General features: G+C 40.6%; 2 protein-coding genes and 1 long non-coding RNA gene across 7 annotated transcripts; all 3 read left to right on the top strand.

Moving 5' to 3' along the window:
* Nucleotides 1-77,677: 77,677 nt before the first annotated feature.
* On the top strand, nucleotides 77,678-78,041 carry LOC146693829 (uncharacterized). The gene is made up of 2 exons (XR_014923865.1): nucleotides 77,678-77,791; nucleotides 77,985-78,041. It is a non-coding gene; the product is annotated as an uncharacterized LOC146693829 (long non-coding RNA).
* Nucleotides 78,042-79,741: 1,700 nt separating this feature from the next.
* On the top strand, nucleotides 79,742-83,546 carry LOC146693828 (uncharacterized). Its single transcript, XM_085429768.1, has one exon. The coding sequence runs from the start codon at nucleotides 80,064-80,066 to the stop codon at nucleotides 82,683-82,685; it is 2,622 nt and encodes an 873-aa protein (XP_085285894.1). The 5' UTR covers nucleotides 79,742-80,063; the 3' UTR covers nucleotides 82,686-83,546.
* Nucleotides 83,547-97,522: 13,976 nt separating this feature from the next.
* Nucleotides 97,523-267,251, top strand: kirrel3b (kirre like nephrin family adhesion molecule 3b). 5 transcript variants are annotated; one of them, XM_085429765.1, is made up of 17 exons: nucleotides 97,523-97,786; nucleotides 97,944-98,015; nucleotides 196,133-196,282; nucleotides 201,084-201,233; nucleotides 217,103-217,260; nucleotides 223,983-224,133; nucleotides 234,283-234,388; nucleotides 241,192-241,340; nucleotides 241,498-241,625; nucleotides 242,099-242,225; nucleotides 251,249-251,349; nucleotides 254,057-254,255; nucleotides 255,545-255,652; nucleotides 256,167-256,250; nucleotides 256,563-256,678; nucleotides 257,438-257,524; nucleotides 262,381-267,251. In XM_085429765.1, the coding sequence occupies exons 1-17, from the start codon at nucleotides 97,537-97,539 to the stop codon at nucleotides 262,840-262,842; spliced, it is 2,598 nt and encodes an 865-aa protein (XP_085285891.1). In that variant the 5' UTR covers nucleotides 97,523-97,536; the 3' UTR covers nucleotides 262,843-267,251. The 5 variants fall into 5 exon arrangements, with proteins under 5 accessions (XP_085285891.1, XP_085285889.1, XP_085285890.1 ...); XM_085429763.1 differs by having other exon boundaries at nucleotides 254,057-254,267; XM_085429764.1 differs by having other exon boundaries at nucleotides 217,103-217,272.
* Nucleotides 267,252-288,358: the final 21,107 nt, after the last annotated feature.

Here is a 288,358-nt window from a genome sequence, read left to right as displayed (position 1 = left end):
GTTACTTTCCCTAGTAACTAATTACTTTGAAAGTAACGAGTAACTTGAAGTAACTGAGTTACTTTTGATAGAAGTAACTAGTAATGTGACTAAGTTACTAATTTAAAGTAACTTACCCAACACTGCTGAAACCACACCACAAACTGCAGTATATTTAATACATGAAGGCCAAGAAAAACAATGCAATAGTTGCTAACTTGAATCCTTCAACATGAACTTAAACATCCATAAAAGTGAACCCGTACAGCTTGTTTGGTCTTGTATCGCACTGAAATGCGACCATCAAATGACCATAGAGATCACATATTATTTGACCAAAGATGTGTCCAAGAAACACAGTGAGTTACAAATGTTTCTGAAAAATCATCAACATGCTGAACAATAGATAGATTTTCCCCTTGCAATTTGTAGCTTTGCGACACGTTTTATTCACATCCATCATCAGGTATGAATGAAGTGAGAGACATTAGATTACTTCTCTGCAGAGACTAATTTATAAAGATGAACTAGCACAATGTAAAAATTAATGCAGTGCCTTGATGATTTCTTCTAAGAAACTGGATTAAAGTGAATAAGCAGGACCGATTTCATTCTGAAGAGCTGAACAGATGTCAAGGTGTGAAAGCCTGAAACTATTGCACTGTTTACATCACACTGGAATAAAATATTTTTTGTCACTAAATTTTAGGAATCATGATCTCAATATTACACAAAATAATAGTAATTACCATTTTGTCTATAATCATGCAGCCCTAATATAAAGTCACTTAGTCACAAGTTTTGCAAGATGTTAGCTTGTTAATGTTCTGCATTAGGGTGTGAACAGTTTTTTTCTATGTCCCTGTAGCTATGGTTACCTACTTTTGATGCAGGCTGAGCAAGCAACTTACTTTAAAGCAATAAACAGTCAGTTTTTATGGAAGTACTTTGTAGTTGTCCTCAGGATTTAAGGGACACTCTACAGCCAGTTACAGTATAATCAGGTACTCCCTCAGACCATAATCTAAGTTATAATAATCATATCTCATTACCTGATACAAAAATAAAGCTGGAACTGGTTTTGTAGGTCCTTGGAGTGATGGAAGATTATCAAATGTGAGGCTGTGATATAATTAGAAAATCCAGTCCGGCCCTGCTTAAGACATAACTGCCAGAGGCTATTGCCCTCTGGTTGACAGACAGATGGTTTTACTTATTACTAAGGAGAAACTCAAAGTCAAGTCTGACCACACCTGCAGGAAAGAACACAAATATGCAAGAGGTTGCCAAAATAACATAGTAGACTCAACAACAAAAAAACAATCAAATCAAAATTGAATAAAAAAATAATATAGAAAAGTTAATATTTTTTTATATTTAAAAAACAAATAATAAATAAAAAAATAAAATAAAATAAAACCAAATGTTAACTGAGAAATCAACTTTAGAGTTGTGCAGTGTAATCTGCAGTATGTAGTGTTCAGTCAACCAAATGAAAGAATTACATGAAAGGATTCAAATTCATTTTCAAATAATACAACACAGTCAGTGCTGGAAACACATTACTTGAAGAGTGCTACTGGTACAAATATGATTTGTAAAAATGCTTTTTTCTTGCTGAAAATAGTTTATTAGTTTATTATTAATATAGTCCATTTACACATAGATCCCCCCCCTCCCCCCATTCAATGCAGAGCTCATAGAGCCTCTTTGGAAACATTCACGTATTTGAAGCCTTTTAGGTATATCTACACAAACTTCCCCCAAGCAGTCATGGAAGATGACCTGAGCCTGCTTCTGCTGGAGGTGTCTTCTTTCTGTTAAAAGGGAGTTTTTCCTTCCCACTGTCACCAAAGTGCTTACTCCTTGGGGGTCATATGAGTGTTGGGGTTTTCTCTGTTTTCTTTGTATTACTGTAAGGTTTTTACCTTACAAAATAAAATGGCTTAAGGCAACTGCTGTTGTGATTTGGCACTATATTAAAAAAATTGAACTGAATTGAACTTCTTACATCTGACTATGGGTAGTGTATGTCATTCCTTCCTGCTGATCCTCTCAAGCTCTGTTAAATTGGATAGGAAGCATCTATAAACTTCCTCCTTTAGGCCTCTTGGTTGTTTTGTGCAGTTTGACTGTAGCCTTTCTTGGTTTTCTTTAGAGACCTTTCTGAATTTGTTCTGCATTCATCCTCCCAAAGCACTGCACACTTGAGTGTAAGGATGATCCAGGTGATGAAAAAATGCTTTGAGTTGGCAGGAAATAGTGGTTGGAGTTCAGTTTGGTTCAGTTTCATTCAAATGATGTCAGTTCACAAAGGACATGTATCTCATTGTGCTTTACACTGTAGGATCCTAAGAGCAAGCATTTCCAGAAGGTTAGGGATAAAAAAAAATGCCCTGTCACTCTGTGCAGAATCTAATCGGTAAGAAATGTGATCTCTTTTTCTAGTCTCTGTTAACTCTCTTGCTGGACATTTTACGATCATCTGAAGGGATTTTTTTTGGAAGCTATTAGCACAATCTAGATGATATCCACAACTAGAAGTAACAAATGGAAGTTTTTTTGCTTGTTTGTTTGTTCTTTTATAGCATCACTCTCAGATGTAGGGGTAGGAAAGCATTCAAAGATTTTTTTCCTGGTCTTATTAGACGAGAGAGTTTTTTTTTCCATGCTCTGTACTCCTTTGCATTTAAACCAGACGATCATGGCTTTTACTCCAGAGGCCTCTCTTTGGGTGACATAGAGAGCTAATTGACAGTTGTCTTTCTGGAAGATCCTCCAGTTTCTGCAGAGGACTTCTAAAGGTCTGTTAAAGTGACTCTTGGTCATCTGCCTCATTCTCTTTTGTTTTACGAGCTCTGCTCTTTTGTCATTATTGGTTTCAGTAGATTTCTAATGTCTGTTCTTTTCTTGACTGACCTGTTGCACTGATATCCTTTCACAGTACCAAACTGGAATTCAGTGATTGACCCATGTGTGTGTGTATATATATATATATATATGGGTGTGTGTGCTCAGATAAGTAGCCTGTGTGATATGCTAATTAGCATGGAAAGATTGGACCCCGTGCATGACAGAACCAGCTGTCATGTATTGTAAGTCCCAACATTTTTTACTTTGAGTAACACCAGTATATATTGTATTTCTGCTACATTTGGGGGAGCTGATATATGATAAGAGCATAATAATATTTCAGTCCAATATCACATTAACAATACATAAAGGCCTTTGATTTTAGTGGGTGATCGTTTTCTCTGATACAAACCCCTTTATCATCAACTCGGTAATGCAGTGGAGATTAATGCAAATCACATTAATATTTAGTGCTAGCGTACTGTTATTAGCTTATATGATTTCTTTTACAAGACACATCTTATATTTTATGAGGAACAATCCCAGACAATCTGCATCCCAATTAGGTATTTCGCAGTGGACAGAGAAGGATGAAGCTTCATTAAATATCCTTGAAGTGAATGTCACTTTACTGGTATGCATCATTATTACAACTCATTAATCTTGATCTGCAAGAATGTGATAACACTCTTCATTAATGAGTCTGTGATTCACTCCAGCAGCTAATTTCAGAGGGAGTGACCACTGAGGTCTTCTGATCGCCAGCTCTAAGGATTACATCATAATGCAACTTTTCAAAATGGTTCCATGCTATGACTTTTACAGAATGACAAGCAGATACAATGACAACCTGACAACAAGAAATTGGATCAGATTACAACTTACGGGTTTTGTGATTTTGTGATGGCTGTCTTGCATCTTGTTCCACTCTGCATGGTCATTTTCACTTGTCATCAAAGTAATTAGCATTCGTTGACAATGATGAATGCTGGAGAAAATTTAAAAGTAAAATTAGCAATAGCCTGCTATAAAAAAACCTTAGAACATGTGAAACTATATCATTGACAAATTGAGAAAATACAGTTTTCTGAAAAAATAACACTCCATCGGTGTTATATTGATCAATATTTTAAAAGTCAAAACATATTCTCTGCCGCTCCCAATATTATAGGTAGCAGATATATTTATACAACATGAGTCTTTTAGTGTAAAGACCCCACAATATTACAGAAAAGAAATCAAGTGAAAAAGTCATGTTCATGAGGCTTGACAAATGCTACAGATTTCAGTGGAATTGGAGGCAAGCAGCTGGCTATTGTCTCTGGACTTCTTCCAGAAACAATAGCCTACTGCAGCCACAGCGTGGTAATAATTTAAAGAATGGATGAAAGTGAGCCAAAAGCTTTACAGCAAAATGCTGCTTGAGATAAAAGGAGATGCTTTAACTTCTTTTACAAGACACATTTTATATTTTATGAGGAACAACCTCAGAGAATCTGCATCGCAATTATGTATCTTGGAGTGGACAGAGAAAGCTGAAGCTTCACTTAAATTGAATACCTATTTTTAGATTTCTGTGGACAAGCACTGTTTGCATTGCTTGCCATGACAGTGCATCACTGCTTCATACTTAATAAACATGGTTACTTTGTTGTGCCTTTAAACTTGAGGAATTTTTGCCTTTTCTTCCATTCTTTTTAAATATTTGGTGTAACATATTAAAAAAAATGTAAATTAGAAGCAAGTTTCAAAGGGAGAGTCTTCAATATGTACTTTATTTTCTATTTGTATCATATAATATATGCTCGTTATTATTATCAATAGTAGTAGTAGCATTGGAAAAATGGTTAAAAAATATAATACAGTGTAATATTATCAGATTGAATGATGGATAAGTGAAATATGGCAGTAAATTAAAACCTTTTAAAACTCATTGCCAGTGAATTATTTGTGGATTTTATCAATATTATGCTTGTTGTTAGCTTTCTACTTATGTTATATAGCCTAGCTTTTATTAGTTTGTGACAGTGGTTGACTCAAAATAATTTAAGTTCATTTGGGTCCTGCTAGAAAAAAAATAATGATGTGCTACATTTTCCATTTCTGGACTTTTGAATGACCCTTGCATTTGACCCACAGGGGAAAAGCATGTGGAAAATCATCTTACCCTCGCTGCTTGAATGACTGACAGAGCTATCAAAGAAACAGAGAAGAGGAAAACAGTTGCCTGGAGAAACGGTATGATTGCTTATTGAAAAGCTGCTGGAGGTGAGGCCTGATGTCTGTGACATGCCTGAAATAGCATATGGCCATTGTCAAACTTTTCAGTCCAAGACACAGTGTTGTGCAATAGGTGGCATTTTCAAGCAATTTTCTACTTTTTTTCTGCAAAGTTCATGCAACACAATACAAATTTCTCAGTGAATGAAAGAAAGCCTTAGGCTAATGGTCACCTCACTTGGACATCAAAAGAGTCTAGCACAATTTACAGTCGAAGTGTTGGCCAGTGAGAAACAAAACAAAACATATGAAGAAAAGGAAAAGACACTGTTAATTCCTAGTGCATAATTCATGTTACATGAATATTTGTGTAATTAATGGGTATGTAAGGCAGTCTGTATCTTTTTTGTTATTGTTGTTTTTGTTTTTAAGCTGGAAAATCTGGAAGCTGATCAAGTGAGGAAAATATGTGTCCAATCACACATGAAAAAATACTGAAGAAATATGGAAAAAATACAAAACTGTACTAGTATGTACTTAACAGTATAGCGCACAGTCCTATTCTCTCTATTAAAAAAACAAACAAACAAAACATCTTTATCCTAATGGATAAAATCTATCCTAATGGATAAAGAGTAGTCAGTGTTTTTTTCGTTAACATGAAGCTTTCACTGTTCATCATTGTTCGCTCCTTATTGGGCAGCAAGCAGAGAACGAACAAGAAGTAGCTTTTTCACTGTCTTCCACTACATCAGAGTAGTTATCTTGTGATTAAGGTGTGCACATGAACTTCATTGACATCTGTGAATGCTGACCATTATCTTTTAATTAGACCAGTGAATTAAAACACTCCCTTGATGGTTCCCTAGGATTGGGATGAGCCGGTGATGGATGTGAGACAGAAATTACCACTCAAAGTACAGATGCCAAATCGACTTGACGATGAATCCGAGAAAATGCGATGACTGAATCATGTTTTATTAGCTTTCAGTTTAATCTTGTTCATCTGTGATTCAATTAAGGGAAATGTTTAAAATGTATAGATTGATTCACCAGATTGCTTGCTTGTAAATATAGGTTCACAGTGTTTGGGGGGAAATTTCTTAAAATAAGGTCAAAAATGAATCTTTCAATGTCACAACCTTTGGCTTTTTTATCTTTAATGTTTTAATGTTGATCTAGTCCTTGTCAGCGCCTTTTTAATAAGAATAAATAAATAAACAGGTCGCATTGGGGATCCACTGGCATCCAAGAAAAGATTGAAAAATAAAAATGATGAAGTAAATCTTTAAAACCACAAAACTACAACTTTTCCCTTGTTCTCACTTTACTTTCCACTAAACGATGTAAATGATGCAAGTGATTCAAAAAGCTGTTTTCAGTAGATTTAACTGATTCTTTAAAGTAAGTGACATAATCTAAGTTCCTTTTGTTGAAAGTGGACCTAAATGTAGTTACAGGAATACACCAACCAGTCAGACAGTTATTAAACTCTAGTTGATAAACTGTGACTCTGTGTCAGCATAGTGATGTGCATGGTGTAATTTGTTGTTATATCTTCACTGATTCTGTCTCAGCACCTCTATAATCTTTTACGAGTGTAGTCAGTACTGTCGCGATATGTGTGTAAATACATGCAACAAACTCACTTGTGGATGGATGTTTTTGCTCCCTGATGCTGCAAGTTTGAGTAAACCAGAAGAAATATTCTGCAAACAGCTGAATCCTCGACAAAAGCCTTGAGAGATTGTTCTGTTTGGGTTTTTTATTCAAAACTCAGATTATATCATTACCTGTCAGTCTTGTGCATCTGATAGGTCACAAACTCTGTCCCCTCCGTGAATCACCACCTCCTCCAGGGGCTAGGTTTGCCACTGGTGGTATCCCCGGGGCAAATTGGTCCCAGGTGAAGGGAGAGACCAAGTGCAATTTAAAAGATTCCTTTGATATAAAAATAAAACAATTTCTACATTCGCCTATGGTCATGAACTCTGGGTAGTGACCAAAAGAATGAGATCACAGATAAATGGCAGACACCCTTCTGGGCTCTCTCTCAGAGATAGGGTGTAGAGTTTGGCTATTCTGGAGAAAGTCAGAGCATGGCAGCTTCTCCTCCAAATTGAAAATAGCCAGCTTAGTTTGTTTAGGGATCTGACTAGGATGACTGGTGCCTCCTAAATGAGGTGTGGAAGGGGGGCCCTAGGGCAGACCCCGAACCTAATGACAACCCTGCATGCCTTAGCTAACTTGGAAATGCAGAATTGGCCTGGGAGAGACAGTTCTCTACTTTGACTGCTGCACCTGTAACAAAGACCCAAAGATTGATCAAGGAACTATAATGGAATGTGGATAAATCAAATCAAATCAAATCACTTTTATTGTCACATCACATGTGCAGGTACATTGGTACAGCACATGTGAGTGAAATTCTTGTGTGCGAGCTTCACAAGCAACAGAGTTGTGCAAAATACAATAATGTAAACAAGCAAAATACAAAATGGCTACATCTGAAACTAATAAATATATGTACAATATATAATAGTATATGCATTTCTGGATGTGTATACTAAATATTTTTCTACGTGTGTGTGTGTGTGTGTGTGTGTGTGTGTGTGTGTACACATATTTTACAAATTAAATAGAGTAAACAATAAATAAAATATATAAAATAAAATATACAGAGTTGAATATGTGCAAAACAGTGGCGTTACTGTACAGTATGGAGTGCATAATGTTAAAGTTCCAGTAGTGAAGCTGAGGTGTCTATGACGTGTTCAGCAGTCTGATGGCCTGATGGAAAAAGCTGTCTCTCAGTCTGCTGGTATGGGACCGGATGCTGCAGAACCTCCTTCCTGATGGAAGCAGTCTGAACAGTTTATGGCTGGGGTGACTGGAGTCCTTGATGATCCTCCCCGCTTTCCTCAGGCACCGCTTCCTGTAGATGTCTTGGAGGGAGGGAAGCTCACCTCCAATTATCCGTTCAGAGCACCGCACTACTCGCTGGAGAGCTTTGCAGTTGTAGGCGGTGCTGTTGCCATACCAGGTGGTGATGCATCCAGTGAGGATGCTCTCAATGGCACAGTGATAGAAGGTCCTGAGGATGCGGGGGCTCATGCTGAATCCTTTCAGTCTCCTGAGAAAGAAGAGGCGCTGCTGCGCCTTCTTCACTGTTTTGTTTGTGTGTACTGACCACGTAAGATCCTCAGCCAGCTGTACACCAAGGAACCGGAAGCTGCTCACTCTCTCCACAGCAGCGCCGTTGATGGTGATGGGGGTGTGTACTTCTCTGCACCTCCGGAAGTCCACTATCAACTCCTTTGTCTTTGCGACGTTGAGGGTGAGATGGTTGTCTTGACACCAGTGGGTCAGGGCGCTGACCTCCTCCCTGTAAGCTGTCTCATCACTGTTGGTGATAAGACCCACCACTGTAGTGTCGTCCGCAAACTTCACAATGATGTTGGAGTTGTTAGTGGCCGTGCAGTCGTAGGTGTAGAGTGAGTACAGGAGAGGGCTCAGTACACACCCCTGTGGAGCACCAGTGTTCAGTGTGACGGGGGATGAGGTGATGCTGCCCAGTCTGACCACTTGGCGTCTGTCAGACAGGAAGCTAAGGATCCAGCTGCAGAGGGAGCTGCTCAGTCCTAGATCCTGCAGTTTCCTGTCCAGCTTCGAGGGAACGATGGTATTGAATGCTGAGCTGTAATCTACAAACAGCATTCTCACATACGTGTCTCTCTTCTCCAGGTGTGACAGGGCAGTATGTAGTGTCAGGGCTATGGCATCATCAGTGGACCTGTTGTGGCGGTATGCGAACTGTAGAGGGTCCAGTGAGTCAGGTAGTGCAGAGCAGATGAAGTCCCTGACCAGCTTCTCGAAGCATTTGCTTACGATGGGGGTCAGGGCTACAGGTCGCCAGTCGTTCAATGAGGAGATGGTGGAGGATTTGGGTACAGGGACGATGGTGGCCATTTTGAAGCAGGCTGGGACTACAGACAGAGAGAGGGAAAGGTTGAAGATGTGCGTGAACACTCCAGCCAGCTGAGCCGCGCATGACTTGAGGACGCGGCCGGGAATCCCGTCCGGACCAGTAGCTTTGCGTGCGTTCACCTTCCTGAAGCACCTCCGCACATCCTCCTCAGACACAGTGTGCGCACTGACGTCATCCGCGGTGCGCACACTGTCCGGTCTCATGGTGTTCGCTGTGTCGAATCTAGCGTAGAATACGTTTAGATCCTCACACAGAGAGGCCGTGGTCTGCGGTGTGCTGGTTTTCCCTCTAAAGTCTGTGATCGTGTTTAGTCCCTGCCACATACTCCGAGGGTTGTCAAACTGTTGCTCCACCCTGTCCCTGTACTCACGTTTGGCTGCTTTGATAGTCTTCCGGAGTTGGTAATGTGTGTGTGTTTGTAGTCTGATGTGTTCGCGGAGGCAAAGGCGGTGCTCCGTGCCGCGCGAACATCTCCGTTAATCCAGGGTTTTTGATTTGGGAAGGATTTAACTGTTCTGGATGGGACGACATCTTCCACGCATTTCCTGATAAATCCGCAGACTGAGTCTGTGTATTCATCAATGTCCCTAGCAGCCACGTGAAACATTTCCCAGTCCGCGTGATCAAAACAGTCCCGCAGCGCAGACTCCGATCGGTCCGTCCAACAGTGCACCGCCCTCCGGGTTGGAGCTTCCTGTTTCAGCTTCTGCCTGTAGGCGGGCAGGAGCAGGATGGAGCGGTGATCTGATTGGCCGAATGGGGCGCGGGGGAGGGCTTTGTACGCATCCCGGAAAGAGGTGTAGCAGTGGTCGAGTAGCCGATCTCCACGAGTGTTAAAATGGATGTGTTGGTGGAGTTTGGGTGAGACTTTCTTCAGGTTTCCCTTATTAAAGTCTCCGGCTGTGATAAACGCTGCTTCTGGGTGTGCGGTTTCCTCGCTGCTGATCGCGCTGTACAGTTCCCTGAGTGCTCGGTCAGTGTCGGCTTGTGGGGGAATGTAAACAGCCGTAATAATCACTGCTGTAAATTCCCTCGGTAGCCAGAATGGCCGGCACTTAATCATCAGGTACTCCAGGTCCGGTGAGCAGAAGGATTTGACCGGGTGCACGTTCGCATAATCACACCAGCTGTTGTTGATCATGAAACACACACCACCGCCTCTGCTTTTCCCAGTAAGATCCTGTGACCTGTCCGCGCGATGCACGGAGAACCCCGGTAGTTGTATTGCGGAGTCCGGTACCTTGTCCGATAGCCAGGTTTCTGTGAGGCAGATCACGCAGCAGTCCCGCATCTCTCGCTGGAATGAGATCCGTGCTCGAAGCTCGCACAGCTTGTTCTCCAGAGACTGCACATTAGCCAGTAATAAACTGGGTAACAGTGGTCTGTTAGTGTGCCGTCTCAGTCGAACCAGAACGCCAGATCTTCTCCCTCTGCGTCGGCGTTTGCGGCCTCCAGTGCCAGAGAACAAAGGCGTCTCAGGTGAGGTGAATGGGGGGTCTGCAAACGGAGCGTCCGTGTTGCAAAACTTGAACTCCGGAAAGTTATAAGAAAGACCGTCTTTTATGTCCAGTAAGGTTTGTCGGTCGTACACAAGGAGACATGTGCTACTCGCGAAAAAAATGAAGGAAAAGTAAAATTAAACACAGAAAAAAGCTGTTGCTTGGGGGAGCTCGCGACAAGGCTGCCATACTCGGCGCCATCTTCCTGATATTAGGATTTTGTCTTGCATGCACAAAAAAAACCTTTTTTTTTCAAATAAAGAGTGGAAGAGAGACTGAAAGTGGGTGTCTTGGGTTAATGTTGATAGTGTTGGCACCTTACTTTGCCTTACCTTGTTTTGAATGTTTTTCCAACACTCACTTAAACACTCAAACTGCAGGACACACATACATAGGTCTGTTTGTGAATCCATTAGTGTGCCAGCATACATTTTAGTTTTAGTTTTAAGTTTTAAGTGATATATATAAATGCTTGCTTTCGGGACTTTTTTAAAAACGTGACCAGGGTACAAGTTCATACATAAAAACCAACCTGTTCTGATTTTAGATAATGGAAAGGAATACAGGGAGTGCAGAATTATTAGGCAAGTTGTATTTTTGAGGAATAATTTTATAATTGAACAACAACCATGTTCTCAATGAACCCAAAAAACTCATTAATATCAAAGCTGAATGTTTTTGGAAGTAGTTTTTAGTTTTAGCTATTTTAGGGGGATATCTGTGTGTGCAGGTGACTATTACTGTGCATAATTATTAGGCAACTTAACAAAAAACAAATATATACCCATTTCAATTATTTATTTTTACCAGTGAAACCAATATAACATCTCCACATTCACAAATATACATTTCTGACATTCAAAAACAAAACAAAAACAAATCAGCGACCAATATAGCCACCTTTCTTTGCAAGGACATTCAAAAGCCTGCCATCCATGGATTCTGTCAGTGTTTTGATCTGTTCACCATCAACATTGCGTGCAGCAGCAACCACAGCCTCCCAGACACTGTTCAGAGAGGTGTACCGTTTTCCCTCCTTGTAAATCTCACATTTGATGATGGACCACAGGTTCTCAATGGGGTTCAGATCAGGTGAACAAGGAGGCCATGTCATTAGTTTTTCTTCTTTTATACCCTGTCTTGCCAGCCACGCTGTGGAGTACTTGGACGCGTGTGATGGAGCATTGTCCTGCATGAAAATCATGTTTTTCTTGAAGGATGCAGACTTCTTCCTGTACCACTGCTTGAAGAAGGTGTCTTCCAGAAACTGGCAGTAGGACTGGGAGTTGAGCTTGTTGACTATTTTGAATGAAACACTTGATTGTTCGATGATCACGCTTCAGAAGCTTTGCAATTTTGAGACTGCTGCATCCCTCTGCAAGATATCTCACTATTTTTGACTTTTCTGAGCCTGTCAAGTCCTTCTTTTGACCCATTTTGCCAAAGGAAAGCACGTTGCCTAATAATTATGCACACCTGATATAGGGTGTTGATGTCATTAGACCACACCCCTTCTCATTACAGAGATGCACATCACCTAATATGCTTAATTGGTAGTAGGCTTTCGAGCCTATACAGCTTGGAGTAAGACAACATGCATGAAGAGGATGATGTGGACAAAATACTCTTTTGCCTAATAATTCTGCACTCCCTGTACATGTATGAATGAGTTTGGCATTCCCAGTCACAATATCTTTCTACTGTAGCTGTTTTCCATGCAGCTTGAAAACTCAGTTAATGTATAGACCTTAAGTAGTGAAAACCACTGTGAATATAGAAAAATGTTATAAATCAAAGTTCAGAAGTTAACTAATATGCCAGTTAATTTACACAACATGTTTACAGTGTTTACATTTTGTTTAACATATATGCTTTGACGACAATTTGATCTGATATCAAGAGCAGTGCACTTTTGCTAATGCACATAGCAACAGATTTGTAACAGACAGCAATAGATTTGCCTCTTGACGCTGTGTTATTGGGAACTAATTGCATGTAATTGCCAACTTGACCCTGTTCGGTCAAAACAACATAGTATGCCTACACATAAAATGGCAATCCATGGAATTGCCATTTTATTGCCATCTTTATGCACCAAATCAGTTTGAAGATGGAAGTCGGGAATCAAAAACTGGTTCTTGTGGAGGACTGGTTCTCAGTAGTTCAGTTCTTTGGAGTTGTTAGTCTGCTTTCCAATCAGTTCCGCTTATTGGCTCTTCTTGCACTTGAGCTACAAGAATGACAGCTCAATGGTAAAGTGAAAACTGTATCCAGAACAGAAAGAACTGCGTTATGATGCTAACACAATTTTGACTCTTTGCAGCAAATGCACAGACAACATGCTAATGTAAAGCTAGCAAAGAACTCAAAGCGTTGATAATGCTGCTGTCCCCAGCCCAGCAGCCACAACCTGAGCTTCAACAGGTAACAAACAAAGGAAGAGTCAGGCTTTAGTCTCTGTTTCTACCTGTTCGTGTTTCTAAAGTAGCATCACTGTTGTGGTTGCTTTAAAGTCTGTTTGGTTGATTTTCATCTTTGCTTTGTGATTGTGTTCATACCACAATACTAAGAGAAAGGGTTAGGGTTAGGGATTTGTGTTGTATGTGGGACTGTAGCCTGCGGTTTATATTGTTAACTGGCAATTAAGAGACAAGGGTTTCAGGTGAATGTGCAGAGAAACACGAGTAATGTCAGAAGTAATGTAACAAATAAGTTATTAAGTAATGTATTTGATTACTTTTAATAAAAGTGTTCTATATAATTTGTGTAATACATCACTTTTATAAGTAACAACACCAACACTTATCACTACAAAGAGTGTCCAACATGCACAACATTTGACCACATAGCATGTGGTCAAATGCACACAGTACATAATTTGCACTTTATCTTTCTTCTCTGAACCTTATCCGTACCTTATTATATACATCTGTACTATGTAAATATGTATATTTTTATAGTCTTCTCATTCAACTCATTACAGTGCAATATCTTGCACGTCATGGATATATATTTATAAGCACAAACATATGGACTTTTACATTGTTTTTTTATATATTTTTTTACTTTTAACTTTTGTTTCTTTTCCTTTTTTTCTTAGCTTATGTAAAATCCTTTTTAGCATGTTTGCACAGTCGGGGGGAGTACTTTTTTAGCCAGAAAAAACATTTCACTGTATGTTGTACCAGCTATAACTACATGTGACAAATAAATAAAGAATTGAATTGAATTGCAATTAATGTGCACTAATGTAATGTGTTTGATATGCTGTTTAGCGATGGTGGTGACTGTCAAAGCGGAGCCAATGAGCACACAATGAGAACGTGAGTGATCTGAAATCTGATTCCAGTCTTCAAAGGCTTCAGAGGCAAGATCGCAAGTTGATTGCACATGGTCGCAGTAATTTTGGTCATGCGGCAGACTCCACTGCTTTCCTTAGTGTGACTGTAGCCTAAAGTAGATCCATTATCACATAATGAAGATTACATCTACTTAATATTATAATGCTATGCTATTGCTGAAGTCACACCCATCAGTTCAGATTGGTAATTTTAAGTGTCAGGAATTTAAAGCCAAGTCATGAATGATAGTCAACCGTGTTTCTATGTCATCTACAGACCATTTTCACAAGGTTCTAAGAGCCATGAGTGCAAAAATTACATTCATGAGAAAAAAAAAAGAAATGCTGCAGCAAACTGGCTGAAAATACATGTTCTGAAAAAGATGAGATAAATTTTACCATTTTGCTTTGACTGAGAGCCCAGCAGCACTCGGGGGCTCAAAACTTTTTCCATTTTCTGACAAAACCAGAAAGGACTTTGATTGTTTATGTGACACTTTGTACCTTTCAGGTCGTCCACGGCTGCTCCACTTTCACAACAACATACCTCCAGTTTGTTTAAAGGATTTGATTTTATTTGCCATATAGAAAAATTGATTGTTATTTTTGTTTGAAATGTAAAACACAAGTATGATGCTTTGGCATGAAAAACTGACTAGATTATACAGCTTTCAGTTCATTGTCTCACAATCTCTCCTTGGCACATATCCTGTGGCTCATGTGATTGTGGGTGACAGCTCAGGCTCTATGTTGGATACAACAGTTGGCAGCTTGGGAGCCTGATTTGCTCTAAGCTGTTGGGGTACAAATACTGGTAGCAAAATAAAAATAATTCATGCTTTACACAAGATGTCTGGCTAAATGGGTATGACAAAAAAAAGAAAAAGAAGTTATGTTTGCATGTGGCCAGAACTGCCAAATTTGAACCCCAAATCAAAATTGGGTGTCCTGGGCAGTAAAATGTCTCATTAATATTTGGAAAGTATTCACTCTCTTTCTGATTTCTTAGGGTTTTGTTTCTTTACATATTTATTACACCTAAATGTTCCAGATTATCAAACATTTTAATATTAGACAAAGAAAATCAAATTTAATACAAAATACACGTTTTAAATGATGATTTCATTTATTCGGGGGGAAAAAACAAAACCTACCTGGCCCTTTGTAAAAAGGTAATTTCCCCTAAACCTAATAACTGCCACCCTTGACAGCAAGAAGTGCAATCAAGTGTTTGCAATAATTGGCAGTGTTTCACCTGCTGTGGAGGAATTTTGGCCCACTCTTCTTTGCAGAATTGCTTTAATTCAACTAAATTGGAGGGGTTTTGATGCATGAACGACTGTTTAAGGCCATGCCAAAGCATCTCAATGGACCATGTAGGTTCTCATCCAGGTCATGGTAGTCTTGAGAGCTTGAAAATGAAGGCAGTTGGACTTCACAGTCACAGATGTCAGTGACTTTGTTTCCAGCTGTTTTTTGAAAAACCTGAAGAAGTTAAAGCGCGCAAACTGATGGCCAGACATTCCCCTTTAGGATCTTCAGGTAGAGAACATAGTTGGTTCCATCAACTATGGCAAGTGTTCTGGGTCTTGAAGCAACAAAGCAGCTCCAGACCCTACACACTAACACCACTATGTTGGACTGTTCCTATGGTGGTATTTCTTCATGAAATGCTGTCCTAGTTTTATGTGACTGTAACAAGAAAGTTCAACTTTTGGCTCATGAGTGCAAGAAATCTTTTCCCAAAGGTCTTGGGGATCATCAAAATGTTTTTTTGGCAAATGTGAGACAAGCCTTTGTTTTCTTTTTGGTCAGTGGTCATTTTCTCTTTGGAGCTTTTCCATGGATGCCATTTTTGCCCAGTTTCTTATTTTTTTATATTTTTGAGTCATGATCTCTGACCGTAACTGAAGAAAGTAAGCCCTTTAGTTCTGATGTCGATGTTGTTCTGGATTCTTTTCTGTTCTAGTAGATGAGTCATCAGTGTGTTCTTAGAGTAATGTACTGTTCCTGGCTTTCTGCATTGGTGGAATGGTTTAGTCTCAAAGACTTAGAAATGGCTTTCCAGACTGACAGATGTCGATGACTTTGTTTTTCAGCTGTTCCTTTAGATCATGGCATAATCTTTTTCAGTTCATTTAACCAACTTCACTTCGTCAGACAGGTTCTGTCTAAACGATTTATTCATTCAGCATGTCTGGGAGTAATACGGTTTCGGTGTTTCTAGTGAAATTGAACTCATTACAAAAAACAGACACCTTCTCAAAACATGCTTAATCACAGGTAATTAATGAACAAGAATTAACTTAGCTCATTAATTAACAATCCCGCCCTACTTATTTTGTAACCAATATTCCTTTTGCAATTAAGTAAAAAAAAAAAAAAAGAAGCTCTTTTATACACTATACAGCTGCCATACCTAAACAACACTGACAGTACTTCAAGTTTCACAAATTTCTCACACTTCACTGAGAGCACAGAAAAAGTAACAGTTCAAATTCTCTGTCAATGAGGCTACTAACTATGTTTGGTATACTGATAATGGAGGCGCTTTGACACGTCAGTAAATTTGTCAAGGACATAGAAATCCACCTTCTATGCCTCGACACCCTCAGTTTCAGTGGGGTGAGTGGGCTGGTGTTGTGACATGTTGTGGCTTTTGCAAGAAAACAATGTCACCATACTTAGGCTAAGAGTTCTTAAGTTTTTTTTTTTCTTTTAATTCTGTGCTTTGTTCACTGTGTTCACAGTTAAATGTGAGTAAATAATGGATCCATTCCAGGTAGCATTCATACCCTTGTCATGCTGTAAGCTGGACTGTGCTATGAAGCTATTATCTCCTTGAGAAAAAGTAGAAACTCTATAACATTTTCATGATGAACGTATTCCATTGGGGTTAACCTTCTACTTAGGCTTGAGCTTTGTCTCATTATAGGCATCAGTGTTATTGTAATGGTAGAAAGTTAGCAGAGTAGATGTATAGCTAGTGACCAACTGGCATTAACCAAATGCCAGTTGGTCATTACAGCCAAAAGGGAAATATATATATGTAAAAAAACAAAAAAACATTTACCCTTCATTTTCACTTCACAGACTTACGCAAGAAGGAATCAGTCAGTTTTATTTTCCCACTCTCATTCTCCTTTGAAACACTGACACGAAATGTGTCAAACCCTACAAATTACTTTTCATTAATTTCAGATACCAGTCAGCAATTTGACTGACCCTGAGCTAAAACTTGCAAGTCTGGCTTACTCAATTCATCTTATTGATTTTTTTTGCATATGTCCTTCGCAAAATTGAAATTGCGCCCCCGATATGAACGTTGGAAATTGGGTAAAGCTTAAAACCATGTGAATAAGAAGTAAGTTGGGAGTTGATTAAACATTTCCTGTTGACAAGAATTATATATCATTCATGAGTCGTACAGTTAATTTAGACTGCTCTGTGAATGCTGACTTGAAGGATTAGATCCACGGGAAGCTTAGATGTGAAAAAGAAGAAAAGCATGGCCAAGTATGTGTGCATCATTGTTAATCCCCCGATTCTGCTTTCAGGTTTTTTAATTAATTAAAGGATGCATGGCAGAAATTGAGCCGTAAGCTCCAACGCTGTGCCTTTTTAATTCCACCTTCATGTTTTATGACCAGTGCCTGAACGCCTGGTGATTCTTTCTTGGGCAGCACCTATCTCTTTCTTCTTGCCTTTCTAAAGTGTGCATTCCTTTCTTTATCACATTTATCACAACAGCTTCACCTCTCACCTGTAGTCACTCCCATCTCCTACTGTATACTCAGCTTCACCCGCACTCCACACCTACTTCATTTGTCACTTCAACGCTATCTATTTATGGTATGATGTATTTATTTTTACTTAGGATGGTGTAATGAGCATTTTTCTGTATCTCTGGAGTCTTTTCATGTCATTAGAAATGAAAAAGAATGATGAATAATAGATCTGATGATGAGATATCTCCAGAAATATGTCACAGAACTCTCAACAGTGAGATGAGAGGAAAGAGACAAGGTGCTTTTCTTCAACAGGACTGAATATCCAACTAGTTAATACCTCATGGCTGATTTTAAATCAATCTGAAGGACACCTGACAAATGTGAGTGCAATTTATTAGCACCCACAACTTAACCATGACTATTATAATTTGTTACTCCCAACTCTGAAGAGGTCCTTTTTCTTTGAGCTGTGTGACGTATCTCACACCCCAGCAGGGTTTGTGAGCGGGCTAAAGTAAGCGCAAGCCCCCTATTGGTTCTGTGTGACTCCTGAGGCTCGCATGCCCTGCCAGTTTTTCTCCATACACAGCGCTCTCAGCTCTGTCAGCTTAATTGGCTCGCCTCCCATCAGCTAGATACCCCAACCCCATCCTAATTGGCTCTCTTTTAGCTACCCAGCCAATGCTATTGTTCAGGTACACAGTGTGTCACTATGGATGCGGTGATCATTCACACATGAATTCCAGGACAAGAGGCCCATGGGCTGTCTCTCAACCAGTTTCCTGAACTGCAGTTATATTTCTGCCAACAACAACAACCACAACACCGCTTAAAAAATGCTTCTCCCTTCAGGCTGATACATTAGTCTCTTCCGTGGTTTACTTTATTCACAGTCTGCTTTTCTTTCACATGTAGCACCCCATGCCAGCAGCTATGCCATCCCCGCCGCGGGTATTTAAGTTCATCCCGTGTGATGTTTACCCGTGATGATCGTGACTGAATGCCAGTCAACTCACAGGACAAAGACCGAGAGAAAGCAAAGCCAGTGGAGTGTGTGTGAGTGAAGACAAGAGGGAATGCGACAGAGAGAGGAAGACAGATGAACATTCCCACAGACCGCATAGACTGGAGCCAAGTCTGGTTCTGTCTGAGTAAAGGTAGTCAGTGTTACCCTGATGAGTGCCACTTTGGCCCCAGCTGGGTCAGTTTCTTGCCAGTGTGTAATGAGCCCCAATGAGGGTGAACTCCCTGTTCCCCGGTGCCCTGGCCTGTCTCCACTAATGAGCTTCTGAATAAATCAGTGTTGGTATCCCCTTATCCCACCCATCTCCTGGTCCTACATCCCTTTTCAGTTCATTTATCCCACCGTGCCTGTCTCCACTCGCCTAGCCTTAAGCACTCAAGAGCACCTTACATCCCCAGCCAACATTTCCTCTCTCCTAATTGTGGGTATTTGTTTGTGGGACAGTCTGGCTTTCCCATGTTTGAAGACTGTGATATTTAAATCTCTTCATGTGTGACTGTCACTGTTGTTGCAGCCTGGAGCTCAGACTGACTCTTGTGTTTAAAAAAACAAACAAACAAAAAAACCAAGAAACTGAGTGGTACTCTTCTGCTATTTGTAGCTTCTTTCCTTCTCATCATGGCTACTGGATTTACTATGATAAATAAAGAAATAAAACTACCTCTTGTTCCTGCATGCACCATTAGTCTGGTCCTAATTTGCTTCCCATTGGAGCGTGGGGGTGTGAATGCCTGTATTTGGCATCTGGTAGACAGACATAGGCTGCTTTATAAAAGGTGATGATGAATATTGCCAGGGATAGATTACTGGACCACAAACCTGCCCACTCTGCCCCATAAATAGTCTGAAACAGTTGGACTCTCACTGGTCAGAGCTGTGTGCGAAATAACCAGGGGACATGCAGAGCTAGATAAAGTAGGCCAAAGCATTTGGTTTTGGTGGTGAAGTCATACTTAGCAGGCTGACTCACAGAATCCACTGGGAATTCAATTTAGAAGATAAAAAAAAAAGACAAGAATATATTAAGCATTTTGTTTGCGAAACATGATCGTTCTAACCAGGGAATACATGGCCAATACATTTCTTGGTCAGAAAATTAACCAACAAGTAAGAACTTGCCGGTAGAAATTAGGCTCTATGCCATGGTGGCCACACTCCAAACAACAGCATTATAATACAAGTAAAACAAAGAAAATCAACATCATTGGCAAGTTATGGGAGAAAAGACAAAACAAAAACACAGAAAGAAAGAAAGCCCTGAGGTAAGAGCAGTTACTTTACAGTACAGTCAGCACTGTTGTTCCCCACAGATTGCCTTTCCAAGGTGACTGACCCCTGAGCAAATGTTACTCGTCAGAGTATTGGCTGCCATGCATCAGGTTCAAACATTGTTTTTCTTTCACCTCGACTGATTCGTTTCTTCACAGATTGCCTACCCCAGAAAACTTATCAGTTGGCTTGGAGAAATCAATCATGGGGTGACACCATCCAGACCAGAGTGTTGTTTGCGAATCTGTTGTCTGTGATGCCTGCAAAACCCCCGTTGTGATTGCCAAGACTCTCGATGTGTTGGTTTTGGAGTTATTTTTCATTGTAGGTCTTTTTCCTGTCTCCTTGGCTCTGATTTTTCCCTGCCTCTCTCCTACCGCCTCTCTCTCTCTCTCTCTCTCTCGCTCTGTCTCTTTTCTTTTTTCCTTTTTTTTTCTCCACTGTTACACTTGTCTCTCAATACAAACCTTGGAGTGTACTGATGTAAGAAGTGCCAGTGTTTGGGGTTTTTTTTTTGGAGATGCTAACAAACAAGCTTGCCCCACAAAGGTGACTGCCAAGCAGGGATTAATGCGAAACAGAAAATATTAGTGCTCAGAGCCAGCTTCCAGCAGAGACACGGTGCCTAGTCAAGTGGTCTCCCCACTTTGTGAAGTGATTCATCTTTTTTTCCTTCTTTTAGAGTCCATTTTCTGCATTGTTTCATGTCACTTGCCGTCTCTTATTTTAGATATAAGAATCGTCAGTACATGTTAATGATCCTGTCATACTGTAGATAGTATACCTGTAAAAAGCAACCCAAAATTAGAAAAGTAAATGTAATAAAATGAACATTTACTGCAGGCATACCTAATAAAGTGTCAACTTGGTGTAGTAGTTTAGATTTTTATCAAAACCAAAGAAACAGTCGGTGCAAAAATACAGAGACAGGGAGCAAGACAAGAGGCTTTATCCCATTTTTTATTTATTTATTTAAAAAAAAAAAGTTGCTGATAAGTGTATCGGTGGGTTTACATCTCTCACACCAATATGTAGACTATACATGTGCATGCGCTGTGAACTGTCAATGCCGTGCCTTACTGCTCTTTAATATTGCCGTTTAAACTGTGGGCTGTAAAAACAAATTTCCTTTTGGAGGGCAACAAAGGATTTGATCATATCTACTGAAGGCTTTTTGAAGACTGTGTTTTAGCTAAACAATGACGATGTAATCCATCATGCACTGGAAAAGAAGAGTAGTGATCCAGGAATAGTTTAAGACAAAAAAAAAAAAAAAACAGCCTTCACGATAAAGGAAGAAGCATGAAGCCTTAGGCAGCATGCCATTTGAACAATGGCAGCTATATCAGATAATGGATATGCTGGTCAGAGTCTGAGCCTCATGTGTACTTAATGAGAACTGTTGCCTACTGACGTAGAATAAGGGTGCAGTTTGGCATCGTTCCATATAGTTAAATAATTGTAAGCTATTGACTTTATAAACTGTTTTCACATTACACTGCCCTCGCTAATTAATGAGAATGAGACCTGTTCCATTTATCCTTGCTGAACAATTACACAGCAGGTGAATTTATTAACTGTAGTTAGTGGTAGCTCTGCAGAAATGGCTAATAAATGTCTTTTAATTGAATGAAATTTCCTTTTAATCACAATGACAGAAAATTGTGTGGGGTTTTTTCTTTTTATAAAGAAAGCAGATGAGTGTGGGTGAGTTTGCTGTTGAAGCGTATGCCTGTTCTGATTTACATTTGGAAAAATAATGTTCAGATTGTCCACTGTGTACACTTTGCTCCTAACTCATTGGCATTCCCTCACCAGATGCACAGCTATGTTTTGGTTCAGTAAACCCATACCATTACTACAATCTTCATACATACAACATTTGTAATGCATAATAAGTTGCTCCACAAGACGGAGCGCAGCGGCTTGCATGCGGTGCAAATATGTGAGGGAACTGGCACAGAGTTTGACTCACAAAATCGCTTGTAGCCTCAAGATGGACCGTATCGTATGTATTGTATGTAGTGTATCCAGTACTTAAAATATAGATAGATGGCGCATGTATGTATAAATACAATCACAAATAAGTAAACACAGAAAATGAGTACAGCTAACAACCCTGTCTATCTGCACACAATAACACCTGGTGAATGAATTTTGGAGTAAGTTTTCTGCATGAACCCAATAAGTAGAATTAACAGCATGACTACAGCAGGCACTGCAGATATAAAGGATAAAAGCAATGAAAAGAGAAAAAACACACTAACTGATGCTGAAACACACAGTTTAACACACATACAAAATGTTGTGCTGGTAGGCAATGCAGTGATTGTTTACAGTCTCCTCTGGATGGTGAGTTACAACAGGCTGTGAGTATGCACTTGCACTCATCTGTCTCAGCAGCATTCTGTGAGCCTTGGCTCTGTGAAGTACTCCATAATCTGCCCTAGGTTTAACTTCTTTTCTCATTCAGTCTGGATGAAAAGTATAACAAGTCCAGCTTTTTTGTTTCTCTGTTGGTTTTTTCTTTTTTCTTTTTCTTTGTGTTTTTTGAATATGTTCATGATTGCTGGGTGGCTACTACAACTGTAATCTTTCTAAATTGGATCTAATTGGTGTTTTGTTGTGTAACCTTAACACTATTTTAGGCAGCAGGAATGCAGGAATGTCCAATTAAAAACAGTTCCAATTTTGTAACTGCATAATAGTACATTTTCTAAAAAAAACCAAAAAAAAAAAAACCAAATAAAAAGAACAATAGATGATAGCATTACTGGTCTAGAAAAAGCTTATGAGTGTATACACACCTTAATGTTCTTAAAACCAATAAATAAATCATTAATTTCTGATCCAAAGTCTTGGTTAATTACTTTTTGCCACTGAGATGTTAATTGTTCTGCTCTTATCTGATTTGATTTCAATTAATGACAATAAGTATATTAATTTCCTTCACTTCACTTTTGCTTCTATTTCAGGTCAATTAATGTGATGCTTATCAAATTAATTAGCAGACTTTAAATAAATGCAGTACAATCAGCCTTTTTTGTCTTCTGTGTCTGATAGAGTTTTAAGACTAACTTAGAAACTAACACCTTACTGTAATAATCACTTATAATTTAGTATTTTTGTGTTCAGTTGCACATATTCTTCTAATTTCTAGTGCTAGCTTTGATCCCCTTGCCTTTAGAGCTGCCTTTGATTCAACAATGTGCTATAAACATTGCTCAAACATTTCAGTCCGTATTAACATGATAGCACCACACAGTTTCTGCATCACTGTCGTCTCTGCATCCATGACGTGAATCTCCCATTCCACCGCATCCCAAAGTGGGATTGACATTTGGTGACTGTGGAGGTCATTTGTGTACAGCAAAGTCACAGTCATGTTCAAGAAACCAGTTTGAGATGATCTGAGTTTTGTGACATGGGGTGAACGTGGGGACCAACAACAGGTAAGCTGCAGAAACAATGCTCAGCTGGGACTAGGGGACTCAAAGGGGTACAAATAATATCTCCTACACTACTGCATCACCAACAGCAGACTGAACTTTGATACTAGGCAGAATAGATCCATGCTTTCATGTTGTTTACTCCAAATTCCACTAAATTCTGATTGTACCATTCAAATATTACAGGCAGGAGGTCATGAGAAAAATGTGTTCATTTTCTTTAATGTACAAAATTATACCTTTAAAAAAAAAAAAAAAATCTGACATCTGAATGGAAAAAAGGAGAACATTTAAGAAGTTACAATATCTGTCCTTTTTCAGAAGGGCCACAAAGATCATTACCATATGATATGTAGTCTGCAGTGTTTTTTGGTGACATTGATACGGAAATGTTTGCTGCCCCATGCATAATGGCATGGATATTTACACCCCCGTAAAATAAAATATAATAGACTGCAACTCAGCTGACTGACTGGATGGAGAGCCCTTGCTGAGGGTGACTCAATCCTATGCAGTGTTCCTACTACCACTACTTGCATCTCTTGTCCTTTCCTCTCCACTTCTAGCTGCAGCCACCACTGCTGCTTCCACCTCTCGGATTGCTATATTTGTGACTGTGTCCACTGACGTGGAAAAAGCCATCATCTGGGCCAGTAGATCTGGAAATAGAGTACTCGTCGAGGTCGGCCAGAGACAAGCCTTGTACTGTGCAGCTCACCCAGCCAAGTGTGCAAGGGGCAATGAGTTCCAGCTTAGGAGAGCCGGGGGTCGCTGCTGGCTATTTTCTCGAAATTCACTCTGGGGCCTGTAGTGGTCTAAAGCTAAGACAACACTTCCAAACTGACTGAATGATGCTTTAGACCTTTGGGTATCCATGCTTTGAGAAATACCTAGAAACACATCATATGAGTTGATTACTGCCCTAAAATTTGAATTTCTAAATGGTTAGGTGCACTGGAAGCTGGAGGCACAAATCAATAAAGCTGGCTAGAAGCATGGCAGCTAGCCAGTCAGGCCAACTGAGAGCTTTTGACATTTCAAATTAGAGCATAAAAGGAAATGAGCAAAAATGAAAGGGGTATGGAACAGAAGAAAAAGAAGTAGCATCATATCTGACGACATCTGATTAAATATGCAACAATCACTATGATTAATGCTTTGTTGCTCAATGCAGCAGTGAGGTGACAACACCTGTGGTTCCAGAGTTTAATGATGTGTTTTTTTAATGTGTACATGTCTGTTATTGACTACCTAGATTCTTCAATCAATTATTGCTCATTAACCATTTACATTAACCAATTGTTCGGCGTGGACAAGATTTTTTTTTCTTTTTAGAATTCGAAAGTTACCAATCACTGTTGCTAAACTTAAAAAAAGAAATAGATATAAAGCCATTTCCTGAAACTGCCAAATAAATACAAAACTTATTGTGCGTGCGATATTCAGTGCACTTTACTATTAATGCCCAAACATCTGATTTTTATTTTTTTCCATTCTCATAATTATAGATATGTTTTTTAGCTCAATAGATTTAAGGGATCACAGCACTTAGCTCTCTGTGGAGTGAGCTAGTCTCTCCTCCATCCCACTCTAAAATGGCCCTCAGGCCAATACTGTGGCATAGTTAATGGAGTGTGCCTACATGAATTATTAACAGTGCTTACATTCCCTTTATACTTGCCATTCTATCGATAGTCAACCCATGGGTATGTGGGCGAATTTTTACACATAAGGATGAATTGCCCTTTTCACATACATGCTGGTCCCTCTCAGATAAATATCTATGATTATGTGGGATGAGCTGAGCAGACAGTATTGAATAAAACATCTGTTTTGGAGAAAATAAAGCTAAATAGAAAAATATCCTTTCCATAGTTACAGTCAGCAGATCTGATTTTAGGTGCTGTGACAATGGTACAGTACATTGGGAAATTACACTGCTCTCGGTCCTCTCATTGTTACACTGTAGGGACACCTTGAGGTGTACATTAGTAAAGCATACTTGGATTTATAGCGTAATATTCCACGGGGAGTAATCCAAGAAGTAAAATCAATGACCAAAAGAAAAAAAAAAACAGCACATACATACACTGTAAAACAGCTCCTGTCTTGCAAAGTGCCTGTAAACCTTTTTGGGCTGCCATTGCTAGACCTGGCAGGATATCTCTGGAGAAACTCACATTAAGAAAAGAAAAAAAGGAAATGCAGCCTCCTTCAATTCTTATAAGGGACATAGGGGGGTAATAAAGAAGCCATTCTCTACTCTTAAGGCAGGAACCACAGTATGACTGGATTGCTCCTTGAGAAATTCTATCCTCCTTTGGGCTAATCATCTTGGTTGCTCAGCTACTGACTGCAAGTGTGTGTGTGCGTGTGTTTGCGAGATATAGAAACTCCAAAGCAAATGGCAACTTATTTACTACAGGCAAACTAGAGAGAAACCCTTTAAGCCATTTCATGTTCAGTGTCTGCTTGTAAATAGTCATGAATTAAAGCGTTTCTGGAGGTGCCAAAGATGCCACTGTATTGATTATGCAATAAATAGAAGAGCAGTGTGGGGGTTTCAGACATATTTAACACATTTTGTTGCTCACAGTCTTCACTGATCCCATACTTACATCATATATTGTTCCTATGCTGGATCCAGCAAACACACAAACATAATATGGTTTCAGTTATAAATCCTTCATTTATGTTTGATGGTTTGGGGTTTATTCTTGGTCTCCCTTATTTTTACTTAACGTTTTATTTTGAAAATACTGTAGTTTTCCATGTCTTTACTTCACTCCTTTATTGTCTTTTTTCTCACCGTGTTAGTGTCTGACTGAGTTCACCTGTTCTTTATTAGGTTCAGGAAGTAGAGTGGGTAGCCTACTAATTGGAATCGGTTTGATCTCCAGTCCACATCATGGTGCGTCTGCGGGCAAAATGCTGAACCCCAGTTTGTTCCTTAATGTAGCTTGATTAGAATAAAAAAAGCACCATATAAATACCAGTCCATACCATTAATACATTATTAACACTGGGCTCAGAAAGGTACTTAATGTGACCTGTATCTAAAGCCAACGTTATATGTGTCAAAAACAGGGCTGGCACAAAGGTAGGTCAGTGCATCTCTAATTAAAATTTTTACCAGTCTTTTTGTTGGCAGTTCTTTGACACAAATAGAATGCAGGAAAAATTAAAATAAATGAATCTCCGCAAAGCTAAGAAAATTTATTCACTGCGGGCCCCAAGAAACTAAGAGAGTAATTAGCTCAAATGTATTCCCATATGTAATAATCAAAATTTTGTGATAATTGCTAAAGATTTTCTTCCCCCCTCGTGGAACATTGTGAATCCGGTTGTTTGTGTACAGGAAACAGACATCATAATGATAAAGTATGCTAAATATCCCAGCTTTAATAGCAACCCAAAAGTGATGAATGTGTGAAAAATGTCTGATATTAAAATTAGCTAAAGAAATTTTCTGTCTCCAATAGCTCTGTTGTTCGCTACTATATCCCTTTTTCACCACTGTTTCTTGTTTTATTTATCTCAAAATTCCTCTCTCTCCATCCGCCTCTTACCCTTTCCTCTTGCCTTTCCAAACAGTCTCCTCTTTGTACTGCCAGCCAATGTTTCTCTTTTTCTGACTCAGTCAGCTCATGTCCCCTAAGGGCTCTGGGCATGCAGGTCTTCTGTCTTCTTAGCCTTTGTAGGTCCCCATTTGACTGTATGAAAATAAGTTTCTACAGGCTGTTAATAGACTGCCCACTCTTTTACATCTCATCACTCTGTCATCACGAGCTTGATTGCTCACAGTGAACACATTCGTCTTTGCAGTAACCCCTTCTGCGAGTGATCCCTTTCCCTTCCTTGTTGGATCCGAGACCCTGCAATAAAGGCACAACACACTCAGAATGTCCATTTGTTTCTCCAGGCATGCCTGCACATGTCTATAAATGATTCCATGTACAGTTTGGCTTCCAAGAGCTCTCATAAAATGATTTACACTCCCAGGCAACTTTTTTCTAGTGGCACAAATTCTATGGTAGTCAATATTGACAAGAAAATCACAAGTTCTGCTGTGTTATTCATTTTTCTGTCACCAGTGTAGCTTGAACTATAATACAAAAATGCATTATATTTAAGCCTTCTTTTGACAAAAGGTTGTAGTAGTTGTAGTTCGACTTACAATAAAAGATTGCCACGTTTAGCTTTCTTCATTTTAGTTTTTTTCTTTTTTACATATGGGTTGTGTATTTGGTCCTTTACTTTTTAAATAACTACACAAAATGAATGGTAATAAAATGCATAGAACAGAAAATGTGATACAATGCAATTCTAATAACACATTTCCTCTGGATAGGCCAATGGAAAATATTTTGGTCACTGGGATGTGACAAAGGGGCAGTTCCCTGAAATCCATTGGAGAAAAGCTATTTTTAAATGGAAATTTATGGTTTTCTCTTTATTTTCCAAGCGCACAAACTGAGTTCGTGGCCAAAACTATTCTTATATCTACACCCAGCAGGGCTCATTTGAGCTATTTCTGTTCTTATGCTAATTTGCCAGTAATTGTTGAAGCCACACACTGACATAGTAATTCAAGTGTCCATATTAATGTGCCCTTACAGTAACAATTTCTATTTCCAGCGTGTCAGCACCTCTTGGCAGAGATGGTATCTTTAAAAATATGCTCTCACCCTCATTACAGCGCACAGAAACACTAAAATAGAACAGCTTTTTGTACAGCCAAAAAGAACAGACATACTGACAAAGTTGCTTCGCTGTGATGAAATATTGACAGTTTGTACTTAAAATTGTACTGCAAAGTAAATTGCTTTTGTCCAGTATGACGCTTATGGATCTTGACATTCAGCAAATTTAAAATTGACTGTATTTATTAAAAAAAATTCAATAAGAATAATAATTTTTTAAAAAAACAAGCTCTTTTTAAATTCAAGGTGAACCTTGGCTTATTTAAAGGACAATTAAGTACAATTTAAAGTATAATTAAAAACTTGATGACACCTGAAACCCCTCAAGTCCTCTAGTGGTAATCCCAGCTGTAATAAAACAAGCTCTTCATCATCTTTAATACAAGCAGCAGCTGAAAGTACAGGCACATGCTGGTGCAGCTAATGAAAAAAAGCAATTGTTCTTTAAATAAATAAACTATTTTCACTTAATTGTAAGATTGGAATCAAAATTCATCTAAATTTACCTTAGTAGTATGCCTCTTTAAAGGAATTCATGAAGGTGGCTCAAATGCCCAATTATTGTCTGGAGACAGGCTAAGTCTGTGTGGCCTGTTTAGAAGTTAAAATATATACATCCAGAATGATGTATGATTCATGAATTATGGTGGCAAATTTTGGGCTCAGAGAGGGCTCATAACGCAGTACATCAGTTTACTGATTTCCACAACTTATTTTAACAGAAAATAACTTCAGTGCCAGTAGTAATAAGAGAGGAAAAGTCAACATATAATGTTTTTACCTTTCACCACTTTGTTGGATTTTTGTCTTTGCTTCTTGTTGCAAATTCTGAGCAGCACTGATAAGCAGAGGTAAGCAAAAGCAAAGGGAAAATCTCTAGTTCCACACAGCAAGACATAACCCTCATAATCACGAAAATATCTTTTTTAGTGGTTATATAGGAACACCAAGCTGACAACGCAAAGCAAACATGAAAACCAACCTAAAGACACTTCCAGTCGCAAACACGTAGTGACATAATTGTAACTGCGATTATTGAATTTAGTACACCAATGCATTTACTGTGTTACTGACAAATGTAACATGATTTAAATGTGTTACTCCCAGCACTAGTGCAGATGCTAAAAAGCAGAAACAGCAGCAGTATTCAGAATTTATCTAGTACTACAGATAAGGAGTGAGCATAAACTGAGCGTTGGTTTTTTTTTTTTGTTTATTCATTTGGGGTTTTTTGAAAGTGCCAGGTAATTTAAATACAACCTTTCAAGCAACTTAACTCAAACTACTTTTCTGCAGTTTGTCACAAAATGTGTCTGCTAGCTAATTTACAGCTGCTTTTATTTCCCAGGCAGAGAAGGAAAAAAAGTGCTCACATGTATTGAGAGGTGGAGAAAATATTTTGAATTTATATTAATAATAAAATATACAAATCTTTTATCTTTAGAGATTATTTTTAAACACAAGGACTGCTCAAAGAGTTAACTTTTATAACATAATGTCTTGTTAAATTTGATTTTTGTAAAATGCCTTGAAAATTGAAGTACAGGCTACCAATTTAGTTTGCTTTGGTTTTCTGAACTTGAATAAAAAAAATACTAGGTACTTTACCAGTGTTTTATTAAGCACACACAAAGTAGCTCTGCTGATAGCCAGTCTCACAAATACAGGGAGTGCAGAATTATCAGGCAAGTTGTATTTTTGAGGAATAATTTTATTATTGAACAACAACCATGTTCTCAATGAACCCAAAAAACTCATTAATATCAAAGCTGAATGTTTTTGGAAGTAGTTTTTAGTTTGTTTTTAGTTTTAGCTATTTTAGGGGGATATCTGTGTGTGCAGGTGACTATTACTGTGCATAATTATTAGGCAACTCAACAAAAAACAAATATATACCCATTTCAATTATTTATTTTTACCAGTGAAACCAATATAACATCTCCACATTCACAAATATACATTTCTGACATTCAAAAACAAAACAAAAACAAATCAGTGACCAATATAGCCACCTTTCTTTGCAAGGACACTCAAAAGCCTGCCATCCATGGATTCTGTCAGTGTTTTGATCTGTTCACCATCAACATTGCGTGCAGCAGCAACCACAGCCTCCCACACACTGTTCAGAGAGGTGTACTGTTTTCCCTCCTTGTAAATCTCACATTTGATGATGGACCACAGGTTCTCAATGGGGTTCAGATCAGGTGAACAAGGTGGCCATGTCATTAGTTTTTCTTCTTTTATACCCTGTCTTGCCAGCCACGCTGTGGAGTACTTGGACACGTGTGGTGGAGCATTGTCCTGCATTAAAATCATGTTTTTCTTGAAGGATGCAGACTTCTTCCTGTACCACTGCTTGAAGAAGATGTCTTCCAGAAACTGGCAGTAGGACTGGGAGTTGAGCTTGACTCCATCCTCAACCCGAAAAGGCCCCACAAGCTCATCTTTGATGATACCAGCCCAAACCAGTACTCCACCTCCACCTTGCTGGCGTCTGAGTCGGACTGGAGCTCTCTGCCCTTTACCAATCCAGCCACGGGCCCATCAAGACTCACTCTCATTTCATCAGTCCATAAAACCTTAGAAAAATCAGTCTTGAGATATTTCTTGGCCCAGTCTTGACGTTTCAGCTTGTGTGTCTTGTTCAGTGGTGGTCGTCTTTCAGCCTTTCTTACCTTGGCCATGTCTCTGAGTATTGCACACCTTGTGCTTTTGGGCACTCCAGTGATGTTGCAGCTCTGAAATATGGCCAAACTGGTGGCAAGTGGCATCTTGGAAGCTGCACGCTTGACTTTTCTCAGTTCATGGGCAGTTATTTTGCGCCTTGGTTTTTCCACACGCTTCTTGCGACCCTGTTGACTATTTTGAATGAAACGCTTGATTGTTCGATGATCACGCTTCAGAAGCTTTGCAATTTTGAGACTGCTGCATCCCTCTGCAAGATATCTCACTATTTTTGACTTTTCTGAGCCTGTCAAGTCCTTCTTTTGACCCATTTCGCCAAAGGAAAGCACGTTGCCTAATAATTATGCACACCTGATATAGGGTGTTGATGTCATTAGACCACACCCCTTCTCATTACAGAGATGCACATCACCTAATATGCTTAATTGGTAGTAGGCTTTCGAGCCTATACAGCTTGGAGTAAGACAACATGCATGAAGAGGATGATGTGGGCAAAATACTCATTTGCCTAATAATTCTGCACTCCCTGTAAAGCTAAAAAAGGGTCCAACGTATGACGCAAACATGGCAAAGTTCACTTCTGGCCACTAGTTGCAAATTATATTGTTCTGGATGTCAAAACCAAGCAAAACCAGATACAGAACACCGACCAAGGGAATGTTCTAGATAATGAGATTAATGATTTTGCTGTTTTGAGCTTAAAGTCAGTGTTTTTAGTTCCATGAGAGTTTTTAACCTGGCTAAATTCCCATGGTAACGTATGCTCAGCACATAACCTGGACAGGAGCAGTGTTTGTTCAGAGTTTTAGTTTTTAGAAGGAATACGTTTCATGTGTGCAACTTTTTAAGCCATACCTTACTAATGCCACCAAAATGCAGCCAAGTTGAAAACATAGAGCAACACAAACTGTCATGGTTCTCAAGATCTGGAGAGGTCGTGGTGTGTGTATTGTTTGTCTTAACCTCTCCCACCAGGGCGGAACTGGACCTTGGTTCCCCGCCTCTGAACCCACCCTGAACACACACCTGTGGCTCATTCACACTGATCCTGGCAGACTACTTAAGATGGCAAGAGAGGCTGCTTCCTCGCTGGATCGTCACATTACCAAGTGTCAGTGTAGTGTAACCTATGAAAATGTTCCTTTGATCCCCTAGAGTTTCCTCCTGACTTTGTTTTTTCCTCTGTGTACAGGCCTTCTAGACTCCCTGCCCGTCTTCCCTGCCGTCTGGATTTCTGTGGATGTGTGTGAGTGAGCGTGAGCTTCTTAGTGTGGACATTTTTGAGTTACGGATCGAGTGGAAGAAGAGCGTGTGTGTACCCCCGTCTTGGACCTTCCCTTCGGACCCCGCCCTACTCCCTGGAGCCCCGTGTTATCTGTTCCACTGTATATATGTATATATTCTCACTTGGTGTCACATTTCAAATAAAACCTCACCCTCTCTCTAAACTTCAGAGTCCTGCGAGTGAGTCCTCTGCCTACTAATCTGTGACAGAACGATCCAGCCAGGATGGACTCAGCGGATTCTGACCCTGTTCAACGGGCTCTCCTCACTCAGGAAGCCCTGCTGGAGCGGCACGAGAAGATGCTCCACCATATCAATAAAGAGCTCTCCGCTCTTACACAGGGTCTCGCCCAGCGCACACCCCTGGTAAGCTCGCCCTCTCCGAGCGTAAACCCATCTCCGTGTGTAAGTCCCTCTCCATCTCCGAATCCCCAGGCCGCTGCTGCACCCCCCGACCCTCCCGCTGCCTGGCTAGAGGCCCCGGGGAGGACGATGCCTAGCCCCGAGCCGTTTACAGGAGAGCTGGAAAAATGTTCGGGTTTTCTTGCCCAAGTCTCCCTGTTTTTCCGTCAGCAGAACAGGACGTATGCCAGCGACGGTGCCCGGATTGCTTTCTTTGTTCAGCTATTACGAGATCGCGCGCTCCAGTGGGCTCAGGCACTATTGAAAACCCTGCCGAATATCTCCTACCTCGACTTCCTGACTGAATTCAAAAGCGTGTTTGAAAGGGATGGCGGGCCCTCTGCTGCTGCACAGCGTCTACTAAATCTGAAACAAGGTAAACGCACTATGGCTGACTTCTCGGTTGACTTCCGCATTCTCGCTGTAGAAACCGGGTGGAAAGAAGAGGCAGTAAAGGAGGTTCTGCTCAACAATATTGCGGAGGATTTGAAGGATGAGCTCATGACGAGGGAATTACCATCATCTCTCAGCTCATTAATGTCCCTGTGCATTCACGTTGACGAGCGCCTGCGAATGCGCCGTGGGACGTGCCACTCAGTTTCCCAGAGTGCTCCGCTCAGTGTTGGGATTTTTGCCGGTAGTGCTGCTTCACCACAACAGCCGGCCTCGGTGGATGTGAGCCCCGGCGAGGCAGAGCCGATGCAGATTGGACGTGCCCGGCTTACACCAACGGAGAGGCAGCGCCGTTTCATGGCTGGTGAGTGTTTATACTGCGGCCGTCACGGACATTTCATCGCCGTCTGCCCCGCACGAGCAAAAGGGCGTGCCCGCCAGTAGAAACGGGGGTACTGGTGGGCGAAATAAACATCTCTCATTCCCCTCCTCATCTTTTGTTACCAGCTAAGCTCACTGCTCACGCCACCACTCACTCACTCAAGGCTTTGATAGACTCAGGGGCCGAACAGAGTTTTATTGATGCATCACTCGCTAAGAAACTGGGCCTAACTATTGAACCTCTGCCCCATGCTCTTCGAGCCTCATCTCTGAACGGACAGCGTTTGCCTGATGTCACCCATGTTTCTGAACCAGTCACCCTGTGTTTGTCTGGAAATCACACTGAATTAATCAGTCTGTTTGTTTTCAAAGCTCCGCTGACGCCTCTGGTTCTGGGCTATCCATGGCTGTTGCAGCATAACCCACTGATTGATTGGCAGGCGGGCTGTGTGTCTAGATGGGGGGAGGGTTGCCATATGACTTGCTTAAAATCAGCCATTCCATCCATTGGCTCCTCCGCATCACCCCCGCAGACTCCTCCGGACCTAACAGCAGTTCCTTCAGTGTACCATGAACTAGCGGAGGTGTTTAGTAAGGATCGCGCCCGTTCCCTTCCCCCACACCGGCCTTATGATTGTGCCATTGACTTGTTACCAGGAGCTCCGTTGCCTACTAGCCGACTCTATAGCCTGTCACGGCCAGAAAGAGAAGCCATGGAGGAGTACATTACTGATGCTCTGGCTGCGGGACTCATTCGGCCATCTACCTCTCCCTTGGCATCAGGATTTTTCTTCGTGGACAAGAAGGACAAGTCCCTCCGGCCATGCGTTGACTATCGGGGCTTGAATGCAATCACTGTCAAGAATAAATACCCGCTGCCCCTGCTGACCTCAGCGTTTGAGCTTCTCCACGGGATGAAAATGTTCAGTAAACTCGACCTCCGCAGTGCTTACCATTTGGTTCGCATTAGGGCAGGGGATGAGTGGAAGACTGCCTTCAACACCCATCTGGGACATTTTGAATATCTTGTAATGCCTTTTGGATTAACAAATGCCCCGGCAGTCTTCCAAGCCCTCGTAAATGACGTCCTCAACCACTTTGTTTTCGTCTACCTGGACGATATACTCATCTTCTCCAGGTCAGTGTCAGAGCACGAAAGACATGTCAAACTGGTGTTACAAAGATTGTTGCAAAACCGCCTTTTTGTCAAAGCGGAGAAGTGTGAGTTTCATGTAACCACTGTTTCTTTCCTTGGATTCATAATTGAGCAGGGAAACTTGAGACCGGATCCTGGAAAGGTCAAAGCGGTTTTGGAGTGGCCCACACCCCCAAACCGCAAACAGCTTCAACATTTTTTGGGGTTTGCAAATTTCTATCGCCGTTTCATTCGTGACTTCAGCAAAATTGTCTCACCTCTTACTCACCTCACTTCCCCTAAGGTTCCGTTCCAGTGGGGACAGGCAGCCGCGGAGGCGTTCATTCATCTTAAACAACGGTTTGCCTCCACTCCCATCCTCTCCCAGCCGGATCTCAACCAACCCTTCATCGTGGAGGTGGATGCTTCGGATGTGGGCGTGGGGGCCGTCCTCTCTCAGAATACTGAAGGTAAACTCCATCCATGCGCTTACTTCTCTCGTCGGCTTTCACCCGCAGAGCAAAACTACGATGTTGGCAACAGGGAGCTACTCGCCATCAAACTGGCACTTGAGGAGTGGCGGCATTGGCTAGAGGGGACGGCACAGCCTTTCATTGTGTGGACCGACCACAAGAACCTCGCCTACCTTCAGGCAGCAAAACGCCTCAACGCACGTCAAGCCAGGTGGGCGCTTTTCTTCACCCGTTTCAATTTCTCCATTACTTACAGGCCCGGGTCCCGAAATGTCAAACCAGATGCTTTATCACGTCAGTTTTCATCCTCTGAGGGGGATCGGGAGGTGGCGTCGATCTTTCCTCCGGGCTGTGTCATAGGAGGCCTCACTTGGGAGATTGAGTCAATGGTGCGGCAGGCCCAGCATACCGAACCTGATCCGGGGACAGGACCCCCGGGGCGGCTCTACATCCCTTCGTCCGTACGATCCCAGGTGCTCCAATGGGCCCACACAGCAAGATTCTCATGTCACCCTGGAATCCAACGCACCATTGCCTTTCTGGAACGCGCCTTCTGGTGGCCATCTTTAGCCCAAGATGCCCGAGAATATGTTAAAGCCTGTACTACCTGCGCCCAAAATAAGTCACAAAACACTCCTCCCACAGGCTTACTTCATCCACTCCCTACCCCGGGTCGACCGTGGTCACACATTGCCCTCGACTTTGTTACTGGACGTCCACCTTCGGCAGGTAACACAGTAATTCTGTCTATTGTCGATCGCTTCTCTAAAGCAGCACATTTTGTAGCATTACCCAAGCTTCCCACAGCCCTAGAGACCGCCCAGCTGCTTACCAACCACGTGTTTCGCCTTCATGGAATTCCCTCTGACATCGTCTCTGATCGTGGGCCGCAGTTCACATCCAAGGTATGGAAAGAATTCTGCTCATCCATTGGTGCCCAGGTCAGTCTCTCTTCAGGGTACCATCCCCAAACCAATGGGCAGACGGAGAGGCTGAACCAGGAACTGGAAACAGCCCTGCGATGCGTGGCCTCGACAAACCAAAACACCTGGTGCTCGCATCTAGCCTGGATTGAGTACGCTCACAACAGCCACACCTCCTCCGCCACTGGAATGTCGCCTTTCGAGGCCTCGCTTGGATATCAGCCGGCCCTTCTCCCATCTGTGGAAGGTGAGCATCTCGTTCCCTCTGTGCAGCACCACCTCCGCAAATGTCGGCGACTCTGGCGAGCTACCCGTGCCGCCCTCCTTCGAACCAAGGAACAGAATCAACGGCTAGCTGACCGTCGGAGGTTGCCCGCACCCACCTACACACCGGGGCAAAAGGTATGGCTCTCCACGAGGTTCGTCCCTGTCCGCACTGAGTCTAAGAAACTCACACCCACCTTCATTGGACCCTTTACCGTCGAGGCTGTTGTTAACCCAGTCTCGGTCCGTTTGCAGCTCCCGCGTAGCATGCGTGTCCACAACGTGTTCCATGTGTCTCAGTTGAAACCACACCTGTCCAGTCCTCTGTGCCCTCCTTCCAGGCCCCCGCCACCCGCCCGGATCATTGATGGCCTGCCCGCGTATGCCATTACGCGAATCATGGACTCGCGGCGCCGTGGACGGGGAGTTCAGTATCTGGTGGATTGGGAGGGCTATGGCCCGGAGGAACGCTCTTGGGTCCCTAGGTCGGCCATCCTTCACCCGGGTATGGTCCGGGATTTCCATCGCGCCCATCCGGACAAGCCTGGTGGGTCGCCTGGAGGCTCCCGTTGAGGGGGGGGTACTGTCATGGTTCTCAAGATCTGGAGAGGTCGTGGTGTGTGTATTGTTTGTCTTAACCTCTCCCACCAGGGCGGAACTGGACCTTGGTTCCCCGCCTCTGAACCCACCCTGAACACACACCTGTGGCTCATTCACACTGATCCTGGCAGACTACTTAAGATGGCAAGAGAGGCTGCTTCCTCGCTGGATCGTCACATTACCAAGTGTCAGTGTAGTGTAACCTATGAAAATGTTCCTTTGATCCCCTAGAGTTTCCTCCTGACTTTGTTTTTTCCTCTGTGTACAGGCCTTCTAGACTCCCTGCCCGTGTGTGAGTGAGCGTGAGCTTCTTAGTGTGGACATTTTTGAGTTACGGATCGAGTGGAAGAAGAGCGTGTGTGTACCCCCGTCTTGGACCTTCCCTTCGGACCCCGCCCTACTCCCTGGAGCCCCGTGTTATCTGTTCCACTGTATATATGTATATATTCTCACTTGGTGTCACATTTCAAATAAAACCTCACCCTCTCTCTAAACTTCAGAGTCCTGCGAGTGAGTCCTCTGCCTACTAATCTGTGACACAAACTGTGTGTTGCATTATCAGATTCACATTCGTTCAGCTGGTGATTAGTATTTAGTATTTAGTATTTATTTATTTATTGTCATTGTCAAGAACAATGAAATTGCGTTTGGGGCTTCCATACAACCCAAAAAAAAGAAGAAAATAATAAATACCCCTTAAAACCCAAGTGTACATATTTAACCCAGTGTGACTCCAATGCAATAAGACAATCCTTAGCAATAATGTTCGTAGAAATTCAGACAAAGACCTGAGAAACATGACAAAATACAACAATGCAACCCATTCAATATTATTGTACTGTGAGATATGATATCAGATATGATAGTTATCTATTTAAGAAAGAGGGGGGGGGGGGGCAGGAGGGGGAAGAGAATAAAGATATGATGCACCAATGCAGACCAGTTCATTGCTATTAAGAAGTTGGATATGGTTATTGTCCGTGAGAGGGGGGCAGAGAGTTCAGGAGCCTCACAGCCTGTGGATACAGGCTGTTGGCCAGTCTGGATGTTCTGGCCTGTATAGACCTGTACCTTCTCCCTGAGGGCAGCAGATGGAAAAGGTGGCGCGCAGGGTGATGTTGGTCCCGCAGGATACTGTGCACCCTCCTCAGACAGCGAGTGGGGAAGATATTACTGATCTCTGGCAGACTTGTTCCAATAATTCTGCCAGCTTCTTTCACCACCCGCTGGAGTGCTTGCTGATCGGCCTTGGTGCAGCTGGGGAACCACACTAGAAATCCATACGTCAGAACGCTGCTGATGGCACAGTTGTAGAAGTTCAACATCAGAGATCTGGGAATGTGTGCGCTCCGCAGTCTCCTCAGGTAGTAGAGGCGCTGTTGGGCCTTCCGTACAACTGAGGTGATATGGTTGCCCCAGGACAGGTCCTCGGTCACAGTTACCCCCAAGAATTTAAAACTGCTCACCCTCTCCACCGCCTCACTGCCAATGAAGAGAGGCAGATGGTTGTTATGACCCCTCTTCCGGAAATCTACAATGATCTCCTTGGTCTTTTTGGTGTTTAAGACCAAGTTATTGTCGTGGCACCATGACTCTAGTTGTTGCACCTCTGTCCTATAGTTTGTCTCATCATTGTTGGATATAAGTCCGAGCACTGTAGTGTCATCTGCAAACTTAACAATGAGATTGGACGCGCAGGAGGAAATACAGTCATGGGTGAAGAGAGTGTATAGCAGAGGGCTCAGAACACACCCCTGAGGGGCACCAGTGTTGACCACAAGGGTGGAAGAGGTGTTCTTACCCACTCTGACACTCTGTCTACGGTTAGTGAGGAAGTCCACAATCCAGTTGCACAGAGAGGAGTTAAGTCCCAGTTGGTGGAGTTTGGGACGGAGTTTGTATGGCCGGATGGTATTAAAAGCCGAGCTGTAGTCTACAAAGAGGAGCCGTGCATAGGTGTTCCTGTGTTCCAAGTGCTTCAGTAATGTGTGCAGCACTGTGGCGATCGCATCCTCGGTTGACCGGTTCTCCCTGTATGCAAACTGGTGCGAGTCCAGGGATGGTGGAAAAGCAGCTCTGATGTGTTTAATGACCAGTCTCTCCAGGCATTTGGCGGGAATGGGGGTGAGTGCCACAGGTCTGAAATCGTTCAGACATGTGACATTTGACTGTTTTGGGATGGGAACGATGGTTGCTGCTTTGAAACAGGATGGTACCAGTGAACAGGACAACGAGGTGTTATATATAGAGGTGAAGACGTCCGCCAGGTCCGCAGCACAGTCTTTTAGCACCCGGCCCAGCACTCCATCCGGCCCGGCCGCCTTCCTGGTGTTAATGCTCCGGAACACACGCCTCAGCTCATGAGAAAATGCTTCAATATTTTATGCTCTCTTCTGATCTGCTGCTAACTCTTTTTTTACACTGAAGGAATTGCAGACACAAAACAGATTAATAAATTTATCAGTTGAATTTGTAGGTTATTTATCAAAAAGAATACCTGTGCAATCAATAAAATTAATCTGCAGACAAACTACAGTGATTTCCACGTCATTTTTATTAGCCGGCAAGAAAGTGTGAGATAGTAAAACACTGAGTAATTGTTAGATTTGTATTGTTGATTGTCATTTATGCTTAGAAACATTTACCCACATATGCTTAGAAGTGTATAACCATTTGTAGATTGAAAGAATGTCTCATCCTAGGAGGTCTGTAACAGCTCTGTGTAGCATGAAGGGGGAGTGCGTTCACTCCCTCTACAGAGTGTTCTCCTAGGAGAGGTCGTATCTTTTCTTATTGATTTATGGTATAGCAAGCACACATATATCTGTTTAAGTATAAGAGCCTTTTGTTCAGATGGACCGCTAGACTCCTGGCACCAGCTTTGGGGAGTCTTCACAGGGTCACATCTGGACACCCCACACACACACACACACACACACACACACACACACACAGTATTCTTTGTTCACATGTATACCTATGTAAGATGTCATATGTTAATGACCCTATGCATATTCATGTAACCACAATAAAAGGAGTGCTATGGGGAGCCTGGCTGAGAGTCTGACGGAGGTCAAGTGGTGGAGCGACACTCGGCTCCAGCCAGCTTTCCCTCATGCATGAGTAAAACCAGCCTGCTTGTGTCTTGCTTTGCAGTGTAACTATATTGTCTTCAACGTTCCAGCGGATAGGTACAAGCTACAAACCTATCATTAATCATTAATGTTTAAAAGTATCAAAAGTTTCAATTTGTGACACTGGAAATTAACAGTAGCACCGTGGGCATACTAAGCAGGAAAAGAAATAAAAGTTGTCCTAATCTTTTCCACTTGAGGTACTTTTGATTATCATGACTTCACATGATTAATGATCTTCTGCAGCATTTCTATCTTGTCTTATTCACAGCACCAGTGTATTTTATTGTTATTTGTTTACTATAACTCTGTTTTTATGTCTTTATGAGCAGAGCAGAAGAAGAATCAAATGACTTGTCAAACATTTTATGTGATTTTATGTGAAGAAAACGGTCTGAGTTAAGATTGAAAGTTGATACCTGTAATCTCTGACTGGGATTTTAGGTTTTGTCAAGCCCATACAGCTTCACACAAAGAAATCCTGACTATTTTAAATTTAAGTTTACAGTCAGGACAGGATTGCAACCTCTCAAACAGTTTATTTACCAAGAGTAACCTTAGGCAGCTTGTGGGTCAGGGCAGTTTGCATAAAGGTTGTAACAAAAAAAAGGTTGGTTGAAGGTGGAGTGGTTGAGGAGTATGGGTCCGACAGGCAGGACTAAAGAAGACAAAAGGAAAGTGGGACTAACCTCCTATTGAGGGAATACTGTGTGAACAGACAATATCTATTTACTGATAGTATTTAGAAAAAATGCTGTGAATACACTAAAGCACTGATGTCCACCATAAGGTCGGGGGGCCAGAACTGACCTGGCAAAGACCCCAATCTGGCCCAGCGGGCACCTTTGAAAAATGCTTACATTTTGAACTTTTAACTGTATTTTCATAAAATTAACCACTAAAATTACACTACTACACTAACCCCCTTCACACACACACACACACACACACACACACACACACACACACACACACACACACAGTTTCATATTACACTAAATTAATATATAAACAATGAAATGACAGAAATGTTTCTGTTTTTTTATTTACACTAAAGAATTCAGTTTTTCACAATGTGTTCCACAGTTAAATAAATAAAATATGACTTTTTTGTGGATGAATAAAAAAATGTTCTGCTTTATATTATTTATATTATTAAAGACAGTCTGGGCAATGAGCTACCAGAGCTTTCTGCTGTACATTTATCTGTAACAATTTAAGGCCAATGGGTCCTGCACACAGAGTCATTTCAATAAACAGAGCAGCATTCCCTCTGCATTAAAGCAACAGCTTTAGGATTTGAAGATATTTGTTCTTTTTTCACTTTGTTGATGTTAGGTAAGTAAGAGCATTGTATAGAATTGTGACACTGGTAACACTGTAACTCTGTTGTATTTTTCAGAGTGACGAAGACAAGAGTGGCTTCATGGGGTCTTGTTCTCACTGTAAGCAAAATAACTCGGCAGCCATCTTGGTAAAACCCTGCTAATTTCAACAGTTTTAGTTCTTCAGTCCCTTATGCAAGCATTTTGGTCAGTGCCAAAACATCAGTGTCCTGAAGTCTGCATCGAAGATGGTGGATATATGACAGACTTCTCAGATAGATTTCTATTCTAGGTTCTGATTGCTAATAATGCATATGGTGTGAGGTTGCCATGCGACCAATGGAGACCACAGAGTGAGTTTGTCCGCCCAGTAACTGAGTGCATAGCTTGGCATGATGTGTTGCTATCACACTTAAACTTCTACTTTCATATTCTGCCATGTGCTGCAGTACTGTAATTATTTTACAAGTAATTAGGATTGTCAGGTAATTATGATTTTCACAGTACACTATGCTGATAGTGATGGGGATTTGATGATATTTTGCCTGGATAACCCACATTATTTTCTCGTCTTTATTTTACCCACTCTTGATAAGGGAAACTGGTTATAAGCTTCTTTTAACTGATTGCTCCTTAGGCAGAGTGTTAGCAATGCCCCTTCAGAAACCATCCCAATCTAAAAGGGGCATCCCTCTATCTCAGCCTCGCCAAATTGAAATAATAATTCACAACGAATACGCGCAAAAAAGAAATGTGTTATTAATCAGTATCTCCCCACTGGACGAGTACCTGCAGAAATTTTATTAACTATATTTTGAGCACATTGCTCTTCTATCACCTCTTTGGAATACACTATATTCCGAGGTGCAGCTTAATTGCTTCCATATTTCTTTGTTACCACTGAAAGACATTGATGAGGGGATTTTAGTTGGTCTCTTAATAGAACCCTCCTCTGTGCACTCATCATTTCCAGAGATTAACAGATGTGTTTGATACATTTATTACCTTATTAGCTCAGGGAAACACTGGACCTACAATGTTTTGTATGCCAGCTACACCAGACAAAGTTCTGAATATCACTAGGAAAAAAAAAACTGAGGGAAACTGATGTTGTAAGCAAAGCCACTGCTGCCAGATGGCAATAGGGGAATGAAAATCAGTAAGTAAAAGGCTAGTAAAAGCTTCAGGTCATGATTAAGCGAATTGCTGGATAAAGCACACTACTGCAAATGCATGTTGCACGATGATCAACAAATGCTGGAGACCACAGGATATATTAGTTTCTTTCTAACAGGTTTGGGATTATCACATATGAATACAGAGGATTTGCAAGACTCAGTACATGTGTATTTGATGACTGCTGTAACCTACCAGAAGTACAGAAGTAGACTTTAAAGCCATCCTAGTAAATTCTATTAGTAAGCATGCCAGCGGTCCTTACCTTTGACCAGTGTGTTGGTAGCTGTTGGTAGCTGGTAGACGCACTGCAGCTTTATCTCACCTAGTAATACAACACAAACAGAGTTTGGCCTAGAGCAAACTAGAGTCATCCACTGCAAAGATACATGTCTATTATCTTCAGAGATGGAGTGCCTATTTTAGGCAGATGAATGACTGAACACGAATGAAAGGAGACAGATTTTGAGTTTTCTTCTGCAAATATATCATACAGGTCAGCTGCTTCTCATATTGCAATTGTTGCCAGGGGAAAAGTGGGAAAAGGGAAAGAGGTATTTTAACACTACCAGCATCATTGCCCTCAGGCATTTGGGTAGGTATGTTGGTTAATGCACACATCACAAATGATCACAATTTGTTAGACTGAAGAAGAGGAGGTACGAGATATCCACCGTGTGTGTCTCAGCATGCCTGTGTGGGTGTGTGGGTGTGTGCATGTGTGCGTGCACACAGATGCTTTGGATGACTCTGACTTTGGAATAGAAGGAGGAGGGGAAAAAAAACCTGCTGGTCTCCTCCCGTTCTTTGCCCTCCCTGCCCACACCAGCCCCCCGAGGAGGTGATCGGACGCGTCTGTTTCCCGGAGATAAAGAGCTGCTCACCACATCCCCAGAGCTGGGAGAAGTTGGCACAGAGCATGCTGGCAGTCTGCTCATGTAACAGACCCTGTCACTGACACTGAGAGAGAAAGACACAGAGAGAGAGAGGGAGGGTTAGACAGAGGGGTGAAAGGGGCTGAATTAGAGTAGAAAGCGTAGGTGAGATGTTAAAAGGGTGCATTCTGTCTCGCTACCAAAAAGATTTAAAAAAAAAGAAGAAGAAGAAAGAAAACAGTGGAAAAAAATCAAGTTCAAAACCTGTATTATAGTACTCCATGTAATATATATATATATGGATGTTTATTTGTTTTACTAGCATCAGAAATAAATAAATACACAAACAGCCTTTTTACCTGGACCTCTGCCAGGTCTGTACAAAATCAATACACCTTCAAGGATAAAGTGTTTCCAAAAGAGAAGGCTGAAGGTTGTCCTCCTGAATCGATTGCTACTTTTACAATGTCCATTAGGTGTCATTTTGGATAATTCACTAAATTTGACAGCACAGCGTGAGCTCAGTAATGTAACAAGTCCTCTCAACTAAACAGCGAAACACATTTTTTGTCTGTGCCCACAAAACGATCCATATTGTGCTCATTAATCACTAATGACTCATCAGAGCGACTGCTGAATTACCACCGCTATGGTAAAGTTCATGTAAAAAGAGAAGTTCAAAAGTTAGCAAATGCAAATTTGCTGTCTTGCTGAGAGTTAAATGAGGAGATTAAACAAAAGCAGACACAGCATCACTGGCTCTCTTTTTAGGATGTTGTATATTATTTATTTAATAAGAACAACACAAAATAAAATAAAATAAAAACCCAACAAGTAGCAATGAGCTGATAACTGCTGATAACAGAACAGAAAATAAACAAGTTGAAAACTAAGGGTGTCTCCTTGGGTAGAGGTGCAACGCTTCAAGCACATCTGCTATTTTTAGATGCTTCTGCGATACTCGCTGGAACTCTCTTCAGTGTGGCAAAAAGGTGAACCCTTCAGCTTGAATTTCATTCTGGAGAAGAAGGTGAAGTTGCAGTGAGGCAAATTTGGTGAATAGGGTAGATGGTGGGCAAGTTGGTGCTGCTCAGAAAAACAAACAAAACAGAAACCGAACAAGTGGATGGCATACTGGCACACACCAGAGTTCATGCAATTTCTGCTGAATTTCCTCCCACACCTCAGGATATTAAAGTAGAACTCTATGTTGGCAGTCTGACCCTAGAGGCCTGAAAAAAAAACCTCAAGCATTCTCCTGATAATGTGCCTAACCTGACTGCTGCGCTGCCTTAGAGCATAGACACTGCAAACCTGTTCCCTAAAAACTCCCGTTTGGTCTCTGGGTCGTACAGACTGAGCTCTCTCCAGTGATGATCCAAAATATAAAAGTTGTTTCAGTTTGACACAGAAGCCGGCTCTCAGTGCGAGCTCAAGGTCTGTGCCGTAATTGGAGGGTACGAAAGTGTAAGTGGTCAGAACAGCAGCAGTGCTGGAAGTGGTCCAGTCGAGCACAAGAGGAGACTGACCAAAAATTTAAAATCCTTTAATGTTTTTATTTGTGTTTTTATTTGCTGAGTCTCACTAATCATGTCTGACCAGTGTTTGATCACACATTTTACTGTCTATGCTATTTAGTTTCAACAATTAGTTAAATGTTTCCGGATAGTGTCGTCTCAAAAAGCTTTAGGCAATGCAGAAAGAACAAAAGGAAAAATCCATGTTGATTATTAAAATGGTGTGTAAATGGCATACGGTACACTCTCGTTAGCTTAATTTCAACATTAATCTTGTATAAAGTTTCCAATCTAAGGGTCCTTTAAACTTTTTTTAAGTGCATTCATAACAAAGATGTAGTTTTATTATCTGCTCTGTAAATAATTCCCATATTTCTCACTTCTCCCATCTCTTTATACATGATTACTTTCTGGGGGCACATGGATCAAGTATAGATGTATGCACACAAACAAACACTTGCACATGGAGATCCATCAAGTCCAAGCTCAATATCAGCTTTCCATCAGAGCCTCTCTGCTTTCATTTCTTCAAATGTAGGCTGTCCCATATGCTCCAGCTGAGGGAATATCAATATACCGACTATAGTGTTCATAAAGATCAATACCATAGAATATGGTCTCTCTCCCTCTCTCTCTCTTTCTGTTTCCTCTTTTTTCCCACAAAGTCACTGTGACACAAGTCATACTGTTTTTCCCAAAACACTAAATTAGAAGTTTTGTGAGCAACGGTCTGTGTAACACGAATGAGGGAAAAATGCCATTGTCATTTAGTTGAAACTGTTGGCGTTTTTTCAGCAATTTAAAAAATTTATCCCTTTTACAGCTGTACACTAAGTGGCAGCGGGTTAGCAAAGCTTGCTAATTAATTCTTAACAGCTTGACTCTGAGTTTTTGCCTTCTGATTTTCAGCGATCGTCCACCTTAATCGGTTGTTTTCGAAAGAAAGAAAGAAAGAAAGAAAGAAAGAAAGAAAGAAAGAAAGAAAGAAAGAAAGAAAGAAAGAAAGAAAGGGCAGCTGGATGTGCTGGGTTTAAAGAAAATTATGCACTTGGGAAATGTTTTACTAAAGTTGGTTGTCATTCAAAGTGATCCACTGATTGAAATGGCATTCAATGCATGTTTGAACGTACAGCCATGTGTAAAAGTACTGTAAAGTAGAAATTGTTGTTTTTTATTTGGACGGGCAAATATTTAATTCTCTTTGAAACTGATGAAGATGAAGGTGATATTCTACACCACAAGCAAAAAAATGATCTTTTTTCATAATTCATTCAACAAAAATGTCATTCAATGCAATAATAAAAGCGAGTATACCCTTGGTTTCAGAAGCTAGTATTGTCCAGTCGAATTTCCACCATCAGCTGGAATTTAATGACTGTTTTTGTCATGCAAAGATTCTTCACATTCAAAACATCTCAGGTCTTCTTGCTTCTGCTCTTCTTTTTATCATCCCCCCAATAAAACCAAAAGTATGCACAATTTATTTTTTCTTTTGATGCATTTTTAAGCTCGTACCACAAGTTTCCAATTTTTATCCATTCCTTGTTAAATTTGTTTTTGATTTGAAATAAATATCAGTATGATCCCACCAGGAATAATTATTCTCTTATCCTTTCAGACAGATGGCCCTATATGATGTAGCATTCAGAATTTGAATAAATGAGTGCCATCTGCCCTCACACCATATCGTTTGGGCCTATAGCTGACCACTCTCATGGGACAAATGGGTGTCTGCTGCTAATTACATAACGTAATTTGATGAATCACATAATCTTGTTCGTGTTTACATAATCCATGTCCACCAGATGTAATTTCTGGATCAGATCTCGTTTATTAGCTTAAAGATTGCTGAATGAGAGTCTGCTGAGCAGGTTTCAGTCACCTGCACCCAAAACCAATGCTGATGACAACTGGTGCGATAACTAAACAAATAAGAATGAAATTGCATTGACAACAAGAAAAAAAATTGTTAATTAAAATAAAAATGAAACAAATGTAAATGGGCTGTGACTGGTGTTCTGTGTCTCTTTGACTCTGTTATCTGTGTACAATTAATTTCGAGCGTGATCATTTGACACACTGAAGATCAAAGGATCTCTGTGGGGCCTCTGATAGAAGGGATAAATATTTCCAAGCTAATTATTGATTGGTTGCAACGCTCCCTGTAACCAAGTGTTGCTCATGCTGAACAGTGATGATAAGCAAGGCGCTGTTATCAGTATCCATTAATGACGTTGTTATTTCATTTTATGAGTCGGTTTCTCGCTTTTTTGTGCCCCTTGTTAAACATTTCTTTTTAAGTTGTCTGTTGTCCTTAAATCTTTCATGTCACAACTTCCAAATTAACTTGCTGCACCCGTTTCAATCAATACCCAATTATTTGAAGTTCATTAGAAACCTATTATTGCTTGACAGTACACTCATTAAAACTGTGACATAGCTCAATAATTTAACTGCATGACGCATAAGATGCATAGAATAGTATTTATTTATTCATGTTCTGTAGCTGAAATTAAAAAAAAAACAAATCTCATCTTCAGTGTTTGTTTTTGTATATAATTTTACATTATAGACAGAGAAAGGTTGTTCTCTGACTATAACTTGAAAAATATATTTTTTAGAATCAGTTAACACCAACCCCCTGCTAAGAAATCGGTTCCATGACAATGTGATGACGTCCCTTCACAATGTGTCAAAAAATAACAATTTAAAAAAAGAACCATAAATAAAATAAATTAATGAGTGTCAGTTAGTGTGAGAATATCAGTTTAGCTGTTTTTGTAAGGCACAGTTTTCTGCCACAGCTTAACACATTTATTAGTAGTTACTGGTATCAATCTTTTTTAATTTGAAGCTCTTGTAGGGTAGGGTCATAAAGACAACCACACAACCCAATCACACATTTATTGTGCCAGCAAGCTTGATCTTGAGGGAATTCTCTCAAAGTCTCTTCACAGTCAGCTGTGTCTGGAACACCAGTGACCGAAGGTGCTTAGTGGTTCATTCTTCTCTGTAAAAATGGTGAAACCATATACAATTTTTTTTCTAAAATTAAAAGGAGCATTATTGGCTTTGTTACCTGCCTTGAGTCAGAAGATTCCGATCTGTAGATAGATTCTACAGATATTCTATATTATTCTTCTTAATTTATTCTTCTTCATTCAGCCAGTTCCTGCTGGGTAGCTAATGTGGCTATTTGTGCATATGAATTAGCAGGCATACTTTCAGCTTTAAACCTGTCTGTTATCAGAACGGAAAACTGCATTTGCATGTTAAAGTGTTCCCAGACAAGATGCTAAACCATAAAACCTACTGGAACAAGAAGGCATCGGTGGGCAAGAGACGAAAACAGGGCGTTGTTGGAATGCTACTACGCAAGTAACCCTGGCAGAAGGGGCTACATGAATAGATGGCCCCAACTGACCGAGTGCTCAGTGAATACCTCAGGCAGCAGAAACCCAAGAAAGAGGAGGGAAACGAGGAACCATCATGGAAGGACAGGCCCCTGCACGGTATGTACCACCGGCAGATAGAGGAGGTGGCTGATATCCAGAAATCCTACCAGTGGCTGGACAAAGCTGGACTGAAAGACAGCACAGAGGCACTAATCATGGCAGCACAAGAACAAGCTCTGAGCACAAGATCCATAGAGGCTGGGGTCTATCACACCAGGCAAGACCCCAGGTGCAGGCTGTGTAAAGATGCCCCAGAGACAATCCAGCACATAACAGCAGGGCGCAAGATGCTAGCAGGCAAGGCATACATGGAACGCCATAACCAAGTGGCCGGCATAGTGTACAGGAACATCTGTGCCGAGTATAACCTGGAAGTCCCGAGGTCAAAATGGGAGATGCCCCCAAGGGTGGTGGAGAATGACCGAGCTAAGATCCTGTGGGACTTCCAGATACAGACGGACAAAATGGTGGTGGCTAACCAACCGGACATAGTGGTGGTAGACAAACAGAAGAAGACGGCCATAGTGATCGATGTAGCGGTTCCGAATGACAGCAATATCAGGAAGAAGGAACATGAGAAGCTGGAGAAATACCAAGGGCTCAGAGAAGAGCTCGAGAGGATGTGGAGGGTGAAGGTAACGGTGGTCCCCGTGGTAATCGGAGCACTAGGTGCGGTGACTCCCAAGCTAGGCGAGTGGCTCCAGCAGATCCCGGGAATAACATCGGAGATCTCTGTCCAGAAGAGCGCAGTCCTGGGAACAGCTAAGATACTGCGCAGGACCCTCAAGCTCCCAGGCCTCTGGTAGAGGACCCGAGCTTGAAGGATAAACCACCCGCAGGGGCGTGCTGGGTGTTTTTTTTTATATATACACACATATATATATTACATATATACACACATATATATATTACATATATACACACACACACACACACACACACATACATATATATATATATACATACATATATATATGGAAAAGTTCATGGGGGCCGAATACTTTTGCAAGCCACTGTAAGTAAAGAATGTACTTTTGCCACCATTGAGATTAAGTTTGTCTCTCGATACTTACCTAAATATTTTAAAACCTGACATTATGACACATATTGATTTTGAGGGATTTGTGATGAGAGGTTCTGTACCAAATCAAATTTCCCAGTTGTTATAAATTGATTACAATCTGTCTTGGGTATTACAAAGAAAAATAATACCACAAATTGCTTATCCTCAATATCAGGGGAATATACTATCACCCTTAACTCAAAGGATTCCACCCCAGGTTTGAAACAGTTTGCAGTGTTCAGAAACTAGTCAAACAAAAAAATGTCCAGTCTTGTTCTCTTCTCTAGATGGCATCCTCAAATAACAAGGTGGTTAAGATGTGTTAGAGATAACAATTTCTTGAGGTTGTAGGTTCAGGTAAGTTGGAACTGATTTTACTGTTATTGTCTCAAGTAGGTTCTTAAAGTCTCTTGCAAGTATGGCAACCAAGTGATTCAAGTTTCACAGGTTAGAATCCAAATAGTTTCCTCATGGGCGATGGGTCAGGCAGGCACACTGAGGTTGATTTCTGCAACAAAGGAGAACAAGAGAGATAAGTATGTAGTACATTTCACTGCTAGGTAAACAAGCTTCTGCTACTAAGAGACCTAGGTCTCACTATCACTCAATATAGCTCAACACTCCAGCAAGTAAAGGAGAGGAGGAGTGAGGTTATATACTACAGGTGAAATGTATATGGAACCAGGTGTACCTGTGGAAACTATAGCAGTTATCCCCACACATGTGAGGAATTAAGCACAGTTAACCCATACACACACATAGAAGAAGAGCAAGTGATGAGGCTGTAAGTCTAGTGTCAGACTTGCAGCCTCCATTTCTACCAGCTCATGTTTCTACCTGTGATGTGTTTTATGTGCTACTTAGCGATGGTGGTGACTCTCAAAGCATAGCCAATGAGTACCCAATGAGAATCGAGAAGGAAGGAATCGATAAATCATGTCAATAATGAAATCGGACTCGCTAAATTCGTATTAATTCCCATCCCTAATGAAGATATTATAATGTCTTAATGTTTTTTAGATTGGATGTCCAGTGAAATACGTTTCCTACACATCTCCAAAAATTATTTGTTATTGCTTAATTTTTATGGCTTGCCTTTAAGGTGGGTCAACACATTGTTCCTTTAAAGACCACTATTCAAACCTTTAGAGGTAACAAACTTGTATTTTGTTGCCCTGTTACAACACAGTTTAAATTTTCATTAACTATCGAAAGGCTGAAAAAGAAAAAGGAAAGCTAAGGCAAAAAAAATGTGAAAATAATAGTAATACTATTTCAGGTTTCAATACCTTTAAGTTAAACTTAAATGGTGTGATCTCAGAACACAAGGAGAGTTTGCATTTGTTTTTCCTTTTCCCTTGTTCCATTTAAATGAAAGTAGGTTGACCCTCAACATGCATCAAATGTAAAAGCTAAACAATTTCAGATACATCCTCCTGAAACTATCATTTAAATGTACAAGTCTGTTCTGAATTCACATTACAGTGAATCAACCTCGCTAGTTGGTTTGTTTGGATTCACCTATGGTTTTATTACCATCAGCGGGTTCTCTTTAAGGAGTGACCAGATACCCCCAATTGTACTCCCATTTCCAGTGTATGCGAAAAGACCTTTATAAGCAGTTAAGCCTCTTTTCTAAAAGTACCTCAGGTCGACTCGACTCATGTCTACTAGATTTTGGTCGCTTTCCTTTACACTTGAAAATGAAACAGCTACAATCTTTGACATCATTTGTATGTGAAACAAACACAACACAACAATGGAGGATGTAGAGGCAATGGTAATCCTGTTGTTTGTACTGTGGCTTTTTTGTCAGACCTGGGGTCCATGGAGTTGGTTTTCGTGGAGGTTTTTGTGAAGGAGTCATTCTAATGACACATTGAGGGACACCACTGACTGGCCAATTGATGGCATGAAGTCTACTGTCACCCAGACCAAATGGAGAATGAGTGGAGGACTGAGGTGTGGACACTGACGAGGAGAGCAGAGGGGAGCATACAAAAATTAAGCAAACAGGTTGAGACCAGACTAAGAAAACTATGAATGAACTATTACAAGACTAGAGAGACTGTGATAGCTATGAACAGGAAACATTACGAGACGCAGACATGACATGAATTTAACCAGCACCACAGAGACATAAAGCATGACAGGTAGACATGAAGCAGGGAGACTTAGAAAAGGGGAGAAGACGCAAAGGGATCTGCAAAGCAAAGGACTAACACAGCAATTTAGGTATAGTAGCACTTAATAAGGTAAACTAAACTCAAACCAGAACATGAATAGAAAACTAAATACAATAAAACTCAAACACTGAGTCACACGACCCAGTACCATGACAGTCTACCAGGTAACAGGTAATGGGAAACCCCAAAAAACTGGGTCGAGTTGGGTCGAGTCAAGGCAAGTAACAACTACTGTAGTGGAAAAGAGGCATTAGTAGATAGTCAATCATCTCCTACAGGTTGAATATGTTGTTGTCTGAATCTTTCAGCCTCCTGAATGTTACTGAATGAGTGCCTGGCACCATACATCATAAGGATCTGTTTCTGGGGGTGTGAAAAAATCTGTAGGGAATACCGAAGCTTTGTAGCTTGTTTTTCACTTTGTTGAATTGGGCATGTAGTTTACCAACTTCAGATTTCATGTCCCTAAGAATAATTACAGGCGAGCCTTTGTAAGTCAGATGGCCTTTGGTTCTTGCTTTATTCAGAATTTTCTTATTGTGCCTGTAGCAAAGTTGATGAACAGTTAAGACTTGCACATGCTCTCCTTGCTGTGGTTTTGGTCAGTCACTGGTGATCGGCATGGCAAAGTTTTCACTGTCGAGCACTACTAAAAAATTCTGCTGCAGATCCACTGCCCTCTGTAATGCCGATTATGTGCAGGTTTTGTTGACGGATTCTGCTTTCCAGATTGGTGCATTTGGCTTGTAAGTTCTTACGCTCATTAATCAGATTTCCATGTAGCTTTTACGAAGTTGCAGTTTTAATTATCACTTCATAGAGTGCCATCTCCATTACTTTCTGTGTTTTTGCCATCTTTTTCTGTGATGAGTACAGGACTTGTGTTTTCTGAGTGTTCATTTCACACTTTTTAGGGTCTTCCCTGAGTGAGGGTATGACCTTTTGTATCTCTTGATGCAGGCTCTCAATTTGCAACTTTACCCATTAGTCCCTCTAACTGAGCCAAAATACAGAAGCAGTGTGTGAAAAAGTAAGCACATCCTTATTCCTTCTATAGGAATTAAAAGGGTAAGTAGCAGCCAAGTGCTGCTAATCAAATCCACTTAATTAACAGATCATCAGTGGTCTGTGAGCACCTCCATAAAAGCAAAAGTTTGGCCAATTTGCCGGTCTGGAGCATTCAGGTGTGTGTTGACGTAATGCCAAAGAAGGGGTTGTAAGGCCATTTCCAAACAATCTAAACTCTGACATTCTACAGTGAGAAAGATTTTTGCGGAAAACATTCAAGACAGCTGCCAATCTGTCTTGATGTCCCAGCAAATACACACCAAGGTCAAGCTGTGAAATGCTCAGGGAGATTCCAAAAAGCCATAAGATCAACATCTCAGACTCGGAGTCTCTACAGGGCTTAGTTAGCATGTCAAATGTTAAAGTTCACAATAAGGAAAAGACTGGACAAGTTTGTTTATAATGGGTTGCCAAGGAAGAAGATGGCAGCATGACTTTGCAAATGTGCATGTGTTTATACACCTCTCTGCATTTATTATCTACTATTAATCTCTGGCTCTCTTCTACAGCATGTCTTTGTCCTGTCTTCCTCCCTTCACCCCCCACCCCTCATGGCGGATAGCTATGCCTGGTTCTGTTGGAGGTTTCTTCCTGTTAGAGGGGAGTTTTTCCTTCCCACTGTCCCCAAAATCCTTGCTCATAGGGGATCTAATGATTATTGGGTCGTATAATTGGGTTTTTTTGCCCATAAAGTCCAGACAACAACCTGACTGAAATCCTGTGGCAAGACAAACTGTATGTAACATGTGTTGTTAACATGTTTTGCTGTTCATCTAGATTTTATTTACAGAGACTTTGTTTTAGCTGCTGTTAATCCTAATCCTGCCCACATTTGGCTATTATTTAATGTTTCTAGTGTTCCAAAGATACAAAGCAAAGTCAAGATGTTGTACCATCTTAAAGTGCCACCTGAACAGTTTTGATAAGCCTTGGTATTGATTCTTGAGCTCAGCAGCAGAAGTGGAACACCAGTCTTGCAGAAGATATGCCCTTTTTTGATGTTTTGATGATGAAGGTGGAGATGTAGTGAAAGCAAAGCTAGCATATAATTCACCTAATGCTCATACTCAGCAAACAAATCAGTGACCCCTTGAGCCCCCACAGATGGAGGCATTATCCACTGTTTCATCATAAGATTGACCATATCATAAGATATGGTCAATTTGTACACCATAAGATGAAGGCAATCACTCAGAACAACTGTGGATTGCTTTTCAGTCCCTCTTCCCTCTAGGCAGGCAGCTGCAAAAAAACTAAAATCAAAATATCCCTCAAAGTTTAAGAGAGCGAGATGCACCCGATTACAAAGATCAGCAATTAAATGTTTGCTTCAGTTTGTCAACTTTAAGGAATTAGACAATGAAGCCGGCATAAATTTTACAATGGCAGATATTTTGATTTGTCAGCTTGTCCAGATTTCTGGACATTCTTTGTTTGTGAAGAAGGTTTAACTACTTAAATTAGTATGAAATCAAGACATAACTACACTTTAAAGATCAGAAACACATGGCCATGTATACAGGGTTGTTAATAAGGTTGATTTAACCTGAAAATCAGAGCCTTAGAGGACTTATAAATGGACTCTCAAGAGTCATTTTCATTAAAAATGAGTCAGCTGAAGGCTTCAGCCAGATATTCTTACTGAGAAACTGTGAAATTTATTCAAGTTTACAGCTGCAAGCATGGACCAGCCGTTTGTCAACCGTGTCTGTTGTTCGAGCTTCAAGTGTCCTTTATTTTGAAACCGCTTGTTAAGTCATATGGTATTAGCCCTGCCCACATACTGCACAATCTGAATCCTGTCTCCAGCAAGGAACAACAACAAAATCCTTTTAATCACTTCAACCATTTTAAAGAATGATTCAGTGAAACTGTCGTCGCTTGTAGATGGAAAATCTAGAGACATGACAGATGCCCAACATGGAAAAGCACCTGTTTGATTTGGCGGGGTAAATGTGTGTTGCTCTTCTTAAAGCACACACAACTGGTGCTTCCTAGAACTAATCAGTTCAAATCACAGTGATTGCTCTCAGCAGAAAATTAATCTAATTTTCTGTCAAAGCAGCTGCCAGTTACTTAAGATCTGATCTCTTTCATTCTTTCACTCTCATTTCTCTCCTCTCTCACTTTCCCGCTCTCTCTTTAAGCCTTGGTTAATTAAAATGGAAAGGAAAGGTTCTGCAGTCAGTAATTCGGGACAACTTATAGTGGAAGTTAATTATAGAGGCCAATGAATCATATAAAGAACATTTTCAACTCGTGGCTAAAAGAAAAAAAAAAGTTTAAGCGGCCGATGTTGACCTAAAATGAAAAGGCAACACTTAAAATTGCTGTTTTAACAGAATACAAGATAAAACAAAAATGCAAATGGAACAACAAAAATGTAATTGTAATTAACAAAACCAAAACAACATTTGGACAGATCTGATTATGTTATGTATTGACATTGTTTTTTAACCTTTCATTAACCAGGAAGTGAAACTCTTGAGATTTTCTGCAAAAGGGTCCAGGGCTGACATAGGCAGCATTAACCTAGCATGTTTACAATGGCAAAAATCCACACAAGCACAGGGATAATGTGCAGATTACACATACAATACTGCAAGATTTTAATAAAGGACTGACACACCAACAGAAACAACAAGTATGCCAATGTTTCTTGGTATAGCTCATCCAGGTCCCTGAAAGTCCAGCAGATGAATGCACATCATTCACCAAAAGATATTTTGTCATTTGGTGTTTTGATATTGAGCAAACAATGTGGCCAAAATATCCTGTATTTATTGTGAAAAAAATTGTTCTGCTACTTAGAGATTCCCAATTTGTTTAGTATGTTGAAGGTTTAAAGCCATTTGTTTTCCACACTGTAGAACTGCCACAAAAAGCTATGATCTTCTTTATTTTATTTTATTTTATTTTATTTCATTTTATTTTCATGATATGTTTCCGCTATTCCTTGCTTTCACAGTAGATCCAGGCTTTAAACGCATTGTTCAGTGCATAAAACCCAGTTTGTATTCATTTTTGTACAGCGCTGCACTCACCTTACACCAATCTACCACCATCACTTGGATTATTTTTGCACCTACTGTATGTTCTCGACTTGACATGCAGTGCCGGTCTCTGCTACAATGCCTCTTTCCCACCTTTTTTGGACTGGATGTACTGTACAATAATTGTGATAATTATATCTCTGAGTAAAGGAGTATGAACCAAACACTGCATCGAGTGTTGAGAATTAATTTGTCAACACAACATTTACAATTGGGTCGCCTCACCAGATTGTCATAACAGGACGTCGAACAACTTTTTCTATTAAGAGGGAAACGCAGAAAAGGATGAAATCATGAGTTTGAAAGAGAGAAAAAATATTAGTACAAAAAACATAATTAAATGTCAGTCACACAAATGAAGAAAAAAAACCCTTTACAATCAAAAGCGTTGAGAGTTTGAAATAGATTTATGAACACTGACAAAATATGATGTTTATCATCCAAATCATTCAAAGAGGCCTAATAAGTTTCAATGAGTTTACTGTAGCATGCCGCTGTTTCAACATCCGTGCACTTGCATTATTGATGCCGCTGAAACCATTGAAAAGATCATGTCTATGTGACATTTCATTATTTGATAACTGAAAGAGCATCTGTACTGTTTTGCCCTATCTTTCAGATAATCAGTGGATGCTCATTCCCTTCTTTGTGAAGTGCTGATTCTACCCCCCAAAATGAGCATGGAAGTCAAGCATGAAAGGAAAGCAGGCACGTGTTTCTCAACTAAAAGGGGAAAAAAAGAAACAGACACGGAGACATGTTTAACATTCATTCATTTGTGTAGTGAGATGAGTGCATGTTTCAGTGTGATGACGCAGTCTTTCAGCTTTCATTGATTCACAGAAGAAAAAAAACTGCTTATAGTGGCAGTCGGGGTCCATTAACTGTGATACTCTTCCAGGATGCGTGTTGTGTGGACCATTATTAAACTCCAGTTAACAGCTGCAGTAGACCATATTAGCCGAACAGAGATTCTTTGTTCATGACAGCTTCCCATATCCCAGCACAGCAAGAGCACTAAGACACTTTCTACCATTGTAAGACATCTGCTTTCAAACGTTAAGATTTGCTTCATAGCCTCTAATGGAGTCTCCAGGGTAAACATGTACGCTTCTGAGACTTGTTACATGCTAACCTCTCAACATTTTTTTATTCTTTATTTAATCTGTTTTTAGAGAACTTTAATTCTTTGATTTTTTTTTTTTTTTTTTTTGTTAACATGGGAATGATTCATGCATTCTTTTAAACTTTCTCATCAAGTTAGCGCATTATGTAAGAACACATTTATTGGCTCGAAGCTGCACTCTCACTTCTGAGTACCCAAATGAGGACAAATGCTCACAGCAAACTGCTGATCATCTGTCTGGTTAAAGTTAGACTGCAATCCTTAACCAGGATATGAAGTGAGAAGCTTCTTTTGAATACAACTTTATTTTGCTATTTTATGTTTATGGCACCTCGGCAGATCGATAAATGGATTGGTGGTGTGGCTGCATGAACCGGATGCTGTACCGGTGCATTGTGGTGAAAAGAGAGCTGAGTGTAAAAGCCGATTTACCGGTCGATCTACGTCCCCACACTCACTATTGGTCACAAGCTCTGGGTAATAATGGAAGAACGAGATCGCGGAGCTTTCTTTGATGGGTGGCTGGCCTCTCCCTTGGAGATAGGGTGAGACTTCAGCTATTCAAAAGGGGATCAGAGTAGAGCCGCTACTCCTCCACATTGAAAGGAGCCAGAATGAGCACCTAAATGAGGTGTTCTGGGCATGTCCCACTGGGAAGAGGCCCTGGGGCAGAACCAGGACACGCTGAAGAGACATATCTCTCGTCTAGTCAGGGAACGCTTTGGTGTTCCCCTTGACATGCTAGAGGAGGTGACTGGGAAGAGGGAGGTCTGGGATTCTTTGCTTAGGCTGCTGCCCCCGCGACCAGGCCCCGGATAAGCAGAAGAAAATGGATGGATGGATGTTTATGTCTTACCAAAGGAGCCAGTGCTTCAACAATCAGCCAATAAGTGCAGTCATCTTTATCAAAAAAGCAATGCCAATAGGGAGAAAAGTCAAGTGAGAAATATCAGTATATTATGTGGTATCATAGTGCATGTATGGAAACACTTTGATCTTATGGCTGCCTTTATTGCAGTACCAGCACCTGCTGAATCTGCCTGCAGTAACTAATATAAGATTTTCTCATTACAGGCTTTGTGATCACAAGGCAGAAGCAGGAGCAATAAAAATGAAGGGAAACGCATGCAGCCTAGCAGATAAGGTGGTCTTGATCAATAGCTTCAAATTCTAACAAGACTGACCCCTTGGATATTAGCACTAATCTGAAAGAAGGCTCAGTAAAATTGAAGTGGAAGCAGGGCAATGATTATCCTCACAGTGAATATCACTTTCTAAGCAATCATCAACAGTGGTGCTCACATAGAGTTACTGCTCTGGATTTGTTAGAAATATGCCATAAAGTGTAACATGAACTAGAGAACTTGTGTTCAGTGCAGCCTAATGTAAATATTTAGATAGTTTTCTTTAAACAATTTAATTTAATACACCACATATAAAAAGCCATACCAATATACTTCATTTTAGAAAAGTCAGTGATGCCTTAGTAAATAAAAATTCTCAATGCTACACACAGTTCGTCCAAACTCATCTTGTCAATTGCATGTACAGACAAAAAAGAGCATATATGAAGTTATGGTGTTGAGCTAATAACAGACAGAACAAGGTTTTATTACTTCTTTAACTTTTTTATACAAGAGGAAAAACTGCAAGGACTTTCAGGGAGTTATGCATCAATCAAATTCATTGGATACATTTTGAGGCCAACCTTTAAAGTCACCCTGTTCTGCACAGTTAATTACCGAACTGGCAAACTCCAATAGGACCAATAATTCTCAAGATCAGGCCACAGGTCGCTGGCTTCAAATAGCTGAACTGGAATTACGATCATCACTTATGGGTGGTATCTTCAGTTCTTGAGGTATATGTTACTTAGATGACATGATCTATAATACATGATTAAAGTTTGTGTTCAGATAAACACAAACATATTTTGTGACATGACACAGTGCTGTTTCATTTGTTGATATATACTATAAATAGTGGCTAATGAGCAAGTGTGTCTTTCTTCTGTCAGTGTTACTCTTGAAAACATACTCAGCAAAAGTCTTGATCTGCCCCTCATTTCTTTATATTTGTTCTTTCCATGGAAACTTTCATGTAACTTTTAAATTGGCTCTGAGCAACAAACACCATTTTACAAACCACAGGCCTGTCACTTTACTGGAAAACTGTATAACAACTGACCGGAAAAATTTATAGATAAACATAAACTACTCACTGAGAGTCGGCACGGGTTCTGCTTAAGCTTATAAAGATCACTGGCACTTTTAGATTTAATAAAATTCATAGACAAAAAACAATATGTTGTTGGATGATTCACAGACTGAAAAAAAGTCATTTGATACAATACATTAGGATCTATTAATAGGAAAACTGTAAAGTTATGTTGTTGGGAAAGTTGTTATTTAAGAGTCAGGAAGCAGTTTGTGAAATGAATGGTTGTTGGTACTTATGTATGGACATTGCTTGTGGTGTACCCCAGGGGTCAGTTTTGGGCCCTAAATTGTTTAACTTGTACATCAATGACGTTTGTAAAGTGTCCAAAGTATTAAAAATTGTACTATTTTCTGATAATGCAAACATGTTCTGCTCTTGTGATGATCTGCAGCATTTATTGGATGAGATGAGTAATCAAGTACAAATGTAAATATTAACATAAATGGTGCGGATATTGAACGAGTCAATGAAAATAGATTTCCTGGGGTAGTAGTAGATGAGAGTCTAACTGGAGAGCGCATATAAGAAATATGCATTCCAAAGTATCAAAGCAGGTATTAGACTGTACATCACTCCATATTCTCTACTGTTCGCTGGTTTCACCTTACTTAAGCTATTGTGCAAGTCTGGGGTAATAACTATAAAAACACATTAGATTTACTTTTTATTCTTCAAAAAAATAATAATAATAGTTCGCACCATCCATGCAGGATATAGGGATCATACTCACTATTTTTGCAGTCTGAAACAGCAGATCTAGTGGAATTCCAAACAGCACAGTTCTGTTCAGAGCAAAAAAAAAAAAAAAGAATAAACTACCAGGTAATATTCAAAGCATGTTTGTTTTTGAGGGAAGGAAGTTATAAATTAAGAGGTTTGGCTTGTTGTCTAGAGGCAAAGTTATTGAGTCACAAAAACATAATGATATGATTTGTACTTTATGTGGCAAATATATTGCATTAAAAACATGTTATCATTACTGCAGTTTATATCAGTAAGGAAGCTGAATAAGTATTAACTGATAACTTATGGCGAAGGGTGGGATTAAATAAGTGTGCACTTTTTCCCACTCCTTTTCAAAATGTAACTGAACCAGAACAGGTGAATCTATATAGAAATGCTTTATTTTGTATTGCATCTTCACCTTCTGTCACGATGAGTTGTGTGGCTGTCAGTGGCTGGACCCACGTGCAGGACTCGGAGACAAAACATTAACTTAAACGACGGCTTTATTTGCTGGAGAGTCACCTTTGGACGATGCATAAACAACAACTTAAACTAACTAGACAGGAGATGCTGAAGGAAGACGACCATGGATACACACACAACAAACGTGGAGGACGCAACAACTGGCAGGGAAAAACACAGGGCTTAAATACATACTGAGGTGATTAGGGAATGTGAAACAGGAGGAGAGCACAGCTGGGACTCAGACATGACAAGACAAGGGGAGGCAAAACTCAACACATTGACATAGTACACAGACTTTCAAAGTAAAACAGGAAACTGAACAGACGTGGACTAAACTAGGGGATACAGTGACAGAAATCAAACCCAAGAGAATCAAAACACATCATGAAAACAAAGATAACTAATACAAACAGAAAAACACTGAGTCCACAGACTCAGGACCGTGACACCTTCTTTCATTTTCAGTCCAGTTCTTGTACCCGAGGAGGAAAAGAAATCTATCAAAGACCTGACACAGGACATGAGAGATGCATCACCCTTTCAGTTGATCCATCTACTGTTTGCAAAAACCTCCTAAGAAATGGTCTCAAATGATGGTTGACTGTTAAGAAGCCATTATTAAGGAAGGGAAACGGGGGGTAAAAAGCCTGAGGTACTTTAAAATACACTAGAATTGGACCTCAGCAAGTGCTAGGGATGTTATGTAAGCATTACATATTATGTTAATTGAAACTTACTACCTGAACATTGCTTACTGAAATGCATTGTCAAATAGTTAAAGTTCCAGACAACAACACAAATTCTTATGTATGAAAATAAAACCAACAATAAATTAAATAATTAACAAAATTACCACAGTTAACACTGAGCGATCGCCACTGCGATTCCACTGTAAAAAGGCTGAAAGCTCATCACTGCCTTTGTGACCTTTGTTTGCTGTTGAGGTTCAGGGTCTGGCAGCTGGGCTGGAGTTTGTATACACACAGTTTTAACATCACTTTGGGATCTTGGCTAGTTTTGAGTTAGCACATTGACTGTGCATATGCTTGCAAAAAGCAAAAGTTTTTTGTTAGCAATACAACCCAGTTGTTTCTGTCATGAACGCAGTTTGTAATTCAACATTGTGCCCTTGTCCTTTTGTGCAATAAAAATAAAAGTAATGTCCATATCCACCCTGCATGCAGGTAACTTAAAAACCTGTGTAATGCAAATATCTGTAAACTAGTAAATAACTGTAAGCTGGAATCACGGAATTTAGTAAAGTAATGCATTACATAATTGCTTTACTGAAAAATGTAATGTGATTACAGTAATGTACACTAATGTGCTACTTTGGAATGTGTTACACACAACACTGCTACCAATTCAGTAAAACCATACTTTATATAAACCTGGATAGAGGAAAACACAATGGAACACTATCATGTCATCAGTCATGGATTAAGTACACAACTCAACATTATTAAATATGTTTGGGATTTTCTTGAAAGACACAATAAAAGGCAGCCAACATCCAATAAAGTCTGGAGAACTGTTCCTGAAGACTAATTAAAGAAATGACAAGAACGCCTGACTAACAGTTCAGCCTGTGTTGAAGAATGATGGTGGCCATACCACACACTGACTTTCAGGTTGGTTGTGATATGTTTGCACATGTTTCAATAATTTGCTGCACCTCTTCACAATTTTCCTGGCAAAAAAAATTACTTTTTTTCCCCAAATTACTTTTGCACAGCACCATATTTTATTAAGAATTCATTTTGAATGAATATTCTGTATGAATATTCTTTTCTTTTCTCCTGTGTGTTTCAGTGTTTCAGGAATCTCCACTGTAATATAGTTTCATGATAACACATCATGAACCTCAACAGATAACACATCAACAGAGCCTACAATACTGCTTAAACATTCATGCACCATACTTTTTCAGTCTCACATATTCCAGTCTTTGACATTTAATATTGGTATAGTGTATAATCTTTTCTAAACAGTTAAAATAAAAAATAAGTATTCAAAGGTGTAAAGTCTCTTGTCCTTGACAAGACAAGATACAACATTTAGGCAACTCATAAAACTGTAGAGCACCGGCTCACTTTATAGTCTTCTCCTGAAAGCACCTTTGAGTGCAGCAGTGCCATAAACAATGACCATTATTTGAGCGATAAGAAAGGATGGCAAGGAAAAAGCAATGTCTCTCAGTGGTTGTGTGCACTTGGGTAATTTATTAATTTATTTTTGTATAGAAGAAAGCCCCAGGGACCTGAATGTTTTTTTTAAAATCCATGATTAATGAAACATTAATCATAAATTTTGTAGAGGGACAGGAAGACTTGTCACTCTCTATTTGGACCCATTAGGAACTAGAGAGGAGGAGGAGGCAGGGAAAGGGAAAAGGGGTGACAGATTGTGTGGTGAAAGAAGATGATTTGGGGGTGGATGTCAAGGCAGGAGAGGAGAGTGGGAGAACAGCAAATGAAAATGATAGGAAAAAGCTTTTTGGAATTCATAACATTGTGACATAGCAAGAAGCTTTCGACAATACCATGAGGCCTTTATTTTAAAATCCCATTAAACCATCCAGAAGACTGTGCGTGAAGCACTATTAAGGACAAAAAATGCGATACTGAAGTTTCAGCTTTACATTTCAAATGATAATGATAACACCTACACGCTGAATTTAATGTACATAATGGGCTTAAAATGCCACAGTGTCAATGCAGTTACGTGTTGTCTCAAAACAATGTCATTCAAGGTTGTAGTCAAAAGTCTTCTTGCTTTTAACCAGTTTGAAATTTGTATTAAGCAAACACACTGTACTTTAAATCACCGTCTCCTTGAAATGAATTCATTTTGACACTTGTGCATTTGTGTTCAGTGCGTAATACAGTATATCCTCCCATGTGTATTCAAATCATAAGGCTTATAGAACTACAATAGCACTTGTCAATATTTGTGCCAGGTATAACAATCCCCTCTTTTCTAACTTTCCGCTGAATGCTAAGTGCCCAAATTGAAGTGAGAGGCAGCAGAAACGGGAGACTTTTCAACGGCGATGCCTTTGAGGCAAACATTTCAGCGTAGAATAGATGGGTAGGGATGGGTGGAGTGAAGAAATACAATGAAATAAACATGGCAGCTGCTTCTGTTGTGAACTTTCAGTGATTTCACAGTTCTCGGAATTTGTCAGCAGCAGCACCATTGAGTGACTGCTGATAACAGCAGTGGGGGCTTTGAGTGAACAACAAAACTCAGATATGTTAACTCTGCATACTAATTCAGTCTGCAGACAATATGCCAGATCTGACTTACTCAGGGCTGGATGTAGATGATGTTTATTCCAGAGTTAGATATTTAAATATATTCATGGAGATTAGCTAATTGTATACAGGGGGTCAGCAATATAATGTAAACACCATGTGGAACAGGATTTTTCTGTTAAGTTAAATCACAATAGGTCTGACAATTTCCACTTCGGGAGTCGAAAAGCATCACAAGATTGGCATGCAGTTTTATTCTGTAAAACTGAACACAGAAAACACACAACCTGTACTTATTTGACAGAATATAACACAATCCGGGCAGCAAAGCTTCGACAGGAGCACACTCACACATCCAAACAGGACACATTTCTAGTATTTTATATGAATGGAATCACAGTGGAACTGTGACGTTTAAGGGCTCAACCTCATTTTTGCCGTGAAATTTAAATCTAAGAAAGTAGTCTTCATCTTGCAAATGAAAATGGAATGAGGTTCTGATTCATTACTTTCCCTTGGCCAAGAACATTGGTGGGTGACTGAGAGGACGTGCTGTGCAATGGAACAGGATGGAACTAAGGTGATCTAATGGTCTTGGGTAGCAATCAAGAGGTGCAGAGGGCCACACGGTGAAATAGATGCTGAGGTGGTTGTTGGCATGTACTAGAGCAGAGTTTTCTTTTTTTGTATTCTTGCCATCACTTGCTCCTGGGCCAGGGTACAAAGATATACAGGGGCCAGGAGTGTCAAGTCATTTCCCCCCTCTGCATCAATCCAGCCCTTTGGCATAACTCACTTTTGACACTGATCCCATATTTGTCCGAATCTAAAACCTGCTTGAATTTTGATGGCAAACCCCATGCAGTCCTGACTGGAAACTCCAGCAATCCTGGTGGTTCATACATAACTGAGCCACATCAAAGACATGACAGAGTAGTTTGGTCTATCAAAGTCAATAGAAGGAAAATTATGGGAAAATTATGAATTCCCATTAATGCTGAATTCCCTTTTTTAAAATTGTTTTTCTTTTCGTCATTGTTTACTATGTGTTTTATTCTATTGTTAAGTGTCCTTGGTAGTCTTGAAAGGTGATTTTAAATAAAAATTATTATCATTAATAATAATAATAATAATAAATTATAAAAATAAATTGGACAGTGATTCCTGATGTATAGCAAGTGAAGTGTTACTCCAGCATATCAAAGGCCTTTCTTGTGTTTTATTAGAGGTGTTCACAGCTAGATATATTCCCACTGCTGCCACGTGCAGCCACACTCCATCATGTTGCCCCATTCTTCAAAAGCTGAAATAATGTGGCAGGGATTTATTATCTTACTCAGGAGCCAGGCTTCATTTGCACAACAGAGGCCACAATCCTCAATCTGGCATTGATTTCTTTTGATTTATGTGAAACAAGCAGTGTCAGGAGTGCATATTCATTGAGCCCACTGCCCCTCCATTCTCCTTTGTTTACAATGACAGTAATGTGGACTGTTGTGACACATCGGATCAAATAAATACGACTGGAAACCATCTTCCATACCAACTCGCTTCCCTCTTTGTAAAAAGCTACGTTTCACTCAGTGCGAGCCCTAAATGAATGAAATATTTGTTGTTTCCAAGAATTCTATGTGTGCATTTGCGTCTGCTGTTGCAAATTGATAATCAAGAGTAAACTTCTGACAATTAAATGAAAAACACCACAGGAGCTACAATTTGTGATTAAAATTAAGTCAGATATGGCTTGCAATCAAAACAATAAAGAAAGAAAGAAAAATGTGACAATGCCATTTTCCTGTTTGTCTCTTTAGTGTTTTGGCACAACTCAAGCTAATAAGAGATTAAATAAAAGATTTCCAAGGACATTTCCGCTTCAACCCTAACCCTGTTGCTACCCAGTGGACATCAGTGGGACAAGTTGGCAGCCATATGCGTTTTAAAAATAGTTCATCACTATTCAGAGTGATTCTGAATGTCACAGATGAGGCAATTATGTCACCTCTTAGGTTCACTTTAAGGGCGTCCATATTCAGTGAGCCATGTGGAAATCACTGCCCTTTTTATAAACAAAGGGTAAAAAATAAAAAAGCCTTTGACTCCTGAACTGTTTACATTCAGTGGATGTGAACACCTTCTGAAAGTCAGAACTTTAACTCATATACACCATTTCATTTGAAGTCCAGTGCAGTGGAAGTGAGCCACAACTGTGAGAAAAACATTGTTTTTCCAGCATTGTTGTTGCTCCTGAAACCTTTCAATATTTAGCAGTCTCTCTAGAGTCAGACTTTAAAATCTCCATGTATATTATGTAAAATATATATGATGATATCCAGTAAATAACCAGTTACAAACATGTTTTCTCTTCCCTTAGGTAAAACGTAATCAGAACTAGACTACTGTGTCTGTATGACAGTCTATCCCAAATAAAGCTTGTGTAGGCTTGGATAACAGGAGACATTGTTCTGTAACTTTCTATTTCATTGACTAACAGTTGTTTTACTTGTCAAATTCTGTTCCTAATTAGATCCAGTTGTCCTCTCAGTGCATAAGTGGGTGTAGGGAAGTTGTTATACCGTCTGTGAAATGATGGATAATCAAAGTTTGGACCAATGCTCGATTTTCTCCTGGCAGGTCAAGAAGGGTTCTCTTGTCTTACTCCTACTCTCCTCTAGAGAAACAGCTGTGTCTGTACTTGAGAGGTCACACTTAAACACTGGTGCAGTCTGCTATGGTTTTAATCACGACTTGTCACTGTGTTGCTGTTGTTTTGATGCTCGTTTGAAAATTTAAAGGGTATCGACAGCATCTGAAAACCAAATTGTTTCGTGTTATGAATGTTAGAAGCAAAGACACTGTGCTGTGATTTGTACAGGTTTGAAGGTAGTAGAGGTCATAAAAGGTTTTTGCTGTACTCCTATACAATTTTAATAGTCACTGCATCACATGACGCAAGAACGTTACCAACCCAGTACTGACTGAACAATATATTTTTAGATGGTAATAAAGGTATTATATATAACACTTGTTTACCATTGATGTAATATATCTTGTGCTAGATGGTATGGCGAGCTCTCCATTTGCAGAAATTAAATAAATTATAAACCCCTAGAATTCAATGAAAACTACATGGTTAAGTATCTTGTTAGTGCTCTGAATATTAATTTGTTCTTAAGAATAGGCACTGCCAAGTCTTCTGAAAAGATTTTTTCCAAACAAGAAAGTCAAGGTAAAATCTTTTTAAAAAAAAAAATCATGATTCATACCTGGAAAGGAATTGAAAGTAGTATACTTGTGGAAAGAAGAAATTTCATGTTCACGACAAGGGATAACAGAGTCTCTAAGACAAAATTAGGTGTTAATTTTATAAGATCAAAATAAATAATTGTACTTGTACTTAAATGACTTGACCCTTTTCCTGCTGCTTTGGATTTTCAATGTCCATGGTTTAAAAAGTCACTGGAACTTAATCATATTTTTAAATGTATCTGCAATCTTTTATGTTTGTACATCCAGTGGAATACATAGCTATTCAACCCTCCACCATTCATTTCCCTCTTGAAGCTGTACCTGACCCTGACATTGTAACTTTTCTTCAAAACGCTCCTTACTTAAATGATATCTTTAATAAATACAAGAAGGGCATGATTGCTTTTTGTATTGCATTGAAACCACTGACATGTCCACTTTAGCAAGTGCATATAAAATTGTCTTATTTTCAGTAACAGTGCAAAGTTAGCTATCAACAGATACCAATAAAAACTGGTTTTCAACATGAGAACAAAGCTGGCTTTGTTGGCTTAGATTGAAAATTAATTTGAATGTCATTTTCACATCCAGTGTGATGCTATGGATTAATGTCTGAATTTACCTAGGTTTACACTTGTATAAAGCTACACAAAAGTACACCACAAATTTCAATAGTTTATAGAATCACTTTTAGAAGCAATAGGTAATCATTGTTTGTATGACTTTATCACTCTCCCTCACCATTGTAGAAGAATGTCAGACCCTTTTTTCCTTTTTACAGTGCTGCTTCAATTCATTGAGGTTTGCAGACATTCACTTATGCACAGCTCTCCTAAAGTCCTCACATTTGACCCTAGAATAAATGGTAAATGGTCTGTATTTGTATAGCGCTTTACTTGGTCCTAAGGACCCCAAAGCGCTTTACACTATAAACAATCATCCACCCATTCACACACACATTCACACACTGGTGATGGCAAATGACTATAAGGTGCTCTGTTCCTTTGGCTGTAAAACAAGCCCAAAATCTTGTCAGTTAGTATGTGTTTATGATGAGGTGCTGTGTTTGGTTTTTTCCAACTAAAGTCCTGTGCATGTCTCCACTTTGGTCTTGTCTGTCCAAAGAACATTGTTCCAGAAGTCTTATGATCTGTTCACATAAAACTTTTGCAAACCTAAGCCATGCTGCCATGTTCTTTTTCAAGAGAAGAGGCTTTCCTGGCAGCCTTTCCAAACAAATTTCACTTGTTCAGTCTTTTGCTAATTATACTGTTATGAACTTTAACATTTAACATGTTAACTGAAGCTTATAGAGTCTGAGATGTAGCTCAAAAGGGAGGTCTAGGCTTTTCTGCTTAGACTGATGCCTCCACAACCCACCCATGATAAGTTATTCTGATCATGCCTCACCCTTACATAGTGTTCATCTTCTACACTTTTACAGTATGGTTTGGGACATTGTTGAGACAATATTCCCTTCATAAAGAGGGTTTCAACCTGCAGATGCATTTGGAAAGCATAAACATTGTAAATGGTATTAAAAATTGTGATAGTTATGGCTGTGTATGCTTTGATATTTTGTGTAAAGTTGAACAAAATGTGGCTTCATGGATGAAATACTGCTGTACTCAGAAGTGGGAAGTTTCAAAGTAGCCAATCTGAGAGTGTTATTCATTTCTTGCAGAAGCAGTCCAGGATTTCTGCATCATATCTAATGTGTGTAGCTGTGAGGGACCAAGCAGCCAAAGCAAAGAGGACACAGGCAAAAAATATCTTCAAAAAGGGTTTTCTTTATTTTAACCCTCAAAAAGTCCAAAATTAACAAAATTCAAAACCATACTTAGCAGGCCCATAAAACAGGTCAACTAAATATAACTCTACAAAAAAGTAATTTCCAAAAACTTAAACAACAAAGTGAGACACAACTTAACTCACAAACTGACCTAATTACAAAGACACATGAGGGTAGCTTTTATAATGATTTGGCCAAACCATTTGAACACAATGGGGGGGGAAAACAAAACACACACTAATATTAACTAAGCACAGAATAACCTAACTAAACCTAAAACACCCCTGCTCCTGGTAAGCCCATGGTTGGACCTGCTGAGCAGGCATTTTGTCCCCAGAGTCCTCAGCCACGCCTTTTGCCCAGACAGGAAACAGCCACCGCCCAAACCCAGATAACTCAAAGAAAGAGAAACATAATTAATATAACAAAACATTTTAGAAAAACCACACAATGTTACTATGTGCGCCCCTCATAATACCAGTGTTAGGTTTAACCAAATGATTAATGAAGAAAACTGCAAAGCAAACTAATAAAGTGAAAAATGGACTAAATTACCCCTGTGTGGCTGATGCCATCACAGTAGCTATCTCGAGTGTTTCGATGAATGTGCTCATGTTTTGGTTATTGTTCTTCTTAAAGACCTAGGATGCTGCCCAAATACATATTTAGGGTTTAAACTATAAAACTAGGCATTTACAGGCATTTTTTGCGGCCTTTCATAATTTGAGGGTGCTCTACGGACGTAACCCTGGCAGATTTCGGGGTAGACTGTAGTAGATTTTCCTTGAATGATCCCTGTTTACTGCCCCATCAGTGGGACCAACAGGTGTCTGCCTCTGTGGGAACCTCAGAAAATGTAGTCAGAAAACATGACAATGTCTAGCTTTCCCTTTAATTACATTACCAATGTCCCTTTAAAAAAGGCACACGTATCACATCATGTTATCAAGCTTCCCTGTGTAGGGAGTAAAAGAATGTGATCGCTTTGATTTTGATTCACTGTAGGAAAAGTCATCTAGTTTATAAAATGGCATTTAGAATGTTTTTGCTGCTGTCAGTTGTAAAATCTGACAGGTCACTTGGCAACATTTGGGATTACTTAAATTTGTTTATCGGTACATATGAAAACATCTGCCTGATGTGAATTAAATCGCCCAAAGACAACTAAAGGCACCACAGTGAATACTAACAAAGTAGAAAGATTTGACATTTGCAGCTCCTCCCTTTCACTCCTACACACACAACAGATAAAAGAAGGTATTAAATTTGCTATGCCTTGCAGTGTTAAAATGTACCTAAAGGACACTGTGTGAACTCTCTGCCACACCTCCTAATTCTATTCCTCCTCCTCCTCTTCCTCCACCTCCTATATCTTCAAAGACAGAAAGAAACCACCAAGAACAGGGTTTAGGTCCCAGGAGATCCTCAAAGAATGGGATCTACTGACTGCATGTAATATTTCACAATTTAACCACCTGGGATGATATAGTAGCAGAAGGTGGGTTAGAGCACATTATTATAAGCAAGATAGTAATTTTCGATTTAAATGTAAATCAGTCTCTTTTTTTCAATTACTGTAATGCTGCCCTTCTTTTATTGTGCGACCAGGGATCAATAGGTCTCAAACTTAGAATGAACCCCTAAAATTATGCAAGTGTATGAAGCATCATGTTGGTGATTCACTGAAATCTGCACTGGTGATTTGTACTGATTAATAAAACAGGATTTACTGCCATGAAATCCTCAACTGTCTACTCGGTCTATTTTCCTCCATTATTTCATTTCACTTATACTGCTAATTACAACTTATGGAAATAGGAAAAACTGCCAAACTAATTAAACCATTTTTTTTTTCTGTCTTATAGCATATACAATTTAAAGAGCTATAATTAGACCATTGTTTCCATTGTATGGCCGATAAATCAGTAAATAATTCTTGTTACAAAAGGAATGGGTGTACAATTCCCTACTAAATTGCTCGCCAAGTGAAATTCTCTGCATTTCACATCTAACATGTGGAAGTGGTTTTTATGGTATTTTCCTTATTAGAGTGGCTCTGCACAGCATCATAGCTGCCATAGCTCTAGGACTCGAATTCTGAACAGAGGCCTACATTCCAGTTGGTTCTTCAGTATTCCTTAAATTTCTGATCTTCTCATATAATCCTTCCTTTCGGCTGTCAGCTTCTGGTCAGTCCCAAACATGTAGTCCTGCAGGATCTTTGTTCCGTTGTTGAAAACCTCTTTCAGTTTTGTGTCTTTGGACTTTCTAACCGATATTCCTGTACAGTGTGAATGGATAGTGAGTTCATGTCCTGTTTACTCTTTATATACAGGTGATGGTGTTGGGAGGTGGTTTCTTCAGTTATGACTCCGTATCCATCCACCCAATGTAATGATCTAGCTCAGGGGTGTTTGACAATACCAATAATCTTAGTATCACCTTGTCACTTTTAGTGTAAAATGTAGAGGGGGTAAGTTTCTTAGATTCAGTCTCTTTAGAGCAGCCCAGGGCCTTCTATTGATCAGCCTAACATCTGTTCTGCTCAGCTGTTCTTAGAAGAACCACACATTCTACTCCTTCCTGCAATGTCAAAAGTGATGTTGAAGGGAAAAAAAACAGCAATCTTCTTTTGCTAAAAAAAAAGAAAAGTGGGAACTTATACCCCAGAGATGCCCTGAATGGGGTGAAGCCCTTAGAGACTGAGGTTATGGTGTCGGGTGAGTGCTTAATCCAAGGCAGCAGTGAATATCAGGCAGACAGATTTGATGCTGAAACACAATGCAGGGCAGGTTCAAATTGTTGATTAGCTTGCACTGTGTGCCTAACCTGAGGATAAGATAATATTCACAGTTTTTTCTTTTTTCTTTTTAAAGACCCTGAAAACACAAGAGACGAACTGTGGACCCCAGTCTGAAAAACTACCACTGGCAAGAAACATGGACCACTGGGAGTTTAGCAGTTTCTAGGACCAAAGGCAATTTTGAAAGGGCAGTGAAATGAGCACCTTTAGAAAATTAGTTGACAGTAGTGAGCATGTGTCAAAGGAGCTTGCAAAGAAAAGCGTCTGGACTTCTTTAAGTTACTTGAAGAAGTGGAGAGTCCCAGATATAAACCTAGTGGGAGTATCCCCCCACAGAGGGACAAAAGGACCCCCTGATGATCCTCTAATAGCCTGAGCCAAGGTGTGAAACTGGGTGTGGGTCCCAATCAGCCAGAGTTTCGGGTGAGTTCATTGTGAAACCTGGCTCCACCTTATCATGCGAATTCCTGAGATCAGATGGCCCAGGATGTGAGTGGGCGTTAAGGCGTCTGGGAAGGGATCTCAAAACTGGATTATAGATGGCAGAGAGTTGGTGTCGTAAACCACCGCCTCTGTTCAAAGATGTTCGCTCACAGTGGACATAGATGGCTTCTTTCACTCCTCTTTCAAACCATCTGTCCTCTCTGTCCAAAATGTGAACATTGGCATCCTCGAAAGAGTGACCTTTATCCTTAAGATGCAGATGGACTGCTGAGTCTTGTCCTGTGGAAGTGGCTCTTCTTGTGAAGTCTGAGCGTGTTGCTGGGTCTGAAATACACTGTGTATTTCAGACCCAGCAACACGCTCAGACAAAAACTGGTTCAGCCGAAAGACAAAACGCCAAAACACAGACTTAACAATGTGGTGTATGCTGTACAGTGCAGCGAGGAATGCCCAGACCTCTACATTGGAGAGACCAAACAGCCACTTCACAAGCGCATGGCACACCTCCACAGGACAAGACTCAGCAGTCCATCTGCATCTTAAGGATAAAGGTCACTCTTTCGAGGATGCCAATGTTCACATTTTGGACAGAGAGGACAGATGGTTTGAAAGAGGAGTGAAAGAAGCCATCTATGTCCACTGTGAGCGAACATCTTTGAACAGAGGCGGTGGTTTACGACACCAACTCTCTGCCATCTATAATCCAGTTTTGAGATCCCTTCCCAGACGCCTTAACGCCCACTCACATCCTGGGCCATCTGACCTCAGGAATTCGCATGATAATGTGGAGCAAGGTTTCACAATGAACACACCCGAAACTCTGGCTGATTGGGACCCACACCCAGTTTCACACCTTGGCTCAGGCTATTAGAGGATCATCAGGGGGTCCTTTTGTCCCTCTGTGGGGGGTTACTCCCACTAGGTTTATATCTGGGACTCTCCACCATTTGAACTTAGAACTGAAGAAGCTTCTCGGATGAGAGGTGAAACGTCTTCAAGTAACTTAAAGAAGTCCAGACGCTTTTCTTTGCAAGCTCCTTTGACTACGATGACCTGGATGACTGAGAACCTTCACAGACAGTAGTGAGCATGACTTTCAAATAGAGGAAGTCGAGTAGCAAACTCTAGTATTATGTGCGACTAGGGCCTACCTCCAGCTGGCAGGGCCTAAAGAAGGCCTGATGCAGAACAATAATTAGACTTATTCCTAGTGCAAAAACTATACAAACAATATATTACAGACTGTGAGACATCCCTCCTAAAAAAAAATTCAAGGGGATTTTTTGTAGTTCTGTGTTAAGCCACTTAAATCTGACTTAAAAATCATTCAAGCACAAAAAAAAGCAAATAACTCAAGCGCTTAACCAGTTGTCTCTACATATAACAGACAAATTAGCAAAGAGCGAATTTTAAATTTAGTTAACATTTTTAATTAAATATTCAAATTAATTATTGAATGGAATTAAAAATAAAATGTAGGCACATTGTTACTAGTAGCCTGTCACAAAAACAAATAACCTGTCCCATTACATTAACTGAAACTCTGAAAAATGCCAAAGATAACAAAGTTTGACAGGCATAAAATTGCATTTTTGTACCAATGAGATGATTTTTCAAAGTGCTATAGAAACTTGGCACAGCTCAACATGCGGTGTAGTGTGTCCTTAAAAATTACAGGATACTTGTCAAGTTAAAGACAAAAAAAGTGGCAGAACTAAATCACTATCTACTGCAGATGAACAATATCCAAAAGTCATGTCCTTAAGAAACAGGAAAAAAGCAAAGCAAAGACCTGAAACAGGACCTGAGAGATGCATCTACCCTTTCAGTTGATCCATCTACGGTTTACTGAAACCTTATCAGAAATGGTCTCAGTGGTCTCTCAGGGGATCTTTTCAAAACTGATTATTAACACAGAAAAGTACCATCGGCTTTTCATTAAACACTACAATGCCATCTGGAAAACTTCTGATTGGCATGACACTGATATCGAGCACACTGCCAATGCAGTAAAAGAATACCTGGATATGAAAACATACAATGGAATCCAGTTAGCCATGGATTGGCCTCCCAACAGCAAGGATCTGAACATGATCAAATCAGCATGGAATCACCTTGACAGACAATGTAACAAAAGACAAGGAAGATCTAAAGAAGAGTTTTGACTCAAGACTCTTCATAATACTGTACTCACAATGTCAGCAGAAGGGAAACAAAAAGATTGTTACAATGCAAGCAAGAAGGATTTCTTTTTTTCTTTTCAACAAAGAAAACATCTTCCAGAGGTGAGGAAGAGAGGAGGATTATACCTGCTTTCACAAAGTCTCTAAAGAGCCTCTCCATGGCCTGATGTTCTGGATATGCCAGACTGTAGAAGCGGCTCTTAGACATGGAGCTCCTGGAGGTACATCTATTACCCAATTAGAAGGTAAAGCATCTCTAAAGGTAGAGGTTTAGATTCATTATAGGGAGCAAGGACAAAGTGTCTTTCAGAGGACATTTGGACAAACAGAAATGACGGATGATTATTTGTGTTTTTTACCCACGTGTGCCCAACAACTATGGGAGTGTCTTGTGAGCTGAAAAAAAAATGGAATTTCAAGTAATCATCGTGGGTACAGTGTGGTGGATGAAAATCCATTTAAGATCCATTTAAACCTCTGTCAGAGATTTACAGTTAACAAACAGTCAGGTGAATAAACAACAATGAGACACTTGTGTAGGTTAACGTGCTGCACGGGTGAAAAGCTCAGAGCAAATCACACCGAACTGCAGTATTCGTTTATTTTTATAGGTTACATCGTCAATATGCAAATATAATCACATTTCCTGTTACGCAGGTCCTGATGCTGTCTGTGTGCAAGCTGTGTGTAAGCTGTGTGTGTATATATGTCACAAAGTATGTGTGTTGCAGGTCAATTTCTAAGAATAATATAATGCAAGTCAACTTCTGCGGATATGTATTTCTGTGCTGGTCTCTTGTCAGTGTCACAGGGTCAGCTTCCTGTTTTAACAGAAAACTGTGTCTGGTGAAATATGTATAACATAACTTTTGAAGCATAAGCAAATAAAACAATAAAAACTCCCTAACAACCTCCATCCATTTAAACCTGCTACACTCTTGAGAACATAAAAAAAACTCTGCTCTACCCCTGATTCAAACAGAGCGTTTGTCTGAGTAACTTAGAGACTGGATATAAATGTTGCTGGCAGCTGCAGGCAAGGCAGGGACTTCACCTGCTAGTAACTCCACACCCACCGGTGAGTGTCCTCTTTTGGCTTCCCGGGACAGGTGAAGAGAAAATGTTCCATGAAGTCACAATATATACACTCTCACCAACTAAGATCCAACATCAACTTTCCAGAGGTGAAAGACAGGCTCTGCATAGCAGCACAAGTTCATTATTCTACTCACCTGAAGAAGGCAAGTGAAAAGAACTGGGACAGGGCGATTTCCATGGAGCTACTGGCTGCTGATCGAGGCCTGGCTTATGAGTGAAGCTGTGCCCTCTCTTAGGAAATTGTCAGTCTGTGGTGAATCAAAGGTAGTGGTATCATCATGGGATATTCGTGCACATTTCATCAACCATTAGGGAAAATTCCCCAGGAAGTCCAATTTTCACGTTTTTAGCTACCATACTTCCCAGTAGTAATCCTAAAACTGATAGAAAGATATATTTCTTTTCTCAGTGGTGAATGATCGAGCAGCATTAAATACTAGTCAAGATTACAAAAGAAATCTGCAGCAGCCTAACTAACCATTATAGAGCTTGGGGGATGGTATGGTGGTTAGTTCTTGGATCAAAGTTGCTGTGTGAGCTAAATGCTGGTGGGTATTCTGTTTCTTCATCATGGTGTTCAGAGAGCATCTCCTGAATAGCTTTAAAGTCTGAAGAGAAAACACCCAGTTTGTTCTGTCACAATGACTGAAGGCCTTTACACACCCAACATGTAAAATTTGTGTGAATATTTTTTGGGGACTCAAAGAATTTGTGGCACTTATTTTTTCATATAAAACTTAATTTTTCCTTTTTTTTTAACAGATCTTACCAATCACTCTACTGCATGTGGCAACATTTGCTTTCACAGCTCAAAACATGCACTGGAACTAAAGATACAGCGATATGAAAATAATAAAATAATTTTATTTTACCTCAGGCACACAGCTAGTTGCTGCTTCAGGTCAATCAGCTCTCTGAAATTATTTCTCTGCCTTCTCAGATATGGTCCCAACTCTGCTAACAAGAGCTCAAAGTGCCCCACTGAGATCCTGAAATATGTACGAAAGTGGTCGTAATACAGCTTCCAACTCCTGGATCAAACCATGAAATTCTCCCTGCTGCTGCCTTCTCTTGAAAATTGGATAAACCCAGAATCTCGCTTTCTTTCTTTTCTTAATTAGAAAACATCAGGATGGCCTCATCATCACATTTTTTTTGTAGTGCATTTTTTTAGGGTTTTTTTTTTTTTCGTGCCAAAACCTTATGCTTTCTCTGTGTATATACAGTGCATTAGATGACAAGTTTGTATCCTTGTTGTTTTTTCGCAAACCGCTTGGTGCATAAAGGCCATGAGACTACTAAAGGACATATACAGTGGAGTAAATAATTTTTTCATACCCTGCTGAAAGAAAAGAAAGGAAAAAAAGAACAGTCTTTAAATCTTTAAATATCTGTTTAATAATCAAAATAAAGTTTTTATGATAAGATAAAAATATTCTGTATTTAAACACGTGCTGCAGCATGTCAACCAGAAGATAACTGTCGAGTTTTCTTTTCCTGGCATTGACATAAATTGTTAGATAATTTCAACAAATCTCTGGTTATCTGATTACACTGTCATAACGCTGTGCCTACGTAATTTCGTTATCTGGGTCCACAGCAACATCACACTGAAGAGCACTGAACAGAATAGATGAGGGCCTGTGCAAGGGGACTGGCAATTGAAGAAAGAGCAGAACAAAATTAAGGGGGCACATACATTAAGCATTTCTGACACTGGCAAATCAGTTTTCCTTAGCAATTACACCAAGATAGCTTTGATTTCATCTGGGGATGGCAAAGGGGGATTCAGCATTACATCTGTCAGCAAATACAAGCAAAATTTACAGCCTGAAGTGAATCGTGTAAGCTTTTGAGGATATTTTAATGACCTGCCTTGTCCTTTACAGGGTTCGCAATCTGATTATAAGTAGTGAGGACAAGAGGCTAATTGAAGTGTCACTCACCAATAAAGGATCTTTCTTTTCTCCTTTTTATTGTAAGTGAAGAAAATCATCTTTATTTGAATAAATCGTCATCACTTGAAATACACTAAAGCTGATATATAGAACTAAAGAAGCCATTCATTCCTGAAGGCACAGTCCCAAAACAAAAATTTTATATACTTTTAAGTGGAACAGAGGCAAAAGTTATTAATTCCATAAGTACACACTTTAAAATTAATATTTATGTGTACTTTACCTTGTGCTATTTTATGATGTAGCCAACTAAAATGTAACAGATGCTGCCTGCCTAGAAAAATAGACCAAAAGATAAAGAAAGAAAAAAAGAAATCTATGGTGTATCTATGGGGAATCTTTTATCAAAGGTCACAAGGAAATTATTTTGAAAATTGCCCTACCTGAAAAATATAAATTCCTTGTTTCCTCATTTATTCACATGCTAGCATTGCACCTTTAGAGCCTGATGATGGATGCATGGGTATGTTTTAGGCTCCAATCTTTTTGATTCTCATTCATGTAGCATGGGGTAATGTCACATGTCACTGAACTGAATTATGGATTTCTGCTTCACCTAGCTTACATTGGTATTTGTATTTGTGAGAAATTCACTTTCTGAAGTAAAGTCATTAGCCAATCAAATCACATCAAACACTCAAGTTCAGCCAAAGAAGTTGCATTATTCAAATGTCTTGAGAGAACAAAGTTCAGTTTGGCATCCAAATGTGGGAGAAGTGAATGAGAAGATCACTGCAGCGAATAATCAGCTTGTTATATAAGAACAAAGTTACTAACAGGCAGCTAACTTGGCTAATGCTAGCTGTAAATGACCCAGATTATTTGTTTATTTGATATTTTTCAAATAGTTAAATCCCTGAACGAATTATACTTTATAATATAGATTAAACTCTTATTTTGAAATTCGGAACGGGCAACTTCCGGGAAGGAAGATCGTACCGCAACTGCTTGCCGTAGAAAGGATTAATGAGAAGGTTATCGTTTTCCATCCATCTTAAAATTAGCATCTAGCTGGAAGGCGAACAGGTATGTTTGTGTGTTGTACTTGTTGTTTACATTTCGGACAATTTGTAAATGTATTACTTGATTGTTAATAAGTTTATGAGCGATCTAGCAGGCTGATGCTAGCACCTCCTGTGCCTTTTCTGTGAATTGATTAGCATAACAGAAACGTGGTTATATCAAGTGAATGTTTATTTGTTTTATGTTATGATTACAGCTCTTACGATGTGTCTATGGCAATTTGTGAATAAATGGGTTGGAATACCCCACCATGGTCCATCCGTAATGATCATTGAGTGCATCGTCTGAATAAAGTCCGGCTGGAATGCTACAGTAAGAGCTGATCCCCCGCATCATCCTGCTGCCATCCTGCACCACGGAACCACGAGGACGAGTCACGGAGCTGTGTTGCTATTCGTCTGGGATTGACAAGACATTTCATGGAGCAACTCAGTGCCATTCTATGGGTCTTCTAGACAGAGACTTTATAATCATCATGCAGCTGGCTTAATGGTTTGATGTGACGGTCAGAAAAGGTATGGAACATTTCATTCTAATCGACAAGGAAAGGACATTCATTCTCATCAGTGGTGGTTAAAGGGAGAGAGAAGGTCGTCAACTACTGTGGACATCTGCTGCATTAAGACACAACGGACATGAAGTAATAACAAGTGAAGTAATTTTGTTTATTGGTATTTACCACCACTACTGTATATTTATCATTCTTTCTACTGACCAAAAAGGGGGTGAAAGAGGGGCATTTAGTTCAATTTGTAACTGTACAATAGTAATGGTGTATTGATCTGTGTTTAGCATAAGAGGTTTACTTTACCACATCAGTTTGCAACAGCTAGCAGGTTGCATTTATTATTTTATACATTTCTTCTCAATGTTGTGTTGGTTATCCGCTTCTATTTCAACTTGGTTTAAAGTGCAGAGATTCTCCTCCCATCTGTTAATGCAGCCTTTAAGTTATAGTAACCACAAGCAGCTCATTAACTAAAGCCTGCAAATTAGATAAGTAAATAACATAAACATGAAGGAAATGGAGACTCCCTCCTCACAAACAGAACTAGAGCATCAGATAGTCGACCTGCAGAATAAAATCAAAGGGCTTAAGGCGTCTCTTGAAGACACATCAGAAACTACGGAAATAGAACTTTTGGAGAAGGAAATTCAACGCAGAGAAGAAACGTTGAACAACTTACAAGGTGAGCTTAAGGAAGGCCTCCGACGTTCCACTCGAACAAAAATCCCAACTCCAAAGGCGCTCGAAATGCAGCAGGAGGAAGCAAGAAAAAGGGAAAGAAAGTTCATCTCAACGTACGAAAGATGGAAGATTCGAGCCCGAGAGTCAAGAGAGCAGCTCAAGTCAGACATTAGTAAAGGCGAGCTGGCATCTTTGATGGATTCTTTGGAGAAAGAGAAAGAAACTGTGTTAAACACTTACCTTGAAATACGAAGTCACATTACACCTTCTCCAGAATTAAGACGTCACGTTGACAGTTGTGAGGCAGTTACAGCCGAAATTATGAAAGTTACCTACGAGAGAATGTCAGATCTCGATGGTGATTATGATGCAGAACAAGTACATTGCCGTCTCAGGGAGCTGCTTAAGAACAGCTACGCACGCTCCATCTATGGATCCACTGCATCTAGAGTGACAAAGTCAATCCGTAGTCACAAAAGCACTACTCTAACACTCAAACAGGCGGATGCAGCAGCAGAGCTAGCTGCTAAGGAAGTCGAATTTGAAGGGTTGCTGGAAGAAGAGAGACAAATGGAGAAGATAGAGGAACAGCACAGAAAAATGGAAGTAGAAAAACGCAGACTTGAACGCCTTCAAGCAGAAAAGAATTTGAGGGCTGCTCGGGCCAAACTGCAAGTCTACAGCCAGGTAGCCTCGCAGGAAGGCAGTCTCCATTCCTCTAATAGTTCAGTGGGAAATCATCATGTTCCCCCTGACACCGAGAGGCTCAAGCCAGTTAAAGGAAAGGAAAGGTCTCCTTGTGCCTTCTGTCAAAATAATCAACACAGACTACATGGATGTCCCAAGTTTATTGCTAAAACTCTGGAGGAGCGTCGAGATTTTGTCAGAGAACATAAGCTCTGCTATGGCTGCACCAAACCTGGACATAGTGCAAAAGACTGTCGACATCGACACTCATGCAACACGTGCAAGGGTAAACATCCCACTTGTTTACACGATGACAACTATTTAAAGAAGGAAAGAGTTCTGCCACAGGAAACCACTATCCTGAGCAATGCCGGCCAAACGGAGGCTGCTGCAACTTCAATGTCAGTGATTACCGGACAGCCAACTAACACATCAATGATTGTGCCTGTGTGGGTGTCAAAAAAGGATACAGGAACTGAGAAACTGGTTTACGCCTTGCTGGACACGCAAAGCGACACGACGTTTGTTGACCAGGAACTGAGTGATGTATTAAAGGCAGATTCCTGTCCAGTTAAGCTGAAGTTAACTACGATGATTGGACGCGACGTGATCGTAAAGAGCCAAAGAGTCTCAGGGCTTTGTGTTCGGGGTTATCGCTCTTCCCTCCTCATCGACCTTCCTCCTGCTTATACCAAGGATTGCATACCAGTAAACAGAGCCCATATCCCAACATGCGAGACAGCTAAAAGGTGGAATCATCTCTCCAAGGTCATAGAAGAGATTCCACCTCTACAGGACTGTGAGGTTGGTTTATTGATAGGCTATAACTGCGCACGAGCAATGGCACCAAGAGACGTCATAACGGGAGGAGACGATGAGCCTTATGCAATTCGTACCGACTTAGGATGGAGCATAGTTGGTGGTACGTCGACATGCCCCGACACCTCAAGTACGGCGGGACAGTGCTTCCGAGTTGCAGTCAGGGAGCTCCCACCAGTCACTCCGGCAGATGCCATTCGCATTCTAGAGTCTGACTTTAAGGATGCTAAGGAAGACGGCAAACCAGTGTCTCAGGAGGACATCCTGTTCCTGGACAAACTCAAGAACCACATCGAAAAGAACAGTCTAGATCACTACGAGATGCCGTTGCCCTTTAAGGAGAGACCTACCTTACCTGACAACAAACAGCTTGCAGTCATACGTCTGAGCCATCTAAAGAGGAAGCTGTTAAAGGATGAAGGGTACAAAGAACAGTATATCAAGTTCATGGAGGAGGTCATAGAAAGGGGTGATGCAGAGGAAGTCCACGATGATGGGAAAGAGGGCGAAAAATGGTACATACCTCATCACGGTGTATTCCACGACAAGAAGCCAGGCAAACTGCGCGTGGTGTTCGACTGCTCTGCCAAGTACCAGGGAACCAGTTTGAATGATCATCTGCTCACTGGTCCTGACCTGATGAACAATCTCAACGGTGTACTTCTTCGCTTCCGGTTGCACTCCACTGCATTGATGTGCGACATAGAGAAAATGTTTCACCAATTTCATGTGAAGAAGTCAGACCAGGATTACCTGCGCTTCCTTTGGTGGAAGAAAGGAGATCTCGGTGCACAGCCCCAAGAATACCGTATGAGGGTGCATATCTTTGGCGCAGCCTCATCGCCTGGCTGTGCAAACTACGGATTGAAGCATTTGGCTACAGAAAATAAAGACCGATACCCATTAGGCTCTCAGTTCATTCTGAGAAATTTCTATGTCGACGATGGAGTCACAAGTACAGACAGCTCAGAGAAGGCTATCAAGTTAGCAGAAGAAGCCAGAAAACTTTGTGCCCTGGGTGGTCTTAGGCTCCACAAGTTTGTGTCCAATGACAAAGCTGTCCTGGTAAGCATACCAGCAACTGAACGTGCATCAGACATTAAAGACCTCAACCTTGCCTTTGATAACTTACCTTCAGAGAGAGCGTTGGGTATCCAATGGCACGTCGAATCAGACTGCCTGAAGATCAGCACCAACCTTAAGGAACAGCCTGCAACACGTCGAGGCATATTGTCCATTGTTGCATCCCTGTACGATCCCTTGGGTCTCATAGCCCCCTTTTTGCTCATTGGAAAGGAAGTGCTGCAGCAGATGTGCTGCCATGGAACAGGTTGGGACGACCCTCTAACCAACGAACTTCGTCCACGGTGGGAGAAATGGAAAAACGACCTCAACAACTTGGAGAGGATAAATATACCCCGAAGTTATGCCCCGGCAGATTTCGGAAGGGTTATTAAACGTGAGTTACATCACTTCTCCGACGCAAGCACTACTGGCTATGGACAGTGTTCATATCTGAGGCTTAGCAATGAAGAAGGAGACATCCACTGTGCTTTAGTCATGGCCAAATCTCGCGTCGCCCCAATAAAGGTCACCACGATCCCAAGATTAGAGTTGACGGCTGCAGTCATCTCTGTGAAAACCAGCAATGTTTTGAAGGAAGAACTTGGATATGCGGACATTGAAGAGCATTTTTGGACCGATTCCAAGGTTGTACTAGGGTACATCAATAATGAGGCTCGACGTTTTCATACATTCGTAGCCAACCGTATCCAGAAGATACATCTCTACACGAATCAAAGGCAATGGAGATACGTCCCTACTGACCAGAATCCTGCGGATCGTGCTTCTAGAGGTTGTTTTGTCCATGAGCTAATATCATCGGACTGGTTTACCGGCCCTGCATTTCTATGGGAAAAGGGAGTTGACCTCTCAGAAGAGGTGGCTCCGGAACTGTCAGTCGGAGATCCAGAAGTTAAGGAAACACGGACTCTAAACACGGAAACTGTAGAACAAGATTCTCTTACTTATCGGCTGGCAAAGTTCTCATCCTGGACTCGCGCCATCTGTGCAGTGGCTCGCATTCTTCGAAGGATCAACAAGGATAAGTCAATCGGCCTCTCTACAGTGCAGGAAAGAGATGGCGCCACGTACAATATTTGGCCGAGCAGTTCTGGAGCCGTTGGCAGAAAGAGTACTTAGCCAACATTGCCTTTAGACAACGCTGGCACACCCCAAAGAGAAACCTGCAGATCGGGGATATAGTCATAATGAAGGATGAAGACTTGCCCAGAAATGAATGGAGGTTGGGAAGAGTCGTAGAGACTACAATGGACAGAGATGGACTGGTTAGGAGAGTGAAGCTCTGTCTAGGTGACAGGAAACTTGGCAAAAATGGTGAACGTCTTACTAAGCGGTCAGTGCTCGAACGGCCAGTTCAAAAACTAGTCTTATTGTTGGAAGGTGACTAGTCCATTCCTTGCATACTATGCTTCTGTTGTTTGGTCATTATTTGTATTATGAAATCATTGTGTTCTTTCTTCCTATGTTTATGGAGTTATGTTTTTGAACACTAATGATTTGGTGGGAGTGTAAATGACCCAGATTATTTGTTTATTTGATATTTTTCAAATAGTTAAATCCCTGAACGAATTATACCTTATAATATAGATTAAACTCTTATTTTGAAATTCGGAACGGGCAACTTCCGGGAAGGAAGATCGTACCGCAACTGCTTGCCGTAGAAAGGATTAATGAGAAGGTTATCGTTTTCCATCCATCTTAAAATTAGCATCTAGCTGGAAGGCGAACAGGTATGTTTGTGTGTTGTACTTGTTGTTTACATTTCGGACAATTTGTAAATGTATTACTTGATTGTTAATAAGTTTATGAGCGATCTAGCAGGCTGATGCTAGCACCTCCTGTGCCTTTTCTGTGAATTGATTAGCATAACAGAAACGTGGTTATATCAAGTGAATGTTTATTTGTTTTATGTTATGATTACAGCTCTTACGATGTGTCTATGGCAATTTGTGAATAAATGGGTTGGAATACCCCACCATGGTCCATCCGTAATGATCATTGAGTGCATCGTCTGAATAAAGTCCGGCTGGAATGCTACACTAGCTGCTAATCAAAGCACAGCAACGTTGCCTGCTGCTATGAGTTAGCGCCAGCAAAAACAGTGCAACCTGAGTGCATTAGTTTTTCTTGTGCTAGTCCATCTATTTATCAAACATTAAATGTTTCATTTTTTAAGTAATAGCTATTAATGTCAGTTTTTTTCGTTTGTTCATTTGAGAGGAGGTGGACAATGCAGTAGCATAAGTAGCCTACTGGACTGTATTGTTTTGAACACCTTCCATCTCAGGTCAGTGTGACATTTTCAGGGCCATTAATCAAGACAGCAGGAGAACAGGAGAGCTAAGAGGGCGTCAAAGGAAAATACATTCTGACCTAGATAAAACTCTCATTGAATGAAAAAAGTGCCATTATTGCACTTAGGATTCACACGTCCAAAAGAAGTAATAGATAACATCTTGACAGGTACTGGTTTAAACATATAAGGTGGTGCTAATTCTTATAGAATTAGGGCTAGCTGAAAAGGAAGAATATTTTATTCTTATTTTTGCTTTTTCCTTACTTACCTTTGCACAGATAGTTTACTAAGAACCAGCACCCAACCATTAGCAAAAATCATATTTTTACTAATAAGAAATGAATATACTATTTATAATTTAGCCCTCCTTTATTACTTCTATCTCTTCTGCGATAATTCCCTTCTCTCAGTACCTGACTGAAGACAGGCAATATTAGTGTTGCCTCTTCTTAATGTTTTCATATTTTATTACAACCTTCAAGCATTGTATGATGTGTGTGTGTGTTTTATTGCAAGTGGCTGAAAAGGTCAGCTGCAGGCTGCTCTCTGTAAGTTAGAGCTGTGAGTGCTGTTATGTACTCCTTATATACACTATATTGACAAAAAAGAATCCCTTTTAATTAATGAATGTGTTCTATGTTTAAGTAGCAATGAAAAATTAACATGTGTTGTTCAGCTACTGGATTCGGGACTCTTTAACAGAAATAGTAAATGGAAGTGAAGACCAACATCAAGGAAAAATGCACAGCAACATGGGCATATATTGAACAGCGAGGTTCAATAATTTATTTCTTGAAACAAAATGAAAGATATGTGGATCCCAAGATAGCACCAGATTGCCCTTTCCTCCAGCTTATGTATTTAAATCTCCTTGGCAGAAAAGCTTCATACTGGGAAGCTCTACAAACAAAAGATAGATTTACTGGAAAAAGAGGTTAAGGTGTAACACAAACACCATCTAACAGGATTGTCCACACCTGCCAAAGAAACCTTTGGCATCCTTCACACTGGAAAGAATGCTTTTACTTTGAAAATATGATTAACCCAGTCACAGCATCAAGACAGACTTAATCCAAAACGTTATGTGCAGTTAAGTTTTAAATACACTTGGCTGCATATAAAGGATATACTACTGCTGGAATAAACAAAAAAGTTTTAAAAAAGATTTGTCATTACACAATCAGAGAGCCTTTGTTTGTTTGCAAAGATAGAATCAACCCAGTTGATGTAAAAGATTGGATCTAAAGAGCTAATATATATACATATATATATATATACATATACATATACATATACATATATATGCCCGTGATCAGGTACCCTGCTGGGGTAATAGGCTGGCCAAAGGAGGAGATAGAAGCCACTGACATGAAGACAAGAAAGCTCCTTACCATGCATGGAGGGTTTCACCCCAAGTCCAGCATCCTGAGGCTATACGCTAAGTGGAAGGAAGGGGGCCGGGGACTGGTGAGTGTCAGCACCACAGTCCAGGATGAGACAACGAACATCCACGAATACATCACGAAGATGGCCCCAACTGACAGCGTGCTCAGTGAATATATCAGGCAGCAGAAACCCAAGAAAGTGGAGGAAGGCGAGGAACCATCATGGAAGGACAGCCCCTGCACGGTATGTACCACCGGCAGATAGAGGAGGTGGCTGATATCCAGAAATCCTACCAGTGGCTGGACAAAGTTGGACTGAAAGACAGCACAGAGGCACTAATCATGGCAGAGCAAGAACAAGCTCTGAGTACAAGATCCATAGAGGCTGGGGTCTATCACACCAGGCAAGACCCCAGGTGCAGGCTGTGTAAAGATGCCCCAGAGACAATCCAGCACATAACAGCAGGGTGCAAGATGCTATATATATATATATACCAGTTTTTAAATTGTGTTGATAGGCCATGTAAAACGAAAGTTATAGTTATAAAAAATATGCAATGTTTGGTTTTCTTTCTGAATACTATTGTTGTTTATATTTACTGCGGGAAGAAACGGTAAAAACTGCGTTTTATAAGGAAAACGCTCGAAAGCCCTCTCCGCCTGTGAGCAAAAACAAAACCAAAACACCCCCCACCCTTTCCAATTGGTTGAAAAATGTACCATGTCGACCATGTAGAGGCGGGGGTTTACGACACCAACTCTCTACCATCTATAATCCAGTTTTGAGATCCCTTCCCAGTCGCCTTAATGCCCACTCACATCCTGGGCCATCTGACCTCAGGAATTCGCATGATAAGGTGGGGCCAGTTTTCCGAAACTCTGGCTGATTGGGACCCACACCCAGTTTCACACCTTGGCTCAGGCGATTAGAGGATCATCAAGGGGTCCTTTTGTCCCTCTGTGGGGCGTTACTCCCACTAGGTTATATCTGGGACTCTCCACCATTTGACCTTAGAACTGAAGAAGCTTCTCGGATGAGAGGTGAAACGTCTTCAAGCAACTTAAAGAAGTCCAGACGCTTTTCTTTGCAAGCTCCTTTGACTACGATGACCTGGATGACTGAGAACCTTCACAGACATGTCGACCAATCAAAACATGGCATTTGTTGTTTAGGGAGGGGGGAGGTTTTAGGAGTGACGGCGGTGTTTTGAGATGTGAGAGATTAGCGACGTTTAGCGCAAATCTTGTGTAGTTAGTGTGTAGTGTAGTCAATAGTTTTGTTGTGTGTGTCAGAACAATGAGGCGACTGCTGAATGTTACAGGTGTTACAGGAGTGATACATCTCCTGTTGTCAGGCCTGCAGGTATCAGGCTTTTGATGTTCTCCTTTATCTCATAGTGGACAGAAATAATTTTTTGGAGGGGCACAAATAATTTGTGTGGCATCAAATTTGATGCAGAACAGCTGATTGTTCTGTAAATAGCTTGAAATGTTTGTTTAAAAAAACGCCTTGGCTGCATTTTTAGGTAAACAGCTGCAAAAGACTTTGTTGTTTGCAAAACTCAGTAACTTTTTTGAATAAGTAACTATAATTAATTGCCCAGCATTGGTCATTATATACTGTATTTTGCAGACAGAGAGTTACAGGACTCTCTCCCAGACCACAGACTCATACTCATAATACAAGTCAGAGCTTTATTTAAAAAAAGAAAAAAAAGAAAGAAAGTTGTGTTTTCAAAATTGGAGTTCAAGTTATTTTTACTTCCAATAGTGTTAACATACTACACAGGTCATGAAGAAGATTTTTTACAATTTTCATTGTAAGTGGGCTAAAGCAGTTAATTAAAAGTAGTCGAACATACATGTAAATGCTGTAATATGATTATTTTAATAAACCATGTAACTTGAATGGATTCGATGCTGGCGTGACTACAGTGCACACGTCTGATGTCGCTTACAGTGGTCCAAGGGATCGCTCAGGGAGTTTGTGTGTTCGCTCAGGCACATAAAAAATTAGAGGGAACATTGCACAGGAGGCGCCGCAGGGGTCGGGTGCATTGTGTGCCAGGTGGCGGCCAGGAGCGGAGGTCCTGGCGGACTGATCCCCGGCTACTAAGACTGGCAATTGGGACATGGAATGTCACCTCTCTGGTGGGGAAGGAGCCTGAGTTAGTGCGTGAGGTTGAGAGGTACTGGCTAGATATCTAGGCATGGCTTAGGTTCTGGAACCAGTCTCCTGGAGAGGGGCTGGACTCTGTCGCAGTCTGGAGTTGCCCCTGGTGAGAGGCGGCGGGCTGGGGTGGGTATTCTAATGTCCCCTCGACTTGCTGCCTGTACGTTGGGGTTCTTCCCAGTGGATGAGAGGGTTTGTTCCCTGCGCCTTAAGGTCAGAGAACGGGTCCTGACTGTCATCTGCGCTTATGCGCCGAGTGGCAGTTCAGAGCACCCTGGGTGGGGTTCTGGAAGGTGCTCCACCTGGAGACTCTGTTGTCCTACTGGGAAACTTCAATGCTCACATGGGTAACGACAGCGAGACCTGAAGGGGCGTGATTAGGAGGAACGGCCTCCCTGATCTGAACCCGATCTGTGTTTTGTTATTGGACTTCTGTGCAAATCACAGTTTGGCCATAACGAACACCTTGTTCGAACATAAGAGTGTCCATAAGTGCACGTGGCACCAGGACGCTCTAGGCCGCAGGTCGATGATCGATTTTGTAATCGTATCACCAGACCTGCGACCATATGTTATGGACACTCGGGTAAAGAGAGGGGCTGAGCTGTCAACTGATCACCACCTGGTGGTGAGTTGGATCAGGTGGCGGGGGAGGACGCTGGACAGACCCGGTGCACCTAAACACGTTGTGAGGGTGTGCTGGGAATGCCTAGCAGAGGCCCCAGTCCGTGAGATCTTCAACGCACACCTCCGGCAGAGCTTCAACAGCATTCCGAGGGAGACTGGGGACATTGAGTCCGAATGGACCATGTTCAACATTGCCGAAGCTGCTGCATTGAGCTGCGGCTGCAAGGTGGTTGGTGCCTGTCGTGGTGGTAATCCCCAAACCAAATGGTGGACACCAGAGGTGAAGGGAGTCACCAGGCTGAAGAAGGAGTCCTATCGGGCTTGGTTAGCCTGTGGGACTTCGGAGGCAGCTGACAGGTACCGACATGCCAAGCAGAATGCGGCTCGGGCAGTGGCTGAAGCAAAAACTTGGGCGCGGGAGGAGTTTGGAGAGGCCATGGAAAAAGACTTTCAGACTGCCTCGAAGAGATTCTGGTAAACCGTCAGGTGTCTCAGGAGGGGAAAGCGGTGCTCTACCTGCACTGTGTATAGTGCTGGCGGAGCGCTGCTGACTTTGACTGAGAAAATTGTTGGGTGGTGGAAGGACCTCCTTAATCACACTGACATGTCTTCCGAGGAGGAAGCAGAGTCTGGGGATGAGGGGGATGACCCGCCAATTTCTGGGGGCGAGGTCACTGAGGCAGTTAAAGAACTCCTTGGTGGCAGAGCCCCTGGTGTTGATGAGGTCCGCCCCGAGTTCCTGAAGGCTCTGGTCATTGTAGGGCTTTCCTGGTTGACACGCCTCTACAATGTTGCGTGGAGATCAGGGGCAGTACCTGTGGACTGGCAGACCGGGGTGGTGGTCCCCATCTTTAAGAAAGGGGACCGGAGGGTGTGTTCCAACTACATGGGGATCACACTCCTCAGCCTCCCTGGGAAAGTCTATGCCAGGGTGCTGGAAAGAAGAGTTCGTCCGCTAGTCGAACCTCAGATACAGGAGGAACAATGCGGTTTTCGTCCTGGTCGCAGAGCACTGGACCAGCTCTTTATCCTCTCAAGGATACTTGAGGGCGCATGGGAGTTTGCCCAGCCAGTCTACATGTGTTTTGTGGACTTGGAAAAGGCATTCAACCGTGTCCCTCGGGGTGTCCTGTGGGAGGTACTACGGGAGTATGGGGTGTCTGGCCCATTGCTACGGGCCATTTGATCCCTATACAACCGTTGCAAGAGCTTGGTTCACATTGCCGGTAATAAGTCGGAGTCGTTCCCGGTGGGTGATGGGCTCTGCCAGAGCTGCCCTTTGTCACCGATTCTGTTCATAATTTTTATGGACATGATTTCTAGGCTCAGCCAAATGGCGGAGGGCTTTCACTTTGGTGGCCTCAGAATCTCATCTCTGCTTTTTGCAGATGATTTGGTTCTGTTGGCTTCATCGGGTGAGGGCCTCCAGCTCGCACTGGAACGGGGTCTTGTTCGCGAGTGATGGGAAAAGGGAGCCGGAGATCGACAGACGGATTGGTGCTCCAAGACACGCTGGAGAGATTATATCTCTCGGCTGGCCTGGGAACGCCTTGGTGTTCCCCCAGATAGGCTAGAGGTGGTGGCTGGGGAGAGGGAGGTCTGGGCTTCTCTGCTTAGGCTGCTGCCCCCGCGACCCGGCCCCAGATAAAGCAGAAGAAGATGGATGGATGGATGGATGGATGGATGGATGGATGGAAGTCATTTCAATTTAAAGAGTTTACGTACTTAAGTGTTATGTTTTTTTTTACAGCACTAATATTGTCTTGTGTGTTGGTAGTTGTTGAGCTTGATTTTATTAGAGCACAGGAGTGTGTCTTTTATACACCCATCTGACATTGAACAACTTTCATAAAGTCTTCAGTTATTTCTTGTTAATTGTGTACAGCTCATCCAATGAACAAAAAACACATCCGTAAGTGTTGTGCCTGTGTGTTATTGTTTTCAAAAATTAGTGATGGGTGTAACTGAGGTTTTCAAAGCTAAATGAAATTTTTAACATCGGGATTAGTGTGCATACCATCAGTATAAAATAAAAAGATATTTATTTAAAAAATGCATAGTTCATTTTGTAGACTCATTAACCATGGTGGCGATTTGAAATAGTGTCTAGCATATTTGAAGGCCTGCATCTTTGTAAGGCTGTCTGAATTACACATTTAAATATACTGTAACACAACCTTCCTTGCATATAATTTTTTTTGGTCGTCACAGAGTAATTTGTGTACGGAGGCAAATGCTTGGCTTCGAGCATCTTGGATGCAAAGACTTTGAGGCTCATTCCGCATTTTCAATTAAGACTGCTGGCAAAACACTTACCTTAGGTTAACTGAATATTATTAGTGCTAGGCTAGTAATCGGCTGATTCGGCATATGTGCTTTTTCTGCACATCAGCATTTTACTTTTTTTAAGAAACACTCCATCTTCATGTTTGTGCTACTCACTTCAGAGTAACATATCCTTTGCTGGGATTACTTCCTTTGGAAATCTACCCCAAGGCATTTTATATTTCTATCTGGAACTCTGAAAAACGAAGAAGAAATAAATGTAGCATTGGGATGAAAAACTCACAATCAAATCCAAATTTTCACAAGGTGAAATTTGGATTTCTTACAATTTCTTATCCTTTTTTCCCCATTTGTTCTCACATTCATTTTTCTGCATGTTAGTTTAAAAACCAGGGAAGACAGTTATCATACCATATTCTGAAAGATACACTGGTTAACCAAATATGATTATAGTAGCATACATACATTTTGTCTTTGGTTAATATTTATCCTTTAGCTGTTGTATTCTCTCCCACTGTCATACGGAGAGTCCAAGCCTGAGGGTAAATCCATAGTTCACCACATTTCTTTTATTTACCACGCAGTGTGTCAGCTATGGGCATGCAATGCATGTCAACAGTTTAGCCATTAGATGTTAAACAACTTGTACCAATTTCCCTCCAAAGAAAGAATCCAACTTGACTTATGCAAAACCCTGTGACCCCTAAGAACCTTTCCTAAGGTGCATAATGCTGACTGCTGCTCTTTACCTACCTTCCAGATGAGCATGGCAAACAAATCTATAGCAGCATTTTGCATGTAAAAACCTAATTTCCACAGTGCAAAGGAGATGAAATTCAAATTGGGAAGAGTCAAATGACCCAACCGCCCTGGAGCTGTAGGAATTTGACTGAGTCAGAGAAGAGCTCCAGGCTAAAGCAGACTGTATACTTTGGTTCAGAAACACCATTTGGTCAGATTACATGAACAAAAGGACATGTTTGCACAGTAAAGCTGCACTGGATGTGATGTGAATGGGCATGTCAACATAGTGGAATTCTGATCACACTGGTTTGCCTAACATGGAGCTAAATATATTCTTAAACAATACTCTTAAGAGCCTGCAAAACACATCCGAATTAATTTCACTAGATAATAGCCAGTTTGGTAGCATAGAAGACATGCTGCATTAAAGCATGTGGAAAACAGCATGAATTTCTTCAGATGCTCATCCTTTTCCTCTTGGGTATATGTGTTCATTTATCAAATTAAGTGTAAGAGTGGCATTAGTTCGGAGGCTTTGGGGTAAACACCTTTTAAGCTTAAGAAGGTTCATAAAATGTATCTACCGTAATAAACAATTTAGCTCCTGAAATGCCATTCGGCATTCAGCAAGGTTAAAAGCTAATGAGCAAAGACCTTAAAGGGAATAGTGTTAATTATAATTTTAAAAGATACTGCAAAACTAATTTCTTGCCCAGTTTTTTTGTTTGTTTGATTTTTCTACTTTGATACAAAATAAAATTTAAATGAACAAAATTCCAGTGGAATTGGTTTTCTCCCAGTAAATGTCCTGTTCAGATGTGCTCTGGAGAAAAATAAGATGTCACCACGCTTTAAGCGTTCTCCCCGCGCCCTGCCGTACTGTTTAATTCCATTTATTTAGACCTCTGTTCTGCTACTTTGGAGGCTTGATTAGAATGAGAATCTTAGCCATCAGGGCTAGAGATGTAGCATCTCTAGGGAATCATCTGACTGACAAAGATTGAGTGGATGTCCTTCCCTGAAAGACAACTGGCTGATTTGTTAATTTCAAAATACAAATTGACGGTAACACACTTACCGTACACATGAACACTAGGATGCACGTACGCTTCTACAGGCAGATGTGCTTCAGACCTTTCAGTGTCTCAACAACGGATATGCAGGCCCAAGAGAAATAAACAGATATGTCACTTTCTATTTAGCTCAAAAACACGGTGGCTGTCTATCATCTCGACGTGTCATTTTTTTGAGTGTGTGAACGAGACTTTGCATTTCATCTGATGTAGAAGTGTGGAAAAGGGCGGGGAGGCAAAAGATTTCATGGGTGGAACAAAAAAGGTAAACAGTATACAGTAGCTTCAACACTTCAAAAATCTCATTTTCTCCATGGCAGCTTTGCAGTTACAAAAATACAGATTAATGCCCTAATCCATAAAGCATTATAATTTTTTTCTCCTTAAACAGTTGATAACCATGAAAATTACTCATAACCTCTAAATTGCATTTTTCTTTCCTATACTCTCAGTTTTGGATTGATTCTCAATCTGCTCCTAGTAATTTTTAAGCCTTCAAGCTTCAAAGGTCACTTTGTAACCAAACCTAATTAATTAAATTAGTTTGGAGCTGCTGCTTTGCTGCGCGGTGTAAGATGAGCTTGAGCTTTGACGAGCAGACATGAAAAAGTTCTGGATAAATAAGATTTATTGCCTTTTCTCACTTGAAAGGAAACTGTTGGCTGCCTTGAATAATCCTGTCTCTTGAAAGTCAGAATAACATGAAAATCAGTCCTTTATACTTACAATACTGCAGCGTAAGTATTGCAATTTCAATAGAAACCTGTTTTTCTTTGTTGTGCAGCTAAGTTAAATGATAAGGCCTAACTCACAGGCTTCAGATATATTTTATTAGGACTGGCTTTGTGTTATTTTAAACCATACCACAGTTGTAAAATGGCATCTACATAGCTGCATTGATTCCTGTTTTACAGGTTATCAAAGAGACCATGACATGTAAAAGAAAAAAAACCCTCCAATTTGAATATCAGAATAGTGGGAGTTGGGTAGCCTAACTCAGTATGTAAACATTTTGAAGTCCTTGAAGCTTTTAAACTGCTTTGTGGCACTGTTGACATCTGTGTAAAATCTGCTAAACTGAGACAAAGACTAAATTTGAAAGAAGAAAAGAAAAATGCAGGAGCAGTATTACAAATAAGTGAGTTTGACAGAGTTTTGTATGGTCTGCTCATCGTCTCTGCCGTACACTAAAAGCTTGAGGCATTATCTACTGCTAGAATGAGCTATATGGATTTTCATATTTTCTCTGAACTGCCTTTTGCGACTCCAAGAGTGTACCGGTAATAGAGGTGCGGAACTCCTTTAATTACAAATATTTTTAGCGCAGAGATCCAAATGCCATTAAACAGTTACTAGAGGACAAACTATCCTCCTGAATCTAAGGTTATTTGAAGTTATCGCCAATGTGTTACCCTGCTGGAGCTCAGCAGAGCAAAGTAAAAGCGGTTCAGCGTGTTTCTCCATTTGTTGTTCAGCGGGAATGACTCTGTGTGCTGAAAACAAGTGAGCGCCGGCAATTTAAAATATCAATGTGGCAGCACACCACTTGACAATCGTTTACAACAGCACGACAATGGCCTTAGTCCCCGCCCATGGGCCTGATGGGCTAATGGTAAGTCCTCCTGTGGCACTCATTGGACAGATCGTTCTCCAACGGAGAAAAGCCTGTTTGATGTCAGTCAGCTCGATCAAGTGGACACAAATGTTTGGGCCCAGACTGGATTTTTAACACGTGCAGTGACTGTGCTCCAGCTGAAGGAAGCAATACCCTTTAATAGATTGCCCACATGACACCCATCAGTCACACAGATTATTTCCTCATGACTACATATGACCCACACATAAACTGCATTATTACCTGAGGACAGAATGACCTTGACTGCTATGATGAAGATGACCTGAAATTAAGAATGTGGGTGATTTACAGGCAGCAACATGCGATTAATGTTATACTTTGTTTCAGCTCACTTTCAGTTCCTTTCAAGCTTGTCCTTTTGACGGGGGATTATGGTCATAGCTGATATAAAGAGACTCTTAAATCCGGAGAAAAAAAGACTTCCCTCTCTCCAGAGTCTTTTAAGATTATGCCCCCTGTGGGTGCACTGTGGGTTTAAGAGCGTAAGAGCCCTTCACTAGACATCACATCTCCGCATGCATCAGCTCTGTGCAGGGACGTCACAAAACAAAGCATGTTGATTTTTGTTTTGTTTTGTCTGTAAGAGGATAGGGGGGCTTTTCTGGTCTGCTTTTAACTACTTGAGAATTTTGGATGTGAATGACACAAGCTGTAAGACTTGGCTAAATAAAAATTAAAGAATGGAAATGTTCCTGCCTCAAAATGAAGTCATAGTCATAATCTCATTTACAGTCTTTGTAATTTGTTTAGATATATTACGTCTGCCCTCCATCATCCTATACAAAAATAATCCAGGTTAAGGTTTGTCCTACAAAATGAAGGATTGTGAGCACTGGAAGTACAAATTTATTTGCCTGTTTACCTCCTTTACCCCCATTGCTCCATTGTTATTCTTTGCCCCTACTCATCATGTTCTTAGGCGGAATGCAAATCTGTTATCCTCTGATTCGGGCCGCAGAGGGGTTGTTTTTATGTGTAGCTGTTAGTTGCACTGATGAAAAGACCACCTGTCATCTGCTGGCCCTTTGATTAGATTAGTAGGTCAGAAGGATGGATTAAATTGATATAAAATAGACTAGGCCCTCATACAGTGCTTACTGTGTCATTACAAGAGCTCTGATCCAGATGTATTAAGCATTTCTCGTACTCATGTGGAGTCCATCCCCGTAGTACGGATTTTAATATCAGTCATTACTAATAAGAAAAAAAATATAGGATATACAATTTATAAAGTGCCAACTTGATTCATATAAATTGTGTTTTCAATAAATCATCCAGGGTCCTAATAGTTAAACACAGGATTCATAAAACCTACATCACCTCAATGATAGAATCACAGGCTGAGATGATAAAGATGTGGGCTGATGGTTTTCTATTCTATTCAATTCAATTCAGTTTTTTTATATAGCACTAAATCACATTAACAGTCACCTGTCAGGTCCTTAATATTGTAAGGTAAAGACCCTATAACAATACAAAGAAAACCCTAACAATCAGATCACCCCTACATGAGCAAACACTTGGCCACTGTGGGGAGGAAAAGCTCAGTTTTAACAGGAAGAAACCTTCGGCATAGCCAACTTTATGCTTCGTTTTAAGTCTAATCTTAATGGTAGAGAGGGTATCTGTGTCCCAAATCCAAACTGGGAGAGTTGGAAGTTCCATATACGAGGGACTTGAAAGCTGAAAGATCTGCCTTCTATTCTACTTTTAAATACCACTTCTTTCTACCTCAAACAGTTATCTCTAACAAACAAAGGCAGCCTGTCAGTCTCTCAATATGCAATAAAAAATTCTAAAAAGCAATATAGTTTATCCAGTATGTATGTGAATTATTTACAGATCTTGCTTACCTGCAGATGACACTGGAGAAATGGTATTTAAATCCATATCAGCTTTACAGGATTATAAGAAAGAAGGAAAGGAAGAAAAGTTTTTGTCTTTTAAAACTGATCATTTTCCTTTATTAGTTTCATGTATCTTTTCCGGCAATTATCCATTTTTTCCTCTCTCCTCCTTTCCCACCCTTATTCATTATCTGGACATATATAAAGGTTCTGTTTTAAATATCAGACACCGAGCAGTACTCAGACTTGTACAGCGTTAATTACAGTAGCTGTGGATTAACAACTTACTGTGCTGGGAATTTAAACTGAATTAAAAGCTGGTGTCATGTATGCTGCTGTTAGTCTGTCAGCTCTCTCCCTTTAAAGAGGTCATGAGCCACGTGTGAGAAAGGCCAGCAGCCGGACAATGTCCTGAAATGACTCTCTGGCATTTTCGAGTTTCAAGAGTTCCCATGTGAAAACATCTCTGGAGTAATGGAGATGTTCATGACGCTGAAAACTATTTACCTTAAAATGTTTAAATGAAAAAATAATGTGTACACTTTCTGATGAAAATTGTAGAGCTGTACTATATACTCCATTGTCACACGAAGAGAGAACACAACCGACTAAGACATTTTATATCTATAGACACTCTTGTCCCCTGTTAACTCCATGTTAAATGTTAAATGGTAAAAGGCCTGTATTTGTATAGCACTTTACTTAGTCCCTAGGGACCCCAAAGCGCTTTACACTACATTCAGTCATCCACCCATTCACTCACACTGGTGATGGCAAGCTACATGTTAAGTAAAAACATTTGCAGAAACTGGTATATCCCACCTTTCATTTCAGTTTAATTTATATAGTGCCAAATCACAACAACAGGTGCCTCAAGGTGCTTTATATTGTAAGGTAAAAACCCAACAATAATACAGAGAAAACCCAGACAATCAAACCAATGAGTAAGCACTTGGCGAGAGTGGGAAAGAAAAACTCCCTTTTAACAAGAAGAAAACTCCAACAGAACAAGGCTCAGAGCGGGCAGACATCTGATGTGACTGGCTGGGAGGGTCCCAGCTATTATAAGGTGAGAGACGGGGTACACCCTGGACTGGTTGCAGGGCTAACACAGAGACACACAACCGTTCACATCGCATTCACATCTATAGGCAATTTAGAAACACAATTTAGAAGCCAGAGTACTCAGAGGAGACCCGGTGGATATTAAAATGGTTTTTTGAACAGCAACAAAGTCAAGTACAAGATGTGGAATACTGTTACACATGAACCTTGCTTGCCCTGTATGAAAAAAATCCCCCTGTATTAAATATTTAACATGCATAACTAGGAGAACTTGTCAGTAAGCATGCAGTGCATTTGACTATTTTATGGTGCCTTGCATCATATCTCCTTGAATGAGTGACTATGAATCTAATTTCCCCTTAATAAAAACTGGATACTAATGAATCATACGGCTTTGGTGGTGAATGTTAATCTGGTCTTCATTCATTCACAGAGAAAAAGCTACAGATTCCAAAATCCACTTCTAAAGAATCCAAAAAAGGGATGTACAAAAGGACAAAGGTCTTAACGGGGAGGAGGGGCTGAAAGTGCAGTTTTTGTTTGTGAATGTCTGCATAATTTGTAGCTACAGAGGTCTCCTCCTATTCTCATTCTAATTGGAGCTGCACCCTCTCCCATGGCAGCTCTGGTTCCCAGAGTGAAGACCCAAGCCTCCCAGACTCTCACTCAGGCACACAGCCACCCAGACAGCCAGGCTGAGAGAGAGCGATGGAGGGAGGAGTCTAGTAGTGGAGCTCTATCCCCTGACAGGGTCTGCTGTGGTAAAGCAACAGAGAGAGAGCGAGAGAGAGAGAGAGAGAGAGAGCGGGCAAGTGAGGGCTGAAGGCACTCAGAATGGATGGGCAAAGAGAAACCGTGCGAGCGACAGAGGCAGAGTGAGCGAGTGTGTATTCTCAGAGTCAGCGGCGAAGACACAGAAAGTCTACAAGCTCACACCACAAAGAGAGCGCGCAAAGGCAGAGCTGACAACCGGCTACACTCAAGAGTGACACACAGAGGGAAAAGACACAGAGAGACAGGAGAGGGAGAGAGAAGAAGAAGGACCAGAAGAAGAGGAGGACAGAAGACAGACAACCAGCTTTCCTCTGGTAAAACAAGACTCCACTGAGGGACTGTAGCATTCCCCCCCCCACACACACACACACCACCACCACCCCCCAGCAGCACAGAGGAGCACTGTCTCATCTCGTGCATGTGTTTCTGCCTGCCAACTTCAATTTCACACTCGCCTACTGTTTTTCGTAGGTTTTGCCCCTCTCCACTCCGCAGTCATGATCCTCTGGGTCCTTCTGCTGCTCCCGTGGATCTCCGGACATGGTAAGTTTTTTTTTCACGTTAAAGTTGCTAATTCATCACATCTCTCGTTCTCATGATTGCTGTGTGTGTGTCTGTGTGTGACTGGCTGGCTGAGAACTGTGTCTTTATACCCATGTCTTGCTGCTGCGACGTCTTTCTTGCGCTTGTTGCTGTGCCATCTGCGTGCTTTTCTTTCTTCCTTTTTAAAAAACAAAAAACTGTTTCTGATATAGCGCTCCCGTGTGCGCTGTGATGTCTGATGCAGAATGAGAAAGGAGAGAATTAAGAGCGAGAGAGAGAAAAAAGAAGAAGGGGAAAAAAAACAAAGTCTGTATGACTGTAGTGGAGGTTAAATAGTGCAGTTTGCACTTTTCTCCGTCAGTTGCTCATAGCTGTTCAGGCAAGACAAGTTAAATACTTCCTATGTGGGCTTGTTATTCCTGTCACACACGCAGACACACACAAACAAAGCCCCCTAAACCCAGTCCAGTTCAGTCGAGCGTTCACTCCTGAGTCACATTGTTTTGAACTGACAGCCCTTTCCACATTGACCTCAGCTAAAGGGAGGAGGGGGTCTTGGTGAAAAGAATGTAGAGAGAGAGAGGAAAGTTAACGGTAAAGTGCTTCAGAAGGCAGACCCATGCGGATAGCTTGGCAACCCCAGCCCTTTGGACAGTATCTGCTGTTTTTATTTTTATTCCTAGACAGTCTGTTTGTGGACAGAATGAGGATGGATTAGTTGTTTCCCCTGCTTACCACCAGGTGGTTGTCTTTGGAAAACAATAGAAGTGAGTAAAGTAGTGCACAAGTCTGACTCTGTGTAACACCCCTGTGGCGCTGGGAGACGCAGAGACACACAGAGCTGAATCAGTCAGAGTTCCTGCTGGAAGGTTTGCAGCATCATGCCCCCCCCCCCCCCCCGTTAATGAGCGTGCTGGTTTATACTACAGGGAGCAAGAGCCAATAACTCACCACCTCTTTACAGCGGTTTGACCCCCGTCACATTGGGCTGTATTCTAAAGAGGCAGTGGCTGAACAAATGCCTGTCTGTGTGCCTTTAGTTGTTTCCCACGGGGAGTTGTAATTGTGACCTTTTTATTTTATTTTCTGTTTTAAACCACAGCTCAGAAACTGCAAAAAACCCCAATACAAAAAAAACCCCAAAAAAAACCCTGAGATCTCAGTTTGTTGACACATTGTTCGGAAACTGACAGCTCAAAGTTGGTAACATGCTGATAAAACAGCAGCTGTAAATGAAACTTGGTAAACAACATCATTTTCTTCTGCACTGAATTCAGCTGTTTCACATTATGATTTATAGTCTATAGCATAGGGGGGCAAAAAAAATGCACTGCTCGTCAAACGCAGCAATTTGCTGTGATTATATTTCTTTTCAGCTGACTTATTTTTCATGTAGAGGCAAATAGAAAATAATGATATCATAACAGACCTATTTGAAACTGACTGATGGAGCAATTAAGCCCCCTCTCGGCTTCTCTCATGCTTTAACAGGGGGTAGAGCTTTTGCAGATGAAGCGTCTTTATGGTTTGTGCTCTTCACGACAGCATATGTCTCGGGATACGGTAGCGCTAGTTGTGTAAATTGAAACAACGGGCAGTTGGAGCAGTGGAAGCGCTCTCTCTCTCTGTCTTTCTCTCTCTTGGCTTTGGGAATGGAAAGTTGTGGTCCATCAAACACCGTAGACGATGCTATTCCTGATTGTGCTGCTTTGCTGTATTCTTTTCCCCTGATTCCATAAGTGTTTCTGTGCCATCTGTGCTTATTGTGATGCAGAAATACATGATCGTTCATTAGTATCTCCCACTTTGTTATGCATCTGCTAAGTATTTTATCTGCAGTTGACTTAAGCAGTATATTCTGACTGTACTTGATTTCCATGTCTGGTGTAGATAAAACTAAAGCTGTGGAAGACATTCAACACTGAACATTAGAAGATCTCATTTTGTTTTGTTCCTAAATCTCAACATTTTCATTCCCATCATTGCAGGTTTAGCCCCAGTTGTGGGGAACAACTAGCACCAAATCTCATATATACCAATTGGAATGAGACGATTGCTACAACTGGAATGAGATGGGATTGTGCATTTCAGCACAGTTGGTTATTACCATAATATAAAATACCACTTTCCCTGCCAGGTAAACGGGGGATAACAGCCTACCTTCTCTATTCATGCCTCTTGGGAGAAAAAAGTGCTTCCCTGAAGCTTACTGTTGTTGTACAAATTACGGCTCTGTTTATGTGTCGAGCCGGTGTCAGCAGAAAGCTGCGAAAAACAATCTTGTTTTTATGAACATGGGGGACAGTGGGGAGTTGTGGCCATTGCAGGCATACACTTCGACGCAGCTATCCTGTGAGACAGCAAGAAAGAGAGCAAGAGAGAGAGAGGAGTCAGTCCAAAACGAGTGGCGCTGAGCAGTTTTTCCTTTTCTCTCTCTCTCTCTCTCTGTCTGTCTCTCTCTCTCAACTTTGAGAAGTAAATGGTCCAAAGCGAACAAGACGGAGAGGGGGAGAATAAGGAGAGAGGGAAAGCTGTTGTGAGCTGCTCTCATTCCTGACTGCACTGTTATCGCATCTAGGGCACCTTTTCTTTCGCTATCACCTCTTCAGCCAGTGACAGATGACACAGCTCCAGTCAGAAATCTGGGAGACAGTCTCCAGGAACACATTCACCTCAGGCCAAACTCTTCCAGGCCCTAGTCCATCCCTTCATACCACCTCCCCGCTCCTCATTTCTCCTGCCGTCTAATCCACCGTATAGCAACTCTCATATTCTTCAGCCTGTTTGCGATTTCACTCCTCACCTTGCAGTGGCACATTTCCCTGTCATGTACTCACTGAGTGTCCTTCTTTGACTCTTTGTGTTTATTTGAATTTTTTCCCTCTTACTTTGGGTGATTGATTGTCTGTGTAGGGCAAAAGCTGAATATGTTGGAAAGGGGTAGTTCCTCCTATTGAATGTGCTAGACTCCGAAGAAAATGACCAAAAGAAAAACTAAACATTGCTAAGTGTACAGCCTTTTTTATATCCCTCTCATTGCCTGTATTTCCCTGCCCTTTTTCATGTAATTTCCTTTCTCTTCACAATGTGACATCAACATACAAAGTGTCTAATCTTTTGTCTTCTGTTAGGGTATCTTTAATGTGGGTTTTAGCCACTAGGGGTGTTGCTGCTGCACAGGAATGAAAATCCCAATCTTAAAATCTCCTTAAATCTGCTTCCCACCCCCGTCACCTTCATTATCTCCCACCACTTAAATATATCTGGTGTCGGAACTCCTGATTTTGCCACCAAGCCAGACTAAGCTGTTTCTTAGTCCTGGAAAGCACGTCTTAGTACCCCCCCAACAGCCCCCTTTTTCATTTACTACTGTCTATTAACTGCTGTCTGACGACTCTAAATCCGCTTTTCATGGGCGGCAGGCTTTGATACATATTTCTCCACCAAAGTATAATTAAATGTCTTTTCTATGTCATGTTTGGATATGTGGATTTTTTATAGATGGGAAATCACTCTTGCTTCTTCAGAGAGGGGAGGGAAAGAGGGGAAGAAATACAGCTCATGACTCTGCACAACACTACTCAAACAGAAATACCAATTTTCAGCCTCATTATTATTTGTAAGCAACACACTCTGCTGTCTAATGCATGGATTATGACTATAATAACTCAGAGGTAATTAATTATTTTACCCCAGTTCTATTGGAATGCTAAAAACGGTGTAAATTTTCCAACATGCTGTTCTAGAAGTCATATGTTCAAGAGCCTCCTGTACTGGTCGTGAGCATTGTCTGTATTTTGAAACGGTACAGGATTACTAAAATGCATGGTACGAGTCGCAAGCACGTCCTTGCCTTGTCCAGGTCATATGACTTTTCCACTAACCGTGACAGTCATGTAGTGAGTGACGGATGATGTCACCAGTTCATGATGGAGCCCAGTGGCATGCAGTCTGTTGCCTTGTTTGTGTTGCATGTCCCATTAAGGCTAGCCAGCTTAAGTCACCTCATCCACTGTGACTCCTGCTCATTTCTATGCCACGATAGATTAAGCCCACTGTAATCCCTCTGAGCCGAATGCCCTGTTGGATATTTATGGTAATAAGTAAACATATGAATAAATAATCTAAGAGGCTGCTGCTGGACAGCTGGAACTTGTAATGCTTCAATGTTAGGAATTACTTTTGGCATTAAAGAGAGATGCTATTTCTAAGAAAGAAAGAAGGAAAAAAGATTAAAAACAGAGTTTTGTTGATTGTTGTTCGAATAGAGAAATGAAGAAAAATATATTAAGATAATATTATATTGACATACATGTTTACAAATATTAAAATGTGAAACCTAAGTGTCGTTTATCCAGTGACTATGGTCTGGATGAAAACCTCATTTCGAGTCTGCCAGGATTCAGGTCAGCCAGGGAAGGGAAAATGATTAGTTCAGAGCCTTCTTGGAAAACCAGGCAATGATCTGCTCCTCTCATGCCGTCAGTCAGTCTGTCAACAAAATCAAGCTGTTTACTGTTGGGCCTCATTATCTATCTAGACGCTCTTCCCAGTTTTCTTTAGTACCAACCAATCAAAACCCCAAGGCCCTCATCTCCTCTCTTTCCGAGTCTCCGCTGCTGGATCCCATTCCTCTGGGATGAATTTATCCAGATTGGAGCACTCAGCAAAAGGGCATTATCCCGGATTACATGTCTGTTGGGCGGCAGTGTTAAGTAATTCAACCAGATGCTGTTGTGATCGCTGGGTCACCTGTGAAGTCAGGGTTAGCAGCTGCACTTCTTCACTCTGCTCTTTCTTGTCATGTCTCCGTCCCTCTGAGACTTTATCCTCGGAGAACAGAGAAGTTTTTTAAATAGACCAGCGCAATAATACCACAATATCGATACTTCACTAATGCTGAAGAAGCATGTGGAAGCCCTCTCTAACCCCAGTCAGGATTTTATTTGGTGACAGATTATGGGTAGGATTACCGGCTTCTAAATTGCAGTTTAATGCACAGGAAACAACAGGCTATGCTTTTTTTTTTTTTTTTTTTTTTAAGGCAGCTCTACAGGACTGTGTGTTCAGATGTGGGGGTGCTGTATATAGAGCACTGCTGGATCATACTGTGTTATCTTTCCTTGGAGAGGGTAAACATTGGCATAACTGGGCCTCAAGAAATATATTGATGGGTTTAACGTGACTGTATCCTTCCTCCTTTAATCCGGGTCTTTCCCAGCTGTGGTTTTGATATATTTTTAACTTGCTGCTAGGATCTGTAATTGCTTGCGGAACATAGCTGTTGATAGCTAGACGGGTTCAGACAATGTAGGGATTAGCAGTTTGTTCCTAACTTGTCAGCATACTGCTTTGCAGACCTGAGGCATGAATAAGTCTTTTGTTTAAAACATTCCCACAGAGCGACTGCCTGTGATTAGTGTTTATTTTGGCCTACATTTAACCTTAATATATAATTCACAGTCAATTATGTTTTCTTCCCATCATGGTTCTGCAGATTTACTCTACAAATTTCATTTGAGAAAAAAAATCGATCATCTCACTCATAATGTGAGCACAAAGAATATATGTATGCATGGATTTTAAAATTCTCAACATTAGCATGCCTGGGATTAAACCACTGAGCATGACTTAATAGATAAGAAAAGACCACAAGGCTTTGAGATTATTGTTTAGTCATTTTCCAGATCATCCCTTTGTTCTCACAGACATTTGATCGAACAACACATTGAGTTAAACCTGCGTCCAGTACATTAGTAATAGGAAATTATTAGCTCAATCTTGTCATTTTGTTACTGGCAACTGAGCAGTTTAGTTAGTTCACAGTTAGTTTGCAACATCAACAAAGTGCATGCATGTTGTCTCTGTTGCAGTTTGAATCTGAAGAAAATGACAGATTGCTGCTTTGATATTATGATCAGGTGGGCACAGGATTGGATTTTGCTAAAAATCCAAGCATTCCTCATTTTGAGTGTTAGTCACACAAGATTATTTTTTATTTTTAAATAGTTGACTGTCTTTGCCTAACATTTCTGGCCCATTTTTCCTTAGGGTGGTGCTATCTCTGCAAATCTTCACCTCCAAGTTTAATTAAATTGCATGCAAGCATGATGCAGCACCGTACCTGTGTTGTTTTACTGCTCAGGGAATTTGTTAGCAAACCAGCCTAGCAATACATCGATTTTATGGTGAAAGGCTGTGCTTGGAAGGGGCCCCTAAGATGCATGTGACACTTCAGCACAGCAGTCACTTGAGGAATTGGGTTGCTGATCCGATAACAACTTCCTAGTGTTTGGCTGGAAGTTTCTGGGACAGCCCAATATTACACTCTGGTGAACTCGCTCTCCTCCCCTCTCTCCCGTTTGTTCCCTATCTCTTTCTCCTTGTAGTCGTTCCGACATTCTCATGCCAAAGATTCATAACAATGGACGCAAGGAAAAGGTTTTCATACCGGACACTTCACATGCATTCTGTGTCCGCCTGTGTATACATGTGAGTACATCAGCGCACTTTTACTGTGCTCCTGCAATTACAGCTGCAAGCCCTGAATGGCAATATAAATGCAAATCAGCCTTTTAACGTGTACAGGCTCTATCTAAGGAAGAAAGAAGCTTCTCACCTGTGGGTGAATGTTGATGTTGATGTGTCTGCCTGGCATTACAACTGCTGCGCATGTTTTAAAAACTGGCAATGGATAGTAATGTATAGTACTTTAATTTGTAAGTAAACCTTGAGGCTGTTGTAGGTGTCTGGACCCCAATATAATAAAGAACACTCACGGGAACTGCTGTAAAGCATCATTGTGTGGGACAGCCTCCGTAGTGAGATGCCTCCTCTGCTTGTGTGCTTCCATTTTCGTAGATACATCTAAATTGTGCTTAACGTTGCTAAATGGATGAGCACAGTGGCTTCTATTTATTAAACGGGGTTGGAAAACAGTTCTCTCTGTGGTACCAGGCACCAGTGGTGAGAGGCATGGCTTTTTGAAAAGCTATTTGATCTGCCACTGATACCAAAAGATGTTTTATTCAGCAAAGCACATCTCACACAATAGCAGCACAAACTTGCTCTTGAGCCAAGCCAAACTTTTGAAATCTACTAGTGGGTGTTGGGGCCTAGGAGTGGGGTGGGGTGGGTGCATGTTTAATGCTGGCACCCACCCCAATACTTTCATACATGATGTAGATGAGCTTTTTTTCCCTTTTCTTTTCTTTTTTTTTTTTACCAGATGCCAAATGGGGCTTTGAGCCACCTGCCTGTCCCACTAAAACAATTAAGCAATTGGGAAGAAAGGACTGTTCGGTAGTGGGGATCTCAGTGTTAGCATACCCTCCCTTTTCCCAAACTCTTTTAGAACCCCTCAGTGTTGGCACTGTGCCATCTTCTTTCATTTCTATTTATCTTTTGGTTTCTGTGAAAGCAAGAGCAGTTGATGACAGCCTGTGTGTGTGTGAGAGAGTTTTTGAGATGGTAAAACACCATCCCTCTATTGGTCTGTTGGTCTCATGAGACACTTTTATGAAGTGCAACTTTTGTGATTGCGCATTTATAAAGCAAATATGTCAAATTTAAATATAGCCCCCATCCATTTGGGGGCTATATTTGACCCTGTGACCCTATGCAGCAATACGTTGCTTCAGGTTCTCCTCCCATGCTAATACATGGGAAAGGTTTGCGTGTAAAGGCACCGTGCAACGCTCTGTTACGGTGGTGACCCTTAAACTTGAATTTGTATTTGAGATCATGGGGTTCAGTGTAGTGCTACTCCTCTGTAATGAAAATCACAAATGTGCTGAAGTGGTCAAAAAAAATATGCAACATTATGTGGAATCCCAATGAGACCTTTTGATTGCACCTTAAACAGTGGTTTACACAGCAAAGCTTCATCTGTCATAATACTCATATGCAAACACACTAAAGCATATATTTCATTACCTCATTTGCATTATCTGGCTGGCTGAGCACAATAATAGTTAAGAAAACCTTGAGTGTTAAGGAATGACCAGTATTTGTAGATTTCATTACATGCTACTTTATAAATAAAGGTTTGTATTGATCCTTAAATATTAATATATCCTAATATAAAGAAAACGAGCAAAAAACGCCTCTATTGATTTTAGCCTGTGCTTTTGTTGTTTTCTTTTTACATGGCACTGCTAGGATTCACTCTGCCCACTTTAATACTAGTCCTATTTTTATACGCGGCAATAATTTGGTGTTACAGACAGGATCAGCTAAAGGCAATCCTTATATATTTTCCACTGCTGTGGGTCTCTGCGACCGCACACCTCTTAAGGCCGTTGCTCCTCTTTTGTCTTAAGTCCTTTCTCTTTCTGCTGGGTTCTTTGAGTGGATGACAGAAACCTGATAGAGTAAACAAAGTGAATTAAAGTATAATTAATTTTTAGTGGCCACTCCAATATTCACTTTGCTGATTTGGAGGTTGAAGAGCTCTTGTCGCACTCTCTGATTTTTATTTTATTTTATCAAGTGCAATTTAATATTGTGGAGGCTGGCCTGGGCAATGAAAAAAAAATGCTAATGTACATTGGGGAGTTTAAATGATTTGCTATCCTTTCAAATCTGTTGGCAGGGGTTTCAATCTGGCTGGCGTCCTGGGGGAATTCACAGTGGTCATTGCTCAATCCCTGGGGGACATTAGCGCAAATCACAAAGGAGCACAGAAGTCATTTCAGTTTTCCACTTTCCTTTGGCCAATGCCCAATGCTAAATGGCAGAGGACTGGCTCACAGTACTGGGAACGGCAAATGCTTTCCCTCTCTCTATATCTAACCTTTTAAACCTGATTTAATCAAATCAAAATACCACAGTGCAGATCCATTTAAGACAACCTGAAGACAAACAGTTGAAAAGGTACCATAAGGCCTTGGCGTGAACCAAGGGCAAGGCCATCCATTATTTCTTGTGCAACCAAGAGCACAGGGACACGGGAAATGCCTTGCGGTGCATGATGATGGACAGACTCCACATCATAGATTGGATTAGAGTGGCAAGAGAGAGAGCCCTAAAAGCTGTGGCAGTTTATTGAAGCCTTATCTAAAGCGATAATGTTACTACAGAAAGGCCCATGTAATGACGGATGAGTGGACAGCACCCTGTAAAGAACTGACATCAGGCAAGATAGTTATGGCGAATAGGCAAGTCCACTATGGTCAATTCATCTTCCTTTAAGAGCAGGAAATAGGACTAGTGGATAGTCACTATAAAATGGACTGTCAGTTGCTGGCACCCTGGTTACCCTACAGTGTCATCATCACAGGTGTATCCAGTTTAGAGAGGTACAGTGCTCAGTGCAATTTAGATCCCATTACATCACTGATAACCACGAGGCATCTGGGGGGAAAAGTGTTATTGCAGAGATTTGTAGAATCCCTGAAGGCAGTGTTTGGTTTCATGATATATGAAATCTACATTTCAAAATTCCTTGTCTTTACCCGTAACAGTACTTTTCGAACATGCTGTGGAGTGTTGGTGAAGTGGTAAAGTTGTACTTAGGTGAAATTCCTGTTCTTCTTCGTAGCAGTATTGTTCTGGGATGACTAGAGGACATTCTCTCTGCTTTAAGGCAACATTATCCATCTAATAGCAGCCAGATGATAGTAATGACAACACAATGCCTTCCAAGGTAAACAGAGATATCTAGTTCTTAGGAAAGGAAACGAGAGGAGACGACAGAACAACAAAGCCATAAAAAATGGAAATAAATCCATCTCTAAAGGAATGGCCTTCTTGTCAGAAATTAAAACATATCTGTGTCTTGCAGCCCTAATCCCTAATGCCAGCGCATTTGTTGTCTAAGTAGAGTATTTGTGCATATGTGCGAACAAGCACAAATGTGATTATTTTTCACTTTGGCTGTATGCTAATTCTATTACTTTGCATTGTTTGCCTATCTTAGTCTCAACAGCTTTGGTTCAGACTACTTCCAAATGTTTGTTTTCAAAGGATACCGTACTGTTTGCGTTGTGCAAAGTAGCACAGTCATTTAAGTGATTATTCTTTTTCTGAATACCCTTATGTGACTTTTTAGCTCATGTCCCACTATGATCTGGTTGAGAGGAGTCATTGCCCCTGTCCCAAGCCTGTGTGACAGTGGCACAGCAGGACATTAAAAATGCAGCAGGGCAACTAAGGATGATCGTGGCAGCACACAGTTGGATGTTCAGAGTTCTCAACCAAACCCCCCTCCCCATCACCTCCAGTGCGTGGCCCCAAAACTTTCCCCAGGTTACTAGTATGCATTATTAATGCAGCTTTCATTTAAAAAGATGCAATTTGCTCAGACCAGCTGCACAACTGCAACACAGCCTCATTTGAAACATGGAGAAGCCTTCTCATAAATATATGTTGGATCTCCTGCAGCCCAAAGACTCTCTTCCAGATGGGTGTGCTCCACACTGAGGGAAGAGTTAATGGTTTGGATTTGCTGTCAGTCTTCATGAGCAGACTCCTAATGATTTTACATTCCTCCACTAAATGAGATGAGATGTTTAGTATCGGTGCGGCAGGCTGCTTAATAAACGCATTTATTTATTTCAAAACAATCAGTTCCTCTCACTCTTGTTCCTTATTAAATCTTTTTTTTTTCCCATAACAGGTTTCTTTCAAATACAGAAATAGTAATACTTGTGTCTGGCATTAGCTAAAGGACAGTACTTAAACCAGAGCCCCATGTGGGTCTGGGGATTGATATGGCTGTTGTTTACTCCAAAGCAGACATCTTTTAGCTTCTCCCTCAGCTCAGATCCTTTTGATCATCACCTCCATATTGGATATAAAATGGAGAATGAACAGCGCTGCTGCACAAGTGACTTTTAGAGTTCTGTGACTCTTTGAAGACTGCCAAACAGTCTTTCATCTCAAAAAACAGCAGCTGCCTCGTACAAAAGAAGTACAGGACGAAATAAGAGAGAAAGGCAGTATCCCGGGCTTGAAAATGAAACAGTAAAGATTGTGGGGTCTCGTTGTGATCGCATTTCCTCTAAGGCCTCCTGTGAGGAAAATGACATGTACTTCACGCAGCATTGATAGCCGGGCATCTGTCAAACAACCGGGGCTTAAGGAAGTGTGTGTGTGGGTATATGTGTGTATGGGGTGGTGGTAGGGGTGGTTGTAAATAAATAAATAAATGAAACAATCTTGACTCAATTTAAAAGGCACAGCAAATGACTGCTTTTGTGAAAGGATCATTTTTTTCGGCTTAAACTGGGCTCAATAGGTAATGCAGAATTTTCAGGCCAAGAGGTCCTGAAGTTTTCCTTCGCGAGAATTTGCAAGTGACTTTCAGTATTATGTTATCGAGCCGATTTGAAGAATGCCAGCAACATAAAAAGAAAAGAAAACAGAGACTACAACTTAAATGAGTTATTCTTGAATTAATGAAGGAACAGGATCTGTAGAGTTCCCCCACTGAGACATGAACCAGATTTCAACCCAGAGCTCCCTCGAGGTGACGGCCAGCATTTCTCTGACAGGACATCTGGTCCCAGAGCATGGTCACCAGTGGGTCGATGTCACCATCTTAATTGTAATGTTTCTCTCTTCCTCTATGAAAGAAAAAAAAAACCAAGGAAAAAAGGGGAAAAACTAGGGCGGCTTTCCATAAAAGGAGAAAAGGAAAGGGGGAGCCACTATTTGCTGGGCCGTGTCGGCATGCCACATCATTTAAGCTGACAGCTCTAATAAATTACAGCAACAGATCGCTGTGAACAAACAAAGCTTAATGGAAATAAAGTGAGAATTATCAGCCAAGAAATAAAAGGAAAAAAGAATGAAATTAGTGCAAAGAGAGAGGATTAAGGGATGTCAGGCCTACATAGCACAGGCATTAAATGGGCAAATTGCCACTTTGAAAGATAGGAAATGTTTTGTTCTCATTATTGCTTCCTTTCAAAATGGAGAATAATGAGAGAATCCTGAGCAGACCTAAAATGTCCCTTATCAGACTCCTCAAAATCTGCCTCTCTGCATTGCATTTCTCGTCCCTTTTGTCTTGTTTTGCTGCTGATTTTTCTGCTCTGTAGGACCCTTGCTCCACCAATTCAGCCAAGCCGGAGAAAGCCTGGAAGCCTTTGTCATTAAAAAGCTTAGGCATGTGGAAGAGAACGACAAGAGATGGGAGGTAGGTCAGGGGAAACGTTTGTCAGGTACCATCAGTATGAAAGCTGTTGCACATAGAGACCTTTGAAAGAAAGGCAGGTCAGAGAGGGTCCACTTTCAAGACCACTCCATTCTGTCTGAAAAAAATAAATAAAGAGGCAAATTGCACAAATAAGTAAAATGAACCAAACTAAAAATTGCTAAAGGGCTCCAAAATTTTCAGTAACCCCATGAGGATATGATCTGTCAGGTGCACAATTAGTGTTATTACACTTATTTTGACAGGATGAAAGCTCCTGCTTTGGCAAGATGGAGATGTTAACTGGAACAAAGGACAGGAATTAGAGTCAGATAAGCTTGATAGAATAAAGGTAATTGAAGCAGACCTTAATAATTTGCCCCATGAAGAGTTTAGGTCAATCACACAGGTTTGACTCAAGCCTTTGCAAATACCTGTTTTGTTCTTTCATTGTAATTGAGTGGTTTATATTCCCCTGCAGCACTAGATTAAATCCTCTTAAAGACACCCTTTATTTTTTGTATTATTTTCATTTGCTATGACAAAGGTGTGTATAGGGATGGGTATCGTTTAGGTTTTATCCGATACTGGTGCCAAATCGGTACTTTTGAAACGGTGCCGGTGCTCAAACGGTGCTCAAACCGGTGCTTAAAGAATGGAGAACACAACATTGGTCCAAAAACCTCTCATGTTCAGCTGGTTTTTTGTAAAAAGATAACAATGTTAGCCTTTTCTGCAGCTATGGGGCATATATGGTATCACTCTTGGCTGGAAGCAGTGCTTAAACAATGGAAAAAACACAAGCTTTGTCCAAAAACCTCTCATGTTTAGCTGTTTCCCTCTTTTTCTTTGGTCATTTTAGCCTTTTTGGCCAGGGTGAAGAGAGTATCTGCCATCAAACAAGAAGACAGCCGCATGTAGCTATGATGATGTTTACTAGTTTACCTTACATGCATTAATGTAATAACGTGGTTAGCCTACTCAACGTAAATTACACTCGAACAACATGAAGCTACTCACGCAGAGAAGAATGGCTGCTGCTGCCATCATCATCATCCGTCATCATTTCTGCTACACTGGCAGGGCTAGGGGCCAGGACTCTACTCTTCGGGTTTTTGGGGGATGTTGCTAAATCCGGGTCCAATAACAGGCACCACACCCGCAGTAGATGTGTGAGATCTTGCAGCAAGCTATCAAATACGGCGCATTTCTCGGCTTTTAAAAAAAAAAAGCTATGCGTCGCCTGGTGTTTCATCGGATTCGAGGTGTTACCTCCTTTGACAGTATCACAGTATCAGCTTAAAGCACTTGTTGCAGGCTGCTGAGTTTGCATATTTTGCTGTGAAGTACAGCCAGACTTTTGACCGCTTCGCCTTGGGCATTTTTGATCTGTAGCTCTGCTCTAAAAGAACGTACATACCTGGCCCCGCCTACTATCCTCGGAAACGTAAAATGATTGGCTAGAAGTGTATCACAGCTCAGGAAAAAAAAGCACCGAAATGTGCGCTGCTTTTCGGTCTGGTTACTACCGTTTATGTGCACCGGACACCGGTACCCATCCCTAGGTGTGTATACATTTTTCTTTCTTTCAGGTGCTCACCTTCAGCAGTCACCTGCCACCATCTCATCCTATCCCTAATATCCTGTTCTGTCACTCCGACAGAATGCACGTCCTCCTTCGTTACATCCATGTATCTTCTCTGTCATCTTCCTCTTTTCCTCCTGCCTGGAAACTCCATCTTTAACATCTTATGTCCTATATCCACTATCCCGCTTCTGCCCATGTCCATACCATCTCAACCTTGCCTCCCTAACTTAATCTCCAAACAGCACAGCCTGAGCTGTCCATCTGATACACTTGTTTCAAATCCTGTCCATCCTGGTCGCTCCCAAAGAAAATCCTAGCATGTTCAGCTCTGGCACCACCAGCTCGGGCTCCTGTCTCTTTGTCAGCACCACTGTCTCCAAACCATATATCATAGCAGGTCTCACTATCATCATGTAAATCTTCCCTTTCACTCTTGCTACTATCGTTCTGTCACAAATCCCCCCTGACACTTGTCTCCAGCCGCTCCACCCTGCCTGCACCCTCTTCTTTACTTTCATAGCTTAGGTTATGATTTTTGAAAAGCCATCGCAAGCTTTGTCAACAGTGGTTTTTGTAGAAGTAGAGAAAATACGTGCTGTCAAAGTTTAAAGAGGTCCCAAAAGATAAGAGGTGGAGGAAGATCATTTAGCTTTTCCCGAAAATAATAATTTTTTTTCTTCTTTTCTCTTTTCTTCTTCTTCTTCGAGTAGAGCGTTGATGCTATGGGGTGTTGTTATGATGCTGAATTAAACAGTAAAGCATTCGAGCCCTGCAGGGACATCCTTAACCACGAGCTAAGGTTTTTGTATTTTGTTTTTTTTCCCCTACTCCACTTTGTTAGCCAGCCAGGCTGGACTTCAGCCAAGGTTTGCCTACATGGTGGACATAGAATCCCATTGCTTTTAAAAAAATACATGAGAGGTCAAACACCACGAGACTCTCATTAAAACTAATTAAGAATGTCATTCAATAACAGTAAAACAGTAATAGGAACTGCTACCTCTCTATGCAAGCTAGCGGCTTTCAGAAGCACTTACGTAGGAATGAGGAGGGCTTTTATGGGAGAGGGGTGTGAGACGTAATATGAGTGCCTTGGGAATAATGTACGTCCCACTTCTTAGCTACATTCTTTGTGTATTTATGTGTTTGTACGGCCTTGTGTTTGTGTGTTCCCCCTTGTACCTGTGTGCATCTATGAATGCTTTGTGTATGGCGTGTACTCTAGAGAGGTTTTGCACTTAGGCTTAGTGTGTGTGTGTGTGTGTGTGTGTGTGTGTGTGTGTGTGTGTGTGTGTGTGTGTGTGTGTGTGTGTGTGTGTGTGAAGAGACCATGGAGGGCCGTCCAACAGAGAGCACTGCATTTCGAAAGGTGCCAGAATGAGTTTGTCACAGAGCGCGTAAACTTGAGGAGAAAGGGGACTGCAGAGAGAGAGAGACTTTCCCCAGGCACCCAGAGTCTGTCAGACTGATTAAGTCACACGGTTGGAGTGAGAGTTGGGAAACTGAACCAGAGCATGCTAGGGAAGCACAGGATGACAACAGAGAAATAAAGAAATAAATAGAAACATGCAAGTATTAACATGACTGCATATCACGTGTGCACTTACTTATACCTGGCCCCAGAGACTCATGCTGGGACACTGCACACCAGCCCACATCCCATCATGCCATCCTGCAGCTTCCTCACCCCGCGGCGACATAAAGCAGGTCAGGTCCATCTTAAAGTTCACAAAATGCAACATGACAGGACAACTCTAACATATGCCTGTGTGACAGTGAAGCAAATAGATGACTGATGGCAGAGTACTATGTCTTAAGGGGGAAGTGAGAACAGTATAAGGAAAACTGACTTTACATTTGTCTCCCTCTCTGCATTCGGTTTGCTTTCAGACAAGCAGTAGAAAACTGGGGCATGAGCTGCAAGTTTCAGCTTCGAATGCATGGATCTATGGGAACTTTTTGTAACATGAACATAACATACATCAGCCCACGTGCAGGCTCGGCTTGTTTGTTACTGCTGCAGAAATGCCAAGGACTTTTGAACCATCTAAAAGAACGGGCAGAGTACCATACCACATCACCCTGTCATCCACCAGACTAAAAGATGAACTTGTTTTTTTGTTCAGAGGACCCTGGCTGCTCTGAGGTGGCCTATATTTTCTTTCTATCTCATTCAATCAGTCTCTTTCTCCCACACTAACCACAGACCTGTCGGTATTTCGCAGAAGGGCAGCATCCGCAACAATACCAAAGGCTTAAAGTGAAATATTTTCTATTGGACTTTTATTTCTATAAGGTGAAAATGAGTTATGGCATAGAGTATTCTTCTACTATAACTAGATATGTGATAGACACCTAGCTATAGAGGTATCCTACCTCTATAACTAGTTATGTGGTAGGTACTTCTCACTAAATGCTATGCATCTCAACTTCATCCTCCCACGATTCGCCACCCCTGTACTGAAATTAACATTAATCGTCCTTTCTTCCAGAAGCTCTACAGTCTACAGTGCTATACCAAAGCACAATCTATGGCACCTCTAGCATTTAATGCTAATTGCTCGGTATTCAAAGCGAGAAAAAGGCCTCTCTGAATTAAGAGTCATTTAGTGAGAAACTGAGTTCAGCCTAGCACTGCGATGCCTACAAGCTAATTTCTCTGCTATTTTGCATAGAACTCTGGAAGTGTAGTTCTGAGTGCGCTTTTGCTACATTGTAATGCAAATTTAAACCCGGGCTTAGCTTTGCGAGTAATTACAAAGGTAGAGCAAAACAATACAGTTAATAGGTTCAAAGTATTCCATCAAACAAGAAACAAGAAAACTACCTTTGTGAGAAAATATGGCTTTTGACTGTGGACCCCATAATCAATGAGCACAAAGCAACACTTTGGTCTGTGCACAGATTTTAATTTGTCAGACAAGAACTTGATTCAGCTGTGTTTCTTTCAAAGGGAATTGAAACAAATAGATTTCTCTGTATTCAGGAGCACTGCAGGAAGTATTTTTCTTCCTCCTGCATCTGCGGTTCAAACAATGGGGGCAGTGTGTGCCTTTGATCAAGGGGCATGTCGATGTTTATGACAATAAGAAATCTGCAGTCTGTCCCAAAAGTGTTGTAACCCTACCTTCAAAGTGCACTTGCTTTTTTTTCCCTTTTCTTTTTTTTTTTACAGCATCTTCTTCTCTGCAACTTTCTTTACTGTCTTGACATTTTTTAAAGGTTATCAACAACACATCGCTGTGGAATCGAAACTCTGGCATAAAAATAGAAGAAATATACACGTCTTTCATTCATTCATTTTCATCTTTATTTCTATCTATGGATATTTGACTTATTAATTAAGTATGGCTTCATTTGTAAAATGTAGCAACCTGATGAAAACGGTGTCACAGTGAATGTGTGGGTGTGTTTCTGATGGCTGTGTGAGAGGCCAGTTCATCTCTGTTGATTTGTCCCCAGTTTTCTTGGGGCCATGCACTGACACTTCATTGTACCGTCTGTCTGTGCGCTGTATCAGCAAGACAGGCATAAAGAGCAATCCTCTATGACTGGAGCTGACCCCAGTGCTGTGGCCGGGTCAAGGTCTGAGCTAGTAGTAGTAGTACCAGCTGAGGTCCTCTGCCACTTGCAATACATATTTGGATAGGATCATACAAGCGCAGACAGGATTTCAGGGTCACTGTGACAAAAACTTGAACTTCGTTTCTAAGATGAGGATTATGCCTAATCTTGGATCAAAAACTTTTTTTCTGGTGGAGATATTTTAACTCTTCTTCCATTCAAAGACTAAGGGAGGGTTGCCAAACGCAAGGCCTGGGAGCCAGAATCAGCCTAGCAAAGACTTCAATCCGGCCCTATGAAGGAGGGCATACGTTTTTGGATTAACTGCATTTTTTATAAGTTTTACAGCTTTTCCTGCTAATAATGGCCTCCTCCATAGCCGTGCTTCTTTAATTTATGCTGTTAAACGTCTTTACACTGACAGAAAGCGAGTTTCACTTGTCCAGCACGCTTAAGATCAAAGTGGATATTTTGAGTGGGTTTGACATCCCTGGACAAGGGTTTAATTTAAGTCCAGGAAGCTGGATGGTAAGGACCCCTGTTTATTTGTTTTTGACTTTGTGTTTATCGTGACGTAACCTCGATCTAATCGACAAAGGTTGATTACTTCAGTCAAGCAGATAATGTGTATGTGTATTTGCCCATATGGAAAAGATATATATAAATCTTATAAAGTTTGTATCTGTCTTGTGTGAAACTTGTATGAAAAGCATATAAGAGTGAAAACGGATACAAGATCCCTTGAAAAATTATATAATGAAACATGTATGTTTTGGATACTTACTAAAACAATGTATGAAAGTAATGAGAAAATGGCCACTTTCATGAGTAATCACATATAAGTTTTTACTATTTCTTTTCCATATGGGTGTCTCACAACTGTGACTTGTTTTATACAAGCTTAATTAGGAGCCTTTCAATGTGCTGGCCTTAAAAAGGCTTTAATTAAGACTTCCATTACACTTCAAGAGCGTTCAAATTAGTAGCTCTTTAAATAGGTTTTTGTTTGTTTGTTTGTTTGCTTGTTTGTATTTTTCTTATTTTTTGCAGGCTTCACTTATTTGTTAGTTAGTCATTGTGTTAAATGTATATATAATGTGTATGGTTGCCTTATAAAGAAACTAATAAAATAAAATAAAAATGTAGTAATAAAACATATTTAACGGTATCTGCAGAAATGAAAAGAAGTGACCATTTAAACAGTGTGTTTTGCTTTTTAGAAATTGTAATTTTGGCCTGTAGAGACTTTAATATCTAGAGGTGGGAAGTTTGTTACTGTACTTAAGTGCCATTTTCAGGAATCTTTACCTTCCTTTTTTCGTGAATACTGAATACTTTTACCCCCTACATTTAAACAAATATCCTTACTTTGTACTTCTTAATTTTCAAAACAGGCTCGTTACTTTAGCTTTAAAGTACGATCACTGCGAGCCTCCAAACACCAAACATCAAAATTTGAGCCTAAACCGAAACACATGAAAGGCGGTGGTGTTCCGTTTAATATTCACCGGGGGATGTCGCATAAAAAGAAATGATGTGTGCAAAAGCCAGGGGTTAAAAGTGGAAACTGCGTTTGTTTGTTTTTGCCTTTTTGACACAACGACGGAACAACTGCAGGTGTCTAAAAGTATTTCAGCATCTAGCCATCTAGCTAGCCCTACTGAAGAGGAGCTAGCATAGATGGATTAACATTTTTTTAAGTGTCTCACAGCATGTTGCTAGCTAAAAGTCCAGCTGCTGTACTTCACAGGGAGAAAAAAAAAGAGCTAACTTCACTCACAGATGGAGAAAGATAAGAAAGGGGTCAGGAGAGGAATATGAGAGGTTGTATTTAAAGGTAATGACTGCTCATTTAAAACTTACATGTAAGCCGTCATGTTTGGAAGTTAGATCATGGGTTTGTACATGTGACATTATGTTTTTTCATATTTTGAAACATGCAAGTCAAACTGAGGTAGACTAATTGTGTTATTTAAAGGCTGCAGGAAAATGGTCTGCAGGTTAGTGCAGGATAAACGGGTTAGCTGGTGTGATGGATTTACAGTAAAGAACAGTGTGTGACTGGTGCACAGTGGCTGTGGTTTCATGGTCAGACTAAGGATACAAAAAGGGTTGCAGAGATTCACATGACTTTTAGTTGATGATTCTGAGATCCATCGACTGTCAGTGCAGAGGATGGAAATCAGCCAGGACGACTAATGAAACATCTGCTGACATCATGTTGAGTTCAGCTGTGTCCATCCCAAAGAGCAGCAGGTCAGCTGATCACAGCCTGTACACTAAGAAAATCTACTGGAGCTCTCACTATAAATTATTGTGAGTTGTGTTTCCCCACACTGAGCTATTACAACCAGTTTTAGGGCTCCTCCACCTCCAATGCAACTTTAACCCCTGACTGTACTGATTTTCCTGTTTAGATGTAAAGTTGTCCTCAACAATGGCAACACAAAATTTTTATTTTCTTTTTCTTCAGATTCAAGCTGAGTAGAATTATAATAAAACAGTAGAGTTAAAGTTTATATTCCAATCTACTGATATTATTTTGTCATTATTTTAATAAAACACAAGGTTCAGTTAGCTTTGCACAAAAACAGAAACATCCTCCAAAGAGCTGCGTTCTTACTTTGAGTACATTTCAGAACCTGCACTTTTTTACTTATTTGAGTAATGAAGTTGAATCAACTTTTCAACTTTTATTTTGTAATGGTAGTATTTGTACAGAATGTCTGTACTTTTGCCAACTCTGGTAATATCACACAGTATAGTATGGACCACAGAGTATGTAGACCCCCATATCAATGTTCTGATCATATCTGATTCTTTTTCACTGTTGGATTATGCCGTCTGTTGTCTTTCTGTGTTACACTTTTGGCCTGAGGTTGAAAAAGTATCCAGGGGACACCAAAAACACAAGTTTTGCCAGTGGCTGTTGATCTTCACAGTGTTCTTTCGATTGAAGACACAGGACTCTGCAGAAAAATCACACTGTTGTTTCATCTGAGGCAAAAAGGTGTTAATATCCATCTGTATAGCAGGGCTGCGGCATATCATATTGTCCGTGATAATACCGGTATCATTTTTTATGTGATATAAAAATTTCACGGCAGGATGATATTGCTATTTATTTTCTCTAGTACATGGAACAATAAGGCTACGATGAAGGAGATGCTAGCAGCTGGTGATGTGCAAACTAAACCAGTGGAGAACTTGCTAGCTGCACTCCAATTAATTGGAAATGACTAAAATGAAATAGTGGGGAAACAAGAGTTTTAAGCAGTAAGCTCCACCCAAGATAAAGCGTCCCAGGTATCAAATATTTTTTTTTAATTTTTGTTAGTTGACAGTATTATGCAGGCTGCTGAAGAGCCAGTTTGTTTTTTGTTGAGCTACAGTGTTAAGCTGTGATTTTGTGCTCGTACATTTCCAAGGAGAACACTACCTTTGCTACTTTTGTGCTTACATTTAAATTACACTGTGTTACTGGATATACTGCCATGTCACTACTATTGCACTATAATACTGGCACTGCTGCTGGCAGCTTTTGAGTCCCTGTTCAAATTAGGCAGTCTGTCATTAATGACAGCCTGCAAGCTGCAAGCATCAATAAAATGTTCAATATTTTTTATTCTGTATAGCCAGAAATATCATTATTGCAAATTTTCTTAAAATGCTGTGATAGAATTCAAACTGTTCACTATATAGACAGTAGAACATTTTTGCTGGTCCATTTACCACATTAGACTGATCGCTGCCTGCGTCCTCCATAATAACAAAAGAGGTCGAAACTAACTTACTTACTTACATTTTTGCATATTTATAATAAATTCACAGTTATGCTAATGTGACAAGCCAAAATGCGTTTTTTAAAAGACCTTTGCCAAGCACTTTAATGTATATTCACATGTTCAGTCTCACTGTCAGCCGGTCAATAAAACAATAAAACATAACGGTGCAATGAAAAGAGTATACCCACTGAGCCAGACACAGAGCCACGGAGCCAGCTCAGACTCTTTAATCCAGGCACCACTTTTTCTTTTGCTTCTTCTTGCAGAGTGCTCTGAACCTGCTGCGAAATTGAATTTTCCACCCCGGTGTGTACATGAACCAGCCAAGCACTGCATTGTCAGAGTACTCAATTAGCTCCCAAGGCGGAAGCCAAAATGTTTTCCAACAGCAAATGTATTCTTCACAGGGCAAGCTCTCATTAGCATAATGCTTCTATTCCTATAGCACGGAGTTAGAAACCTTCCCAAGGTTGAAAACAAAAACAGTCTAAAGCTTTAATATCAGTGTCCCTCCATGCCATTCCCCATCATACTTAGGAGTAGAGTAGCCTTCAGTGAAAAGGAATGTTAACCTCTGCTTAAAATGTCTCATTAGCATTAGTAAACACTCTTCTAGTGTGTGGCGCACATAGCAAAGGCAGTCTGTTCTTCTTTCCTTTTTTTTCTTCTTATGCCCAGGTTTTTAAAAAAATCTGAATTTCAATAATACAAGAGAAGTCTCTGACTTTCTTATAACTCATTAAAACAGATGCTTCAGTACTCTTGTTCTATTTTCTCACCAGAAAATCTAAACACTATGTGGGTCCACTTAATCTAAAGAACAAAAAAGATTTGAGATTTAAGACCTTATAATGCTTTCTGAAAATTGTATATTTGCAGAAAATGATTCATGTTGTTTACTGAATGTGCTGACATTGAAACAGTTGGCTGAAGCATTAGAGATAATCTGCAGCGACAAGTAGCTAAACAGTTCTCTGACAAAGTGACATTGAAGTCAACACAACTATACAAACTTTTTTCTTTTTTTCCCCCAGCTGAATGGCTGAAAGGAGGCAATAGAAAAGAGAAAAAAAAAAAACACGAAGACAAAAGCAAGCTTCAACAACTGGAGACAGTTGGTAGCAATGGCACAACTCTTACTCTGAACCCACACACTCAATTTTTGTGTGACTGAAGTGACAAAGTGGCAGTAATGCACTGAATGGAGAGAAGAAGAAGAGGTCAGGGGGTTGTTGTCTTGCCCCATAGTGTCTCCTCACTCTCCTTACTGATGGTGCCGCAGACTCCAGATTTAGTGCTCCTATGTTTGTTATACGCCCTGGGTCTTGTATGTCGGCCCCAACACCCACACATACACATATACACATACATGACAGCTTCCATCACACAGGAAAAGCACGGATATCAACGTGAGGATTCGTTAATAGGTTGTTGTAGTGGGATTCACACTCACACCCTGTTCTGGTGTAAATTATGCCACCAGTCTTATTCGCAGAGCGCCCTACCACAAAAAATTGGGAAAGAATCAAAAGTCAGATGAGGTGTCACAAACAAAGGTGGCATGGTTTATTATTGTGTCTGTATTTTATTTTGATATATATTTGTTGGTTGACAAAGTTACCTTTGATCCCTACCATTACAAAAACAAAAAAGATTAGCATGAATGGAAGCGGCTGTTTTCTTTTTGCCCTGTGGAAGTTTGACTTGCAATAACACTCAATGCCTTTGAGATGTTGACCGTAAAGAATGAAAGTCAAAAGTCAACAATGTTTGTTTCCCGGAAGGCTGAAACATTGACAGGTTATAAGCACAGGTGTAAGCGGGAGGGGCTTGAGTGTATGCTTGAGCGCATGTTTAGAAAAAAGCGTTATTCTCAATCATCGGGCTTCAAAGCCAACGTTCCTGGGGCTTTTTAATGGAGCGCACAGATTAGTGCACCCTCAATAAGGCAGAGACAGCACCAGGATTAACCTTGTTTTAAATATGCCATGTGAGAAAGATTGGTTGACCTTAGTGCGGCCTATGCTTTGGACATACCATCACACTTGATAGAAACTGGCTGTTAATGGACTTCGCAGTGCCAAGAAACACCCTGATGACATATGCTCATGTTTGAGATTAATATTGTTTGCCTTCCAGCACTCACTACTTGCTATAGCTTCAAATTAATTTCCTTCTTTGGCAAGCCGCTTTGGCCTCTGTTCCATTCTCTGAAGCAGAATGCCTTTTTCTCTGAATGCCTATGATCTAATTCTGTGATCTGCTCTGGTTTCACCTACCTCAGTGAGTCAAAATCTTTACAGCTTCAGCGGTTTCACTGCAACACATGTGTCAATGCCTCTATTTTGAAGGAGGTATTAAAAAATATATATCTTACTTTAATCCAATTCAGAAACTTGCAGATCAGATGTTACATAATGTTTGTACAAGCGGTGATCGTGAGCCAAGGTTAGACTTCATCAGGTCGGGAGAGGAAACAGAGGCATTGCAAATAGCGAGGTACCTTTAATCCTCCCCATTAACAGAGTCCATTGACTGGGATTGGGGCAGTTGGAATCTCTGTTTGAGATGAGCTGTATTTCACGAGAAAATGAAACGGGATGATGGAGATCAGTGACAATATCGGTTGGATAATCATGCCCAAATCACAGCCATCTGCTCTCAATCTCCATCCCGATCTACATGCACTACCATCAATCCCTCCCCAGCAAATCCCTAAATCCTGACAATCTGTAGCACTCAGCTTAGGACCTATTTTAATCCACCTAGCAAGCCCACATTACTAGACAGGAAGGTACAACATCTCTTGGACCCTGTGTCCATCTAGAAACCAAATTTCTTCCTTCATATCCTAATATGTACTCTTTTTTTAATATATTCACGTCACTGTTTTCTTGTAAGCTTTTGTCTCTTAGATGAAAGAGGTGTAAACTCATTTTATGTGGTCAAATCTAAACTTAACTGCTGTAAGTCAAGGCAAGTGCGGTTTCATGTTGTCTTCATCATCTGCTTATTTAACAACAACAGGAATAATAATTTGAATATCAGCAATGCAGGGGAAAATGCAAAACGAGAAGTCTTACCGATTACAAGGAGATGCCTCGACAGCAAGCCTGATGTGGGTGGAATATGTTATGTCTTTTTGCATATGTGTGTGTGTGTGTGTGTGGTTAGGGGGTGGGTGTACGTGTGTGTGTGTGTGTGTGTGTGTGTGTGTGTGTGTGTGTGTGTGTGTGTGGTTAGGGGGTGGGTGTATGTGTTTGTGTGTGTGGGTGAGTGGGGGTGGGGGTTCAAATACATACGAAACTGATGGAAAGTGGATGTCAAGAAATATTACAACACAATTTAGTTTTCCTTTATTAACAGTAAGAGAGGATAAAAAGTGCATCCACCAATACCGCACCAAAGAGAGTATGTGTTACTCTGTCTGCACCATTGGAAAGAAAGGGTCCTGGCCTTGTGGCTAAAGGCCAATTTCAGGGACCTGAAATACCAATTGGCTAGCTGTTGAGTTTGATAGGATGAAGAATCCTGATAAATGAAATGCACCTTGACTTTTACTGATGAATCCACTTGGCTGCAAACCTCTACCCCACTACCTATTATTATCTGGAATCTGTGTGTGATTGGTGTGACCGCCATAGAGGTCAGCAACTAATATTTTTCTTTAGCACACCTATAGAGAAAATGTAAGAATGCAAATAATGGACTTTATACTCAATGAAATAACGTAAGTATATATATATATATATATATATATATGTATGTATATGTGTGTGTGTGTGTGTGTGTGTGTGTGTGTAGCGCTATTCTTTTTATAATTGAAATCTCCTGGAGGCTTATTGCAGCTGTATATTTCCTGTCAGTATATGTCTATTCAAAGGACATGGCACAGGACCTCTTCCCACATATTTTATCCTCCTACTTTCAGAATGAAAGAACTAATCAATACTAGCAAACTTTTTCTGCTTTGTTTACAGTTAGTTTAACTTTTTGGATTTTGAAAAAGCAATTGCTGATTTCAAAGCCTTACTTTAAAATGCTTATTTCTTTGAAAACTAAATAGTTCTGACATTGGGAGTTTTTTGATCAGCATCTACATCTTCTTCATCTTTATGTCTATTGTCATGGAGCATCCCAGTGTGCTAAAGTTGTAGTACATAGCTCGTGTCCTTGCTTAACAAAATAAGTGACTGTCTCATTTAGAGGAGCTTAGATTCTTCACATCTTGTTTTGAGACAATGTAGTCTCAAAGAAACTGGCAAGTACCTATGGCTACCTTTCCAACAATAATACTCCATGAGCAATTGAACTTAAGTAGGATTAGACTGCTGAGAGCAGTCACATTTGTTTATGTAATTCCCGTTAATGGAAGTGTGCTTTCTCAATATGAGTCAGGAGCTGTTGTCATACATGAACAGCAGCTGTGAACTTTTACAGACAATCCTTTCCAGAGAATGCAAATGTCCAAATCAGTGAGACATTAAAAAGCCTTTTTTCCTGCCCTCAATTTAACAGTTTGTGATGGCCTGTTGAGCTCATATGATGAAAGACTATGTTATTGTATAGTGACATTAAATAATTTAGCTAGTAAGGACGTGTCCAGTACATTGTGCATGACTTGAGAAAGGTGTGACTGACAAAATAGTGAGCTGTACATTATAGAACTGAACTGATTGAGGTACAGGCGCTGACTTATGCTATGTTTAAAACAGCCTTTATATAAGTAACAGATTACATATTGAAAAGCCAATCTGCTACTTATGGTTTGCATAATTGCCTAACAAGCGAAAGCCCCCAAGGTTGATCCCATGACTCGAAAACCCCTTGGGGTGGCATCAGGAAGGGCATCTGATGTTAAAAAATATGTCAAATCAAATATGTGACACTGATATGTGTATCAATAAAAATACTTTTAAAATGTCATGTTTATCCTGAATCTTTACTTTTGAGACACCAGCTCTTCACTGTGAGTTGGGAGTAGTTAGAGTAATTTGCTATGGCAATAAGTGAAGTAGCAATGTTGTTGGGAGAATTCATTGTGCAGCTCAATATGGATGACTAACGTGCTTTGCTCAACTAGCTATATAGATGCAGTGATCATATCTTTATGCAAGATTGCGGCTTCCTTCATTTAGCATGAGCAGGATTAGATGGAAACGCATACAGAGCCCTCCCCATTTCATGGTACTTGTGGGATGTTGTGGTGAACACATGGAAACAGAGGCTGACGGCATAAATATCTCATTTCTGTCTCAGTATAAATGAGTTCTTTCACAAACTCTCGTAAGCACGATTGAAATTTTAAGTTGACGTCCCTAGGCTGATGCATGCAGCATTTCTTTATTGTCATGCCAAAAGTGTAATTCTCACACACAGTCACACTGAAGTAAGTAAACTGTTACATCATAGGGTCATGGTATGTGTCTTGAATTGTTTATAGGCGTACCGACTGTCATTATGGCTTTTTAGTGGATTTTTACAGGAAACATTCCTGGCATTTTAAAGACAGCAGAATGGTTAAAGCTTTGAACATGTATCTGAAAATGGGTATGAAGACAAAAATGCAGTATAAATGCACCTGAGTTTAGTAAGTAAAGTAAATTTGTATTGCAATGCTACCTACTGACTTACAGGGATTTTGAACATTATCATGTTGGCTGGTTATCAATGTAACAGTTTTATTGCCATCAAGAAATGATTAGTTCTGAATCATAATTTAAAAAGAATAACATCATAGAGCTGCAGCTTTGGCAAAAGATGGATTTTATCATGTTTTCATTAAGAACTTGTCTTCAGGAGACAAGTGTTGGTGTACAGAAATTGTTGCTTAACAAATTGACTGTTTTGCCCATCATACATTACAGCATGGCTACACAGTCATAGGTGAGCATTTGCAACAACAACTGTTCTTCAGAGAAGATTATCTACAGTTAGCCAAAGAGCCATCCATTTAAGTGACTTTATCGTAACGATGCACACAGTACGGATCTTCAGAGCGAAATGGGAAGAGCTGGGAAATTAATAGCACTCGACAGATACAGGTGTTAGATAGAATCCTAATCTTTGTATTATGTGAAGAGAAGACATTTTCCCAGATCATAATGTGTGGTGGTATGTGCGGGTAGTTGTGGTAGGCGTTATGGTGGGGGAGGTAGGAATAGTGGGTGGTTGGGAGAAAGATATACCAAAGTGGAACAACCCACTTTGTCACTTTCAAACCAGTAATTTGTAATGGTCGGTTAAATGTTACTTGCTGTTCACTCTGAAGCTTCTCTTCTGAGAACAAAAATAGCAGAAAAATTACAATAAACCATTTATACTCTATGCCTGTTTTACTTGAAAGCAATCAATCCTCAGCTACAGTATGTGTGTGTTTATCTCTCTCTATCTCTCTCTCTTTCTATATATATCTATATCTATATATATCTATATATGTATATATCTATATCTATATATAAATAGTACAAACCACAGGAGAATGTGAGACTCCCTTACAACTATGGTTCCAACTCTAAATGTTAATTAGAGTTAGTTATAATTAAATTACACAAGGTAAACGACTAAATCAATCTAAAAGTCATACTCTGTCTCAAGCTACTGACTGAGGCATAGACCTGTAATTATATTATTTAATCTATCTGTCTATCTATCTATCTATCTGGAGAGACAGAGAGAGAGAGAGCAAAGGAGTCTTTCAACATCGTTCAACATCACCTTGTGAGGTAGCTGCTTTGCCATGAATGATGGACCAGAGGAGGAGGAGGGGGTGTGCCTTCTTTTTTTTTCTCTTTCCGATCTGAGACTTGAGTGAGCAGCACCGGAGATTGCATTACCTCCCCATTGGCTGTTTACAAAGCCTAAGTGATAAGAGAAATGAGTTAGTAAATAACTAAGACGTCCCTTTAAGCTCTCTTCCACTGTGCTGGTGTGTGTGTTTGTATGCGTTTGATACACTCATCCACTAAACAGTTCTCAATTAACTGAGTGATTGTTTTCACCAGATTGGCCCCAGTGATTAGCAAGTGCATCCCGAGCCCAAATGTATTTGTGTGTATGCATGCTGTGCTCTTAACAGTTTGATGTCAGAGCACTGATCAAGGTCACATCAGAGGACAGCCTCATTAGAAGTGTATTGTACATCGTACGTTGCATACCGGTATATTTTACGTCTAATGCTTTCAGTGTTGCCTACCGAGCAGTATCTGTTCATTTTGATTCAATAAACCGTTCACTGGGGCTTACTGATCTGACTTGGATATTGCTGATTATACACTAAAAAAGATCATACATCTTGTATCAGCCTATGAGATTAGGTCACTTAACTGAATAGCTGAAGATACTGTGAAACATCCCCATGGAAAAGCATTTTCAGGCTTTCAATGTCTCCATGCATCATGCAGTTTTCCACTGCTACTGCAACCACATATTATTGGCTCTCTAATTTAAAGCTACCAAGACTGATGGTGGGTTCCAGAAAACATTTTTTTAATTTAGCCTGACAGAGTGCTTTTATATCATCTGCAGTAATTGGCATCCATTAGTGGTCTCCTTGCTATCATTGCAATGGTTTTCAGTATCATAACTCTTTCAGCCATATGGTTGGTCTTTTGCGTGCCCTTGAATGGCACAGAGAAATCCCACCCATCATTATCCACTTCCACGTGCTTTGTTTCTTTTTGCATTGAAAAAGCGGTGTAACACAGCTGAAAATCAAAGCGCACCCTTTTCTCCTTGCTGCACAGATAAATCTGAGGCACTCAGCATGAAATTAAGAATTGATTATTGTAAGATGATTCTGCTTGGTTAACTCGATTCAGTGGCATTCGCTCTTACAGACTGACACGTCATCCTGTCCCCCGGGCCGTGGCATTAATTCTTTTAAATCTGTGCAGGTGACCTCACTGTTTAAAGATTTACACTGGCGAGATTTTGCTCCTAATGTCCTTGCCAATAAGAGCCTGGAGCTCACTAGTGGCAGCCACAGCTCTTATTGCCTTAACAGATGAAGAAGAAAGGAATCGGCCAGGCAGGCTCTCATACATCTCTTCTACAATTATGGGTTGCTCCCCCATCGTAAACTCTGTTTTTTGTCCTTCTTCATTTTGTTAAAGCTTTGCTTGAGGCATGGGTAATATGAGGAGAATAAACAACTTGTTTTCTGAGATGCACTGCATTGTGGTGGCAGACAGTCTGTGACAGGTATGACAGCAATGTTCTCATGAGTAAAATTTTAAGGACAAAGCTATTGTATCTTTGATGAGTTGTTGTTCCACCCTCACTGTTAAGGACTGAGCTTGGAATTTCTTAACAAAGAAGATGCCTCTGTTGTGATGAATGACTGCAATCAATGTAAAGCCCCCCCCCCCCCCCCCCCCCAAAAAAAAAAAAAAAAAAAATTAACAATCAAAGTTTGTGGTACGAGCATCCAATGCCATGAGCGTTTTAACATTTTCTGACACAGCGGACTAAAAAACGTCCTCACAAAATTATTTCTAAATACATGCACAGTAAACTCACTCAACTATTTCATATGTGTCAGGCTGTGCATGTTTGTTGTCTGCCTGACTCTTAATTTCATATGTCTTCTGGAAACAGATCAGCTCACACCTTGGTCATAATCCTCCACAATGTGTGGTCCAGACAGGAGCTAAAATCTTGAGATAAGGCTCTTGGGGTTACGGACACACACACACACAGAGGCAATCGTGGAGCCTAACTGGTATCCCACCTCTGCCTCTGTCCCCGTTTCCTTCTTCGACATATCCCCTCGTTAAAGAACCATCTTTAAACTAATCTGAAGAAAATCAGATAATCAGGTTCCACTCTTTAATAAGGCAAAGCAGATAAAAGCTGCCATGCTGACAAGCAATGGGGGATCGGGTAAAGGGGGGACAAAAAGAGCTGCATTGATTAAGATTGTTATTATTTTACCTAGCAGTGATGGCTAGAAACAATTTCCATTTAAGAGAACTGGGATGTGTATAACTCGATGACAATGACGATTTAACCTCATGCATTGTTTTCCCCAGGTGCACTCATTTTTCACATTTCCCAGGCCTACGTGCTTTCAACAAAGATCCAGCAGAAATAAAAGAAAGGGAGACTGTCACTCGAGGACTAAAACGGATTCAGTCTTCGATTTTCTTTTGTTCCTTATATGTTTTTTTTCTTTCTTTTTAAGTTAAATACTGGGTGGAGTTTAGGGGGTCTCCCACAGAGGCCACAGACAATCAATAGGAGCTGGCTACAAGTGGGTACTTAATTTATTTTCTGCTTTTTTACCGTCTTCTCTTCCCCATAGTGGATATACTTTGAATCACCGTTCTGATTTGTACTGTATTCATTCTTGTGTTTGCGATGTCTGTTGTCCACTACGTCACCTCCCCTGCCTTCTTTCTGTATATTATCGTTTTCCTTTCCTGCAGCTCCACACCTCAGTGCTCCCCAAATTCAGGTTCTGGTTCGCCTGTGGCCAAATGACCACCCATTCGCTATGCTCCCTGATACAACAATTCCACCCCATGCATTGCCCTGATATTTGTCTGCTCAAGGGCTATGCAGGGGCTCTGTCTGTCATTTAGTTTGACAGCAGTGCATACTTATTTGCCATTCTATTTTGAGGCTTGATTGACGGGCCGACAGCCTTGACATTCTTGCAGGCGTTGCGGAGCCTGTTATTATGCATACATTAACATTCTGATAAACACATGGTCGGCCATTGAGGAAATAATTACATGCCATCACTCTACTGTCTGGGAAGAGTATGCTTTGTTGTGTGTGTATGCACTCACACACGTTCATCTGCGTGTTTCATCTCGTAAATATGATCTCTGTTCCTCTTGTTCCTCCCCATCCATTAATGAGTTCGACAGCTGGCCCTCTGATCTGGAAAGCTCATTGCGTGCTGCAACACACACATATATACAATAAGGAGATGAGTGAGTTTAACCACCAAATTTTAATGGTTTGGTTAAAGTCTAATCTATTGAAACAACAGTGACTACTGCTAGTAATCCCATGATAGTAATATGAAAAACTAGATATTTATAAATTCATTAACATTTAACATTCAGAAACACAGCAGTGCTAAAGCTGACAGTTGACTCACAATGTTACCTTACCTCACCACAAAGGAGCCACTGGATAATCATAGATTGGCAAGGGACATACTGTTCAACTTCCCAAAGGCTCCAAGTAGCCACCTAAATCAAATTCACAGCTCAGTGACACAAAGTATCAATCAAGCAGCTTGTATCTGCTGACACCTCTGATCTGACTGATGGGTTGTGGCAGTGAATGATCATCGGAGTCTTAGTGGGTTGTCCTAATCTGCAGAGCTCTGACATTAACTTTGGATATGTTGTTTATGTTTTGGAAAATATAAGCAACTCACCTTTTAGAAAGAAGAGAAACAAGGTAATATTTTGCTGTGCATTTAGTGTTAATGCTAACACCATGTGTCACAGTCATTAGAGCCCCCTAGGCCACCCTGGTAGTTGCTTGAGTCTTGACACTTTTTGAAACAATCATGTCAGCAAATGCAGCATATCCAGCAATTGTAGCCCTCTCAACACACCTTTACAAAACTGTGAAGTAAACAATAAAAAAAGGCGAAGAGTGCAACTCTGGCAGTTGGTGTCAGATTTTGCTCAAGTCAGCTAAGCTAATTTAGCGATAACTCTTGAATTTTTTTAATGTACTTGCACCTGCTACCACGTATGTGTGTGTGCGAGTCTTTGCACATCGATTCATTTATGTGTGTGGTTTGCTGTGCTCGAGAGATTAGGATTTGGCTAGTTGGATTCAGATGAACCGTTCACATGAACCACCGCTTCTATAAGAGACCTGCGACTGCCATGAATTTTGATTTTATTGTCGTGCTGAATATTTCTAAGAAGAAAGTCTTCCATAGTCCCCATAGGGAGGCAAAACCTCCTTGGTAAAAGTGCAAATGGCAATACGTAGCATGTCAAGCTGACAAGTAGGACTCACAGGTCCTAAGGCAGCCTTGTTGGTTAACTGCTGTCTACTAAGCACAGCATTTGGAGCAGTTTGACTCCCAAGCTCCTTTTATCTTATGGGCTCCCCATCAGTAAATCAAAGACTGCAAACACTATCTCCCCTTTGTACCCTGAATAAAGCTCAAGCACTCGTGGGAGAAACAGAGCTTACGTGAAAGAATACCTAATGCCCGTGTGCCGACAGGAGCTGCCCAGCACTAGAGCAGAAAGAAAATGAAAAAGCGAAAGCAACGCGATGTGATCGTCAGGCTCTTTTAACACATAGTTCTAGTGAGAGTGGGGCTTTCAATTATTCAACCCTTTTCTTTGCCCTTGAAGTGTACATTCGTCTTGTTTCATTCTCCGTGTGTTAACAAGCAGTGTCTGGCTTGCTCCGGCAAGGATGTGGCTGTCACCACCATTGCACTTCAGTGCTTTTTTTTGGGGTGTGGTGGATAAAAGGCCAAAGTAGAGTGTTGTCGCCAGCTAAAAGCAGCTATGGTGACAAATAAATGGATCTGTTGTTTTTAAAAAATAGTCCTCCAAAACATAATAACAGACCTGAGTATCCAGGCTCTTGAGGTTTGAGACAATGGCTGTGTGTTGTGATAATGGATCTAGCGGGTGGAGTGGGTACACAGATGTAAATCTCAGCGAATGCACGCAAATCGGGCTGTTGAGGTTGGGTAAACATGTGTATTTTATATTTGTTGTGACCATTATTGCTTCATTCTCAAAAAAAAAAAGTAGATTTCACGTTTTGTAACAAAGGTGAACAACAGGTACTGTTGCTAGGTCAGTGAGTACTATTTCAGTGACTTACCAGGAACATAATCTGAGGAATTCTGCATATAGCCAAACCTCCGTCTGTGTTTTCAAGTATTAAATCTGACCGTTTTTAGCTAGTATCTCTATATAGTAAATTTTAACGTAAATGTCAATCACACTAAAGCAGTCAGTGTTAACTACTGTGTATAGCAGAGTATAGAACAGCTTATAGCTTAAAGCAAAGCTTTTTTTTTCTCTTCTGACCTGGTTTTCAACATTGTCTCAAGGCTGGGTCTTGAACATGTGCCAGCCAGCACAGCTTGAGAGCTTATATTTAGACAAGACTGCCGTCTGCCCCAAAATTACTCATGCTGTGGCTCCCCTGGGATTCCTGTTAGCTCATCCAAGGCTCCTTTCTTCAAAAAGGCAAAGGGGCTGTGACCTTTCCTCACTGCCTGTGGTGTTTGTCCTTTGCATGGTGCCATACCTTGACCTTTTCAGTCTTTTTAGATTTCAGCAGGTAATCAATTAGCTGCTACTTAGATTAACAGTCAAAGGTGAATAAGACTGTGTTGTTATGCCTTTTATGAAATATTGTTTTTAATGATTTCTGTGTCTCTCCTCCCTTGGGTATATGAAATGAACTGAGGTATGAAGTCTCTGTCTAGAACTTTCTCCTTGTTTACGAAGAGAATGAAGTATGTTGCGATTGGGTTTGTCCTTGAAACATTAGAAAGATGAGAAAATGCCTAGAGTAATCTTTAGATTCTTAGCAGACAGAGCGAATTGTGTTTTTCTGCACAGCTGAAAGAATTGGGTGAAAATAAGTAAAAGCAGTCTAAGAAAATGATGGGGATTTCTTCAACTCTGCTGCATTAATTAACCAACTACACTAAGAAAGTTGGAGAAGTCAATGTGGCAAGACTTCTCTAATGAGATTTTCTTTTCAACCTTTCGTACAAACACTCAGGGTTTTGAGATTTTTGTAAACACTCAATTAGGTTGTCAGCTTTTCTGCAGGATTAAAACATGCCCTCTGGTTCAGGAAGTGGACCTCCCTGATGACCAAAAAGCCTGTTTGATGGAGCGTCGACCTTCAGCCTGTAAAGGAGTCTAGCACTGTGTTGGGATGATGAAGCATGATGCTTAAGGCTGCCTCCTCTTGGGTGGCTAGGGCGGCTTGAGCGTTTGCCAGTGATAGTCAAGAATGAAAGTTATTTAGCATGAATAATAGTATGTGGAGGAGGAGGAAGCTCTGGGTGAGTCATAAAGATTCAGGTTTGGCAGGAGGTAAAACAAAGGCACTGCTAGAGTTGATGGGAGATGACAGGTAGGGGGAGACATTAAGGAGGAACCAGCCTGTTGCTGTCAGAAATCACAGGGATAAAATGGAAGCTTCTTCAGTTGAAGCCTGTTAAGAGCTGTGACAAGAGCAAGTGGAGAATAATGGCTTGGACCATCATGTCTTGTTTTCCTAATCAATATATGATGTTGATTGAAATTGATGAAATGTACATCTTCACTAGAGTTAATAGTGAACATCTAAACTTGGCATATATATATATATATATATATATATATATATATATATATATATATATATATATATATATATATATGTTATTGTTTTCATGTTTGTCCATTTTTTGTGCCACTGAGGACAAAATCTGGTGATAAGTCTGCTATATTAGTTTTTATTCATAATCATTTATTTCAACAGGAACTAGAAAAACAATCAAAATAATGGAATAGCCATCCACCTGAATTGTATTTTGTTTTTTATATTAATAAGCAAGTAGGAATGCACCGACTGAATGGCCAGTTATCGCAATCAGTCCATTTCCAGTCTTCCCAGATATCTCACATATGTCAATTACAAGCTGGTCTGTTTTATGCATATGCCACAGGCACGGGCAACTAACCGTGATCACACTTATAGCCACATGCTAACGTGTAGTTAGCATGGCAGCTCTTCACTATGAGTGAAAACACAAAAGTTTGTCATAGTAAATTGAGAGGGGAACACCATGCAAAAACTCGTAACAACAGCCCTAATCACACACTTAAATCACTTCCACCACTGGACATTTTAAGGAAGCTAACAAAGGCTGAAGCTAAAGCTAATCAGTAGTCAGAGCCAACCACAAGCCAGCAACCTTGAAATAATCATCAAAACAGGTACAGGGAAAAGTATGGAAATGATTGAAGAAAAGAAAAAAGGTCCAACTAAAAGTTAATAGCAGCCTCTTTCTCATGCTCCATTCATGCTGGTTGCTGCATTATCTGATAAGATTATCTTACATAAAACTGCTAATATATAACGTTGCAAATCATATCTATATCTATATATCTATATCTATATATAAATATATATGTAGTGAGATGAGCCCCCTTCCTCACTAACTGATAGTTAAGTTTTCTTTTACCACTCTCAGTGCTTCTGTATCTGTCCCTCCTCCCAGTTTCCCAAGGCTTCCTCTAAGGAGTGCACACATCACTTTATCACACTGATGAATCTGGTGGGCTTTTCAAGGAGAGATTGTCTGCCTATAATGCAAAGACAAATGCCCCCTGTCCTTCCTAAGCTGCTTCTTATGTTTAAGGTGATGCAGAGAGACAGGTTGATTAAAAGAAGGTTAAGAGATGCGCTGGGGCCGTCACTCAGCTGTCATGATGGATTGGTGACAAGCAGGTCAAGGGTGTTGCAGCCCAGAGATGGCGGTAGAAGAATGGAAATAGTCCCCCAAGAACACCCACTCACCTACAAACACACATATACACACACACACTGACACACACACACACACGCATATATTGCACACCAACCTTCCTCTCCCACTTTCCTCTCACTCTGACAGCGTCTCCACAGTTCAGCTGAATTTACGATCGTACAGGTGTTCACAGAGAGACATCTCAGCCATATTTTAATTAAGGCAGGCATTTACTCAGGAACAGTGGCAAAGTCACATAGAGGGGAGCGGGACCTGAAGGGATAAGGATGTTGACCTTTTCTCAGATTGTCTTGTCGGATGATTCCAATTCGCTGTGTTCAGTCAGGTTGAGGTTCACTGTACATGTGTGAGGAGAAAGAAAGCTATGCTTTTGTTTCATATGAGGTTGGGCTTTCAGTAAACTGAAGACAGAAAAAAAAACATTTATTTAAAAAAATGATATGCTAGCAAACAGATGTCTCGTTATCATACAGAAGAGCACAGTGAAGAATTTTTTGCACATATTTTGTTTGACCTTGAACATAGCAGTCATAAAAATAGCCCCAGTAAGCAAGAAAGGGAGATCAAGCACTTTCCCCTGTAGCCATTTAACCATGTCTTGACCAGAGATACACACTGTGTGATCACAGTAAAAATTGCAGGTATGCTGAGAACTGCATATGCTGAAAATTTGTTGAAATGCTAGTAAGCATTCTGACAGATTGATTAAATATTAATTTTCATGTAAGTAAAAATACATGCCAAGTGGAATTATTTGATTAACCTAATTAAAAGCAAATAATGTAAAGAAATGATGATACTTTTTGAGTAGTGTCGAGATGAAATATTATTTTACATTCATAATCTATGTTACTATTCATAATCCTTATTATTACTGTTTCATCATTTATGATTTATCATTGTTGTCATTTCATTGACACATTTATTGAAACTGGTGAGGTTATATTAAAGTCTGTATTTCAGGTGTTAGCATAAGCACATAATAATCTTTCATTGCAGGTGCAACTGTAATCATGTTATACACATATTGCATAATTAAAGGGTTGAAGCTCGGTCAAGTTAATTAATGGTTTGAAGCTACGGGCAGCGCGATGTCTGGCCGATCAATGGAGCAAAGTTCAGCTATTGAAAGGTTGCCTACATGTTTACAGTATAATTTATTACATGTTGCCTGTGTGCATTTAGCAGCCTGCTGCACTGGAGTTTGCCTGGTAACAGATGACGTAGAGGGGGGTCATGTACTGAGGTTAACAACACAGACACATAGCCTGTCTGGGTAAACTGATTGCAAATGTTGTGTAAGTCTAGAAAAGTGTAATAACAGGAAGCATCTGGAGGAACAGAGGAAGTAGCGGTTCCTTTTTAGAATATGTCCTCGCTGGAGTTACTGGTCATCATAAGTATAAATATTACACCCATCTATTGTCAGGCGGGAGATGGAGCCTGATGTTTTGCAGAGCCCATTTTCACCACATATATGTGCTTTAATAAAATAATTTGTGCTGACCCACTATGGACTTTCAGTCATATGTCTCTTCTTCAAAAATTCGAACCGCGACAGTAGTCAAGCAAAGGGTAACTTTAGCAAGATGTTGTTGTTAGGAAGCTCATAACCATAGTCAGCATTGGAGAGCCAAACTGTTTGGACTAGAAAACCTGGATGGCACATTGGTGGCCTATGGTCGATCCATTCAGTTCAGTTGTATGTTGTTTTCATCAATTATGAAAGAGCTGAAGTAGCAGTGAGAAAGCTGACAGCAAAGCCATGGTTGCTTCGAGGTCTTTTACTTGATCTACATCAACAGATTTTATTTTCATGCAGTAGTTTTTAATTGAACTTCAACCTCACATTAATAATTTTAGAAATTATTTATTTTGATTCTGTTTTTATTTATGACTTTACGTATGAATAGCAGTTTAAGACGTTAGTTTTTTGTATGTATTAGTCACATTGTTTTTATATGAGAGAATGATTCCCAGTGTTTTCCCTACAGTGAGCACAACGCCATATAAAGTTAACACTGGTATCGGCTCTGTGCTCAATATCAACACATACCTTAAGCCAAGCATCCCTTTTCTTTTTCGTAGTACTCTATCACATAGACATGTACTCAGCTGGACTGGTGCTTGCTGGCTGTGAGTTTCAAAGAAGAAAAGTGGAAAATCTTTAGCATGCTAAGTTAAACACTAAGCCAAGGCTACTGTCACTGAGTTGTTTTTCTTTCCAGAGCTAATCTTATTATTGTTGCTGATGTTCTGCAGTTCTGCTGTTTCCTTCCTGTCTTCATAATGCATGAGACTGACTGTGTGCCTGTTATTATTTTGAAAGTGTTGGCCTTGCAACATCAAACACAGTGACTTAAGGGAGAAAGCAGGCAGCACATCCAGCTAGTATAATCTCAGCAGCCATCTGTCTGTCACAGGGCCTCGGGAGGAAAGAGTCAAACCAGACAAAGATGGATTCTTACTTTTTCTCGATTCTAATTCAGATATGTGAGAGTATGCACTGTCAAATCCTTGTTTAGCACCTGAGAATTACACAGCAAAGTCAGTCTATTGACTGGTGAGAGTTTATCTAAGATTTCCATCTTTTCTTTGTCTAATAGTATTTACTATACAGAATTTTTCTCGGCTAGGTTAAATTCAAAGGGAACCTGTGACTGTGTTTAAGGACTAAGTTTTACATGCGTGAGGGCATAAGAACCGGTCCCCCTCTGTTCACAGCATCTCAAGCGGCCACAACAATGTCACATTGGCCTGGCTATAACACTAGCAACATGAGGCTGAACATCTGTGAATTTCCATGTTTTACTGTGGGCAAAGTTCTATTTCCATTTCATTCTGAAATAGGAAAGGTGAGAAAAAAGATTCATCTTTCCATTTCTTTTTTTCGCCTCTCCCAGTGGCATCTTAGGTATGCTTATCTGAAGCAGCAGATGCACAGAGCTCATGGGACCTCATCAGAAACATTCTGTGAAGGCATACCCACTGCCAGTGAACTGTTGCCTCCTTTCCTGCTCTATTCTTTCGAGCCCTCTAACCTCTAGCCTTCTGGGCCAAGAGACAGGAACACCAATATCCTAAACTCAGGATGAAGCTAATGTCACATGTAGTGAAGTGACAACTTTCCTCATGTGGGAAAGTTCCCATCTCCACTCAATATCCCCCCCCCCCCCCCCCCCCCCCCTCAAGAGTAAATGCATAGCAATTGGTACCTCAAGAGATCTTGTCTTTTTCAATGTGTGAGCTTGTGCTCTCAAATAACATATTGGCAAGCTTAAAAAGTCACAGCAGTGTGTATCATGAGTTGGAGGGGTAGTAGAGTTTTAACTCTCATAACTTCCATCCAAAAGACTGGAGTTTACATCCCCTGTAGAAGCTCTATTTACTTTGTATACGGCTTGGTTAGGTTTACATAACCAAATTACAGGAAAATTTTCTTAAGCATGGGTTTGTAGGGAGTTTTATCGCATTTGCAACATGCTTGCTCTCCACTTTATTCGTTATGACAGTGATAACTCCTGATACTGTGACATCAGCAGAGAACATCTGGTTTATGTTTTATCTTTTTCAGATGCTATAGGACTTCTTTAAAACTCTTCCAGACTACCCTGCTTATTGAAAAATGACACTAAAAATGGCATGCTAAGATCATATGCACAAGGGTGTGTTTTAATACATTACACTACAGTTGCTTGACAAATGTGTCTTCAAAGAAAAAACTGTATATATATTCCATCGTACTGCATTAGGTTTAAACTAAACCCACAAAATGTGTTAAATAGGGTTTGGAGTAGGCTTGTTGCCGCATGCTGCTGATTTTTCGTGCCAGGAAGGTCGAAGCTAAATTAGAGCACCAATCTGCTCAGCTACAGCCTTTATTTTTTTTTTTACACTATGAGATATCTTATCTTATTTTATCCTATCGTGGCAGCCTCTGGAAACTATCTTTAGAGTGCTTTGCTCCTAAAACTCATATTAATAATATTATTTTGTTTATTTAATATGTTTGGGCACTGCTATAGCGATAGGACAGATCTTGTGTGTAAACTCTGTAGTCACCAGTGGCCATAAAGAATAAAAGGGAACAAGCAAGTTTAATTCTGGTCTGCCTGGATACAGGATAAGGTATATGCAAATCCACCAACATCTTCTAAAACTTCCCATACAACTAAACAAGTGAAGTCTGATAAAGGAGACAAGCTAGATAGACTTTCACTGACTCTTCTGTAGAATATTTTCACTTCTTTCTATTCTTATACCTGCTCTCATATCTTCACTAGGTTTTATATTTTGGGCATTGCACTGAAGTTTTGTTTACATTTGTTGTTCTCCCTGATTCTTTTGTGAGGTTCTGGCACAAAGGGTTAGGTGTTTTTTTCAACACTTGACACTACTTGATTTGGTTCAGGGCAAACACTTGTGTTTTTGGTATAAAAGGAAAAAAAAATAGACTCTTTACTAACAAAGAATCTGCTCTTCCATTGTCTGGTTAGCCTTGGCGCAAACGTTGCCTCGCCTAATATATAATTGACTGCCTGAAAGGGAGAGACATTAAGAAAGCAAGAAGGTAAATGTAGAAGACAGAAAGTGATTTCGGTCACAAATGCTAAAAATGTCATTAAAGACAGTTTTATTCTGTCTCATCTACAGCATTAAGGATGAACTTAAAAAAAGAACTCCAAATGAACTCGCCAAATGTTTCCAACAGATGAAAATGCATTGCCAGATTTCAGATGAGTTCAACTGCTGCTTATTATCTGCGCTTCCTCTTTGGATTTGCATTTTTAATTATCAAATCAAACAAGATCTCCAGATTATGAAACTGCACATATTATTCCAAAAGCTTTAGTTGTGATAGGGAAACATTTTTTATCTCACTGTGAGCCATTGTGTTCAGTAAATCTCTGAACTCTCTCTTCCCTTTATCAGAAAACTGCAGGTATACAGTTCATACTGTATGTCAGTGCAGGCCAGAGAGTATTTAAATGCTCAGGGGTGAGAACATTGTTTGCCGCAATTACGCAGCGCTTCAGCGGGACTTGTCCGATCTCAGCCTACCGGCACAGCGTGGCGGTAATTGTTTAATCGAAAGGCCATTTACTTTTCCATTTCCTTTAACAATGTTGTCTTAAATAAAAAAGAAAGAACCGTGACAACAACCTGAAAACATTTTCACGATCAGGTGCAGAACATAACCACTGGAATAATTTTACCAACGAAGCAAATATTCAGTCAAAAATTCATCACGAACATTATCAAGGTCATCTGAGCATCCACTTTTTTTCTGCAAAATGTCACAGTCATACCTGATTTAAGTGTTTTGCTCTTCTTTTTCTGAATATGTTTGTGTTTCCAGTGACCTTAATGATCTAAACTCACCCTTTAGCCTTTAAGGAGAGAACTGAACCAAAAATTAAGATTTGTACCTGTGATGTGTGTGTTTGCGGTTTAATAAGAAAAACAAAGAAAACTACAAAACCTTGGAATTGGAACCAGGGGGAAAACAAAAGGATGCCAAGGCTGATTTCCAACCTTTAGACACTTGATTACAATTGATCCCAGTGAGGTCTACAGTTGAAACATCTGCAACAGTAATTGTTTACCCACTGTGCGTGTGTGTGCGTGTGTGTGCGTGTGTGTGTATCTGCAAAAGCGTTCCCTAAAGAGCCTTTCCCACTTAGAACAAGCAAGAGTCTTAATTGCTGAAAATGTTGTGCCGCGCTGCACAGGACTTGTTTAGACATTCTGCTTCTCTGGCAGGTGCTAATTGATCCACCTCTGAAAGGTTTTCTTACTTAATAAAAAGGAGGAAAGAAAGAAAGCAAAAACTTGTTACTGTTGGAGGCACAAACTTCTTTTAATTAAAATGTGACTTTTCTGGAGTTCTGCCATTACTAAAAACAAATGGTGTTAAATTCTAAGTACTAAATGATGACATTCAGCTCCTTTGATGTTTTTCACCCCTCTGAAACAGGCAGCTCTACTTGCATGCTTTTAAAGCTTTTCCAATACGCACAGGTGGATGTAAAGGCTATAGAAAACAGACCTATTTAATGCAGTTCCACACAATTATCACCTCAGGACTCTTCTGTGTTAAATACATCAAGTTGTCACTCAGGGACATTGTGCAAAACCGAATGTTTAATCTACATGGTATTTGTTGTTTTTTGCAGTTTAACAAGCTCCATTTATATCCCATTCCACTTTCCAATAAGCTTAGAAATTTGTCATTGTGGGTTTTCCATATAATATGTTCCTTTGTATTTCTTATAATTAGATTATTTCTAAATTGCAGATTACATGACTCAACAATCCATTCATCCCAAACTTAACCCTGTTAGACTGCCCGGCGACTTCCACATCCACTGCTTAATCCAGTATCAAGTTCATATTTTCAGAAACAACTGGAGGATCAACAAATCCAGTCCACACAAAGCCCTTGGAAGGTGGGCAGCTGTAGAGCTTGTATTTGCAGAAGGTGAAGCTTAATGGAAGCTGGGGAAGGGGAAGTAGGAAAGCTGTACTTGAGATAGGGCCAAGGAGGAGTTGTCAGCTTTGATTTATTAAGTGCAGCTCCTGCTCTGACTGCTGGTAACTTGTCAGTCCCCACATAATGGATGGGGCTCACAGCTCACTGCTCCATGATTGGCTTTTTTTTCCCTTTTTTTTCCTCCTTTCCCTGGACCCTGTCCGTCGGGCCTCTCATCCATCGCTATCTTGCTCCCATTTCTAATTAATTTGTTATTCACAATCTCCGCTACTTTTCCCGTTTGCTCGGGTGCAGAGGACCCAGCAGGCCACTCTTTTTCTCACTGTCTCACTCCACTGTGCATCGCTCATTCAGTATTCTCATTCGTGTTTGACAATGCCTCCCTGCAGTGTCAGAGTTGGCAAATGACTACTTTCCTTCCAATACCATTCTTCTAACACGGTGTCGGTCCACAGCAATACAACTGTGCTCATCATTCACTCACCGGAGATGCCTGGAAGTTTTTGTCTCCATCCTTCAAAAGCCAGTCAGTAAAAGAGCTTTACAGAGCCTGCTCGCTAAACTTATCCCGCGTGGGTTCGGTAGTCTGCAAATACGTGACGGGCCTCTTTAGCTCTTTTGTGTGCTAAATGTACCTAGAGTGAATCATTTTTGGTCATTATGCTAAGAGCTCTCTATAATTTCATACATGGATCCGAGGAATAAAGAACATATTGATGCTGAAGTAGAAAAAAAACACAGTGACAGAAAAAGTGCTTTTGAAATAGATTTTTTTTTCAGTTCTACAACCCTACAATTCAAGAGAACACACTCTTGGGGAAGCTTAAGTTTAGCCTATCATGCAAAATGCAGCGCGCAGCGTTGGCATGCTCGGCCTCACAATTCTTGTCAACTCACGTACCGGATGCGCGTAAACAAATACGAGACATATAAAAATAGATGAGACAATGTAGTCCACTTTATTTGGAATAACATTAAACCAAAGCGATAGCAGCAACTGTCGAGGATGACTAATGTTGTTTGTCTTGTAAACAGTCAGCCACAAAAAATAGGAAGAAAGTATCTTTTTTATGCTCTGCGAAGCAATCACAGCTTGGGGTGGTCTTAGTTTTTAAGACAAAGCTTTCAAATGCATGTGCATAACGCATCCGCGACAAACAAAAGAAGGATGGGGGGGAAAAAGCCACATGCACAAGATGTAGAGTTTGAGGTAAACCTCTGTGATGTTTATGCTATGACCCTTGCACTGAGCTCATGATCAACGTGGCACACACACACGTTGCGCACACACAAACATCACACCCAGCATGAGCCGTGCTGCCCTGCGGTGGACCCGTCCACCGCAATCCCTCACATCGCCGTCTTGTGCGATTAGCTTTGTCTTTGGCCAGATGCAGTGCAGCGGGCCTGGAGGATCTTACACTGTGTGGAGCTATTACTCAAAAACAATCAGTCACAACCCACTCTGATTTCATGTTTTCTCTCTCGTTTGTACTTCAACCGCTTCGCTAGATCTGAACACAGCGGGATGGCTTCTTCTGAATTTACAAGTGTTTTTTTAAGGATTTTTTTTACGTAATATATATTATATTATACACACAAAGACAAATTCATTACTCTGAATGCTAAATGTCATGCTATGCTTTCGCCCATTTATCAATCTGCCTCCAAGAGTGTGACAGAATTTATTTAAGAAAGTAAGCCTCTTGCAGTGGTAAGCATCTTGGCCTCTCGTGCCTGTTTCCTCTGTGTTTTGGGTTCAGATCACCATTCTGCTCTACCAGTGTAGTGACTGCTTTGCCTGGCTCAGTTCTTTTATTGCGTTGCCATGAGCGACAAAGTAAGACAGACAAACATGTCTTACTTTGTGATTGATAGAAGTCATCTCATATTTCAAACTTTAATTTTAACATTTAATTTTAAGCCAGCCTCTTATCAGTCAACTTAAAATCAAGGGTCCTGGATTTATGTTAAAAATAAATAAATAAAAATAACTGGAGCCAAACAGCTGAGCCAATAAATAAATAAATAATAATGTGATGCTCCATTTAAGTCACTATACTCTGAGGGACTCTTGAGGGACAGTGGGTACAGAACAGCATGAAATGCTTTCATTAAAGTGGTGTGCTACCATTTGAAAAGTTGCGTTTTATGCTCTTTATGCTAAGATTAAATGTTGCACTGGTGTGTCAGCTGAGCTCTCTCCTGGAGTGGGGGGAACAAAATGCTTGGAAAGAACTTAGTTTTGTAGAAGGAAAAATTAAGTTGGGAAAATCCAAGAAATTCGCTTGTTTACGCTTAATGTCTAAGAGTGAAGGATAGAGGTGTAGGGGCATAAACAACAAACAGTGAAAAGCAGCCTCAAAAGACTGCTTGATGGGTCACAGCATAATATGTTGTGCAGGGTTTATTGCAGAAATGTAAAGTGTGTGTGCGGGCGTGCGCGTGTGAGGGGCGGGACAATGTGACGGCGTAAACAAATAGAGGTGTCATTATCTGACAGGTCTGGACCTCAAAGGAAGCGGGTGATTTTATTTATTTCTTTTTTTTTGTAACAAGACAGAGGTATTGATTTAAATAGCTCTACCCTGCACCCAATGGCTTGTGTCATTTGATGCCACCTCTGCTGCATCCTCAATCTGTCTATTACCTGTCAAGCATGGCGTGAGGGTGCATGCCGTTATTTGTGTGATTTATAAAGAATTTCATTAAAAGGACAGTTTGTCATTCACGAGCACCCGGGAACTACGCTGATGTGTTAAGTTAAAAAAGAAGAGAATGGCGAGGAGGAAATGGAGGAGGGGGAAACGAAACAAGTGATGGGATGGAAATGGTCTAGCATTTATATAGCACTTTTCTATTCTTACCGACCACTTAAAGTGCTTCAGACTACAAGCCACATTTAACCATACATTCATAGGGTACTTTATTCTGTACACTTTAAGTACTTTATCTACATCTGATCTGAATGTAAAATAACTGACTAACCTAAAATTCGTGCATTCGGGCTGTGGGAGGAATCCAGTGTACCTGGATTCACCTCCACTGACACAGGGAGAGCATGCAAACTCCACAGAGAAAGGTCCTAGCTGGGATTTAAAACAGGAGGTGATCTTCAAACCACTGTGCCACCATGATGCACACAGAGAAGTTCATTGATGAAACAAGGAACAAGGAATTAGGAATGTTTTTTTTTATGTTACTGAAGATGAAGGGTTTAAAAAAAAAGTCAGGTATCAGGTACTCATCCCATTCATGTTACTATTAGAACACTCATAGTTCACACAGTATCAACATCCTCTCTCTACAATAACAAAAACTATTATTTCCTCCTCTCACTCTGAATAGACTGCATTTGTTAGTGTATGTTTAATAGTCAATGGCAGCTCCAACCTTAAAACACACACACACAAGACCACACATTCTCACAACCACACACTGACACAAACACAAAGTATGAGTGGTGCAATGCCATTCCCTCTGATGTAGGCCTTTTCTGACTTGTGAAGGTCAGTGTACGAATTGCAAAACACATATTGCTTAGTAGCTTTTTGAGGGCTGCCAGTAACTTATTTGTTTGCTTTCTTTTATCCTCTACAAAAAAAAATAATAATCTGTGTGAATACGCACATCCACACAAACTCACTTTCCGCACCAGATGTGGCAAAAACACTGCCGGTGTGGGTAGGTGTTAGAAATAAGCCGGTTGAACCAAATTGCACCACTTGAAACATTCACCTTAGCTGACACACACGGCCTCTGGGGCTTTTTGTTCAATTAGCACCAGTTGCCAATTTGGGAAGACTTTGTTGACTTCCATAATCTTCTTTATTCATTAAATGCAGATGCAGATCTTCCACTGGCTTCTGAAAGATGACTTTTTTTAGCCATTATGCTGACTTTTCTAGAGACAGACAGAATTTACCCAGCTCTCTACCTCAAAGTATGTGATATCTGATTGAGCCAATCTGGGAATAACACAAGTAATTGCCCAGAGAAGCAGTAGTGAGCGGTACCCTCCACCCATGCCACACAACATGCACAAACAAACCAACCAGAATAATTTCAAATAGTGAGAATGAGCCTGATGCTTACTATCACCTGCTGTGTGCCACGTCTTAGAAATGGCAGCTTTAGGCAATAAATCTCACAAAACTGTCAAGATTTCATCTACGTATTTAGAGTTTTACTGAACTCCTTTGGACAGTATGCATTCCACATATGCATCATACTGCTAACAGCTGCACATCATGCCAGCCTACGCTAGACCATCATCACTGCTTGTAGCCCATTTCCCCAGTCAACCTGTTAGCCAGAACGGCAGCAGCAGTTACAGCCCATGTGGTTTGAACATCCAATATGTTAGAGCCTCAGCTGATAAAAGGGAAATGCAGCGGGGACATCTGCAGAAAAGAGGCAAAGCTGGATTACTTTCAAGATCTGAGCAAAACTCCAACTTGATTAAGTGGGAGAGGTAGGTACATGCGGAATGGCAGGATGTCTCTTCAAAATCACTGAGATTGGTCAAGTAAAAAAAAAAAAGAACAGAAAAAAGTCAATATATACTTGACGTATAGCCTGCATGGCAAACACTTCCCAGAATATAATATAGTTTCTTTGCGCATTGTGCGCTTTCATTTGCTTGAGATACATATTAAACATATTACAGTGTGAGGTCACAGATCATTTATCATCAGCGGGATGGCCAGATGAAATTGGTGGGCTAAACCTTTGCTTTTCATAAGTCATTGTAAGTTTTACTGGCTTACTGCCAAAAACGGCTCATACAGCATGCTAACTGATGATGCGCCATGCCTTAATGCATTTTAGAGAGACAGTTCCAAAAAACGTAAGCAACAATTTCTTCAGTAAAACTCCAGTGTGCTGCCATCTATCTCATTAAGTTATCGTCCGACCAGTAACTGGTCTAATAAAAAAAAAAATGAGCCAGAGTTCCAGGTAATTTCTTTTGCTTTCAGTTGCCTCTTCATGCGTTCAGGGGCCTTATATTTTGATCAGCACTTTCTACTCAAATGATTTCACAGCATATGACATATTTACTTTCTGTTAGTAAGATCTACTGATTGACCTTTTTAAAATAAACTAAAACAGTTCCTTTTCTTAGGATACTGTTTTTTTATAGCTTTTGTTGTATTTCTCCTCCTGCTGCTAGCTTATAGCATATGCAATATCTGTAGCAGGATGTTGGATGACAGCAAACAAATGCCTTTCATGGCCAAGAGGTTAATCTTGGTACACTAACAGCTCTCTATGGGCTAGATTCCTGCAGCCCTGCTGAAACTTCCAATAACATAGAGGTTGCTGATGACACTGTATTCAGTTTACAATACAGAGGTACTGGAATTAATCAGAGGGGGATAAAAGATGTCCCATGTCCTATTGCTCGCCGCTTGTCCTTGACTAGACTTTCTGTTCTCCGTGATTGCCTAGTGTTTTCATCAGGCCACTTTCTATTTATCACAATAATTCGGTGGCATTTTCCTTGTACGGTCAGCAACTATCAGCACCTTGGTGTTGCAAAGCAAATTATCTCCAAGTCCTCTGGAGTTGGGATTTTGCTGCTTTGGTGTTATCTCCAGCATTCAATCTTACGTATTTATGAGGAAATTTATGGGAAAGGGCATTCTGTTGTGTGCTTATTAAACAGTAATGTAGGAGTGGGAAAGTAGAGTTACTTTCTTTTGTTTCTTCATTATTTTATATTAGTATTATATCAGATTTGTTTGTAGTTGTTAGTCAGAAGGCTACATGTGAATCGGATTGATTTCACCATGGTACATCTTAAAAGAAACATCGATTATACTTTCATTTCCTTTTTTATTTCTTTATTATAATTATTTCTTTTTGTCATGACCAAACTCAATGAGTCACACTGACTACCAGCATTTCTATGCTTTTCCCCTCTGTATGCTTTCTGTCTTGGATCCCTTCTCATCTTTCTTCTTCTCTTGCTCACTTGTTTGCCAGCCCTCGTTTATCTCGACAATCCAATAATTTATACTTAGAAGCGACTGGGCCAAGGGAAGCAGCAGAGGGTGAGCCAAAAGAGCTAGCGATAGTGGCTAATTAGCTACAGCTGCTGATGGGACTGCTCCTCGCCGCCTGCCAGAGGAGCCTTGATAAAATTGTTATCAAATGCAATCAGAAAAGTCGAAGCCATTTTTCACCACTGCATTAGGATCTCGGGCAAATTGGAGACAGTGGGTGGTGAGAAGGATGGGATATGAAAGGGAAGTTCTATATGAATGTTTTCTGTATAGGTATGTGGGAGGGTGGGTGTACCAGGAAAGCAGGTATGCTTCATCACAATGTGCAGCATGTAGGGAGAGGGAGACACATGGGACCCGTGTGTGTGTGTGTGGTGTGAGAGCGCTTATATATATGTTCCTAGTTTCACTGCACAGGTGAACCATTTCTAACTAAATGAGGCGACAGAGTAGGGCAGCGACAAGCACCCAGGAGAACACTTTTCATCTTACCATCTCTGCACTGAGCTTGCTTTTACATTCACCATTGTGTACCTCATCACTGTGTCTAAGTGTTACTACAGCAGATGGAGCATCACTCTATCTGCAGCATGTGTGGGTCGAGTGTATGCTGCACATTATGTCTGTAATGTGTTATTTTATTGTAATCTTTAAACCTATACAGTTAATGTCCATAAAGCTGCAATTCTCTAATAGTTAGGAAAAGTTAGTTGTATATATCGCAGCAGGGCTTCTTTCTCTTCAGACACAGCTATAAATAGAGTCACTGCACAGGGAGACACAGGCAGTGAGTGTTGTATCATAGATAGCAGCACGAACAGCATGTTGTTGGTGTATGTTGTGCTCTGAGGTATAACAAGGCAACGCTGCATGTGACAAACTGTATCAGGTAATTTATGCACCTACAGTCGGTAGGCGTGCGCCACTCGTTTGTGGCTTTTGTGCTTTCATTTTGTGTTAACTCTGGTCAAATGGATTCGCTTTGCCGCCGCCTCCGCATTAATGTCTGCATCCTCACTTGTTTTGAAATCAGACTCTGGCTTTTTGGTATAGTTGCAGATTGTTCCAATTCTTGAAGAATATGCGCATGTTTGTATCTATATGCCTGAAAGTGTGTGTATGTCTGTAGGATCTTTCCCAGGTGTTTACCCTGGCTTTAGGTCTTGGTCTAGGGAGGGTTGCAAAGGCCAGCTTGCTGGCAGCAGCTGGAGAGTGTCAGCAGATGTGAATTGTCAAGCGTTCTGTTTGGTTCATTAGCTGCTCTTCCACTTGCACCAAACACAGCTGTTGCCTGGCCCACAGAGCAAAGGGGAATGTTTCTGTGTGTGTGTGTGTGTGTGTGTTTGTGTGTGCATAGATATGTGGGGCTGTGAGTAAAAAAGGGTGGATTAAAAAAAAGGAGACGTAATCAGGTTGAATTTATTTGTATGTAGATGTACATGTGCATTTCGAATCAGTATTGATAGAAAAAGTTTGTTTTTCCATCTCTCAGTCACCTCGGTATATTACAGCATGTCATATTTCCCTCTCTATATTGCTTCAATGTTTTCTCTGCCAACTGCTCCGTCAGCTAACGAGCCAAACTATAGTTTTATAGTTTATCCCCCCACCCCATCTGTCAAGGAAAAAGTTTTGCAGCACAGCAGTATGTTGCTGTGTGTGATCTCTTTCAGTATGATTTGTAATGCAGGAAATTCAATGCACATTATTATTATCTGCAAATGAGAATCTATAGTTTTTTATACAGTAAATTCAGAAAAAATATGGAGTTGATGAGTACTAGAGGGTTATATCCACATTGACTCTTCATATTCTTGTCTGCTCAAGGTATATGAGTGTAAACCCATTAAAGGTGGATTACAAAGAGATGTATATATGTCTGGATTTGGCCATAGGCACTGCAATTTTATGTGTTTTTCTTGATTGGTTTTGCAAAGCTTGCATCTGACAGATAAATTAGTACAAACTGTCCCGTAATTCTTCTGTACCTCTGAGATCAGAAAGAAGCCCTAGCATATTAGCAATTAAAAAAAAGCCTTGATCTGTTCGAGGTTTCTTCCTGTTAAAATGGACTTTTTCCTTCCCACTTCCACCAGGTGCTTTCTCATAGGGGGTCGTCTTTTCTCTTTATTATTGGAGAGTCTTTATCTTACAATGTAAAACACCAACTGTTGTTGGTGACTTTTTTTTCAATAAAGTCTGTACCTATTACAGATTTAGTCTAACATTTTTCTCGAAAAGGTATTTACATGCTCATAATAACAGCAATAATAAATGTTGGTGCATCTATTTTAACCTTTTTTTTCTTGGTGGTAATTAAAAACAGCATAATGCTAGACCCACACGTCTCTACTTATACAACTATTATTACTCTCATCATTTATTTCTGATATTGTTTAGCTGCAGCACCATTGTCCTGCCTGGCCCAAGCCTGGTCGTGTACAATATGCATGCAGCTTGCTGTATGCTCTGAATAAATATTTATTCAGAGCCAAGGTCTGCTGTAATTAACAGGAAGGCAGCTGGAGAAATTCTATTATGCTTTTCCCTGGAGTCACCAGCAGCTCTGTAAGTCTCAGGTCAGCTGGTCTGGTTATGGAGATGTCTCATTCACACATTTCAACACTGCGTGTGTGATACACGGCCATGAATATGTATGCATCTGAATGCATGTGTGTGCAAATGTTGGCAGAAATCTGATACAGTGCAAGCGGGTTAACAAATGTTATAACTGCATTAGACGGGTATTGTCTCTGCTGCAGTCTAATTGGGAACAGTGCCGTGTTTAGTAGACAATGCTTGAGATATAAAATCAATTATAAACTTAAAGTCTGCCAAAAATATGTAAATAAGAGAGAAAAAAGGTGTGCATGGCACTGGTGAAATAAAACAGGAAGAAATTAGAGCTGAAAATAAAGCAATGATTGTTTTTAAAGAAACATATTTTTAGCACTGTCGACCTTTAAAAATGAAAGGAAAAAAAAGATGTGGCAGTGTTAAGTTGAAAAAGTACAGAGCAGGGGAGGATGGATGAAGTAAGAGCACTAGGTTAGTATCCGGAAAGAGGTACACAGAGGGTCTTCAGTACTGGCGATGCAAAGCTCCCACCTACCCGCCCCACCTTGCCCCTGTTTTAATGAAATCCCTCCAGCTTAATTAGGTGAAAAAGCACAAGATGTTTATGAAGCATTCTAGGCAGCCAGTGACAGCCACTAAAGAGCCATTGACTGCAAAAGCGGTGACAGGGTGGATCGACATGCTCACAGAAGAATACGCCATGAGGGTATTTATCCTGAACCTGCAGAGCTTGCATAGATGACATCTTAATAAGCTGAGCACTATGATACATTTTTAACAGAGCCAGTCAGGCTCTCTGGAGGACTGTGCACCAGTGCCCACATCTAATTGGGTTTTCACCTCCTCCAGCATCATTGTAGCGTTACGTTATTGTTGTATGAAGTTATATGCATATCCCCAACCACTTTACTGAGGATTGTCCAGCCATGAAACCTTACTTTGTTTTTGTTTTTTGCTCTTTACGTCATGCACTTCATTTGACTTGCTTTCACTCAAGTTTCAATGACATCACCTACCAAGAGAAAACTCGAAAAAGGAAAAAATGAAAACTTGCAAGAGCTTCTTTTTGGTGTTTTGTGAAAGTGCATTATAAGAATCTGAAATGAACACTAAATGAAATGAAATCTAATTAAATTGTTTATCTGTTAATTGCTTTGGTGTAGTATGAATGGCAGTTGCGGCAGTCTGTGAAAAAGCTAGAAAACTAATGAAAATACAGTTAAAGTCGATGTAAGCCTTCATATTTTCTGAAGCTGTTTAGTGGAGTCTTTGCCGGGCCGATCCCAGCCCTCAGTACTTATGTTTGACATCCCTGATTTCGATTGTGATTTTCTTTTAGAAGCAAGCGCTATCCAACTGCAGGTAAAGAAGCAATATATCATGAATCTGAATATATGGTTTGAACTTTAAACTTTATACATTTTCTCACCACCTTTACTCTTTCAAAACAAGAAGTGGTTCTGAAAACGACGTATTGGTGCGGCTCAGCGGCATTCTCAAATGTGCCGGACTTGTGCCAGAGCTGGCACTGCTGTCAGTGTCTCTCCCCCCAGCGAGCCACAATGACGAGGAGCACAGCTTTGATGTTTTCATTCACACAGCTTTTGTTTACATGTTTACTATTTCTGGCCGTGCACATCACGTCAAGAGACACTGCTGCAGCAGTGTGCATAAAAACAACAACAACAAAAACCCAGGACAGTGGAACAGAGTCAAGCAAAATAAATAAATAAATAAAAATCAAATAAATAGCTATCATTATTTTATATATTTATCTCCTTCGGGGCTAAACAGCACAATTGTGCTCTCCGTGCTTCCCCAAATTGTACCGTCCTTATGAGAGAGGAGTGTGGGAGTTGGATCTCTGGAGACCTGGTGGTTGAGGCACGAGGGGGAACTATGTTCAGCCTGCATGAGCTGCCAGTGAATCTGTTAATTAAGCATGCTAATGGCTGTAATTGTAGCTGGTGGTGAACCCAGCTGTTGAGGTAAATGCTAGGTTTAGCCCACTGGTTGTCAAGATTCAACTTTATGTGTGCGCGTGCGCGTGTGCGTGCATTAAGTACAGGCACACATATATTTTATGCATGAGCGAAGGAAGGGATAAGGTAGAGAGCGAGAGTAAAAGCAAGAAGGACTGAGCCAGAGGGAGAATGGCCTGGCCGCAGAGCGGGGAGGAGGTGAGAAGTGAGCGAGAGGCACAAAGTCTGTGACGTGATAGAAAGTCAAAGGAGAAAGAAGGGCTTTCTAACCTCTTGGCTTCTCGTGTTCCACTCGGCACTGGATGTCGTTTTTGCAGCTGCTCCCTGCAAAATATCCAATAGGTGCTTGCTCTCTGCCCGTGGTTTAGGGTGCCGAGGTTGTGGCTAATGTCAGGCTAATGCTGATCTAACCCCAGCTGGCAGCAGGTGTGCACTGGCAGCTCAGACAGGTGTAGAGCCAGTCTTTACCCCCGCTCATCTTGTCAAATGTTCATTCCAAGTGCCTGTCTGTGTCCATTTTTTTCTTCTACTTTTTTGGGGGGGGCACATATTGGTGCATCAATTAGGTCGAACATTAAGAAAGCACTCAATGTAATTCATTAGCGATGTGTGCTCAGCTTTCTCTTTGAAATTGCGTAGAATATCAGGAGATTTTTTGGTCTCTGTTGAAAAAACGTGTATACAAAAAAGAAAGATGATAATGGCGCCAAATGCAGAGACATCTCTTGACAGAAGAGTCCTCTCAAGGGTAAAAAAAAAAGGGCCATTTAGCAGGGTGACAGAGCTGAAGTATATAATACTCAAAGTACAAATTAGATTGAAAACAGCAAAAAACAAAAAAACAGTTCCAATTCGAGATATTCCTTATGTTATTAGTGGACTGGATCTAATCAAGGTGCTGTTGTGGAAAACCTAGTTAAGACTTTGTAATCATTGCATGTCAGCTGATCATGTTTTGTTCAATATTATGACCACAGTGGTATTGTCAACCCATAACTCGGGACGTCTTGAAGGTTTCGTCTGACCAAGTGTCGTCCTTGCAGATAGTCATTCAAATCCATCAACTATTCAGGCTCTTGTGTATTCTTTGTATTCTGTGTATATTTTATCATCAGGACCATTAAGAACGTCTGATGAGGCAGTTATGTAATCTGTATAGGCATTTAGCTACATCGGTAATCCGGGCAACAGTAGGTGAACTCTTTGGTGCTCAGAGGATTTACACATATGGCATTTGACATTTTTCAGCTCTCAGTCCTTAACAGAATAGCCAGAAATCTTTCATCCTGAAGCCAAAAGTGAAGAAAAATAGCCGTTTGTGTTGAACTTTAATTAATCATTAATTGGAAGGCACATTCTCGCCCTTTTTGAACATTGGTCTAAAAGTGAACCTGCCCCACGCTGCATAAAGAAGCATGTTTCATTTATACCCAGTGGTGAGAGGGGTAATCAGTGTGAGCCCAGCTGTCTGGGCTCCAATGTTCACGCTTTGATCGACGAGTTAGTAGATCTATGATAATTTGCCATGGTTATATCAAATGAATGCCGAGTGCGTGGGGTTCGTGGGGACATGCAACTTTTTTTGCAAGCCTGTGATCGCAGTAAGGAGCCGAGTTTAATAGTGTCTGTCAGAAATGTTTCTCGTCATTAATCAGAACTGCAAAGCATTTGCAAGAAGTTCACAAGCAAAGTTCAAGGACAATAATGTTCCTTTAACTTCCTTATAACATGTTGGCAAATGAAGCGTACAGAAGGTGTTTTGCTTTCGGGCAATAAATTTCGGATCAGACGCGAACGACATCAGATTTATCGCTGTTGTGTTTACCCTTGCACTGGTCTCATCTAGAAACTGCATTACTGAGGCATTTTCAGATCCTTAGCTTCTTGCACTTGGATTCTTAAAATTGAAATGGCTTGCACCTTGTTGCATTCAATTCCACAAAAGATGCTCGCTTCTATTGCTGCGCCACTGTGTGCACGCATGCTGTGCATATGCAAAACAGGACGTAATGAAACCTGGCATGTGGTAGCCGATGTTTTTGTTGAAAAACCCCATCCATTGGCTGAAGCATAAAGCTGCCACTCTGCCGTTTCATGTGGAGACCCAAGGAGAGCTAGACAATGATATTAGAAATAACCTTTGTTCAAGTCAATAAGCAATTTTGCATTACTCGTTAATCACAACGCGCTGGCCATAGCAGAGATGTGGGTTTCACAGGGGTAGGTGGAACTGTGTGTTCAGGTTTGTGTACGCAAGGTAAGAGAGACAGACATAATCTAGCGTGCAGAGAACGAGAGAGGGCTTTGGTTGAGTTATACATGCACACACATAACACACGCACACAGCATGTCCTTCCGTCGTCCTGTTGTCTGCTGGCCTGTTAGACCCTAATCCTTTTTATCTGTCTGCGCTGTGTCTGTGGGTCTCTGTATTTGTTCGGGCACGTTCGTGTGTGTCTGTTGGTGTGCAGCTGAGCAGCAGTGTGTGCTGGTCGTGATGAAGATGTCAGAGGGAGCTGATTAGCTGCCTGTTACCTTCTCTCTCAGGAGATGGGGTCTTGCCATGGGCAGAAGGTGACAGATGTGGACCCATGTCATTACTGTAGGAAAGAACACTGAGTGAAATTCCTTTTTTCTGAAGTTTTGTTTTTTAGAGATATGAGATTTGTTTTAATTGCTGTTCTTGTTATTGTGTTTGGCTTTTTACTTAGGTACTTCTCTGATGTGGATGCACGCAAGGATTGTTATTTTAGAAGAAAAACATTGAAAACACTGGGCAAGTGTGTAGAAAGAGAAGCGGGCAATCACCAAATGAACTCCTCACCTTCGTGGTGCTATAAACCGAAGGTGGTTTATGAGTCTCAAAGGTACTTAGACGGCTACAGAGAGCCAGAGGACACAGCAACAGTATGAGATCAGAATCTGTTTTCTTGGCTTCAGGATAGCTTCTGATATTGAGCTTGGAATTACTTTCATGTAATCCATTCATTCTCATAGCTGATTCCTGGAGGAACCGCATTCTGATGATTACTCCGGTAATCTCTTCCAAAGGCTTTGGTTTATGGAACAGCAAGCAGCGTGCGGCGATGTGGACGTTCCTCTGCGCTGCAAGGAAACAGATGACGTCAGCGCTCGAAGAAAGTCAACGTTTGTCTCACCGTTATACCCACCTGCATGTTTTTACTATCTCTCTCCAGAAATTCTGCCTTTGTTCAAAATTGCTGGGAAAGAGCATCGTTTACTTCCAGTGTTTATCTGAAATCAGCAATTAAAACAATTTCACATCAAAGGTACTTTCTCTGACAGCAGAGAAATACGTATGCATTTTATCCCCCAGTTTAAAATCACACTAAATAAGATTCTGTCGACAGGCTGTGACTGCAAATCGTCAAAACCTAGCTGCCGCCCAAACTGCCCATTTTTTTATTTATTATAAATATGTTCTGGCTGCAGGCGTGTGAGACAGGCACATAAAGACAAAGAAAAAAAATGTTTGCGTGTTGCCCTTCTGACCCCACAGCACACAAACATATGCAAAATCCCCTCACAGCTCCCCAGCTGTGTGTTTTAAATCAGTGTGGAGGACAAAATGCAGGGGAAAGGATGCTTCCCCATCGCTAGAGCATCCTTTGACATCGATTTGTGCTATTACTCCTTTTGACACCTGGTTCCATGTGACTAGATGGCCTACAGGCTGGACAACAAAGACAAGGAACAGGGGCAGCAGATACAAATGACCCCCCTCAGGCCAGTCCTTTCATCCTGTAGGAATGTGTGTGCATGCATCAGTGTGGGGTGCTGCGGAGGGGAGTGGGTGGACGGGCAGAGCGGTCAGTTAGAGGGAGGTGCAGTAGAATTATACTTTTGCACCTACACACCATATAAAGCCAATCCGGCAGAGGTGGGCACTGAGTGTCAATAATGACACTAAGATGCTGCTCTCTACATGATAATGATAGATCTGGGGTGGTTAGGGAATGGTGGTTAAACTAAGGGCTCTACCCACACAGGAATCCAATGATTATAGGAATGCATCCAGCTGTTGGTCCTTTGTCGGGACTTCTTAGCAGCCTGTTCGCCTCTCTCGGTTTAGCAGCTCAATAATAGGACTATCACATACACAGTATGCAGCACAGTGATAATATAAAACGGTTGCTTATTGTCTTGCTGTCATCCTTTTGACTCGGGCTACCATTTGGAAGAAAACTGTGAGATACCAGGTTGAGTGAAGGACATTAATGGAAGAAACTTTGCCACAGGGAAGATTTTTTTCTCATTTCTTTCCTTCTTAAGGTTATTTGCAGTGACATTCTATAGTGGGTAAGAGGCATTATTGATTAGGTTAAGATACAAAGAGTCTTTCATGGAGATCTGGGTTTTCTCACTGCAAGTCTAGCAAACATCATTAGCAAGCTGCAGAGAAAGTAACCAGCCCTGAAAGCCTGAGTGCAGACAAGCCTGTGCAACAAACACAGGTGGCAGCAATAAGAGTAGCGGGCTTTCAAGTGCCAGCGATGGCTGGGCTATCACCATGTCACCTCTGTCCCTAAAAAAAGGAATGGATGGCCAATTTGCTTCTTCTCTCCACCCATGAAAGGTGGAGAGGCAATGCTTTTAAACAAAACGCGACAGGCTTTTTAGTGGCCTTGGTGGAAGTGCACACAGACTTCTGCATAGGTAAAATATTTATGCTGCAATTTAAATTCTCGAGTTATTTTCCATTTTCATTAGACAAAAAACAAAGCAAAAAAAAATCCCTTGCCAGCTTGTATAACTTTTTTTTTTTTAAAATAACAACGTTTGAAATATGTGTTTGTATCCCAGGTGTTCTTGTGCTGAAAACACTCCATCTAGCTCTACAGTGCAGCGAGGGAGGATGAGGACACTGTGCGAGTGGGAGTGAGGAGAACTTGTGTTTTTGCTCTGTGCAATCATGAATGTGGCGACTGGGGCAGGGTACCCTTTAAATGAATAAACAAAACAAAAAAATTAAGGTTATGCAGTGCAAAAGGAGCCAAAATTTCCCTCTGTGCAGTTGCAGTCACACAAAATCATCTCTTTATTCATGCGCTAGAAAGCCCGTGCAGTCCATTATATAAAGATGTTCTGTTAACCCAAAGTTTACAGGCATTATGTTGACACAAAAGCTTTTCATTGAATGGAGTCGTTAGTTTGCTTTATGATGTATACGATGACAATTAGTTGATAAACCAATTAAGCATTTATTAAAGGGTTCTGATCCCTTTCGAGTCTGCTTATACGTGACAAACCTGATGGTAATGTTCTCCCACTGTCTGCTTATGGGTATTCTAATGCCGCATTCAAGTGCCACAGAGAGTCACAAACAGATGCACTGCGGTGGGATGACTAATTACTAATCAACTCATTATGTTGGCCTTTGTGTGAGCAACGTACATTTTTTGCTAGTCGTTCCTTCATCTGGTGTTATTCTGCCGAGTGCTCGCTAGTCAAGCAGCTGTAGGAAAATGAAGGAACGTCAGCACGTGTTTTGGTAGCAAAGCAAAGCATAGGCCACTTTACACTTTACACGAGGCCCAAATGTCTTAAAAAATACAAGAGGATGATGAGAGAAGAGGATTTTCGTGGATAGCAAGGATGAGTGATTCAGAGAAAGACAGGGGTGTTTTTAATCCGGTATGTCGCCACTTAAATCCCAGTCACTTAATTTAACCTCCTTTTGTTTAATTAACCTCAGATTTCAGAGCTAATTAGGTTCAGGTATTAAAGACAGATTATTTTTTTCCCAGTCTAGCTGCTGGCAAAAGTACGGATGTGTTCTCGCGCCGCATCAGATGAGATCTCATCCGGGGTAACGCTGAACCTTCGGGGGTGACAGAATCCGGTAACGAGAAGCGAGCTCGCCTGAGAGCGATGCCGAAGGTTCAGCCGTCATGAAAATTCCGTATCGCCATTGTTTTTCCAGTGGACATCCAAAACATTTGTTACACCTTGAGATCTGCTACACAAAGAAGGCTATCAGACATGGAACAATGGTGAGGCAAACAAAACAAAGGCTTATTTTCTACGTACGGGGGAAAAAAAAAAACTAATTAAGAACACCAAAAAAGGATCAAGGATTTTTATTCCGTTTTCTTTTCTTCCCCATGTTCTTTCTTTGTCAAAATGAATTGAAAACTGTCTTTTCAAGCATGTGCCTCCACTAAGTGTATTTTCTTTCATGTGACCACACACACAAACCCCCTCAGTCTCCTCAGATTCTCTACCGAAACAGTCCCGCTTTCTTGCGAGTGTACAAATAATATACCATGCCGGTGGCAATCTGTGATTTTAACTAGAACGTCAAAATGCGCCTTAAGAACTGCTGAACATATTGACCCCTCTGTTTTTAATAAGTCCCTATAGTAGAACAACAGCACTGTACTGAAGGGGACTGGCATCAGTATGTACTGCTCAGTGACAGAACACGCCGCGAGCAGCGTCCTCCGTTCACCCAATCACCAAAGCTGTCACGCCGTGCCTCATTAGCCTGATGGGAGATCCGTGGCAAGTGGCCCCACACTAACCTTCCGTGGCCCACAAATCAATGTGATCACAACAGGATGTGTGAGGGAGGGACAACAAGAGCATCTGTCCTGTCTGTCGGACAACAATACTTGGGGTTAATTATTGAGGCGGCGATCGCAAATGGCGGAGCCACTTGTGCGAATGAAGCGTAAACAAAGCAAATTGGAACAGGTATTACGCGGTGTCCATATTAGGCTTCCCTGAGGCCTTTGTCTGATTGCAGCAATCACCACATGCCTCTGGGCTACATAAGTGAGGCACATGAAGTGGTTTTAAAGCACAGGCTCGCACATCTATCTTTCCATCCATCTACCCATCCATCGCTCCTGCTTGATCCTCTACCGCCTCTTAGCCATATTTGAAATTACAAAAGCTTCTCTTATGGGTGGCTTATCACCCATGTAATGACAAAGTTCAAATGTGAATCCATCTGCACATCTCAAAAAGCCATTGAAATCCTCTCCCAAAGGTGCTGATGGCCACAGCAACTACTGTCAATTTAGAAAGTATCTGGAGTCTATAAAAAGGATTAAAAATTATGTGGCTCTAGACTAAAAACAAGTTTAGCACTCTTGTGGGCACAGGATCTAAATCCGCTTCAGAACAAGCCTTGTTGAGAGGAGGGATTGATATTTATTTTTCGAGTTTCTAAGAATTTTTAAGCACATTCAGCGGGGTGTTGCCACGTTTCAGCAGCATTAATCTATAGTCCAGACATTTGAACATTTAAAAGAACAGACAAGCTTTCAAAAGATGCACGGTCTGAACGCTACACTTCTTTGGTTCCAGCTCAAAATGGTAAGCATGATACATTTATGAGTCCTCCGAGCTTAGGGAAAATGCCAAAGCATGTGAATCATTTAGCATGCAGCCGGATTCAGGTGACTTTTTATATAAAAGAGTCTTTTGATTTCTCTCGCTTTGCCTTCGCTCATCACAGCAGCACTGTCATTTCCCACGTGCACACAGGGGTCCCAAAAGCTCCTGCAAGCGTGCACGCAGAAAGGTGCTGGAGAATAATTGTGATCGAAGGCTTTTATTTTTTCATGTAGTTTACTTTCATACCAAAGGAAGAAAAGCTTCCGCGCACGCAAACGCACATCTTCCCTTAGAGCTCGGATAAATCACTGGAATTGTAAAAGTGTTGCACTTATCTTACCTAAACTGGAGAATATTTAGTATTATGTGAGTCTCGGTGTAGGATAGCGATGTGATATTGATGTTTCCTTTTAGCCAGACTTTATTTTTTCTCAGTAAAAACCACCAAGGCAAACAGGCACACATGCACAACCAACAAACTTAACACAGCACAACAACAACGGGAACACAATGAAGGGCCTCTCATCCAGGGCCTCGGTATAATTAACTGGAGCAGCTGAGTTTAGGGATTACTCCAGGAGGGGCGGTGAATTAAAGCTCTGCTAATGAGTTGAAGTTTCTTAATTTGTTCTCCCCCGTAATTCCAGAATGGATTAGCAGTAGCTTTAGTCACCTCTTTCCACCGATTAGCATGGCTCGCCCGGTTTCAGCATTTAACTGCAGCGTGGAGCGAGGCGATGGAAGCAGCAGGGATGGTTACACAGCTTATGAGTCAACTTGTTCAGCGGTAAATGCTCGGCCGTGTTTAGCAGATAAAGGTATTCACCTACTCGGGAGTAAGAGACAATGAAATAGGAGGCATTGTCTCAATTAAATGATAAGAGCCGAGAGAATTTTTTTATTATTTAACCAAAACGACTAAATAAAAAAATAGAAAACATGGAATCATACATTGTGTGTTTGGTTTAATATGCTGATTTGTTGCAAAACACAAAAAAAGCTGTCGCACGTTAGTCCTGTGAAGGTGAAGTATCTTAATTTGATTTGGTTTCACAGAAAATATTTCAGAGTTTCTTCTGCTGTTTTGTTTTTTGAATCTCTGTTTTTCCACTCGCTCATCCTACCTCTCTCCCTTCCCGTGTGTCTGACTCCTCAGCAGCACCAGGATAGTGGACTTAAGACTGTCAATTAGGGTTAAAAGGCTCTGAGGATGGTGGAGAGCAGTCAAGCATGATGACTGGACCTGGCAAAACACCTGATGCCTAATAATGAAAATTGGCAGGGCTTGTTTTTAATTCTCCTGCTACTTGGGGCCATGTTGCTCAGGAGCACAATAATGCCGGAGGGTGGAAAGCCACACCTTCAGGCAGGTTTTTCCATTAGCCCTATGCTCTCTGGCATGCATGCTGGAGTGCAAGTGTGTCGATAATACACACGTTCCGACTACCAGTCAAAGCCCGCGGATGGAAACCCCCCATGCTTTGGACTAAATATGAGCAACAGCAGTGTAGCGTTGTGCTGATTTGTCTTCTTTTTAAATTGAAAAAGAAAAAACAAATGGAAAAAAAACATACATACGAGAATTCAATAAGACAGTGCAGTCATCTTTTATGTGCTTCTCCCTTTCAAATTATGCAGTATCCCCTTTCTGAAACACCTAATCAAAGCTTTATGAGATCAACAATGGTTATGCGGGAAAGCCAAGGAGTATGGCTTTCATATTGCATTTGATGTGTGCAATTCACTTTGCATTGACAACGGCATCCGAGAGACCAACAACAAAAGCTGGAAGAGACAAAATGTGTATACTGAATGATACGGGGGGGTTTAATCGAAGGAATGTCATCAAAAATGATGCATTCAAATGTGCTTTTTTCCTCTCTTAAAGGGCAGTGACCACCACAATCAATGAGAGCTAATATTATCTAATTTTTCTATTAGATGGCTTTTATATTATTGATATTAGAGGACGGTCAAAAACTTCCTCCTATAGAATGACAAGGTCATCAAACAAAACATCTGACTGATTACACAGTTAAAATGCGTAAGCTATGTCTCGTACCGTTTGTGACCAAAAGGTGAAATAGTGATAAAAAGAAGAAAAAGAAAACACTTTGCAAGGCTGCTGGCAGTATTTGGGCTCTTACACTGTCAAAACATCCAATAAAGTAGGTGAGAAGGTCCTGTAGCCAATTAGGGAGCAGTAAAAGACTGAGGCTCAGGAGAGGTTTTATTGTGAAACTGCATCACTACAACATCCTCAGATTATTTTTAGATTCAAGCCCCAGAGCAGAGGCTTGCGAAAGGTGTGTGAATATGCCCTTGCCTGGGAAATGTCACACCCGCACAGCAACATCAAGTGTTGAATTCAGTCCTAGCTTAAGGTATAAAGTCAGAACCACTCTCAGTCTAGAGCCAAACACGTGCGCTCTCATTAGGCTCTCTTGTAAGTATAGAAGGCGGGGAAGAAAGGAAATATGCAGTTTCTAAAGCCTACGGCTGACAAATTAGTGGGAAGATTTATTGCTGTAAGCAGGATCAGGCTGCCTGACCGATTAGAGTGACGTATGCATCTCATTGGTGGACAGCTTTCATCAGGCAACTGAATTGCCATGGCGACAGCCAAGTGACTCAGGATGGGAACAGTGGGTGGGCTTGTTACATACTGTGCCATATTTGCAGGCACTTAAATTACTTATGCAGCCACTTAAACTGATATTGCTTTTGTTTATGATAGCTTGATGTTGTTTCATCATGGATGTCTGAGTGAACAGTAGTGAAGTGGAGGGTGGTCATTCAGTAAAATTTGTGAGGCTTTTAGGCATCAGTGCTTCATTAATGGACAATTTCGGACTTTTATCATGTACGTGTTGCCAGACTTTAGAGTCCAGCAAATCTACTTCACTCTTGGTGTGTGTGTGAGAGTATTATGAGTTTGTCCATGCATCTATTAAAGATAGAGGTGGAAAAATTAGTGTAAACCATTGTACGCATCTAAGTCAGCACGGTCGGGATCGTTATTCAGAAGGGAGGATGGAAAGTGAGAGTGATACAGAGACCTTTAATTGAGGAGAACCCATTCCTTAGCCAGAGGGTTCAAGCACTGCTGACCTCTGCTGTGACCACAGTCATGTTGACAGCAGCTGCACTTCACACATACTCCCCCAGGCATGATGTGTCCACTATCCTTAAGTGATGAGACCAGGTTATAGGAAGATTTATAGGGCTCAAGCTGGGCTCTAAAATCATGCCATGGAGTGATGTATCACTCACTAACAAACAGCCGAAGTGGCACAGCCTGCTTTTGACATAAACTTACTCATCCCTGCTGGTTAACTCATGTGAGTGAAGGTTAAAAGCATTTCTGTTGATTCTAACAGGTTTATGTTTGTTGTTGGTTTGTGGGCTTTGGTAGTAAAACAGGTTAGGTAAATGTACATGGAGACTCGTGATGATTTAGTTATATATATAGTGTTATTTTCTACCGAAATGATAAATGTAAAGTAACAAAGAGTTGATTTCCCCATAGTCGGCTTGCCTTTTTCGCCGCATTTCATGAGCAGTTTTGTCATAATTGATCTTTTTTCTGCATGTGTTGCCTAGGTTTTTAGTATTTGACTAGTTTTAGTTCCCATGCATGTATTCCTTATGGTCCAGAGTGAAGTACTACACATTTTACCCACAACGTGTTATTAAGCATTCTGTAAGGCAGTAGATTTTATGGTAATCAAAGCCCCATTTTCCCAAGGTTGCTGTGAAAGTCATGCCTTTGTACTTTTTTTTGGGCTTTACACTGAGTTGAAGTTGTTATCAGGGATATTTCAGGTAATTGCCATAATTCAGTACAGTAAAACTGGCCACAGGTGGGCTGCTAATAGGAACAAAAGGCTGTGTTCATTATGTCCTCAAGTCAGCTCTTTTATGGAGTGAGTGAGGATATCGCGCGGCACATTTGACCACGGGCCTCTATTAGAAGAAAGGTCTTCCACAACTTCCATTATACTGTTCCATAATTCATCAAACATGCTGAATTTTTCAAGAGGGATTCGTCATCAGCTCAGATTTTTATCAACAATGGGCTTCCTTGTAGTTCACTGATTGGTTTCAGACAGGCTGAGCAGCAGATGAGAGATGAACATAAAAAGCTGCGTTAGGATACCTGTCAAATCTGTCAGTTCCCCAAACCTTGTGTTCATGGCCCCTTATAATGAATTAATGATTAATCAGGATTTTGTGAAAAGTCTCGGTGAATGATGGAAGAATAATGAGATTGTCTTTGATCACTTTATGTTAGCTCATGTCAGTAATTTGCGGTAAGTCATCTGAATTCAGCTATTGAACTTCTCTGTACGCCGCGAGCCCATTAAACCAAGTTGTTCCTAGAAATCTTCCACATCAACAAAACCAACAGTGAATCCTGATATCCAGGAAGATTTGAGTTACAGCACTCCCGATTCTGCAGCGGTCTCTCAGGCCGGCTCAGGCTTCCGATCCTCGCTGTGGACAAACCATTATTATGTTCATGATTGGACTCCCTGTGTGGAAATACCGAGTGCTCTCCTCTCTGACTGTATGAGCTTAATACTGTGTGGCAGGTCCGGCACTCCACTGCCTAAACACATCTGTCATGTTTTGTCATTGTGATACAGCAACCAGCTGACTCCCACCTCTGCGGCAGGGCGCGCTCTGTCACCGTGCAGATAGATATGTATATAAGAAAACAGACAAAAGAGAGAGGTTAAGTGTCTGTGGTAATGAGGCTTACCAGTACTTACATTACATAAATAGCAGAGGTTGCGCAAAGGAACAGAAAAGTGAGAAACTGAGCTGAAAAAAAAACTTTACACACAAACTCACGGTTTGCATACCTATACCCACACATTACATCATTACATTTCAGACCCAGCCGTCTGATTCATACCAACTTGCTGTACAAGTTTCTAGATTGGAGTCTGAGCAGGATGCTTTATTTGCTCTTAGTTTCTCAGGCCCTCTGCACTATGTTGTCTTATGATCATAAAAAAAAAATACCCAAAACAAGTCTGGCTTGACCTTAATCTCCAATTTGCACCCGCATGACTGCATTACCAAGACTCCAGAGACAGATACTATACATTGAACCATCTCACCTAGAGCTGCTCTTATACAATACTCTGTGCAAAACTATTCTCTTTGATTCACTTTTCTCTCAAGTTTGCTCAACCAAGTATTGATTGTCAACATGAATTGATTAGATCTAACCTAGAAAAAGTGAAGTGAATCTCTAAGATGTCTGCTGGCTAGCACAGCGTGGTGTGTTCATCTGGGCTTCTGTTTACTCTTTAGTATCCAAGTCTGAAATTGACTTATGGCATTAAGCGATAAACAAGCGTCTAAGGAAAAGTTTAAAGTTTTATGTGTGGGTTCTTTTTCTGAGATCGGTTCCCTTTTTTGTTTTTTCTAGTGCCTTGGAACGATGTATATTACACAACACTCATAATAATATTTGAAATGCAATGGAAATGCGCAATCGATAACTTATGAGAAGCAAATAAACTGGAAAATAACACAAATACAGACAAACTCAGACTGTTAGTGAAATATGGCTCACTTTAATGAATGCAGCTTGACATACAGGGCTACTTTATCACGGTTAACTGGGGGGCTTGGGATTTTGGCTGATAGTATTCTCGTGGATTATCTAAGGAGCGGTACTATTAGTGCTGTATCATCTGCAAAGTAAAAAACATTATTAGTGACATGACCAACTCACATACACACATACACAGTGTCAGAAAACACTGCATATGTGTCCACATGCTCTAATTAATCCATCATAATGTAGAGAACAGAGATTCTAATGAGCCAGGATGTAGGATTGGACAGCACAGATGCAGTGCACAGGGGTTCACACTGAAAAACCGAGGGCTAAAATCTGAATACGTTCTTAAATTAAGTTGTTTGTGTCCGCGTGGTGCGGTGTCATTTTCAGTTTTGGTTATGTAGTAATTGTCTTTGTTTTGTTTTGTTTAATGAAAATATTTGTTATTTGGTTTTCTCTTATGTCCTTGGACTTTTCATGTTTTGATTGATTGAAATGCCATTTTCTAATAAAACTATTCTAGAAAATATCTTTTGGAAAAAACGTATCAAGAACTAAAATATATAGTAAACAAGACTGACCCCTGAAACTGTTGCCACGAGTAGCATTTCGGAGAGATTGAGCTCTTGTTGGCACAGTGTGGCAGTAAGAAAACACATCAAAGTGCCACAGGTGCTGTGGCCTCTGTGTTTTGATCGAGGACTTAAAATAACACATTTCAGAGGAGAACAGTAGTCATTTCAGTGGCACTGTTTGGACCACGGGACTTTGCCCTGAAGCTGAAAGAAAACCTGCTGGAAAAAACAAGAACAATCTTTTGTGATCATTGTGTCGTGCGTGAGATTGTTTACTTACTGCTACAGCGGCTTGCAGACTTTTTCCCTTTAATCTCAACATCAGCCAACGGGTCTCTGAGAAATGCACATGAGAAGACATAATTTCTTACTGTCAGTGCCCTGCATTTACAGTACAGACACAACAAGCAAGGTTGAAACTTGTTCCCAGTGGCCAGAATGAGTGACGGGGATGAAGAAATGAAAGCCGCTGTCACTCAAGATTTTCTTGCCTGTCATTAGAAATGTGGTGCCTGTCATCACAGTGAGCTGGCGACGAAGCGCAGGTGGAACTAAAAGTGGGAACGGCTATGAAGAGAGTTAACTGTGACTGACAGGAAGAACAGAGCAATTACAGTGCCTGCCAAGGGCTTTGAGTTCACTAGAGGTGAGGATAATTGAGGAGGCAATATGTAACTTATGTTAGATATTGTTCGCCACTTTTTTGTCAGACATGATTTTTTAATGGCTCTTAGCCCTGATGTTAAGGGTTTTATTTACCTGGAAATTTCAGAATCTTTTTTTAGTCGGAGCACCGCCCATCTAAAGCGTATATTGCTTTCCAGGCAGAATAGGTGAGCAATGTTTAATAGTACAGCGTCTAATACCTCATGTTGGTCCCTATATGTATATAATATTGCCCATACTTCCTACTTTGCTACTCATTTGACAAAAAACAAACAAACAGTTGAGTTGAGAGCAACAGCATCTCCAAGTATAAAAGCTCTCTAACCAGCCAGAGACAAACATGGCCTCTCTCCAGAATCACAAGATGGCAGGGGCAGATGGCCAATTACATCCCATAATGTCTAATTGTAAATGATGAGGCAGGTGTCAAATTAGGCCTACCTACAAATGGAGGGGAATTCATAACACATCACCTGAGACACATACAGTCTGTAGTTTGAAAGAGAAACATTAGATATAAGGGGTTACTCTGGAAATGTATAGACAGTGTTTTACGTGACCTGTTATATAGAAAGATTTGACATTTCAAATACTAGATGTGAGAATCACCAGGCACCCCACGATATTATCCTAATACTTTATGCACGATAAAATGTTATTAAAATTTTGAACATTTTGCAATATGTTGAGTATTTTAATAACGTATATTGCCATTTATTGCCTTTTCAACTGCAGATTATGTCCTCTAAGTCAAACTTTGCCAGTATTGGTTTTAGCTAATAAGGTAAAGTTATCTCACTGCAGTCATTTTATTTTATTTTTTTTGCTGCAAAATTAGGTTTTTAACCATAACAGCACTGTCACTAAAACCTGCTGTAAATGTTGCCATAAGATGAGTCAGTCTGCTGTCAGTCTGTGATGGAATAGGGTCAAGTTGTTGATTACATGCAATCTGTTTCTGATAATACAGCAATTAACTGTAAAAGATTGTCAAAAGTTGCATATCTGTTGTTATTTACATAGGCAGAAATAAACATTTAACAGAATTTTATGTTTAATATTACATCTGTGTTCAGCAGCCTTTGTGTTTTATAGGAAAATAATCACAGTACAACCAGCTGGCGACCAAGTTGGGTCGAGTCCCCTCCAGTTGAGTTCATTGATAAAGGCTCATTCAGACTGATGGCAACATGTTGGCAATCTGTCTGCATTTATAAATTAGACAGCAGTTATTTACAAACCTTTAATGATCTCTCTGAGAGTGACTGCAGTCGATCCAAGTCAGACTGCAACCGTTTGCAGAAAGGATGCTTCCTATCTGGCAACCTGTGCAACCACCTTGCGATTAAAAGTCACTACAATATGCAATTGGTTGCAAAATGTAAAGAAAAAAAATAGTAGAATCACCAGGTAGCTACTGATTTTTTTAAAATAGGACATGCTATCTTATTTTTCTTCATATGACTGAGCCATTAACTTAATATTAACTCTGAATTAGGAGGCGGCTTTGATAAGCTAAGTGTGTCCAGTATTTCATTTTTTCACTTGAGCTGTATTGATCTAAGTTTTCTCAGCTAATGATATCTTAGGATGGTGGTGAATGAGATGGGCCCTCTTGTTCTTAGTATTCCTAGAATATTTGATCAACATTTTGTCTCTCAGCATCTCCATGCAAAATATAATACTACCCTGTATTGATTTCCCCTCACTCCAATAAAAAAAGATTAGCATTTCCCGATTAATCCAACTATGTGTGCAAATAGTGCAGACCTCTGAACGAAGACAGACGAGGTTATAGCAGAACTGTAACTAACCCGCAATGAGATCTTCTATGAAGTCATCAGAAAGTAAGTGATCTCTGTCACAAACAAACCACGGAATGCTTTCACTGGAAACTTAACCAGCTCAATTTGACAATACGTCTCGTATCGCATTACTAAAAAGTGAGTGGGCTTGGTTGAAAATCAATACATTTCTAACATACTTACAAAATGAATTTACTTCTATATATTTCAATGCTTTATATTATGTATTATGTTCGATGTTCAACAGAAGCGTTTGCCTTGTTTACAGTGCCTGACATTCACCCGTTTTCTCTTTTTATATTTCCACATTGTAAATGATTTGAGTGATTTATCACCGAGTCTCTTAAATTCTCGGACCACCAATGCAAAGTTAAATTTAGTCATCCAGAAAGCGCCTTATTTGGCTGGGTGAGCTTTCTAAAGTTTGAGTAAACAAATGAAAATGTCATCAGCGTCAGTATATGCTCAGGGACGTGACAGAAGACCTGAGCTACAAAGCAAAGAGCATGAAAAATTACATTGGTGAAATGCAATGCAATACCTTTTAAGTTTTCAATATTTAAAGTCTGACAACAAGTTAGGATATCTCACACACTGTTGGCTTGGGTTTGATCGTTTTTAAAAAATGTTTTTTATCATGCAGCCCCCACGCTTTTTGGATTTGTGCAAGTGAGATTGCTTACATACTATGTTAAATGCTTCTCTTTGTAGAAACAGTACATAACTGTGTTTCGAATGAGGTGCAGTGCTGTTACTGTGCAACTATCTCAGACATCCATTTCACTCTCTGAGTAAACAGACCTGTGTGGCTCTGCACTCAAGGTGTTTAGACACCAGAGAGTCACTACAAGGACGTACATTTCTGCAGCCAGTTAACCAAGCCTGCACTGCTCTCTCCTCGTCGCTCTGTTTGCTCATCTCTCCCCCCCCTTAAGAGGTCACTGCGTCCCCATTCTCCTTCTCGTCTTTCCAAACCTGATTATTGGCTCTCCATCCAGACACAGTCACTTCTGTTAATTAGAACAAACCTTTTAGTCATTGAACATACATCTTCTCTTCTAAGACCGGCCAAGACCGGAGCGGGCTTGCCACGGACCATCATTCATGTGAAGTGTCTGTCCTCTCTGTCTTTTCCCAGCCCCTGCCTCCTCTCTGTGGTGGCAGCACAGCTCCCGTCCAGAAGCCCTGAGCTGCTAAATAGCCACAACCAACCATCCGGAACGACCCAGCAATGAATATTAAAAATCCATCAGGCTGCAAATCAACAAGCCAGTACATGGCAAACACCATTCTTTTCATTTGGTGTTACTGTCACCCTTGCCCCCCCCCCCCCCCATTAACGCCGAGCGGTTATAAAGAAAGTGAATCAGCGCTATTATGGCATGTAAGAACCAACAACCTATTAGAGACTTTTGACCTTCTGCTTCAACATTTTGTCACGGCCATGTGACAGGAAAATTCAACAAACTTCAGAGGGACACCGAGAGCGAAGCAAAAATAAAGTACAAATAAGAAAAAAAAAAGGAATTCTTGAGAGCCTAGGACAAAGAAAAGATGCTGATTGTTGATTGCTTGCACTTGTAGCCAAAGGTTGTCCCTGTAAAAGCTTGCCCTTTCCTGAGCAGCCTGGCCTCTCTCTCTTATGAGTATGCTCATATGCTTTTAACGATGCTCTATAGCATCTCTGCGCTCAGCCATCGCCTCAGGAAGATGCTATTCCATTACCCTCACCCTCAGAGGAAAGCACAAACACATTTGGCAAATCATGTACAGCACGTGGAGATCTGCCGGAGGTTCCTTGCTCAGGCAGGCCTTAGGTGCTGGGTGGGGTCAGTCAGGTGGAGTTCTGGAAATTTAAGTAGCGCAGCGCACAGAAAGAGGATGAAAAAAGTGAAACTGAAATAGAAGCAAAGCTGACCGTTTGAGGACCTCAGTGTCAGAATACACTATGAAGCTGCAGAGAGGGAAAGAATGATAGGGATGGATCAAAATGATATCTAAACACATGTTATTGTAGGTTTCTGCTGTGTAACACTACATGCTTGCTGACCGAGTGGGAGAGGTGAGAAGCAAAGTTAGGCTGATTTCAATCTCCAGTGTGACATTGTGTCCGCTCTAACTGATTCCTATGGAGGGGGATGATTCGATTTTTACTAGAGATCAGTGTAATTGCCTGAATCTTACATCACTTTTTGTCAACACCCTGTTATCATGGCAGTTTGTTGTTTTTTGTTTTATCCCTGCATAATAGTGGCACAAGCAAAGCAGAAACAGTTTAGCATCTTTCTGTATTTGTAGCTTGGCAGCCATCCCTTGTGGATGCTGAAAAAAGTAATGGGATCCATCCTTATTCATTTCCTGTGAGCTAATTTGATCAATAAGTGTTTAACTAAAGTGATAAAACAGCTCCTATTTGAGCCACATAAAGAGATTCATATTCATTTGCTTGTACGTATCGCTGGTGTCACTGAACATTTGTTGCATGGCAAGGTCGTCTTCTGTGGGAACTTATTGAATCATAGCAGCAGCTCTAAAAATAAAATAAAAGGAAATGTAAAAGAAGAGGGACTAATATGATGTGTGAATTTCAAAATAGAAGCTTTATTTTATACCCGTGTGGGATATTTTCACATTAGGGTCTAGTCGGGCAACTCTAGCCGCCACATTAGTGATGATTTGTGTCTTTCTAGTATCTCTGTCCACTGTTTGACTAACGTGAGCTCCCATGTTATCAGCATCATCCCAGACCCACGCAGAACAAACACACAAAGACACAGCAAATCCCTAGACAGCCTTGGGCAAAGGACCCTGTCCCCCTGACCCACTCCGCATGGCCAGCTGAGTGTCCCACATTGCCTGCCCACTTCACAGCATATGGAAGCAAAGTGCTGCCAATGCTGCAAATGGTGGTTTAGATCCATCTGAGCCCAACTGTCACACGGTGGCACCTGGGGCGTGAGTCTTCTCGAACTAAACTCTGCTACAATCAGGCCACGGGCGCTTTGAAGAAAAACTGCTGCAATATAAGATGTCTTCTCCCTCCAGCCAGCTTGATAAGTATTTCATCTCTTCCAATCTCTAAAACCATTTGAGCAGACATCTATAAAATGAAAAAAAAAAAACTTGAAATGATAACACTGAATTGCGTGTAAATTCTGGTGTATTGTTGATATATACTTCCAAGTCTCATAAAGGGGCTAAATTGGATTTTGAAATTATTACTGCATATGTGTTTTGACAAAGCGCTCTTTTTTTCTCTCCCTCATGCAAATAAATGAACAGCGGCCGCTGCCTCTAATGCCCCTTCTCTTCCTGCCACAGGGCAGACATTAGTGTCACACTCTCTTCAATAGAGGTCTGTCATAAAAGACACATCAATAACCAGAGACGTCTCAATGTTCTCCATTATTATTATTCTTTAATGCTACCACAGAAACGATTTAATGCCTTGCACATTTTTCTCCTTCCTGCCATTGCTGATCTGCAGAGTTTCATTAGCATACAAAGCCCTGTTTTAGTTGTGGGGGGTTTGTGGTAGATAGCAGCCAGCCAGTTAGCTCATCTTTACTAACCCCCTTTGTGTGTGTTTCTTGCTGCCAGAGCTAAAGATGATGGTTTTGTGGCACATTGGGGAGGCTCTGTCACATTAATCCTTCCCACACACTGCTGTAAACCCAGCAGTGCATAATTCTACTGCAGGGTTGCTCAGATGGCCCCAGATACCATAAGCATGAGGTTTGAAGACAAACAGCATCTGGCAAGAGGAATAAAAAAAAAAAAGAAGTTGGGCAAAGGTAAAAAGTCGTTCAGGCATCTGTGCTTACTCAGCTGAGTTTGTGCGTATGTGAGCGGAGATGTAGCAAGAATATAAACTCTGCTTAGATGGACGGTTTTATTTTTGGGGGGAAAAAATCATTCCATGCCTTTCATAACAGGACTCACATGGCATGTTCTTGTATTCCATCTGGGAAATGGTTCTTGCTTTTTTTTATGTCACGTCTGTCATGCGTTTTGGGGGGGGGGGGGGGGGGGGGGGGGGGTCTGCAGTGCAAACTTGCTGCCAGGCTTGGCCTGAAAAATGCATCTCTGTGCAGAGAGCTTTTGCCTTCAGCAGCATGATTGCTGTCTGCCCCGTCTTTCCAAGTATCTTCAGCATCTTTAAACCCCTCCAGCTTTCTGCTACTTATAAAGAATCTGGAATTTTAGCGGGAGACAGGTGCTGCAGACAGACAGTCAACAAGTTTTTCACTTTCCCCTCATAACTTACGTTGTTGTAACAGAAGCTAGACTTCATGTACGCACACAGATTATGAGGTATCACACAGTACGCCCTGTAAAATGCTAACACACATTGAATTAATCACAAATTAGTGTGCATCATTATCTTACACTTTCTGTCTACTCAATAAGCCTCATGCTCATCCCTCTTGGGATGTTACTTTTTTACGTAACTAATGTTTTAACTTAACACTTTTTCTCCCCAGACAAACGCATGGTGACCTAGGGTTACAGGAGCAAATTGGTGTCACTTTAATTTGCCCGTATAGCGCCTCTGGTATCACACTACTCTGAACCTAAAATGTCAGTGTGGACCAGGTGCTAGTATGGCAAGAGGAGTGTGTGTGTGCGTTGTGTCGTGAAGGTGGACATTGTAGATAATGGTTGAATGGGAATAAAAAATGTTATTCATTATAATGTGTTACATAGCTCAGAGGAAGAAGCTACTGTATATGAGGTGTATAATGACATTTAGCGCTCGTGCAGAACACTGGGAATATATCTAATTACCAAGCAAATCACCAAGGAGGCTATTGGGGGGAGGGGTTAAAAAGCTTAGGTAAATGCAGCAAAACACAGAGGTCAGTGAAACTCAGAATGCTCGGTTGTGTGCAGTGCAAATGCTGAATGTTTATGTCACCGCTGTACTTCTCGGATACGAAGAATACGGAGAGCATCAACTCACACAAAAGGTTCCCTTTGGCTAATGTAGATGTTTGCTTTAATAACTTGGAGTAAGCAGATTCCCAGAGGGTACTGCATCTGCAAGATGAGCGCTCCCATCACCCTGCCGTTCACACTGGCAAACAAACACCCAGACATGGAATAATCTACTGTCCCGCATCTTTATGGCCGATCTTATCGCAACAGCGTAAATGTCTTTGACTTTGAAGGCGTGAGGTGAGGGTGCAGGGCCAGAATGCACGTGCGTCTGTGCTGTGTGCAGGCGTGCGTGCACGGAGTAGGGATGGGGTTAGTGGTGGAGGGAGATGGGGGATGGTGGAGTGGTATTTGGTATTTGCAGGATATCTGATAGGCCAGCGTGCCTTTGGATTAGAGATGGCTCCGTTATGGTAGCTGCATAATTAGAACAACCGTGTTGAAGGTGCTGCAAAATGGTCTGATTTTACAATATTGCACCCCCACGCCCCTTCAGAAATTATAAAAATGTGATGAAAGAAAGGATAATAACAATAATAAACACCTCCATGAACAGAGAGCCTTAGCTTCTGCAAATTAATGAGCCCTTATCGCTGTGTAATTTTCATGTACAGTATGTTTAGTTTTCGTTCACTATTCTAATAATGAAGGAAATCACCACTGCCTCTCTGGCTCGCTAAACATTTTACTTGACTGAGATTTGTAGTTCTGCAGAAATGAGAAAACATTTTGTCTCTTCCAGAGTGAACGGTTGTCATTCTTACCATAAAATAAAACAAGTTGTCTAATTGAGCCACATAGCTCAGTGTCATCCCGATGCCAGAACCAGTCAGGAATTGCTCAGCTAAACAGTGAGTGGCAGCCCACGTGGGTGCGTGTGCACGTGGGACACGCTTGGAGAATGTGTGTGTGTGTGTGTGTGTGTGTGTGTGCACATACCTCTGTGGGTGGTTGACTGGCTGTAAGACAAGGGATCCTGGCTGTGCTGGAATGCACCATGGCAAGGTCTGCTGGCCTGTTGTGCTCCAGGTAATTGCTGACATTTCTTCATTTGTGTACCTAATTGCTGATTTACACTGCTTCTAATAGCATGTGAAGTCAGATCCAGACGGCGTAATGGGCGAGGGGGAGTCTAGCCAGAGGTGTCCAAATGGTTCACTATCCCTCCCTGTCTTTTTCCCCCCATTCTCTTTCCCTTTCTGTCTATTCCACTCTTCTGTGCCTGCCTGACATCTTCGCGGCATCCTTTATTTATGCACTCTTTCATCAGTACGGCGTTCTCCTGGCAAAATGCCTAGTCAAATTGTCACTTAAGATCAGAGATGAGTTTATCTCTCCCTCACTCACTTGTTTTTCTTCCTTGCTGTCTTCCCATCTTCCCAATCCCTTCATGGGATGACTTGTGCAGTCCCTGCATGGAGAGGCTAACAAACGGTTTAGAGATCAGTTGACTGGAAAGAATGGAAAGCAGGCTGGCAGAAAGCGAGACAGTGGCTCAGCTTAAACTGACACTGAGCAAAATCACATTGTACTCCATCGCTGCGTTTTCCCAATGCATTTAGCGAAGATTATGATTTTTTTGCGCCAAGATGTTTTGTTTATCATTAGGGGAAACAAAACAAAAGGAAGTGATTATTTCCCAACATGATAAAGTTGCAGCAAGACCGCCTGCTACCGTCTTCCCATATTTTTCATATTTATGAGGTGGAGAAAAGGAGATGGAGGAAGTGTTCAACCATTTATTACAGCATAGGGGCCGAGTCATTTCCTAGAAATGAACACACACTGGGGTGTGATATATGGGATCCCCTCTTGCATGTAACGGCAATTTAAGTGTCCTTTATGATTTCATCAAAATCCCCTGTCCTTGTGTGGTGCAACTAAACACATTAAGGCAGAATGACGGATGGCCTCTGTGCGTTTAAGAAACACGGGTGGAGGATACAATATGTATCGGGGATGGAAGGTTTTCTAATTAATTATAATGAAAGAAATTTGCCCCGCTGCATTATTGTTCAGGTCCACTGGATGAGAACTGCCATGACTGCATCCATGTGCATGTGTGTCTGTGTGTGTGATGGCTCAAGTGCCCCACTGTGGCATGCCAGTGTTGGACTACATGATGCTGACTTTAATGGCTGCCTTAATGAAAAGCCCAGACCCTAATTAAGCCCTCTCCACATTGGTGGGGACATGCTAGATTTAGTTTTCCTCTCTCTCTCTCTAAGTTCCCTTGAGACCTGTTCTATCACTTCCTGTAGGACATGTTGCCTTGACATCTAAAAGCTTCCTTCTAATGGGTAAATTGTGTCTGGCAACTATGTTTGTCTGTGCCAACATATGCTCGAGCAGTGGAACTTTGATAACATAAAAATCTACTGTCAGCTCCTTTATTTTTCTTGAGGCACATAAGCTCTGAACCAGTACACATCTCAGAATTTCTGATCATCGAGGAACTTTACTAATGGAGACTTTCATTGACAAGAAAAATCTTTGGATTGGTATTTTCTAATTATCTGGTGTAACTGGCTCAGATATGCCTTCTTTGTAAAAAGAAAAAAATGTCCCCAGTAGGCTGGGGGATCTTGTTTTTTGCGACTCTTTAGAAGGTGTGCGTCGCTGATTCATGGGTGCCACTGTTTGATAAGGGTAATGACTTTCCTAAACACTCATCATCGCCAGTATGGAACACGTGTCGAGTGAGCTGACCGGAATGTTCTTGAGCAAAGTGACACAGAGCGGTGACGGACAAAGTGACTTCTTGGAGACGTTAGAGGTGTGGGAGATGTGCGAACCCAGCAGTGATGGATAGAGCCGCAGACCCAGCTTAGTCATCCTTCCAGTCGTCCTCAGAGACCCACTGGAAAATATTTGTTGCCCGTGTGCTCGTATACACAGCACACCTATAGCGTCAAAGCAAGAACACCTTAATTAAAGTTTTCCAGTACCCAGCTTGTGTAAATCTTCAGCACATATAAAATAGTGTAATAAACAGCTTTTTCTTTGTGAGCAATTGGCAGCTGTGACCTTTAGCTGTGTTCCACCGCCAAGCAAATGCTTGATAAAAATCGGTTCACATATCTAAATGGTCCTGTTTCTTCCTTTCTACCCTCTTTTTCATTTGACTTGCTTTAATCATGTTTCCCTGCTAGCTGCCACAAGTAAATAATGAGTAAACTGAAGATGTCTTTGATTTGCAAGGCCTTAGCTGGGTCACAGCTCAATTGGCACAGACAAGGAAAAAATCAGCCCGTTTGCTGAGGGCTCATTAGGAGCCTTGCCGCGTGAAGCCAGGGTCACTGGATGATATAGAGTCTTTTTATTGAAAACCCCTTGATCCTCAAGATCACGGAAATATGCTCCGTCATGATGGCAAGAGAGAGGGGAACAATTTCTCCAGATGACAAATTATATGCTTTGGGCTCGGAGGAAAAAAGAGAGAGAAAGCGTGAATACAGACAGACAGAAGAAAGAGAAAGAGAAAGAGGGAGAGGACCTGATCTATACCTATGTGACTCCGAAGCCTGCAGATGAAAAGTTGCATCATGTCAGACCCGGTTTTGATGCATGCTGCCCGGAGATGAGACAGCTGGCAGATATACTGCGGGTAAGAAGGCTATTCGATCAACATTTCTGCAGGGTTATCAGCATCAATTTTTAATAGTCTTCCATTAGAAAAAAATGGAAATAAATCATTTCTATTTCTTTGAGCCAACTGTGAGAATAAATGTAAACAGCCATTAGCATCTGTCCTTCGCTCTAGATAAAATTGGTAAAACAACCATCTGCTTGAGCTCAGTTTTAGACTGTAGATGCTATTCTGTGCTATATTTGATATTTCATAGTAAATACATTGATTAAGTTTGGGTGTTTGCTTCCATAATCAATAGCTTCCATCAGTAACTTTAACATTATTTTGGAACTTTTCAATCTGTTGTAGTCCACATGACAACTCAAATAGTTTCTGCTTGAAGAAAAGAAGGGTTTTTTGTGTGTGTGCGTGCATGCATGCGCAACTAAAGCGCAAACTAACAGGATTAATACTTATCAATTAGTACATCTGCAACAGGCTTAATGGTGGTAACATTTGGTATATCATTAGGCATATCATCCAACAGCTGGGTAATAAATCCTGCTGTGCTGACCCAAAACACGCACACATTCACAGAAAAAGTTGCCGTTTTTCCTTTTTTCTCAGTTGCTTTTAGTATTCCACATTACTACTGCGTGTGCTTCGATAGTCAAGAGTATGGGGTTTCTTTTTTCTAAAACATTTTCTGAGATTAGGAGGTATTTTTCAGTTGGAGTGGAACTTAGTTGGCGTTGACTTCTATAACTAATTCTTCCTTTAAGGAGGTTTTCAGTGGCCTCAGCCCCCATTATTCTTGCACATCTCATTCCTCTGATACTTCTCCCTGCTTGTTCTCCCACGTGACGATATCATTACTGCGGAGATGCCGTGATACCAGCAATAATTATTCATAAAAAATACGAACCTGCAAATTAATGGGGAGACATTATGCATACTGGTCTCGCGTGGTAATGCATTTGAGGGTATTTTTAACACAGGGTAACGCCGGCGCACAGGTTATCACCTGCAGCCCGTTATTCATATTCAGCACTATTTGAGCCAAGGTTAAACGTGGGTATTAAAGAACGGCAGCCGTAATGGTGTCACTACAGGGATGCATGTTAATGCACTCTGCTTATGTCCTTTATTTCCATCAGAACAGTCGATATTTGGTTTATTATTCCCTTCTGTTACTTATGAGAACATTGGCAGAAACCTTTTTGCTATTTAGTGTCAAACTGTCCCATGCTAAAGCTAAAACTAAACATTAATGGTTTGGGCAACTATGTATGTGAACAGCCATTAATCTTTAGTAATGGATATGAATTTTTTTCTATTGTATTATACTACATATTTATGGTTTTACAGTCCAAGGTTGTCCACGGGTCTGTTCTTTTAATTGGGAACAGTTATGGCACTTGTTATCAACCTCTGCAGAATTAGCCGTGGTTATTCAGTCCCCTCTGGGGCTGCATACAGTATGGCAGCAGCGGTAAGAAACTGTGAAAACTAAGGTCCAGATAGAGAGAAGGATAGAAATGGACACCCAGGGAGCTAGACAGAGCCAGAGGAAGCTCGGGACAGAAGGCTCAGGTTGTGACATGTTAATTGCTCCTCTGCAGCCAGATGCAGCAGAGAGTTGGCATCTTGTAAGGTCTAAAACTGCCTGGGAGTAGTTGTTTCTCTATTTTTCATTCACACCTGACAGGTAGCACTGACACTCACTGTGCGCACACGCTTACTGCCTGCAAAAGCATAACAGAATCAGATGTTTATCATCCCAAAGGGCATCACGTCACACTGCCAGTCCAACTCACTCCAGCTGATTGCAAACAAACTCACTGACATGTGCTTCTACAGTACTTGGATCCAAACCTCTCCATGCAACTGTCCGTTTATAGCTCCTTTTGAATTGCAGGGAAGGTATTTTCGGTGGTGTGTGTAGGATTAATACAAGCAGATTTTTCCCTCTCAAAAAGAAGGTTTTGCTCCCACACGATGATATTGTTTTTTCACTGTTTCATAAATTTAAGTGTGGGGGAATTCTTATATGTTTGCTGATTTTTTTTTTAAAGCTTCATGTTTCAAATGATTATGGCACAGTACAAGCCTCTGTAAGTAAGGCATTGACACACAGTTCTGCAGGGCAACAGGAGTAAATGGCGTAAATGGCGGCGCGGCAGTAGCACGCAGCGGCCACTCCGGAGCCAAAACTGGTGCTGCATTGTTTATTGTTTACGTTTCTGTGTGTAGCGTGCTTATTTTGCACTATGTATGGATAACGTCGCAACTGGTGTCGGTGTTCGTGCATACAACAGCCAGACACTTTTCAACCTAAATAACCTAGTTGACGACATCCAGGAGGGGCTGCGGGAAACGCTGCGTGAACTCGGCTTGCTCCGCGAACCAGGCCTCGAAGCCTCGGCGTTGCCTGATGCCGGCGGACGGAGGTGGAGACATCGGAAGCGTTGCGCGAGGAAGCGGAAGCGCGGCAAGCAGGCGGGAGTCTGTGCTAGGCTAAAAACAAACCCTAGCCGGCCGGCTCTACCGTCCATCATCTTATCCAACGTCTGCTCCCTGGATAACAAACTGGATTACATCCGACTCCAGCAGGCCACACAGCGTGAGATTAGAGACTGCTGTGTCTTTGTTTTCACGGAAACATGGCTCAGCGAAAGAGTACCGGACGCCGCTATTCAGCTAAACGGGCTGGCCTCGTTTCGCGCCGACAGAAATGCAGCTCTGTGCGGTAAGACTCGCGGTGGCGGCTTGTGTGTTTACATCAACGAGAAATGGTGCAAGAACTCTGTGCTAGTCTCTAGTTATTGCTCATCGCTGGTGGAGTTTGTGACTGTTAGATGCAGACCTTTTTACTTACCACGGGAATTCACCACTGTTTTCATTATCGGAGTGTACATTCCACCTAGCGCTAATGCTAAGGAAGCGCTATGGGAATTGTATACAAAGATCAGTGAACTGCAAAATACACACCCGGATGGACTGTTTATTGTTGCTGGGGACTTCAACCATGCAAATCTCAAGTCAGTGCTTCCTAGATTTCATCAGTATGTGGACTTTGCAACGAGGGGAGAAAACACGCTAGATCTTGTTTACACAAACATCCCCGGCGCATATCGGGCAGAGCCCCGCCCCCACCTCGGCTACTCAGACCACATCTCTGTTATGCTAATTCCAGCATACAGACCACTCGTCAGGCGATCAAAACCGGTTCTGAAGCAGGTGAAAACCTGGCCAGCAGGAGCCATCTCTGCTCTTCAGGACTGTTTTGAGAGCACTGACTGGAACATGTTTAGAGAGGCTGCAACTTACGGCGACTTCACTGACTTGGAGGAGTACACATCATCAGTGTCCAGCTATATCAACAAGTGCACCGATGACGTCACTGTCTCCAAGATCATCATCTCACGACCCAACCAGAAACCGTGGATTACTGCGGAAGTGCGTGCACTTCTAAGGACCCGAGACTCTGCCTTCAAAGAGGGAGATAAGGTGGCGCTTAGAAGAGCGAGGGCTGAACTTTCTCGGGCCATCAGAGAGGCGAAGCGCGCACACGCCCAGAGAATCCACAACCACTTCAAGGACAGCGGCGACACACGACGCATGTGGCAGGGCTTACAAGCCATCGCTAACTACAGGATGACACCACCTGCCTGTGACAGTGACGGCTCCCTCCCAGATGTGCTTAACAACTTCTATGCTCGGTTCGACAGGCAGAACGACGTGGCGGCGAGGAAGACCACCCCTCCTCCGAACGACCAGGTCCTGTGTCTCACTACAGCTGAGGTGAGGAAAACTCTACGCAGAGTCAATCCACGTAAAGCTGCTGGACCAGACAACATCCCAGGCAGAGTGCTCAGAGAATGTGCTGATCAGCTGGCAAATGTTCTCACCAACATCTTCAACATCTCTCTGAGCAGTGCCGTTGTCCCCACGTGCTTCAAGGCCACCACCATCGTCCCCGTGCCCAAGAAGTCTTCTGTGTCCTGTCTCAATGACTACCGCCCTATCGCACTTACACCCACCATCATGAAGTGCTTCGAACGGCTCGTCATGAGACACATCAAGATCCTGCTGCCCCCCTCACTGGACCCAATGCAATTTGCATACCGCCATAACCGCTCAACGGACGACGCCATCTCCACTGCACTCCATCTTGCCCTGACACACTTGGACAAGAAGGACTCACACGTCCGAATGCTGTACATAGATTTCAGCTCAGCATTTAACACGATCATCCCCCAACAACTGATCGGAAAGCTGAGCCTGTTAGGCCTGAACACCTCCCTCTGCAACTGGATCCTGGACTTTCTGACCGGAAGGCCTCAGTCAGTACGGATCGGGAACTGCACCTCCAGCACCACCACACTGAGCACTGGGGCCCCACAAGGCTGTGTGCTCAGTCCTCTGCTGTTCACACTGCTGACTCATGACTGTGTAGCAACACACAGTTCAAATCACATCATTAAATTCGCTGATGACACGACCGTGGTGGGTCTCATTAGCAAGAACGACGAGTCAGCGTACAGAGAGGAAGTGCAGAGACTAACGGACTGGTGTAAGGACAACAACCTGTCTCTGAATGTTGACAAGACAAAAGAGATAGTTGTTGACTTTAGGAGGACACGAGGCGACCACTCACCGCTGAGCATCAACGGCTCCTCTGTGGAGATCGTTGACAGCACCAAATTCCTGGGTGTACACCTGGAGAAGGACCTCGGCTGGTCCCTCAACACCAGCTCCCTGCACAAGAAAGCCCAACAGCGTCTCTTCTTTCTGAGAAGACTGAGAAAGGCCCGGCTTCCACCACCGATCCTGACCACCTTCTATAGAGGAACTATTGAGAGCATCCTGAGCGGCTGCATCACTGTCTGGTTTGGGAGCTGTGCCATATCAGACCGCAAGACCCTACAGCGGATAGTGGGAACAGCAGAGAAGATCATCGGGGTCTCTCTACCCTCTATTGAGGACATCTACACCACACGCTGCATTCGCAAAGCCACCAGCATTGTGGCTGATCGGACACACCCCTCTCACACACTCTTTACACTCCTGCCATCTGGAAAAAGGTACCGAAGCATTCGGGCACGCACATCCAGACTGTGCAACAGCTTTTTTCCACAAGCCATCCGTCTCCTCAGCAAAAAGGGACTGACTGATAAACACGCACACAAACACATACACTAACATTATCACTCAGCTTAACTCAAATACCTCAAAACATTGAGACTGGACTGACTAACCAACACAAGCGCAAACACACTGACCTACACCACCAAACCATCGCACACACCAACCTGTAAATGCTCTTTTGCACAATATTATTACTAGATATATTATATATTATTATTTTTTTTGCACTAACTTGTCTTGTAGCACCTTGGTTCCTGGAGGAACGTTGTTTCGCCTCACTATGTATTTTTAAACTGTATATGGTTGAAGTGACAATAAAGTTGAACTTGAACTTGAACTTGACTTGAGAGAAGTCACACAGAGAGGACTAGCTTACTAAAGGTCAGACTGTCACTATGTGGCAGCCATTCTAATCTCGCTTAACCCGAACTTTAATAGTGCAACATGATCTCCATTAGTGACTACAGAAAGCGACACTCCATTTGTATAGGCGGTCATCTCTGTGTTTTTCTGAGATCATATATGATTGGGTGCACATCTCATACTGCATCTATGCCTTGTAGAATTTTTCTAGCTTGCGACTGGCTTCTTGCCTAACAGTGGCACAAAAGCTCCGACTACCTAGGCAACGGGAGCCAAGGGGTAAGAGCCGAGGGTAGCTCCTCTTGTGCTGGAGTCATAGAGGCAGTTTGGTGACTGGGCAAAAAGCAAGAGCAGAAGAGCCTATAAGTGGCCCGGTAAAACCTGCAGAAGACCGTGACCACCGCTTGTTAAGAGGGTATCTAATTGGTTTACAACCCATGTCATCACCACTTACAGTAGTTTAAGATACGCCTCCATAACCCAGTAGTCGTGGGCACTAAATGGAGAGATGGAGAGGACCTTACCCTGAATCATGAACAGGTTTAAATGGGAGCTCGTTTGATATAATGACTTATAGCTGGTCTCTGGAGAGAACTCTATGGTAGATGGCCCAGTTTTTATGACTGCTTTTAATGCTTGGCATTCTGGCTGTAACAGTCTACATTCCCAATGAGCTCTCATTAAGTGGAGGCAGTTCAGCATGTTTCCCCACTCTAAAACCCATTCTGGTCATCCAGTTTTGTTTTGTTTTTTTCTCCCACTCTTTCTACCAGCTTATGAGTAACTCTTCCATTTGGAACAGCATAATTATAAACTATTTATCTGTAAATATTTGGTAAATTATAGTGCATTGTTGGCTATATCACACTTATAATAAGTAGATAATAAGTAGGTAACAGCTAGAATAATTTCCACAGTGACCCATCAGCTCAACTAAGTATTGTGTAGTTGCGACTGTTTTAGGTAATGAGATAATAACTCAGATTTAATTACATAGTTGCTAGGAAATTTGGCAGCCTCATAGGAACACCTCCTCTGTAACTCACTGATTCATGTTATGATAGTAGTTATCCAAAGTTTATATTGGTAATCAACACTGTACAATGGAAGCCAAAACTTTTTTAATTCTATATCATCCACAAATTAAGAAACAGCAAATATACCATAGTGTAAGGGTGTTTCTCTGTGCTTACAGTGTGGTAGATCTTCTCCCTGAGCTATAATTTCACTACATACCACTGCAGTTTGGATTTATGGGTAATAGAGGAGGATTTTTTAAGAGACTGGCTACCTACCTCTTCTGTGCAGAATTTATTTAGGCCCATCTGAGTTCTTATAAACCTAAACCAGTCAGGTAATACTGAGGTTTTGCATGTTATTTTAGCTGTGCTTTACTACTGTTGTATAGCTTATTAAAACTTAAAATACATTGATCTGGTAAATCCTTTGTAAATACTTGACTGTTTGAGAGAAACAGTCTGAGTGCTGCATCTTTTCCTACTAGAGCTAAATGTGAGTAAGAGTCACTGGCAGTAACCTGCCTCTTTCCTCTGGTGTTAATGAGACATAAAGTGTGAAAGGAACTATTCAGTCACTCACTTCATCATTGATTGTGGAGCCAGTCTGACTAATTTGGTGAAGTGACACATACAAAAAAAGGGACTTAATCATTTCTGGCCTACACTAAACAGATTGACTACCTCTGTAAAGTCCTTGTCGCACACAGAATCATTAGTCAAATCAAATCAACACCCAGCTAAAAGTTAAAAGCGTGGAAGAGGCAGTGTTTATTCTTTTTTTTAAAAAGCTACACTTCTTAACGCCTTTAACTGCGCAGAAGGATGAAAACTGGCAAGTGTTAAAGCGGGCATCAAATTAGAAGAACGAGAAAGAGCAAAAGACAGACACAATGCTGGGTGGGGGGGTTGCAGGTAGTGATGGGAGGAACGTGGGGGTTCAAAGCTCTCCTACCACTGGGAGCAGAATTATGCCTCCAGGCAATGCTGTTGGCAAGAAAGTTCAAGAGGTGTGGAAAAAAAATGGGGGGTGGGGGGGTGTAGTTTTTAAAAAAAAAAAAAAAAAAAGCTTTCTTGAGACTTCACAGTCTAGTAACCAGGATGCTGAGTTGGATGTGGCAAAGTGCCCCAGGGGAGGCCAGGAGCGCTAAGAGACAGTAACCCGAGATGAGAGGTACCGAGCTTCAGTATCAAACCATTCCTGTGATACAGTGGAGACTACGCTTTCTGGTCACTTGATTTCTCTGTAACAGTGCGAAGGAGCAGTTCTCTTGGCCGGGCTTACTGTTTGTGGTTAAAATGAGGAGAGAGAGTTTAAAGTTTTTCGGTGTTGTTTTGTACTTCTTCAGTAGAAATGCTTTTTCAGTTGCTGCCCTTGGTAACCATGGTTTGGTTTATGTATTAGAGAACATTTATAGCATGTGTTAAAGCCAGATGGTTTATATATATATATAATATTTAGAGGTGCTAAGTAGAGGTACATAATTTGTTCAGCTGAGTGGTTCTTGCTCTATTGTCTGCAATATTCAGTAACCAGAGTGTTTTGTGAAATCTGGGAACTGGGAATCTATAGTCTAATATAAAGTGGTGCTTGAACATTTGTGAGCCAGTTCGATTTTTATGACCTCAAATGTTTTCAGATTGTCACACAAGCAGTAAAAGTAGATAGAGTGAACCCAATTAAACCAATAGGGAAAAAATAATAAACTTGCTCACTTATTTAAAAGTAACAGCAATAACTACAACAGCCAGAGTTATTTTGGTCCATATGGAAACTTTCAAATATCTGAAAGAAAACCCCCTCAGAAAATCCAGTAAAGGTTAGAGTCTGTTGCTATGACGAAGGGTCTGTTGAAATAAATGGGAGTACAGAGTTTTAACTTCCATTTAAGTGTTTTCATCATCAGCCCTTTAAAGACGTTGAATTGCTTATAATGTTACAATAAAAGTGAAAGTAAAAGAAACTGTTTCCGATGTTTTTTTTCCGCCACAGTTTCCGGTAAACCTCTTTTTCTCTCATCGCCATCACATTTATATTGCTGCCTTAAGTCTCCTAAATTGTTGGACTACTGCATTCTGCACAGCTGTGCAATTTTATGGCATTTGCTAATGTACTGTAAATGACATGAAATACGACTAACTTAGTTTTCTGCCAGCTCTGGCTTTTATATCATTTTTTATACCATTTTGAATTCCCATTTATTTATTTGAAGGCAGATGTGATTTTATGTCCTCACCATAGCTGTAAAGTGCTACTTTGAAATGCAAATTAAGCTTTGATTGAGGGATTTTCATGAAAATGGCGTTGTGTACAAAGTGGCAGTGTGAAAGCAAGTCCAAAGGGAGACGTTTTGTGGTCCCATTTGGGGCTTTGTGACGAAACGGTTGGTTAGGGGACGCTGTAGGACACGAAGTTGAGGCCCCAGCGTGATGAAAGACCTTGCGAACGGTCTTCGTCTTGTCTTCTCACTGCAAATCACCCCTCCTGTAAAAGTGAAATTCCAGTTCAAAACACCCAACAGCTTTCCAGCCACTTTAAAAATGATGCGTCCAGCATGCTGGAAATGAGATTTTTTTGTCCATTTAAGGGCAGATTTCAAAGAAAGGCTTTGGGAATCCAAATGAAATTACAGGATAGAGTGTCTGCTTAATGCCTTATATGCACTTAAAGGTAGAGTGTATACTTGAAAGGTAATGGCTTTCTGCAGTTAAGTATTATGGTGGCTCCCACACTGAAATGGATCTCTTTACTCGTGTCTTGACAGAGTTCTCTTAGTGAAGGTGTGGCATAATGTAGTTCCTACTCAGGTCTCTTATCTCGTGTCAGTGTTATCCTGCACACCTTGATAAAGCTTCCTTTCCTCCCTTGTCTTGTAACAACATTCCACTCTGTCTGACAGGTACTGTAGCTAGCTGGATCCTGCCTCTCATCTCTCTGTCTCGCACTACACACAACACACACAAAAGGCAAGGCTTTTTTCACTTTTCCCCAATTTTTTATTTTTTGCTTTTCCTTCCCATTAACGTAGCACACAGTGCTGCAGTATCAGAAATACGTTTGGTTTAACTGATCCCACTCATCCCAATCGCCCTCTTTAATGGTTAGAGCTGCTGACACCATACATTCTGCTAACAAGATTGGAATTAAGTTGTACACTGTGCAATGGAAAAACTGAGTACGCCAAACAAGCCGGCAGTAGTTGTCCATTCGAAAATCAAACCCACCGAGTTGTTTTCAAATTTGCACAAGGTAGGCACGATGGATAAGAGGGAATATGGATGTTACGGAATATCGGATCCCTCCTTTTCAAACACCTCCTCCTGAAAGTGACACAACAGATCAGCATTCCTCACTTGAACTCTTACCTCACTAAGCTTTGTTATGTGGTGTTGGGGCATTAATGACATGCAGCCTGCTTTGTTAAATAAGTGTCTAAATGTGGTATATCTGTTTTTTAAGCCATAGCCTTTCACTGCCTGCAGTATAAAGACAGACATCCTGCAACTCAGCATTTACCTAAATTAAGATAAAAAAAGATATTGAAAACATACGACAACCTAATGATAATTAGCATTTATGGGGAAATCATAAACACACAAATTCTGCTATAATAGAATCTCATTTCCATGTACTATAATAATATGATTACAGCTCACTTTAGAACAGACAAGGCAGGGATCATTATTGTAACATTTCCAAGCATTTATGGTAAAGGTAGAATGCCTGTGCTGCCTGTAATGGCCATGGCTGAGCCACTGACGCTGTGATTTAACCTGGCACTTTGGCGGCGGCGAGCCGCTCCTCCAAATCAAGGCTAAGTGGTGGATTCATCAGTGCCCTGTCGAGATGAAACACTCGCCCGGCGGTGACACAGAGATGAGGCCCTGATTGGGACAAATACGTCTCCCTCTGGTGTCAGCTCTCATTCACCGGTCTGAGCGCAGGCTGAAAGAAAGACAAATGTTTTGATTAGGAGTCTCTTTCAATGTCACAGCAGCCAGGGAAGAAGAATGAGATGAGGCTGTCTCCAAGGGAAGCAAATAGTTGAAGACGATGAGAGGAAAATGGATGTCTCCACTGTCTAGAGGGTGTCGAATGGGGATTCTGAGTCAGAGAAAGCTCAGTAAAATTGCCTCTTTTAATGTGACTGCATATTTTTTTCAGAATACCCTTTCAATTCCAGATTGGTGATTGTTAAAATTCAAGTGAAAATAAATACAATCTTTCAGAAAAGTAACAGTGACATCGGCAGTTGTTTATGGCTCTGTCTGCATTCCCTTTAAAAGAGTTTTTCAAAGCCAAGACAAAGTTTGTGAAAATCAGTTACCACTAAGCACTGTGACTTACTGCTGCTTATTCCCTCATCCTCAGAGTATTTCTATTATCATCACAGAATTGGGTTGTGGGAGTAGCCACATCTGCCTGCCTGTCTTTACAGGCATCTTTTGTAGATGAAAGATGCGGTTAAAGCACACTTGCTGATCCCATGTTTCCCCATGTTCTTCACATATCACACTCAACCTTTTGCTAATCCTGCGAGCTACCTAACACAGCACCTCGTGTAGCCCGACGTTTCCTCACAAAAAGAACAAAATGTTGGTGCCTGTGTTCCAAAGTTGAGAGGGAACAGTGTGAGTGAAAATATACAACGCAGCATTGCGAGACTTACCTTGACAGATATGGCGTGCATTTCAGTGGGATGCTGAAATGAGTAAACAGCTCAAAGTGCCCTCGCTGTTGTTCTGTGAGAGCTTTATCATGGATGGGAAAAAAAAAAATCAGAGTATGGTTTATTTATGGTGCATCTTACCATTTGAAACCCCTCTTCTCAATGCACCTGTTCTGTAAAGATGTCTTTTTTGCTTTGTTTTTTTTTTTTCTAAACTAGAATAGATGTAAACTAAAAGAAAAAAAAATACATATATATATATATAGAGAGAGAGAGCATCATCTACCAATCTGAGGGTCTGTGGATCCATTCCCTGTCTACTGCAGTCTGCATGTCAAAGTACCCTTGGGCAAGATAATCAAACCCCAACTTTCCCCTGATGCATCCTTCAGAGATGCTAGCTAAGGCGCTTAGGTATGCAAAAAGGTGCTTGTATGAATGTGTGTGAATGAGTGTTGTTGTAAAACGTGCTTTGAGTGCTCATTTAGAGTAGCAGTGCATATTTATTTGTTACTGAAGTTGTGCAATTAAAGGTTCTAGCCCTAAATCCTAACCCCTAATCCTTGTTAATAGGGGTTAGGGCCTTGAAGTGGAATGTGTTAACCAACTATAATTTTACAGTTGCTGTTATAAAGTTAAATCTATTTCCCAATTGGCAAGAAATCTGAACTGAATAAATACCATTTTAGGTTTTTGTTTTCATGGATAACATAAATTAAATTAATTGGAAACCTTTCCTATACACCTCCGAGACACACTGTTCCATGCACTTTGGTTATATTTTGAAAGCAATTTGATCCTATCTCTTTATTTAATCACACTCAAAGAAATAAAAATACTAAAATAAGTCTTGAAAGTCTAGGTACACTTTTATCTTGTCAGCCCGACAAAATATGAGTTATGGCTGGACAAAAGACAACTTAATGCAGCTTTCTGTTCCTTTGACATATCGTATAATAGAAAAATGTGGCTCTGCCTCAAAATATAGTGTATGCCCTATTGGACTAAGACCTTCTCTACACCGCATCCATCAAATCAGCCACCTGAGTCTGTTTCAAATACTCATCATTCCTTAATGAATGTGATCAATCCCAATGTACACCTGCTCTGAACACCCTCCACGGTCCCTTCTCTGGAGTATCCTTTATGAATCATCAAGTGTGTCGATATCCATATTCCGACATCTTTATGTCAGCAACAAGACAATAACAGGGCTGGCCCTGAGCTCTTAAAGCAAACATTTTAACAAAGACTCTAGTAACAGGAGGGTAGTGAAGAGGCTGGAAGCCATGAAGTGAGGAAAGTGGACACAGAAAGGATATAATGGAGCAGAGAAACAGAAGGGACCCTTCCTGTTCAATCAGGCCCCATCTGAACTCACAAACTCCCTCTCTTCTCCATCTTCCTCACTAATTTGCATCTCTTTTATGTCCCTGCTTTCTATTATGCAAAAGTGCACGCTAAAAAAAGTAGTCCAGTTCACAAAGTGAGTCGCTCCATTTCCCCACACTTTTTAATCAATACCAGTCAGGGTAGGGAGGGTTCAGTTGCATTTATGCTAACTGGAATATTTGAACTGTTCTCTTTGAACTGTAGTTACCTTGGAAACTAGCCCACATGACTTGTTTTATAACAGTAATTACAATTAGTGGTCAGACGAGGTCTTGAGTTTACAGAACATATAAATACAGAATCTCATATACATCTTACAGGTATAGCACCCTGCTTTGTTAGCTATGCGGCATTTCAGAATGCTCACTGGCTGCTTGGAAGCAGCCTTGACGACCTTTACGACCCCCGGTTTGCTTTACATGGATGACTTTTCTAGCTTATTGTATGCAGACTGCCAGGAAAGATGAAGCCTTGAGAAATTTAACAAGCGGTTTGTCGGCTCTGATACTCCACTTTCTGATGCCCATGAAATCTTACTTCTTCTGGCCATGTAGCTGATGATAAAGCGGGCTCCTGCAAGGCCTTCCCGCTGTTGCCATTTGTAATTTTTAGAAGTCATCACTGGGGGCGATACATCTTGATTGTGCCTTGGCAACTGTCATGCTCCACTAATGCACAGTGTGAGAGGGGGCATAAATGCAGAGTCTTCCGGCAGCACTGATGTTTATCTTCCCTGCTTCATGAATTTGCATTCCCATAGACACAATTTACTCATAATGGCAGGCATCACAGTGTAGATAGGCCCAGTGTATTATCAGTCTGTATACAGTGTTTGTTTTACAAGTGGACAGGCAGGAAAGGGGGATTTGAACATTTTGATGAGGAAGACAGATTGATAGTAATATATGCCTCCTCTAATGGGCTTGATAGAGCTTTATGAAATATTCATCATTGGCTACTATTGTTGTAACGTTGCCAGCTGCGTCTGAGGGATCGCATTTTTATATTAATAAAGTAGCCCGTGTAGGACAAGCCTAATGACTCTGAGAAATACTGCGTTATTTCATATCATAGTTCGTATAAAACGGGGGGTTTTCAAAGTTTTCACTACGACACGCCAGTTTACGAGCAGGGGTATGATTGATGGCATTCCACGAACACGTTTAGCTCGTGTTTGTGAAATGTGTGGTTGGAGAATGGTGGTTTGCACTGGCTTTTTTTTTTCACTAGAGTTGTTCGTTAATGGTGGCATCCTATTACAGTACTACACTTTAATTCAGCCAGCTTTTTAAATTGACCCATTTTTCACTCGAGACGGATCGATCAAGCAAGGTTCTTGATTTTTGTCACTTGTGGCGGTGAATTCAAAGATTATGAAGTTTGGCGCAATGCTGTTGTCCATATAGTGGACATAAGGCGTAGCATGAAGTGTGGATGCTTCATCTTTCCTTCTTGTGCTTGTGAGTCACACAGAATGTCGCGAAGGCTAACCACTGGCCTACAGGTTGCATTTTGTGTAAACCCTGGGTGTAAAACCTTGAAAGAAAGTTGAATTTCAGTTTTCATCTAACAGGGATGAAAAAAAAATCCCATTATTACAGTGAATATCATGTCCCACCCAGAGCAGGCTTATGATAGATACTCAGGCAAATATTTGAGGCCTTGTCATTCCTGCTGCTCCCCTCCTCTCTGAAAGTAGATCTTTGTTCACAGTGTCCTTTCTGCCTTTCAGAACGCAAGGAATGCAATTTCTTTTAGAATGCAGCGAGTTTTAAAAAATTATTGGTGTTGCACTTCTCTTGTTCATTGACTGTAGATGTGACCCTTTTCATTGTATCTGCATACTGTACCTTTCTCGCTACTTTCACAGATTTATTTGGAGGGAACTAAAACTATGCATTCTCAGTAACTTTCATCTGCAGAATTAGCACTAAAATTAACGCTAATGTTATACAGTGTGGTTTGAGGTAGTTTGCACAGGGTGCATTCTGACTGCCAAAATCTATAATGACTTCGTAATTGCCTAATTAAACTCCTACAAAGCCGCTGATCATTTGCAACAAATCAAAAATCACTGGGCAACTTCAGGAATTGTATTGTGAATAAATTTGATTAGAAGCGATTGAACAGTTGATTGACGTGCAACTTTGGTTGGTTATGTTTGATAATTAGCTGGCACTTTTCCTGCCAAGTTTCTGTCACACATTTGCAGCGACATTGCTTTAACACCTCCAAAATTGGGGTGTGTTTTTCTTTTCACAAATGTCAGAATGTTTTCTCAGCCATCATACGGGACTCACTTTTCACCAATCGAACAGTGATTTTCACAAACGTGGAATGGACTCTTGTAGATGCGGGCAAGACGGATGTCATACTATATCAGCACTGTTGAAATAATATTCAAGCTGGAGATAATTATAGTGCAGATACCACTGCCATTAGATTTATGTGGAAAGTGAGAGGAATGGAGCCCAGTTGTGGGTTTATGACTAATCAGTGTCTGATGAAGGAGGACATGGAAGTACATTGTATTTGAATATTTAGGTTTGTTTTTTAAATTCAGTTGCTAGAGCTAAAGATTTCGATAATCAGCATTAATACTGCAGTGGATTTGTGACTCACGACTGCAGCTACAAAGTCTTTTGAAGTGTTCAGCAATAATTCACAGAGCTTTGCGAAAACAGCAAAATGGAAATCCAGTCATGTGCTTAGAAAATGTACTTCTTTTTTGTGGTCACGGGAATACACTCGATAAGAATCGTTTAATTTAGTCCCGTTTTCGTCACCCTTCTAACAAACAACCTGACTGTAATGGCAGCTACAGCACATGAGAAGAAGATAAAACATATCCTTCAGACGCTCACTCAAACCTTTTCCTCCTTCCAGTGCTCTTCCACTTCCATGCCACCAGAAACTACCAGCAGAATCTGTGGTCAGTGGCGACCAAATAACAACACATATGAGTAACTCACACACTCCCCCATATTCTGAATCTCTCCTGTGCTTCTAAATTGCTAGTATAAAATGCCCAGGCCAGAGGGGTAATAGTTTTTGATAATGATCCTGGGCTAAGCTTTGGTGCTGTGTGGCCACATGCCGCACAGACAGCATGCTGATTATTTCTCTGAAGTGTGTGTGTGTGTTTGTGTGCGTGCGTGTGTACACGGATGTGTGTCCGTAATGGTAATTTCCAGGCCTGATTGGCAAAGAGCGATAAAATTGGGGGCAGTTAGCACTGAGGGGAAAATAGTGCTGGAGTGTGTGGAAATGCAGCAGCCGTCCAATGGTAAACAAATTATCTGAAGTGAAATGACAACATTAGGCGATGCAAAGTGCCGGTCCACATTATGAATATGGCTCCATGCTATGTTTTTGACTACCTGTGTTTTTTTACACCATTTGAAGCAACTGAGCAGTCCTTATAAAAGATCTCTGGCCGCCTCACATTCTTAGGCAAGGTATTCAATCACAAGCATGAATCATAATCATTTCATGCGAGTAAACATACACTGTAATTTACTTTGCATCGAATGTATAAAAGATGAATAACAATATGAGGATATGAAAATGCTGAAAACGTCTTTATGTTTCGCCACATGCGTTAAATGCGGATAAATATTGATGAGCTGAGAGGGAATGCTTTGCTTTCTCTGAAACAATCTCAGTTTTTGTTGACAGAGCTGGCTTAGCGAAAGGCGGATGTGAGATAATAGGCGGATAGCTCATGTGAATGATTTGAGCAAACTGCTCAATTTGCCAAAACTAAAGAGCTGTAAAACACTTCTTTATGTGACTTATTGTTTCAGACATTATATGAAAACCAAATAAGTACTTGACTTTTTTTATTCATTTTCTTAAGCTCTATTCATAGTACAGGCTCACCGTTGCTGAGTGAGAAAAACCCATAGGGCTGTCTGTTGTCTCTAGCGACAGACAAAAGGTGTCTGTGTCTGCTCTATGTGCCCACACATTTACAGAACCTAACCCCCGAAGTCAAGACCCATTTGACTCACAGCAAATTGGCATGTCTAGACTCTTTTCCATTTGATTGTATTTAGTTATTTATTTATTCGAGCAAGCTCTCGACTAAACTGTTTTTTTTTTTCTTCTATTAATGTGGATCTCTGGCTCTGTGGGCACCCGAGCCCGGTCCCCCTCCTCCTTTTTTTTCCTGTCAGGAATGAAGAGTTAAGTGAGGGGATTAATTACTAATTGCACTTTTTAGCTATGAAAGCATTCTTCATGAACAAGTGAGGAGAGAAGTTGTTGCTCTGACACGCACATGCCAGGCAAATAAAGACAAAGTAGATTTTGGTGGCTCGGTTTTTTGCCACCACTGTGATTCCCCGGTGATGGATACCTCTGGGAAATGTGACAAAGAGTGTTTTTGGTGCAAAGTGGATGGATGAATGATAAGATGCAGCCACATCAGCCTACCCACACACATCATCCCATGTCACTATTGCTGCTGCTCCCTTATGAAGACACATTAGCTGCAAAACCCAGCCAGGCTTTAAATTGAATGAAGGAGGTCACTTTTTTTTAACTGCTTAAGTGATAGGTACAGGCTGGTGCCAGTTAAGTCCTACGTTCTCTTGATCGCTGGCTTGATGGTCCTCTGAGGACACTAGTTTTGCAGTGGCAGCATTTAAAAGAAAATGTTTTGAAAGAATACCTTCTGAATAAAGACGGATGAAGTCTCGAGTGTCAAGTCCTAATTTAAAATGAGCAAAGCTGAAATTGCATTCAAGTTCCCACGGGTTTGTGGGTTGTTGTTTTTTTTTTTTTAGAATAAAACCATCTGTTCTTCAGTCTTTGCTGGAGAACAGTTTTGTTGTTTAAGGTGTGCTCAAGCTAAAGCCAAGAATAATCACATTCAGGTTAAGGGTTATTTTAGCAATTTAGTATTCCAATGTCAAAGTGTTGTAGATTCATTTTAAGTTAAGACCAAGATCCAAAAGTGGTGCATGTGCTACGTCATGTGTTAGGCCCAGACTGCTAGATAGTATGCATGTTTGCAGCATTGTCCTTTTGAACGGTCTTTACATTGTCATGCAACACATGACACTTCCAGCTTAACTCGACACAGATGAGCCCTGGTTGACACTTTTTAATGTACTGGGTATGCACAGTGATGTTATCCTAGTGCTCCAATTTGTTTTATGTCAGACATTTGCTTTTGAAATGAACTTAAGTTTTTAACTTAAGTTACATTAAATGAAATTCAAATGAACTTTCTGTCACTCTTGGGTCAGGTTATGTCATGGCTATGGTTCAGAAGGCTACTAAACAGAAGGTTGGTGTTTCGTTCCCTGGCTGCTCCAGTCTGCATGTCAAAGTATCCTCGGACAAGATACTGAACCTTCATCAGGGTGTGAATGTGTCCGAATGTTAGATAGAACTAATGTGTGTGCAGTAGAGACATGTTGTACTTTGAGTGCTCAAGGTGAGTACACAAGAACTCATCCAATCACAGTGACCGAAGGTGCTCAGTGCTCGATAGTTTAAGAAACAGTTTTAATCAACTGATAAAGTCTCACAGCGTGCATGCTTTTTATAAAGGGCCTCGTGATCCAGAGAGAAAATGTTGAGTTGAAAGATGATGAAGAACCTATTCTGTTTTTTAAGAAAGAACTCATTAATTATTATTTTTAATCAATCTTCAAATACACAGAGGCAAACAGACAAATATTAAATGCAGAAACACACTGTGAATGTGTCCCCTGGGAAAGTTTCTGGATATTCTAAGTTTCTAAATGTCCCTTTGTAATGTTTTAGGGAATGTCTGGACTTAGAACTCATTTTTCAACACCACTGATGAGTGGTTAGCAACTTCAAAAGTCACCGGCTGGGCCATAACTTATTTGTGTCACCTGGAAACATTTCTGTTAGAAGACAAATTTGTTGCCTAACTGAGAAGTTAGAATTCAACTATGGAGATTTCTCCAATATGCAAGATGATTTTCAGTTTTCTGGGTTATGACTTCTACAACACCGGCAGAGACATTTGATTACAGACTCATGGTGGGAGTCCTCCTGAAGTCTATCTGCATAGATCTTTGACATACCCACATATTCTAAATGAATGGATTACACAGTGTGTTAAAATGTGATGCCGGGAGGCAGACTCTATCAAACAGCCACAGGAGCACATTTAACAACGCATTCTGTTTGTGGAAATTTTCCCAATTAAGCAACACACTAGTACAGTGAGCATATTTTCCGCTACAGCTGATGTTAACACTCAAAATGTGTGGTGTGCTTCAGTGAAGACACAACTTCAAGTAAGTCTACCGGTAATGGGTGGCATATCATACATACCTCATGTGTGGGAGAGAGGTGCGCAGTCACACCTTTGATGACACCTTTAAAGAGACTGTTTTCAGATACAGATGTTTGCATGTAGCAGTTCTAGGAAAACTAGTCCTTAGATTTAAATTCTTTGTACAAAACAAACTGACATGGCTAATCTTTAATCCACATTCTTACATCCACAGATGTGAGACACGAGTGATTATACGGGACGTGTAGAAAGAGTGACTTTATGTGTGCTTCCAGCCTTCCAAAGGTAAATTGATTGACTTGAGTTTGTCGGTTTAACAGTAATGCCATAGCTCATCAGATTCAGTGATGTCCTTTGTTAACAATGGTTTTTCTGAACAAGACAGTAGATCTGTTCAGTTGTGGTCTATATGTTAGAGTCCTTCATCTGTGTGTTCAATGGGTAGCAAAATAACACTAAGATAAGTTCCACACATGGAAACACAGCAAAGGCTGAATGAAGATGTCTTGATCTGAAGGGCAATGCATATGGCTCACATGGCTCACATGGCTTACATGCTTTTTTCAAAGGGCCTCGTGATCCAGAGAGAAAATGTTGAGTCGAAAGATGATGAAAAACCCATTCCGTGTTTTGAGAAAGAATACATTAATTATTATTTTCATTTCTTTTCCGGTTATGGCGCTAGTGATAGATGGATATCGAAAGGCAACCCTGTACTGCATTGTGTATTCCTTGACAGGGTACATAGGCGAGAGCAAGAATGAATATGAAAAAGTACAATTTCAACGAGTTATCCATCATAGAAATTCAGCTCTAAAGTGAAAAGAAAGATTGCAGGATTCCTCAGTTGAATTCAAAATCTGTTTCTTGTACGACAGCAGTCCTCCCTTTGTTTGTGGTTTGAAATCTTGAAGGATAAATAATTCTTTTTGAATATAAAAGCGAGCATAAGAAAGCAGCGCGATGCAGAGATGCGAGATGAAAACACTCTTTAACGTCCCACACAGTCTTTGCTCTGTTTATCATCGTAATTGACTACATGCTACTTTTCTGTCAGCTTTTTTTATTTGTATGTGACTAACATGTCCATGTGTGAGTGTGCGTGAGCCCCTTTCGGCGTTAAAACCCCCCAAAAAGCAGCAGTCTGTAAAATATGCCGGCTTTTTGCCAGCACATTCGAAAACCAGGACACTAATGGAGAAAAGGGCTAGAAAAATCAAATCCAAACAATTGAACTCAGAAGTCTGAAAATAAGACAGCGCTGTGAACAAAACTGAGTAAAGCGAGAGAGCAAGTAACACTTTTCAAACCTTTGCTGCGGTTTGTGCTCCCAAAACAGTCTGAGGGCGTCTGTATGAATGTGTGTCAGTGTGTGTAGGCTTAAGTTGATCGGCAGCCTGCCAATGTTTTGAACTACACATCAGTACCACTTTGTACCCTCCATTCTGACCCCCCCTTTCTACCCCCGTGCGACATACACACACACACACACACACACAACAGCCTCCCCATTAACACACTCTGCCTCTAATGGAGTTCACTACTCACTACTTTCCGCTTGAACGTGCAGTAGAGGAGTGCATCTAATAGTAGTCGCACACAGTTGGACTACATGGGTGTGAGCTTCAGTTAATATATGCCACTAGAGCCTGTGTTGGCAGACAAGATTGTGTTATCTGCTGTGGTGTGTACGGGCCCAGCCCATCTGTACGGTGACATCCTTCATAAATGAACCAAGCCGAACTGTGACGGCTGTCTCTTAGCCTGTGCTTCAGTCCTGTTGCTGCACTGACACCTCTGATGCATGCGCGGTATCTTGCCTCAGTATCATGAATACTGAAAGGATGTGCCACATTTGTATATCACCCTTTAGGCTTCTTTCAACGTGATTCCGCACGCCTTCCTCTCTCTTCACTCGGTATTTTGCGCGCTGAAAGCAGGTGCTTATAAAAACATCTCTCTTTCCTTCTTTTTTTTTGATGTAAACATTTTCTTGCCCTCTTCACTTTACTAGCTTACATTAAAAATAGCGCAGTGATTTAATCTGCTTACGGTTAAACCATCCCCCTTCTTTTTTGCCTTTCTTTCTTTTGCTTTTTAAGGGACAGTGGCCATGTTTTCCCAGCAGCCACAGGACCTGGTGGTGGTGGCAGGCCAACCTGTGACATTACCGTGCAGTATCCCCGGCTATCACGGCGTCGTCCTGTGGATCAAAAACGGCTTGGCGCTGGGTGTGGGCAGAGACCTCTCTGGTAAGCATCTACCTCCCTTGAGCATGTTACCCTGGATTTCTGTGTTGCCCTCTGTTTCATCTATTAATTATACCCTCTAATATAACTGTCATATTCAAATGGCTGCTTTTTGTCATCTCAAGTCCACACGTGTCAACAAGTTACCCTTTGCCAAATACATGAATCCACAGAGAGATAAAGCAGGGCCCCTAATAGTGTGTTTCATCAATCAAGAATTGCAAGTGCACTAATTGTATCACTCAACATGAACGAGCAAAAAGAACTCATTTATGTCACTCTGTTACATGCAAAGTTGAATCTTTCATAGTTTCAAACCAACTGCAGCACGAAATGAGTTGTTGCCCTGGTCTTTGTTGGTGCTTCAGGCTTCTAAATGGCTTTTTGAAGAGTACCTGGTGTCCTCTAATTGTCTTAATTGTTTAATTTAGTGCAAAAGTGACTACTGCACTGTCACTTAGTAGCCTGTTGTCAAACCAATCAAAGCTTTGTGTGCTGGCGACCTTGATGAATTTCAAGGAAACGCATCGCTCCTTTCAATAAACCTGAACAACCTTTTGAAGCGCAAAAGCTGCTGGATAAGAAAACCCTGCAACACCATGTCGCTGTTGCATTATTTATTGAAAGGTTCATAAAATTCTCACGAAACATTCATTTGAATGTTTACGCAGGGCTCCGTACGCAGCGGGATGCATTACTCTTTAAGGGCACAGTCTTTATTTTAGAGCTGTCTAATTTACCTCGTGCACGTCTGCTCTGTGACCACTGAGAAATCGGAGTTAATTGCGATTCGCGGCACAGTGTCACAATATCCAACTGTGGCCATTTTCAAAACACAAATGTCTCTCGTGATCACCGGCGATTAAATATGTATTGCTCTACAGATTTGAGGTCCTCTACCCTCTGACCTTTAGCAAATGCTCTTTAAAGGCCTTTTCCTGTCACCAGCGCGGTTTGTAATTAAACCTCAGTGGCTGACAGAGCCCCAGTAAAGCCATCTTATTCTCTCTTCAGGTCCTTATCAGGCACAGGGGAGGCTGAGAGGTAGCTGTAAACAATAGTCCCACAGTCTTCTTTGGAGGAAAAGGAGGCAGACAGGGAAAGTACTTATGATTGCTGGAGATAGAATGGAAGAGAGAGGGAGTAAGAGGGAGCACAATTTTATTTAGGGTCAGAGTGGAGCAGAGATGTTTATCCTCTTCTATTTTATTGATTTAACAAGACAAGACGATCAAGATGAAATCTCATTTCAAGAATGGGCAAAGTCGGAGTAAGGTGGAGAAAAGAGGAAAGAGAGAACGTCGGGTCGTCACACCGAGGAGAACTGCAGCAGATCACTCTTTAACAACGCATCTGTAAATAATTTCCCAGCCACGGGCAGGATGTAGAAACTCTGACCTTCTCCATCAGCTCTCTTCTTCCTGTTGTTTGGGTGAATGATCAGGCCCGATGTGTAGAGTTTGAGAGTTTAAAAATGTGCACAGTTTCATATAAAGGAGGAATAGATTCCTGTCGGGGGAGGAAAGGTTGCTGAAATCAACCCAGCGATACGGACAGGAGCTGAGTGCCTCCTATTGAAGCAGATGACACTTTTTCAAAATAAAGTACTCCACAGCTGTCCCTTTTTTATTCTTTTTCTTTTTTTTTTGCTGCTCCTGCCTACCTAAACAAGTAACGCATGCAGAAGTAAACGAGTGATGGTACATCATTGCAAGATGTACACAAAGAAAGGAAATTGGCAGCTGTATACATAAAAAGTGCGACGAATCAAATGTTGCATGGAGCATTTCAATAATATAGGTCTGCTTGGGTATTCATAGAAAGAAGCTGCGTTGGCAGCGTGCTCCGCCTGGGACCTGTTTCCATTCACAGGAGCAGTGATTAAACTGAGAGAACTCTTTCACCATTCAGTGCGAGAAATCATAGCACAAAAGCCAATGATTCCTATCTGTCCCTGAATTTCCTCTTCATTCCCTTTTGTGCCATGCTTTTCCACTCTAATTAAAGAAAAGTGAAGTAGCCCCACAGCAGCTCCACACGCCAGTCAATGCCATGAATATGTAACTGCTGCACAATTTGACGGCGACAATGGGCAGAGCGGCTATAAGTGAATTCTCCCGGTGTGCACGCAGAGCGAGATGGACGGGGAAGTGTTTATATTTTGCCATGCACTTGTGGATATACTCCAGGAGGACGCTTTCTTGAGAAGAGACTGATGGCAGACCTTTAGATGCGAGCAGGTGCTACTCCTGCCTCTCATGAGATCAAATTGAACACTCCGGTCATCTGTTCACAGATGCAGCAAAACCTTTCTCTATCCCCCAGTGCTTACACTGTGTGAAATGTGCTCTAGGTAAACGCCATAAATCACTAGGCCACGCCTCAAGTCTCTGTATAGTTACACGCACACACGCACGCGCATGGTCACCATTGATTCGGCCCGAAGATAAATCCATTCTCCTCTGATGGATTCATTACTCCTTAATGGGCCTATTTTACATTGTTTGCTTTGGGTAACGCGCGGTGTCTTTGAAATTCCCCGAGATCTAAGATCAATGACCCGCGTCACATGTGCCGAGGTGATCAGTCTTCATGTGTGTCAGTATAACTTCAGTCACATTGGCAAAATACATGATCAAGGTGCTTATGAGATGACAAAAACACATTTCAGCATGTTTATACTGTTTGGAAATTAGACACATTCTTGTCATTTACTATCCACGGCAAATGCAAATTGTATTCCTTTCGGATTCGGCTGATGCACGGAGATGAAACTGGAACGGAGCCATGTCCTCACATAGCGAAATTATTCTTAGTTTGCCAGAGGCACAGATGAGGTAATTGGCAAGATCATCTGTTTGCGTAACAGAAATTTGCATGCCTCGTACCTTGCCACAATTAAGACCAGCAAAGCGAAGTTGTGAAGTGCATCTTGTTTCCCGGGTGCAGTTAAGGCTCGGCTGTGTAGTCTGCAGTCAACTCAAGGTCACATAATTCAGATTTGCGCAATGATCATTACCCTTGTGATCCAAAATGGCACTATTGCTTTGAATCTCATCAGTGAACATAAAACTGAAGCAAAATGGGTCTCTGGGTGACCTTGTGAACATAATGGTGCATCCTTTCATTTAAGCTTCTGTTTTTTTTACAATTTTTTTCCTGAGTGTGGAAAAGTAGAAAGCGCCTTTTCAGGCATGGTTATTAATACTATTCACGGGAGCTTTTACTTGTGATTGGGCCTGTGTTAACTGTATGTACAGCATTTTTTTTTACTGCCATTCCTCCATATGAAACTGAAAGAAAAAAGACATTTATCAACTGCATTCTAAGTATTCCCTCAGAACAGTAGCTGGTGGCATTTTGGTCATCTTGGTTAGCGTGCCACGTCTTTAAACTTCTCCTGTGTCCTCTGCCTGGTTGTACTGCTTATACTTAGGCATTTTTTTGTCCTTTGTTCTTCCCAGTGTATAGGCCCACAAGATTAAAAGCTACATGTTGGAAGATGAAATGCAGAGAGTAGTTTAATCGGCTGTAACTCACCCCACCAGCATATAATGAGGCCCACTTCATGCTCTATTAAAGGCTACTGGATTCAATGAAGCAACCATCAGTAATTGGACTTTGAGCATACGATGGGCTTTTGCACTAGACAAATTCAAGGACTTAAAAGCTGTTATAAGGCTGCCCAGTCTGTTATGTTCCCTGTTGTTAGTAAAACATATAATCAGAGAGCAAACCCTTTATAGTGATTCTGAGGGATCGCTGAAGTGAACTTAACTTATAAGGTGGTTGTTATCGGAAAATCCATATTTTGTTCCCAAAAATCTTTTGGTAAGAAACCAAAACTTATTTTTTTTGGAACAAAAATTCTGAGTATGTGAGCAGAAAGTGTGAAGTTTCCTGTTGCAATACACAATGTTTGGAGTGCCGTTGTTCCCCTGTAAAACTCTCCAATTCACTCCTCAAGGTTCATCAATTATATTTCTATAAGCGCTACTGGAGGAAAAAGCAGTTCTCAGCTGGAAGTTACTCGCATTTGTGGGAGTTTAATTTGTATAAACACACATTCCCCGTGTTTTCCAAGCACTGTATCCACAGTAATTAAAAATATGGAGCATGAAAAATAAAGAGAATCTATCTTAGGAAACGAGCAAATCCAAAAGCATGCGGAATACCCCACAGAGCCGCCCAGTTAAACTCATTCTTCTTCTTGCTCATCTAACCCCATCGAGGGACGCGTGCCGCTAAAAACTCGCAGTGCACATTTCGATAATAGTTGAGGGCGATTTCTTTGAAACCATCTCTCTTGACTTGTGCAAAATGTCCATGTCTCTTGGATGTTGTTCTCCATTCTTCCCTTATTAAGCTGTAAATCATTTCAGCTTTGCTGGAACAAGTCAAACTAATTCCTGTTTATAGCTGAAGTAAAAAAAAAGAAAAATCATTATCCTGAATGCTACAGCTACTCCTTAAAATTGGCAGGAGTGCTGTAAAAACATGGACATGTATGAAAATGCATTGTGAGTAAAGTAACAAATTAACATTCAAGCTATGTTCACCTATAAAGTCATTGTAAAATCAGTTTCTCTGTTATCTAAATTACATGCTTTTGCAGCTCAGTTAAAGTTAATATGTAAATGGCTGAACTGTGAAAGGTAACGAAGCAGCATTTTCTTTTTTCTTCCTTTTTTTTACAAAATGATTTTGTTATTAAAAGCTTTAAAAAATAATCATTTTATCATCTTGCTTTTGGCGAGTGCACAGTATTTTCATTTTCAAATGGACAAATGTGTTTGCACTGCAGGCTACCCTCGTTACACAGTCATTGGCGACCATGGTTCAGGGGAGCATCATTTGCGAATCCAGCGTGTTGAACTGACGGATGATGCAGTGTTTGAGTGCCAGGCAGTTCAGGCTGCCATGAGGTCCCGTCCTGCCCGCCTCACTGTTCTGGGTAAGTCAACACTGAGCACACGGCAACTCCAAACAAACCCACTGTACCAGTGCCAGCAGGCTCCAATCACCGGATTGCAAATGGCTTGTGGAAAAAAAGCAAAAAAAAGCACTGGCTTCTCTCTTTTTAATCTGTCAACTATCAGTTCTTAACTTAGGGAAATGTGTAGAACAAAGTAAACACCTTTGTTCCAATTATTTGATACAATAGTGTAATAACAATATACATGTATTAAATCCCAGTATTCTTGAGCACTGGATAGAAGCACCACCAGAGCTCAAAGCAACACTAACAAATTCAATGCTTAAAAAGGTTTTAGGGTTGTTTTTTTTCTTCCCACTTTCCAGCAACAACTCAAAACTGATATTTCATGTGATGTTTTCCAAAACATGATAAAAAATGATGTTGCAAATCTTGAACAGAAAAGATCCTTTATTTAAGCTTTTGAAAGGGAATCAGGAATCCGTGATAACTTTTTCCCATTTGGCAGACGGTGTCAATATGACGAAACTTTTACAGAACCTTATTTCCACTTTAATTTCCTTCCTCAGCATGCAGCCTTCATTTCCATTATTACCATAAGCTTGAGAGGTGACAGGCTCTTAATTAAACTTTATTGGGTTATCATTCAGTGTTTTCATTTCTGCCTTATTGGGTAGCTCTAGTCCAACCTCTGGCTCACGTCTCTTACCTGGGTCTTTCAAGCGTTCTTCCCTTAACCTTCCTCAGTAGGTGAGTGCTGAATAGATAACTCAAGTCGGTGGCAGAGCAAGAGAGCGAAGGAAGGAATGAGTGAAAAGAGTGGGGAATTTGTGGGATGTCTGACGCCCGCTCCTCACCACTAGCAACTCATCCGCCATATTGATCCAGCCTAATGAAAAGTGAAACTAACGATTTTGTAGGGGAGAAAACAGAAAGAGAAAATGAGAGAGGGTGAGACAAATTGCAGCATAATGTTTCTCTGGCAGCACAAGCCTCCTCCCTGCAAATGGATATAAGTGAATAATTATGGATACTTCTTCAGAGTTTAAAATGTCTGGTGTGACTGCACTTTTCCCATCATCTACTGCTTTCCTTTTTAGGGTGCATGCTTACATCTTTGAAAGTTCAGATGCTCTAACATCGAGACTTTCTTAGAAACTTTGCAATCAGACCTCACACTCAGGGGACATTAGGGGAAAAAGAAAAAAAGCCCGACAGGCAATTCAAGATGTTATTGCTGGACGCAAAACCCATTTTAATGCATGATTCTCCTACATTAAACTTCCACTTTGGCTTTTCAAGCAACTTTATTGAATCATAACACTGGCCTCCCACTGAAAGGTTCTACAGTCTAGAGCAGGAATCTCAAACTCGTGGCCCGGGGGCCACTTGCGGCCCACATCACAACTAGTGCGGGCCGTATATTGACGTGAAGAAATATAATGCGATTTGGCCCTTGAAGTTACTTTTTTGTTAGGGTAGACGTGTTTGTTGTCGAGTGCAGTGTTAAAATAAGTTCTTTAAAAAGCAACAAATGATTTAATATGAGCAGAGAGTGCAAACATGTTGAGGGATTGGTTCATTTCATTTTTTTCATTTGATTTTGATTTTATTGATTAGCATTCAAATTCAAATCTCAGTGAAAACAGTGAAAAAAACAAAACAAACAAACAGTGAAAACAGAACAAAAATCTACCATAAAGAAAGAAAGCATGAGACAAGGCTAATCAAAAGGTATTGGCTGAAGCATTTGCTTATTACACCAACCCTTTTCACAAAATATCTTTTTGTATGCAGCTCCTGTACACAGGGCTTGAAGAAAATAATAAAACAAAGCAAAAACCAAACAAACAAACAAAAAAAAAAACAAAGAAAAAAAAACTTTCCACCTTAGATAAGTAACTACATCAAAGCAAAAGAATCAAGAGGTTGTTGTTGTTTTTTCTCCTTTTTGCTCTTTTCATTCTTGATTTATATATTTTTCTAATACTCTATTTTTAAACATGTTTTTAAACAAGGAAAATGAACTACACCTTTTTAAATCACTGTCATAACTATTCCACAGGTTAACTCCTCTAACAGAAACACATCTCTGCTTTATATTTGTCCTTATCTTGTTTTTTTTAAAGAAATCTGTTCCCCTTAAGTCATATTGACTCTCTCTGACTTTGAACAGCTTCTGAGTACTGGGGCAAAGCAAGTTATTTTGTGCTTTATACATTATCTGTGCCATTTTATATTCAACTAAATCATAAAATTTCAGGGTATTCAGATTAATAAACAAAATGTTAGTTGGTTCTATATAGTTTGATTGGTTTATAATTCTTATAGCTCTTTTTTGTAACTTGAAAATATGAAGAGTGTTCGTTTTATATGCATTACCCCATATCTCCAGACAGTAAGTCATATATGGAAGCAACAGAGAACAATAAAGTGTGTATAATGATTTTTTGTTCAGGACATGCTTTGTTTTATAGAGAATAGCAATGGTTTTTGACATTTTTGTTTTCACATGGTTTATATGAGACTTCCAACTCAGCTTATCATCAATTATCACTCCAAGAAATTTATTTTCGTACACTCTTTCAATTTCAATTCCATTAACCCTTATTTTAGATACATTTTTCATTTGTCTAGTGCCAAAAATAATCAATTTTGTTTTCTTTACATTTAATGATAACTTATTTACATCAAACCAGTTTTTTAATATATTTAACTCCTTTTCCGCTGTAGTCAGAAGCTGTTCTAAGTTTTTACCTGAGCAGTACAGAGTGGTATCATCAGCAAACAATACACATTTTAACAGTTTGGAAACACTACATATGTCATTTATATATAATATAAATAATTTAGGGCCCAGCACAGAGCCCTGAGGAACACCACAAGTTACCTTCAACTGCTTAGATTTTACATTATTGAATTCGACATATTGATATCTTTCATCCAGGTAACTTTTCATCCACTTGTATGCTATCCCTCTTATGCCATATCTCTCTAGTTTATTCATTAATATAGAATGATCAATTGTATCAAACACCTTTTTTAAGTCTATAAAAACACCAACAGTATATTCCTTATTATCTATTGCATTAGATATCCCTTCAACAAGTTCCATCACTGCCATTGAAGTGGACCTTTTCACTCTAAAGCCATATTGGTTATCACTTAGGAGATTATGCTTCTCAATATATTTATCAAGTCTATTAACAAATAACTTTTCTAAAATTTTTGAGAACTGTGGGAGTAGTGATATTGGCCTATAATTGGTAAACTGACATCTCTCTCCGTTTTTATGGATTGGAATAACTTTTGCTATTTTCATTTGTGAGGGAAACACACCAGTTTGAAAGGACAGATTACAAATGTATGCGAAAGGTTGCACTATATATTCTATAATACTTTTAACTAATATCATGTCAATACCAAAACAGTCAGTGGACTTTTTATTTTTAAATGTCTTCACAATGTTAATTATTTCTCTATGAGTTATAGCACCAATAAACATGGAGGACACATTCTGAGTAATATGTTTATTTAGGTCGTTATTATTTCTTGACTCTGGAATTTCTTTTGCTAAATTAAAGCCAACATTTACAAAGAAATCATTAAATTCATTTGCAATGTCTTTAGTTTTATCAAGCACAATATCTTTATCTTTTTTAAAATAATCTGGATAATTCTTATTTTTTGAGCCCTTTTTGATTATACTGTTTAATATCCTCCACGTTTCTTGTGTGTTACTTCTACTTTGCTCCAATAATTTGTGGTAATATTCTTTCTTACTTGTTCTTATAATATTTACTAATCTATTTTTATATAACTTGTACTTTATTTCAGCATCTTTTGTCCTCTGTTTTATGAATCTCTTATATAGATTATTTTTCTTTTTACATGGTTGTGTTAGTTAGCTAATGTGTACACTTATGTCTGCATTTTTATTTTGTTAAATACGAACAAAATGATAGCAGAGGTGCTGCCACGTGTCCGGCCAGAAAGAGAGTAACAACTTGTTTATTTGGTAGTTCAATGAAAGGCTTCAGTTAAGAGTGAGAAAAAAAATTGCGTTCACGTTTGTAGTTTTGTGTTGTTAAACAATAATTGAAATGTAAAAACACAAACAAAACACTACATTTTCAGATATATGTGTGGTTGTTTTCTTGTTTGTTTGTTTGTTTGTTTGTTTGTTTGTTTGTTTGTTTTTTTGGTACTACTTGAACACTAAAGAGGGCCTCCAATGAGATGACAGTGCCAGCAGTGGCCCACAGCTCATTTAAGTTTGAGACCCCTGGTCTAGAGTATGGAGAAAAAGGTCTATATTAACTCAGTCACAGTTTTAATCACTCACTCATTAATATATAATAACAATTAGTAATGTTTTGATGCATGCTCAATCATCTAGGTAAGAAAATCCCCAAAAGGTTGATTCAACTTTTTGGAACAATTAGTAATCCACGGCTCTTTTCAACACATTACTGGAACACAGTATTCGGTTGAGGCATAAATTAGTCCAAAAACTAATAAATCCCTATTTGTAAAAATGGCACCACTGAAGACCATGCTGGGTAATGCTAGCTAGCTGGCTTGTTAACATCTGGCATGGGCTCTGCTGCACTCAACAACTGGAAAGAAGTAAAAATGCTCCAAAATAACTTGTGACCAATAGAGGAGCTCCATCTGCTGTTTGGCAATTTTTCAGTTGTTTAAATAAAACAAAACAAAAAGAAAAAAAAAAAACAGATTTTGCTGTGTTTTATGGTTGTGCTGTTTTGGGCAGTATTTTCACTGTGTGCATGGTTCAGGCAGACGTTCCAGAACCAAGTGAGCCAGGGATAGCATGCTACTCAAGGCTAAAAGTTTTTTTCCCCTCATCATTTTTTCCACAAGCAGGCTTTTAAGGACCGACTCTCTAGCTCTGTGGATTTGTGTTTACAGAGACAAAGTAAAGATGTTTTGGTTTTTCTTGGATTTTTTTGTTTTTTTTTGGGAAGTTGTGTTTTATATTTTATTTCTTTTTTTAGTGGCACCATATGTTAAAATGATCACTGACTTATTCAAAAATAATAATGATAATATCTTAATTACTAATAATTATTAATTGTAATATTAGCATGTATAACTGCCTCTAGATTTCATTTGGTTACAATTTGATTGTAGAGCAACAACCTTTTTCAAACACAGGGAAGAAAGGGAAGTTTAGACATGGGTCCCAGCCTTGTGTGAACATAAAGTGATTTGGCTGAAATTTGTCAGAGATTATTTTTTATACATTCAACTTATAGCATTGTATATATATAATTAAACTATAATACATTTTTATACATGTCTGAATCAACATTGTCAAGCTTGTCCATGTGCAGCAGTCAGACACAAAACTAAAATAAATAAATAAATGAATAGTTTTATTGGTTACCTATTAATATTAACTGATCTTAAGATTTTAATAATGTTTTTCAAGGCCAGCTCTGGGCTCACACCAAAGTATGTCTCAGATCTTCTGACGCTGTGTGCGCCCGGTCGTAACCTGAGGTTCTCAGCCAAGGCTGCGCTGGCCATCCCACAATCTCGGCTGAGGACCAAGGGTGACTGAGCCTTTTCTATCAGGGCATCCACTCTTTGGAACAACCTCAGTGAGGAGATCAGATTGGCGAGCTCTTTATCGCCTTTTAAATCCCTCTAAAGACATATTTTTATACGCTGGCTTTCTCTTTGCTTCCACTTTGAGTTATTTGTTTGGTGTCTTTTATAGTGTTTTATCATTTCTTCCTTCTCTTCCTTTATAATCTTTATTAATTTGTATTTGTTTTTAATTTACCATTTTTTCTCTTTTTTCTTTTAAAAAAAATGCATTACTTTTAATATTCTTGTGCTGAAAGCTTTTCTTTATGATTATGTCTTATTTCTTTAATATGATTCTAAACACCACTTTGTTTAGCCTTAGTGGCCTTGGAAATTTTCTAGGTAAAAGCTGCCTTCAGTGAAAGGATGCTCATATGGGAGCACACAATTGCCATAAGCAGTGGATGCAAATATTTTTCTACTTTCAGTTTTATTTCACCCCCCACTGTACTCCATGTGGTCAAATCTTGGCATATTCCAAGTAAATTAAAGCAATAAAGCACTATTTACTAACCCTGAAATTTCAACCGTAAGCATCACACGGCAACAAGGAAGTGCAGCATTTGGGTGAACTGTATTATCTTAGCTAATAAGCTACGAGAAAGGGAACACCTTTATTCGTATTTGATTTATTGAGAGCGAGAGAGTTTATCATACCTCCCCATGAGCCTGAATGGTAGGTGTTTGTTTAATCCCCTGCCAAGCTCAATGACTCCACAATGCGCTGCCAGGGAGAACTCCAGGCTGATCTACACACAAGGTAATGGAGGAAATATATGCAAGGCCTGTGTCACTGCAAACTCCTAGCTGTCAATTACTTGCCAGCGGTGACAGAGTGTGTCTATCAACTTGGAAAGCAGCTACGGCCACACACATGCCTATATGCGCGCACACAGACACAAATACGGCACATAGGCATATATGCATTATGCTTAAATGCATCCTCACACCCACCAGTGCACACACACACACACGCACACACAAAGTCTTCCATTTCGAAATTGACAGCAGAATAAATCTAAAGCTCTCCTCTCCATCTTTTATAATTCAGTTTCAGCCCATATACATCCATGTGCCATGTCAGAGTAACTTCTCAACACTTAACTTTGATATCTTTGGAAACACAGAACACGAATATTCATGCTGCTAAAGAATAAAGTTGCATGTTTCAAGTTTTCTGTCTTTTTTTCTCTTTTCTTTTCACTGAGTTTGGCCTTGTAAAAAATACACGTGTAAACAACCCACCCATTCACTAGAAAACGGAGCGAAAGCCTTTACTTCACTCTTATTCATTTCAGCCAATAATTAAATGGGGAAGAGTAAGGAAGAGTTAGGAAGTTAAAAAAGACTGACTACATCAACATTTATAAACGGTAATGAAGTCCCTTCATCGAAAAGCTTTGGCAACTAAATGGATAAGAGTTTGCATGGCTTGCAGGCTTACTCTCAGATGCCAAAGGAGAATCAAGGTCTTGTGAATTAGTCATGAAGGAAGAGAATGGAGGGTTTCAGGTCCAAAAAAGACCCCTGAGGCTAATTATATCCCTTGCAGCTAGTTGGCACCTCTCCAGACCTTTGCTCTAATCTTTCTACCTTTGGTTGGGGACCGGTGGAATGAAAGGAAGTGGGATCACTGTTGTTTGATTAAGGTCTTTGGCTGAAAAACTTATCTAAGGTGTTTGGTTGATTTTAAATTAACTGGATTGTGGTAATTCTTTACACAAAAGAAATATGCTTTTAATGAATTGTAGTGCCATTTATTGACAGACATTTTAGTCTTTATTTTAAGTGGGATTTTTTGTCACCATCTGCATTTACTCACTCCTTTTTTCCCCAGTCACTTAATGAATCCTTCCTACTTAATGGACAGCCTTGAATTCCTTTAATTAGTTAGTTCTCTTAATTTTGAATCCTGTCTTAAAAGGACACAGTTAATTTGTAAACTCAAACAGAGAGCTTTTGGTACACTGTTCACTGTTGGCTGTTAATTAAAATTTACTAAAGATAAACTCAAAAGATTAAAAAAAAAAAAATGCCTGGCCATTAGGCCCAATATTTTTCATTTATCATCACCGGCTATTCTCTAGTATTTTTTTTGATCATCCATTAACCTTGATGAGATTATTTTTTGGCTTGAAGCATGGATATAAAAACAGGAGATTTTTTTAAGATGTCGACGTTATCTGGAGGAAATAAAAAAGAGTTACAAAGCTTTTTGTGTAGTAGACAATAATCCCCCCCATTCAGAAATGTTGCATCACTTGTTGTGTAACACCGGTGTCTCTGGATATCACAGTTCTTAACTTTTGTTTATTATGTATCATATGTACCGAATAATGTCAAAAAATTGGTACTCAGATGCTAAACGGATACTGAAAAGAACTATGGGATCACATACTCATTTGTAACAGTATTGATACCAGTGCTGCTGCCGTCGCCTCCTCCAGCTGACACACAGCTTCACACAGCAGTGGTGCAGACAGGCAGGCACAGAGCCCCTCCTCTCACTATCAGCTCAGCACTCAAACAGTAGCGCAACAGACTCAGCGAAGCAGCTTCAAGACTGGCACCCCGACCTTTATGAAGAAAGACTGGGGTGCTGTGTTTCTTTTAATGTAACAGATTGAAGCAGAGAATAGTCTACCAGCAGCTAGACAGAAAATGCAACAGCCTACCTTAACAGCTCTATTTGATCGGCAACAAAAACATGGTGGCAAGCCACCAAAAGCACAGGAAATTAACATGGCTATAGAGCCGTGCAAGGATTGGTATTCTTCACATCTGTTTTGCCTTTTCTGTTTTTTGCATGTGTTGATAATAGTACTGAATATCTTTCCAAGTGCTGGTATCAAGTTTGAAATGTGAGTATTGTGGCAACCCTTTATTGTACGGTTTATCTAGTTACGCTTAAATAGTTGTCTGATTGTGCAATAAGATACATTTTTGACCTTTTTTCTCCTAATATAAGCTCTGTTATTAATCTTGCATATTTGCGCATCAGCATTTCAACATTTACATTTACAATTAAACCATATGTGGTTGATTGACTTCTGGAAGAACCAATGTGCAGTTGGTGCAGCGGTTGAAATTCAAAGCCCCCGCAGAAGATCTTTGGAAATGAAAAGCATTCATAAATACAATATTACGCTGGTCGTCTGACAAACATAATTGATAGCACGCCATTTGAATGAACCATTGTGTGCAAGATATTTGTTTTCCCTTTCCTGCATTGTTAATGTTTTGGGCGCATGCTTCAGCAACAATATTCATGTACACAAAAGCCCAAGGGTATCTTTTGTTATTGTTGTTTTCAACTGCCAAAGCTGAATCAGCCATTTCTGTGGATAAGTCTGAATTCATTATTTCTCAAGGATCACACTGCCATCTTTTTAGTAATGGAAATGAACTTTGAGGGCAGGGCTAAAAAAAAAGAAAAGACAAGAAAGCTACTATAGAATTAGAAGTTTTCGTCCTAAAAAAACACAAATTATCACAAATAGTTTATTAATGTGCATTTTAGCTTCAAGTGCTGCCTTTGAAGTATGTTTCAGTAAGTCCAAGGGCAAGTGAAAGCTTATATAGAAGACCTGTATTTTCTGTATTAGTTGCACGTGATCTTTCTTTTATTAAGATTTTGATTCTTCGTTTTTTCATTAAAGGTTAAAGTTACAGTCACCGAAGTCAGCCATATCAGTATCCTTTTTACCGGATACTGCTGTTTGAGCCACATTTTGAGGAACCCTTATTAAATTCTTTGCAGATTTCCTTGTAAGTAACCAATTTGTCTTTTACAAAAGGTAATTTAAGCCTAGCCAAGCATCTCAGTAGTATAATGAGAGATAAGGTGTCCTAAACGGCAGTCATTCTGGGAGAAAACTTGACTGTAACATTCACATTACACTGCCTTTTCTGCAACATGAGATGGGACAATAACTACATCTATGGTATCAGAGGCAGTGAGCAGGTGTGCGATTATGGCAGACAGGCTGCATGTAGGATGTTTGGTTTTTTTGTTGGTTTTTTTTTTCCTTCTCAGCATTTGAACAGAAGGAGAAGAAATAACATGAATTCGTGTGCCGCGAAACAACAGCACCGACTGTGTACAGGTGCTGAGCTAATTTGAATGCACCGCACTACTCAGTGAGTCAGTTTTCTTCAGTTGACTGTAATTCTTGTCAGCAAACTAATGATTGGCTTAAGAAAATATAACAACAAGGGCTGATAACTGCCAGAAATTTTGAATGAAAAGTTTTTACTTTTAACTGTGAGTTGGAACTTGGATTTTGACCTTGCCTAAACCCCCCCCCCCCCCCCCCCACACACACACACACACACACACACACACACACCACACTCCTTAAATTCAAACATACATGCATAATACACACGTAATTATAGAGCACAACTCAGCTGGGTGGTGAGAAGCAATGTCAGCACCCTCCCAATCTGTGGAGAGCAGCTTAGGGCTGCACATGGCTGCGCTGTGACGGAGCAAGCAGTGCACATCTCTGACAGCTCTGGCATCTACCCACTCCTCATCTCATCTTCATCCTTCCTTCCCTCCATTTTATTTGGCAGTGTTCGCAGAGATCATGATGCCGACTCGTGCTGTGTTTCTACACTGTACATATTAAAATTTAGCAAAAATTTTGCACCTTTTGATCATCTCCCCTTACTGTCCCATTGGCGTCCAGCTGCTTTCTTCCTCTACCTCTCTCTTTACTCTTCTTTTTCTTTTCTAGCAACTTATTATTTCATATTTCCACCATGGCGCCACGGATTTTCTACAAATCAGTGCTGTGCTGTTGTTTTTGCAACTGCAATCTGCCATTTTGTTTCTTTCTCTTATTTTCCTTTCCATTTCATTTTTATTCACTCTTACTTGTTCTCCTGTCTCATGCATGTGCACAGTCATGGCTGAAGATCTTCTGCTTCCAAACAGATGTACTATGACAGCACTTGAAGAGGGCCGGTGATTTGGGCCAGTGAGCCACACATGTCTCTTGTATCCACCCTGCGCTGGGTATTCCTCCCTTCTACTCTTCTGTTTTTCCTGATCTTTCTTTCACAAACTCTGCAAGCTGTCGCGGCAGGGTGACAGGCAGCCTGTGCAAGTATTCTTCTGGAATAGACAGGAAAGTCAGGAATCACATTGATGTTCAGGACACGTCCGCCGAAGCACAGCTGACACGTTGCCAGCCTTCCCCTCCCCTACATCGTCCAGCCACCTTATGTGGAGCTCTCTCATTCATTTGCCTCCAAATTGCTTTTCCTCCTTGCTCGCACTCCTGGAAAGCTGGGGTGCTCACAAGATTTCATTGGCTGCTTTGGAGGACTTCTCCCAGTGCTGGTTTCCTAAAAACTCAGCAGGATCATCACGAGCTAACTCTAGTGCATGCTATCACATAAATTCAAGCTTTATGTCCAGTGTTTGGATAATTCATATGTTTCATGAGACAAAGGGCAGCTTTATGATCTCCTGGGTTTATTCAAGCCCCTGTTGGAGCTGACAGACTTACTGCTTTTCACTGTTAATTACACATCAATATGCTGTGGTCTAATTGATTATACACTACCAGTAAATGATCTCACTGAATTCTATGTTTTTCTGACATCGTTGTCTGTTTTCACTCACTCTGATAGAAGGTAGGGCATGTAGTCAGACGTTTATAGCGACGCGAAGCACATAAATGAATCCTGAGACTTATGAAGCATCAGATGAGGTAAATGAATGTGAGTTTTGACAGAGCAATTTGGATTTATCCCAGAAATAAATAAAAGGCTCCTTAGAACCCACTATGACATTTATGATCTGAAGCCACCGGATCAAAACACACACTCAAATCAGGCACAAAGAAAGCTTTCAAATGATGAAAGTAATGAACTGGCTATATCTTACAGTTAGTCTTTACCTAAATCTTGAGCTGCAGCCACTGCCAATGCTGCATGTTTGATTAATACATGAGTAAGACAAACCGCTTCGTGGCAATTCAGCAATCAGTCGTCTGCTTATTTGTATTAAACGTGTAATCACCGAAATACCTGCAAAAGTTGATGTCCATGTGAATTCACGCCAGCAAATTTGCACAGACGAATGCAAATTTGAGAAAGCCTTGAAAGGGATTAAATTATTATCCGAGAGAAGAAAAAAGCGGACAGAGTGGAGCAGAGTTTGCAATGAGTCAGCCCTGTAATTAAAGAGGAGTGATCAATCTGTACCACTGACCACACTTATGCCAAGTCCATCGAATGGCTGCAGTAAAGAGCTAATTTAGAACCATTAGGGACTGCCGAGTTTGCAAACAGCCCAGTAATGATGATGGCTGATTCAAGTTCAAGGTTTGGCCTCTGTATAACTGTCAGACCTGGCAGTCATAAGGCGATATCAGTGAAAGATCTTAGATGAAGAGAAAGATCTATTTTAATCCTATTTTTTGGTCATTTATATATTCAATGAATGCTAGGTTATTGGTCAGATGTTCCCAATTCCTCTGCGCCAAGTTTAACTGCATTTCTGTTTTGAATAGAACATTCTTCGTTCTCCTTTAGTGGCGATGATCACAAGTTGTGGCTTTTTTTCATTAACACAACCAACAATTTCAGCCCAGGCTGTCACAAACTGTCTTCATATTGACACACTCTGCATAAGACCTCAAACACTGTGAAGGATAGAAAGATACAAAGGTATGCTGGATGGAGGCAGCCAGGCATGTCCTTCATCTCCTTGTTATATTCCCCATTTACCCTTTGTGTTTTCCTGGCAAGCATCCCTCCAGAGAGACATGACCTGAAACCGTACCCAGAGTGCCGTTTTCGCTGCGACTCCCTCTTCCATGTAACGGCACTATGCATGAAATCATAAACTCCTCTTGCACGGTCCACTTTGCACCTCTCAGAGGAATACGTAAAGCTGAATAATAAACAACTGGGACTATAAAAAGGTCAAAAGGGTCCATACAGTTACTTACTAAAACAACCTGGGAGAGTATAACAACACTCATTACTAGAATCACCCTACGACCCTAGCTGAGCACCTATTTACAGAAAACGGATTTGTTAGAACGTATGCAAGAGAGGAAAGTTTCCTTGAACATTCCTTGAACAAGACTTTTTATGTGAGATTTCAGTCAGTTTAAGCTTTATATCACCTTACATGAATGTGTGGTATTCAAGCCCGAGTCCATGACTTGCAAGAAAGTCCAGATAATGACTTGATCACAGCTTTATGCGAAAACGTAGAGATGTACATCCCCGGGAAAAAAGAACTACATAAATATTTCTAAAGGACCCAAGAGTAATGGAACAGCACATGTTCACAACAAGGAAAACTCTGAATAGGTGTACTAAGAGAAACACACCACAACTTCAACTAGGCCTTGGTAGCATGTTTTAAACAAACAGCAAAGTCTCTCTGATCGAACTGAAGGAAAGAGGGGCTTTCCTTCATGGGCTCGCTGAAAAAAATGTTTTGACCTGAAGTTTAGGAAAGGTTTGAATGGTGCAACGGTACAATGGCCGAAAACACAAAAATAAGCCAGCAACAGAATGATTGAATGAGAAGAGAGCCCATTACCAAGTGAGCAGTTTGAACTCAATATAGCCGATTGTTGTGCCATGATTCAAAACATTAAAAAAAAAATAAATAAAGTCAAGGTATCCCTGATATAATCTTGAACTGGGACTATTTTGTATGGGAGAGCGGACCAAAATTTTCCCTCTCATTTTTAAATCAGCTAACATCCTGTCCTGATCGAGGTTGTTACTGCTGCTGTTGTGATGATTAGCGAAAGAATCTTGGCAATTCCTAACAGCTCTTATATCCCCCCTCCATATAAAACCTTCTTGCTTGTCATTTAATTAATGTTTCAGTCATATGTGCAAAGGAACACTGCCAGCAAACCAGTAGGTTTGTATTTTTGCAATCAACAGTCAAAGTGTCATTACTGAGCCTCACTTTTTTTTTTTTATTGACAGATGGCAGAGCTTTCTGGACTAGTCCAGGCTCATAATGCTGCCTTTTTTTCAGTCTCTTACTCTCTCTCGCATTTGCATGCCATGCTGAATTTCTATTCTTAGCAAAAGAATAACATGAAGTGATCTTTTTGACCTTGCTCCAATTGCTGATAAAGAACCAGGTGGTGACCACATTCTCACAAAGATTCTTTCTTACTTGCCTAGATCAGCACACTGTCTTGTCTTATCTGCTTGTGCTGACCTGAGATTCCTCTACCTCTCCCGATCCTCCGCATATTAACGAAGTACAGATGAAAGGGAGCCAGCCAGAATTAACACTGCCTTTCACACTCAAGTACATAATAGGAATCAGTGAGTCTGAACTGTCTGTGAAATAGCAGTTTTCCTGGTCTGATTGGTCAGAGTTAGGTCTAGCCAGAGTACAGACTTCATTGTCCCCACGCTGGTCTGAATAAGCCTTTATTTACTCAAAAAAAGTGGTAGTGATGGTGATGCTTGCAGATTATTTGATTAATAAAGATTTTTCCCATTTCCACATTTTAATCAATAATGTTATGTAATACAATGATATTAGTCACAGTAGCATAAATCTACCCTTACACTAATCAACCACAGCATGAAGACCAAGATCTGCACGTCTTTGTCACAGGAGTGCTGTGTTACCCTTATGACCAGGCTCTATATGTGTATTCAAACTACAAAGATAGGTGACCATTTTACCAATACAACATCTTAAAATGCAGCAAACACAGCTTGAAGAACTTTTTGTCAACATAGGAATTGGTCTTTGTTTAGTGCAATTTAAAACTCTAAAACTGCATCTGCTCAGTGAATACATGTTTCCAAGCCACAGTACAAGACGAGCGCCGCCTCTTCTTGTTCGATTATTTCCTGCTGTATCTAAAAGGGATCTGCAGACAAAAATCCCAAAATAGTCACCTTATTATTGTGCGCAGTACATTTCTGATAAACAGTATTTACCACTAACCTCAATGAGAACCTGTTTCCTGTAACTGCTTCAAAATGAACAACTGAATACTGAATGTAGTAAGCTCAGTCGGAAGGGTTTGTTTTGCATTATGTCTAATTTAATAGAGTGTTGAGTGGGAAACAAAAGTGAGTCTAAAATGTGGCGCTGGAAATAAACAGAAATATATGCAGGGAATACAATGTTCTTCTCACTGTAAATGCAGCTCTCTGGGTCTGAGATTTAACTAGCGGTGTTGTTAAAAACACATTTAGCAACGTTGAACTAAAACTAAGTTAAGTTATAACATTTTTTTCAGTTATTTAAAGAGTGAGCAACAGAGCAGCATAGCTGAGTGCACGCCATCCAGCCCTAATGTTGCCATTAAAGAGTGCTTTTAAACATATTGTCATTCAATGTCCAGAAAGAACCCAAATTGCATTTTCTCTGGTTTCATTCTTCTCACATCTGTTTGACAGCATAAATCTAACCCATAACAACCTTTCTTCCAATCATGATGCTATTGCACGGGAATATGGCAGCTGCCTGCAGCCTTTGATTTCATCTTGTCCCAGATCTGCATTGTAATGAGCACTCAGGTCAATCAATAATTCACTGCAGTTTCACTTATAAAAAAAAAAGAGTGAGAAAACAGATCAGCTCATGGGTAAAATGGGAATATGACTTTGATCAGTGCCATTAGAGACACATACAACACTGTAGCGCTGCTTTTGTCCTTCTGCTGTATTTGTCAACACAATAAGAAATAAAGAGAGGAAATGTACATCTGTGTGTCTGAATTATGTTTAATGCTGACACATATGTGCTGAGTCTGCAATGAGTGATGATAGAGTTTATTGTTGTTTAGAGAGTCATGCTGGGACTTCAGTCTGCAAAGCTTTCCTTGCTTTGAAACCACACCATTCACTGAGTTTTCCATTAGGTGTGTGGTAAATACATTTTTCTCTGCAGTCATTACCTTTAATGAACACCTAACACTAGTTGCAGGTTTTGTTTTCTGAAGAAACCTAATTTGATACAATGAACTAGCATTTTGTCCCCTGTTGGCATCATAAGTGCACCCATTAATATGAAACTAACTCTGATATATAGTTAGGGTTTTGCTGTGAATTCGTAGCAGGCATTACTTTTCGGCAGTTTTGTGTTATTTGGGTCATCTGAACTTTTTGGATCATAATGCTATACGGGTGTCAATATGCCCGACTTTGCTATCAACATAAATATATCACACATTAAACAATAGCTTGATCTCACGTCTACACATTTTACTAACGGCCTGTCTTTCTTTGCCTCTGTCTCTGATCAATAGTTCCTCCAGAAGACCCAGTCATCAGCGGAGGGCCAGTTGTAAGCCTAAGGGCCGGTGACCCACTCAATCTGACCTGCCATGCTGACAATGCCAAACCTGCGGCCTCAATTATCTGGATCCGCAATGGAGAGGTCCTTAATGGGGCCATGTACTCCAAGGTAAGCATAGAGGTGTGTGTCATTCCAGGTATGCAGACCAGCTGGAAAAGGGCTGTTGATGACGTGATGACGCAAGAGTGGAATTTTTTTTTATATTACTTGATTTGCTATTATTTTTTACAATTATTAACATTTTCTTTCCCTAAATTATACTCTACTCCAATTTTACCCTTCCGCCGAGTGACCGATGGATGGATTGCTTTTAAAAATGCAGTCCCTTGAAAATTCCGATTGCATTTGAATTACTAAAATACGGCTTTTTTTCCTTTCTTTTTTTCCCCTCCAGTATCCGAAGCAACTCAAATAGTGGTGAGATCACAGAGCTATCCATGGCTTTGAGTTTGTCTTCGGTGTTTAGATATTTTCCTTCAGTGGCATTTATCCCACCACCCTAAAAAACTTGACGATGTCCCTTTCGCTGCTGGAATCTGTCTGAACCTTTTCATGCCACAGTATGAGTCTCAATGACAGATCACGCTTTTGATGCTGCGGTACACAACAGTGCCCATTCACACCAGCCCAATGTTTGGATCACCTGATCCCCATAGACTCTTGACTGACATTAGCCCTTAAGGCTAATCGTCCATTCAGCACTGTCATGTTCTATTTCTATTTAAACAAAGGACATAGAGAGACTCGGCACTTTAGAGCACTAACACCTCCCCCGCCTTCCCTCGCTCCCTGTACTGCCTCATCCCATTATCGGCTTTTTTCAAAGAGCATATAAATGCCATTGATTGGACTGTGGTACAGCACCAGGCCGTTTTGAATAAAGTGATTGCTGGAGGTGCCGTTTGCTAATACTGGGCGGGGAGTGCGCTTCCTGCCTTCACTTCCTCTCAGAGCGAAGGCAGATATGGGGACATTCTGTGCTGGTAGCTGATGGATGCTCACATGTCTGTGTTGAGGCGAATGATGTGTGTCTCTCCTCTTTTATCTCTATTGCCTAACATTGTGAAGTGAGCTTGGGGGGGTCAATTAAAAGAACATGACTCCTTTGTGGATCCAAAGAGCAGTGTGGGAGACTACATCATCGTCATCCGATCTGATGGTCTTCTCATTTCCCACAGATGTAGAGGACTAATGTGAGCAGATGTGGTGGAGGATTCACAGAAATAGCTTTCCTGATGATGTCAAAAGTAATGATGGTTCTGACCCGAAGATAATTTTCCACTAAAGGCCTCAAAACCTCATTTCCACGAGCTCTTAGCAAACTATTTACTGGACCAGTGGTTAAAGAGAAAATGTATGATTAACGCCATTGCTTGGCAAAAAATGCGCGTCAGTTCTCACATGGAAGAGAGCAACTTAAATGATGCATTGCTTATCATTAGTGAGGGTAGCTTTCAGTAAATATAAACTGTGGTGTATTACGGAGGAGGCACCCCAAATAATTAGAGAGAAAAGTAAGGTGAGTGGTTCAAATGTCAAGACTTGCTTGGGCTTGAGTAAATTATTGAACAATGCTCAATTCTCAGCTCCCATCTGCTCCAGTGGAGCTGCTCAGCAGAAAACTGCAAAGGGCTGTTTGTAACACGCAGCCTCAAGGTCTGAGCTGTGCTTAGGAGGTGTGCAAATTTGCTCCATGATACATTTGTGTTGGAATGGTGCAACAAATCTTTTGAAGAACATGATGCACTTCCTTACCATAAAGTCATTCTTCACTATGTGCTTTGGTAGCAACCTGAGAGTGGGAGATAGAGGATTATCTCAGTGGTAGAAGGGGGAAAAAGAACAAAAAAGGAAGGAATTATATTTTTATGAGCCATTCTTGTTCAGCATTTTGTATACAGTCTCTGCTTTGTCACCTTTTAATGCCAGGTAAAGGTGCTAAAGGTCATATGAAGTTGATAATATCAGTGTTAGCAGGAAACATTTTTTTTTAGTTTTTGTCTGTTTTTTTTTTCAACCCTCAGAAATATTTAACACAGCTGCTTTTTTTACTGTCCCTTTATTCCATTATGAGTTTTTTTCTCATAAAGCCATGGGAGGTTTGTGTAATTAGAGCACTTTATTGTATTTTAATCATCACACTCACTGCATAATGGGAAGGGAAATACTTACAAATAAAGTAACTAATTAAAATTCGGTCGAGCATTATTGTGTCGCATTTGTTTTTGTTTTGAGACAGGTGAAATGATGTAAGTCAAAGGGCTCCTTAGTTTCAACTGTACACGTAATCACTGGTTCCATTTTAAAAAGATCTCAAAAGATTTTGACAATCCAATTAACCTCATTTATTAAATATTAAAAGTAAAGGTGAAATATAGATCACTTCGATTAATTGCATTCAACAACTTTTGAAAACCATGAGTTGAGTTAAGTAAAAGAAACCTGTTTAACCTCAGTTACCATGTGAAAAAACAAAAGAAATAAAAGTATATATTTCATGTATATATATCGTGCCAAGTTGTGTGCAATTAACTCCAGAGAAGAGGAACATTTTGTGGTGTAGATTAAAAATGGAAAACTGTTTGAATGTAAATAATTTGATCAGGTCAAAGTAATTTTGGAAGAATTATTAGAAAAATAACAATTATATATATTTTTTTTACACGGTACATTTACCAACATCACTGTGTATGCCTTCAAAGTTTAATTAGGTCATCTTAATGTCAAAAAATGTAATTTAATTTTTCTTATGATTTTACAGATTTTCCAGTTTTAATTAAGTTTATGTTGGTGTTGACAAGTAGCAAATTGCATGTAAATTTTCTTATTAGGCTAAAATTATATATAAATTTATATCTATATACAGTACTATGCAAAGGTTTCGAGACTTCCTTCATTCTCTTATACTTTGCTAGGAAAATGGGTAAAAGATTAAATAATTGATTGAAAAACAAACAAACATACATTGAAATATAGTTTATGAGGCAAAAACAGAGTTTGTACAAAGCTCGAGTTTAAAAGTCAGTATTTGGTATGATCACCTTTACTCTTCAACACAGCCTGAACTCTCTTAAGCAATTTATGTAAGTAGTCTTCGGGATACTTTGTAACGTTGGATGTTGGCTGCCTTTTGTCCTGTGCTATGTCTGTTCTGTTCACTGATGATCTCACTGTTTTAGTAATTTTGAGATCTGGGCTCTGGGAAGGTCAATCCATAATTGATAGTTTTCTGTTGTGTGTTTTTCTATTAACTTGTACTGTTGCTCAGTTTTTTTTCCCTTTTCTTATGTACGTAGCTTTTAGATAGAGATTAGTTTTATCTTAGGCCGGTTGCATCTGCTTATGTCTTCAACTTTCTTCCAATTTCCTCAAATTTTTTGAGGACACACTGCACACCATACTGAGCTATACCATGGTTTTAACTATTAGCTCCTTGCTGATACAAAAATACTATTTTGTGCCTTTCATACTGTATTATATTTGAGATTTTTTTTATAGATCGGACTAAAGAAATGGGAACTAATTATGTGTTTTTATGACATGTACATACTATTTAAAATTGGTTCTTTGCTAAGTTTCATATCTAGACACAACACTGGTTCATTCCTTGAGTACAGAGGAAGAAAAACCAATTTATGCTTGAATGATTCATTCATTATTAACAACCAAACCAAAGGTCTGAAAAAGGTCAGGCACAAGAACTGGACTGAAAATGAGTGGAAAAAGTATCCAATGTCCAAAGAGAAACTGTGAAAGACCGTCAGAATGTCTGGAGAACTATTGCTCATAACTTCATTAAAAAAATTAGAGGTGGCTATAAACCTTTGCACTTAAATTAACTGTATATTAAATGACATTAAATGACAAAAACATTTTGCTTTTGGCTACATGTATTACAATTTGAGAAAAATACAAATAGAAGAGAGCTTCAGAGTAATCACAGTATTTCGGACTAACAGTAGATGAACTTTTCTGGTATGTATGTCAAGTTTTATTTAACAAATTATTAATTAGGTTCATGTATTTTAATGACTAGTTAACTAAATGGATATTCTTTTTGAAACCACTCACTAAAGAAAAGCTCATAGTTCATTCTTTCTCTTTCTCTCCATTACCCATTTCTTTTTTACATGCAGCCACTTAGGGGAAGATTAGCTTCCAGAATTTTTTATGCTTTATGCTGAGGTGATCTGTCTTCAGTATGGACTGTTACTTTCTTTCCTAGATACATTTGGCTGCTCAGAGTTATGTTTCACTTGGGATATGCATTACTTATAACACTCGTGATTTTGACATGTGTCTGAATTCATTCTAAGTCAGGGTTCTCCCTTGTTATTAATACTGTTTCTGAATAATTTGGTCGACGCACTTTATCCAGACCTTAAAACCTGGTCTCAGTACTGGGGTTGTGCTATTCTATGTTAATGAAGCACCGTAAACCACTGGCATATGATTTTCTTTTATTTGTTTGTTAGTTTGGGTTTTTTACTTCTCCATCAAACAAACATGCTCAGAGCTGTAATCATCAACTTAACACCTCTAGATGAGCCATTATTGGACATCGTTCAGTTCTCAGGCAACCTACTTTAGTAGATTTCTTTTGTTTGCTTGCATGCTTGTTTTCCAAGTCACCTTCATGTTAAGTTAAAGCTTTGATTGGCAGTCACAGCTTTACATTTAGCTTTATGTAGGTATTGCTATATTAGCTGGCCAGGGGCCTATCTAGCTGTGATGCTGTTTTTCTGTGAAAGAAGGCTGTCTGTCTCTTAAATGAAAGCCACAGAAAGCACGGTATACCCCTACTTAAGCCAGACCAAATTAGTCTACAAAGCAAGGAAATATTAGACCCCAGTAAAATGAGAGAAAAAAAGACATACTGAGATGCCCATCTTGAAACTCCAGCTAACATTTATTAATAACCAATTTTTACCTTTTTTGTAACCCTTTGGAGGTCAGAAATTACCTAGTACCTAGTAACTATAGCTTAAAAAAAGCCGACTCATTCCCTCTCAGTCCAGTTATTTTGTCATTCATCTCCTGCCATGGTAAAAATATTCTTCACATGGCTTTAGGAGATGAATATAAAAATTTATCAAATTATAATGTGGCATGGTGTTGAATTCAATGCTGCAGCCAGCTAACCCCTTTTCTAAGATTAATGACTTCAGACAGGTCCAAAGCGACGAGGGAAACAATCCTGATTGTGTCAGAAAGGATATTACATTGACATATCCCGCGTCTGACAGCCAATGTGTTCTGCTTTAGAAGTGACTCATGCACAGTTATGAATTTCATCACATGGTTCTTCACATACAAATGGGCTTCCCACAAGTATGCAAGGGATCTAATATCCCATTACAAGAGAATACTTTTTTTTCTCCGCATCAGTAATACAGAGTTTCTAATCTCAAACACGTTTAGTAGATACTCTTCCCTGACGTATTTTAATTTGATCAGAGTCTTTTCCTGGAAATGCCTAGCCATGAGGTTTTACAACTTCCATGACATTTTAATCATGCTATTTACAATATAGTATGCTTAAGTGAGAAAGACAGCATAAATGTGGATGATTAAAATGTTCACATTAAGTGCAGAAATGAATGGATAATTACCACTGGTTTGTACTTTGGCAATGAATCTCAGTTTGACTCAGGAAAATGATTAATGGGTACTGGTAATGGTAGATGGAATCTATATGTTGCATTTTAGTACAGAGTACTAAAAACTTGCAAAGTTTTAGTTATGTCATTTAAACAGCATACGTTATAAATCTAAATATACTCAACAGCCTGCAGTAGTTAACTAACGGCTGAGTAGATGTAGGATCTGATCATCAGTATTTTTCTTATTGAATGGTTGGCTACAAAATTATACAAAGTTAAGGGCAAGTACTGGATGTATTTTTGGGAGGTAAAACCAAAGTTACCAGTGCAGTAAAGCAAGTCAACTGAGCTTCTTCTGGTCAACGTAGGAGTAAAATCTTTTGGTGTTCTTCAATAGGAAGGTCTTTTTTGTGTCTTCAAGAAATGCAGAGCAACAGTGAGCCTGCTTTAAAAAGATGGCAGGGAAATGCATCCTGACTTTGTGGTTGACCACACTGTGCCCTGTTGCCCAAGCAATTTGTTCTAGTCAGTGACTTTGTTCTGTCCCGCACTGGTTAACATAGACTCCCAGAGCCCTCCCCTGAGCGTTTGAGGGAGCGTGAGAGCTACTGAGCGCTACCAACTGATTCCAGATGGCTTCCACAATGTAGGGCTCAGAGGATGAACGCTGAAAAGAAGATTGATTTCCTTTGTGGAGTATGACAAGCCATGCACTAGAGCGCAGCTCTCCAGACACACAAAAGCAAACTCAAGAAATATATTTCTACTTTTTTTTTTATATCAATCTGCTTTGCAGTAAAACTACAGGCTAGAGTGTTCTGAGGGTTTGTCTCTGGATCCCCAAGGGAGTAGATTTGTGTATACATAAATTTTCTGCCTTTTTGCAACAATTTTATACCTTTTCCATCAAAGCTTATCCAGCAAAGCGTTTCTTCCACCTCTTTTCTCTGTTTGTGCGTCACTTAAACAATTTATAATCCCAGGTTGAATTGGGACTATTGAAGATACAATCCAATATCCCTCGGATTCTGCAGCATTTGGAGTTCAGTACTCTGCTCAGCATAAAAATAGCTCAGGTTCTATTTATTGATTATGATAAAGCCAATCCAAGGTCCCACTATGGTAATCCATTAGAACAACAAAACAAACTTGGCATAGATTTAGAGGCTTAAGCATTCATCCACAGAACTGTCTTAACTTTGCTCTGTATTTCTTCCCTCTTTTCAGACCTTGCTCCGGGATGGCAAGAGGGAAAGCACCGTAAGCACACTCTACCTATCGCCTTCCAACATTGAGACAGGTCAGCAGATCATCTGTAAGGCCTCCAACAAGGCAGTCCCCAACGGCAAGGAGACCAGTGTCACAATTGACATTCAGCGTAAGCATACCACTTCTTCTTCTCTCTGTTATTCTCATCTGTGAAGAATATCAGTGGGCAAAGGGTCAGCTTAAAACATGCATTTCTAAATACTGTATATGAGGTATTTCTCACATGTAGAGTCAAGACACTGTCAAATACCTACGTGGCTAACAGTGTGAAAATCAAGCATTCATTTTCGGCTCTGGTGAATATTTATAATTGGTTTCCATTTTTACTTACATATAGTAATCCAGCGTATGGATTGGTGCTGTATTACTGTTTTTCTTTTTTTTCCATTTGTTTGTTCTGATGCAATATCAAAGGCGCCGTCTATCTAAAATGAATGGAGCCTCCTTTTTTTGGTCCATCTACCTACCTGCTGTGGCACTGCCTGTTATGGTACTGTGCAAACTGTATCCACCTCTTTTATTTCCATGCTCATGCCATCAATCTTTTTGATGAGAACATCTACAGTTCCCCTCTAAAATAGGCAAAGTAAGCCCAGCGTGTAAAACACATTGAGCCTCAATTGTCAGGGAATCTTTTTTCGATCAAGAAGCATTCACAGTAAGAGAAGGGCTCTGAACAAAGGGATTTTGCATCACTCACAACCCCTTCAACACCATTAAGTATGACTAATAAAGCAGAAAATGCTATTTAGAGAGCCATTGTGACTGACGGCTCCATTCTTTTCATTATGCACACCACAAGAGGCAAGCATGGCAAGAGCGGGCACGACACGATCAGGCCAACTCAGGCGTGGGGGTAAAAAATGATTAACAATTGTTAGTGTTTGCAACTCTTTCAGTTTGCCTTCTTCATTTTTGTCATGCAGTCAGAGAGGGAAGTCATCCCACATGTAAACTGATTTGTCACCATGTATAATGATGCGTCTGTGATAAATGCTTGCCATCATAGCATCATCCTCGCTTCTGAATGTATGATTTAACCCTGAAAAATGAGTGGAGCAGGTTTCTAATTAGCATTCCAAAATGTGCTCTTTACACAATTAAAGCTCCTGAAAACATTTTTCACAGTGTGAGATCAAACCAAGCGACAGCAGAGACTAATTGTCAAGATTCAAATTGTCTCCCACAAGGCTCTTGTCTCCCTCGTTCTCACCTCCCCCGCCCTCTCCCAGATTTGACAGGTAATGTTCAGCACAGTTCAGCAGAACCTACAGTTTGTGCTGAGATCCGCTTCTAAATTAAGTTGCCACTGAAATAAAACTTGCTTCAGTTGAACTTTGATTCATTTGTGCTCGATATCAATCTGTTTAATTTCAGTGCAGCCTTATTTGGTTGCAAGGGTTCTGGCTTAGCAACAACATCTGTAACACAAGTGCAAAAAGATTATGCTTTAAAGACCTGACTATTCACCAAACATGCTGTAAATATAACGTCTTCAGAAAAGTGTTAAAGACAGGAATGGAACATTATAAGGTGGTGCCGTCACACTAAAGTTCTTTCCTTATACACGAGGAAATAAACACAAGCTGTGCTCTAATTCAAGAGCTTGATCTTCCTCAAAGCCTAGTCCATAAAGGACAAGTTAATTACCAAGACACTGTCCTCACATGACAAAGTTTCAACAGCAGGAACTGCCAGAATGATAAACATTAATTAGCATCATACAAGTACAGTTGTTGTTTTTATCAGTAACTCATAACCACCTTAGCTGGGTCGATGACTTCACTGTATGATAATTCCTCTATTCCTTTTAATTGTCTCTCGACCTCATGAGTTTCTACTCAGAAACTGCACACATTTGCTCTCTCTCTCTTGCACAGACACACAAATACACCTTCAGCAGTGTATGTGCAGACACGGTAGCGCTATCTTTTGTTACTTTGTTTCTTGAGGGCAAAAAGTCTGCTGGAATGTCATAATGCAGAAAATTGCAGAAGACTTCACTAGTTATGTTCTCCATATGGGTTTCTCGGACACATTTTGCGGGGATTTTAAAATGGATCTGGGATTTGTGTGTTTGTTATTGCTTTGCTGTTTTGTGTAGAAGTACATACTTTGCATGGAGTCCACACCACAAATGAGCAAATAGCAGTTTGTAGTGGGAAGAAAGGTACAGTCGGGCGATGGGTTACAAAGGAAAGACTGAAACGTCTGCCTTCAGTAAGTGTACAGGACTGCTGTACATCGCATCGCATGAAACAAAGTGCAGTGTAGTGGCAGCAAATAAGGAAAAAGTGACAAACAAGAGAGCTAACAGCCAATCCTGAACAAATCTTATGTTTCAGATGTAACCAAATATCCCATGCCCGTGATACCTGAACACAGCAGCCATACAGATATACGATGATCCTTTTGTATTTGCGTGCATGCTTTTTATTTTTATTTTGTTATACTAACAATAGTAACTTGGTTTAATGAATCATAATGATGATATGTTCAAACAAGAGAGCATGTTACATCTTATTCAGAGCAAGAGTGATATTAGAAGGCGAACCTATTTCTTTATTCCACGGTAATATTTTTTTTAGTGAGACTTTTCTCAGAGAAGCTGAAAGCCATCACCCTACCTATCAAGGCAAGGGTTCCTTCAGGAGCTTCCTGTCACCTTATGAGTTATATGTAACTCTCTGCAGTTTCTGCTTTACAGTTGTTCTTGGGTGTTCTATTTTAGAGGAAAAACCAGGCAAGCGTAAGAATGTAACAATACATGTTCATAATTGTTTCAGAGTTAAGTGTTTGTAGAAAAAATGCAAGGCAGACACTGATGATTCAGAACTGCACCTCTTTAAGCTGAGTATGATCAAGTGTTGCTGCATTTCCTTTGACTTCCATAACTTTGAACTGTATCTGGATTCTACTTTTAAACCAGGGTCATGTGAATGTCACTCAAAATGTAAACAATTAAGCCTATGTGATGTTCTTAAATAATATAAAATTACAATTATTTTTTTGAACTCTGATTACATTGTTACCATTATGCTTTTTTGTACTGATATGCTGTCACTGTTGCTGTATTTTTTTTAGGTCCTTTGTGAAATTTGTGTCCAGCATTCGCCCTCTTGAAATTGCTGTGGTTGGGCCGTGTGGAGAGTTAAAGAAGCAGAATAGCAAATTAAGCTACCAATGTGAAGCTCATAACATTTTATTTTCACATAGCATAGTAAGCATTAAGCCTTTGAGTATTAGCACATAAGCTGCTGTTTGTTAAGATGGCCATGACTGCAATGCTAATGTTCTTAGAAAGACAATACAAGTTTTCATTAGCTGGTAACAACCATCTAATGGACTAATATTTGCTGCATATTATGAGAACTTACATTGAGGGGGGGTTGCATGTAAACTCCAGAGCCCCCCTAGTTCATGCCCAGGACCCTGTTGGTGTAAGGCAACAGCACTATCACTGAGCTTCTGTGTTCAAAATAAATAAACAGCCTCAACCTGGAAGCCTGGCTCTCATAGAGAGACCTGTTTACCCAGCTGCCAAGCCAAATATTAGTTCTGCAAGTCCACAAAGAAAACTGTCCCACTGCCTATTGCCTTTAATAAGGTATTTAAAAGTCATTTAAAAATGTAGCAACACTTAATGACATTTTAATGACTTGTCCAAATTGGACCAATTTACTCTCAGGTCAGGGAAACTGTGATTAATAATAGTTTCATAACAGCTTCATGACAGCCAACGTTAGAAGCAACCACATAAGACAAAGTTATGCCAGGTTATGTTGTCTTGGTTGATATCATGTTTCTATAACTGATATGTGAAACAATGCCAGCTTTGCAATGCAAATGAGGTAACTGAATGATATTAATGACAAACCTTATGACAAATATTCATATTTGCTTTACTGTAACTTTATTTTTCTGATCGAAAATAAAAAAAAATAGGAGTGGAATTAAAATAGTCTGGTCTGAAAAAATCTATGATGGGTAAAAAACCCAAAACAAACAGAGGATGGAGTCCAGTTCCCTCTAACTGGAACTGCTGAAAGGTTATTATGGATCTTTTTGTCAAGCGATGCCAAAAAGCCAGAGATATGTTTTTCAATTATTTATCTGACACTTCATGCGATCGCTGTTTATTGAAAGCAGTGAGATAAAACTGATATTGATGCTCTCGACTCGTTGTCAGTAAGACAGCGAATTAACAAATATCCTCAATTAGCAGTGTATTCACCAAAAATGTAGATGTCTCTGTATATACGCTGGTAACCCCTGTTGGATGTCTAGTTGTGAGTAAATACCACAATTAATTAATGAACAGTCTCACTTCTTTTCCCTAATCTAATTGGCCACATTAGTGAGATGATACGAATGACAACAAAAGTAATTAAAGCGTTCTCATTCCCTCTGCCACTCTCAACATTTGCCATTCTGCCGGCTTCTACGCTCAGGTACCCTTTTTCACTAATAGCGTAATCGAAACACGACCCAGCGCACTGCTCTACAGCCTAAACCCGTCTAAAACCCAATGCATTTACCAACCTTTCTTTTCTTTTATCATTACTGAAATGATTTACACCCACTTCAGCATTTTTTTTTTATTCCCTTCAACGTCCATGTGTTATCTGACCCAGGTTTGGACAAATTTGCATCTAAATACAGTGCGCGCTGGTGATGTTGCCAAAATGAGAGGGATTTAGAGCCAACAGAGGCGATTCACAATCCTGGATAGACTGCTGACTACAGTTGTCCATATGAGTCCATTAGCTGACTTTAATTATTTGATAGCAGAAGGGTGGCTACCCCCTGATGCTGTTTTCTACAGCAGCATGACTGAACTTGCAATACAGTCTTTGGACTTAGATCAGTAAACTCCCCTACCCTTCAATCATATCACTGCAGTGAAATACGATTCTGGTGCCACAGTTTCATGTCCCGCTGGTTCCCACTCATCAAACTATTTAAAATATTCCTCAAACATTTTCTAGTCCAGTTGCATACTTTGCAAAGCAGTGCCCCACATAGAAATATGCTTTGAAACACATAGGCTAGTGGGAAATTAATGCACAAGGGACGGGTAAAACCAAGGTTTTCCATGTGTTTGCATTGCAAACAAGCTGAGCCATGTGGGGGAAAAATGAATGCCATTTGTTGAGACTAATTAATAAAGAACATGCAGATGTGCAATTGGGGAGGATTTGTTTTGGTAGCTTGCTCTGCTACATGCTCTCCGTGCTTAATTAAGCAGGTAATGGCAAATTTATCTGAGTTAGAATTTGTAAGTGAGAAGGACTGAGTAAAAAGGTAAAGGGGCACAAAAATGCTCTGAATTATGATGCATCCGCACAGAATTATCTTCCTTATATGTTAAGCTGTGTGAAGATATCGTTTCTAAATGTTACATTTTCATTACCCCAAACACATCACAGATGCTATAAAGGATCTCTGGCTCGTACCCTTGCATCAGCAACAAAACTGAGACGGTCAGGAATGTAATTGGCTACAGATGTGCTAGAGGAAGCACACATTTAAGCGCCTGTATGAATTGAATAATAACATCTGCCTTCATTAAACTCACTAAATTCTCAATGAATTTACTCATGTGAACAGCAGATGATCAATGTTAGACCTCAGGTTGTCAGTCAGTCTGTTCCTCTCTGCAGTATGCCACTCAGCCAGCCACATGACAGTGTGCCCATATCGTTAAGGCTAGAAGCCACGAGCGGGCGGCCCACAAACAGCTTTCCCAGCCTTCATAGGCATCTGACGCTACTGGAGTTTGAGGCCGGTCCTACTGGAGAACAGCTGTCTGCAATGACCCAGAGAGACTGGAAATTGAGCTTTAAGAAAGGGAAAAAAAGCATTTTTTTGCTGGCACGATCTCCAGGAAACAGAGAAGTTGGAAGATTGTTCCAAAAACACCATCTGGTCTCCACTTTGAACTAACCGATCAAAAGCTGTCGGCCAACTATAACACCACCCTCCCCAATTCATCCTGTTGTTTTCACAGAAGCTCCGATCAGTCCTACGATTCCCCTTTTCCTCTTTTCATCCGTTCCTCCCCCTTTCTCTCTCTCTCTGTCTCTCTCTCTCCCTTGCTACTACTCTCTTGACAAATGTTGGGAATTAACAGTCTTGCATATTGATGTGCTGTCGCATCATGCCTCAAATGCCCTCGCTCAGCAACTCATGCATTTATACATCATAGCAGCAAATGGACTTTATTAAGTAGATGTCTGTCATATCTAAAAGGTCAGTGGTTAGACAAGCTACAGTCCCTTATCCACACCCAGGGCACTGCTGATAGACTTTTGACGGCTGTTGCTCCCATGACTGTCTTTGCTTCCGGCTTGGGGGATATGGAGCTATCCAGGAAGTTACTGGTGTAACTTATAGATGTAAAATCCTCATGACATTACCACTTGCTGAGAGAAAGTGGGGGGATTTTTTAAGGGAGGGTCAGTTCAATCATTTGAAAAGAACATTAATTTGTAGCCGGGGAGACAGTAATGAGCATTTGTGTCCTTAGAAGTCTCTTGGCGGCCAGAAAGCGGTTGGCATAGTTAAAAAGGACAGTTCAGGAATATTTTTAGTGAAAACGGTTTCTGAATTAGCTTCTACATTACTGTGTCTATCAGCATAGACACATCCGTCAGATCTCTCTTGCTTTCTTTTTATGTATGCCTCTCTCTGTACTCTTGCACATTCTTGCTGAATTTTATTACCATCTCCACCACTGCCACGTCTGTCATTTTACCCCTGAGGTCCCCTCTGCCCACAGTTAAGTCCACGCAATTAACAGCTTGCAACGTTAAGAAAAAAAATGTACTGGGCAGCTAACACTATTGCTCGAGGCATGGATGGCTTTCCTGTTTTATTAGGACATACACCCATGTGCACTTTCATATGCACACAAAACCCCTTGAATGTCTGCCTTCGCTCACAAACACGTGGATGCACACAGTTCGCCGCTCGGTGCCTGGTTGACTGTGGCCTTCGGTTGTTCCATCCGCAGTATTGTTGTTTTCTCTATTGGCCCAGGGAGAGCTGGCACAGGTGGAGCTCGTGGATTTGAAGAGCTCATGGTAGAGTAGTTGGTGGGAGGTGGTTGGAGGTGGGGTAGGGGTGGGAGGTGGGGAGGACTGTTCTGGAGGGAAATGAGTCTGCTGATGGGGAATATGGTGTGCGAGTAGGAAGGAATATGACACCTGGACCACCCCCCTCTCTGGGTTTTTGTGGCAGCTGAGCCAGCCTAGAGCATCTGCACAGCCACAGGGTAAAAAGCAGTTTTCCTGCACTTCATACCCACACACACACACACACACACACACACACACACACACACACACACACACACACACACACACACACACACACACAGTCGTACAGAATCACACTTCATAACTATACACAAAGTTGTTTGGCTTCATTTCAGTGGCGTTTGGGTGTTTCTTTAATTCTATGTGGAATCTCTTTGCCGACCACACTGCTCTTCATCCACATCCAAACACAGTTCCTGCTTCTTTTTTTTTTACTGAACATAGAGCAGCTATACCTTTGAAACAGATGGCTACACCAGCAACAAACTCAGATCCAGCGCTTTCCCCTGGTGGCTGCTGCCTTACCAGTATTCCACTAGTATCCCAGAAAAAAGTGCTTCCACATAACACCATGTCTTAGATTACATTTGGTTTTACTAACTTACAGTCAAGGGATAAAAATAGTTGTAATTCAAAACACTTTGTTCACCTGATTTTCCAATAATAATACTAATACACTTGAACAACTACTGGTTATTTATATATTAAATGATAATTTTCTCAACACTGAACAAAATGTGCCCAGCATAATTACAGAAACCCTGCTGAATGAATCTCCGTCTGTGAAACGGTGAGGTAAATAGCTGCTTGTTTCACACGGGACGGGTTTGATATGGAAATGAATGCACATCTTCAAAAAGAATCCCACCTTTGTCAATTAGGACAAATTAAGTTGTTTATTAATTTTGCATAATGTGAATATTTTTAATTGTAACACCCGTTTTAATTGTACCTTATAACATTATTTTAATTGCAGCGTATTGCACTGTGGACTATTCACTGTGTGCAAATTGCCGTTAGCCGAAACTCATTATCAAGTCAAGTTTTCCTTTGATTTGCTCCTTAGAAATAATATTTGAGAATAAAAATAGCATGTTATCCTCCACACCTGTGAAGCACACTACAGCGTTACTTAACAACAGCTCCCAGTCTTCTCATGAGCGGTATGAATATTTCTGAATATTATGTCTTTGGGGACAACACCAACCCCAGCATTAACCCTGCTAATTCTGCACAATGAGAATATGTCATTTGTGTTTTTAACACACTCTTCTGCAAGTCTTGGCAGCGAGGTAATTAAAAATCATTCTATTTGACACACATCAAAGTCTATTTACTTTTTTCCCTAAAAATACAGGGTTAGGGTAAAGTTGGGGTTAGTGTTAGCACTTGTGATGAACTACACCTCACAGGGTTACAATATGGCTTGAAAAACTTAGGAGAACAAACTATGCTAACTTGTCACAACTGCTCTAACTACCACTGTAATCTGTTTTAAGACCACCAGATTTAAATGACTTTTACCTGTAGTTTTTATTTTGGAGCATTTTACTTATGGTTAGCATTGTCAACACCCTAACTATAAGTACAGTCTGATTTAAGTTATGGTTAGCGGTGGGGTAGTGAGAGAAGGGTAGGGTTAGGGTAGCAGTTTGCTCATTGACCAAGAGTTTTACAGCAAACATAACCCCGACAAACAGGCTCTGGTGTCCTAAGTTATGTCGTAACATATTTGCTACGAGGTCGTTTTTTTCAGTCAGTGGTATTCTGCACTCGTATTTGTAGTCACTGCACTCGCTCGCCTGGAATTAGGGGAAACTTCCAGTGATTATTTCACCCAGAGATTGTCGTTCATTTTCCATTGGTTTGGGGTTCCCACATTGATGAGAATCACTTCCTCTTTGTATGCAGCTTAAGTAGCTAGCAGCTGTGGCTAATAATAAAATATTAATGTTGACATGGGAGCTAAGCAGCAAGCAGCGCTGGCCCTGACTGTCTGAATGTTAATAATCTAAAATTCAAAATCTAAAATCTAAAAAAGGTTCAGTTTCTGGTAAAGTCCCAGAGTGACGCAAAGAAAAGTCTACCAGCAACTAGACAGAAACAGTGGCAGCCAACCTTACAAGCCACATCTGTTTAACAACAAAAATATGTCGCCAAGCATAGAACTACCTCAAACTGCTGTATTTCTTTTTATACAACAGTATATGTAATACTCACACATACATGTATATGTTTTACCATGTTTATTTCATTTTATAAATGTTTTACAGTATATCATACCGCTTGAAAACACTGTTGTCACTGATGTTATTGTACTTTATTTTTAAGTATTTAAGTATTTTTGAAAATTTTTTTAATTGTAGTATCAAACACCGTGTCAGGTGTTTTTTTTTTTTTGTTTTGTTTTTTTTTTTTGGGGGGGGGGGGGGGGGGGGGGTTGTTGGGGTTTTTTTTGTTGTTGGGGGCATCAGTTTGAGTTTGAAATTCTAGCATTTTGTCAACCCTGCACAGCTAAATCAGTTTTTGGGCGAATCTGGGTCCTTCTAAATAAAATTAATTAGTCCTTGTTGTCATGAACCCGACTGCACAGCCAGGACAAAAAGGCAGATGCCCACAGAAGCCAATTAAAAGCTTGTTTGTTTTAAATTAATGAAACAAAGAACAGTCTTAAACTAACTATGGTGTGTGTGGCCAGTGTGATGAGTGGTGTAAGTGAGCGCCTGAGTGATGAAATGGTGTATGCAGTGTTGCATGCTAGTGCAAGAAAGCAAACCATAATCCAAAACGGTGCCTTGGGGAGCCACATAGCAGCTACGCTCTAAGGATATCTGCAGAGCACCGGTCCAGTGAGACCAGGTATTGCCAGCCTTGATGATTGGAAAACAAGCCACACCCCCTCTCCAGCACCTGCCACACCAACAAGCTTAAAGGAAAGCAGGGTGGAGCGGGTCGCATGTTTCCCCCCACTATTTATAAGGGTATTTTGTCTCCTTTGCAAAATTAGACATAATTTTCACTTTTCTTGCTGAGTCTTTTTCAGCCACAAACAGTGTTGACAACAAAGTGTTTGTCTCAGGTTTACAGTTCACTGCAGCATGTTTGAGGAGGCTGCCAGTTCGGTAATTGGTTGTCTTTGTGTCTCTATGTTTTTATAGATCTCCCACTTGTAAATCTCTCGGTGGAGCCTCAGCCTGTTCTGGAGGGCAACCTCGTAAAATTCCACTGCTCCGCAAAGGCCAACCCTCCTGTCACACACTACAGGTGAGATCATTAAAGAGTATGAAAACAAGTCATGAATGCTCAAACCATGATAATATAGTGTACAAGAACAACGCACCACGGTAAACTTTAAATGACGTCTTTTCTAATTGACGTTGCCAGCGGATGATACATTTTCACACAGAGTCAGAATTAACGCTTCATTATTGATCACATTCATCATTGTCAGCCAGCTCCTTATGATGTCATGACACCATTATATATGCCCACACTTTAAAATGAAGAGACGAAAAGGAACGTTTCGCCAAAAAATACACCTTAGAAACCTTCATGTTTTACTGAGCTGCAATAAACCAGTGCAGGGCTTTGTTGTAGAGCTGTTCACCTCCCTTGAACTTGAAATGTCCCGTAGTGTTTTCGTGCAGGGCTCGTACATAATTTTTATTTTCGTTGTATTTTTAAATGAGTCACATGTTTGAAAGATTGGATATTATTATCGCGCTTGGATTCAGTGTTTTATTGTGAGGGTCACAGCAAGATGTGTCACAAGATGTAGCAATTTTACTGACTCACTCGGTTAAATCATCACATTAGAACAGAATAAAGAGCGAAGTTAACAGATCAGAATGAGCAAACTCTTCATCACGAGGCAGACATTAGTCTAATTAAAAAAGAAACGCAAGTTCTTGTAGACAGATCCCAGCTTATCTTATGTTGTCACCACTGTGAAGCATTGTGACGGGTGCTTCTGAGTGGTGCGGGGCAGAGACATATTTGTGTATTTGGATGCCTTTAAAAGGGACAAAGACTGCAGATTGGGGAAATCTGTGTGTCTGTGCAAGAATGCAAAGGTTCTTCAGCAGCCCGGTGCAGCAAAAGGGACAGATTAGGGTGCCACTGAAAACCACTTGAATGGCTTGAAGACTGATAACATCGCCGGGGCCCGTATATGCTTTCTTTCATCTTCGGGAAGTTTCCTGACAGTTTTCAGAACATGTTTTCAGTTTCAGCTGTTATGTCAAGGTTGTTGACAAAAATCCCTTTCAGTTCATTTAATCTAAAGTACCAAGAGCCAAAAAATGCCCAAAATGTCATGGGATTTCACCGTTTTTGAAGCCGCTGTTCAAATAAGAAGCGTTTGGAGGTTTTTATTTTCCCCTCCCGTTTTTTTTTATTGTACTGCAACTATACAAGCTTAGAAGGCTGTATACTGTGTGTTTACTTCAAATCTGTTCTGTGTATTTGTCAGACATACACATCTCGTGCTTCAGCTAAACAAACAAATCTTTTCTTTTTTCTGTTTTTTAAGTAGACTGCCAGACAGAGTATTGATAAAATATCATCAAGCCGCTAGATTACATTAGAGTGCATTAAAATAATGGTAAAGTTCATTCAAGTATCTATTTTAACCGATATGTTGGTGGACACACAACCACTCAACTAACCTGGCAGGTTTAATATCAAAGTAAAAACAGAAACAATTAATTTCTAATGCACTGCTTTTCCTCAGCAGTTGCCCTCTTTGTCTGTTAAATCTTGGCTCGTTCTCAGTTGTACATGTTAGCCTGTGTTTATTTTTTTTTTCTTACATCAGTAATTGTAATGGCACAAGGAAGTGGACATTAATTATTCTCATAAAGCCTTCGCACAGCCTTCCAGAAGTGTAATACTGAAGTGATTTGTCAAGAGATGGTTTTCTGTGTGGGAGGTTTTTAAAACCCGGCAAAAAATAAATGGAGTGAAATCGATAGCAAAGGGAATTGGCTGGCTCAGAATCTTGTAATGGTACTGGGAAATGAAATGGATGTACAACATACTCACAGGTGGCAAAACAGAGATGTTGCCTTTTGATGGATCCTGCCCTTTTGAAAAAGAAAAGGGGAGGAAGGGCAGTGATATTGTGGAAAACAAGGTTTGTATTTGATTGTGTAGGTGCACAGCAGAGACAGAACGTCTATCTTACCTGCAAAAGGGATTTCACCTCTATTGTTATAAGACTGGATCAATGCGAGAGCCAGACTTCTCCCCGGGGTATCGAGAGCTAAAATTCAATGGCAGTTGAGATAACTTTTTCTTCTAGTTTGACAAACTAAAAAAGGAAAAATGGTTCGGAAGCTATGCTTAAAGCTTGAGAGAAAAGAGACTAAAAGTGCCATATCCCCTCTTTTAAATCTTATTATTTCTTTTCCTTTCTCTCTCCTCGCCCCACTGTTATTGGCACAATCCACAGTGGGATTTAGAAACCATAATCAGACTAATAATTGCCATTATTTAAAATTTTACTCTTTTTGACAGTTACACAGTTTCATAGTCCCTCATTCAGATTTATCTGCAATTTGTACAAGCACTTTAGGACTTCCATGGACCGTTGCCGTTCAGGTCACGGTAGACTGAGAAAATTTGGGAATCATATCGCTTTCCTGATAGGCTTTGACTAGGGAGAGACCCTCACAAATTTCCCCTCTAGAGAACAATATCACAGAGGAGAGCAGGAAGCTGGTCAAGCAGTGTGGGGCCATTATTCAGTACTAATACACTCTGTCTACCCCAGATCAGATATAGTACAAGGACACAAGAGTTCTTAGACGGATGGTTTCTTTTCCATTCCCGGGAGTGCCATCCATTCCCAGTGTGCACTGCACCACTTTGCCATCCTCCAGTTCAATAGACTCCTGAGACACAGACCCAAGATAGTGGGGGCACTAGTCAAAGGAATGGTGCCTTCTGCTGTTCATAACCTCTCGTGCTTAAACATAGCAACGGTAATAAGACATATTTCCATACCTGAAATGCATGAACTTGTGCCAGATCACAGTTCAAGAGCAAAGAGGAAAGAAGGAGACTGTTGGAAGTGAAGATAAATGCAATGCTCAAAAGAGTGAAATAAGAGTAACTGGCATGTGTTTCCGCTGGCAGTCAGGGAATCAACATACTCCAGGAGGGGAAGACGAGTGGGTTGGAACATCTTCATTACTGTTTATAATGGTTGGGAGAGATAACTGGCAAACATCAGAATCACGCAGCTAGCACACAAGGTTTTCTCGGATCCAAACAAGAAGCCACCAGAGAGAAGAGAAAGAATAACAAACAAAGCAAATCAGGTCCCTCATCTGCCGATACAGCATAGCTGTGCACAGAGCAACTGCAAAACCCATTCCTTTGCATGACACTGTAACAAATAACATCCCAGTCCTCCCAACACTTAAGCGCTGTTGTTGTTGCTACTGCTGGATGGATCGCTTGCATGGCTTACGCTGCTGTGACCATACCCAAAATCAATACAAGCTTGGGACATGGCTAATTTTTACATTCATCATAATCCTCATTGAAATAAGAGAAAAGAAAAAATGTTATGTACAAAAATGCCAAAAAGAATTGTCTCTGTAATTCAGAGCATATTTGCAAACGCACCATCGTGCACCATTTCTGCAAATATACAAGTCAAGGTGAGGGAAGTAAAAAAGCTCAGACTAAACTAAACTGTTTTAATAGCCCCCACCTAAAGCTTGGCATAAATCTAAATGAGTAAACTGCTAGACAAATAAAGATTGTGTGGGGAAAAAAGTCCCTGACTGCACCTTGGAAAGGTTGGTTGGTCTAAAATATTCCTAACTTTTTTGAGGTTATCCTAAACTTTTAAGGACCCACAAAACACTTTTATTATTTGTCAAATCGATATCTGTAGAACCTGCTTCGGTTTCTCCGTAGATCAAAAAATAGCTCTATAATTTATGTCCATGTCAAAATGGCTCTACGCTATTACTAAACCTGCATATTTATTTTACGTTCTTCTGAGAGTAGTCATCACTTTCAATATGCATGGAAGGCAGAATAGAACGGCGCTGTGCCGTGCTTAACCATGCTGATAATAACTGTAGGGCCTGATTTACTGTGAGTCTCAATGCTGATGGCACAGATACCTGCCTAATTTAATTGTTATTGTTTTATTGCCTTAATCACATTCAGCAAATACACCCCCCTCCCCCAACTCCACGTCACTTTCACCCTCAGCTTCCATTAACGGCAGACCTTTTATCTGTATAACACTATTAACTTACACACCCATGAACATTACAAACACACGCACACATTGTACAAACCTGCGCGTTCACACGTAGACACATGCCCATGCACAGAGACACTCAGGCACACAGGATTCACACCCTTTGTCTGAATCAAATCCCTGACTAGAACACAGCAGTGTAAAGTGAGTCAGCTACTGAGTAAGCTCGCACTGGCCCTTCTAACCTCCCAAAGGGAATGCAGGTGTTTGTGTTAGCCTGCTCCAGCTATGTTTAGACATGAGCCTTGGACAAGGCCCAGCACGCCAACAGAGCTTCCATGCTCCCCGCGGACGACGGCGTTCTGTCTCTGCTCCCTCTAACACTGTCAAAGGCTCCCAAACCTGGCAGCCGCAGCCTCCACTCGGGAGCAGCCGGCTGCCTGAACATCTGTGCTTACCCCATTACGACTCCTACAGTATGCCCTGGTAAAGTGAAACGGTGGCATAGTGTTATGTAAATGCAGATGTCATAGCATCACTGTTTGTGTTGTTTTTGCTCTTTATCTTCAGTCATGAACCATCTACTGAGTCACTTTACTTGTTTCAAAGCTTTCGGATCAAATAATCTTCGTGGTTTATAACTTGTGAAATTTACTTAAACTGTTGCACTTTATCCTCTTATGCTCTTTTTTGCTCTTGAATTTCATGCTTTCTTCTGAATTTCAAGAACACATTAAAGAAAATTAGTTTTATTAATTTATTTAATGACCTCAACCCTTGAAAATTTGGCGACTATGTTGAAAAGCAGGGTGTGTGCCAAATAACCAACTAAGTTAAATGAACTCGACCAATTCTGCCAAGAGGGGCGATGAAATATCCAGCCAGAATTATGCCAGAAGCTTGCTGATGGCTACTAAAAGCTTCTGGTCGAGGTGCAACTTGCTAACGGACATTAACCAAGGGTCAAACCATACTTTTTACCCTGTGTGGATTAGAGAAAATAAATCATTTAATAAATTAAATAAATAATGCACCCAATCCTAGCTTTGAAAATCTTTAAAGGTATATGCTGTTAATATTATTATTACAACCTGATAAGAGAAAAGTTTAAAGCAATCATTAAAAGGCCAAAGTTACCATGAAATTCATCCACATGATGAGTGTACGCAAACTGTTTTTAGAAAGCCTGGCTTACCGCCTTAGTTACTTATTTCTTTCTGCTGTTTAAAATGAAGTTCTATGGGGATTTACTCAATCGTGGAGCAAACATCAAGTGGCCAGCCACTTGACCCACTTTAGTTTCATCTTTCTTCAGTGCTGGAAGTTGCTGCTTGGTTTTGTCAGTAGCTGCTTCCAAGAGCAAGAGTAAACTGGGAACCGTTTGCCAGTCTAATTCCTGTACTTCATCCTCCTTCATCGTGCTCTTTGTTCAGTAATCAGTGTCATCATCGACATCATCATTGTCATCATCCTAATCATCATTATTATTGTCTTCATCCTGATTACTAGAACATCGCAAGTGTAATTAATAACGTCTTCGCCATCAACATCTGTATCATCCAAGTCATCTAAACAGCAGCTGAAAAAATAATAATCATATTCAGAATGATGGGAACATCAGCAGTCATCATCATTAACATAATGGTTTTCACATTATTTTTATCTGGAAATGTATAGAATCTACATCCTAAGTATCATTGTGGGTAATGCTCTGCTACTCGAATGATTGGACTTTGCAGATTTACAGCCATACTGTGTTATATTCAGTTTGTGTGTTGTAATCCTCCCACGAGCTGACCAGTTCGCAAACATCAATACTACTTGATTAGACAGGCCTAAAACACCTGTCTGCCCTAATTTCATTATTTTTGGAAGCGCAGGTGTTGCAGTGCTCTCAGCTGTATTGTTGTCACACAAAAACACGGCTCGGAAAAGATCTACTGCCTAAAATAAGCGAGCATGGGAAAGAAAAAAAAATCCCATGAAGCCCAATTAGAATTCTGCTTCAATTCACTTACTGATTGAATGAGGTAATCTGTTCTCATTTAAATGATTTTTAGTCAAGCATGGGGCCAGCTTAGCCATGGAAAACAAATGAGTTCCCTATCCCATGAAAACTCTTCTCGGTACTGGCAGGAATATAAAATGGAGACAAGCACTGGCGCCGCTGTCATTGTTTTCATTTGCCACATCAGCATGCAGCCACATATTTACTGTGGAAGATATCAGCGTGCATGATGCATTGCATGCCCCACAGCACTGTCTAAATTTTTCCAGAGCGATCCGGCACATCCACATGCGCCTTTGCTTCATTTTTATAAATGGGCCTTGTCTGTCGCGGCAGCAGTGAGCCATCCGCGCCACGCCGAGTGAGACGCCACTGCCCGTGACATCATAAAAGTCTCACCTGAACATGTCGGGGGAGGGGGGTCTGTGTCATCGTCACACCGGCTATCATTCACAAACACAAACAGATGCTTTTTAATGCGATCCCATGCCAATTTATTAACGTCAGCTGTTGTGTTTAATACAGTACGTGTCAAGCAATGTCTTCAAAGGTGGAGGAGCTAACCATTTGTCATTCTGTAGTGCTCTGGCACTCTCTGTCTGGCGTAATGAGGAACGTGCTGTCTGCTCCGAGTTGCCAGGGAGCTTGTCACTGCATGGAGGGCTGCCACAAAAATATGCTGAAGCCAGCACAGAAAACCAGCCCCAGAATGATGATTTATTTACACAAAAGGAACACCACCGACACAAGAAGGTGTGAGAAACCTGTCTTAATGTGTTTTCTCCTTTTCCTTAATTTTCCTCACACCCGTCCCGACATCTATCCTAACACCAGGTGGGCCAAAGGGGGAAGTATAATTAAGGAGGTCTCCGGGGACACATACGAGGTCATCGTGGATCACTCCTTCTTTACGGAGCCTGTGTCATGCGAGGTTACCAACCCTCTCGGCAGCACCAACATCAGTCGCAATGTTGATGTCTACTGTGAGTTTCTCCTTCAGTAATCCTACATGCATTCCTTTAATGCCAGCAGCGGAATAATGCATTGCTGCGTTACATGTTGTGACACTGAGCTCAAAGAACTCGGGTCTTTATTTATGGATCTATGGATGTTTTTCTTGTTTTGTTTTTTTCCCAATAGTTGGCCCTCGCATGGCTGCAGAGCCTCAGTCCTTGCAGGTTGACCTTGGATCTGATGCTGTGTTCAACTGTGCCTGGACAGGAAATCCCTCTCTTACCATCGTGTGGATGAAAAGAGGCTCTGGGGTGGTGAGTATTTCAGTTTGCATTGATAAAGGCTAACTTAAACCTTATATAATCACATAATACAGCCGAGAGCAAACTTTTTTGTAATTATTCCTGAACTTGTTTCTGCAAAGTACTTTGGGTTATTTTTTCTATCATAGCTCAGTGGTTTGTAAAGTTCCATTAGACCTAATTTTTTTTGTCCCAGCCTCCTGGTGACCTGCTCTCAAGTGAGATCCATTGATTTGATCCTCAAATTCAGTCTCATTCCACCTTTTCTTTTGTCAACATTAAAGGCCAAAGCTTTACTCGCCTGAGCTCAGACCCTAAATTGGATTTTAATAATTGAGAAGAGGTGACCTTTAAGGTATTAAATGGTTCGTGTGCTGCCTTGTTTTGTTTTTTTTTCTTCTGTTAGCGCTGCTTTGCTGCCATCACAAATGCAAAGGTGACTTTGGAGTCGCTACATTTGATGATCTTTGACTTCTTTGCCGCAGGTTCTTAGCAACGAGAACCTCCTGACACTGAAATCCGTGAGACAGGAGGACGCTGGGAAATACGTTTGCCGTGCCGTCGTGCCACGTGTTGGAGCAGGGGAGAAGGAGGTTTCTCTTACCGTCAATGGTAAGCTGCAATATTTGCATGTCTTACACAAAAACGGGTATTGATACACCTCCACGAAGCTGTGAAGTGCATGCAAATAGAAGTGTGAGTGTTCAGGTCTGAGGTCAATGGCAGCAGGAAGACAGCAACTTGTCACAAGATTCTGTATCCAGCTTCCTTTGTAGTTTATATAAATCTTCCTCTGTGCAGCTTCCAACAGAATATATAACTGCATTTCTCTTCTCGAGTCTTTTTCATTGAATGTATCTGTTTCTTAGAGACAGCTAATTTTATCAGGCAAGCATAGTAACAAAACACAAACCAGCATACACGGCAAAGGAGCGTTCCATAAAATGATGCTCATGCAAATGAATTTTGCTAACAAAGGTAACGTGATAAAAACCCAGTTCGTTTCGTTAGCTATCATTACTGTGGCAGCTGATGAAACAGGAAAAAAAAAAACCCAGACTTTGTGTTTTCACGATCTGGCGCACGTTTCATAAACAGGTGAAATGTACTTAAATGCTAATTATATTCTGCGTGAGTCACAGGGAAGCTGTGTTTTCTGAGGCACTGACTGACTAATGAATACCAGCCTTGGTGGGAGACCTGGCAACTCTCAAACAAATGACTTCATTACCAGTGCTTGATATTCATGGCGCATGCTTCGGTGTGGCAGAGGTTCTTAGTTGTGGGATTTACATGTTTCTTATTTTCCCTCTTGTCCATCTGAAAGAAACCTGTGCAAAACCAAAGGGGGAAAAAAGAAACAAGAAAAAACCCCAAACAAAACAATCCAGCTTTACAATGCCGGCAACGAGATGATGTTGAGTTAATTCTCACAGTGTGTCAATGCACATTTTGAAAGCTAACAAAAGAGTTTGCCTGTAAGCAACACTGGTGCTCATTTGGGGATGAAGATACATCAAGTAGCAAACAGTGTGTTTTAAGATTTTCTTTTCAAAATCCAGACGCTAGTTTTGCATATCAGAAAGAATGGGATACCAGCATTCCCTCCAGCACAAGATCAGAACCATGACTTTCTATGAACTGCAATGAACCCCCCTCATTTTCAGCCAGGAATTCAGCTGGAATCAAGGCAGAGAAGAGGAAAATTCATGTGTAATTCTTTTCTCTCCCATCCTTTTGAACATATACTGCCATCTTTTCTGCAGCCTTAATATGTAAACAGAATCCACCATATCCAGTGTGCTGGCGTATCTTGATGCATCTCGTTTCTGCTCATGCATCTGTGGAGATTGTGTTCTTTGTGAAAATGCTGCCACGAGAGAAAGAAGACGGATTGTTTTAATAAAGATTACAACACAACTCAGAGCACACTGGGAAACATGGAACAAAGCTGAAATAGCATGTTTATTCAGTGCCTGCAGACTTAATTCAAGTAAGTTTCCAATGTCTTCTAGTCTTTTATTTGTTCATATTCTTCATCTCTCTTCCTCTCTCTCACACTCTCTCTCTTGTTTTTTTTGTTGTTGTTTTTTTTCTTACCCACCACCTCTTTGCCCGAATTGTTATTTGACATTCAAAGCCTCCTTCCTTTTTACCCTTCTGAATAATTGAAATTCATCTCTTTTTCAAAACCACACGAGAAATCCCGAGTCATTTCTTACCCAGACCTTGAGGCGAATCAGATTGTCAAACTCGCGAAAGCGCAAACACTGTGGTTGAAGAGGTGGCGTGTGCCAAGTTGTCTCCCGAGGTTCCTTGATTGTCCCACGACAACGACTCGACTGCTGATACATAAGGTCTCCTTCCCTCTTATCATCCTGCCATCGAACAGCAATGAAAGCGCACGGCCGGTTCTCACAATGAATAAACGAACGAATTAGCACTATTTTTGTACAACTTTTTTTTCTGTTTGTTTAGTTTGTTTGTCTTGCACAGACGGCCACAATATATATATACAAATAAACCCCCCAAAAAAGGAGCAATGCTGTGAATGTTTACAGTATTCATGATGCGACAGTGTCTGCTGCACATTCGAATGTTTCTCTGCAGTTTGTTTTCCCTGCAGTTATCTCCTGATTCCTTAACGGCATCGTTTAAATTACATGTGTTTATAATTTGTCATTCCCTCTGTCTCTCCCTCTGTCGCTTTGTGTCACCGGCTCCCACTGTGGCATACCACATAGACATGAGGATTTTGCTTTCCCTGGGGAAGAATGTAATTTAATTATAATCAAACAGCTAGCAGGGGAGGCAGTTTCTGTTTAAGTCACTAATGGATACATATTGCTTACTCTAGACAAACGTTTTTAGAATACATAAGTCCTCAGCTTTTCATACATGGTCGTCAGGTAGATGGGAATACGAGGAAGAGTAGAAGACACGTCCATGTGTGTAGTTACAGTATTTGCATGATATTTTTGACCATTCTGCAGAAACTGGAAGGAGGTGACTTATCTGACATGCTTGAAAGGATTTAGCTTAACTTTTAAGTGCTATATACTCAGGCAGTACATATTAATTAATATATATCCACGTATATGTGTGGTCTGTGTTTGTGTTTGTGGGCATGTGTGCGCCTTTGGGCTATTAATATGTATAACAACACACATACAGTACTTGGGCAGCCCAGGGAGAGAAAACCCATTACCACAGTGAGGGAGAGAGAGAGGGACGGAGAATCCCTCAATATCCCACAGAGCAATGGGTTGTTATAGATCTTTTTTTTCTGCCGTTTCTCTTCCTAGACAGTCTTTATGTGCCAAGTTAATTAGCATTCCTACCTTCTTTAAACTAGCTGTGACACCACATAAGAAAGAAAAGTGCAAGTTAACGAAGAGGAAAACATTTAAGATGCGGCATATTTTATCTGACCGGCTACATTTAAGCTTGGCGAGATATGATCTGCAAGTCTTCCTGCAAGACTTTGAACTCATTTTTTTCCCATTATGTGTACCCCTGATGTGCACTCACTCTGCTCAGCTCAGACATTATTTTTCATATGTAGGGGGAAAAAAACTTTTATACCCTCACTGTGAGGTTTACTGTACAAGCAGGAATGTTCATTCAAAAGTTCAAGCTAGTTCTTGCGGGCTTTTATGATTTTTAGAGCATAACAGTTTTGAAGTCACTAGCTCAAATGTGTCAATTATGTGCAGGGAGGGGACAATTGTTAAGACATCTTGCTCTGAAGATTCAGTAAAGTGAGAAGCAAGGATAGGAGTAGAGTAACAAATGGAAGGAAGTGTGGTTATATTGTGTGGTTATTGACTGCTTGTGGCCATCTTGCAATGCTTTTAGTAACTATGTGACCTGTTTTAGAATATAATGTGCAGCAATATCTATTTTCTATAGTAGTTAACTTTTTATATGGAGAGCACTAATTTGGTCAGGTCTTCTGCTGGTCACTAGGATCAGTTTGTTGTTTCTGGTACTGAGTAAAAAACTGGGACACTTATCTGCGTTATCCTACTTGTATTGCAAAAACATAGCTTAGCTTGCATGTTTGCATGGGTTTCCTCCATTTCTATGGTCTCTTTTCAGAGTCCAAACACATGCGTGTGTGTAATTAGTGTTGATTCATGTGAGTGGGAATGGTTGTATGTGTCTCTGTGTCAGTATTGTGACAAACTTGTGACCTTTTCAAGGTACAGTACTGTCTAAAAGTCTTGACCGACCCCTCAAGATTCCTCAAGACCCCGCGTGCAAATGACTGCCAATAGAACCTACAGTCCAAAAACTGAGTTTGTACAATGCCAGTAATCTTGAAAGTCAATTTTTGGTATCTTTATTCTTCAGCGCAGCCTGAACTCTCTTAGGAAAGCTTTCTTGTCATTTCTTAAGTAATCTTTAGGAATAGTTCTCCAGGCTCCTTAATGGACATTCAAGGCTCTTCTGCTGCCTTTTCTTATGTTCTCTGTCAAAATAATCCCTCTCTGCTTTAATAACGTTGAGGTCCGGACTTTGGGGAGGCCAATCCACAACTGAGAGTGTTTTAATGAATTGGCAGTTTGTTTGTCATTCTAAAAATGAAGAATAAAATCAATTTTAACAAGATCCCCAATTTCACTGTTTGACATGCAGCCCCATACCCTGACAGAGGCTCAGCTGTGTTTAACAGATTCGTGTAGAGACCTTTCTTTCGATGTCTTCTGTACATATTGTTGATGATTCGAACCAAAAGTTCATCAAACCATAAAACATGCTGTCACTTGTGTAATTTGGCTTACTTCAGCCTTTTCTCCCCGTTTCATTTCCTTAAGAATGGCTTCTTGACAGCCACTGAGACCATTTTTGATGAGGCTTCAGTGAACAGTTGATGGATTAAATGAAGGAGCAGGTGCATTTCCCAGGTTCTGTGGCAGGTCTTTGCTTTATTTTCTTTCCTATTTCTTAAGGATACGTCTTTCAGATACTGTTCATCTGCTTTTTAGACTTGCCACTTCTTCTGTTGTTCTCTACTTTTCTGGTTTTCACAGCTCTTTTTAAGGACACCTTGCATTCAGTACAGAAACATACAAAATGTGGAGCTATACCAGGCTTTCAGCTGGAGCACAATAATCTTGTTGGTCCAAAAATACTATTTTATCTTTGGCATTTTTAATGGATTTAATTAAAGAAATGAGAACATATGATGTGTATTTGCAACCGGCTCTTAATAACAGTTTACCTAAAGATACCATTTAAAATCGGTTCTTGGCTAAGTTATCTGTTATGTGAACCACATAACTGGTTCATCCCTTGAGTTAGGTACATTTAGGTACATTTCTTATGCTTGAATGATTCAATTTGATGATGACGATAGGTGGCTTCATCATCAAACAAAATAACATTGCTCTTAAAATGGTCAGGTACAAGGACTGGACTGAAAATGAGTGAAAAAGCAGCCAGTGTAGAAGGAAGAGAAAAACTTGTTCACCACCTCTGTGAATCTTCCCTGTAGTCTTTCTCTTGTCCTTCTTCTTCTCAGCTCCATAGGATGGGTGGATGGAAAGTGGAACTTGCATAGGCAAGTTGAAAGTTGAATTTTAATTCACATTAAAGCTGTTTCAGGTTAAGTGATCATTTGTTCAAATAATGTTATAAACCTATTAAAAACAGCTGCGGTTAGATAAATTAAGCGTCAGAACTCTTTGAAACACTTTTCAATTAAACGATCAGCGCAGTACTCATGTCCTGCTGCAACTCACAGTTTGCTGAAATTGTTAGCAGTGTATGTACTGAAAGTGTGTGTGTGCCCATGTGATAGCTGGAGCTGATGTGGTTGTGCCAGATTATAAACTTATTAGGACGATGACTTTTAAAATTACTTCAACAAAGCCATCGACGGTAACTTTAGGTTAAAACCGTAAAGAAAAACTAGGTCTTTGTCAGCGTCGTGGAGTGCTCGTTTCCTTCACTGTGTGTCCATTCAGTACAAATAAGATGCATCGTCAAACAATCCCATCCTCATTCTTGACGTGTTTTTTCACTCTTCAAAAGTGTTTTCCATAAGAACAGTAAGTGTTACTGTTGACTGATCGTTTCAAGATTGTTGTTTTCATTCAAAATAAATGCTTATGTGCACAAGGCAAGCAAGATGCTCTCGAGTGTAGAATTGTAATCTGTTTTGGGGGTGTTTTTTTAGGCTGAACCAGATTTTTTATGTTGATGTTTAAAGATTCTCTTAGCGCATACTGATTGTAGTTGCAGTTGTCGTTAATGCACTGTTTGTAGCCAGAAAATAAAACAAGCGCCCGTGGCCTGTGGTGGTGATGCTGAGTTATTACTGTAAATGTGTGTTCACAGCAGAGTGTGGAGACAGTATAGATCATGCTGCATGCAGGAATAGAAAGGAGAATATACAGTCTGGTCCCTGTCGTAAAGATGTATTCAAGCAGGGCAGGCTAATGTGGTGAAGCTGTCAGATGATTCAGGCCAGGAAAATTTGTATTTCAGCAGAAGTTACATATGATGGTTACCTCAGCCAATCAGGGATGAAGATGAAATCATTTGTGACCTATCTTTCCTACACTGCACTACACTATGATATAGTGCAGTTGGAGGTGGAACAGCAGAAGGATTATTCTAAGCACAGTCACTCCCAGTAATAACCAGCTTAATAACAATATTTAGTCAATATATAACAATATAGTCACTTTCTCTTCACAACCGTGTCTGATTACTGTCTTCTGTGTTGTCACACTGCAGTGTGTGACGCAGCTCTTACAAGTATGACTTCTTCGTATAATGTCTATAAGAGCTGACTTCGCGACAGCTGGAAAATATAGACAGGCTCCCTCCAGTGGGGACTCATCAGCCATCAGTGACCATATCAGATAGTTTTCCTCTGTTTCACTTGCCCTGCAGCTGTTTGTGCTCTCTTTCATCACAAAAGAAAACAGAGAAATCAGAAGAGCTGCGCTGAGGTAGAGAGGAAATGTCAAGCTGTTGTTCAAAGCGGATGCCTCAGTTTTGAAAGGAAATGGAAGCCCTGGCATTTTGACACCCACACCGACATTGTGTAATCAGATTGCAATGTCCACTCTAGAGTTAACACCTCCTCAAATGAATGAGTGAAACATTGTGCCCAACATTTTGATTACCTCCCCTGCTGCTACCATTGATGTTGTAGTGCCACCCACCTCTCAGCTACTAGCGTGTTTTTGCTCTGATCACATAGTGCAAGCAGCAAACACGTTTTTTTACGCACACGCTCTGGCATATACACACACACACACACACACACACACACACACACACACACCCACATACTTTCAGCCCCGGCTGAGCCAGTGAGATAAAGCTATCTAATTATAATTCTCATTTGCAGCTCTGATCCATAGAATAGATCCTCCCCAGTCACTACCACCACCCTTTTGCAGCCTGCAAGCAATTGATCTTGCTGTGCGTTGACAGTTGGAGTCCATGCTAACCACATACTTATTTCCATCTTGTAATAACAGGTTAGTACATATAGATCATGCATATAAACCCCCTTATTATGACTGTGAAACACACATCCCGCATTCATACTATCATTCCATGTTGGCAAAGCAGTGAAAGAAGAGGAGCAGCTCTCAATCCATTTTTCTTAAAGTGTCTGCATCATTCAGCATGCAGCAGTAGCAGCCTTCCAGCATCCTCCAGTAGCATACCAAGACACCATCTGGCAAAGTCTCATTAAAATGCTAATTCATTTTAATAAGAGACAGGTAATAAACTGCAATTATGTATCGTCAGAGAGATGGCTGAGAGCGGGAGTTTGAGGGAAGTCGGCGGGGATGTGAGTTGTCTCACTAATCAAGAAGCTACCTCACTTGCCACACCCTCAAACTCAAACCCATGTTTTTAACCTTAGCCATCACAAGAGAGTCACAAAACGCTTGATTTTAACAGCTTTTTAAAAGCTTTTTTTTTTTTAAATCAAATATAAAGGACCCGATGGAAGCCTTTACCAGTGCTATTTATGCAGGAGCATCTCTGTAATAACCCAGCTTTTAAAAGCAAGGAAGCAGAGGTGGATGTAAGCAATTATGCAGTTTGTAATGATGTGATCATGTTTATTTTTTGCTGTTTTGTTTTGGGGGATTTTAAGTGAATTATGTCCACTCTATGAAAAGAAAATTCACTATAAAAATAAATAAAGTACTATAGAGGACTATAAAGTGAAATTAATTCAAAGAATTTCAGGGATGTTGGGAATTTTTTCCCCCAGTAACATGATTAAAGTCAAGGATGATGATTTTAGTGAATGCGATTTTTTTTTCTCAGACATGCCCCGTTATTTCAGTCAGGTTGGATTTCTGTCTTTTGAAGATATTCAAATTTGAAATATCAGACTGAAGGTGGGAGCAGCTAATTAAGAGGAGAGAAAAGTGTTATCAGCACCTCACATTCAAACAGCATTATGAAGGTTTGAATTTGTGAAAGAAGCTATTACCAGCTGCCATCATACTACTCTTAGTTTACTGTAAAAGAATTTATGTGGAAATTAATGTGTATGGCGTGCTTGAAACAAACATATATTCCCTCCACAGGTTGATTTAGTCTTTAAATATCACACTGTAAGTGTAAAACATAGGCTCGGTACCTTGCCTTTCTACCAATTTTACTCACTGTGAGTTCAGGGCAAAAGGAGGGGGAAATATCACATGAGTGATGGAATTGGGTTATGTGTGACAGCTTGTCTTCATATTAGTGCTGTCACCTGGTGTGAGCAGCCTCAAGACCAGATGGCAAGCAGACCAGTCGTTTAGGCTGAGCTGCCCTTGTCAGGCAAGATTTTGTAGCCTGACCAAGGTTTAGCATATGCTGGCTTGAAGTCCAGTAGCCCCAGCACTTGTTGAATGAACTTGCCTTACCTGGGTAGTTTGTAATGCTAATAAAGCCATTCCATTTGATCAGGCTCAATTTGAGAAAATCAGATTATACAGAATGTCAGCTGATGGTTATAAAATTGACTGCAATAATAAGGCCGTAATACAGTTCGATATAATAAAATGTTGGATATTGTTTTACAATATCTTGATCGATACTGTGATTAGTTCAGTTATAGAGGTCATTCTGGGCAACTATAGCGAGCTTTGGCTTTAAATGTTTATTTGATGACTTATTGGTTCAGGGGTCAACTCTGCTGCAAGCACATTGATTGAGGTGAAACACTGTGACAAGGGGTGTTATCTCCCCACAATGGCATTTTCTCTTTCCATCTGTGCAGTCCTGATTACACTCGAAGAACAACGTTTATCTCAGCGGGAGAAATCAAGCCAGCCATAAATCAACAGTTTCTCTATCCAGAATGAAGTCTAAGCTGCCACTTATGCCCTTTGTTCAGTCCTGGTGTGCCCTTGGCTAGATTGTACTAAGGGATGAGGCAAGTTCATATCTCACAGCAATATAATCTTCCTCAGGAGTCCCAAATTACAGAACACTTCAGGTGTTACCGCTTATAATAGGAGACATTTAGAATATAATCTTCCACCAAGAATTCAGTTGAGAGGATTTGTCACATGACCTGAAACTAAATTTAATTATTCATGTTTCAATTTCTGTGGCTCATCTTCTAACTTTTTTTTTTAATGGTTGTTCTTTTTCAGGGCCGCCTACTATCTCAAGCACACAGACTCAGCAAGCTTTACATGGAGAGAAAGGACAAATCAAATGTTTCATCCGAAGTACACCTCCGCCGGACCGCATTGTAAGTGCATCCGGACTGTCTAGCTCACATACTTGAGATTCTGAGTATTTTGCCATAAAAGAGGATCCTAAAAATATACTCTTGATCCTACGGTTCTCATTTAATGCACGCATGTGAGCAGTGTTGCGCTGATCATGTTAAGATTTATGGCGCTCGTACAATGTAAACACACTTAATAAGCGCGCTTTGCATGAGTATCCATATTGTGCATGCATGTATGAGCGTGGTTAATTGCCGTACTTTGTCATCTGATGTGTATTTTGTTATACTAATGCTCAACATTAACCAGCAGTGTTATTAATACCGCGTTTATTTCAGGTGGGCCTATTAAAAACTGTGAGATAACTCAATAACGTCACTGTTGATTTAGTTATATTAGTGATTTTGTTTTCATTTAAACAAAAATTCAGTACAGTTTTATTTCATAACCATCAATCAGTTCACGGCTTGCAAGGTAAAGAAGGTAAAATCAGACAACCTCTTATGAGCAAGCAATTGGCGACAGTGGGAAGAAAAAAAACCTTTTTGGCAGGAAGAAACCTCAAATAGAACCAGGCAAGGAGATGTCCATATTGTATACCGTGCAAAACTGCTGGTTTTACACTGTGCAGTCATTCAAACACATTGATTTGAGTCTTTTTAGAATAAAGTCTTGAAGCTTAAACCTCAAAGTTTGAATACTGTGATGGTGGACTTTGACTTTCACACCTGTTTCCCCCATTGTATGTTTCTCAAGGCTCCGAGTTAAAGGTGTTGCTTTTGTTAAAATAGAAATCTCTCTTCCCTACTCTGCATCCAGCATAAATAAATATGCTTTATACTTCAAAATAAACATCTAAATATTACCTCAAAAACCAATACACTCTGTATTAAGACCCCCTGAAAAAATATTGATTATTTTGTATATGTATGTTAAATTTTCATAGAAATAAATGCATTAAATCAACATGAGAACCTCTATAATGATTTTAAATATCATGTCGGAGCTGTTTAAAACTGTTTCTTAATGCCATCGTTTTTTATTGAGAGCATATTGATATATAGGGAATGATATAGGGTGATTCTAAATATCATGTTACTTTGGACCTACGACCTCTTCTTCAAGATCAAATAGGGTCAAACGTACTTAAAATGTCTTTTATCTTTAAAATTATACTTAAAATTCTGCTGCCTTTGTGTGCAATCGCAACATTCAGGAAATGATATATATTGTATATGGGGATTCGAGTATCCCATTATAATTTTCATCCAAATATCATGTCACATTTGACCTCTGACCTCATGTATACATTTAACGCCTGCCTTTCTTTCAAGTTGACCCCAACATATGTTATATCTTCAAAGAAAGTATTGGCGCTACAAACTTCTTGAAAAACAAAGAAAGCAAAATGAATATATAGAAATATACAAAAATATTCCTTGAAAAGAATGAAAAAACCGAGTGAACACTCTCGGAGGAGGTTTGAGTTCTCCGAGTGCTTCTCGCTTAAAAATGTATTTTTCATCAGTTCACATATTATCGGCTCAAAATATGTTTCAATGTGTATTTTATTTTATGTTTTCACGAGGCTACAGTTACAATTAAAATAATCAAGGTCTAAAGAGTAAACTCGACTTAACCACATCTTACATGATGCAGGTTTTGCATTTCTATCCACAGAACAGACTCAGAATTGGACTTTTTTTCTCCATTGAATAAAAAAGAAAGTTATTTCAATACTGGCTTTTCACAGAACCAAGACAAGGAATTCACTTATATTTCAAATATTTTTGTTTTGCATGCAAAATGTGCTAAAGGACGCAAGAATTCCAGCATTTTTGCACTCCATCTTCTATAAAGAAAAAAATGTTATTTTTCAGACCTGATCCAAGTTTTTTTTAATGGAGAATTCTTCAGACTGTTTTGTTGTTCTTTGTACTGAAAATATCCACAGTACCTCTTTGCAGATTCTTCTGTTTCACAGCACGCACCTCTGTGTAAGTGGCTGCATGCTGTCTCCCAATAGTCAAATGCAAAAAGGACTGTGATTCAAACACTGCGATGAAAAGAAAACTGCTTAGACATTAGCTCGGTCTATAGATCCAGGAGAAATTTCACTGAGCACTCAACAGCAACAAATGGGCAGTTAACAGGCACAATTTTGATCCCACCATTTTTAACCTTAACACAGCATTCAGAAGAGTTTTAACCAGCCACAGAAGCATTGAATATCCTGAATGGATTCCTATTTATTCATGCCTCTTCTAGACTTCTGTGGATCACTGAGCTATTCACCAGACAAAATGAGCTAACATTCTACGCTGATATCAGTAATTCATACCACCTTGTAACAGAACAAAACATCCCAAACGCTCCCCGTATCATCGTAGAGCACTAGGTTGATCTTTTCATGGTCATTATGTTTCTCTATTGAGAAGCGTGCTGACATAGCATAAAGAGCTTGCCGTGAACATACGGGTGGAATGACAAAACGACTAGGCCCACATTGCAATACCTTCCTGTGAATCCAGGCATCGACCAGCAGGATTCAAATCAACTGTGTGAAGTGTTCTGTGGTTGATTGGTCACCTTTAATAATTGGACTGTGTACCAGACCAAAGATCCACACACCTGGAGTAAAATTACCTGCTCCACAGTAAATAATAATAATAATAATAATCATGAGTAACATTGTACATACACCTTTTTTATTTTTCTGTTTTACAGGCCTGGTCTTGGAAGGAAACGGTGTTAGAGTCTGGAACGTCCGGCCGCTACACCGTAGAAACTGTGAACACAGAGGAGGGCGTCATCTCCACGCTGACCATGAGCAACATTGTCCCAGCAGACTTTCAGACTATCTACAACTGCACCGCGTGGAACAGCTTTGGCTCTGACACCGAGATCATACGCCTTAAGGAACAAGGTGGGAGCCAAGGTTCGACAGGTTCCACCTTCCTCTTATTCAAATCACGTGGCTGTGGTTTTTTAGAGAGTGACCAAGTGGCGTTTTATGTACATTGTTGCAGGTGACCAAATCCAGTGTCGTCGACTGTGTTGCGTGTGAGGTTGCGCATGCGTGTTTTAGTGCAAATGCATTTTTGCATACATGTTAAATTGAGCACGAATCCCAATTTTTATCATTCTTAGGTCATAGTGAGCATCCTAAACAATAGCACTGTAAATTCCTGCAGTTAAATCCCTGTAAAAGTCATGATTACATAAATTCCAGAAAAACTGGTATTAAGTGAATGTCTTCTAATTCTTGTCTCTTAGCATAGACCCCAATATAAAATTTAATATGGAACTTGGTTTCCTTCAGTTAAAAAACAGCGAACAAACAAAAAAAAAGACACTCTTTCCTTTCTTTAAATATGAATACTTTGTATCTGTGACCTTTCCACCTCTACTGTCGGGGAAGCTGTGTTTTCTATCCACTTATCGCAAATGATAAATTATAAGCTGCTTATGTGAAAGTGACATTGATCAATGAAGACATTAAATGGGCTTTAATGGTGTAGGAAGAGCACTTGGTTGTTTGCGTTTGTTTAAAATACAGCAAGGTCAGAAATGTGGGCTGGAAACTTGGGTTCTCATTAAAGTGTATTTTAATGAGGAGCTTTTCTACTGGAAGAGCATATAGATATATGCCCGCTGGTTTAGTCTCTTCCTACTTGCAAACAAGGAACACACGGGGACGATTACGCTTCACAAATGCACACACACTCCTGTGTTCGACAATGGAAATAAAAGCCCTCAGTTAAATGCGTCTATTAGTCTAAATGAGTGTAAATTAAAAGTTATCAAACAGTGTGATAATGAGACAATATTACTGTGTGTATAATGTTTACCTCCACATATAGCAAAAGGGTTTGGTAATTAGTTTTTGTTTGAATTATTGTTTCGACATAGAGGGTTTTTTTCTTTTCCTGCACCGCTGTACTTATTTAAATTATCTGGTTTTGTGCCCAGTGAATAATGTCTAGGTAGTAAAAAATCCGACTTAAAGAGGACGACGGGAGGAGAAGAGAGTGTGAATGTGTGTGTGTTTGAAAAAGAAAGGTGGCTTTTACATTATAACTGTATGTTGTTGTGTCCTCACCTGTAACATGTCATACATTGAATTCACTGAATACACTGAAGTGCATATAAAATGTTGTTGTTAAGTCATTGTAGAAGAACATGTTTGTTTTTTGTTGTTGTTGCTCTATACAGAATCTCTCCCAGTGGCGGTGATCATCGGCATTGCCGTGGGAGCTTTCGTGGCCGTCATTGTCCTCATGGGCACCATCGGAGCGTTCTGCTGCACCCGCTCCCAGAGAAGTACGTCTCCTTTCCAGTGTTGCCTCTGAAGCATGCATGCTAAAGCACTGCATTTTTTTCCCACAAGCACATAAAAAAATGTCCATCTATGTAGTTTTAATTTTAATGTTTTACAAATTGGATCATTCGCAAATTGTGACTTGAGGTGTCTTAAAAATGGGCCATCTACATAAAAATAAAACACACGGAGGCATCGCCAGCCAGAAATTACCGATGCAAGTTATCTTCAGGAACGTAGTGTCACATTTAATAGGAGATGAAATCAGTGGTTGTGATGGACATCTTTTTTTTTTTTTGGTGCCGAGATAGACAGATTGTGATAAGGGCTCATTTCATGCACTCTCAGTCTGGCTGCATTCATTTAAAGCTATTTACATCATGCGCCGTGTTCATTGCCACCCACCCATATACAGTACCAAGTGACTCAGGTTAGAGGCACTCAGCCACTATCTCTATCCAAGAACCACACTGTGCTACTGGTCCCTTCAGCATGTCTATTGTCTGTACACTACAGAGGAAGCGCACCTGGTTATGCCCTCACTGCCCGTCTCCATCTGTGCTCACCAGAGAGAACTTGCAAGCAAAATTAAGACAGAAAGTAAGACTTTGTTATATGACAGTATAACACCAGCTTTGTCCCAAACAGAATGAGCCACCGAGGAAAGCTATGTGAGATTGCATATATATGCAGAAAAAAAACAAACATAATCCTGTGTTGGCAGGAAACAAGTGATTAATAACGCTTTGTGTTGTCTTCGGGAAGTGGGAGAGCTCTAACAAAACAAACCCAGGGATCTCTGTTAAATTCTGTAACACTGCAAACTGCACTGGGGGGAAATTATAATGTCAACAAATACAGAATAGTGTTTATCCGTCTTATTAAGATATATGTGGCGTCTGCTTATGCTAGATCTGAAAGGAGTCGTGTCGGCAAAAAATGACATCCGGGTGGAGATTGTGCACAAGGACCACAATGCAGCCCGAGAAAATGAAGAGCACACCTCCATGAAACAACTGATGGTGAGTGTGAGTGTCACAAAATACTACTTTCCACTTTACTTCTTCTCATGTTCTTTTGCAAATATTGAATCTCGGCCCTGTTGTTGCATGTTCTCTTTGGCGGACAGGTAATGAATGCGGTCTGCAATTAGTATGGGGATTTTCTGTGGAATACTTCACTTCATGAGTAATGGAAGAACAGAAAGGCATGCGGGTTGTATATGTGCTGTCAAGGCGTAGGGTGTATATATATCATCATGATAACAACGACGCTGTGAGGAGAACAGACCCCGATACATTTTAACTATGGGGATGCTGATGTATACTGGGTAATCCTACAGTGGGTGTACTCTCTGCATCCACATGCCTGCTAGACACAAAAAAGAACAGCTTCCTCTTTTGAGCTCTACCAGTGTTTTGGATTTAATGCAGTTTGCTCCAGGGCTGGTCTATTTGTCGTTAAAGCTCTTGGATTAAATTTTTCCTTCAAAATAATGATTTCTTTTCAAATTACAAAATATGGTCGACACTTGATGTTAGAGCGAGAAAATGAGCGTATCTACTTCACAAATCTGCATTTTGTAAAGATAAATAAAAGATATTCATGGATAAATTATTAATGGTGCCTGCAAGCCCAGAGTTAAGGTGAAGCATGTCTGAGTGATTTTTTTTTTTTAAAGAACAAGTGATAAAAGTTGAACCCATCCATCTCAAAATGTCTCTTTTTGTGGGAGAGCTTGGGAAGCTACACAGATTCTTAGATGCTTTTGCTTGATTTCTACGTAGGTTGAACGAGAAGAGTTCCAGCAGGAATCTGTTCTGAAGCAGCTGGAGGTGTTGCAAGAAGAAGAGAAGGAGTATCAGCACATAAAGGTACGGCTTGTGAATGATGACAGCGTGAAGGCGCGAACGTAGGAGAACAAAAGTGGAAAGACAAAAAAAAAAAAAAAAGAAGTGGTGAGAGGAAGAGAGAGAATGCCTTTGGGGCAGATGGTGGTCTTCAACTCTGGAACTAAAATAGCTGAAAAGCATTAATCCCTCTTCTGCTACACATGAGTTTTCCAAAGTAAGTCCAGAGGCAAATTATTCCTGTTATGGGTTTGATTTTAATAATTAGCTTCTCAGCCAAAGTGGCTCATGAAATCAGAGAGCGGTTGAACTTAGAGACACTAGTGGATGGGGGTCGTGTTGTTTCAAAGAAATCTATCAGAAAATCACAAAAACACTTAACAGGTGGTGACACCATGAGCAGGTGAGTCTTACTCCATGTTCACAGTGGCAAAGAACAGGAGACAAATGCTCTATTTAGAAAATATGAGCCTCTTAACCTCGGGGAGATGTTTCTTCTTCATTTAATTTTCATAATTATTTGGAGCTCTACAGCAGACTCGTTGGCAAATATGTCATTGCAATTGCGTCTAATGAAATGTTTGTTATTCAATATGTCAGTGGACGTAATAAAGTTTTGGAATGATGCACCTTTGGACCAGGTGTCCTTTGAAGAAGAGATTTTAATCTTAAGGGATTTTCTGGTTAAAATGCACTTAAAACAATTCCACCTTCCCATTTACATGGCAGTAAAACAGATGTGAGGCACTTTACCTAGGGTCACTTTAGTTCTCCTATCGCACGTAAAGAGACTTAACCGCTTGTAATAAATGATTCATGCTGAGTTTTGCAGCTCTCGAAACCCTTTTAAGCACCATCAAGTGAAGGATGGCCACCATCTGTTCTACATGTTTCAGTTTTTCTAGTATTGGTCAATATTAATACTGCAGTTTAAAACCATTGGATTTTCACTTGGTCACCAATTCAATATAAACTATCACAGGTTATGTACGGTAAACACACATTGTATGAATATTTAAATTTTATTTATACTGCGCCAAATCACAACAGCAGTCGCCTCAAGGCGCTTTATATTGTAAGGTAGACCCTACAATAAAACATATGGAGAAAAACCCGACAATCATATGACCTCTTATGAGAAGCACTTTGGGAAGGAAAAACTCCCTGCCATCTGCTGTGATCAGTTGGGGAGAGAGAAGGAATACAGGATAGAATATAGGTGTAGTCCTCTAGTTGTTGGTATTAGGTGTATCCCTCCACTTAAGCAAAATTTTCAAGAAGAATTTTTCTGCTTCACAAAAGGATTTCTTAGGTCTCTTCTGTTCAAAACAACTGCATGACCCGAGATCTGCTACCAGTAAGTCAACTTTTTCTTTATCACAAAGAAGCAACACAGGCCAAGTCAGTGGGACCTGCATCTTATAGCGCTATGCCAATATTGACAGAGCATCTCCCAGAGTCTCTCGTTAAATAATAAGATAAGAACATAGCTGGTTGTAGCCAATGCCCCACTGCTGACAGCAATGTCTACACACAGCAAAAGGACATGAGATTGCAGCTGTGTGTGAAGTGCGTTAAAGCGTTCTGGTGTTCTTCATTTACCATGGATCTCTGTGTGGAAAACACTCCCTTAAAAAACAATGATGGGATTAGTGGAACACCTCATGGCACGTGCATGAAAAGGCTAGATCTGACAACGCGTCATCAACTGTCTAGCATGCTTAAAAGGGATTGAGTCTGTCAGGACTCAGATACAGTGTGCAGATAGAAACGCATGAAGGGGCATGGAAAGATGCACATGGTCTTGTGCAGATGTGCGACACTTCCATCCCTCGGAGAAAGACTGTGGATGAGGATAAAGTTCTTGCAGCGTGCACACGGAAGCCATATGTGTGCCAGAAGGTCTGCTCCTGCTGCTGCATGTATGTAGACTTGCGTGGCAGCATCATACAGACTGTGAGAAAACCAGCGCTAAACAGTAAGTGTCCTCTGTGGTGGACAAGCAGCTGTTGTGTCTGTCTACTAGCCATGGGCAAAACATAATGAGACCGAGTGTGCACCAGGCAGAGCCATTGAAACACCTCTTCTACATTACTGTGGAGAAAAAAGGCCTGTAGTAAGATAGCCTCTGACCTAAAAAAGTAGTTCTTGCTCTTAGGTGTAAAAGAGGGATTTGGCTGTAAAGTAGCCCTGCCCTAGACATCCCTATTAGAGAACAAAGATAGTGAGACTGATAACCTGCGTGAGGTCACTAATTCTCTCAGTGAAAGTAAGGATAAAGCAGAGGAAGACCGCATTTCCTGACAGATTTCACCTGGCTTGAACTGGGGTTTTCCAGCAGGTGAGGCACTGGGGTAAATGCCAGCTAGTTGACAAGGGAACACAATCTCTGATCCTTTCAGATAGCACTTAAACAAGGGATCTCTTGCTGAATCCTGTGTGACAAGATGTGATGGCAGTAGCATAAAATAGATCGGGCTAGCACCTTATCTAAAAAACATCTGCAGATAGGTCAGTAAAACAGACAGCGACAATGTGCTGTCTGATCCTCTCTTTATGCACCAGCACTGAAATAGTACCATTTACCTTCTTTCCCTTTCCACTGTCTCAGCAGCCTTGTGCATATGAGCAGCAGCGCTCCGGTTGAATGATCCTAATAGTCCATTGGGGATACGGGACCACCTTACAGCTCTGGACTGATTCAAGAGTGAGGCTTCATTATGTTGCCCTGTAAAACAGGATGGAAGCTAGGCTATGCCATAACAGCGGTGGCTGTTGGTCATCAATGTACCTGTCATCAGCATCTAAGATCTGACACATTTTTAATGATGGCCAGCAGGTCCTGAAAGAGTGTTTTAGCTGTGGACATATTGCTAGCAGGGAGTGAGATGGCCACCGCTGTGGGGCACAGTGGGCACAGACCTGCCAGATGGCCTGTGGAGTGAGCACCACTCCAGCCTGTTTAGGCAAGCCTCACAGCAGGGATGAAGGTCTGATGGGAGAATGTAGGCGGTCTGGCAGCCAGTGTGCAAGTAGATGCCTCTATACTACTTTTTTTTCTCTTTAGTAGAGCTGACTACTTGATTAGCAAAAAAAACCATGGAAGCACATCGCAGGTCAAGCAGGTGCAGAGGTCATGTGCAGAGCATAAGCGCTAAAATATTCTTCAGGACTGAGCATTCATGAAGGGATAATGCCAGTAGTGACAGATTTTAGAGGGCATCGCCTGTTTGAAATGCAGTAATTATTTTTTTGTGTTATTCCATACAGATTGATACAGATTAATTATAAAAAGCTAAATGATGTTTCTTCACCCACCCGATAATGTATAATGTTATACCCTATCAATACTTTGATAGGTTAAAGCATTCAGGGGCCCAAAGTATGCCAAGAAAATATCAGCCCACACCATTAAATCAAGAAAAACCAGCCTAAACACTTGACACAGATTGGGTTGGATCCATTCTTTATGCCAAATTCTAACCCTGCCATCTGAATGGTGCAGCCAATTGGCTATAGAAAATTGTTCTTTCCAATTGTCTATAGCCCGTAGGAATTGTAGCCTCAGTCTCTTGTTCTTAGCTGACAGGAGTGACAATCGGTGTGCTCTTCTGCTGCTGTAGCCTGTCTGCTCTAGAGATGCTCCTCTGCAGATCTTATTTCTAATGAGTGTTACTGTGGCCTTCCTAACAACTCGAAGCAACGTGGCCATTCTCCTCCGACCTCTGACATCAACAAAGCATTTTTTCCAAGAGTACTGCTACTCACTGGCTATTTTCTTTTTTGGGGGTGATTCTTTGTAAAACTCATGCAAGTGCCATATTCAGACCAGCCTGTCTATCACATTCATAGTCATTTAAATCATCTTTCTTCGCCGTTCTGATACTTGGTTTGAACTTAAGCAGGTCATCTTGTGAAGATCTTGCCTCTTCACGCTCAACTTGCTGGAGACAACAAGCCTCACACAAACGTTTTTGTTTAGTCCAAATTACGGCTGACATTATCGTTCGCGAGTGCACTTCTTTTTTTTTCGCCTTCTTACCTGCTCTCTCTGTCATGCTTGATTTTTTTTTTTTTTGATCCCGGCTAATGACACCTTGCATGAGGCAAGAGCAAAAGGGGACTGAACAAGTGATAAAGGGCAGGCGCAAACAATCTCCCTGTCTGCTTTCTGGTAATGACAAGCATAACGAGCATCCTCTCAGGTCGTCTCTCTCATTTCCCCATTATGAGCATTCTTCTTTTGGGATTTGCCACCATGCTCACTATGCTTGACATTTACATCCGTTCACACAAGGACATGAAAAAAAGAGAAGAAGAAAAAAAACCTGACACATACCCTAACTGGACCCTTAGCAACAGCACAGTGCCTGCAGCCAAGCAGACAAACAAGTGGCACAGCTCTGGTCTCAGAAGCCATTTAGGTGCATACATGAAATTATAAACACTACAATCCATTTAGGTCCAATTAAAGCCAGTATGAGAGTGAACTTTGCTATGACACATTGGATGCCAAACTATGAATCATCAAGGCCTGCCTAATTAGCAAAAGACATGATTTTAAGGTCTGTGTGGGGGCTAACTAAATCCTACCCCTAAGCCTCACCAGTGTTGTTTTTTCTTGTCTTTCTTTCTTAAAGTTATTTAATTTTTTTCCTACACAGACCGCAGACTCTTTCCTTATTTATTTCAGCAGTTTGAATGTTAATTATTGTCAGTTTGACCTTGACTTCTGTTGCGCTTTGAGGATAGAGGTACATTCACATATAAACAAATAAGATTTGTTTGTTTTTCTTCCCTTTCTTCTTTTTCCTTTGTGTGCATATGTGATATATAGATGTATAGCTCTAAAGAATCTTTCCTTCGTGTGTTTTCAATAGGACCCTACAAATGGCTACTACAGTGTAAATACCTTCAAAGAGCATCACACACCTACCATGACAGGGAACCCTACCACTGAGGTGAGGAACCCCACCAACACAGGTACCCTGGGAAAGCAGCGGGTACCGACGGGCATGTCCTTCACCAACATCTATTCCACTCTTGGAGCTGGTCCCAACCGACTGTATGACTACAGCCAACGCTTCGTGCTGGGCATGGGCAGCAGCTCCATTGAGCTTTGCGAGCGGGAGTTCCAGCGCGGCTCGCTCAGCGACTCCAGCTCTTTTATCGACACGCAGTGTGACAGCAGCGTCAGCAGCTACAGTAAGCCAGACGGCTATGTGCAGTTCGACAAAGACAGCAAGGCCTCCGCCTCCTCCTCATCCCACTATTCCCAATCCTCCTCACAGAACTCAGACCTCACCCGACCCCTCCAGAAGCGCATGCAGACCCATGTCTGACCTCTTGGGAGGGAAGGGCTTGTGGAAAGGGGTGAAACAAACCAGCTAGGATTGTAAAACTGAAAGAACCAGCTCCGAGGAGCGCCTAAAAAGAACAATGTCAGTAGGTGTTTTCTGTGGATGCCTGAAGACACTGGGGCTTTAATGCACCATGTGACTTGTTTAGACTTCCCAGTGTCCCCAAAAAAAGAAAAAAAAAAAAAAAAAAAAGGATCAAGAAGCCTTATATTTCGCTCATGCTCAACTCATCAATTCCCTGCTTTGTGCCACAGAGAGGTTATTTGCCAACACAAACACTGCACGAGTACAGCGTTTAAACTTTTGGGTTTTGCAGTGACACTGTTGACCGATCAGAGGGCAGGAAAACAAGGCTTCTGTGACAATCAGCACCCTTGGGATGGACCACTTTCGCTTTTTGAAGACGAAAAACTGGAAGTGTTGTCATGAGTGTTTTGGCACTCAGCACAAACTGTCTGCTAATGAGCGCAAGCCAGTGTCCTGCTGCTCTCTTGTAGTTTGAAGCACAAAATTCAATGTGCATGTGGTTTTAAGTTGTTAAAACAACACCTTTTTTTCTCTCCTCCACTCCCACTTTCCCTTTAAACACTGTACGTTAAGCTCGGCTTGTTCAAACTCGTCTCCTGTGTAGGTGTAAGAAAACTTCCTCCATATGCCCACAGACATTTCAAGCGCTGAAAACAGCGGTTGTTTTTCCTCTCCGCAGCTGTATCTGGGCCACAGAGCTGAGCAGATAAAGAAGGGCCGAGATCTCATTTTAAATCCCTGAGTCATTATTTTACTTTGAGACTCTGCGATAAAAGAATATCAGTGTACATACGCGACTGTAATTTCTTTTCTAGCGTCTAATTTCTGACTCTGATTTCCCTCATGGATGACTATAAATGAGACATGGGCGCCTCTTCTTGTCCACATCTACTTGCCTTGAGGGTCTGTTTGAACTGCTTGAACTGGGTCAATACAAACTTTGACGAAGCCAGATTGATGTACCCCATCAGTTCTTCAGGTGGGGGAGCTGCATCCACCGTGGTGTCACTGCGCCAAAATCCAGCTCCGAAACTGCAGCAGGAAAGCCAAAATGAGTTGTACTTGTGAATTTCTCCTTGTAACACCACAGACCATCAACCATGTACTTGAGGTTCCCTGCTAAAGGAAATGTAAACATGATATTTTAGCTTCTTATTGTGTGGTTATCCTATTGCTTTTGTCGATATCACTGTTGACGCTGGAGCTTAGTGCATCCTGACTGTATACCCATGTGTGATTGTGCTGCTCATCAAGGGACATAACAAGCAAATTTAGAGAAAAAAATGGTTTTATTTTGATGTCTGCTATTCAATCAGAGCTGCTGTGGGGGCTGATGGTGGCTTGTTGGGTGCATTCTTAGTTTTTGTTATCCACGCTCGTGTGACATGTATGGATCGGCTTTATTTTTCAATCACTGGCACTGTAATTGTTTTAGTTGAGAGTATAATCAGAGTAGTGATTTAACTTGCACCAGAAACACTCGTACTTTGTGTAAAATGCTTAAGGTGAACCTGTCATAGTTCACCTGGTGTCATAGTCCAACACTGCACATGCTTTGATCAAAAAGGGTTTGCAAGGAACACTGCAGATGCCGTGTAGCTAAAGAGCCAACGTATTTTAGTCTTAATGCTACAACACGTGGATGCTACCGTAGATTGCTGTTGACCTTAAGCTGTGTTAACAGGCTTTGATAAGAGCATCGCTTCACAGTAAACACAGATCCTTTTTTTTGCAATAGCTGCAGTTACGTATTGCACCCACATCACATTTATTATAGCATTCAGTAGCCTCATATGTCTGTGCACTTTCAAGGTCTTACTTTCAAGCCATACTGTTTGTTATTTTATCAGATCTGTAAAATATAGCGGACTTCCTGAAAAATTACTGTAAAAAAAGAAAAAAAAACGACTTAAAAAGGGTGGCGCACAATGTCATTGTCATCTTTGTTTTGTCAAATCAAACACAAACATCACACAAAACATTTATAGTTTTGTGTGATGAAAACCTAATAAGGTAGTTGTTCCATATGTAGTGCAGCAGTCAATTGGAACGAACCTGTGTGAACCTGAAACTACAAAATCTGCCTCTCAACCCATGAAAAAACAAGCACCGTGTTTCCAACAAAAGCAAGTTGTTGTTGTAACCACTTTACATATGATTATATTCAAGGCATTTGAACGGGGTTTTCCACTTGAGTGGCGGCGGTTTGGACTCTAATTTTACAAATGGATTGGTGCCCATTGTACAGCTTAAGACAAAAAGCTCTGTTTCAACGCTGATAATCCAGCTTGGCACTTAGCAGACTGTATATAAATCTCTAATGCTGTCTTTCTCTGTATATAATTTTTTTCCGGGCTTTCTTTCTCATTCAGATTCCACTATTCCAGAGCTCAACAAACACCACATGGCATCAGAACTGTAAAGACAGACGATGTTTCCTTTCTTTGTTTCCTGTCCTGAACAAAACAAAAAATCATCAACCTCGCCGTTTCACACAAACTACATGAAAGGCTCGTGCGAGCAGTTTTCTCCTCCCCCAGATCTCACAGGGAAAACTTACTCACACCGAGCACACACGAGGCTATAGGATGAGAAGCTAAGCATAGCCAGGACAGCTTTGAAGTGAAATACAGTATTCTTGCAGCCCCTCTGAGAGATGCCCAGATGTCCAGCAATATATTGCATTTGGCACCACCATGACTGTCAAGTACGGGTGTCGCAGGTTTTCATTCATTTCCGCATTTATGAGGGTAGAATTAAATTATTTCACTGATATCATCAACATTCAATTACAGTGCAATCTACTTTGGGGGATTAAAAAAAATACAGAATAAAGTGTCCATATGTTATGCATTACTTTACATTCACATGATCGGAATTCTAAAAATGTGCCAGTTTAAAACTTGCCATACAGACTTTTAGCAACTCTCTTCATGAAAACAAAACAAATTTGCTGTCCTTCTAAAAATGGATCGTTTCCTCTATCTGATGCAGCTTTTGCACTGATCCAAACATAATGCATTTTCCCAGTCCAGAGAATCTGCACACTGCACAGCAAACAGATAAATATTTGATAGGCCAGCCTTCTGTCCCACCTCCCCCCACCCTCCAGAATGGCAACAGCTACAGTGGGCATGAGAGTACTAGAGGATGTGAGTGCCATGTCAGTCTTTGGGAATCAAAGCCCATGTGGGGACGGAGTCTGCCCTGCTCACCTGTGGACGCCTCGCCGGCTGGTGCTGGCGGTGCCTGTTTGCCTGGCTACAAGCACTGCACAGATGCCAGGGCATAACAGATGAATAAACACAAAGACCCGGAACAATTACAAGGGGTTGCTGCCCTTTCCTGATAAAACAGAGCAACCGCTTTCAGAGCAGAGCATGGCGCGTAGACTGTTTTTCAGAGATGCTAAAGACTAGCCTGTAAAACACTGGATAAGAATGTTTCTAAGGTGAGAGACAGAGCTTAGGAGCAGTGTGAAGGAAAGACACTGGCTGGAATTTATAATGGCTTTTTCTGTTCATTGCCAATGTTATGTTTGTTTATTGCAAAAAGTATGTTGCTTGGTTTGAAATAACTTGGAAAAAATAGATAAAGAAATACTCAGCATTAGTACTTTCAAGGTTTTGTCATGCTTGCAAAGGGACTTTGCAAGTGTGGGTTATTTGAAATCTACATCAGTGTATGATAGGTGTCACTGTGCATGACGGAGCACATTAGCGAAGGTGCCATTTGAACCTCTGAACTGATCATAATAAGCCTTTTTTTTCAACCGTGTAAATGCTTTCTGTCACTGAGTTTCTCTCTTTTTCTCTCACTTTCTTTTTTCTTTCCTACCAAATCAATACCTTGTTAGTAATTTAATAAAGTCCAAGTGTAAGACCTGTACAAAATAGCATCTGGAAACGACTCTCAGAGTTTCCTTTGTCTCGCAGGGTGCATTGGTAATCAGTGCGGGTTGGTTTGCAGCAGACAGTTTGCAGCAAGTCACATAAGCAAATGGGAAGTATAATAGGAATGCCTTTGGAAGTCAAATGAGTACCCTTCAACGTCATTGGTTGATTCGCTCTGTACTCCAAATAACGCAAACTACTTGCAAATGCTACACGAGGCTCAGAAGGTACTTTAAATGGTCATTGCAAGAATTTGTATAAATAGTGAACCATAACCATACAGTAATTGTAATAAAAAGGCAACGTGTAAATGCTCTTTTGGGTGAACCACTATTTTCAGGAGGTGGCCCTCTGTATCTAAGAAAAAAATGAAAAAGATGTATTTTAACTGTACCGGTCTGTGAATCTATGATGCTTTTGCTCTGTATATTTGGAGAATAAAACTGATGTTTGAGTTGGTGTTTATGTTTACACTGGTCTGTCAGTGAGAATGAGATTCGTGAGTTACTGCTTTGTCTGCACAGAAATCTTCACCATTAGTTTTGTTCTCGCAGATTTCAAAAGTTCTTTCATTCCTATTAATGCTAGACAGTGAGCAGCTTTTATGAAAACTCTTATGCTACGGTGCCCACTGGGAAATATTAATCATTAATGGCCCAAGTCAGGCCTTCCGATGTAGACGAGAAGAGTGCAGGAAATGTGCAGTCACTTCACAAACATGCACACAGTATATACATTTTGACTAATGTAAGATCCAGTTGCTGTATGCAGGCAAACTCGAGTATAATGAACACCCTTGTGATGTTTCAATAGTTTGTCAATGAGGTCCAGATTCAAGCAGACGCTACGTGCAGCTTCAGGCTGGGCAGCAATTTGTGTTTTGCTTATATCACAAAATGAGAAACGAGAAAAGGGTTGTAGAAATAACACCAACGCAATCCTGTTTAAAGCAACGTTTTGCAGGTGTGGCAGCACAAGAACAGAGACAATCACATTCGTGTCCCTAATCGACCTGCACAGTGGCTCTTGTTGGACAGTCAGCCAGCAATAAGCTATCGAGAGTGTTTTGTGGCTGGCTTAAGTGTACTTTGACGGCATTTGTTAAAAGCAGGCACGCTACTGTTTATTCGCTTTGTCCTCTGTTTTCCTAGGCAGTCAGCAGATTCACACCATTACATTTACATGCAGCCCTTTAATCCATTAATAGGACCATTGCAGTCTTACTCCAAATTAAATGAACTCACATAAACACCTTAACTTGCCTGAAGTACTGGCTCCAATCCTACAGAACTGAAACTTAAAAGTGATTTGAATTCCTTCATGCACAGAGTCAATACAATGCAAGGGCAATTACTCTTTAGCTGGATTAATCCGCTTGCAGCCAAGGCGGGAATGTAGTATTCTTGAAGTCGGAATCAGAAACAATTCTCTTATTTGAGAAGCCTAGAAGAGAAAAAGTAAGCATTTCTTTGCTGCACACCAAGCCCAGACAGAGAAAGGACTCGCTGCTGTGTGTATAAGCTTACCTCTGAGCGAGTGCTATAACCAGTCTGGTCTTAATATTGAGAATTCATCTGCCAACAACATTATTTCCCTTGAAAAGTTTCCCGTGGTGAATAAAAATGGCCATGTTTTTCCAAACATTATACAAATTGTGCCATTTGTGATGGATTTGTCTAATCATAGAGCTCCAACTCATTACTGAACAGATCTAGGCCAGACATTTGCTTGCATTATGGCTTTAAACACTCTCCTTGGAACTAGGGATTGGAAGGAGCTAATCATTCATTCTTTCCTTCCCGCAAAATGTAGAAAGCTTGTCGAGTTCCCCATGGGCCTCACCTATTCGGAGAGATACAGTATTGTTACAAAATGACTCATAAATGACTCTGCATCCCTTCAAATGAGCCGTTGTGACGGGCTACTGTGTCATGAATTACCTTGGCAGATAATTGCATTTGGAATCCAATTTAACAAAGGCACAAATTTAGAGCAAATGGCAGAGTAAGCGTTTGCAATGTCAACGCACTCCATTAGAAAATTATCTACAGACAGGTACAGTATTCACATGGTGTGGAAGGGGAGAAAAAGTCGGGGTGGTGAAGAAGCTGAACTATACATGGCTAAATCGCCGTCTCCGCCACGATAAAACTAGCATGTTCTTGATATCATTATCGTGCTGTGTGTTAGCCGCCGTTTAAATTGTGAAAATTGTCAGGTTTTTTTTCTAAGCAGACAGCCTGATTAGATTGTCAGTCAAACTCATTTGTAGTCTCCTAACTGTAAACCATATGGTCTTACAAGCGAGCTAAAAAGAAGAGATGAGTGACACATTGAAGCAAATCTCCATACTGCTGCTTCCTTGATGCAATTGCCTATGAAATGCTTTCTTTATAGTCATTTGTTTGCCAAGGACAGCTGGTTGAGCGCACACACACACACACACACACACCAAAAAACTCAACCAACATCTGTCTCTTGGAGAAACATTAAATGACGAGAGCATCCTAAAAGTCACTGTTTAATATTTTAACCACTTACTGCGCATTAGGTAGGAGGTGTTGAATATGCAAACAAACAAGTCTGTTTAAAGTAAATTTCCTATTAACATAATTGTATTTTTCTTTGCAAGAACACCCAATATTGTGGAAAATTATCCACTTGTGGTCACGACAACACCGTCGCGCTTTTTGTGGTCATGTTAAAGCACTGGAAGCTTTTAGTTAAGGTCAGAGAAAGACCATGGTCACAATACATTTATCTGCAGTCTGATCCAACCTTAACCTTTAAGATGCCACCTCTGATTCCCTCATGCATTTTATATGCTTAAACTGCTGATTGATATATAGTAGTCTATAAAAGTGGCCCTTCATTTATTCAGGAAACAAAACTGCACCTGATATAATACAGCCTCATCTGGAAAGCAACATTGTTACCTGTTGTTGAGAAATTCGAGGTACTGCATTTTGCAAAATCCTGTTTCTTCACCCCACCTGGACATGGGCTTTGAGAGTCGACTCAGTAAATCTTTTGTAACCAGGCAGGTTTGTAGCGTTTGAGCCAACATAGCCTCTCGTATCCCCCCGCGAGTCAGCGGAGCTGCATTATTTAAATCAGAGGAGGTGTCTTTCTCTGTGAATCCCAAATCTAGTCCCGCGAAGCTGCATGTGTAAAATAGCCTGCTTATTAGATAATATTTGAAAACACTGCAAAATACATTCTTTTCCAGGCACATTTAGTTATAATAAACCATGACTCGGGTGTTATTTAATATTATCACTCCTTTATCCTATCCAGTAGACGCATAATACTGCGTAGCTCAAAATAGATTAAGCACAATTTCCCATTCATTATTGTTGCATGCTGTTACTGTACAACTCTACAACTACAAGGTGATTCCCTGCATTCGAATCCTTGGATTTGTCCTTATCCTTGACTTTTCTCTGTTGCCCTTTCTTCCCCTAAACTTTCTTTAACAGATGCTTAGTCCACAGCTGAAGTACTATTAAAGAGCTCAACCTTGCCAGGCGGTGGGTGGTAAATAAAACAGAAAAACCGGTGGCCTTGCGAGGGCAGTGAAAATCGACCGACTTGGCACAATGTTTTTCCACCTTAGGAATGCGCATTTAATGCTGGTTAAGATAAATAAATCTCCTCTCCTGATTACAAGCTGACTGAGAGTCAATCCCAAGGAGCTTCTTAAATGAATTATTGATCCTATGACCTTTCCCTGTTTTAAAGGCTCGCTTTTGTTTGTTCCAGCTTTGTTGACTGGAGCCACACTATGGGCAATTTGGATTGATCAAACATCATCTTTCCATATTAGACTGTTAATTATTCCGGATGTATTTGCACTGTATTATAACAGGTGAAGCGTGAGGCTGTGGGCACACATTATTAAGCATGCCTCAGCACACACAGATATGTGTGCGCAGCTTCTGACCTGCGGTCAACCTGACAGAAAGGACATTTTCGACAATATGATCCCACCGCTTCCTTGACGTACGAGCGCAAACAAAACACGTAAAAACTTAAAGAGTTCTTTGGGGAAGAAAAAAAGAACAGATATTTGACTTAATTATATTCTCCATCATGCACTTTGTGTGTTTGACAGGGCTCGTTGATAGAGAATCTTCTGGATAAGGTCCCATAGTGCCGGTTTAGTGGAGACAAATGTCAACCAGTTAATCTTGTGTCAGGATTGATATGATAGATGTGTCTTCTTTACAGAGACCTGCTTTAATTTAATCTTTGGCATGTTGACATTTTGCAAATGTAGACAGGCTGAAGTATATAAATTGTCAGAGGGTGGTATAAGGAAAGGGGCTGGCTACTTGTAAAGCAAAATGAGCGCACGCACTGAACAATCATCATTTTCCTAATTAAGGTTTAGTTTGCACTTCAATGGTGAGGGCTCTTTTTAATGGTTGGAGCTCTTAAATTGCTTTTCATTTGGAGTGCATTCAAAACAAATGGAACAGCATGCAGACGTGACATTTGGAGTGCAAGCCTTCAATTGCAAGTCCATTTGTTAGACTCAGCCCTTTGAGTTGGAAGCATCCAAGAAACTGTTAGCGTGAATGAATATTAATGATGCATGGACAGTGGACACAGGGAGAGAATAACACGAGCAGTTGTTTTGGCAGCTTGAGACTTGGCTGTTTGAAACCCAAGCTTATCTACTTAATTCCTGTAAATGACGATGAAACATTATTTACCGCAGTCTGATGAAAGGCAGCGATGACCTTTATTTCAGTTAATCCACTGGAAAAAATCTTTCCCAAAAATAAAATGCTGGAAAAAACCACACACAAAAAAAACAAGACCTTGGTCTCTGATGTTATCAAGAGAGGGGGACTGGAGTTGCTTCAGTGATAAAGAATAAAGGGATGTGGTTTTGTTCAGCAGTTGATCAGCTTGCGGGGGAACAAATTGCACAAATATTGACTCAGGTCCCATGGTTTATCGCATAGATAAACCAGCTTAGAGTACATAAAATTTTTGAGCTAACAAGTCGTGCTCTCACAACTTTTAGATTTGATACAGAGTACAACAAATTAAATAATAGAAATGCCACGGCCAGAGAAGGGCCAGACATCAGAAGTAGGAAATTTCTAACAAACAGCATCCCCGCCTGTATGACACAGCAGCACGTTGAGGCGGTGAAGACTGGAGGTGCAAAGCCATAAAACAGCTGAAATTGAAAATAAGAGATATGGGGGAAAGTGGAGAAGTCAAAGATGGTCAGCATGGTTTCATCTTGTGTGTAAGGAAAGAAGTGGGTGGGTGACAGACAAGCTCAAAGTGCAAAGTGTCACAGACTCTCTCGCAGCCATAGATGACTGGCAGCAGGCAGATGGCTTCCTTCATGCAGAGGCATGAAATGGGAAGAGTAAAAAAGAAAGAGACAGAGGGAAGGTGGCACCCTTCAACTCCTAACGATGCTCACACCGCCCCCCATCTCACTGCTTGGCCGGACGAGTGCCCCACATGGCGCCCGTTGCACAGCTGCTGGCTTTGGTGTGACTCGTGATGCCATGCTTCTGCCTGCTGGGTGGAGACAACTGAGAGGGGGGGGGGGGTAAATATGTGTGTGCGTAGGAGAGCCGTGAAGGACTGTTTGTGTGCCGTGTAAAAGCGGGGCACATGGGGAGTGTAAAATGGGTCAGTGATAAGAGTAGCCAAGGCTTCACAGTGGGGCTAGGACTGACGGAATAGGGGTCAGGAATGGCCCCCACAATTCACCCCGGAGCATGAGGTCCAGTGAAGGGTGTAATAATGCCTTAATTGTGCCATGGATGGGAGTTATTGAGTTATTCACACAAGCGTGGAAGAAGGGGGTTAGGCCCAGGGGTTGTGACCAAACTTGTAGTCAAGGAAGGACAGAAAACAGTGAGTCATTTCTCTAATGAGCTGAACATTCCCTCTAAGTGTCTCTTGGTAAGTCAGATGTAAACCATTCAAATGACACAACAACCCCTTTGATGAGATTATGTGAACCGAAAGTTACTAATTAGGCACACAAAGCAAAAAAACCCCCACAAGGATTCATAATGTGTCATGCCACTGGGCATCAATACAAGCTGGATTTTTTAAATTATTATTTAATTTTATTCTTTATTTATTTTCCTCCTTCCTTTCTTCCTTTCCTTCTTTCTTCGTCTTTTTCATTTTTTCATTCTGCCGAGAAGTTAGAAAAGTCTAAACATCTGAAGAGAACACCAGGTAGGAGTGAAAATGGCAAATTGGAGAATATAGCAGAGATCAAACATTTTGGATCAGATATCAAACATACACGACTTGCAGATACGCTGCTTAGAAAGCCTGCTCGTTTGTGAGAGCTTTTCACTCGGGGATTCTGATTCCATACTGCCCCCTTGTGTTCACAAGTTAAACAGCATGTTTTTTTCACTTTATGCCATCTACAGCCTGTCAATACCATCCATATTGTGTGCATCGGTTAAAGCAGAGAAGAATTGTTGCTCACTCACTGTAACTCACAAGAAACACGGTTACTCTGACTCTTCATCCACACACATTTGTATTATTAATCTTTGTACCCTTCTAATCATTAATTATTATACATGTTGTTGAATCAAATGAGTCATAGGCTCTGAATGTTTATCCCAGAGTTTCCGAAATGTTACCAACCTCATCTGCATAATGAAGAATTTCTGAACTCATTTACACATATGGAGAACAGTTTTGACACTTGGCATTAAAATGTCAAACGTAATCAGGGAGCAGAATTAGGTGAGTGAAGAGCACCTCCCACTGTGACAATAATTAGAAGTCTATGGATAGAAGAAAACTGATGAGGAAGTCAACCTAAAACCTTTCAGGTGCCCTGAAAGTGCTCCATCCACAAGGAGAAATTTTCATCTAAGGAGCCACTTATTTAATTATCTCTCGTTTAATTAACCTTTTATGCCCTAAGTCAAGTGTATTATTTATCCTGCATAATCTTTTTTTTTAAAGTCTTTTTCACATTCAAGGGCATCTTTTTAAATAATAAAAAACAAAAAGAGTCATGCGAAATATGTTTTTGGTGGTGTACAATCAACCTGATGTTATTGTTAACCTTAGGATGAGCCCTTCAGATCTACACAGGAGGTTTTGTTGCGAGTCGGTCATCCTACAGTAGCCCAGAACAGATACGTATAATACTTTATTATTGTTACTTTAAAACATAGAAAATGCAAATTTCTTTGCTTCAAAGGGGAGATCTGAGTTGGGTTCACTATGGAACGTTACCAGTACATTGTGCTAAATGCTACAAAGGCTTGCACACAGTGATCCTTTAGCATTTATGCAAAAACTTTTATTTATGTACAAAAGCCATGCGGAGGAGCATTGGAATGCCATTTTTAATAGCCAAGAATAAAGAATAAGAGGAATGTGAACGCATGTCAAATGGAACCAAAACCACTTTACCTTCATACACTAAAACCTGTCAGAGTTACATGGTGGGTTGAAATTTGGTGTTTTTTTTAGTTTTTTTCCAGCATTTTTTATTCTGTGCAACCAAATCAATTTTACAGAAACTCCAAATGTCACAATATAAAACATCTTTGTCTGAAAAACCTTTTTTTTCTATTACCAACTTTGCACATCAGTATCCTTGGATACATCACTGCTACAGTCTCTTTATTTAATGTGTATGACATTAAGGAACAACATCAAATGTTGTTACTAGTTATCTGTTAAATCTCTTTTCATTGGACAAAACTTGAAACATATAAGATACAAAAAAAAGTTTCCTTTTACCTATATTTTGATAGCACTTTCATCTGCTATCAATGATTCTTTTTGGTCAAAAATATTTTTATTATATTCATTTCTTCAGACTCACTGACTATTAGAACAGATTCTGTTTACTGGTAGGATTAACATGGCAATGCATTAGTGACCGCTATACAGCATGCAAAATGTGTGGTTTAGTAAGTTTAACTTCAGCCCTTTGCTGATATGTTAAAAATCATGATGTTGAGTGTGTGAAGCTCAGCTTCCATATGAGAATTACTTTATAGCACAATAAACAATGTGGCAAAACATCATAGATCTAGATACTTGCACATTTTATTCACAAACAATATGTGCCACAAGACAGTGTATTGCAAAAATCAGCCATGGGAATAGCTTATATGATGGAACAGCTGGAATAAATAAACCCCTCGCAGCCAGAACCAACCGTCACCAAACTAAAAAAAGGAAATCAAAGGAAATCTTTAAATGGTGTAAATCACATTTGTCTGGAATAAATTGGTTCTGGGTTTCAGGCAGCAAAGTAGATTTGACAGTTTTTTTATTCTGACCCTTAACTATTTAACTTAACTGCATTTTTCAAGTTTGCTTGTTTTTGTTTTTGCTGATTTATAGATCTCGTGATACTGATGACCAATATTGACATGATAGTATCAGAACACTGCTGCAGATTTGTCAGCTGCACATTCTTTATGCAAATTTCCCATTTCACTACGTCCCAGAGGCGCTTTATTGGAGCATCAATAACTGGAGCACTGCTGGGTACAGCGAAGTCACTGTCATGTTCAAGAAAACTAGTTTGAGACTATTTGACTGCTTTATCCTGCTGGAAGCAGCCATCAGAAGATGGGTACACCATGGTCATTAAAGGGATGGAAACAGTCAGGAGCAATGCTCAGGTAGGCTGTGGCATTTAAACAATACTCAATTGGTAATACGGACCCTACAAAAACATCCCCCAAGCCATTACAATACCACCACAAAGTAACACTCAGTACAATCTTGTGCTGCTCTAGTCTTAGTTCTGCTGCAAACCCTGGAAATGGTTGTGTGGGAAAATCCTAGTGTATCAGCAGTTTCTGAAAGCAGCCCAGCCCATCTGTTACTGACAACCATGACACGTTGGAAGTTCCTTGAATCACCTTTCGTCCCTGTGAACTTCGGCAGGTCATCTTGACCATGTCTACATGCCTACAGGTATTGATTTTCTGCCATGTGACTGGCTGAATAGATGTTTGATTTAAAAGCCAGTTGAGCAGCTGTACCTAAGGAAGTGGTGAGTATATGGCATTCTTGTGGATTTCTCCACACTGTGGCCAGTAGGTAATTTTCAGACTTCAAGCTTTCCGATGCATTGATGCCGTCTTCAATCACGGATTGCTTTTGCCAAGCTACTTTCTGAAAATGTCTTACTTCTCTGACCTTTCAGAAATGAATTTGTTTTGTGGCCTTGTTGACAAGCATTTCAATAGGCCTGCAAAAAAGAATGGAAGAGTTATGTCACTAGAAGCAACGCTGCATTCCTTATTTAACCCACACAAACAACAAGTGAAGCAAGAGCCAGTAAACTCAAAAGCTGTCGAATTTACTGTTAGGTAAGTGCAGCAGGCAAATTGGACCATGATCAAATACAGCATTATTGATTGGATTTGTGCGTGGGCCAAGATCCTGACTTTATTTGCACACTGACATGGTGAGCAATATCATGGTGAGCATTCCATTACGCAAACAAACACATGTTCATACACGCACATGCACACATGGTGCCCCGAGGCAATTCTCTGTTATATTTCAGATGTAAGATGTGAAATTTGAGAGAGAAAATCCAATACCTACAGTAAAGGGGGACAGTATCAAACCTGAAGAGCATCCACTAATTTAAACCAGAGTGCAGTAGGTGCGAGGTAAAGGCAGGCCGTCTGAGAGCGATACCTGTTGAGCCCAAAGGTCTAAAACTCAATACTGCCAGAGGAGTTCTTGCCATCCTATAAAAAAGAAATAAGGGCTGCTGGAGAGCAAGAAAAAGAGGCAGAAAATGGAATCTGGCTGAATCTGAACAAAAAAAAAATCTGCAGCACAATACTTCACAGTAAACAGAAAGAAGTCAGTAGAGACTGACCGAGACCGAAGGATATTCAATAGATTTGTATCTCAGCAAGAAACTTACATGATTTAAGTTTCCCAGAGCATGTGGAAAAAATGCTGTTCTTACAGAGAAAGGGCAATTTTTTGGGAAAATTATGCCTTCTGACTTAAATGCATACATATTTAGTTTTTTGGGGCATCACATCTCTGGAGCTTCTGTCAACTTGGCTAAGAGTATCTCCTTGATATTAAAGATTATTATTAGCACCTACAGAGGTAGTGATACTTTTCTCTATTTCTCGTTCTCACCCTTATTCTTGCATATCAAATGCTGAAAACACTGCTGCTTCCACACTTTAAAACAATCTTAAGTGCCTTATTAAGTTTTCATTTATCAATTCATTGCCTGGCTCGCTGGCTATGTTTTTTTATGTTCCTCCGTCATTTTGACAAAATGCATGTTTACTTTCATTATGAGCCTCCATGGAAAAGTTGCATATTGGTGCGATAACTAAAATCGCATTGATATTTGTTATTTTTATTAAATAATAGTCATGAGAATTAGTATCTACAGGTAGATGATGAAACCTCATCAGTTGAATCTCTTGGGACTGTTAATGGTGCAGATGTGGGATGGGTAGTTGTATTGTCCCAACTACTGAAGGATACAATATTTCTTAAGGCACCATCTGTGATCAAACTCTAAACAGCTGGGCAGTCTGGCTAAAGAAAAAAAACCTTTAAAACATGAAAGTACTGAAATGTCTTTATTTAAAACAAAATCTTCTAGATTGATAGCCAATATCTTTAATAAAAACTTTTAATTTGACTTCTGTATTCTGTTGTAATAGTTAAAATATGTAATGTGAGTAACCTACGCAAATGGTCATCAAATCTGGAATAATTTAACATTGGAAAAACCTGATCTAATGAGTCTCAACTTTGGCTGTGACATTCTGATTGTATGGTCAAAATCTGGCATAAATGTCACCCTGTCTTGTTTCTGCAGTTGAATCTGCTGCTGGTGGTTAAATTTTGTGGGGTATATTTTCTTGACACCTTTCACATCGTTTAAACACCACAACCTACCTGAATATTGTTGCTATCCCTTTATAATCACAGCGCACCCATCTTCTGATGGCTACACGGAGACATCGAAGTGGAAGGGATGTGCAGCAGGTCAAGGTGATGAAGAACAGAGACGAAAATGTGCTAAAAGATTTAAGAGAGAGTGTTGAAAAGAGGGAGACAGTACTATTCAATGACACAAAGCTCAAATCATCTCAAACTGGTTTCCTGAACATGACAATGGGATTTTAATATCCTCAAATTGCTTCCACATTCATTAAATCTCAATCCAACGGTGAAATAGGAGTTTTGCAGATAGAGATTTCATGGATGGGCAGAAACTGTAGTTCTGAAGGTAAAGATGGGGTCCAACCCAGTACCAGCAAGGTGTACCCGACAAAGTGTCCAGTGAGTTTAAGTACAAACACGTGAAACAAAACTCTTTCTTATTTTTTTCTCCCTCAAATATTCCAAGTTAGCGTGCAGTCCCTGTTCAGCACCAAAATGAAAAAGACATTATCAGTCACTATGATTATAAAACGTGACATGGCGGTGATTCTATTATCCCTAGTTTTCTTCATTTCAAAGTGGCTTAAATATAAACATTTAAGGAACATGAATTTACTTTAATTAAATCCAGGTGTTTTTCTGTAATTTAAAAGGTTAAGCAAATGAGCTAAGTCACAAAGTTTTAACATTAAACTCCATCAGCAACTGAGGAAAACCTTTCTCCAGCTTTCTGACAATCCTTTAGGAGCAACTTACACTTACAGCTCTTTCAAGTCGATCTTTGTTTGCTAGAAATATGCAACTAAACCTTTCAGGTGGTAACTTCAGTGGAGGTCATTGTGATTCAAAGGATTAGGTTCATGTGATCAAGTTCTCTTCTGTACAAGCAAACACTTCTTGATATCATCCATATTCATTTCTTCTATACGCTGCACATTTTCCATTCTTTTCCATTCCAGCTCTATCTATAGCTATATTATCACCTTCTAAAAGGTGGGGAACATTCTTCACTCAAAGCCTCCAGGTAAACCATTCCAATACTCCCAGATGGTATATTACACATCATGAACATGATGGCATGAGTTCTAATGAGCTGAATACATTACTAATACATTGGTTTTATATATTCATTCAACACAGTTTCCACTGTATAACCTATAAAGAATGTAAATTACAGTTTTTCTTTTACTGCATTAAAACACCTTTTCAGTATGTAAATGACATGAAGCAATGCTATATCACAGCAAAGCATAAGCTTTGATTCCTGCAGCCTCTGGTCAGGAGATGCCAGAAGCATGTGAGACGCAGCATCTGTAATTTGACAGATAAATATCAGTATAATTGGATAAAATTGTCAGTCAAATCTGTGGTGTGGAAAGCCACCCGTGATGTTAAAATACTCAAAATGTGGAAAATCTACAGAGAGATTTATATATTGGTAGCGAACATACTTGTATATGCATCACTAGAGTGGTTTCTGGCATCATTCCAACATGAAGAGAATGACAAACTGATCTATTCGCTTCCTTCTTCGAAGAGGAGGGCTAGTGAAATTGAAAGTTCCAGCGCCAACTCATTCTGGGCTTCCACACATCTATGCAAAGATAACAGAAAATACTTTCTGGGAGCGAAGTGACCTCATTTTGGGTGAAAATGTCAAAAGAGGAGAATTCTGCCAGTCTGAGACTTGGCCTGACGGCCATGGTGTTAGCTGAGTGGACTGAAACATATGAAACCGAAGCTGTCTCGCGCAGACAGACTGGAGAGTGGAGTGGAAAAATAAAATGCATGCTAGGGCGAGAGAAAGTGAGCCCACTCCCTCTGTGCTTGTAATTAAATGCTAGAATGTCATGTAGACTGGCAGATATTGTCCGTATATTTGCAGGTGCTCAGTGTGGCACTGCCACTGTGTTTCTACAGCAGAGCTCCAAGGTTAATTAAAAGAGCCACTATCTGCTGGTCGACTCTGCCAGGTTCCAACAAGAGGACACATAATTAAAGTGACACCTGTTCATCCCCATTTGTGGGCCCTTCACAGCACATTGCTGGGCTGCAACACAGAGGTAAGGCCTGGCAGAGAACATGCAGCTGTAGAGCATGAGAGGGATCATTTTTATTGTTCAGTGGGATCTTCAGGATTTAGTCATTTAGCAGTGGTGATGTGGGCAGTTGCTGGGTAGACAGCACAAGTCACCTGTATTCACCCTAAAGAAACAGTCTGAGCTTAATATTTTTTGAATAAATCAAAGGAGCTGAATGTATTAACAAATTCATTTAGATAGTAAAAACAAAATTAATGCGTGGCTGTATTTTGAGAAGGAGAAAATTATGAATATATATTAAGTTAGAAACTATATTGGTGACAGACAATTCTCCACTCATGACAACGGGAAGGAAAAAGCTCTTATGAAAATAAGCATCAAACACTTGGAGAGTCTTTTAGCCTCTTCTTTGGGTTATCATAGTGTTGCCGTTGATCACAAACTGTCAGCTATAATCTCTATCGTGTCATTTAGTGTAGCAGTCTTTTTGTTGAATATAAATAGCGTGGGTATTTTCCATTCAGCATTCTGAGAACCTTTAAAATCTGTCTTTTTCCGCTGCTTTTCCTGACCCTTCCTGCAATTCTTTAACCTCTCACAGCAGATTGCTCGCTGGAAGACAACTTAATATTATGCACAAATTGTCAAGTTGCTGCTGAAAACATCCCCGATGTTAAGGCACATTATTCCTGTGTCATTTCCTACATGATAGTTCTTGCGTGCTACAAGGGATTGTCTGGTGCTGGCAAAGGAAAGCTGGGACTCACGCTGTGCTGTCATTTCTCTCCAGTCCCCAGTGTGCAATATACCACTGTACTGTGTGCCGATTCAGTGACCCAGGCTGACAAATAGAAGCCCAGTGGGAGTCTGTGCCCTACTCGCTGCACAACAGGTAATTATCACCACTATCACCCAATAAGTGGTGTATTCAAATGAGGAAAATTGATATGTATATTAGTTGCTGTGCTTCTCGCTACGTCTGCCACACGCATAACGATCAGTGGGCACGTATGAAAGTTTGTGCTCGTACACAAACCACAACACATACACGTTCCTTTGAGCTGCCACAGTTGTCAAGAAGACCCCACAGCACAGAAGTGTGGAGTATCTCTCTCGCACACACACACACACACACACACACACACACACACACACACACACACACACACACACACACACACACACACACACACGAACACACTAGAATTTCATCTTCACACCAGCAGATTAGGATGCAGAAGACACCATGCAGTTCTTTTTATTAACATATGCCATCACACCAGGAGGTCAACGTTGATTCGTAAAGCATCACCAGCCCTGCAAAAATTATTTATCAAATCAACACTGCCTTTTTCAGCTCTCATTACTCTCTGCTCTGCCATTCTGCCTGCTGCAAGTTTCTACACAACACAACAGGGATACCAATTTAACAGGTTGTGTTGCTCAAGAGTAGCAACTAAAGGTTGTGTCAGGCTCAGTATAGGTCTGACAGAACAGTGAGTTGCTTCAGCTTCACATTCACAACAGCATAGCTCATTTATATGGCTCTTTTCAGATAATAATTTCTTTCTGGTCAAGCTGTAAAGCCTGATATAATATTTTGTAATCATGGCTGATTGGCCTTAAAAAGCAGTTGCTGTGGATTTAAATATATAGCATGCACTATTATAATAAGAGTATTGTCAACATCTCAGCTCATCTATATTCGTTATTATGTTCATGTTAAATAAAAAGCCGACTACAGTTGAGAGGTGAGATTGTTTTCTTTGAGCAGAAAGGTATGCTGTTAGTATAACGCAGTGGGTGAATAAAGCATGTAACACTACCGACAGTCGCCATCAGCTTTTGCTACCCAGGACTTTATAAACCACAGTAAATATAACAAAGTCATTTAGTTGCCTAAACATAACCATATAATGGTGGCAGATCACACAGGGCTCATGTGAGTCACTTTTTGAATCTCTACACATGGTTAAGGGATTTGGGGTAATCCTGTGGCCAGAGGCAAACAGTGCAAATACAACGCTCTGGGACTTAGCTGTGGCAGAAACATAGACAATGCAGACAGCATCTGCTCTTTGGGCTGTTTATAATTGTCGATACCTTTAATCATTTTATCCCAGTGATTTTTAACACCTGTTTTAATCATAACTGTAATTTTTGCTTGGCTTTCACTTTTACCTCGTTGGCTTAAATGACTTTTGTGTTTTTTAATTATGTTTTTGGAGACCTGGAATGTAAATGCGTCGGCCTTGGAAGAAACCTGAGCCCAATCAACCAAATGGTGGCACTTTGTCAGATGGAGATAAAAACCTTTTAAAGAAATGAACAACATCAGTGCAAAAGAAATGGCTGGCATTAATCACAAATCTTCACAAAGAGACGGGCAGGTCTATAACTCATGCAGTCTTAGAGTAAATAAACTCACTTAAGACGTATTATGGAGTATCTAATGTATATACTGCACATGGGGATTTTTCCTGACTTTAAGGCAATTTCGCACAGGCTTTATGTTTCCTATGGACATGGGTCGAAACGATGGACTTGTATCAAAGTGACATTAAATTCCTACACAATTAATGTAATACTTTTGTTGAACCCCACGAATTAAAGCCAAATGTCTGAACTTCACTCACATCTCGACAGTTTCATTTAAAATACACTCTGTTGTTAAATAAGCCATTGCCGACCTTTAAGTAACACAGTTAATCTACCTCAGTTTGTTTGCAGCGCATTTCAAAATATGAAAAAGCATAATGTCACAAGTACAGTGCCAGTATTTGATTTATAAACGTGAGGGCTTACATGCAAGTTTTAAATTTCCTCTTTATCCAATCCCACTGAGCAGTCCTTATCTTTAAATCTAACCTCTCTTCTTCCTTTCCTGCTGTGTCTTTCTTATCTTTCTCCATGTCTGAGTGAAGTTAGCTCTCTTTCTTTTCTCTCCCTGTGAAATACTGCAGTTGTACTTTTAGCTAGCAACGCACTGTGCGACAAACTCCACACAAACAGTTTGTGTGTTTGCTGATGTTTGTTGAGCTGACAGAATTTTGCATTTGAAATTACCCGTGTATAGGAATTTCTTTTATTTATGTATTGTAACGATGGTTAAGTGTTATTGTACAGTGACATGTTGGTTATCTCTGCACACTGTTGTTGTTCCTTTAGGATTCATGTTTGGTTGTGCTGCAGGAAGTAGGGAGGGTGGTGTTCAGGAAGGGGAGGGGGGACCTGGTTGTTCTGTGTGTAAGTGTGTGCCAGGCTGAAGAGAGGTGTAGTACGAGGGCGCTCTCCCCTGAGTTAGCAATCCTCTTGCTTATGTGCCGAATAAACGGACAAACTGAGACCCAACCGTCTGGTTCTTGTGAATGTTACAGTATTAATCACATTATTTTATTGTATAATGCCTTGGTGCCACTGGATTTAAACATGTTCCACACCCAAACTGTAAGACAAATGATGGGGTTCTAGTAAGGAAGTGTTCGAGAGAGAGAGATAGGGGATTCTGTCCGACAGATAGCAAGGATGTATCAATATCGCCCCCCCAACGGCACGTATCAAACAACAAGTAAGGAAGTTGGGGGAAGCAGACAACTCCACAGGAAGAATCTTTTGTCTCTTTGAGGACCCTGGGAGGTAGCAAGGGAGTGTGAACCTTAAGGTGTGAAACAGCTGTGTACTGCCTTTTGTTCCTGAAGAAGGTATTTAACTGAGAGTCATGCTAGGCTCAGGGAGACTCTGCTGACCATCTGCCCCGCGGTCATGTAGGCTCTCCACAAGCTTGGTTTTCTGTTATTTGTGTGTTTGGATTAAAGAATGTTAGCTACCGCTCACCGCTCGTCTGCAGGCTTTATTTAAATGGAAAACTTCCACAACACCCGCCACCAAAGCAATATTACTCCCTTTATGCTCGCGCCTCTTCTATAGGACTAGCTAGATGATGAAGTACCACGACCACAACTTATGGACACCTGCAGTTGTTTGGTGTTCTGCCAACCCCCCCCCAAAAAAAAAAAAACACAGACCCACTTTAAACCCCTGACTATAGCGATGGCTATTAATACGTGAACAGGATTGTCTTTCATGCGTCTCAAATTGGTTTGAAGTTTGAAGGCCTGCAGTGATGTGAAATAATAACTCCCCTCATATGCGTCAGACCGAAAGTAACGAGCCTGTTTTGAAAATGTAAAGAGTAGAAAGTACATATATCTGTTTAAAAAAGTAGGGAACAAAAGTGAAATGCTGCCAGAAAAATAACTACTCAAGTAAAGTACAGATACCTGAAAACTTTACTTAAGAACATTATGGAAGCATTTGTACTTACGTCTCACCTCTGTGTTTAGGTCATGTCTCAGAGCTATAAAATCTCCTGGTAGTATTCAGACTTCTTTCTTGTTTACAAGGTTAGAGCTCATGGCCAACATTGAGCTCAGGCAACTCAGAGCTTTTTGTTATTGAAAGTTGGATCAATATTATTGGGTGTTTCACATATAGAATAATTAGCTAATGGAGAACAAAATGAATCCATGGAACCTGCGAAATTAAGCAGAGAGAAAATTGTTGGCCGATCACTAACGACTACTGCTCCTTCTCCTGCACAACACAAATGTAGAATCTGTGGCTTTTCATGTTACTTATGTATCACCCTAAGCAAAATTGGGTATATCACTAAATAGTTACCAAACCAATCTACTCAACAGGGGCTGGTTCCTAAATGGGAACGATGTACACTTACCAGGCACTTGGTTAGAAATAGCTTGTTAATGCTTCTAAGCACTAACTCAATGCGTTTAGGCATATAGACATGGTTAAGACAATCCGTTGAAGATCAAACTGAGCACCAGAATGAGGAAGAAGGGTGACAATGATTACAGCAAGTATGGTGCCAGATGGGCTGATCTACTGGTAGTTTCCCACGCAATCATCTCTTGGGTATTAAGAAAGTGGTCAAAATAAAAGAAATATACAGTGAGCTGCAGTTCTCTGGGAGAAAGTACTTTTTTGATGTCAGAGGTGAGACGAGAATAGGAAGACTGCTTAGAGCTGAAAGGAAGCTGACAGGAACTCAAATGGCCACTCTTTAACACAACGCATTAAATCTTCAATTAGATGGCCAACAGCAGCCACACCAGATGCCGCATCTGTCAGTTAAGAACAACAAACTGAGGCAACGGTTTGCACAGGCTCAATCATGGCGTTTCTGAACCCAAAGAGTAGACAACAGCAACTATGAGATAGTTTAAAAGTTTTATTGTTGACTGAAGAATTTAGCAGGAGCAAAGCAAAGAAGCACTGGGCAGGAGCTATCACTCGGCAGTGGTCAGGGAAGGTCTGTGGAATTGGAGAGAGATTGTTAAAGAGAGTGGATGTTGGGGATGAATGGAAACAGATGTAGGTGTAAATCTCTTACTTGGGATCTGAAGGTGAGCTCTTTGTGAGAGAGAGAGAGAGAGAGAGGACAGTCAGTGGGGACGTTGGAATCCAGTTTTAGTTAGGAGGCTGCAGTGGAAAGTGGGCAGACAGACCAGAATCAAAAGAGGGGCATTTATCAGAGTGATGCAAGAGGTTGGGAGGATGGCAGGGATTGAATTTAATGGTGAAATGAGATTTCCAAAGGCAAAACAGGTAGGTTTGATAGTTGAGTACTGTGAAGTTTGGAGTGAGGAACTGAGAAGGACATGAGAAAAAGATATCATTGGGAAGCAAGAACAAAATGCTGATAAATAACATGGAAGCTGGTTTTACCACTAGCAGCTGAGACAAACTGGCTGAGAATCACAGTTTGGTCCTACATATGCAGCCTTCAATAAGCTGATGACAACCAGGTGTGCAAAGGGCAACTTGGAAATGAGCAGTTCCACCTAAGGCTAGCCACCAATCCACCTGAAGAGGGAAGCAAAAGTGAAAACACCACAATCTGCCCAGACCCTGACAGGCTCACCAAAACTGGACAACAGAAGATTGGGAAACAATTTCCTGGAAAAAGACCAGGAAAAATAAGAATTTCTGCATCATTCGGATGGCAGGCTCAGAATTTGGGATCAACAACATGAAAGCATTGATCTGTCAACAACTGAATCTGTGGTGTAATGGTGTGGGGGATATTTTACTTTGGTACCTTTAGTACACTTCCAGCTGACCATTGTTTAAACACCACAGTCTTCATGAGTTTTGTTGCAGACCACGTCCATTTCTTTATGACCACAGGGTGCAGACCTTCTGATGGCTGCTTCCAGCTGGATAATGTGCCATGTCACAAATATCAAATCATTTCAAACTGGTTTACTGATGATGACAATGCACTGTACTGAAATGCCCTCCACCGTCATCGCCTCAATTGAATAGAGCACCTGTGGGGATGTGGTGGAATGGGCTATCCACATCACTGATGTTTAGTCTCTAAATCTGCCACTTTTTGATGCTATCAAAATGGACTAAAATCTATCTGAGAGATGTTTCCAGTATCTTTTTGAATCTATGACATGAAAAATTAAGGTTTTTCTGAAAGCAAAGTGGGCTCCAACCCCGTACCAGCACAGGGGACCTAATAAAGTGAGTGTACATATTAAACAGTATGTTAGGTTTGATATTTGTGTAATTACAGATTTGATCCCTATTTTGTTTCATCATTCTCATCTGAGGTGAAATTTATCCCGAAAGGTTGCAGTGACTATGATTAGTGAACCAAAGTGTAAATGTTTTTCACAGCATGATGAACTGAAGATTAACATTCCTGTTTTGTCATTTTATTTTAGAACATTTAGTTTTACGTGTAGGCCTCGTTTCATTCACTAATTCATGTTCTGTCAGAGTCGCTCTATTTAGTTTTAGTGCACTATCCCACTGCTCTGTACAAAATACATCAGATTAATCAGCCACCAACTGTCTTTTTAACCATTTTAGAAAGTTCCCAGCTGCCCCTCAAGTTGTTACAGAGCCACGATCGATACGAGCACAGTGAAGAGTCGTCTCTTTGAGGTGTTCTTGGGAATCAGTCTATTTAATTTGTTATATGATGGAGAAAAAGTATTGTAAAAGATTGTCATCCTACACAACAGCCACTGAATTTAGAGGCGCACAATACGTCTAGTTTGTACAAGCCTAATAAGGACTACAGAGACTTATTAGTCAGGCATGAGGCTTTAGTGATGGTTCAGCTAAAGGTCTAATGCTTTCGGTCCAGTCCAGAAATATCAGTTACAGACAGAGTAGTCAGACACATTTAAGTAGAATAATGTTCTGCCAGAGCAATGCTCTTCCTAGGTTTCTGACTATGGCAATACTATTAATACGTAATAATTAGTTTTTTTCTTCTGCTCACAGAGAAAACAGATATTTAACAAAGAGCAAAATAAACATTCCTCTTTCCTCACTCTGAAAATTTGTAATAAATCCAGGTATCGAGGAAGTAAACTCAGGATAGCCTCATTCAACTGGTTTGAAGATGTCTCCATGGAGACCAAGTTGACCATATTCCCTGTCGTCTTCTTGTCACTGGCAGGCACAAAATTAATTAAAGCAGGGCTTCTCTCTGGAGCATATTCTCTAATAAGTAGCTCATTGCCCTTTATGACATCTGCGCATGTGTGTGTGTTCTTGGTGTGGGTGTGCATCCAGGATCTTTTTATAAATAGCTAAAGAGTGGGTTTTCTTCTTTTTTTCACTGTCGCCAAGATTTAAGAAAGGCAAATAAAGTTTGGTACAAAATGTATGTGCTTGACATCCATTTATCATTACAGCAGGAAGAAGGCATAGTGATTTTATGGTCCTGGGCAAACACCAGCGTGAGGCCTCTCTTCATTTTTGCCTTCAATTACTACTGTAATCATAAAAATATATCTTATGAATATGGACTTGAAAACAAGAAATATGTTGGCCTTTCTTAAAATACAGCTTTTGTTTTATAGCAGAATTTATTTTATTGAAAATTACTGAGGCATTTTATTGAACACCACTCTCATCTGTGGCTTAGTTACATAAAGGTAATGTTGATGTCCACACACTGTCAAAATATCCAGTATAGCCAGCTGTGTTCATGCCCCTTTGGTGCTGTCCCCACAGGAGCTCCCATAGACTTTACAGTTCAGTGGTCAGGGCTTGTTCATTGACTCGTGTCCTCTGCCATGCTGACACAAACTAGAGGCACAGAAGATGTCATATGATGTCACATGGAAGTGTTTCGGAGACGGCGAGTCGAGAAGACAGAGATGAGCTCTACTGCGGCGAAGTAGAACACCAGAGGAGGTGAAGGGGCATGATGTGAACATTTGGGTGAGCATGATTTTGCTGCAGCTGGGAGTAAATGTAGTTTAGAGTAAACTTTTGAATACAGTCTGAGTCTTTATGCATTTTCACAGCATTTCGTGTTGAAACATTTATACGAGTTGAAATATCTGTGATAGACCTTCCATGGTGTACCCTGCTTTTTGACCAATGATGACCTAGAGATGGTTGAAAGATAGTGATTAAAAATTTCAGTCAGTTTGTACCTTGACATTTCTTGACACTTTTAACTAACCATATTCATTTTTTGTATGATTTTACAGTTATGCTTCCATAAATACACAATATCTTATCTCTTAAACACATTTTCATCTTCAGGTGTAATTA

The sequence above is a fragment of the Copadichromis virginalis genome, linkage group LG14 (assembly GCF_057382275.1).
Source record: "Copadichromis virginalis isolate Kocher_CV1m ecotype Utaka linkage group LG14, C_Virginalis_male_GT1.1, whole genome shotgun sequence".
Taxonomy (NCBI): domain Eukaryota; kingdom Metazoa; phylum Chordata; class Actinopteri; order Cichliformes; family Cichlidae; genus Copadichromis; species Copadichromis virginalis.
The sequence above is the reverse complement of the archived record's forward strand: the minus strand, read 5'-3'. Positions and strand labels throughout refer to the sequence as shown.

What these genes read in the sequence shown, in the direction of transcription:
- LOC146693828 (XM_085429768.1), top strand. Translation starts at nt 80,064, where the DNA reads ATGTCAGTGATTACCGGACAGCCAACTAACACATCAATGATTGTGCCT.
- kirrel3b (XM_085429762.1), top strand. Translation starts at nt 97,537, where the DNA reads ATGGGCAAAGAGAAACCGTGCGAGCGACAGAGGCAGAGTGAGCGAGTG. An exon ending in GGTTTCTCTTACCGTCAATG is followed by an intron (nt 242,226 to 251,248) that starts GTAAGCTGCAAT and finishes GTTCTTTTTCAG; the next exon opens with GGCCGCCTACTATCTCAAGC. An exon ending in GGAACAAGGTGGGAGCCAAG is followed by an intron (nt 254,268 to 255,544) that starts GTTCGACAGGTT and finishes TGCTCTATACAG; the next exon opens with AATCTCTCCCAGTGGCGGTG.